This window comes from Cuculus canorus, chromosome 1 (assembly GCF_017976375.1).
Source record: "Cuculus canorus isolate bCucCan1 chromosome 1, bCucCan1.pri, whole genome shotgun sequence".
NCBI lineage: Eukaryota > Metazoa > Chordata > Aves > Cuculiformes > Cuculidae > Cuculus > Cuculus canorus.
This window is the reverse complement of record NC_071401.1, coordinates 83,421,529-83,709,886: the sequence shown is the minus strand read 5'-3', so window position 1 is coordinate 83,709,886 and position 288,358 is coordinate 83,421,529. Positions and strand designations below refer to the sequence as shown.

At 40.3% G+C, this 288,358-nt stretch overlaps 4 protein-coding genes and 1 non-coding gene across 9 annotated transcripts in view; 1 reads left to right on the top strand and 4 right to left on the bottom strand.

The window, feature by feature from the left end:
* Positions 1 to 114,018, bottom strand: part of POLA1 (DNA polymerase alpha 1, catalytic subunit) — a 204,912-nt gene extending 90,894 nt beyond the window's left edge. The window contains exons 1-34 of the mRNA XM_054088003.1: positions 113,904 to 114,018; positions 111,916 to 112,040; positions 110,817 to 110,913; positions 110,256 to 110,336; positions 109,385 to 109,500; positions 109,073 to 109,135; positions 107,119 to 107,208; positions 105,082 to 105,277; positions 104,685 to 104,850; positions 103,655 to 103,833; positions 100,044 to 100,156; positions 99,468 to 99,584; positions 92,308 to 92,382; positions 90,900 to 91,038; positions 86,986 to 87,143; positions 85,503 to 85,587; positions 84,670 to 84,731; positions 83,857 to 83,946; positions 81,635 to 81,751; positions 80,586 to 80,761; positions 80,059 to 80,188; positions 79,602 to 79,721; positions 78,167 to 78,263; positions 77,131 to 77,255; positions 74,962 to 75,111; positions 74,591 to 74,713; positions 39,177 to 39,209; positions 37,531 to 37,623; positions 35,494 to 35,699; positions 34,098 to 34,230; positions 32,389 to 32,520; positions 30,245 to 30,419; positions 21,959 to 22,140; positions 19,993 to 20,124 (exon numbers count right to left, since the gene is read on the bottom strand). Of these exons, the coding sequence (XP_053943978.1) occupies positions 19,993 to 20,124; positions 21,959 to 22,140; positions 30,245 to 30,419; positions 32,389 to 32,520; positions 34,098 to 34,230; positions 35,494 to 35,699; positions 37,531 to 37,623; positions 39,177 to 39,209; positions 74,591 to 74,713; positions 74,962 to 75,111; positions 77,131 to 77,255; positions 78,167 to 78,263; positions 79,602 to 79,721; positions 80,059 to 80,188; positions 80,586 to 80,761; positions 81,635 to 81,751; positions 83,857 to 83,946; positions 84,670 to 84,731; positions 85,503 to 85,587; positions 86,986 to 87,143; positions 90,900 to 91,038; positions 92,308 to 92,382; positions 99,468 to 99,584; positions 100,044 to 100,156; positions 103,655 to 103,833; positions 104,685 to 104,850; positions 105,082 to 105,277; positions 107,119 to 107,208; positions 109,073 to 109,135; positions 109,385 to 109,500; positions 110,256 to 110,336; positions 110,817 to 110,913; positions 111,916 to 112,040; positions 113,904 to 113,934 (4,107 nt within the window). The 5' untranslated portion in view covers positions 113,935 to 114,018. The remainder of the gene's footprint in view (positions 1 to 19,992; positions 20,125 to 21,958; positions 22,141 to 30,244; positions 30,420 to 32,388; positions 32,521 to 34,097; positions 34,231 to 35,493; positions 35,700 to 37,530; positions 37,624 to 39,176; positions 39,210 to 74,590; positions 74,714 to 74,961; positions 75,112 to 77,130; positions 77,256 to 78,166; positions 78,264 to 79,601; positions 79,722 to 80,058; positions 80,189 to 80,585; positions 80,762 to 81,634; positions 81,752 to 83,856; positions 83,947 to 84,669; positions 84,732 to 85,502; positions 85,588 to 86,985; positions 87,144 to 90,899; positions 91,039 to 92,307; positions 92,383 to 99,467; positions 99,585 to 100,043; positions 100,157 to 103,654; positions 103,834 to 104,684; positions 104,851 to 105,081; positions 105,278 to 107,118; positions 107,209 to 109,072; positions 109,136 to 109,384; positions 109,501 to 110,255; positions 110,337 to 110,816; positions 110,914 to 111,915; positions 112,041 to 113,903) is intronic.
* On the bottom strand, positions 77,790 to 77,920 carry LOC128851044 (small Cajal body-specific RNA 24). The gene has a single exon (XR_008448333.1). It is a non-coding gene; the product is annotated as a small Cajal body-specific RNA 24 (non-coding RNA).
* A 2,947-nt stretch (positions 114,019 to 116,965) lies between the features above and the next one.
* PCYT1B (phosphate cytidylyltransferase 1B, choline) lies at positions 116,966 to 166,390 on the top strand. Of its 3 annotated transcripts, none has more exons than XM_054051461.1 (8): positions 116,966 to 117,123; positions 145,742 to 145,841; positions 146,837 to 146,953; positions 149,975 to 150,126; positions 151,327 to 151,405; positions 154,603 to 154,745; positions 157,623 to 157,811; positions 163,404 to 166,390. In XM_054051461.1, exons 1-8 carry the CDS (start codon positions 117,058 to 117,060, stop codon positions 163,608 to 163,610), a joined length of 1,053 nt encoding a protein of 350 aa, XP_053907436.1. In that variant the 5' UTR covers positions 116,966 to 117,057; the 3' UTR covers positions 163,611 to 166,390. The 3 variants fall into 3 exon arrangements, with proteins under 3 accessions (XP_053907436.1, XP_053907427.1, XP_053907444.1); XM_054051452.1 differs by lacking the exon at positions 116,966 to 117,123 and adding an exon at positions 130,990 to 131,156; XM_054051469.1 differs by lacking the exons at positions 116,966 to 117,123; positions 163,404 to 166,390 and adding exons at positions 130,990 to 131,156; positions 162,479 to 162,805.
* A 10,333-nt stretch (positions 166,391 to 176,723) lies between these two features.
* Positions 176,724 to 231,853, bottom strand: PDK3 (pyruvate dehydrogenase kinase 3). The gene is made up of 11 exons (XM_054081012.1): positions 231,505 to 231,853; positions 212,592 to 212,733; positions 204,771 to 204,842; positions 197,383 to 197,567; positions 195,237 to 195,326; positions 191,551 to 191,628; positions 189,268 to 189,344; positions 187,942 to 188,043; positions 187,201 to 187,311; positions 182,353 to 182,466; positions 176,724 to 181,254 (listed from the first exon to the last, which is right to left on the bottom strand). Exons 1-11 carry the CDS (start codon positions 231,608 to 231,610, stop codon positions 181,111 to 181,113), a joined length of 1,221 nt encoding a protein of 406 aa, XP_053936987.1. The 5' UTR covers positions 231,611 to 231,853; the 3' UTR covers positions 176,724 to 181,110.
* A 21,642-nt stretch (positions 231,854 to 253,495) lies between these two features.
* On the bottom strand, positions 253,496 to 276,109 carry LOC104059423 (organic solute transporter subunit alpha). 3 transcript variants are annotated; one of them, XM_054053337.1, is made up of 9 exons: positions 276,018 to 276,109; positions 273,848 to 273,999; positions 273,663 to 273,736; positions 271,976 to 272,134; positions 268,871 to 268,982; positions 267,861 to 268,007; positions 264,793 to 264,898; positions 264,089 to 264,307; positions 253,496 to 255,731 (listed from the first exon to the last, which is right to left on the bottom strand). In XM_054053337.1, exons 1-8 carry the CDS (start codon positions 276,094 to 276,096, stop codon positions 264,120 to 264,122), a joined length of 1,017 nt encoding a protein of 338 aa, XP_053909312.1. In that variant the 5' UTR covers positions 276,097 to 276,109; the 3' UTR covers positions 253,496 to 255,731; positions 264,089 to 264,119. The 3 variants fall into 3 exon arrangements, with proteins under 3 accessions (XP_053909312.1, XP_053909306.1, XP_053909316.1); XM_054053331.1 differs by lacking the exon at positions 253,496 to 255,731 and having other exon boundaries at positions 261,655 to 264,307; XM_054053341.1 differs by lacking the exons at positions 253,496 to 255,731; positions 276,018 to 276,109 and adding an exon at positions 274,631 to 274,735 and having other exon boundaries at positions 261,655 to 264,307.
* Positions 276,110 to 288,358: the final 12,249 nt, after the last annotated feature.

The following is a 288,358-nucleotide window of genomic DNA, read 5'->3' as shown; positions in this document are numbered from 1 at the left end:
GGTCAGCAAGATTTAGTTTAGAGATGTAAAGCAGAGGAACATGAGGAAAGTTTTGGTAGAACCTCTCATCTCATCCTGCACAACAAGAAATACATAAGATTAAAGTCTATGTTAGGCCAATACAGTTGCTTTAAGTACTACAGGGAAGGACTGCTACACCATTCCTACATACTGATGTATGACTCAATGAAGACCAGCAAAATGAAGACATCAACAACAAGCCCTTATCATTCAGTATTTTTAACCAGAATAATTTACTTTGACTTCTCTGATGAATTTGTTACCTCTCATCTTTATGAGTTAAACCCTTCTCTCCTCAAACACCCGTCTCAGACTGGACACATCCTTTCTAGGTCATGATCTTCTATAACACGTGACGATACTTTCACTCACACTACAGCGATTTGAAGGGGTTTTCTTTTAAATAAGCCTTAGCATAACTCGTGCATTACCAACTCATCAAAACTTGAGAAGACAGCAACAGAGACAAATGAGAGATGTCAGAAGATGGGAAAGGTGGGCAAGAAAACGAAAAGCAAACACTAGGAACAATTCAGATTATTTAGTCTACATTTTCAGGAAAAGAAAAAAAATCCCAATTGTTTTCCAGACTCCATGAGATACATAAGTGGTGTGCGTATGTGTGTGTATATACATATATATGCACATATGTGACACACACACACAAATATATATAAAAATTAATTTTTTAAAATTTCTTTTGATTTTAATTCAAGTCAGGTCACATGGTCATATAAAAACAAAGCATGTGAAAGTTTAAGCCGATTCTCCAACTAGTTTTGCTTCCTTTTTGTTTTTCCTCCAGTTTTGAGTTTTGTTTTTTTAACAGAATAACAATCACACACAGATATTGCCCTGATATGTGGCACTCAAGAAGTCTGTGGCTCCTCAAAAAATCAGACACTTAAACTTTCTGGTGTAATATGTGGAGACACTCCACTTACGTTTTAGAAACATTTAAAGACATACTAACCTAATAGGCTCCCTTGGTTACTATGGTAATAAGCATTTTGTAAAAGCATATATACACACAAAGGGTGTTTTTACTTAATATTGATAAGATTCTAGTATTGTATGTGACCTCTTACAAGATACTTTTTTGAGGCTAACAGCAAACAATTTTCCATTTTGCTGTGAAGTTACTGATTTTTAAGGCAGAAACTTCAGATAACCCATGACTGCATTCTGAGCAGACACCATGTTAATATATTATGGAAATACTAAAACTAGAAGATATAATCTCCATGTTATTATGAAGATCTTGGTCTAACCGGCAAACACAACAATTAAAAAGTTCCCTGAAAGTAGTACTTATGATGACAACATGACCACCCATAAAAACACTTACTAAGTAAACAAAGAAAAAATATATTTTGAGAGGAAAGGACATCAGAAAAGAGAAAACATGGGTATTTAAACCTTCAGCCCACTCCTGTAAAAGGATCTGCTGGCTTCTGTATTCAACGGCAAGTTCACCCCTGTGCTTGTGGATTCCATTAGTCTTTAATTTGCCACCAAGGTAAGTTTACCCAGAGTTTTAATCTCCTGCCTGTGGATTCAGAGCTATTCTGCGCACCCACCCCCCCAAGCTAAAAAACACAATGCATTTATTCTACAACTCTATCAACTATTTTAAAAAGAGCATCAAAACACAAAATGAAGAGCTCCAATTATGTATATGAACTCTGAATGCTTCTTCACAAAAGATACCACACTTAGGAGTTTTACCAGACTCTCCAGTCTTACACTTAACTGCTGTATTTGATTTTCTTGTTTTCTATCCTGTTTTAAGACATTAGAACTGTGCTGCACACTTCCGTAATTACATAATTTTGTCTCTCCCCTCTATCTGTATTAAAAAAATATTCAAGACAAAAACTGTACGACGACAAAAATCTTAATATGCAGTTTGGTAAAGTTCTAGTCAGTCTTTGAACAACACGTTTATCTATCCAGTAAAGCTTGTGTTAATACGATGTAAGAGTTTGGCAAATTCAACTCTAATGGAGCATAAAAGTGCTTTTGCTTGAAAGTGAGATCATTTTTAAAAATTCAAAGCATGATCACTTTTTCCTTTTTTTGAAGGAACAATCTGATACAAGCAGCAAAGCTTAAATAAACTAGAAACATTTCAAATGATCCATAAAGGATTAATAAGCACTGCAGGAAGTCCTATAGGCTCAGCATATATATTTTCCATCTTTTTCTCCTGCGACAGGCATGACATGAAATTCTAAACAGAACTCAAGTTTCAAAGTCACTGAATGTTAAGGTCTGCAGCTTTGATACTAGGGTGGAGTAGGGTCACCATCTTGGAATACTTAATTTAAATAGATAACAAAATATTGATTTTATTAGCATAATAAAGCCCCCAAATTATGGCCCTTCACAAATTTTTTTTTTCTACTCACAAATAAGACGAATGGACAAAAGCAAGGCAAAAGGGGTAGTAGTATGCTACAGGCCACTAATATAACAAGAACAAAATGACAGCTATTATTTTGGCAGAGATAATCTATGCTGAAACACAAAACACACGCACACAATTTCTTTCAATACAATTTTCTTGTCTTCCCACTGACTTCTATGATTACCACAGAAAGCAGGGTTCTAAACACATTTCTCAATTGAATCTTCAATCAATAACAGTAAAAATTTGAGAAGGGAGATATGGGAAAATGTATTATAGCATTAGTAAGTGTATTCAAACCAGACTGAACTTATCAATATGCATAAAAGTTGAAGGGAAATAAAGAAATAATAATAAAAAAGATCAGTAACAATGCACCATCCACCTTTACTTTATGGAAATTAGTTAAAAAAAAAAAAATCCACTCAAACTCCAAAATCCATCCTGTAGCAGAAATTGCCCCAAGCTTCATCCAAACAAGCAAATCATGCAGTCATACATCCTTTTGCTTCTAGTACCTCAGTTGCAAAATAAAAAATAATTCTGAATCGCCAAACATTCTTCAGGATACGTTAACATTCATAGGTACTTTTTAAACAGTGAAAAGAGCTGTCATTTAAATAATTTACAGAGAATAAGAAAACTAAGCTAAATAGAGTCTACTTACAGGTATTAGTTACACATTATAGAAGAGAAATACAAGAAAAGTAAGAACTAGATGGCTATAAAATCCCCAAACAACAAGACTTCTGGGATCTCAGAGAGAGGTCAGCTTGACCCAAACAAACTCAATTTGCTAGCAAGAATCCAGACTTACTTTAATCTGATGTAGGAGAAAAGACAAATAATTCATATCAGAATTGAGAGCTCCTCGTGTTGGAAGATGGAAAAGTTTAGCCTCTGCTAAGCTTATAATGCTGTTTACCACCCAGGCTTTCTGTTCAGAGCCAAAGCAATCAACAGTAGAAACTGTTTAAGTGACAGTTACATACAAATTGGAAGAAGTTCTTACAAGAATGGAAAAAGGGAAAGATTCAGAAATGCAAGAGACAAACGTGAAGTTATAAAAAAGTATAAATATAAAAACTAGCACAGAAAATACTGGCCTTACTGGGGATGGAGGAGAGATGTGAGAATGATAAATGTTAGCTCACAGTGAGAGACTGACGCTGAAAGGCAAAAATTATGCTAAAATAATACACTAATCAAAAGGAAAAGAGAACAAGAAGAAAGAAACAGAAAAAAAATGAACAAAGGACTAAAAGTAATCATTTCTCTGTATAAAGGCAGCAGAGACCTCACTTGAAATGCCGTCTACAACCTTGGGCACATCACTAAAACCAGATAAAAGAAACCAATGCAATGAACAGCAACAAAACCTGCTCTACAAATACAAAAAAAGTACGATACATTAATATTTTCAGTGGTTATAAATGCACCAGTTACAATGAAATAATTAATTTTCTACTAACAACTGAAAATAAAGAGCAGCAGCCTGAGAGGGACCACAAGCACATTACAAAAAGTAAAAACATTCATCACAACAAAGGCTAAATTTTGACTAGCTGAAAGAAAGATTTTTATTACAAATTTTCGGGACTAACAGAAGTTGATGCATGTTTAATACAGTGGCTATCAAATTTGATCATCCACAGCGCTAAAAACAATTACATTAAGTGATTCTGTGCTTGGCTATTGAGAAACATAGAACATGAAAAGGATTTTGATAAATAGCTATAGCCTTTGTGTATGCATCAAAACCAGAGTTCACATCAGTGCCTGCTGATATTTAGTTTTGCCACCACCATGGCAAAAAAGGAATAAAAGGAAAGCAAAATACAGTCAATGGAAAAAGTTGGACAAGAGGAAAAACTCAAAATGTGGACAATGAAGTATACAGATGATAAACTATTTTTATCTTCCTTTGCAATTCAAAATAGGATTTCAGTGAGGCTGAAAAGACAACAAAACCACAGCAGGGAAACCAGAAATATTTTAAACACTATCACATAGCCTTTAAAACTCCTTGCCACAAAGTGCCGTACAGAAGCTAGATCTTGTGCAGTCATACACAGGTGGAAATACTTCCAGTTTTATCTGAAAAGTCAGCAACTAACTAGAAACTTGCACCTCCTACAAAAAGCTTTATTGAAAAAAATCTGGTTTTGAGGGAGTTTCTTGAATCATTAAGCATGCAGGTAATGTCAGAGACCAATAATACGCTGGGCAAATCCCTTTAATAATAAAATCCCTTTGTCAGTACGTTAATACTTAATCAGTCTATGCTTTTGGGCTGCAATGACCTAATAAGCATAAAAGACCAAACATTTTTCTCAGTATTTAGACCAAACTGGAATATTTGATTCCTTGTGAGGTTTAAACTTGTTTTGTCTTCCAAATATGCTATTTTATGATTGTAGCAGCACTACAGAAAGCCAGTGTTACTGCTGAAAGCAAGTTAGGGCTGCTGCACAGTTTGCAACAGGAAATGACTGTACTTGCAAAACCAGAGAAAAACTTCAGGGGAAACTATGAAATGCATTACAGATTCATTTTTCTACCTGCAACCTTCCTCACCACTGCTGTCCAAATTAACTGTTTGTTCGTATCCCTTTAAAACCCAATAAAATAATATGTAACTAGCCAAGAAAGCAAATTTCTATTCGTTAATTTTGTTTAAGTTCATTTAAAAATGGAACCTCATATTTCAGCCTTGTTTCACTCCTTTCCTGGAAATTCCTGTGTCTTACAGATGTGTGACAAACATTTACAATGGACCAAAAGAGAAAAGAGACTGCTAAGTTTAAAAGGAATGAAGATAGAACAGACCGAGCACTTCTGAAAAAAATTAAAAACCATTTCAAAGGATAACTAAGAAACAGTGACTCTTCTTCATCACACAGGGCAACAGATTGCAGAAGGTTCTACGCTCCTAGTATGATGTTATGAGGAAAAAAAGTTATCTGTTAACACATTTATTCATTCATTCATTCAATGAACGTTAATGAATTTATTCCACTTCTACCGTGAAAATTTCATACGTAACGAATATACTTGTATTATTCAGAACAGTCTCCTTCCCACTATATATATATACTCAGAAATAATTAGTAAACAACTACAGAGGTGAAGTAAAAGAAGGATGGAAGAAAATAATATATTTTGCTTTTTTTCTAATAGGTGATAAATTTGGCTGTTTCATATAACTAAAGAGGAAAAAATGTTAGGTGTTCAGAGCAGAAATGTGTTTTCCCAAAGGCATTATTAACAATTAATAATCATTACACAGTGCCTTGTTTACCTGACCTTGTGTAAATTTAGCAGCCTTGTAATTAGACCCATATTTTACATATTTGTATATTTCCATGCATAGGACTTGACTCATTCATTCATCCATTAAAATTGGCTTGACAGACATAGATGGATAATCAGGGTACAATTTGTATTTACTGGATTATAGAAAATTGCCCAACCTGTTAAGTTCAAGGAAAGCACATTCTTCTCTTTCCCTTTGAAAACGTAGAAGCAATTAAATATCCAAGGATGGCCCTAAGTCTCTCTGACAAAGTAGGAGAGCTTTTACAATCTGACAGCTCTAATACAACTTTGCTCTAATAAAATGGTTGCTGGGTTAATAAAAAAAACCAAAAACCAAAAAGAAACAACAAGACTGGTGTCTACGTTTTCCTTTAGGCAATACAACAAAGGAATTTTTCAGTACAAAACACTTCCTATAAAATCTAACATCTGAGTATTAAGCACACAACCCCATTGCAGTAGATGTCTTGTACTCTGAAAGTAGGGAAGATTTTCTCCCATTTAACTACTTTCCAGTAACTTCCTAACTTTCTGAATAGTTAAAATTATCTTACTACTTTCCTGATCAGAAGGAAAGTCTTAAAATTCAAACTTTTTAGGCATTGGCCATAATAATAAAAGACTATTATTAGATATCCTTAAATATTTGAGGAGGTGGTTGATTATGAGGCAGGTCAGTAAATAAAATTTTGCCCCCCCAAAGGGTATGTGAAGACAGCAGCTATTGTTGATACACACCCCTAAAAAAAGAAAGGTATGGAAGATCTCTACTGAGCATTCAGTATGGAAAGCAATAATACAGGTCGGAAAGGGGATTAAAGGAACTTGTTCACCCCTGCGAAAGAAGACAGGAGAGGAAAAAAAAAATAGGAGAAAAGGCCACTAGCATGGTCAAGGTGTGCCAATCTCATAAAGATGAAACAGCCTTGTCCAACTAGACAAGTATTTCACAGATTTCTCCTGAAGAAACTGACAGACTTTTGCCCCAAAAGCCATCAGATGTACTCATTAAATGTGTGACACATTTTCCAACAACTTCTGTAATCCAAAGGGAGTTTTGTGCAGCTTCTTTCCTAACCCATGTACGCTTACATCAGATAAAACCATTTGTATCCTCCTATGAACCTGTAGCTTCCGGTGCATTTTTTGTACTAATAGTTTCAGTCAAATCTGCACAATTATAAAGCAGTGGCAAGAGAGTGGAGTGTAATCTTTGTTTGAAACCCTTAAGTTAGATTACTCTGACTTGAGCCTCTCTTTTACAACCACCTACAAACCATGTATCTGAAGCATCTGACTACTTACAAATAGAAAAGTAATGTTTTAGGTCAAACACCAAAAGGTAGTCCAGAGCTTTCTGATCTGGCAGCAGTCCTATCTCTTCCTTCCCCCTATAATTTTCTGGACACAGTTGCCTCTGGACTTAGTTTTCTGTGAGCAAATAAACTGCGAAGTACTGATTCACTTACCTAACTTAAGGACTTATATCTTTTCCTGTCATAAGCTTTGAGGGGGAAGGGAAGAATACCAAAACTCACCCACTTTCCTAAACCAGGAACTCTTAATTTGAGTCTTAATAATCTTAACTTGGGCTTTAACTGCTCTCCTGACATAACTGAAAGTACTAGATGTTCAACTAAAGCCACAGGATGAGATCAAAAAGGCATCCTTCAGACTTCCCAGGCTCATTCATCCACTGCCTTATCAAGGGAGTGAAAGATTTGACACTTGTTGGTCCTCATCTCTTTACTCGAGGTGAACAGTTAAGCCCCAAACCAACACTATCATCTCATTCCCAAAAAATTCTCTGCTGTTGGAACAATTGAGACTCTCTCTTGTCCAGTACGTTTGTGTTCTCAGTAGTCTTCTTACAAGGAAAATTCTACTGGCAGCAGAAAAAGCTCAGTACCAGGAGAAAATAAATTGCTACTGTACTTTGATTTCAGTCTTGGTATTTTGGTACCCCAGAAAGTTTCACTGCTCAATCAGTACTCAATGCCAACTTCTTTGCAGGCCAAATGAGAAAACATATGAGAGGCAGTTTTGATTCCATTCTACAAATCAGAGTGGAAGCCAATGGAGCTATATTCTCTAGGGAAGAAGGATTTTATATTAAGTATTCCTTATTTGAGAGTCTGGATTACTCCAAGTGGCATCTATTTTCACTCAGATCATGGCAGAGATCATTAAAGATTAATATCAGCAACTAAAATGATCTGATATGCCATCATTTAAATATCATAAATGCCAAAAGTTACAGAAACTGCCTAAAGACAGATGGATATTTAGCCTTAACATTTCCAGCATCAAGACTAGACTCTTGCGGGGCTTTGTACACTGGCAGATTTCTTGTTTCTCATTTTTCAGCAGACAGTCCTCAAGCAGAACAGAGGGCACACTTTATAGTTTATCACGTTTCTAACCAATGACATTTTCCAAACATCTACTCCATCACCTTCTGCCAGCAAGAAAATGCTCCAACATACCAGTTTCAAAGTTGAAGTGTGCCTTAAGAGTTCCAAAAAATTTAAGAGACCTAAAAAGCAAAATTCCTTTGTTAATATTGCTAATTGGACATAACTGGAATGTCCTAAAAACAACTAAGTCTACTAGAAGAATTAATATGAAGAAGCTACCATAGGCAGCAGAAGAGGTCTATCTTGCATTTTCTTTCACTAACCTGTTTGATTATTTTAAGGATGTCAAGCTGCCTCTGCTTTTGACTCAAAAGGCCTTTCCTATTGAAAAGCAGTTTTTAACAGCCTCTTAAGTGCTGTATCATGTTTGATCCGTTCCAGATGGTTCAGCGTCTCATGACTAGAGGATAAAGAGAAAGTGGAAAAATTTGTAGCTAGAGAATTACCTGCAATTAAGATGAATGTGGAGAGGAGAGGAAGAAAAAAGATCTGTCTAGACACCTTTTTTTTTCCTGGAAAAAGAACTGGCCTGTAATCACACTGACTCCTTCAACTCATGAGACTAAGCGTTAGTTCTGATGCTGGCTTCTCATGCACAGACTTGTGTCTAGAAGGGTACTGGTTCAATTTACATAAAAATTAAATTTATTTCCCATTATGAAAGCTTCTCATCATTCCTACACTTTCCTCATTTTCACTGCCATCTCAGATGCTCTTCAAAAATGGGTATTTGCTCCTCAAGCTTTTTTATGAATGACACCTCATTACTGAGTGGCACCTTGCCACTACCCTTGTGAAGTCCTTCATAAACTGTGTCAGCAGAAAAGGTCGAAAATAAAATTTTGGAGCAATCCCTGACCATTTCTTGGTAGATAATATAGGCTTGTTTGGTTAATTTTAAGTCCTTAAGGTGTCTAACTCACTCTTGTTACGAAGCCTCCAAACACAAGTCAGATCATGCAGAATTTTTAATTGTGATTTCCCTACAAGGTATTTCAGTCTCTTTCACCTAGGGAGTTCGGGAGGGAGCAGGGCAGTTCGACTCCAAAAGTACCTTATGTTACATCAGCCAGGAAACTCTCTCAAGGACCATATCACAATTCAGTTTATTCCATTATTGCTACTTCACTGATCGGGCAAAATAAAAACTAAAATTAACAAAGCCCTAACAAAGCGATCCCCAAAAGATTCTCCATTAAAGGAACAAGACAGTTTAAATACTGATCCCTCAACACAGAAAGAAAGAGAGAAAGCAGCAGGAGGGAGGGGGAATTGATTAACTGCTTCCTTCAAACAAGCATAAAACCAACATGCAAATACCAGTGTGAAAAAGCATCACCAAACTGCATGGACTACTGGAAGACAACCTAATGTTTCTAAAGAGCTGCATTAGTCTTAAATACCATTATTCACACACATACATCTATGTACATACCTGCACGTATACATAAAAAGAGAAATTCTACCAAATTCAAATCCTACATTCAATGTTTGTGCTTGATAGGCGGTCATATGAATCAGTAGCCTGGTATCTGCTAGTTCTATTGCAAGATCATCCAGCATGAATTGCCTCGGTATAAGAAAAAACATGTATTACCCAATAAAAATTATTACTGTAATTACAAAGTTCTTGCAGAAATCTAACGTTATATTCTGCAACAGAATTCAGCAAATGCCATTTTGTGCCTTTGTATTTTGGGGGGCTAGAGGGTACTGTGCTTTTAAACAATTCTGGCCCCTTTGTAGTACAGTCAAATGTTGCTTTGGATATTAAATTGAGAATTTATCTTAAATGGAAACAAACAACTTCGCTAAAAATTAGACATTTATGACTTGCAAATTACAGATACTAATTATTTTCAGTATATACAATTATGATATTCTCAAGAGGTATTAATTTTGGGACAGATGTGCTTTCATCATGTAATTTGGAAATTAAGTTACACTCTCACGTATGGGAACTCAGAAGTCTTGAATTTGTGTAAGGATAGGATTGACAGAGAGGAATTTTGTCTTGCTAATTTTCTCTCTCTCTCTCTGCACCCCCGCCCCTTTCTCTCTCTGATGAGAGTGTGGCCAGCAATCCTCACAGCTGGGTTGCCTTGCACTCAAAGGAATGGGGGCTGACTGCAGAGTTGATGAGGATACACTTCCATTTGACTCCACCTCCTATTTTGTCCTTTCAGATAATTCTTTCAAATTCAGTAACTTCTAAAAATGTAAAAAATAATTAAGACATACCAAGTGTAAAATACCATACAAGGCTAGATACTTCACATCCATGGCAGAGTGCAGAAATTAAGTGTTGCTAATGCAAATATGCTAAAAAAAGACATTAAAAAATATACAGAATCCAAATGGAAGGCATTAATACAGAAACTTCTATCAAATGAGGGAAGACTATTGCTACACGGACCATATCTTCCCTAGAAAAGGAAAGCATATTATTACAAAAATTCTCTCCAATGTGTGCATGTCCATAATGTTCAAAGATAGGGTGTGAAAAGTGATAAAGGAAAAGAGAACACAGGAAAGTTGCCATTTAAATAGACCTCCAGAATTATATTGCTGTTGAGCAGGTGTATTAATTAAAGAAATCCATTTTGGAGTTCATACGTTCTTGCTGCCCACATGTGAATTGTTGCCATCAACACAGAAGGGAAAAGACAAGGCAAAGAGAAGTCTTGTTTCTGGTCCAGTACAAAAATCAAACAGGAACTTCAGGCATGAAGATTTTGTTTATAATGTTCCACAGGAGGCTGAAGAGGAAGATAGGAGACATTCAAAGTATCTGCTACAATTCTGAAACTGAATTTTTTATTTTCAGATAGAATGAGTTCAGTCACTGCACAAACGTTTACGTCTAGAGATCTTCACTGAGAGTTGTGGATTTTTGATGCCTCTCTTACAGATGCCACTTACAAAGATAATGATTTCGTTCAGGAGAAAGGGAAAACACCTACTTGTCAAATTCTGCAGAGACTTAACTTTCATGTAGAAACCCGGTATACCTTTGGAAAAACCTCAGAAATGCTTCCTCTCATACATTTGAGGATTCAAAGCCTAACAGTCTACTAGGCCGAAGATGCTGGATAGCTGAAACTCTTCAGATGAAAGAAAGTGATTAAGACTGTCATGTAGCTGCTGCAACAGTTTTAGCAGGGCATTTTTCCCCCCCTCTTACAGGATGCTATAGCTCTGGGCAGACTGAAGAGACAATCTTCAGCGTAGCATGGAAATGGGGAGGGTAGGTTAATCTTTAACAGTGAAAGGGCCTTTAAAACAGTGTGCCATCACAGAAGACACTGGACTAACGCTCAGGCAGAGTTGCTAATTCACCAGGCTCAATTTGCCCCCCAAAAAAAGACAGTACAAAAACCCCATGTTCATGCGAATAAATACTAACACCATAGGTACTGGTGTAACTCATGTTCAGAAAAAAAAGTAGTCCTAAAGTCCATCAGTACGTGCCATTTAACGAAAAACAATCTAAAGACAAATCTACCCAACTTGACTGATGAACTCCAAGGACTCTTTACAGGGATCTACACATACAATGCTGCATATAGGCCAATATGTTTTGGAGCACAGCTTTACTATCTGACTACACAGTGGAATAAGGTTCCGCACTGAAATTACACTATTTCTCAAAGCACAAATACAAAGCAGTTTTCTTCTTAATGCCCAGTGATTAAAAAAAAACAAACCTAAAAATAATCCACTTGCACATATCCACCGAAGGAAATAATGGCACTCTGCAAAAAACCAGAGACCGTTTAGCATTTACAAGAACTTTACAAGAACTTGACTTCTGAACAAGACACAAGTGAAGCAAGTGCAACTCTTTTATGTAGCTATGTCTATTGTAATGCTATTCTGCCATTTTTTTCTAAAGATGGGAACATTCTCACTTAAAATGATGCGATATTTCTTTTGAATCTTAGACGATCCAAAACACCACTGGCTCTTTAAACTGTTTCTCTTAAACCAACCTGTAGAAGTACAAGTTTCATGAGTCAAGAGGAGCAACAAAGGTCAACTCTAGCACACCACAGGCTGCTAGAACTGACCCTGGTATCTCCTAGGATATGGGAAATCTCATAGGCAATTTGTTGTGTTATCTCTGTACAACTTGGAACTTCTCTTGGCCACTGTAAAAGAAAAATTACTAACTACCTAGAAGACTTTTTCAGCAAGGGGGCTGCCTTCCTCACCCCTACATACATGAAGACACAAAGGTAGAGGAGTTCAGCCAAACAGGGCTGCCCAGACTCTGAGAGTTTTGAGGTTTGTTTTTTTTTTTTTTCCACAGAGATGACTCACTTCCAGGAACTAGGCTGAAAGGTCTAAACTACCCATTTGATCTGTTTGATCCTCGAATGCTCACGTATTCATCCATTTTCTCTTGCTGCACCAAATACTAAGTAATACTGAGGTCTAAACAGTTGTTTAAATGAAGTTGAATATAAATCCTTAGAATAATCTTCTAACTACAAAGCTTCTATAAGATGGTATTTTGAATACTGGAATCTCTTATGTTGAGGAACACCTTATTTAATTTCTCTAAGAGTATTTTACCAAGAAACAAAGCGGTGACTAAACATTACTGGAATTATTTTTTTACAATTTTAACTGCTTTAAACTAGAAAATGAAAATAATTCTTTTAACATCTAAGAGTAGGAAAAAATAAAACACCTGCAAGTCCTACTCCACTATGCCAAGGAAAAGCATGCTGAGGAAAACACAGATGTAGTTTTTCATGTATGCCCTCTGCCACCTTCCTACCTACATGATTTTCGCATTCAAGAACCTTCAGGAATGTAGACTATGAAAGACAGCATCAAACAAAAATGTTTACAGAACAAGATAACTGCATAAAAAATATTTTAGTTTCCCAAATACTTTACAATTTATTTAAGCTTTCTTTTAAAGCTAACGGTAGGTTCATAATAAAAAAATAAGAAACTTCAGGATAGGTAACTTAGATTTCTTACAATGATTACAAAGCACTGTTCTTTTATATGGCCATTTAACTCCGAATGACCACAGATGGACCCATTTTGATTTTAGAAACCAGGCTTAAATCAAATAATTTTTACTTTCTAAAATCAGAGTTGGACCGTTTTCAGTATTTATTACTGACTTCTATGAAAACATTTCTAATAATCACATCATTTTTAGGTCATGAATGTCATGCTTTCTTGTGAGAAGAACCATGTCCAGTGAAAACATGGTCTCATCAGCTTCAGATTTTAACTTTGATTCTCCTGAAGGATGCAAGGTGCTTGGGCGCTGTCAGCATTGCTAGGTATGCATACATCAACTAACATCAAGTAGTCAAGGCCAACTGACCTTGTTGACTTGCGTCATCTCCCGGCAGGTCAGTTATAATGTTTTCTGTATTAAAAGTTTCTGTAGAATACTAGATTTAATCTGGTTTAATTAAGCTGCACTTAGAAGCTGCACTTCTAATTCTTGTCATCTCTCTATTGGCATCTTTCTCCATCAAAAATTTAAATTGAACATAACAAAAATCTAAACAAATTTAAAACAGCGCTTTCTAAAACTATTGTAATAATACGATAAACATTGTTCCTTTCAAGACCAGTGATTCGTCATAAATCCTCTTGTGATTCATGATTTATTAAAATAGTCTCAGAAGAAGCAAATCTTACAAAGTTATATAGCATCCATAGCACTTCTGTCAATTCAAAGTATTCAAAGAAGGGCACATTTGCTCACTCTCAAAATCGCTTGCTCAGTCACTACTAGTAATGCAGTTGTGGCAGACCTCTTCACAGGCTGCTCAGGCTTGCCCAAGATTTAAAATTCTTGGCTACAGAAACCTCCTAACAAATACTGCTACTGGCACACCAAAGCTACATACTTTGTAATCAGTTTAAAGCCAGATCAGATACACAGAGCTGCAACTATCCCTCTGTACTGCAGCACAAACTTGCTCTCCAAGCATTGCCAAAATTCATCATTGCTTCGACTGGGGCAGTAGATCAGTTCCAACAGAGTACCTTCAAAGACAGTGCTTTCTGTAATCCTCTGAAGACTGCAACATCTTGTTATTAGACAAGTGATTCAATCACCTAGGTAAACATTACACACTTGGTGGCAATCATAACTGTGACCATATTTACCTCTAGGCACACTTCCTGTAACATGATCTTCACAATACGGCCATTTATAAGCCTAAGAAGACAAATTATTGTGATAATAAGCCTTACATTCCTGTATTCTACCTACAGAGGAAATTGCAAAGTTAGTTTTGCTTAATTGAAGCAATCCCCATTTGTTAGAACCTGTTCAACACGGTTGCCAGAGTGGGGAGCCTTTTCTACAATGAGCTGAGAGAGATACCTGGTGTCATTAAGAGTCTTCTCTGGTAAAGTACCAGGCTGTGGACTAAGTGCTAGGAAGAATCAAACCAACAGCAGACACTACCCCTTTGTGGATGTTGACTTGTTCTCAGCAGCTAAAATTCGGAGTGCAGAAAGTCACACACAGCCTCATCACTCAAGACTGAGTTACACTCAGTCTCATGAGCGAGACGGATGCATGTCCGTCATAGCTAGTAAAATCCAATGAAGAGAGTTAAAGCTTTTGTAAAGACATATCGATCAGTACTTTGAAACACTTGACTAAAAATCATATTGATGCTGTAAGGCTAAAACAAACAATTCCTTTACAGGGCAGATCATGGTGAAGTTGCAGTAATAGTGAATCAATTCCAGTTAATAGAAGCTATGAGTGCTGTGACAAATAACTGCTTACTCACCTCCAAAATGCACTACACACAGTGACCAATGGGTTATCTTTTACTATGCAATAAACAAATTATATCAGCAAAGGTAGATGTATAATGCTTTCATGTGGTAGAATACTGACCGCTCTGTTCAATAAATAAATCAAGATATTTCCAATTTCCTCTTGGTTAACCAAAACATGATTCCAAATGCAACCCATTTGTGAACATCAATCAAGGAGAGAATCAGAAAATGATGCTGAGGAGGCGAGGAGAAAACTCTTGATAAACTGATGGCAGCCTTTCTTCCCTCTCTTGGGTCCCCAGTAAACTGTGAATGGAATCACATTAATCTTTTATCTTTCACGCCAATTGCTTTCTACTCTGCTTTGACTTGGAAGCTTCCAGCACTAAAAATAAAAATCTCTGTTTCTGTATGTATAAACCAAAACAACAGTGATACAAGTTCAAACTTGGAAAAGACTCAGAATCCCATTTCCACACAAACAGGAAGAACTCAAAATAATCACTGGAGTTAATCTGATGGCATCAACTGGCGGCGTGATTCCTTCTATTTTCTGGCCCTAACTACTCTTCACCACTGGCCCATATACTTCTAGTACTATTAGCACAATGATAAATAAAATATTGTACTACTGCCACTACTACGCACCTTTCCCTCTCACCAAAGAAACTTCTTACCCACCAAACAAACAAAGCCTTCAATATATGACTATTGTGAGAACGTGATTACAAAAGTCATCACCATCATCTACAATCATATTTTCACCTGTTCATGTGGTGTACACCTGTGGGTTGCTGGCAATACACTTGATTGCAGTGTGGGAGATTCCAGGTTCACAACAAGCCCTGTCATCTTCGTTCTCTTAAGCGAATATGTCATGCAATCCCAAAACCTGTGTGAACGCTATTGCCTCTTATAGTATTATCTTGGTTACAAATATTTTACCTTCTTAAGTGCATAAAATACTAATGCAAAACCCAAGAACACATATACAATGGCCAGAACGGCTACACACACACACACATATATGTAAGTGAGAAATAATAATGCAAAGATCTTAAAAAGTGTACCAACATGGTTTTATACTGTGATCAAACAGTAGACTCCCCACCACAGCTAAGAAATGAGAAATTTTGAGGGCTATTGAACACTGAATTTTCACAGCTGAACAGTATAAAGTTACATAGCACTGTTCAATAGCCTTCAAACTCCCTTCTGCCTGTGGGTTACAGCGGTCCAGTAGAAAGAGGCAGTAAAATAGAAACAGTGCAATACACACATGAAAAGCACAAAAAGATCTAAAGATGCCATACACTATTAACTAGACAGCATACAAAGAGCACCTCTATAAATATAGGTTTTAGCCTATAAATACACCAGTAAGAATACCACAGGTGTATATTTAAACCCAATAATTAAAAACTGCTGCTTCAGGGACAAGAATCTCCCAGTCCAACCAGTTCAGTATGCATTTTATTACTGCTCAGATGGCACATACAGCAAGCAGAGTTTTTTTTATTCGGTTCTCTTTAGCTGGCAAAACTAAAACCTCAAGAGTCGAGTAAGATTCATTTTGTAGATGTGAACACTGATTTTTACAGAGCTTTTGAAAACGGCATCGACAAGTTGGCATTTATTTACCAAGTGCTCAAAAAGGAGCATTTGAATATTCTAGTGGGAAACACAAACCAGCTTCCATCATAATAATTACATTCACTAAGTATAAATGAAACCACACCCTCCTTATGCACCAAAGTTGGTCAGTTTTCCATTTATGCTTGGATATTTCAGCTTTCACCCACTCTACAGCATGGATGTTTCATTGATGGCTGAGGGTAACACTTCAAAAATGAACTAGCTAAACAAACTTCCCAGCAGTACTTGACAGAGCTACACCTATTCTTCCCCATTTCCAAAGCAGTACAGAATTAATTACCAGTTCTATGGATCTATTGTAAGTATAATAGACTAAAGAGCTATCACAGACACATTTATTGTAAAAGCACAATCCCAAGAGTGTCTAGTAGAGGGCCAAAACGATTAACACAAATGCTTTGTCAGATCAAAGATAAAACCTGCACCGCCCAATTGAGGAATGAATTAGAACAGTGGGTTATCTTTCAAATTAACCAGGGCAGTTAGTGAGGAAAATTTCATGAAAGTGTAATTCTTAGCCTTTGTGAATCCACACAGCAGGCATTCTGCCAGCTGACAAGATGATGAAATTTTCATGCTTAAAAAAGCCCTCTTCATTTCCCAATTTAGATTAGCTAGCGTTTCTCTCTCTTTTCATCTATTTGCTCTTCTAAAGCAGAATTAAAAAAAAAAAAAAAGCAGCACACAACAGGATCAATCTCTCACAGAAGAATACATTTCTGCAAAGAAATAAAATCTTTGCATGTCATTTTTTAGACATATTTACAGTTAGAAATAAGATTATAAAAATTGATATTGTTAATACCATTAAGATATCCACAAATACCGGAGCAATGGTAGAAACGTTTTGGACGACAGATATAAAACATTACAGTGTTTAATGGCAAAAAATTACTGCGAAAACAGAAAAATTTATTTACAGGAGAGTAATTCACGGAAACAATGGGATTGTAGGAGGCTTACAAATTTCTATTTACACACTTACATTTGCATCTTTTTAAAGGAAAGAAGTATACCACCATTGTATTTATTTATTTATCAGCTTCATGTGCCAAAAAGGGTAAGTAGATTTTTCCACTTTTAGGTTTTACGGCACTCCCTCCCACCCCTAAATTTACACAGCTACATACAAAAGCTTTTCAGTATAATAAAGGGAACCATATGCAATGATCATAAACTCTAAATAAAAAATTATCTAAAGCTCAGTGAAAAGAAGTTAAGCTTATTCATTTCAGTGAGCTCTGGATCAGGCTGAAAGGTTCTTGATTCAGTTTCACATTTTATGGTTGTGTATTATGTGATATTTGACCAACACACAAACAGTAATTCACCACAAAGAAAAACTGACTTAATTGAATAAGTTAGACAATTTATTTGTCTATTTTAAATTGATATTTCTGCGCATTTTGGATGAAGCCAGTAAAATAGGAGACTGTTAAAGAAGCATCTCAAAGTTCCACCAAATGTTTTCCTAGACACTTCTTTGCCCATACCACTTCTGAGTGTGTCTTTATAGTTTATAGGATTATACATATTAGTGCAAACACTCATTTGATGAATTTAAACTCCAGCTGTTATACAGTCACTACAAGTACTTGATGAAAGGAATAGACTAAAACTCACAGCATCTGCTTTTCTAAGAGCTAAGAGGACAAGAAGTTCACTTGCCCAGCTCTGTGAAAAGCCCTTTTTAAAAATGAACGTTATTGTGCAACTTGGAAATTACTTTTTACAATAAAATATCCTTACATTTCCAGAGTCTGAATGTATTCCACAGTCAAAAAGTAGTTTATTACAGTAGTATATTATCATAGCTAACTGGGTTAGAAGCAAATTCTCAATACTAAAAATATAACTGGGTTTATAAAGCTTTTCCTTGTGAGGAAAAATAAATTTCTTTGAAGGACACTTCATTATCCTATATACCGCGTAATAAGATACTTAATAGATTTTAATACAATGTAAGCAGATGGCAGTGTTCAGTATTCAAACATTTCAGAGTTTGGTTCAGAGCTTGGTCTTAAAAGGAAAAAGAAAGGAGAGGACAGAGCAAAATACTACACCACTGTTTGTTCTCATCAGTAACTTTTTTCCTCCCCTTAAATGTTCAAGTTTACTATTGCACATTTTATGCATGTTTTCTAGCACTTTATATGCCAGAAGTCACTTAGCATGTGGCATTGTGTATTATCATAACATACATGTTTTAATTCTAAAAAAGGTAACCAGAAGGAACATAATACTAATATAATATAATATAATATAATAGAATAGAATAGAATAGAATAGAATATAATATTTGAAAGGTAATTTTGCAGCCAGTTGGACTTCACAATAAAGTAACATGAAATCTTGCATTTTGGTGATTTCACCTGCCCAAGTCATCCACCTTTAACTTCAACAGAAAGGAACAATATATCCTACCTTGTGAAATACTATCTGAATTTAAATACTCTAAGAAAGTTTTGTGTTCCTTTAGATACAAAGGCCTTCAAAGAAGTATTTATACGTTCAGAAATCACCACATTTCCAGAAGAGAGCTTGGAAAACACTTACCCACAGTTGCAATAAAAACTACTACAGAAGCAAGATAACACAAAATGCACACCTAGTACTTCCATATGCTTCCAGCATATTAGAGATGCAAAATATATTAACATAATTTAAAAAATACGGTGGCTTTTTTCCTAACCAGTCAACACTCTGGACAATGCAAAGATAGGGCATTTCAAATATAACCCAGGTTTTGTCCTCACAATGACATACAAAGATAGCCACTACCGCTGGCACTTTGGATTTCCTGCACTGCTCCCCAAAATTATTTAATTCTATCAAATTAATTAAACTTCCCATCCTTCTCCTCTTCTTTCCCCTCCTAGTCATTACAAAGAATGATTCATAGCATTTACCATCTCATTGTCTTTTAAGGAATTTTTACAAAGCTACGTTCAGTTTTCTTTTTCACAATGTAACACAATATACATCAATTCACGCTGGAGAAAGAGAATCAGATTTCAATTACATAAGAAATTGATATCTGCATATTTGATAAGCTTCATAGATTTTCTCAAAATCATTAATATAATCAGATCTGCACTTCTTAGTCTAGAAATCTGGAAAACTGTGAGCTACTACACCAGTAATAATGCTAACACACAGTTAGAAAAAGTTAAATATATCTGCCTTGACCTGAGGGTGAACTGAGAAACCAAACATTCTAAACTAGATTTTGAAATCATTAATTGATTGTTTTATTTTCATAAAGCTGGGGTTTGACATTACATGCTGTTATTTTGGAGTACAAAAAGAAATGTAACGTGACAGTCACTAAAAACTCAACACCACTTGGAAAACTCATTTCATATGGCAGAGTACTTTCTGAATACTTACATTGTAGTATTTTCTGATGTAGCGTCTAATATCCAACAGTAATTTGTTGTTCATTTGAACCACAGAGTTGAAAGGAGGCTCTCCACATTCAGTCTTACTGCACCTTTGCAAGCTTGGTTCAATAAATCGCCCCTGAAAAGCAAAGTGTAAAAACAGCACGCATCACTACAACAGATGACTGTAGCAGAAGTTATCACAGGAATTTAGGTATAATACATATTCTTAAAAAAGAATAGTCTTAAAGGGCCTCTAATATCTAGGCCTGCTTTCTTCCCATCACAGTTGGCCACATCCAGGCAAAGCCCTCTGACCTACAGTTTTCCCATTCTCCTCTTAATGAAACGTCTGTTGGAGAACATGCTTCTTCACTTGCTGCAAGTTTAAGCATTCAAAAAATGATGTTGAGCAAAGAAATTAATCTGTGGACAAATCACACCCCCCTGCCTCCCCACAAACAACACAGTTTTATTGTTTTATCAGGGACATCAAAGTTCTGCCCAAGCTCACTGATAACAACCATTGAAATCAACCTTACACATATAATACCTTTATGAAATTACCAACAAGGTTGCAGAGACAAATCTCATTAAATAAAAACATGATCACCTTCTATTTTTCCCAGCTACAAAGAATAGCTCTTACAGTTTTACGCCATCTCATTCCCCTTACTTCCAAAACCTTCTGAATACCCAATATTAAATCTGGAAGTGACATGTGAACAGCTGAACTTAAGTTGGTAGGAGAATTCTCATTTAAAAAAGAACAACGTGGTAGGTTGGCTACAGTTATACAACTTCCAGAAAACTTTCTTTCAAGGGAAGACATAGCTTTTGTGGGACATCTTGGCTAAACCTCCACCCACAACACTAAGTAATCCCAGGTGGAAGAGAGGGATTTTAATTTTTTTGGTTCACAGGTATCTTTGTTGTTTGATGAGTTTTGCATTGGATTTTTTGGGGGGTGGTGGTATTTTTGGGGGTGGGTGGGGCGGGGCAGCAAAGGGTGTTGGTTGTTCTGATTTTGTTTTCTTTTTTTTTTTTTTTTTCTTTCTTTTTTTAAGGAGTTTGACATCCACTTTTCTCCAGTTGGCCCATCTGCAAGTTGTCAAGCCTACACGCAATTAACTATCTTATTTACAGCTGTAATGAACAAAAGTCAAGGATTCACAAAGTATTACTCGATTTTTGTGCCTTTTCCTCTTACTTGATTCCAAAGACTGCTTTATTTTGATTCACAAAAATGCAAAACATCTGCTGTTTGTCCAAATTAACTTAAAATAATTACTTTTAATTTAGATAAAAGATTTATTTGCTTTCAGCTTCAAGGTTTTCACTACTCCAAAGCTCGCTAATTTGCCAATGACTAGTACATACATAACATTGCTGTAGAGTTAAATACTTGGCCCTATTTCAAGTTGTGTTCCAAGGTCAGAGATACATTATTTGGCAGAACTTCACAACAAGAATGTACTCTTATGACTTTTTATGTTCAATACACAAAGACGGAAGGAGAGATAACACAGAAAAACCTTACTGTTAAGAAGGGAGGTGGGATGCAGCAAGATAAACACAACTTTCAAAAACAGTTTGTTCCAATTAATATGATTTAGGATAAGAAATTGCCATCGCCACATGAAAGTTTCATTAAATAGAGAACTGGAAGTTACTAAGGTGTTAAGATAAGGATTCCTTAAAAAGTTATGCCAACAAACATTCACGGCTGTGGTCAAACAGATTAATGAAGCTAGGTAATCTCACACGTTCACAGTTGAAATGCAAAAATGGGAAAAATATTTCAGTACTATCCTTCCAGCAAATTTCAGTTCCAAAGCTATAAATAGCAGGACTCAAACAATATGGTATTTTCTCCTACATCATATGAATCCTATCTGAAAAGCCATTCTCTCTACAAGTATTTTTCTCCCTCACCGACAAATAGAAATGAAACAGAAAAACAAACAACTAACCGAACCATCAAAGACATTGTCATAAATATTTTCTGTTCCGCATTTGAGGCAGCAAAACTTGAATCTTTCACAATCCCTATATTTCTCCTCATCGGTGAGCTGAGCTGGGCCACCAACCAAGGCACCATTCTCCTCATCTTTATGGTAATGGTGATGGACTCTGAATTGGGAGGGATCCAGTCCTATTAATAAGAAACAAAAATTTCAAAAGACTAAGAGGTCAACCATGCAAGCAGACTCATTTTTCATATGCTCAGTGAAGCAGATTCAAAAGAAAGTTATAAAATGTAAATTCAGAAGCTGAAAATCTCTCCCTAGCAAAACTTCCGCTATAAAACATAAATACATTTTACAATTTTTAACCACGAATAAATGTCCATGAAACATGAAGATATCTTACTTATCTTCTTATGCAAGATTGCTTTATAAATAAAACAAGCACACTGCATTATCATGGGAGTATGCAACAGAACATTTTGTTTCTAAGGAAAGCACTCCTAACAGATGACTTTATTGTTATTTTCTTCTTAAGTTACACTGAAAATATTTCAATAAAAATGTGCATCGTTATTAAGAAACAGTCTTTAAATCAAAATGGCACCATTAAAACTGAAAACAGAGAATAAAAACCCCATTAAAGAAAGGCGGGTGCACTACTATTACCAACTCCTTCAAGTCCGTATACAACTGCCAACTCTGATTTCAATGCAGTGGTCGATTTCATTTTGGCTCAGTGGTTAACAGCATGTAGGTTTCAATCTAATGCAGTGGTTAAAATTCAGCAGCAGCATTTAAAACGGCAGCACTGGAGACAAAATGCTTCATTTTTGATTGCCAGAACTCAAGATTTTAAACAAATAAATACACAAAAGAGATCCTAAAAATACCGATTCAACCACAAATAAGTAAATAAGCAAGCAAGCACAAAGTTCACTGCTCTAGGAATAAGACTGCCAAAGTAAACTTAATAAAAATCCATGGGTTTTGTCACCCTTTGTCATGTGCAACCTTTTAAAATCCCATGTATCCCATTTACTGCTTTTTTTTTTTTTTGTAAACTCTAGCAAATAGCACATGCTAGGAAAAAAAAAACTAATCAAATTAAAATGGAGAAGAAAATGTTCCAAAAACTGTGGTTTAATGTATTACTAAGAATAAAAGTTCAAAGAGAAGCACTTTAAAAATATTTTTATCAGGGACTAATTAAGTCAAGTAACAGATTACCATGTATTACCCCAAATCTTCTGCAAATTTCTATAACAAATATTATAATTACCATAGAAAGAGCAAGACAGATCATAAACAGAGAGCAAAGCTAGATTTTACAGTTCTTCTTAACCTTACTATACAGCACTGGGAGACTTAAAAAAAATGTTTGGGTGCAATATTCAGTTAAACTATACAAATATTATCACACATATAAAACAGTTGTGTTATACAGGCAGATAGATTTTGCCACTACAGAAAAGATTCGAGTTGTGTGACTATTATTGCTATTCTGAATTTTTATTTTGGAACCATAAAACAAATTCAGGGACAAGCAAAAATTCCATTGCCAAGTAAGTTTATCTGGTTCTTTATAGAACAGGGATTTCACTAAAATTTAATCAATCTTCCCAATTTTAATTTTATCAAAAGAAAATAATGTCAGTGCATAAGGGTAACAATTCCCCTTCAAGAGGTTCTCAAACTTTTAATATAGTTCTCTACTATTCAATTAAAGGCAAAAGCAAACAAAGCAAAAAGCACTGCTAATAGCTTCCTTTGCCCTCTAATACATATGGTACCCTCCAGAAAAGGACTGAGTGGTTTTGTTTGGTTTTTTTTAAATTATTATTATTTTGGTAATACATTTGCTGTTTTAAAACACAAAGAGTATGTTCTGCAATACACAGGTAGTAGATAAGAGGTTTCAAAGAGGGTCTTGAATTTAGTATTAAGATTTTGCAAAAAATAACTAAGTATGCAATTCTCATTTGACTTTGAGCTTAGAATTGGAACAACAAATGATTGTTGCAACGGATACCATTAAAGTTCAGCCATAAATTCATCTTTGGCTGCTTTCCAGAGGAAAGTAGTTCACTAAATGAAAGATTAAAAAGAGATAAACTGTGGTCTTCATAAGACTCCAGTTTTCCAATATTCAGTCAACACCAGGGTAAGCAAATAAGCACCTGGACATTTGGTAATAGTTTAACAGAAATTAAAAAAAAAAGTTATCCATTGGAAAAATTTAAATCACACCTATCTCTGAACTTCCTTAGCTTTTTTTTGGCTGGAGAAAACAACAGGAAAAATATTGTGATGATTCAAGTATACATCTAACTTTTGGTGTGCAAACAGTCCCAGTGAAATCCCAGTGAAATTTCAGGAATAGTTAGTTAGTTCAATTAATCCATTTCAGCACACTAACTGGTATCCTCTCGGATCAGGTCAGACTGGTCGTATTGCTTTACCTGATAACAAATCAGGGAGCATCTGATGGGTGGAGGGAAAACTAGCATCTGGTTTTGGTAATTTTTAAAATTAACAGGATGGGACTAACGATGAACTAGGTTGAACTCTTTTTCCCATGACATCAAGAAAAATCAAAGGGATCTTGACTTACTCAAACATGAAAATCTTCAGGGCTATCATTAAATTACCTGCACTGCAGGTGAGCTTTTCTGCCTCACCAAAATAGCGAGGTTGCATGCAAGACAAAGAAAGGTAATACTAAAAACACATGTATGAACCTAGTGTGACAACAGTAATTAATGGAAGTAATTTCCAGACTTGTTCTGGAATTACTCAATGGAATTTATAAAACATTTACTAACTAGCCAGCAAAAGCAGCCAGCCTGGAAACTGAAAACAGGTCGAATAAATGTTACTAACGGCAGTATTTTTAAAATAACGCTTCTGCGTTTTTCCCTGTCTTTCCACACCCGCTCCTGTGCGTGCTCCCTGGACAGGGAGCCGGAGGCGGCACGCAGCGAGCCAGGATGGTCCCAGCGCCGGGGGACCGTGGGCGGGGGGTGCCCGCTCTCCCCGTGGAGCGGGAGGGGGAGGCTTTTCCATGGATTTCGCCCTAGCTAGTCGAGAAGCGCAGAAAGTTTCCTCTGCCCGGGAGGCAGGGAAACGGCATCCCCTGCTGCCACCCGGCGGCCGGCGCCGCGCAGCGCATCCCGGAGCATCCCTACCCGAGCCCCGGGCGGCCGGGAGGGCTCTGCCCTGCGCGAGAGAGCGCCTTCGTGTTTCTCGTTTCTTATTTCCCCTCCTGCGCTGCGAAGCCACCGTGTCTTCTGCGTGGGGTCCTCCAAGCAGTCTCCTGCGCAGGCAGAGTGCGCAACGTGCTTTAAGTCTCAGCTTCTCATATAGAAGCGGGTTTTTAGAGAATCGTAGGGATGGTGACTCAACCAACACTGAATCATAGAATCCCTAAGTTGGAAAAGACCTTTGAGATCATTGAGCTCAACCGTACCTGGCCACTATTAAACCATATCCCTTATCCACCCTGTCTACCCGTCTTTTAAACACCTCTAGTGATTTTTAAGCAGGTCTAGAGCACCTCAAAAAAACCTGCAGCAAAACTGGTACGCTTTAGGGTTTGTTACTGTATTGACATGGAGTTTTGCCGTCACTGTATCCTTTATTTCCAATGTTCTCCTCTCACTTCACTGCATAATGTGAGAAAACAAAATAATAATAAAAAAAGGACAGAATCTGATGTAATTCCTGAGGGCCCCAGGGAAAAGCACAACTGTCCTGGTTTATGTCAGGAGAGCCTGTCCAGTAGCTGCTAAATACAACATTAAAGGCAACTCATTAAATGATAAAGTAGGTCTTGCAACCCTGAAGACCAACTGTATCTCAGGCTGCATCAAAAGAAGCATGACCAGCAGGTCAAGGGAGGTGATTCTGCCCCTTTGCTCTGCCCTGGTGAGACCCCATCTGGAGTGTTGCATCCAGCTCTAGAGTCCTCAGCACAGGAAAGACATGGATCTGTTGGAGTGAGTCCAGAGGAAGCCACAAAGATGATCCAAGGGCTGGAGCATCTCCCGTATGAGGACAGGCTGAGAGAGTTGGACTTGTTCAGCCTACAGAGGAGAAGGCTCCTGGAGACCTTAGAGTGACCTTCCAGTACCAGAAGGGGCTACAGGAAAGCTGGGGAGGGACTCTTGATCAAGGATTGCAGTGATAGGGTAAGGGGTAATGTTTTTAAGCTGAAAGAGCAGAGATTTAGCCTATATATTAGGAAGAATTTTTTTCCTGTGAGGGTGGCAAGGTACTAGAACAAGCTGCCCAAAGAAGTTGTGGGTGCCCCATCCCTGGGAGGTGTTCAAGGTCAAGTTGGATGAGGCTTTGAGCAACCTGATCCAGTAGAAAGTGTCCCTGCCCATGGCAGGTGGGTTAGAACTGGATGACCTTTAAGGTCCCTTCCAACCCAAACCACTCTGTGATTCTATGAAAAAAAAATAAAAATAAAAAATGCCTTCTTATCTGGTGGTGGGTTTCCCTACAAGCAGCAGCCAACACGCAGACACTGGGGGCAAGGAAGAACCAGAACTGGGAAGTACTCAACGGCAAGCCTCATCAAGACCCAGAAATGACTCCTTAAAATTAGATAGCCTTCCTAAGAAATGCCCTAACACCAAGCAATTTGCACCAGTGTGCACATCCACCTGCAAGGCAGCAGCACACGTCTCTCTCAGAAGACCATAGCACAATCTAGGACAACAGTCAGCAACTTCCATAATTTAGAAGAAATTACGTTAGACAGTAACAGCTACAAAACCCCCATGGTTAATGATTCTGCTTCCATAATGTCTAGATACTTTTGACAACACAAGGAACAGTACTTATCTATCAACAAAAATCCCTTACTTGAAAAATATTAAGAGAATTATCCTGCCAATGTGGCTCTTTTTGTTCAAAAGCTATAGGTATCCTCAGGGTGATGCAAGTAAAGTCTCTGAGCATTTAAGATCAGATTTACTGAATGATACTGCTGATCAGATTGCACACTTCAGTTAATTTCAGTAACCCTGACAATCCTCATCTTTTCCTCAAGAACTTGAAGAAAAAAAAGAGAGCGAATCAGTACATCCATGAGGTTCTCACTTTTAGGAACAACGAATTTCCATTTCTCAAAAGCTAGGCAGACTTCCTACTATGTCCAAAAACAAAAGGCAATTTTCAGCTTGATTTCATAGTGAATACATGTGATATTAAAGGAATTCTCTGCAATTTTTAGGTGTGGTTACTTGCTTTGTTCTTCAGTGTCTAAACCAGCTTAAAATAACTTGCTTCAAGCACAGACAGAACAAAGAATTCTTCATTATTTTGATGTTAGCCAAGTATCCCTAAGCAGGGATCAATTTTATCTACTCAGACTAACTTGGCAACACAGAATAGTTTGGGTCACAAGGGATCCTAAAGATCATCCGGTTCCAACCCGCTTGCCATGGGCAGGGGCACTTTCCATTAGGTCAGGTTGCTCAAAGCCCCATCCAACCAGGTCTTGAACACCTCCAGGGATGGGGCAGCCACGACTTCTCTGGAACTTCATGGGCATGTCCATGAAACATTCACCACACAAAGAGACTCTGCTATATATGAAACAGAGATCTTTTTTTCTGCAACCATTCCCCATATACAGAGGCGTACCCTATGTAACACAATAAATCAGAGTAGGCAGAAGACAACAAGTGCAATGAGAATACAACCAAGTTTTGGTCCACAGATATAACACTTACATATTCCCAAACCACCACCTTTCTTCAGAGCAGGAAAGCATGCTCTTTTGCAATGAGACAGGAAAAATTATAGGAATTTGGATGTGTAACATGATGAAAGAACTAAGAAAAAAAAAAAAGCCCAACATCAACAGAGAAAAGAGTTTTCATGTTCGCTTGTTCTAGCAAGCTAGACTCAAGTATCTCGTACATTTAAAACTACTTCCAATTTCTTTGAAACAAAGCCACTTGACTATCCCTCAAGTACTGTTGTAAAAGAGCTGTAAGAAAACTTCAGCTTGCACCAACTTATCTATGACTGATTAAATGCTGTATATAAAGACGTAAGTAGAGTAGAAGTTTTGAAAAAGACCTGACTTTACCTCCAAATTCAATGTAGGCATTCCCACAAAAACAAAGCTGGAGAAACAGCATTTTTACAGCACAGCAAGGTCAAAGTGAACGCATTTCAGACCTATGATTGTAATAGATATATACAGGTTTTCAGACTAACAATTGTGGACTATTAATAAACTCTCAGCTGCATGATGCTATTATAGACCATAAAAGAAATTTTCATCTTGAATGTACTATAGCGCAAAAAGCAGCATAGGCATTTGCAAACAGTACATGCTATCAAGTGGCACACAGTTCTTAAGATATGGGCACTTAATTTAGGTGCCTAAAGGGAGCCAGTCTTTTCTGAAAATCTGACCTGTTGTGAATGAGGAACAACTGTGAATTCAAGCCTAACTCCACAAGACTAACAATCTCTTCCAAGTAAAATAAATGAGCTTCAGAAATCTTTCCTGTCTTATATCTAAATGAAGTACAAGTTTACCGCCTATTTTAAACTGCTTCAACCTAACCAAAAGCGCTTGACCTTTTCAGTCAGGCATACCACATAGTCCACTCTGACATCAAGGGAAAGTTGTATATCAAGGCCCTGCCACACAAACAGAATGATTTGTATGGCCAGTCTGCATGTGTGAAGTAGGGCTGACACCTCTTCAAAGCACCAGAGCTGTTGATTACACACTGCAACATCAAATGCAAGCTATTTCTTGGAAGCAACCACATATGGTATGTGAGTACCCTGCTCATGCTCCCAGGAAAAGCAAAATTTGTGGATTTTTTGCTTTGTTGTGTTTTTTTTTCCACAGATAACTTGGAAATATAGATGGAAAAAGCTGCATATTATACAGATTGCCTTGGGAAATCAATAACTTTCATAGCTACTACCCTTTTTGAGAAGTAACAAGAAAGGAACTTACCCACACATATTTTAAGTAGAAACTGTGAGCTCACCACAAGCAGAACCTGCTGTTAGTAAGGAAGCTACAAAGATGCAGCATCCCAGGTGAACAGTTGTGACAGGCAACATGCTGCCGGGCTGGTCTTACATGACCAAATTCTGGATCTTGGCCATTATCTAAACACAAAATGCTGAGGACTAACTCTTCCTCTGAGCTTTCCAAAATTCTGAACAAAATAATTTCTGCAGGTCTGAATTTCCTGTAGACACGGGCACAGCATCAAACAGGAGATTATTAAACTGCCACAGTGCAACTCTGAGACAGTTTTCTTGTGGGAGAGGACAGGCTTTTCAAGAACTCAGCAGCCAGCAAGATTCACAACTTGTTCTGTGTCCTTGAGTAGTAATTTAAAAAATAATGAACTCAATGTGGGATACAAATAATATATTTTCTGTTTATCAGGGAGATCAATCATGTCTGTTGGCAAATCACTTTTAGGGAGGAAACCACACTAAAAGAATTACACACACAGCATTGTACTTTCATCGGAAGAGATTTGATAGAACTGTTAAAAATTTTTCAACACCTATACTTCTTTCTAGGTAAATGCCTAGGGAATGGAGAAGACACAGGAAATCGGAGCTGGGCAGAAAAATCTCTAATTCTAATTCCTCTGACAGTTTCTTCAGAGGAAAAAGAACTCTCGCAAGAGCAATTCCCTGTTGCTCATTTGAATAATAACTGCTGATTCTGTGGGTCACTACCATTACTCACAGTTTTTATAGCACTACTTAATTTTGATTACTTCATTTCTCCATATGGAGCAGGAAAACTGTTACAAAGGTTTTATGTTTCTGTTATCTAATAGGTCAGTTCTAGCAAACACAAGTCTTCACTTATCCCTATTAAAAATTTGTAACCATATGACTGGTTTCTCCCTAGGAAGATGCTAGAGATACTAAGATTTCTCCCTGGAAAAGTTCTAGTTCTGGATGTGCACTCCAGAACTACTTTGGTAACTTAAGAAAATCTCAAACACATGCAATCATACTGTCATTTATAAACAGCAAATTTTTGCAACTCTAAACAAGTATTAAGTTCATTTTAACAAGCTCGTTCTGAAAAATGATATTCTGCAACAGTCATGGAAATACACTCACAATCCAAGCTGCTTTCTATAGCCTGTGTAACACAAGCTATCGTTCATTGTAGAAAGATTGATTTTGGGAGGCACTTCTGTTACAAAACATACATTAACATTTCTCACTTTGTCTCTTGTAATTCTTTAAATAAACTGAATTTAGAATACTTACCTAACCATGTTGCAATAAGAACAGAATCAATTCCCTCTATGGGTTCACATATTCTGGCAACTACTGGATGTATTTGCTGTGACAGGTAGTACTGAGTATCAATAGTAAGATTGTCTTGCTTTTGCAACTGTTCTGGAGCATATGCTCGTTGGTTGGCACTGAGATCAGATCCATCCTGAGACAGGAAAAGTAAAATAAGTAAAAAAAGTAAGTTCCACATTCAGTCCATAAAGGATTAGGCTCCAAATATTATCCATTACTTCAATACAAAATTGTTACACAATCACTCTCTTTTGCTTGATTTATTATGCATCCAATACAAACCCAGCAGTAAGGGGAAAAAAAGCTGCATTGCTGATGCTGGCATCAACTATCAAGTTCAAGAATGTAAATCCAGCTTGTATTTTTGCAGCCTACACGTGCAAATCAGTAAGAGTAGACAGAGTAAACAGTCCCATCTGTCAATTCTGAAATGCACAATGAAAACACATTGTAACCATCAGCTCAGTTAAAAATACTCGGAGGGCATGCATTTTGGATTCACTTTGTACTAAACTAGCATTATCATTTTGCACAACAAGCAAATTCTGAGTCCTGGATATCAAAACAATATCTGTTTTGCTAGGAAATTTATGTTCTTTGATTCTATAAAAAAACAAATAGACGAATGGTCATAGAATGGACCATCATTCATTGGCATGTGAATAAATAACAGAGGCAATAGTACTTATTTGAAAGAGCAAATTCTGAAATATTCGGAAATACTGAAAGAAACACGAGGTGACGAGAAACATTCTTCTCCAACTTGAAAGAAAAAGATAAGGACAAAATAATTCAATTTGGGAAGGCAATAATTAAATTTAAAACAGTATTCATGGAGGAATTAAGCATCGACTCTAGGAAGATGGTACTCTTCTGAAAAATGCAACTCATATTCCCAGTCTGCAACCACAAAAGGAAATTTTATTTTTAATGTATGTCAAAAGCCTTAGAGCAGAACTAGAAGTAGTATTTTAGCAAGCATTCAGTAACAGAAGTAAACCTCAACAGGGATGCGATGGAAAGTACCACAGTTTATTTTTTGCTAAGTACAGTCTTTTTTTTTTTTACCCTCTTTACAGCAAAATAAAACTCAGGCATTAACATACGACACTTTCATTTTTCAGTTAAGATGAGCTATTGGCTTCAATAGAGTCAACAGCCACGGACTGAAAACCCATCACTTATAAAGACAGACTGCAAGCCATTGGTCCCTCCTACTCCTTTCAGACAACTTAGTATTCAGAACAAAATTAATTTGGGACTATTCAGCTCATCCAGCTGCTTTGCAAAAATAATTACAATGCAATTCCTTCAGCTCCCTTCTTTCAACAAGTACATTCTTCTCTTGTATTGTGCCACTGCTCACCCGTACCCATGGCTGAGCTCTCATAAGTCTTGGCAGCTTCGTCACGCCAGGCTAAAAACTCTCAATTAAATAAAACCCAGTATCTTTCAGTTTTTAACAACGAAGGAGCTGAAATACTGGTCCATTATAGAAGTCACATTGCCAAGTCCATCAGTTTGGCATAAGAGATCCCTTGGTCCATCTAATGTACACTTTTTTTCTTACTAGAAAATCCAAAGTGGAGTCTACATTTGTGAGATAATGATAAGCATTTATAGGAGAAACACCTGAAAACAGAAAGTTTCTCTAATCGCCCAATTTATCCAAGAAAGATACTGCTAGATCCAATGACTATGAATTGAAAAGACACAAGTTGAAGGCTGGAAATAACAATGACACTATTTAATCACCACCACTGATTAGCTTTCCAGAAATGACAGGTTCTTCACCACCAGAATTTTCTTCTCCTTAAAAAATGATGACTGGATAGTTTCCTTAAAAATAAGTTCTAGTTCCCAACAGAAATTACCTGAGGGACATTTTATCAGCCACTATATGGAAAGATTCAGATAAGCTGATCACAAAGGTTCTTTTAAGCTCTATAAAACTAAATTTAGTACAGGAAACTGTCTATTTTAAAATATAACATAGTCCCACTGCAAAGAAATGCCAAAACACTTCCATGAGTTTAGCTGGTTTTCTTTGCCACCTCTCAAAACAATATATAGCATGTAGCTATAAATAAAAACATTTTTACCTGACAAATGATATATGACACTGTGTCTCCTGCCTTCACCTTTCGGCCTCCTTGAGAGTTTATCCACATGGCAACATGCACATGTGGCAAGCTTTTTCTGTCAGGATAATCCTGTGGATCTTTTGTCAATGCCTGAGAGATCAAAAGGAAAAAGCAGAAATGTAACTATGAGGAAAGTTTTTACTTCAATGATGGACAACTCAAACTTTACAAGACAAGACTGCATAGTGATTATCTTCATCCATCTACTATTCACAAGTATATTTGCAAAACAAATGAGAAAGAACTAAAAATTGTAATGAAGGTATGTTCCTGACATTAAGGTCTAGATACCAGTCCTTCATACTTCAAAAATGTTATTATTAATAAAATGAGAGGATGCTTTTATAAATACCATCTCAAAAATGCATTACATAAAGGTACAACAGTTCAAACAGTTACAGATGTAACACAATTGTTTTAAAATTAAACTAAATTGAAGATGAAAACATTAGGCAACATACAAAAATACAGTCACAGATTACCCCCTCACCCCACAACACTTCAGGTCACAAAGGAAATATGAATATCAATTAGTTAAGTGTATTTAGAACCTTCAGAGTAAAAGGATACAACTGCATTTAAATATTTCCATGTCTCTCACATTACTGAGATTCCACAATGAGTTTTTTCTTTACACAAAATGCTACATTTAAATATTTACCAACATCTCAATTCTTAGCAACTTAGTACTGAAATAGATTATTTCATTTTTTCCAAAGTAGTAAAACAGAAGAACGCTCATTATTTAAAGTCAAAACTATTCCATAGATTTCTTTTATGGGCATACTAAGTACTCTTAGAATATCTGCAATGAGAACAGGCTTTTTTTTTAAATCAACTATAAAAATCAGTCATTTCTTTAATGCTCAAATGACAACTTGAACGCATGTCTAAACCAATCAATTAACACAGTCTTATAGAGCAGACAGATGCCTGGTTGGCAAAAGACAGAAACTTTGGATAGAGCAAATCTGGGAAATTTCTTCTACTAGAAGAATGAGAGGGACATGCAGTATCCTATTCATTAATGAAACACCACCCAACTAGTGCGGCTGGAGAGAAGCTTTTGAAATTGAAAATACAAATTTCATTAAGGATTCATAAAAATAAATCCAAACCACAACGCTGTTTGCTAAAACTCCTGTAGATAAAGCAGAGTATTTTACTTGCTGCAGTGAAGTCCTGAATGAGATCTCAAAATGACTACTAGCTTTCTTCTATGGAATTTTGAAGGGAAATAAACTAACAATACTATGCTTTTATATATTTTTCTAGAAAACAGAACATTTTATTCTTTTATACTATATTCTTCAGCTTATGTATTTTAAACCTCAGATATAAAATAACAACTCAGGAGTAAACTTCCCCTGAAAGCATGAGCTATCACGTCACTCTCAAAGTGCTGAATCAGTGGGGAAGACAGCAGGATGGGACAAGACACAAAGTTGTTATTCTAAGGAAGCAAGACTGGCCTCCAGCCCCACAGGGTTTTTTTTTTCCCTCATACCGTAGGATCATTGGAGTACGTTCCATGCTATTCACCATCTAATAAAACTGCTGGTATTTCACAGCATTATAAGTATTAAAAAAAAAATTTTATCAGCAGACAATATATTCAGGAACAGTAAAGTTTTTCTGAGACAGAAACGAGATGAGACGTCATTTACCTTGTTTATTTCAAACTGATTTACTGGGATCTGGCCGTTCATCACATTTTCTCCAACTTCTATAAGCCGCCTTTGAATGTTTTCCACAATTACGTCTCGGGGCTGATCAGAAAGAATCTGACCAATTATATAGCTGTAGAAACAGTCCAGAAACGAAGAAAGGCTTCAGACACACAAAGCAAAACTGTTACCATAAACACAATCCTCTCTTCCCTTGTGTTACCTCTAAGAATTAAAGAGCCCGAGGATGAAGTCTGATGCTAAATTTATAGAAATTTGTCAGGATATTTCATGTTTTCTTTTATTTATTTACTTTACTTTACCAAAAGCAAATTATTGTACATAGTCCTAATGTTAAACAGTGATTTGGAATTGATGAGTGCAACTGGTTTCTATTTTCTGCTGCCATTTCATTTTGCCATTTATTATTCCATAGCAGGTATCTTAAGATGGGAGAGAAGAGAATATATCAAGTAAGCAAAGTCTTGCCTATTTCTGTAAAATGTGGTTGGAAGATCTGCCAGCTGCAGAAGAGTTAGTCACTAAAGAACACTCTCAAACATTTGTATAGCTTTAATTACTAATACATTCCTAACTTGGAAAAATTTGCTTCTATTATGATGCATCTTTTCTTAGAAAATGCAAGTCTTAAGAACAGTAGGCAAGCGTGTGGTATATTTTTACAGATGTAAAAAAGTATTCATTTTTGGATACAGTTGGACCACAATTTAAGTTAAATATTCAAGAAGCAGTACACAAGGTGCTAGCCCCCCAATGACCACTCTCCACCCACTTCAGCTTTCTTTCTACAGTGCTAAATGTATTATCTCTATTGAATTTAAGAATGAAAAGTCTCTGTGCAATGACAATTAATAAATCACCAGTCCAATATCATAATGAAGTATCAGAAGAGTATAATTTGAAAAACGGAAGAGAAAGTCTTTGGGGAAGGTATCATCTTTTCAGGCTGCACCCAGTGTACTTTGAGCTTTATTAGAGGATGCTGAAAGAGCTGACCACCAACTTTTCTAACCATCTTTGAAAAAGATCTGACCCATGACTCCAAACACTGACAGCACCTACCATTTTCACAAGATTTAAGCTGTAGTTTAGTAAGCTGCATGTACAAAATTGTGGTAACTCAAACGCACAGCTTCCACAGAAGATGCAAAAACAGACAGTGAAATCAAAGACATTTGGACTTGCACAAGTATAATATTACTAATGCCAAAATGTAATGTTTACGATCTCCTACAAGAAATACTTCAGATACCCTAACACTGATGCTAGTTCCCAGCCCATACTGCTCCAGAAATCACCCACGTGATACGAACTGCTTATGAAGCATGTACTGTTCAAAACAGAGCAAAGAAGACACTGCCACAAAGAAACTCACTTTCCAGTCTCTTTTGCAAGATCACACCAGTCTCTTCGGACTATATCCAATCCTTTCAGTTCTTGTTTAGTTACATACTTCCCACCTCCAGTTGGCTCCACAGTCAAAGCAGCATATTTCTTCTTCTTTAACAGTAGCAATGACTTAAAGACCCCATCAATATCGATTTCCAACAATTTATAGAGCTTGTTCACCTCACTTTTGATCTGCAAATGCACCGACATTAAAACCAAATGCAACACCTTAATAACTACGGACAAAAGCCACTTTCATCTAGAAGTTTAAAAATAAATAGCACTACACGCTTTGTCTTTGCACACACATTTTAAAGACTCACCAGATACCATTAATTGTGAAATTAAGTATACTGTAGTAACTATAGGCTACTACTAAAATTAAGGTTTGCCCATTGGCTTCTTCAGGATTTACAGTTTTGTATATCTGATTCCCTAACAATATTTAAGCAGGGTAGAGAAGCATGGGTCTGAATGCGACCTTGCAGATAACTGACTCTAGCCAGTGTTACTAAGGTAGCTACTCCATCTAGTCGCTCACATAAATTACACAAGGGATTTCAGAGTACGGACCCACTTACTAAGAAAACATAAGAGACAAATCACTTAAGATAAGATATGGAAACTGCTTTATAAAAAAAGGTGCCTTGCAATGGCCTGACGGAAGTTTTACATAAATTAAAGTTCTTTTGCTTCTAACATATACCCTCACTAAGACAGGAACAGTACTTTCAGCACAGAATCCCACTGGTTTGCTGTCTAGCTTTGGGACCACATTATCAGTTTTAACTGAAGCTTTCCTTATAAGTTTTCCATTTTCACGTATACAAGTGCATTTAATTTTTCTCATTTAGATCTCCATTTTTCCTGTTGCAGGAACAACGCTCACTTTTAGTCTGGGGCATTTGACTCTAAAAGCATCATTAAGGAGGTGACAAGTTAAAAAATCGACCTATTCTATCAAAAGTCAGAAGATATAACTTACAATGATGATCCTGTCAGGCTTCATAAAAATTATTATTATTTAACTGTTCCTCTAGAACATTTAGTCACCAAATGTGAGTACAGGGACAAAAATCAAACCAGGATGAAACCACACAGACACCGAAGATTAAACTTTCTTATACGCTACTATGTATACGCTTATGTGGCAAACAAAAAAGAGAGATTGTTTTCTTCCATGCCACCAGCCCTCCTGCTACTTGGTTATGAAATCAAGATATTATGCCTCTCCCCATACTCGTGAGACGCATCACCTTCTCAAAATACCAACTTAGCACGAAGGCAAAGGTATTCTAAACCCCCCCCCCCGAATCAGTCTTGCCTTAAAATTACATGACTTTTGTTTAATACTATACTGAAAAAAATCTTCTGTTTTCAGTTTTTGAGAGCTTCCATAGCTCTCGTTTTCATCACAATTTCTTTGATCTGTCACAAATAACTCTTCCATCTTTTCTTTAAAACGTTATGAAACATTTTTAACTTCTCTTCCACAATTTCAGAGCGTCACAAAACTTTCATATTGTCAACTGCTAATCAAAAAGATCTCTTCTGTATCTAAGACATTAATATTTGAATTTACCATTGAAAATCTGATAGCACATAGAGTATAACATATACTACATAACTAAACAGAACTAAACTGATAGACAACACTCATGTCAAAACAAAAATCATTAAATTAAAAATTGTGTTCAGATTGTAAGTGGAATTAACATGGAGGCATTGTACCTCACGTTTTAGCTTACCGAAGTGTTCAGATAGTCTGCTGGCAACTTAGGGTTCGTAAAAAAGCTCATTATACAATGCAACGTTTCACGTAATGTATTTTAAAATGCTATACCTGAAGATAGGCCACTTTGAGCATTTAATAATCCGTAGCATCCATACACTGTCAAATTCTTCTTCCTCATGGCCTATTCACTACTCAGGCCACGGAATCCTCTCTTAATACCATCTGCTCCACTCAGTGTTACAACATAGCCATGTAGGAAAGCTTTCAAAAGAAAAAAAACATCCTTACCTTGTTACCCAGCTTGAAGACCTCATCCAAATTGGTGCTATTAGTATTTATCATAATGGAATCAGTATCTCCATAAATCACTTCAAGGTTCATCTAAATGAAACAAATTGCTTTGAAAAATAAAACAAAACCCCTCCATCTTTTAAAGTCCCACCTCATTTTCAAAAATGTCTGCATATTATCCCTTAAACACTGAAAAGCAGAAAAATTAAAGTTTTTTTTTACAGAGAGGTCTGTACATTCCATTAAGACACATTTGAATTTCAAGAGAATAATGAAGCTGAAGCCACTGAAATGTTTAAAAATCAAAATCACTGTTCAGTTGTGTACAAAATATTAAGTAGTTAAAATGTTATTAAATGAATCCTAGAAAAAGTCTAATCTTGAGAAATAGCAGGAACTCTAATAAAAAAACTTTGGACTGCTAGGACACAAGAAGATCACTTAGGCGCGAAGACTGCTGTACAAATTCAGACTATTCAGATAAGACTTTTAGCCAATGTGATTCAAAGATTATTTTACAGTCAGGTATCCTATCGCATTTGCGGCCATCAGAATACTATTGCAAAAAAAGCCATTCTAGATTAAAACCACCACCATTACAACAACTTAGAATCTCTATATTTCAAACAGATGTACTTAAAGTATCAGCTAGCAGATACAGTAACTAAGAATACCACAGTGCTGCCCAGGTTAGGCTGCTCTTCTCAAATGTTTTCAGTTTATGCTTCATATTTCCATCTTCCACTCCCATCTTCTTTTTTTTTTCTACTGTAATCTAATCACCCGTGCTAGTCCTCCCTTGGCCAGCAGATCTTTCAGGGAATAAGGCACTTCTTTTGGATGAGAATCAAGCTACTATGACCCACAAATTTTGTACCCCCAGGCTCAACTACTGAGCAGTTACTACTGGAGATGGACACAGACACCTACACAAATCCTTCTCTCTGACTGACGCTCTGCCCGTTATATCATCTCTCATTCTGATCCTTGTAGCAATTAAAATGCCCTACTTGGAAAAGATTGTGTTCAAATACCAGCTAGACTGCCATAATCCTCTGGAATAGTGGAACAAACTCTAGACAAACTGAAGCTCTTACAAAAGTCTGAGTTGCACATGAAAGGCAGAACAGGGAAAAACGCAAAAAGAAAAATTGCAACCACCAGTTAACATCACCCCAAAAATGGGCAGATGCATCTGTTTAAGAGATACTGACTTGAAAAAATGAAAACCTAATGTCTTCAGTGTGGAAAATCAATGCAGCTTTAAAAACTGCAGCATGGCTATGTCCATGTTAAGCTCCGTATAGTCAAAAACCCACCCTGTGACAGAGTTTAAAGGATGCCAAAAAATAAACCGTAATAAAACACTGGAACACATGGTGTAACAGGTCTATGAGTAAACTCTAATTAGCACTGTTGCTAATTTGCTTGAAACAGTCGTACATAGACTTCAAGCAGGGGCCAGATCATATCTGTGGTAGGAAAAGCAAAAAGCTATAATCCATTAGGAAGGATTACATTTGTAAACCAGGCATCCTAAGAAGTGATTTCAGGTCTGTTTGGGTTACAGTTCTCCTAGAATAAAAAATTTCACCAGGTGTGCTCGCTAAGGGTTGTTGTTTAATGAAAATGCTCAGCATTACCTTTTGCACCATCTCCTTGGTATGCATCAGAATCTGAAATAAAAAAAAATAATCAAAGATTAGCGTATGATATAATTACAAGCTAACACATGCAAACATAGCCATTAGGTTGCTAACTCCGAATGCTCTCACCTTTCAAAACAAAGCAAACCACCTCTCTCCTGGCAACACACAGTCACCTCAATACTCCTATTACATGAGTAAATTCTCATCTGACCTTGCATTAATGCTATTATTAACTCCCCTAAAACAAGATTAAAACAAATCTCAAAATTGCATATGCACACACACATTTTACCTTAGGAAAAAAAAGAACGCTGAACGAAATGCTCAAATAAAACCCAACCAGGAGGCACCAGAATTAAGCTTCTTTCTGTAATTTAAGTCAGTTGTCTCCTTCATATCCATAATCTTATCTCTTGATGTCACTGAGGGTTTTTTTCCCCAAAAACATGGTGTCTTGTTCAGTACAGCCTGAATGGTGCTTGCTTAACAAGAACCTACTCAAAATGTTGATTACCCTTGTACTGATATCAAAACAGGTCTTCAAAAAGCAAACTCCTTAGGGAAACCAGAACTGGGACAAGGAGCTGAGATAAAGACTGGATACAGATGTTGAATCAATGGGCAAATCCATGAGCAAGTAGGTTTATTACTCAGCTAAGAGACCATCCCAAGTTCCATGAATGCTCTGAATAGCAGTTTTTAGAACCATATAAATAACTAGAGGCCTCACATGAGTAGGCTACTGCTTCCACGTCTAATACTGGCAAGCACAGCGGAGAGAGGTGGGGTGCGTATCACCTGAAGACAGATACAGCTGTAGTGCAGAAAAGATGGAGTAAAACCAGCTTGATGAACCAAATGTGTAGCTGCTGCAGCAGCAACGGCTTGGTTTGCACAGCTGCACGACAGCCAACATTTGATCCACTCTTTTAGTCACCTGGCCATGTTTCCCCTGCATTCCCCATTTCCTTCCTCATCAGCATCCTGGTACTTCAGCACACAGAACCAGATTCCACCTGGTTAGCCACAGTTCCCTCATTTCAGTTCTTACCATCCCTGCTCAGCATAAGCCTCAGTTCTTTTTCAGCTGGTCCTGCTTCTCATATACATACAATTGTACTTTTAATTTGATTTAAAAGGATCACTTTGAACCACTTGTTACAGCAACGATAGATCAGTCTACTAGGTGGAAAAGAACAATTTGGTACTCTAGCTTTAAAGACAGTCATGCAACACACTATTTTAACAGGTTATATAGAATTTAGTAACCTAGTCTAATTTTTATTATTTTTCATACATTAAATGGCAATACTCCTTGGCCTTATTTGCCAAAAAGGCAGAATTATTACTTGTAGTCAAGAACTCTGTGACAGGGAGCCAAACAGTAGAAATTAGCAGGGATGAAGAAAATGGAAAGGACCAAAAGGGAAGAGCTGGCCATGCTGGAATAAGACCATATTCAGGCAAATCTCACGATGTTCATAAGGCCAAGGAGCCTAAAATGAATCCAAGAATCTTGACTATTGCAATATTGACTATTGCTGTTGCAGCAAGCAATTCTGAAACAAAAGTGAAATGTCCACCTCTATATAATGGTACGCAAACAGGATGACAACACTGTCTTTCCTTTGATATTAACAGCAAGTTTCATTAATATTTCTGAACCTTTAGACAACCACAGTGAGGAATACTGAAGTATGATGCTCGACTGTGCTTTTTCAGTCCGTTTTACATGACGCACCACAGAACTATGCACCAAAAGCTACATTTCCCCTGCATTATTAGTTCCACAATGCCTGACTTCACAAGCTTAATATTCTGTTTCACTATAGTTTCCGTTCAGGTACATTTTCTAGCCACTTTCACCTTCAAATAGAAATTCGCTGCACCTAAGGATGGACTCACTTTCCCAAAGTACAAGACATGAACTAAGCAAAAATAATATACCGTTACTTTCAAGGTACGTAAGGAAAGGTTAAATTTCAAACCACGATTTAACTTTCACACAACCAACTCACAATGAATGGCCTTATCAGGGTTACTCAGAGAGTGTATCTATGGATATACACTCTCTGGGCCAAGTTCAAAACATCCAGTTGGTTTAAAGACCATCCACTGATGCCACAAACTAGGTACTCGGCCAATGTAATGCCCGAACTCAGCTGAAGTACCAAACCACAAAAAGCTCAGTTGACTTCTGTCTTCTATATAGACAAACAGGAAAATGGTGAGTCTTAACAGCACATTCACCTCAGGTCGTACGCACTCAGACACAGCCAATTCCATTTTAATCAGAAGCTTAAAAAAGATATTCCACTCCTCTTTCATCTCATACTGAGTGATTCAGATGGCATCACCCCATCACCTTTTCATGGAGTTTTGAAGTTACTCTGAAGACACATATCACCGGCACATGACATCAGATTTCACATACAGTAATCAGAAGTCCAGCTTATTCACCCCCCCCCATTTCCCCTTTCTCTCACTTCTTAGCTAACTCCTACAGAGAAAGGTTATACTTTTCCCTTAGTATTCCAAAAAGCAGGCAGGAGTCCCTGAAACAAAATTAACAAATTGGACAGAGAAATTAAGAGTTTACATGTAAGAGAAAAGAAGGCCTATCATTTTTACTCATTATAATCTCTGGCATTTTCTACTTCACTCTCTGAAATAATGCTATCGATTAATACTTATAAAGATAACATTTTTAAAAGAATCCAAAAAGCACAGGATTATCCCCTAAGAAAAAAAAATATTCTCTGGCTAGGCAAAGACCATTTCTCAATCGTCTCCAAGGGCAGCAGCGGATGCAGGTAATAACAAGAGAGGTCACAGACAACTTGGCTTCATTTAAGTGACTTGGCACATGCTGGTGCTACCCATTCTGACAGGAGATCACTTGTAAGTTCCAACAGCTACAAAACAGGAGGTTACAGTGGCTCGCTAAATTCATTAATAAGGCAGTCAGTAGTTATCTGATTTCACCGCAACACCTGCATATTTATCTTCTCATTACCAACTGGATGATGGAATTTTTTTTCAAGCACATTTCAAAAATCTGCCAACTTCAAGTGTAGGAAAAAAAATAAACTTTGTAGTTAATTTTTCCCTTAACAAAGTACAGCTGTTGAGAATAATTGTTCAAGATCTTACCCTGTAATGTCAACTGCAGCAGAACAAAGAGTATTTAATTAGCAAATCTATCCAGTAATTCAACACCTATTATATAAAATGCCTTCGTGATTTTATTCAGGATAATTTGCTAAGAGGGTTATTACTGACATTCAGATGAAATTTAAAATTCCTACGCAAGTCGAGTCATAATAGCAGTAATGATCCCCCCAATCAGGAGATACTGTGTCACACAAGGTTCTTTAGCAATGCAGCAGCCGATTTCCTGACTTCTTAATTCCTGGGCTCAGCTCAGTGAGAGCCCTTCATGCCAATATTTCAGTCAGCAATACATCCTTAATGGGACTCTATTAAAATACCTAGAATAAAAATGACTTTTTTTTTTGGTTAAAAAGAATGACAGCACTGCTATCATATCAATCATTAACGGCTTCTTAGAAATGCACGGCAAAGGGAGGTTTATAGTGAGGCTGGGAAGACAGAAGAAAGAAGGAAGAGAATAGGAAAATTGTTACTCAGTAGTTTCCTTTTGCAAATAATATTGCGCTGTTCATGAGAGCTGGATTGTCTCCTATTGCAGGCAATCCAAGCAGGAAGAATTAATTGCCTGGCAACCCATCTGTAGAGCCATGCCTCCTCCCCCCGCAAACATATACTTCTACAAACCTGTGAACTTCTCAGCACAGTGAATATGTGAACATCTGTGAAATTGTATTTTAACTTTTTTCTTGTAAAAGCAAGACTAGCAACACACACTCTCTTGCCCGTGAACTGCGAGTCAATATAAACTGAAAGACTGTAATTGCAGACATGCAATCATCAAACTGCAAAATTCCCTGTCCTAATTCTACTCCAACTCACTAATTACTTAATTAAATGAAGACGTGATTTAAGAAACGGAATGATTAAAAATAAATAAATATACAAATAACAGCTTTACTATTATCCATTACATCAAGTATTTTTAAAGATTCCTTATTTAAAAACCACTAAAGAGTACCTTCTGATGAGAGGATGTTTATGTGAAAACAAGCTATGATACTTGAGTTAAAAAACAATAGGGGATAGGGCACAAAACTATAACATGCTGATAGAAAGATTTCTCCTGCAGACACACAAACTTTCTGTAGATTTCTGGGGCCCCAGATATAAAGGAACAGAAGGGAAGGCTTTAGACCAGACTGAAAAGACTGACCAAAATGCTTAGAATAACACTGCATCATAGATAGATACAAAAAAAAAACAAAACAAACCCCCACCAAAAAAACCCACTTCCCCAAATCCCCCCCCTTGCATATATACTTTGTACAAGGAGAAAAACTAATGCTTTTTGAGCCTTCACAAAAAATGCATTTCTTGAAGACCCTGTAGTTATCTAGTGCAGACCTGGTATTTTTTTTTTCCACTTTGGCTGTTTATTTGTGCTATCATATAGTAAGAAAATAATTCTGTCATTAGCTTTAGTAATTCATACTAGCTAGTCTTTCCCATGACACAGAGAAACAAAAGGGCAGGAAGAACTGTTTCCCAGTCTGTAACACCACTCACTAATCTACACAAGAATTATTTCCAAACCTCTGCATTTTCGCAACTTTACCTTTGCTAGTATGTTTTGACACGTAGCCTCTAGCACTGATTAATTGTGGCCACAAGATACTGCAAAAAGATTCTGTTGGATGGGGCTTTGAGCAGCCTTGTCTGGTGGGTGGTGTCCCTGCCCATGGCAGGGGGATTGGAACCGGATGATCTTTAAGGTTCCTTCCAACCCAAACTATTCTATGATTCTCAAAAAAGTTTTGTGTTGTGGACGAAATGGCACACATGCTGTAAGCAGTAGTGAGAAAAAGGTGGGAGCCTTCTTTGGCACAGAGAAGGAAGCAACACAATGGAGTCTTTTCATTAGACAGTGGGCTTGATTTAGGAAAGTCTGGGTGACCAGATTCAAGTAGTTAATAAATTTGTTTCAAAGAGCTTTTGCTGAGTATTTGCTTAGACAATGCATCAAAGTTAGATTTCCCAAAACTGTAGACTCACAGGGAACATTAACACCAGCAGGAACAGCTCACACTGCCAAAATTTTCCTTTCTAGCTTTTTTTTTTTTGTAGAAACACTGACATTAACCATCCATGCTCCACTCAAAACTGACAGATCTTACAGATCCTCCTTTCCTCGGGGAAACACAGTCAACAAGGGATTATTTACAGCCCAGAAGAGAGACCTATTGCTGGCACTGGCTACGGGAAAGGTCTGGCACCTTACGCGCCTGGGTAACGACCTCACAGCTGTGCGTGTGCAGAGATGTACCGTGCCCCTGTGCCATGCAGCAGCACTCGACCAGCAACCCCTGGGGAGTTGCCATGGAGTTCTTTCCAAACTCTGCCACACCAACATCCCTCGCCTTCCCTTACCAGCGAGTTGAATTGACTGACAGCAGTGCCAAGATGGGCAGCAGAGCCTGCTACGTATTGGGATTTCTTCACCTTCTGCACCATAACTGTAATATACAACAGTATGTTTTCTGTGTATAAAACCAGAATTCAATGGTGCACCAAAACCAACAGAAGAATGGTTCCAACGGCACACAACAATCCGGTGATGCATGTTTGCATGCCAACATAAAATAGGATCTTCTACCTCACCAACATGAAAAAAGGCACAAGAAAGGCAGCAACAGAAATGTGCTGAACACAACCAAAAGCATGTACCTTTGTCACATTTCGACAAGGAACACAAAGATGACACAAACGCTGAAAATGATGTGAATCAAATGACAACTTGAAGATAACGTTCCCTTGATCGCAGAAAGAATCAAATCTTCAAAATTCTACAGTACCTCTATTTCAAGTATTTGTTGTGAGTTACTCTGAAGTGAACAGGAAAACCTTATCAAGCTGTACAATTACTGGTTATTCTGCACAATATCTTACAAACCATGCTATACTAAAACAAATTTTGCCTATTTTGGAAAGGATTATTTTGGTATTAGGATAAAGGGAAAAACAATGAGACATACTCCTTCAGCTTTGGACAAGTTTTTAAAAAACACTAAAAATTTTTGTGCTGGAAATTCATTTCAAATCTTAGAAATGGAGAAACCGTGTGCTCAACAACGAAGTAGAACATTTGAGCACGTAGAAGGTAAGGGACCTAGCTCTGACCCTACACTGTGTTCCCAGAAGCAACAAGAACATGATTTCCAGATGGATAACTAGCTGTGAAAGCTGTCCGTACAGCGTAGTCATCTCCTAGCCCTCCAGAGTCAGCAATGCTCCTTCCTGAGAAACCAAACACCGGTGGCAGTTCCCAGAGAAACACCAGGGCTTACAGCCCACCAATGGAAAGATCTCCTTTCTGACCACCTGATTCAAAACTGAAAACCTAAACCGAATGAAAGAGCAGGGAATTTTTTTCCCTGTTTCATTCCATGAAAAAACAAGACCTGCAACATCTAAAACCCCTTAAAGAACATCGTACTCAAACCAATTTCAGCTCATTAACTCATGATTTTTTTTAATAAATACATTAAATAAATCTATGCTTGGTGAACATTTTGTACTTAACCACAAGACACAAAGGTAGCTTTGCTTAATAAGAAAACCTTTTGTGCATTTCAAGTATGCTGCAATACATCAAAAGCTTAACTGTATCGCAAACCACAAGTAAAAACATTTCCAATAAGCAAGAATATGACAAGCATCGTTTACTGCTTCCTAATAAAACCAAAACATGCGTTAAGTTATTCAGTATTTAAATGTATACAGACAAGTATATCCTCCTTAGAGAAAACAGCAGCATTTGTTTCACTGAAATGAACAAATATTTAGACAGGAAAGCTTTAATTTGCTTTGTTTCCCAAACTGAAATGGTTTAACACATTCAGCAACAGAGAATGTCTTTCACTAGAAAAAAAATATATTATAAGACCAGTAAATAATTAAAATTACTTACTTGTAAACCAAGTTTTCCTGTCTGATGAGACAAGTTAGAATTGAGTCAATGTTTAAACCACAGCAAGGAGATTTCCCTTCTAATAACAGAAAAACCTATTTCCGTGTAAGGCAGAATAACCAGACCATCCACCACATCAGGTTTACGGTGATCTATAGTTTTAGGAATTAGCTTTCAAATATATAAGCATGTCTCTCAGTTTTGAAGTGATAGGAATATAAGTACAGTCTTTTCTCCAAGATAAGTTACTCATAGCCATGTAACTGGAAATCTAGAGAAATCAGGGAGCAGGTCTCGGAGTCAATAGTGAAGACAATTTTTCAAAAAGATCAAGTATTTCTGTAAACCAGAAAAAGAAAGACAGCTGATGCTCTAAAGACTTGAAATATATATTTTATTAAGCCCAGCTGGACCTGGTCCTGACAAACCTCCTCTACTTGAGTAGGGAGGGCTAAACTAAACTGTCTTGAGAAGTGCATTCCACACTCAGCTATTCTGAGCCCTATGATCCTCAAAGATCTATCCTTACATATTCTTTATAGTTAAGAGCAAATAGCTTAGATTGTGTTCTACAGGTACGATTTCACGAATCAAGTCATGCAAAAACATCCTGGGCTACAGCAAAAGAAGCATGGCCCAGCAGCTCAAGGGAGGTGATTCTGTCCCTCTATACCTCTCTTGTGAGACCCCACCTGGAGTATCGCGTCCTTTCCTGGAATCCCCAACATTAGAAGGATACGAACCTGCTGGAACAAGTCCAGAGGAAGCTACCAAGATGACCAGAGGGCTGGAGCACCTCTGCTATGAGGACAGTCTGAGAAAGTTAGAGTTGTTCAATCTGGAGAAGAGAAGACTCTGAGAAGATCTTATAGTGACCTTCCAGTACCTGAAGGGGCTACAAGAAAGCTGGAGAGGGACTGTTCACAAAGGCTTGTAGTGATAGGACTAGGGGCAACAGGTATAAAATGGAGAGGGGCAGATTTAGAGTAGGCATTAGGAAGAATTTCTTCACTATGAGAGTGGTGAGGCACTGGAACAGGTTGCCCAGGGAAATTATGACTGCCCCATCCCTGGATGTATTCAAGGCCAGGTTGGATGGGGCCATGGGCAGCCTGGTCTAGTGGGATGTGTTCCTGCCCACGGCAGGTGAGGTGGAACTAGATGATCATCATGCAAGGGCATACACACATAGTGCTAGAAACCAGGAAAACTACTACTGCAACTAGACAAACCTCAACCCTTGACGTTGTGCCACCTTTCTTGGTTACAACAGATAACTGAAAGAAATTCAACAAAGATTATTCCAATTCCAAGGAACAATGAAACCTGAATGAACTGAGCACTTGCAACGCATTAAGATTTTTACCAAGGTACTTAAGCAGGACTAAATAGCTACCAGTGCTCAAGTCTCAGAAACTCACATCCACGTTTGGTACTGACTGAAGTAGTGAAAAAGTAGGAGCAGGGCAGGTACCATCTCCAATCTGTCCCAACACCAGCCACAGTATTGATGTGGCTACTACACAGACTCTTCAGATTAGCCTCTGTGGCAGCTCTAAGCTGCCTTCTCAGGTGGTATCAGGGAAAGAACAGAGTTTCAGCTCTACATGGGACACTGAACCTTTCCTGCTTCAGGCAGGATCTAGTGATTGCTCCAAAAATGTGACAAGACAACGAGGACCATGCAAGGTTAATACCACGAAGTTCTAGTTAGATTTCCTACTTGCTTAGTTTGAGCTCTGTACAGCACTTGATGAAGCTGGCTTGGATACAGATGGAAAGAGCTTCAGAGAAAATCAGTCAGAATCAGACACAGATTTTTAGGTTCTGTTCAAAATGAGCTTCCTGAATTCTCTAGATATGTCTGACAAAAAAATGAAGATCACAGAATCACAGAATCACAAGGTTGGAAAGGACCCATTGGATCATCGAGTCCAACCATTCCTAACACTCCCTAAACCATGTCCCTCAGCACTTCATCCACCCGTTCCTTAAACACCTCCAGGGAAGGCGACTCGACTACCTCCCTGGGCAGCCTGTTCCAGTACCCAATGACTCTTACTGTGAAGAATTTTTTTCTGATATCCAACCTGAACCTCCCCTGACGGAGCTTCAGGCCATTCCCTCTTGTCCTCTCCCCTGTCACTTGGGAGAAGAGGCCAGCTCCCTCCTCTCCACAACCTCCTTTCAGGTAGTTGTAGAGAGTAATAAGGTCTCCCCTCAGCCTCCTCTTCTCCAGGCTAAACAACTCCAGCTCTCTCAGCCGCTCCTCGTAAGACTTGTTCTCCAGCCCCCTCACCAGCTTTGTTGCTCTTCTCTGGACACGCTCCAGAGCCTCAACATCCTTCTTGTGGTGAGGGGTCCAGAACTGAACACAGTATTCAAGGTGCGGTCTCACCAGTGCTGAGTACAGAGGGAGAATAACCTCCCTGGACCTGCTGGTGACCCCATTTCTGATACAAGCCAAGATGCCGTTGGCCTTCTTGGCCACCTGGGCACACTGCTGGCTCATGTTCAGTCGGCTGTCAACCAGCACCCCCAGGTCCTTCTCTTCCGTGCAGCTCCACGGAGAGCTTCCAGCTCTCCAGCCATTCTAGCGCTGCATAGGGTTGTTGTGCCCCAAGTGCAGGACCCGGCATTTGGCCTTGTTAAACCTCATCCCATTGGTCTTGGCCCAGCAGTCCAGCCTGTTCAAATCCCTTTGCAGAGCCTCCCTACCCTCCAGCAGATCGATACTTCCTCCCAGCTTGGTGTCATCTGCAAACAGGACACAACAGACCACCCACACCCCACCTTCCCCCCAAAAAACCCCAACAAATAAGCATTTACAAAGCATGTCAGAAATAAAATTTACTGGCTTATCAGATGACTATAAAATCTATGGTTAATTTCTGCCACACACTTAGAGATCTCAATTTATAAATAAAATAAAACTCCCCCCCTCATTTAAGTTTTTAGCTATTTTTAAACTAACTACAAAAGAAAATTACTAGTGAACAATCTTAAATTGCTTGTTAAATAGGGCTTGCAACTGTAAAATAGGAACAGAAACTATAGGGTGGGTTTGGACAACTTCACCTTCCAGACTTTTCCTATAAGGAAAAAAGAGCCCATGTCATTGGAAACTACTGTCTATCTATAGGCATCTGCAATAACAAACATATTGTAGACACTTGAAGGAGCCAAGAATGGAACCATGTTTGATGTCATGGTGCTCTTACAGAAACAGAAACATGCTCCAGGACACAACATGAAACTGAAGTGTAGGGCATTTATAATACCATTTGTAACCCTGCACTTCTTTTTTTTAAAAAAAAAGAAAAACAGAACAAAGTTAGCAGCTTATCAAAGCATTCAATTTAATTTTTCAGAACTATGAACCCATGCAAAGAAATGACAATTTCAGAAGTTACTTTCATGCATTAGGCTGTCGTTAAACGCCCCATGTACAGCCCACCCATTTCAGTATTTAGTGTTTCAAAATTAATAGCAGTATGGCTTCATTACTAATGAAGTCACGTTGTTAAGTTGTCATTGTGCAATACCATAGGATATGGATTTGTTTCTTAATTGTGAAGAATATGGAAATATGAAGACTAGGAAAACAAACAAATGTATATAACCTTTCAACGTGACCCTCTAGGAATCCAATACAAATACTGACTTTTAGCCACATATCGGATTAAAGCAGTGGAGCTTTGCCACTCATTCAATCCACATAATTCACCTAAAATGATATTGCTCAACAGGAATACATTTCTATTTTAATGATGGAAAAACCTTAATTACAAATGCAATTGAAGCATGCTACCTCCATAAATCCATTACTGCAAGAGAGGCATGCTGATTATTTCTTAAATCTTTAATTTGTCATTTAGACCTACTGTTATCTCATTTGTAAAGAATTCAAAACACATTTGCACAAAACTAGATTTCTGAAACATTAACAATGTTTATAAGTCTTTCACTTATTTCCCTACAATTTGACAGGATTGATTCCGTACTACATACTTTAACTCAATCAGTCTTTGACTTTGGAAATTTTTATTTAAATTCTTCATCCCACAAATTCTGTTAAAGAAAGAACATCACAACCTAAAGGTTTTGTTTAATTTAAAAACATAGCTAATAATCTTTCCTGCTTCTTATTACAGGAGTTTGAACCATTAATAAAAAACTCAGCTTTCACTCATATGCCAAGGAAGCCTTCTTTCAAAGCTCTCTCTTGCTCTTACTTTTCAGTTTAAATAGGAGGCACCAGCATTAATTTACATTATTGTCACACCAGTCATTCAATATCCTCATTAGAATTATATCTGAAACGAGACCTGCAGGGCCATGAGAGCAAGTTTTAGTGCCAACATAATAATCCAATCACAAGCACTGGTCAACAGTAGCTTGACTCCATTCACTGCTATTATAGATACAAGTGTTGCTAAGCTTCATTTCAATGCCTTAGATTACTACAGGTGCCTAAAATAAACAAACAAATCATCTCCCAAAACAGAAGGAAAGACAGGGATGCATTATCAGAATAGAAATCTCTGTAGAAGCTTTCTGGTGATCAAAGATCTGGTTTGGACCAAAACCAACATGAACAAAATCACAGGCTGGTTGAGGTTGGAGGGGGCCTCTGGAAGTCATCTGGTCCAACCTCCCCGCTCAAGCAGAATTACTTACAGTGCATTTCCCACCATGTCCAGACAGCTTTGAGTAACTCCAAAGAAGGAGACTCAACAACTTCTCTGGGTAACCTGTCAGGGCTTGGTTACTCTCACAGTAAAAAGGCATTTCCTGGTAATCAGATGGAGCCTCCTGCGTTTCAGTAAACAAATAAACAAACAAATCTATCAGTCTTACGATTAAATTTACACCAAAAAAACCATGGGAAAAGCCCATACACATTCCCTTTAGAGAAAAGAAGAATATCAAGTGTCCATAAAAAACTTCAAGAATACTGAAAGTTTTACTTGTTGAAAAATACATTAAATCTGTTGGGTAAAAAAAAAACGCACAACCACAGTCCATCAACCTCTGGGACACCGGAGAGTTACTCCTGCTTTCCGACATAGGTACCAATAATTTTGGTATGTCCTGATGAGCTGCAAAATGAGAGATTTGAAAGGATTTTCCCAGGAACTATGCATGCATTATGGCTGATAACAGACATCCATTCTCTTTTATAGGTCATGTTCTTTTCTGAGGCAGAGCATCCTGGAATCCTTTATGTTTATTAACTTCGGCATTTATTTTGACCTTACGTACACACATGAGCAGTTATAAGAAGATACACGTCAAGAATGAACCACAATCTGACTAAGATCAATAAAAACATTACTCTAAAATATTATCTAGATAAATAAATAAGATAAATAATATCTAGACAAATAATATCTAGATAAATAATATCTAGATAAATAAAAGTCTAGAATGGACTTCATTACATCTTTCCAACCTTGTAATCTTATAATGTTGGCAACTAGAAAAAAAACCAACATGGAAAAACAAAGGGTTAAAGAGTGAATCTTGACAGTTCATCTACCAGCCTTTCACCATATGGTTATTCAGATCAACTACATTTAACTAAACGTCTATAATGGATGAGATGTCCCATCCACCTGAACTACTATGATTTTTTTGTTTCACTTCTCCCTTTTCACGAGCAGTTGCTCTCCTGCAATCCATCTCAGAAGAAAACTGTCACAAAGCTGAAATATGGCAATTTCAAAGTATTTGAATATTTATTTGATTAAAGTATAGAAGATTATCCTTATTTGGTTAAAGTACAGAAGATTATCCAGTAGAAGAGAAAGGTAATTAACATCTAATTTCAAAGCTTTTCAAATAAGTCTCATCCAAACTACACTGTAAGAGTTCTACGCTAAAGAAGTTTCTCATTTTCATTCAAAAAGGCACACCTGGCAGACCAACAGTAACGGTACAGAAGGGAAAACAGAAGACAAAGAGGCATCCAGATCAAGCAAAAAACACGTTCCTTACTCCCTTCCACATGTGCTTGCTGTCATATCATCAACTAAGTAACATCTGACTAAATGAGGTACACTCACCCTAACAGAGAGAGGTAATTTAACAGGTTAGGTAAAGGAGAAAAGATATTTAAATTGCCTGGAAGTCGAGCAATAAAAACGACTCACAAAACTTGTAGCATGCAGACTTCTAGAGTGACTTATGAAAAGGGTTTGCTGACACTGCAGGTGGCTGAATTTTCAAGTTTGAAACCAAAATCATCTTGCATGTAAATCCTTCTGCAATGACAGAACAATATCTCCAAGTCTGAGCCGGTCATTTACAATGGGTCTGTCTTCTGCCAGGTTAGAGTCAAGCCCCCAACACTGTCCCAATGCACATGCGGTTGCGACTTCTGCAAAGATGTTGTCTTCTTCAAGGAAACATTCACCATCTCTTTTATTAAACATTTTTATTTCCATACATTGTAAGCATGCTTTTCTGACAAAGCTTTTCAGTGTGCTGCAGAAGACGCCATAAGCAAAAGCAGGAAAACAAAATGACCAACAAAGACTTCTAACAGATCCTTCAGGGACTTGCCAAGTTCTCCAAGCATCTTGCTAATGAAAGCAAATGGCTGAGATATTAAAACACCAAAGTTGTTACCAATACAAAAATTCTACATGACAAGAATAGTAAAAATACTGGCAGGTAAATAAGTCTTCAGAAACTAAATAAACTAACATGGAGTGAAAGTCAGCTTAAGGCTCAAGTCAGAGCCAAGCCTACTTAAAAAGCAACAATCCAGGACAAACATTAAAGCCCACAAACTCTTTATTTGCTTTCCAGAGGATGACATTTCACAAAAACCACCCTGTGGGTAGCTAGGGCCTGGCGGTCAGAAGATATCACGCTGTAACAGAAAGATAAGACCCCTCTCCGAATGACCAATAGTATCTAGCCAAGTTTAGCCCAAGATGACCAATAGTGTTTAGGTTATAATGTAAGCGGACGGAAATGATGTTGTATGCCCAAGACTATATAGCACTCTGTTACGAGCTAATAAACGCCATTTGCCATCCACCACATTGGTGTCCGTGAGCTGATGGCCTGGGGTTGGCCGTTGTGTCGTCCCTGAGATTGGCCGCCACGCCGCACGAGCAGCATCACCACTCTTTATCTCAATGGTAAGCAATATTTGAGGGGCCTGTGAGGCAGACATCTTCCATACTAATGCCCTCCTTCACAAAAAGCGGGGAGAGCTATACCCAACAAGTGCAGACATCCCATGAACCCAAGTCAGTAGTTGCCAGTGAACACTTGGAGTGAGAAGGTTACAATGTCTTAAGACAAACTGTCCCTTGCCCCCCTCCGCCAAAATAACAGACGTATCTTGGAGCAGAAGCAGCTTCAGAAAAATACTCCAATTGCTGCTCCTGCTGTGGAGACAGGAATTTATGATGGGCTACAGGAAGCACCCCACCGGCCTCAACTCTGAAATACCAATGAAGGGCTGCATCGTAAAGGACTTGCACACAGTGAGGGACTGCCAAGCATACTATAAAACAAGAACACCAAATTACAATCTTAATCTTGCTTCCTAGCCCTGCATTTTCAGCCCTCAGCACAGATTTTCCCCACACAGAAAGCACTGGGTGTCAAAAGGTTCATAGACTTGGTTCACTGATTGATTCCTAGTCTAACTGATTTGTAAGGCTAATTAAGACATGGCCAAACTGTGTCCATGTCTTACTTAACATTAGTGTTCAAGCAAGTTTCACACAATCTGATTAAAATTGACTAAAAGTGTCTTACTTCAGTAATCACTTAGACAGAATGAATTTTACATTAGCAGGATCAAGCACACGTCAGGCCTCTGTGGAAATGAAAAGGGCTTACAGTAATAGGATTTATAAATCCACCACATTAGGTTAATGGCTAAATGATTTACATGTAACTTTTCCCCCTCCTCCTCCTCCTCACCCTTCAACTCGCACACAAAAAAATTTCTATATTTGGCACTTTTTACTGAGTGCCAAGGCAAAACCAGACGTTCTTTTTAATTAGCTGAAAATTAAAAGCCACAAGTGATCCTTCATTAACTCTTTCATTGCAGAAACAATCAATTAGATTTTTATAAAGCCAGAATGCTTGAAGACCCTAATGACCCATTTCAAACAAACACAACGAGCTATCTACATGCGCATAATGAAGCTCGAATGGTTTAAACCAATAAATACGCAGCTGATAAAAGTGAGATCCTTATTCCTTATAAAATCAGCAGTAATGGAGTTCTTCATATGAATATTTTCAATTGCAGAGAAGACTCTAAAAGCCCTCGCTTTTTCTCAGCCAGCAATTCAATCCAACAGTTAGTAGCAGTTACTGACGACACTGGAATATATATGGCTTAAAGTCAACCCTCCTCCCACTTTGCGAGTGCTGGAATGTCCTATGCCATGTGGTAAACCAGGTGCTTTGTTTTGTTCTTTTGGCAGCTGAAGCTTTCATTTTCTGGAAATCTGAAAACAAAGTCACTCAGCAGTCAATTGCATCTGATCCACTAGGCACATAAAGGCACGAAAGAAGTTCATCTGCAAGTCCTACCTGTCGCGAAAGCTAATACCAGGTCAGGTGGAAAGAGTTAAAGTTCCAAGTTAAACGCATGCTACCCTTATATTCAGCAAAATTAATTAAAAATTGTTGGATAACAAGGTCAACATTTCTCAATGATACAGTGCTTTGCATTTTCAGGTCACTGTACAGCCATTAATAAAGGAATCTAACACCAGGATTAAGGTTAACGGCCAACACCATACGTTTAAAAATAACTTATCAAGTATCTACCCGTTGTCACCAGGCACAATTACATTATCACCACCTCACTTTCTTTTCACGGCATTAGGAGGCCAGCCAGCCAGTCGAGCAGCAGCCCCTCCCCTCCTTTATAGACCAGGTCAGGAACACTGTGCCCCAACACATTCAGGGGTCCCAAAAAGTTAGAGCTTATAGATATCAGTCTGCTTCTCCTGGGAAATTACTGCAATTTATTTTTGTTTCAAACAAGACCTATGTTAGATGAAAGCACCTCAGAAAGAAGCTGCTTGTTTTCTAGCCCCAGCTCAGTGGTCCAACAACAGCCCAACAATAGCAGCAGCAAGCGAGCGGCCCGTAGTCCTCCTCTCTCCCTGTCCTCCCCTCTCCCCCAGCCACTGGGGTATCAGGTTCACATTCTTTCCCCACAAACACTTGTCCGATGTCACACAAAAGACTGACCAACAAACCTGATACAGGGCCGTTAAATTCAGACAGCAAGGCACCACACAATGACCTTTAGAAGAACGATATTAACAGGTGGCTGGTGTCTAATACAAATAATTATATTACACTTTAGCAGCGGGGACCAAAGTGGAAACACATTGTCTTGTCATCAGCAATTGAACAAGCCAAAGTAATGTTACCAGAATACCCTTTTAACACTCCTCTTTTTCCTCTCCTACTAGAGAACACACCTCCCATTGCAGAGCACAGCCAAGGACCTCCCAGCTCAATCACAAGGTACTTCATTTAAAAATTTTACCACGGTATCTGACATTTCCAAAGCTAAGCAAAAAGAGCCCTGGCACCCTTTGAAGCTCACACAGGAATCCTTCACAAGTAAATTCAAGCACTGTTTATTAAATTCCCCTGCCTTTCCTGTTGGAAGCAGTCCACTGAAAATATGGCCCTACTTCAAGTAAAAAGCAAGAAGCTGGTAACATAGATGCCCCTCAGCAAAGTTCTTCAAAACCTGGAAGAGAAACCTCACTACAAATTACCAAATTAATTGCCTCTGCTCACTAGTTAAGTTTTTCCAACATCAATCATCTCAAGTTAACAACAATTTTCACCAGCCTTTAACCTTGACACGAGTTGCTGCTTTGACAGGACAAACAGCCACAACATTTTGGGATAGACAGAGATTTCTGACCATGTCCGCAGCCGAACTCCAGCCCAGTGGGGTGCAGAGGGGACCCACAGTGGGCACCTCGAGGCCCTCACAAGGCTCTTGGAGCCCCAGCGCATGCCACCAGCGAGTCAGGCTGCACCGCACAGGGCCAAGCAGCAGATCAGTTTCCTGTCAGCTGCGATACAGCCGACACTTAAGCTGCTTAAAGGCTTCTCATTCTTTGCTTTAGAAAGGGGAGGGCAGGTTCAAGGACACTCCAGACTGCCTAGCGTATAGTAGGGAGAAAGCTAGGAAATCACACCTCAAAACAACAGGGTAAGCAGTAGAACACAGCACAAACCTCCACATGCAGACAGACAGAGGAGACACTTTGGAAAACAATGAAAAACTCACCTACGGAGAAATACATTGAAGAAAGACACTGCTTAAACTTTCATGCAGTGCTACAAGTCGTCTCAGCCTTCTGTTCCTACAGCAACAAGTCAGAAGCTTGTTCATTAGTTCATGTTCCTTAGCTCATTAGGGAGCCAGGAGCAAACACCTTGGTTGGGCTGGAGGAAGGGCACAAGGAAAGAATATAAGGAGCACTGGTGCAGGACACACTTCTGGGTACATCTCAGGATGTGCAAACCAGCATGCACAGCCAGAGCATCCTAACAGACACAGAACAACATCCCTCCCTCACAAGGGAAAAGCAGGTCCTTGCTCCCCAGGCAGAAAATGGCCTCTCCATTTGGTTTAGCCAGAGAGTAAACCAAAGTCTGGCCAGTAAACTCCCACTTTCATCCTCTTGAATGGAAAGTTAGCTTGGAGCAGCCAGACGGATACTGCTGGCTGGCACTTGCATCACCCTGGAGTTCATCAGCAGCTGGTCCTCCTCTCTTGCTTTTCTCTGCCATCTCCTCCTTACCTACCCTGCATCCCAAACACCTCACTTAAATTCCAGCAGGTGTGAGAGTTGAATGTAACACAACAGCTTTGTGAACTTAAGTTCAGGCTCCCACCTTGATTTATAAGCAACATGGTGTTCAACTAGAGAAGCCACAGGACAGAAGCAGTGGTGATGACAAATTTGGGAAGTGGCTGGCAACACAAAGTGTGGATGCTTTGGCAGCGAAGACATCTAACACTTAGTGAGAAAGAGACCTATTAAAACAAAGAGGAGTCTGTAAGGAAGGCAAGTTAACAAGAAACAAAGTCCAGATGTATGATATGTCTCCAGTATCCTTATGCCTTAAAAGGTATTATACAACACTCACAAGATGTATCCCACTACACCAGAATGTGCTGTGCTCTCTGCAGTGGGACAACACAGTCCTTAGTCATTGCACAGCACTCAGCCACCAATGTCACAGGTCCCCTCCTTGCCATCCACCCTTCTTCACAAGGGGACATCTGCTATCCAGAAAACCTTGGACCATCCCAAAGGCAGAAGCTCCTGAGTCTCCGAAGTACACCTCCAGCATATTCTCTAGCTTGTACCAGAAAGCTTGTGTAACTACATAATAAACAGTAAACATTTTGAGCCCGAACTGAGAAAGTGAAGCAGCACTTTTCCCTCACACAATGCGTTACAGAGATGCAGACCATAGCAAACAATTTCCTTGAAACAAACTAAAGGTACCAGATCGTGCACACCCAGGATGGAATTATAAGACACTTCTTATAAACCTTGAGCACATGAACAAAGACTCTCCTGAGCATTAAAAAAGGTAAATATTGAAGTGCCCAACCTAAGGGATTATTGAGTATCAATTTTAAAGTACAAATCTTTGTACATTGTGCCAGACAGGCAACACGCTGTTCCTCTCTGGTTGACCACACATGATTACTTCTAACTATGCAGAATTACCTTCATCAAAGATATCCAATTCATTAAAATTCTATCCAATTCATCCGTCACATAAATCAGAAGAGTTTAGTGTGGCAGAAGACTGCAGTGATTCCTTACTCACCTTCCTATATAACACGTGGGCTGTAAAATTTTACTAAATAGTCTCTACTTCAAGCCTGTAACTTTAGGCTGAGTGACAGTGTAAGTTTTAGAAGCAAGGCATACAATCTTGATTTAACATCAACGATGGGAAACCCATCAGCACGTCTATGCAACTCCTTCGCGATGGAATCAGCAACTGAAACATGGCTCGTTTATGCCGCCAGCTGCAATGACTCTGAATCTGCACCAACAAAACCGAGGAACTAAATAAAATAAGAGGCCTCGCAAGGCAGTGAGGAGGAAAGAGCAGGAAGAAATGAACTACAGATGCTGAGCCGAACCACGCACACACATTTGGAACAACAGACATTTACAGAACTTTAATTCTTGGCTCCTCTGACAGGCAATGGTCTCTGCCAGAGCAGGAAACCCAAACAATACAACTGCTTCAGGATTTTACGGAGCAAGACTGAAGCAGCCTGCTGACTGCATGGTGAAAAGGTATACTAAGAAACCCAAGACTGAGTTGTCAAGCCCAGCCCCCTAAAAACATATATCACATAACCCTATTCATAAGGGTATCTGGCTTTCTTTTAAATACAGTGAAGTTGGGTTTTTTTTTTTTAACTTCACTGGCCATGACAGACAACTTGAAATAGATACCTGTTCCTCACTGAGCCTCATTTCAGGGCCCCTATCACTACTGCCTTCAAAATAATCTATGTTTCAAATAGAACTGCTGAGGAAAAATGTATTTTGTTGGCTCAGAGAAATAATGTCACGATGGCTGCTCGATTATTCCCTTGAGGGAGACAGACTAAGTAGGAGGCTTTATCATCATTCAAGCAGATGGGTTATTAAGCACGACACCAACAATTTCAGTAGACTCAAACACGAAAACTTGGTTTCAAGGCTGAAATAGCAAAATGAATGCAGTGCTGAGGAACCCTCTATATTATCAAACAGATGCACTTGACAGAAACCAGTTGAAGCATTGCATCTGCAGCATAATGGTTTAACAAACTATTCTTACAACTAACAACTGATAAGTGTAAAATAAATGAAACTGGCACTTAGGTTCTGCTATATCTTGGCAGGTTGCACATAAATTAAGCTGCAGCGCCCTGTACTTTCACATTTACATCCTCACCTGAAGAATAATGGTTATGAGGAAGTCATGAGGATTTGTACTTCTGCACTCCTCCTTGTTTTGATTTTTGGCAACTACAATCTCTTATATTACATGTCATAATCATAAATACTAAGGATTGGAACAAAACAAATACTCCTAAACAGCAGGTTTAATACCTTAGCTTAAAATATCCAAAATTAAATCCTCTCTTCGGAACTATTCCTATAAAGTCGACCCACTGCATGTGCGCCAGTGTTTAAAGTCTTTATACTGTCTCCACATACTCTAGATTCTAACTTGTAAGCTGACACTACGGAAAAAGGGCAAAATTACTATGGCTACGAAGAACTATCCATTGTAAAATTCCGCAGATGCTTTTATTAAAAGATGCTAAGCAGCCCACCACACAAAGTAGTTATCTATTCACTTGAAACACAGTGACATCTTTAAGATCTATAAATGAGACACATCTACGCACAAAGTACACTCCTAAATCTGTTAAAATTTATTCTCAAACTCTAGATTAATTGACAGAAAGGGAAAACTAAGGAGATCTAGTAGCTAGGCTTTTTCATTCCTGGAAACAGGAATAAATATCTGACCTGCTACGTGCAGTTCCTGAAAGACAGTCCTAAATAAAGATTTGCATGCTGGCTGTAAAGAGAGCCTTAAAATACTATCAGAATCCAGATCAAGACAGTTAAAAATCTGGAGATTCAGCACCTGAACCTTCTGATGGCATTTGGGAGAATGACCAGAAGTGCATGTTGGCGCTGCTCAGTCATAGTGCCATTCCACAATTTCACTATTGCAATTTTCCCTTCTTCCACTCATTAAAAAAGTCATCTTCACTTGCAATTCATTTCTGATACAAGTTTTACCATCTTAAATAAGAGCTTAGGTATTAAATATGTATTACTTAATAATGCTTTATATTTATCAGATAATATTAATCCAGTAAATTTATAATTTCTTCTATCAGACTCTTGTATGCTGATGTAAGCCATGTTGTAGTACACCAGTGGCACAAAACAGAATAACTAGTTAGGGGTTAAATTCCTATGTAGTCCAGCAATTTCAATGATACTGAATTTTCTATTTTAATCAAATCACAACTTCTATTTAAAAAAAGTTTAATGAATATGTATGCTAGGTGTTCAGTCTATTCTAGGAAAATGAGAGATGACCTTCACTCTAGTAGCAACTGGTTTATACTATCCAGCTATGCGCACAAAGGCATTCTGTTTGCTTTGATGGCTTGCACATGCCAGGGCTTGATGTCATTGATAGATTATGGCTATTGACATTACTATCATTCTCACACAAAAACTTAATTAGCATAACAGAAGATCTGAAAGTGTGCTATCCCAGTTTCTAAAAATCTTCCCCATCTGCTGCTGGGTGACATACGTGGATCACCTTCCCTTGCCTATTCGCTAGAATACAGCAGGCGCTCAAACTCCACGGGAAAGGTCTGGCCGCATCTGTCTTTCATGTGAAGCTATTGTTTATGAGATAATTACTCTGGCCTTGTTAACTTGCAGGAATAATCAAGAATGAACTCACCTAATAAACCAAGTTACGTAGTAATATAGCACATTATAGCAGCAATGATTGCATATAAACTTTGAACCCCCTTTAGTGCCAATTAATTTCAAGAGCATTAGCACCAACAGTAAACGAATACGAAGCAGTTTAACTAATTAAAGCTTACTACGTAATATGCTTGTAGCTTCAATTATCATTTTTCATTTTAGTCATCTGAAACAGTAATCACACACACCAGCTGGAAAACATTTAGACCAGGGCCTGCCGAGTCCCACAGCAACAGGTAAACGAAGCAGCTTTCAAAATTATGTCATGCACTTTCCCTGAAAAGTGCTAACTAAGCCTTATCAACAAGAGACAAACAGCAGATGGCAACAAATGTGCCAAGAGACATTTCATCCTTCAGAAGAGTTCAACACAAGGCATCAGCAAAAAAAAAGGAGCAGAGTTGGAAGCACGACTTCCACAGATCTTACCCAGCTGCTCTCTTCTGCAGGGGAAAAAAAATGAAGAAAAACACCCAAAACATAAAACCAAAGCCCAAACCCAAACCTAGTCAAGCAGTGATTCTCACCCTAATGTACAGACTTCATGTGTAGCCCATCAATATTTCTTTCCCTTCTGAAAAAGTCTCATATGAGGTGCAGCACAGCAAGACAGCTGAAGCCCTTTCCCCTACAAAACACTCCTTTCTCAGCTCCCAGTAAAAAGGAATTTGTTCAAATCCAGACATTGAATTGCAAGTTTGACTTAGAGAGAGCTCAATATATTTTTGCTATTTTAATTTTACATACAGGATAGACCTAATTATCCAAGCTTTATTGAATTCTTGCAGAGTTTTGGACTCAATGGACTCAAAGACAAAGTTGCTTCCCCTCCAGGGGGATGTAGTACTTCTCTTTACCAGTTTAGAGCATTCAGTGTTTCCAGGTTATTTTTTTGACTTGAACACCCATAGCTATCTTCTCCAGATCATTTTACTGCATTCTTGAAATTCAACTTCTTCACACGCTGACATAAAAGTCATTTTCATGCTTCTCCCCTACGTTTTAACTTCAAAGTTCTGCAGTATCAGAGAAGCTGCTAGTATTTTGGGGCCATCATTCTCCTCTTGAACTACTCGCCAACAATTCCACGCCATCCTTCATTCTGCCCCCATCCCCAAGGAAGCACACACCAAAAAGTATGATTTCATAATTCTTTGAGAAGAAACACAGGAGACAAGAAAGAGGAAAACATACATAAAGTAATAAAAAGGAAATCAACTACTTGCTGTCCAGGAAAATCTATTTGCAGCTCTTTCTACTCTTTTTTTCCCAAAAATTTGAAGTACAGCGAACATTTAAGCCCTCGTGCCCACTGCATTTGAAAAGCAGTTAAAAGCAAACCATGTAAAGGAGTTTTTTCACCACGTGTATGCATATCAGCTCCATCACCTCCACCACTCACTGCAATGGCTCACAACCCCAGAGAGCACCAAGTCTTCCTTCCATGGAACAAGTACAAGTTACTCATCTCTTTATGCTGGAAAACTGTAGTCCTAGAACAACTATCGGCCATGTCCCAAACACTGAAAATTAACAACAGAACCCAACACCTGCATATTATACAAATAAGTAAACCAAAATTTGTCGGGGTTTTTGTCATTTAAGAGAAACTTCTGACCATAAACATCCAAAGAGCATTAATGCCTGTTTCCAACGCTGTCTGTCTGAAGAGCTTAAATGGTGAGAGAAGCATCATGTTTTGTAAAATTGCTCAAAAGCACACAGCAAGTCTGTAATATCCTATGTAGAACACAAACTACTAATAAACTATTAACCCCAGTTCTTCTTGGTGAGAGGGGCAGACAGACAGTCACAAAACAGGCTTTCCTTAAGTTAAGATGGAAAAGGCCAGGGACACATACTAAGTCAGTACTGATACTTGATAATTGTGATAATCTACTACCACACATGCCTTACGTGCTCTTTGAAGCAAAAAGGAGTTGCTTGGCTGAGCATGGAGGCTCTCCCCTATTATGCAGACCGGCTGAGCCAAAGCTATGCAGTACTGCATGGAATAACAGAAGGATCATTTCTGGAATAGTCAAATAAATGCCACTTCATACTGCTTTACCATCCAGATTTCCTCTGGCAGATTTATTCCTTTTTCCATTTTAAGAAAAAAAAAAAGGAAAAGAAAAAAAGTGAAGCAAAATACATGTGGTAAAGGAAATAACTAACTTTAAATAAGATAATATAATAAACATCAGACAACAAATATTCATTCCTACAGTGAAAATTAATGAAAAGGAAACAGGGACAGCTGCACAGTCCAAAATTGGCACTGATTTTCAGAGAAGGAATAGGATCCCTAAACTATTACTAGATGGCTGAGGAATCCCTGGCAAAAAATCAAACAGTTCCTTAAAAAAAATTGCTGTAATTTAACACAGTATTTATGACAGAGCAAAGTGACACAAGCTTACGCTCCAGGCTGAAAACTGAGACACACAAACAAAAGCCACAATTTATTAATCTTCCTTTGGTCAGCGTGTCAGAAGCCAGAAAAAAAACAACCCTCAGACTAGATATTTGTTCATATATGAAGGATAAGAGACTTTCATAATTATTTTCTTTAAAAATGTGAATAATCAAATCGAAGTTCAAGATCCGCCACCAAGGTAATAGATGACAAAAAGGTCTGTGCACAGAAGGAGGGGGGGAAGAGGAAGGGCTATTTTTATTTGCAAGGAAGAAAAAAATTTCTTATTTTGTTATCTTATAAAATAAGCCAAGATTAGGACAGAATCTTCCACAGAAGCCTAACAACAAGCAAAACCAATAAGAACGCCATTAGCTCCCTATGAAGTCCAAGTATCTCCTAGCCATATAAGGAATCATTTTCATTAAGCAATTACTTGGAAGGAGGTAAAATGAAAGCATCTGCCCCACTCTCTAACAGGCACCAATTCTGAGTATTCCAAGAACAGCTGAAGAGCTGGTCTTAGAAAAATGCAGAAATTGTAGCCTACAGCAAAAAGATACCAAGGAATATTGGTCCAACTTACCAAGCAGCATGCAAATTAGGAGGAAACATTCCATGTGTGCCAGCTTTTCCCTAATTTTTTTTTTTAAGTGGGAAGCTTGCCACTGCAGGAGTATCACAGCAAATTCAATTTAAAGATATACATATGTTAACATAATACACTTTAAAAAAAGTGGCAGCTTTTATAATCTGCTATCCCTGATTCAGCAAGACATTTTTATTCCCGGATGAAATGTTTTAGTCCCCTAAATTCAGCCCAATCTTGTTACAAGTCAGAAGCATTGTTCTGTGATTTACATAAAAAGCATTTCCACTGAACTAAGCAGCCTCTGACAGATAGGGTAAATGGGTTCCAGGTAATGTTTAAATAGCTGTACTAATTACAACGCACAGAGATAGGAACATGATCCCCTACTCAAATCCTCAGAGTAACCATCCCGAACATTGAAGAGAAAAAAAGAAAATTGGTGTGAGCCAAGACATCTAAAGGAATTTAAAATAACCCCAAACATTCCACATAAAGGAGATAATATCAACTAATTAGACACCATAATGATCTTCTCACAATCTGTTAGAAGCAAGTAGTAGCTAATAACTTCACAAATTTCCTCCAACCCCTTCACTAGGGTGGAACAGCAGTTTCTAAATCATTACTGCTCCGTCATTCTGGACCACAGCCAAGAATGCAGAACTTGAGGACACCTGTCAATTAACACATTCCTACTGAAGACAGGCTCGCCTTCCGTTTTTAAACCTATTAAAAATTACTGATCATAAAAAGCAATCGGATCAAAAAACATGGCAAAATTAAAATTAGAAGTGGTTGCTTGAAGGACAACAGTCTTCCCAAACCAATAAGCGTTGCGTCTCTGCTGAAGTCACTATATATATACTTTGGAAGATGATCTACATGATGTAATAAAACCTTTTTCCATCCCTAGCATCTGTGGTATACAGTAGTAGTACATGACAAAAATGACTGACCACCTGATGGACAACTGTGTGTAAGAGCCAGATCTAAACCTTTGCTCTAATCAAAGCTTTCGGCAGGGGTTCTCAGTCTAAGTACAGGCTCTCATTGATTTTTCTTTAGCTCCAGGATGACGACTTTTACCTTCAAGTTGAAAAATATTAAGTTATGCACTGAACCAAAAAAAACCCTGGGTACAATACATATTAAAACATCAAGGCAGAAGAGCTATTACAACTTTAAGAAACAAACAGATTTCTGAGCAAACACAAAAATAGTATTTACCTAAGTTCAAAGATGCTGATGATGCTGAGTTTCGAAGGAGACAGGGAAAAGAAAGGGGAGAAATTAAGGAGCTCACATGAAAAAACAAACATCAGTTGTCATTGACATATACCTGGGTTGTTCAAAACTCAAAGGGTACAGCCAAGGAAATTCAAGACTCAAGTAAAATTCCAAGCAGAGCAAAACCAACAGGAAGGTTGCGATTACTTGAGTAGAGGCCTGAGACATCCCTGTGGTTCTGTAGCAGTCTTTCATAAGCCAATTCCAAATTACAATACAACAAAGCCTGTGACAGTTTGATATCACAGTAAAATAAAAGCTTCAAGGGAGAAGAACGAAGTTAATAGTGAAAACAATCTTTGCACTAAAGTCAGTCAGAGAAAACGGAAAATAAATTATTAGCGTGCCAGCTATTGCTTAATAGAATGAAGCCACACACGAAACAATTCAGAACACCAAACTGAAGGGCAAAACTGCCCATGTACAGAGTTAATACTCTACCATAATTCTCCTTCTCCCTGGCAAATGTTCTGCAGAGTCCCTTTCCTTGGTTTAAAAAAAAAAAAAAAAAAGTATTTGTACCTCAAGGTCTTCTGTATCGCTATTGGAGAAACCCTCCTTACTCACGCATTCCAGGAAATACAACCCTAAACTTCATCAAAGGAGATTATTACACGGTCCCCCTTTTCTGACAACTTTCAGTAGTTTAAACTCACCGTTTTCCAGTCTGTTTTGTGAACAAGGCAAGTAATTAGAAAGAAAGGATTAACTTAACAAGCCGTGATCAATTTGAGATGAATCAACTGCTTGGCTACAGGTGTCTGTTCCAACCTCAGCAGGAACAAGGAAGCATCTTTCATAAAGGCTACATGTCAGAGAGCATCCTTTTCTTATTTTTAAACCAGGGCTTACGAAGCATTGTTACACCATTGCAGTCACCAAGACAAGCTTGCACACAAATGACTGCTAGGGACTAATCTCCACATTAAGCTTCAAATGATGTTCTGATATTCCCTGCTCTTGAAGAGCACTGCTTGTTGAACACTGTATTTCAGTAACACAAGTACAAACCACTTCCTACCCCCAACAATCTAAAAGAATACCTCTTGCCTTTTTCATTTTAAGTCTGACAGAACATATGAAAACACAAAAGACTAAATGTGAAAAGTAAAGTGAACTGGACCTATTTTTTTATTACCTTTTCTTTTTGTCTAATCCAGATGTTGAAATAGGATTTTATTGAGCAACTGTTTCCAGTGGCTCAAATCAGCAAAACGCACATGGTATCAAATTGTAGAGCAGATATCAGCTTATATAATTTAATCCTACTCCCTGAAATTTTACCCAGTAAGTTTGATAAAGGGCATAGCCTGCAGCTAAAGACAAGGCTACCATCAGTAACCTCCCCTGCATTCCATTACGTATATATACATATATGTATATATATACACATTATATATATATTTATACATACACACACACATTATATATATATACACATATATATAACCACTGAAGGGAAAGCAAACAGACAAAACAAGGACAAGTTAAGCTTTCACATGCCTTTCAATCACCTATCACACCCCAAGATTTGGGAGGATTTATTCCATCCAGTTTTGACACCGCTCTCTTTCTACCATGCAGGAAACCTGAAGAAATTAGCTTAGGCTGTATGTCTGACTTACAGGTTTCCTTGCTTCTAACATTGCTTCTTTACATTAAGAAATCTGCATCAGGTATCTCTCAGCTCATTAAATTACATCTACTTCTCAAGAATCCTTTATCCCAAGCAGATTTCCTTATGTTTCCCACTAAGATCTCCTACATCCTTACAAGGTAAGGCATTGTACCTGCAGCACTAGAGATAGTCTACCTTCCAGAGATAAATAAAGTTCTTGAACAAATTGTTTCATCTGTCTTGTAAGTATATTACTTTTGTTGCTGAATATAGCATAAGCCGTTCACGCTTACCTTCTAAATTAAGCCAATGAACCTTGGCAAAGGCCTAGTGAAAGGACATACATGCAAGACACTGCACAACCTGATCTATACAGCATAAATCTGCATTCGAAGATTTTTTTTTTTAGCTTTGAAACCAAAACAACATGGTAAGACAAGTAACCCCACTGAAACGTCTTTATCCTTCTAATTTTCTTCCCTTCAAATGACAAGTTGCTACTTTTGCATCCATTGGATCTAGTTGACCCTGGCAATAAATCCGAGTGTGGATTAAAGCAACTTCAAAACTGATGGTCATAAAACAGTTTTGTTTCAAAGGAATCACTGGACATCATCTAACCCAACCTCCTGCCCAAGACAGGGCTAGATCTGCCTGGTGCAAGGCTACGCATCTCTGAGAAAAGTATGGCTTCTTCTTGATAGCCCCATTAGGTTGTTGAAGACCACAATTAATTCCATCTTTAAATTTTTTTCTCCAGACTGAAGAAATCCAGGTCTCGGCTTCTCCCTGTATGTCAGAGTAGTAGCATCACCATCATTATATCATGACCCAAAAAGAGCAGATCTAGTAGGCTTAACTGAGTATGCATCCAACAGGATAAGAATAGATCATGTAATTGTGGATGGAAAGAAAAGTTTCTAATATAGTCTATTGTGCAAGAGTGAGTTTTTGCACAGTAGACAAGATTCCCAGGAAATATATGAGAATTTTGATTTTGACATCAAGGTGTCGTATCTTTGAAGGACAGTATGAATATTCATTTAAGTCTCGTGGGAGACAGATACTTCAGTTAGATCACTTTTCTATACTCTTGAGGAATAGTGCTTGAAAAGCAAAATTATTTTTTCCTCGTTAATTTGAAGTCTCTTATTTTGAAAGCTTTATTACCACCTAGGTATCCAAACCGAGGGTTTCTAGAACAGGTCATCATCCAATTTAAGATGAATGCATGACGCAAATGAGTGAGGCAATAATACCCTGAAGAACAACTTCAGTTAAGTCTCAAAATACAAAATATTTTATGCCAAGCTACTAATGAACTAAGAAAACAAAGTGCAAAGACTTCTAGTGCTAACAAATATACAGGCTAGAGAAAAACGTTAAGATAGCACTCAGCAATTGTACTCTTCCAACCCTAACAATTGGTACTGAAAAATGCATGTTTGAAATTGGAACATAAGCAGTTTATGAATACATTGCGATGTTGAAAAGCTCTCACGCTCACAGTGAAGCTCTTGTGCTCCTATATTGCCTTTTTATGAGGCCCGTATCCAAAGACAAGAACTGCAAAAGGAATTCTGTCTTGTGAATCCCATAATCCATACAGTAGTCTATATAGGATTAAAGATTTCTTCCTTTGCAGACTTTGGGGGTGGTAGGATTCAAGTGCATTCCTCAATATTCTACTACACACCTGAGGGCCCTTCTTGTTGCCAGTGCATGTGGAGAGACATTCCTGCCTCTCCCGATCCTCTACCCAACACATATGGCTTCTACAAGGGGATGTACTGTTACAGTTCAGATATGGACAACGAGCCAGAGGCCTTGCTCTTTAAAAGTTCCCCAGTACCCTGGTTTCCAGTTTTACCACAATTTTGGGTTAAGATAAGACTCAAGCAAAATCTGTGTCTTTTGGCAAGACAGGGACAAGATACAAGATAGGAAACCATGAGGGGGGGAAAAAAGGTATAGAAGGAAGACAAAACCCAAACAACACCCTCATGCATTCGTCCTATTAACATTAGCCCTATGGTTTCACAGTCAGGTGAAAGCTGCAAAAGGCTGGTCACGCCTGACCTCTTATATCTCATACTGGGTCTCCCCACACTTTCCAACCTCCTCCTTTCCGCCAGCTCTAAAAGCATGCAGCGAGTCACTGAGTCACTGATCCAACAGAAATCAATTTGGTTTTTCCTCTGGAATTAGTTTTCAACTCAGATCACCAGGCTGATCCAGCTCACCATGGGGCCATGCAATTGCTCTAACCCATGCACAGAAATCAGTAGTCGGGAGACGAGAGGCACCACACCTCTTGTGACAGCACAATCTTGAAATAAGCAGTCACAAAAAAGAAAGTCTCTGTATTCGTCTGATTTGCTGTACAATCAATTGGAATCTGATCAATATTCCCAAACATTTCTCAGTGAATATCCATTAAGTAAAACCTATCTGTCCAGTGGGAAAAAAAACCCAAACCACACCACACAAAATAAAAGATTTTTTTCCCCCCCTCCACACTAATTTCCTCCTCACCCAAAATATTCTGGCCATTCTTCTTAACTGAAATGTTTCATTTCCTCTCCTTGGAGATGCAAAAGGCTTTATCAGACCAGATGTCATCTCATGCACTTGACTAACAATAATAATATTTCATTTCAATGAATGTTAAGATGCTTCATGATTTTTCTACTACTTGGTACTCAGTTCGCATTTTCAGATCGTAAGCAGCCTCTGCTTTAAAATGTCTCTTCTAACTCATTTTGGATATTAGCATACAGAATAATATACATAGCTTTTTCACTGGCTCACAATTGCATACATAATGATAAATTTAACAACAGAGACAAGTGGTTTGACCCCAACAGTTTCCATTTAGGGACACGCCAACAATTTAGCACTAATTCTCAGAAGATTTCAGTTTACCATTTTTATATTTAAAAGCAATTAAGAAACTCTTTGCCCAGCCTTTGCCATCAAGTTCCAAGTAACATAACAGGAAAGAAAACAGGACTCTGACAATTGCTGCATTAACATGACAGCTCTCATAGACTGCCTAACCAGTGCCTGGAAAAGAGAAGACTCAGGGAAGACCCCATCACAGTTTACTGCTTCCTCACAAGGGGAGGAGGAGGAGCAGGCGTTGATCTCTTTTCTCTGGCAACCAGTGATAGTACCCAAGGGAATAGCAGGAATATAATGCCAAGGGAGGTCTGGGCTGGATAGCAGGAAAGGGTTCTTCACCCACAGTGTTGTGAAGCACTTGATCAGGGTCCCCAGGGGAGCAGTCATGGCACCAAGCCTGACCAATATTCAAGAAGCACTTGGACAATGACCTCAGACACATAGTGTGAATGTCAGGGTTGTCCTACACAGGGCAGGAGTTGGACTCGATGATCCTTGTGAGTTCTTTCCAACTCATGATATTCTGTGATTCAATGATTAAGTCACTGATGATCAATTTCCCTGAATGAACAAGACTTTAAAAAAAAAAAAAAAACAAACCTGCAAAACCCTCAGATGCTTGTATCTCTTTACAGAAGACAATTACAGGAGACGGCCATTAACCTGATTACCTATGCTTGCTGAATTTTTTTAAAAAGAGCTCATCTTTCTCCACTTCATCTTTCTCCTCCCTCATCCATTCTTTTCCCAGACTGCAGCAATAACATGGTTTTATTCTCTCCTTTTGACTGCCAGGGCCTTAAACTAATTATTAATTGAGAATGTATGTAAAAGATCTGAATGAGAAAGTTGGAATTAACCCAACTGCCTCTTCCCCCCTTTTATTTCGCATATCATGACACTAGATCTACCCGTTAGCACTGCTGAAAACAGCAAATGTGTTATTTTCCTTTCAAAGACAAGTTTTCCAGTATCTGGAAAAGGCCTCAGCTTTGAGTGACAGCCATTAGCAACCAGGCTGCCTACAGATAAAATTCTCTCAATAACTTTCTCCATCCTGTAGGAAAATCCTGCAGCAGAGGGCATCCCGCATTTGGGAAATCAGACAACTGACACTTCATCAAAAGACTTGTCCTTCAAAGAGGCCAGAAAGGCATGACCTTACGCTGCCTGCTAGTGCAGAGCTGGCTGGTTGTACAACACCGACTCATCTCGTTTCCAGTTGCTAAATTACATTAAAGGACAGCTAAAAATATATTAAATATTTTCCTATTACTTTTCCATGCAAGCAACTGCTTTAGTTACAACAACAGCTATGTCCAAGCAAACGTTTAGTAACACGATGGGGTGGAGGGGAAGGTCCAGGAATCCTCCTATAGCATTCCAGACCAATAAGGTAACATTTGGATTGCAAATGCCTACAGAATTTTTTTTTAATTTGTTGTAGAACAAGAACTGATTAGTTTCTAGTGATCGAAACAGGAAAAACATTTGCATTTTCCAAAAAGGTCAAACAGATCTGAACCATAGTTTTAACTCCCTATCACCCCAAATTTTTGCCCTTTTTAAAATTCCAAAACACACCGAAACTTAAAACATTGTCCCCACGATATATAATACACTACATTCTGACAAATTTCACACTGGTATGCCCCATCTTTCCTGCTAGAGATGACCCACAAATGAAGAAAATAAACAAGGAAGATCCAGCCTGATAAGTCAACGTTTAAAACACTTTGTGACAAAAATGAGTCTTAATTGATTAATGATCCCAAGGTCTCTATCGCCATCTAGTGAAAACACACTACTACTACCACGCTATCCACAGAAGTTGTCCATCTCATTCACTAGAATCACACACACTAACCTCTGCTGGATTCAGCGTACCTATGGCCAGAGTTATAAGGCTTTGCTACATTTCTACTGCATCCCTTAGGGTAAATAAAGCACTAGGTCATACCTTGCTAAGGCTGACTGAAGAGAACTGAGCTCTTACAAATTACACTCTGTCCCAGTGGTATGGTCTGGCTTTATAAATGGCCTTTGCGCAACATGTTTAATACTTCTGTCACCAAAACAAAGTGAACATGTCAAATGCTAGCACAGCTATAAACAAGTTTTTTAAACGGCAATGTGCAATTACAAGAATTTTTAGTCAACATAACCTCGTGGCAGCTCCACTATTTCAGTGCACTGGCATCACCAAATCACAAAGAATTTACAGTCTGGGAGAGGTAGTACAAAGCACGTGCCACCACATGCTCGCAGTACTCTTTCCTTCTACAGCTTCAGTGAAAGAGTCTTCAGCTAAAACAGTGGTTTACAAAAGTGAAAGCTCCTCCTCTCTCAGCTACTTTAAAACTTAGTCCTACCATGAGCTTCAAGAACTTTTTCAGCTTGAAATAAATATTTCCCACTTTCAATTACTCTGCTAAGACTTACGACTGAACTGTAATCACGTTAGTGCAAATATTAAGTTCAGTTTTCACACCACACAGTATTTTTCCCATCTTAGACATCTACAAACGTATCTGCATTTACTCAGGTTCCCTCCACAACAGTAAAAGAAAATGTATCAATTACTGATTGATCAATTACATCAGAAAAGGCCATTTAAATTTAGACCAATAACATTTTTCCCTAATAGATATTTTTTAATTAAACTTTTCATACAGACAACCCAAATCTCCTCATACTTCATCGTTTTATATTTGCACTTAGTGGTAAGAGGAAACCTATGAACAGTAAGAATAATATAAAATAAAGTACTATTTTTCCAGATTAAATATTTCTACTTCTAAAAAAATAAAAAGTTAAGGTGTCCTCTTGTACCATCTTTTACGGCAAAAACTACTACTCAAGAAATAAGGACCAAATAAAGCCTACCTAAAATGAAAGTTTTCAGAACAAAGTACGTGCAGTGTATCTGATCAGAATCTGTCACACTACATAAAACTACAGATCATCCTGAAAAATTCTCAAATTTTCAAAAGTTTGTTATCTCCACAGCATCCACAGCAATGAATGCTGATCTCTCAGGAACAGGGGAAAAAAAAGACAATTTTAGCTCTACAGGAGGTGCTGTACTGCACAGAAGAGATCTACCGAGACAGCAATGTCGCATTCATCTCAGTACTAGTGTTGCCAGATGCAGACCAGCTCCCACAGACTCCCACTGGCATCTCCCTGCTGTGCTCCTTGCAGCCGCATTTCACAGAAGAACTTTTACACCAGCACTGGGTACAACATGCTTTCAAGGCAACACTGTGTCATAGTGTTTTTTCTCAACCTCACAGCAACTATGAAACCGGAGATTCAAACATGTGCAAAGGCTTGGCAGAAGTAAGCCCAGGTTTGGCACCACCAGAATTAGAGGTAAGAAATCCTTTCCAATTCAAAATAAACCATGTACGAGAAAGTGCCCCAAAGTGCTCCCTAAGCACATCCTGTAATATCTGTCCGGGGTTTCCCCCTTCCACCACCATTTTGCAATATAACAGGAACACCAGAATTTCATTCACCATTATTTCTTAACTGATAAATCACGGACAAGTGAGAATAAACTGTATGTGTAAACAAAGTATTTCACCCCCTTAACGGAGACCAAAAGCTCAGGTATCCATACAATACCCACTTTGTTACAGGTGCTCCATAAGACTATGGAGATCGTAATAAAACCAAAGAGTAAATCCATGACTTGTAAAATATTGCTAGAAAATATAAAGCTATGAACCTCAGCTGCTTTTTATGCCAACCTTGTAGATACATTCATCAGAATCTTACCACGAGAAGATACCATTTCCTTAAAGGAACCAGTAATGTTTGTATTCACATGGATGCATGGTGCATTTATGGTTATCAAACCTGGACATTATTTCCTAGTTAGATATGTGTCAGGTTAAACATACAGTTTACATAAATTGGGAGGACAGCACACATAAGGTTGTCTCTAGAGAACTGTTTAGATGGCAAGACTTTCATCAGAAACTAAATGCACGTCAGCTGGGGGACGTACACAGACCTTCAGTGTACCAGGCAGTCTCCAGCCAGGAAAGCTGTCCCCTCACATCACAGGGAGCATGTGCTCCTAAACACAGATGTGAGCTCATCCATCTCCCTTGCTCAACGAAAAGATTGACCAGCCATTCTGTCACATCTGGCCCTTTTGCAGATTCCTGCTTGGTATTCTTTTCTATAAAGAGCTAATGAGAAGCACCATAAACACATTTGTTAGAAGACACTGTATGTCAGTGGCACATTTTGGATCTTTAATGATTGGTTTTCCCAGTGGAACCATACTCATGTGGGCTACATTCAGCTGCCATTCTAATCAACAGCAAGAGTAGTTTTGCCTATGAAGTTAAGAGTAACTCTTGAAATAAAATTTGGCCTCTTGAGGCTAATACACAGCTTTAGTTTAAGAGACGAACAAACATTCTCCAAAAATAAGGCCCTGTCACATAATCCATTGTCACCATGTGATTTAACAGCCCTGTCACAAGCTCTGGGTTTTCAGTAATTTAACATACATGGGCACAGGACAGCCTGGCCAAAGACAAGCTTACCCAAAGCTGAAGCACACCACCAAATTAAAGACCAACCCATCAACCAGAACTGTAAACTAATGGAAACTGTAAACAAGCCTGGATTTTTTGGTCACCAAGATCTGGCTCATTGAAACTAAGATTTTCAATTCAAAACAAAGCTCTAGCTAGAGCTTAAATTGTCTGACTTTCTGACACATTCTCCTGATTCTTTCCTAGACATCAGTTTCATTGTTTTCCAACTTCTGCAGTACAAGACAGAAAAACTACAGTTCTGAAACCAAAAGTAGGTTCAAAAATAAGACCATTCTTCTATTCAATAAAAAAACAAGTGGCTTAAATTCACACTTTTTATGTGTATGTATAACCTTTTTAAAGACTTACCTCTCTTCCTTTATGTGTCACCAAAGCAGCCAAAGGCTTGGCGTAGAATCTGCTGTAGGAAAATCCCAGGCAGCCGTACATACTGTTAGCAGTGAGTTTTAACGCTTTCTGCCTGATATCATACTGAAAAGAAACATAACCAGCAAGAATAATACAACCATAGCAAACAGAAAGCAGAACTTAACGTTTACAATTACATTCACAGCTTTTTATACAGCCTGCAGCAGTGATGGGCTAAAAGCAAAGCACATTACAATCACCGCGCGCTACTAATCATCCCTATTCTGCAAGGCTGATCAGGGCACTTGTGGGGAGTGGGAAGAAAAAAAATAAAACAAAATAAAAAATCGAAGTATTTCCATAAAACACACCTGTAAATAAAGGTCAGGATTTAAATCTGGCTGTTTCATTAACTGCTTAACTTGCCGCCTTCTCTCCACCAGCTTTCTGATTTCTTTAGGCAAAACTCCCATTTCCAGAGATGGGTCTGGAAGCTCTGGAATTTCTTCCTCCTCTTCGACCTGTCAAATGATCACCACTGCTTATCATTTTTTTTGGTTGAAGATTAGTTTTTAATGTGCAAGTGAAAAGCTTGGGAGAAAGAAACCAAAACCACCCAAAGCACCCAAACAAAGCACCCAAAGCACGGTTTAGAACAAGCATGAGAGGGTTTTTGTGGTATTTAACTAGGTTACTCAGTCCTTGTTAAGGGAGACAGGGATCACAGAATCACAGAATGATTTAAATTGGAAGCGACCTTAAAGATGATCTATTTCCAAACCCCATGCCATGGGCAAGGGCACTTCCAACTAGATCAGGCAGGGATTAAGCCTGTTTCTGTCTGGGAGAAACCCAGGAGACACATGGATCAGTGAGAGGAAGATTTTTTTTTCCTTTTAATGTACGTGTTTTTTTATATCTATACTACATATGTATGTATTTTTATTTAAATCAAGATAAATACAATATACACACATTCTCACTCTTAGATACATATAGAAAAATATATAAAAAAGTAAAACATACACAAGCAAGTATTTATGTGCTGAAAAAATCCATCATTTTTTAATTACTGCATAAGTATTTTTGGTGTTCAGAACTGTGAAATGGAGCACAAGCTCTGTGGAAGTGATACTCTGAACAAGATAACTGACAAGAGAGAAACTGACAATAACAACAGAAGGAAAACTTCACCCCCATGCAACACTGGATTATAGCAAAACAACAACCTAAGAAAAAGGACACATTCTTCTTGTCAGAGTAACCAACCAAAGGGTTGCTCAGTAAAAAAGGAAAGAAATTTCAAGCATAATGAAAGAGACAGAAATAGACAATAAAAAGGAAATAGAGAGACTATAAGGTTGGCAAGCTTAGTAAAGCAGTCTGGGAAGAACCATAACAAGAAATAACATTGAAATCTAATTAAATACCATACCATGATAGAAATCAAAATGAGCTGTTTCACTTTGAAGCACGCTAGTCGAGTAAATTGAAAGTTTGGAGGAATTTACTGACAGAGTTCCACATACTTTTTTCCTCATCTCTGCTATGGTACTGATAGTTCAGTTGTTACAGGACTAACTATGTCCAAGAACCACTTATGCACAACACACTAATTCCAATCTGTGAGCTGATACCTGTAAAAAAATTTCCTGTGAGGGTGGTGGGGCACTGGAACAGGTTGCTCAAAGAGGTCGTGGATACCCCATCCCTGGAGGTGTTCACAGCCAGGACGAGGCCACGAGTAACTCCATCCAGTGGAAGGGGTCCCTGCCCACGATGATCTTTTGAGGTCCCTTCCGACCCAGATCATTCTATGATTCTATGAAAAATAAAAGCCTTTAGACCAGCTCACCAATTCAGTTGACATCACAGTTTCACCAACAACTGTGCCAACAGTACGTGGAAACTACACCTTCACGATGTTTTTCAGTTGTGTTTAATACAGTTTAATGCTATATTAAGACAGCACAAATTTCCCTGAAGCTAGTTCCGCACCTGACAGTCAAAGTTATCACTCCCTGACACACAACCTCAAGACATACATGTAGTTTTCTTGATGTCTAGTAAGAGATGAGCTCATATTGCTTTCTTTTCCCAGACAGAAGCATGAAACTTGTGTCTTCCTCACTAAGGTACCTTTGTATGAATTCTGTGGCAACTTAACTTTAGGAAGCCTCCACCAAGGAATGACAAAATTGGTCAGGTAGCCCAGAAACTGCTAGGAAGACCCGGAGCTGAAAAGGACCAACAGAGCCCCAGTAATAATCTTGCTTCATGAGGACACCAAGACTTTATTTAGATAGGAGAGAACTTAGCAAGATTCTGTGCAGAGTATTACTGAAAGGAAGATGAGAGATAGAATATTCAAAAAGTCCCAACCCAGAACTTATATGATGCATCGTTAAACAAGATTCCCTTTTTTAAGGGGACACACAGACATTAAACAGTGAAAAAGACGTTTCTTAAAAAGCCGATTCACAGAGAAGACAGTGAAGTTAAGACAGTCTGACTTAAGTCACAAGTTAAAGCACACAAACCTCTGCCCTCTTCTGTGCTTCTGATGACAGTCGCTGCACTGTGGTAAAGCAGATGTTAAACTCCTGTATAATTGATGGGTACAAGCTGTTGAAGTCGAGAAGCAAAATAAACTTGTCATAAAAACCTAAAACAGATTATAAAACAAAAGTCATAATTACTTGGCCTCCCTAAGGACTTCCTCCAACTCCACAATTAATATTCAAGTGACAGTAACTCACTCCACCACACTTCCGTTAAAGTAGCTGCTGAGACACTACCCGTTATAAAGACACTGTCACTGAGACACCACTCAGTACATCCAATTTGTTGCAGATGGAAATATTTTACACGATTTTGATTTAGCAGCAATTTAGAATTTATTGATAATTTAAGATAGGATCAAACAGTTGGATCCTTAGCAGTACTTAACCATAAACTAGTTTAGTATAGATTCCGTATAATCACTTTGTTAATCACAACAGCAACTTAATTACGGATTCAAAAATGACAAGATTCACTTCTACTTACTACATGATATAGTGACTACGTAAGTATAGAGATACAGAGAAATATGTGTACACAAAGATATTGATATTTAAACATAGAAGGATTACGAACAGCCCCACTTAAAGATATATATGCATATTTAAGTATACAGATACCAATACCCATTATAAAGAGCTGTCAGAAGTGGAACGATCCAACTCCATTAACTCACCAGAGTTGAACAGATAGCTTCTGTGTTACTATAGGACACTTGTACAGTTTTCCCCACATAGAGGAGAAACTGAAAGAAAACGTACGTGTCCATTAGAAAGTTATACACAGATATACAGTCCTAATTCCTCACAAGACCATAATCTTCTCACAGAAAGATAAAATCTGTCCCATGAATAAGTAATTCCACAGTGAATGCTAGGAATTTTCTTGTATGCAACAACCCACCCACCCCAAACTCCCACGAGATACACAGATGGTGCTCATTGCAATCTATCTGAATTAACATAACCTACCTGTCTCTAACTGCATAGAAGAAAGAAAATTGCCACATCTTACCGACTTTGGGATCCAAGACTAAGCCCCCAGCATATGCTGCTTTCTTTTTCCCTATCTTTGATTTATTCTGATCTTCAAAATCTTCATCTTCATCCACCTACATTTGGCATTTAAAAAAGTCATTATCTAGTCTCCAAGATTTCTATACTGTTGGAGCAGTTATTTTTGGCAAATCAAATATGAAATTGGAAGCCAGTACATAAGGTTCCCTTTAAAATACGTTCAAAACATGGCGTTTTCATCATTATCCTTACTAATGCTCTCTACATGTCAAAACAGCATTCAAATCAACTCCTATAGGAACAAACTGCTAATGAGATTACAAAGACTTAAAGTAATTGTGATCATTCAACATAGCATTAGTACACATTTTCTGGATGGCTATAAAAGCCAACATTAAGAAAAAAACAGCTCATGATGCAGGAGAAATATTACTGCCCAATTACAATGCAGGGTTTAGAAATACAATGGCTAGGCCTTAATAAAACAAATAAAAACATTATTACTGACCTAAAGAGTATCTTGCTATTTGTTTTGTTGCAGTAAGATTTTTTTCTCCCAGTTGTCCATTGCTATTCTGAACCATTTAAAACTCTGGCATTGCTTTGGTGCAATGCTACAATCAACTGAACTTATTGCTTTGGAATTCACTGTTGAACTTTTAATTAAAAGTAAAACTAAAAAGCAAAATATAGTGAAATACAAATGCATTCTCAAATGTTATTTTGTTTACTAACAAACATATAGATGCTTCTATAGATATACTGACACGGATATTATCCAAAGGAATTTTTTTAATACCCTTCGATATCTTACCAACAACATTCACAAATCGCCCACCTTACAAATTACGCTTGAAATACTGTTCATCAGAAAAATAACTGTAGGGCAGAAGTGCATCTACTAAGCAACACAGACTACTGTCTTCACTATTTCTCTACATAGCCAAGTACTTAGCTTATTTCAATTTTAAATTAAAAGAGCAACCGAGTTTCCATTAACCTATGATACAATGGAAAAGGTGTTACAGTATCCCTTTAGACCATACATTTGTCTACTATCAACTCAATCACAAAAATTTTGAATTAAGTATAAGCTGTAATATTAAGTCATAAACGTCTTACAGCAAAGCAAGTTACACTTTTTACAAGAGCATGTAGTGTCAGGAAGAGGGGGAATGGCTTTAAATTGGAAGGGGAAAGATTTGGATTACACATAAGGAAGAAATTCTTCACAGTGAGGGCACTGAGACACTGGAACAGGTTTCCCAAGGAAGTCTCTAAAGTCCCTTCCAACACAAATCTATATAATTCTATATCTAAAACTGGTAAAGTTTGGGGTTTCCATGCTCTCATATAACAGTAATATGTGAAAAATGGAAGAATGTTTTTTTCTTTTTGATAAAAACTATTGGAAAGAAAAGAACTGGACCCACCAGCTTCTGCAGAGGCTTTTTAAAAACTTGTTTGTCTGGCACTATGTAGTCTCTCTCATGAAATGCATGAAGCAGCAAGAATTCATTACGTTCAGATCGTCCGCCCATCAATGTCCTTGACTAAAGAGAGGGTCAAAAAAAGAATTCAAAGCAAATCATAGAAAACACTGACATATAAAAATAAGCTAAATGTCCTTCAACTATTTATAAACTCACCTACCACTACTATTTTTTTGTATTATCATCATGCACAAAACTCAAATGTGACACTTTTATGGAAGTTTTACATTATTACTTAACTAGATCACCTAACTCTCACACTCATCACAGCATAAAAAATACAGCATCATGTATTCTAAATTAACGTTTACAAATTAAAACTAGCAAATCAAGCACAGAAAACATTGATCTGCTTTTGTAGGACAGTGGAGGGGGGTATAAAGTAATAAAAATGTACCATGACATTCCCAGCGATGTTTGTTATCTGAAGAGCCAGTGGGAGAACATTCAGCTCACACATGATCTGGAGAATGAACTTAGCATCTGTCCAGGTGTTTTCCAGCATGAACATTAAGTGAGAAGAATCACTGGGAAAAGAAGGGGGATGGCCTAGTAAAGTAAAATCGGCCTCCTTTGTTCTCTCTAGTAGTTTAAACCTAGATGCTGTACAGAACATGTACCAGTGCTGAACAATTATAGCAAGATCTTTTAATTGATAAATTTCCAAACCTCAAGCTTGCAGATCCTTCTGGTGTATCTAAACTAATACTCTCACAAATCAATTTGCCATGCACATAAGCCACCGCTCACAAGGAGTTTCAAACATTATAAAGAACTGTTAAGATTATATTTCACTTTTCAAATTACAGTATGTCAAGTCAGTACCTCCACGACAAATCAAATAAACGAACATGACATCATACAGTGGAAAATGAGCTTCTTTGCTTTCCAGGAAAGGTTTAAAAACACAAATCAGCAACACACCTGTACATATTTCGAATTTCCTCAGGTAGAATTGTTACCCTCTCCATTTTCAAAATCTGATGGACCAGTTCAGACAAATGGTAACTTTTGCAACGAATTAATTCTTTAGCGGAAAGTTCTACATCACAGATCATTCGACCACAGGCAGCATTCCTTTCAGCAAAACCTCCTCGACCCTTTACCATATAACACAGGGAGAGAAAAACCCAAACGAAGTGAAACATACGAACATTAGCAAAGAACATCTGTGCAAAATATATGCTTATAGGACTCAGTCAAGTCAGACAGTCACCAAATACTCTACTAAACATCACTAAAACTCAAGCTGTATAATTATGCCCTAAAGGAATCTATGGTATTTTTTAGTGTAAGTGGATATGAAAAAGCAGATACTAACCCTCATTATTAGTTAGATCTTAATTCTTACTGTCATGCATTTTTTTTCTTTAATAATTAGAACAACTCAACAAGATGAACACGGGTGTGGATTTTGTTCTTCCTCCAAGGATATTTTTTGTACTAACAGCAGGACAAAAAAAAGTCAAAGTCACAGAACAAACCACACACAAATACTCATCCTGGCCTCTAGGAAGTACAGAAACAGATAAGAACATGGCCACATTCAGCACTTCAATACTCCAAGCCTCACTCATTGTCCTCTGAAAAAATGCATACTAAGAACTACAGAATTATTAACTTAGCAGCTCTCTATGGGATGATTCACCAATCAATCCAAATTACATTTTCTCATTTCACAGTTACAGCAGACAAAGACTGTTACAGTAAAGACTATGGCAATTAATCTGTCATTACCACCATCTAGCTGAAATATGTAAACTAAATTAGCCTAACTTGAAAATTAGTTTAGCTTATTAACTGTAGTAAGTGTCATACAAACACTCATCATTTCTGATCTGGGACACATGAAATTCAGCGTGACCAACAGTCAAAATACATCAGTGTCACATTTACAATTCCTCAGCAAAATTAATTCAGTTTTAATCACAGGCAACAAAAAGTGGATTAAAAGACTTGAGCAATCTTATTACCCCAAGCTTTGGCATATTGGACCTCCTCAGTCGACCTATCTTGGACCAGTGAGGGACTTTGCACACATTAATTCTTTGAAGCAGCACTTCCAGATCAAATCCATAAATATTATGACCCTAGCAGCAGAAAAAATTACAAAAAAAGGTTACAACAAATGCAAATTGAAAGACTTACTTTCACACATTCTGTATTCCTTTGCCCTTCATGTTTTTTTTCCAACTAATTGATGGCATTATCTCTCTCATAGAAAGCACTTTTTAAGAGAACATTCATCAAGAGTACTCATTAATCTTAACACTAACAATGCTGCTCAGAAGAACACCAAAATCAGCTCTATAACTGGCTCACAGTACACATGATTCAGCTTCATGCTTTGATAAGAGATCAGGATTTAAAGCTTTCTAGAAAAAAGAACAACATTCTTTATACAGCATATAAACTTCGCTATGAGTAATTAATTTTCTCTCCACCCATGAAAGGCTCAATATGGACATCAAAATAACACATTCGTATTTTGATACTACAACAACCATAGAAACACAGAATCATAGAATGGCTTGGGTCGGAAGGGACCTTAAAGATCATCCAGTTCCAAGTCCCTGCCATGGGCAGGGACACCTCCCACTTGATCAGGTTGCTCAAAGCCTTATCCAACGTGGCCTTGAACACCTCCAGAGACGGGGCACCCACAACTTCCTTGGGCAACCTGTGCCAGTGCCTCACCACTCTCATGGTGAAGAAATTCTTCCTTATGTCAAGCCTAAATCTGCCCCTCTCCAGTTTATACCCTTTTCCCCTGGTCCTATCCCCACAAACCTTTAAGAATAACCCCTCTCCAGCTTTCTTGTAAGCCCCTTCAGGTAGTGGAAGGTTACTATAAGATCTCCTCTGAGCCTTCTCTTCTCCATGCTGAACAACCCCGACTCTCTCAGCCTGTCCTCATAGCAGAGGTGTTCCAGCCCTCTGATCATCTTTGTAGCCCTCCTCTGGACCTGTTCCAACAGTTCTATGTCCTTCTTATGTTGGGGATTCCAGAACCGGGCACAGCACTCCAGGTGGGGTCTCACAGGAATATATTTACATGGCAAATATTGCTAGAGAAATTTGGTAAGTTTAAGCAACACTAAAAAGATTGACAACACTGGTCTGTAACCTCAGCTGAAAGCAAAATACTACCCTGATGAACATTCATCTACATGGACCAGTCAGACACCAGGACCTGCAAAGTTCACCAGATCAGACAAATCAGTGTAGTGCAATACTGTTCCTTAAAATCAACAGCGGCATTACAGCAGCACAGTAAAGGAGTCATACCTATATTGATATAGCTTGGTTTTCACCAGCACTAATTAAAGCAGATGCAAATTAAACTGCCCTACCACGCCTCTGCTGTTTTTTGGACCATATCTCTCATACCCCTACTACTAGGATCTTCAATTTAGAAGTGCTTCCCCCGATTCCTACCCATAACCACCAGAATTCAGCTCATAAGATGAATACTGGATATTCCAGCCACAGTGAGCTGAAAACAATAGTAATCTTACTACTCATTCCATGCTACTCCCATGACTTAATTATTTTTATTTACCTACAAAGGAATAAGAAGTTGTACATAACCAACCTCAGATTTATAACCAACTTCAAATGGTCTTCAGAATATCATTAAATGGAAGTCAGGATTGTACATTAATTAAACATAACCAAAAAGAAAGTGAGTAATTATAATAAATCCTCTTCTGCCAATAGAGCAGAAAACAGAAGAATGCTTATTACAAAACTGTGCTCAGATCCTGTGGATTTGTATATGTTATCATTTTGATTTACAGCATAAACACAATCTAAATGGTAACACAAACTATATGTGCATCTGAACTGAAACAGACTCTTAAGTATACCAAGAGTTCCCATTTTTCCAGAAAATCAAAGGGTTTTTTTGTTTGTATTTTGCATTTCTGAGTAAAGAAAAAAGTGTTTCAGGGACTACAGAAATACTGACCATTTCAGATATTATGGGAAATAATAGGATGTATAAAAGGCTGTCAGGGAAAATTCTGTATCATCTTTGTATCAAAGTATACCTGCTGTCTTATAAGCAAATTCAATTCATAAGACAGTCTAAGATAAACATTTAAAAAACTGTAAGGGGACAAAAGGAAAAGAACAAAGCTGACCAACTGACAATACGCTTTAATATAACTCTCAAAGTCTCAGAACTACTCACCACAAGAACATCTGGGTCAATTTTGTGAATCTTCGCAAGGAAAAATCCCAGCAGTGTTCTCTCTGTTGCAGCAATTTCTATTCTAGCATTCTAAAAGGAGCAAGAGAGCACCTGATTTCAATGACCCAATAAGTTTGAAATGGAAACATCTCCTCTCCCCTACTAGTTACAAGACAATAATAAAGCACCATAGAGTTTTCCCTTTCCTTCTATAATTCAAAGCTTTTTGTTCTCACCACCACAGACACAGAAAAAGCTTTTCTCAGGAGCTTTTTTTTTTCCATTTTGCTTTTGTATGCAGGTGTCTAGTGTTATTTTAAGAGCTTCCCAAGAATCAAACACACCAGGAAAATGCTCCATGTGCATCCTTCACTCACAGGCTTAAGATCACACAGAAACAGAGAAAAAACAAGAAGCAGTTGCTTTATTATTGTGTCAGCTCACCTAGTGCCCTTTAGAAAGGCTGTCTTCTGAATTTTGAGAGACTTTACTCTCAAAGGATAGAAGAAACAAATTCTCCCAATTTACTACAAGTACATAGTCAGGAATAAGGAAAATGAATCACTATTTTAGCTTCCTTGCAAAACCTTTACAACTCTCATCTAACACCCTATTTTAAGAGCACAACTAGAAGGACACAGAGCACACAATTCTGTTTTTACAAGCTACACAGAATAAATACCTGGATTTAGGTTTGCAGAGTGGAAAACAAAGTAAATAATCATGCCATTCTCTTACATCCCTTAACCAAAGCAACACAAAGTTCATGCTTTAAAAGGCACTGCAATCAGAAGGCTAGCAAAATGAAATTACCTTATTTTTAATAACTTCTTTGAAGTCATAAGGAAAAATGCAATCGTTTGGTTTGGAAACAGCTGCAAAAGAAATTATATTTGTTCTTACTTACAAGTTCTTAATTGTACCCTCCCTGTAAGCATCCATCCGCAACAAAGGGAGCTAAGGAAAACTAACCTCTAATTCTAAAAAAGCTACCTTATGTGACTACTTGTCTTTAAGATAAATGAGTAACTAGAAAAGTATTCAACTATTTTAATGAGTCATATTTAAGATTATAACTGGATATTAAAACTATGGTTCACGGCTTCCCAAGAACTTCCTCTCACAAGCATTCAACATTCACTTCTGACTGGGGCCCAAATCTCAAAATTTAGCTGATGTTACTGTAACGACACGGCTGAGAGATTTTCTTTCCTAAGAAAACTTTTTAGAAATCAATGTGACGTGTTTGGTTTTTTAATCCTGCTCAGAAGAACTGAACTGAAACATTAACTAAGTGACAGCAAGTAAAGGGTCTAAATTCATGGGTGAGGAAAGTAATGTAAGAGAATACATTACGAAGTAAAACTAATAAAAATGACAGCAAACTGTATAAACCAAGATTACTTTACATCATCTCAAATAAAGATTTTTTTCAGTGAAGTCCTCAATAAAAAAAAAACCAGTAACCAGTGAAGGTAAATAAAGAGATAAAAGGCTGCCTGGGAGTTAAAACTTTGCCACTCACCTATTCCATTATTGCTGGAGTGACAGAATGCAGTTTTAAAAAAATAACCCAAAAAACATAATAACAAAAGAAAAACTCCAAAGGAATTATTCCTTGACTATAAACTGTTCCAAGTACATACCACAGAAGTGTGTCTGAAAAGGAGGCTGAGGTGGAGCCTTATCCAAAGGAAATTTCTGATGCATCAGAGCTGCAACAGCCACAATCTATACCAAGGAGATACAGAACTCAGAACTCCACCAACATGACAACTATCAGTACTCATGTCTTCTCCCTTCCCCCTTTTTTGAAGTTTCCTTATCTCTTTTCCCTTGTTTCTACTAAAGATCTTCTTAAAATTAATTCCAACTATAAATAGTTAAAAAGAAGAAAAATTTCAATTGATCTCAAGTGAAATATACCAAAACTTACTTCTAAATCTTAGAAATTCAAGAGGAAAAATAATTCATTTTGGAAAATCATAGACTGTCCCAAGTTGGAAGGGACCTACAATGATCATTGAGTCCAACTCCTGTCCCTGCGTAGGACAACCCCAACATTCACACCATAGAATCATAGAATGTTTTGCTTTTATCAGATTTTATCCTGAATCTGAAGAGACCCCACTATTTTAAGGGTTCCCTGTGAGATGCAGGGGAGACGTGAGCAGGGCAGGACATGCAGAGAAGCCTTGCCTCGGCAAGGGCTGCCCCTTCGCAAGCAGTCAAGACTGCCAAGACAAGACATTTTAGCATTTAGAAGCTATTTAGCTTTACTGGTGCATCTGCTTGTTTTGCTGGTAAGATGTCCCGGCTCCACAGACACTCTCAGGAAAACCCAATTAGAAACATCTTGGCAAACAGAATCCTGTTGGTATCTGACATAGGTCTCATTATGTTGGCTAGAAACCAGGAATTTACTACTTTCCTCTCCCTCCCCAGCTTCCCTGAAAATTTAACTTCACGAAGAGTACTAATTCCAATTGAAGGATTTGTCAGCTTGTTTTTTCTTCCATTCAATTAGTCATAAGCAACTACTGTATCTAATCAGTGAATACTAAATCTGTTCCTAAGTTAGGGAGACTTACATTTAAAAAAACCCAAAACAATGAATAGATAGAAGTGCCTAACTACCGATGCCCATGACAGAGTGGCCATCTACATTTTCCCTCCATTCTAAAGAAAAGGAAAGATCTCACAGCAGAATAGTAGGTGCTATAAAAGATGTAGACCAAACTCTTGTTCTATTTCAAAATGAGTTTTATCAGCAGAAAAAAATGATCGTTTTACCTAGAACCTACGATTAGCTCCACCAAAAAAATACAATAATCCACTAAAAGCTGTTCTGGGACAGTTTTGTTTATAGCTATAATGCACAACAAACAAAATAGAAGGCTTGAAAAAAATATGTAAGATCCACTGTCACAGTAAATATTCTCACCAAGCAGATCCCTTGAGCCCACAGTCCTCATGCTGGTGAGACCCCAGTAAAAATATCTTTGGAAAATCCACAACACAAACCTTATTCAACACTAAACGTATTTAGACACTATGTTCTTCCAAGTCTTAGAAAATTCTTAGTATATGACAAAGAATAAAACCAAACCAAAATAACAGATTACTTACCTCATTCTGGTGAGTCTTTGGGTTCTGAGTGGTCTTCATGCTGAAGGACATGACCACGAGAGGAGGAGGAGGAGAAAGATCTTTACTCACACTCACCAACCCAGGCTTCATGGCCACAGCCTCCACCTTACACCAGCTGACTGACTGAGTTGAAGGCTCTGAGGAAACAACAAGAACAACCTTCATTCTTCTGAAAATCAATGGTAAGGCTTCTATAACGGCACTGTTGCAAAGAGCACATCCTCTTAACATTTTGTCCTTCTGGCACAGTCCAAGGTTCAGACTAATCCTGCCCAATTTTTCCTAATGCCCTGGGCCATGAATCCCCAGTCAGAAGCCTCGTCACACCAGGGGCTCTTTAACACCAAAGAAGAGAGGGAAGACTTGTATTGAGGCCAGAAAGATGTGTAATCCATAAAAGAAAATACTTCAGGCAGCTCTACGCAGTCATAGTAGAGAAAGGTATAAACCAAGTGAGTATAACTCCACCTAAATTAACGTGAGGTCCAACACAAAAAAACACACCCTGAGACTGTGCCTGTAACTCTTTTTACTTAACAGATTAGGAAAATCAACTACGATCACCTTCAAAATAGTTCCAACATGAGTTGGCACACAGCTGCATGTAGTGCTGCCTACGTTAAAGCAACTCTGCAAACCTGAAATTTTCTGAAATGCTGTTGAGGAGCTCTATCATTTTTGCTTTCACATCTTCTACCAACAAAAAATGGACTCTTTTGAGCACTGACTTGACCTTTGCGAAGAGGAGGCCAGACCTGGCAAATAGGGTGCGTGCTCAAGCACAGTGGTGTTATGAGCTAAAACTGCTTCACAGATGAAGCACTGTGGGCTGGGGCACACGCGAAGAGGAGGCCAGACCTGGCAAATAGGGTGCGTGCTCAAGCACAGTGGTGTTATGAGCTAAAACTGCATCACAGATGAAGCACTGTGGGCTGGGGCACACTAACATTTTCTAACTGAGGGTAAGAAAACACCTGTATTTGAACACAGGTCCACTCGTAGCAAGTGAAGTAATAGAGTTGAGCCTTATCTCACTGTGACATGATAGAACGTGTTCTATAAGCATCTATTTGTCTCTCCCCTCCAACTCCTGGTTCCCAAGCTATAGAGTCAGTCTCAGGGGGGTTTTGTATCAAACTTTATATACTACATCTGAGCATCTCATCTTACAGTCAATCCAAAGGGAGAAGGCTTCATAAAAATTAAATTAATACAAGTGAAACTTTAATTTACACAGAAGTTTCTTAAATGCTACAAAAAGGCTGCCAGAGTGCTAATCAAAAGAATTTTGGTCAAATGAGAACAAGAACATATGACTGACCAAAATACACTGAATAATTCATTTAGATATAGTCCTTCAGAAACACGATTACGGAAATAAGGAGACGGGTGGTGATGTAAGAGAGTTCATCCTATCCTGGCAGTATAATATATCCTAAAATGTAAGGGAGGCCACAGAAAGCTATTTAGGCATAAAATGTAAAAGCTAAAAAATTACATAGATGGATGGAACTAAAAAAAAAAAAAAATGGAAAAAAAAATTCATTTATAAAACGCTGATGATCTTTCCAAAGGAAGACAGGTGATTGACTGCTTAACACCTTTTCCCTTTGATTTCCAGTACTTAACCACCAGAGCTTGAACAAACACTCTATAGAGCAGTGGTCTCCAAAGTGGAGTGCATGAATCCCGAGGGGTGTACAAGACAACCCACTGGTATAGGAAGAAAATATTTTTTTTAACAATAAAATAAATACTTCTTAAAGTGTTTATTTTACATACTACATCATCTTTTAATTTCTATATTATACGTATAATGTACATAATATATTAGTACAGTACATGCATATAATTTATAAATAAATAAACATCTATATACTGGGGGGACACGCTCAATTGTTTACCAACAGGACTGCACAATCTAACAAGTTTGGAGACTGCGGCTCTAGAAAAGCTCTGGTACTATCTAGTACTGACAGTCAAACCGCCAAGATAATTTCACTACAAATAATGACAGTTTTTGGAGAAACTGTAGGAGTCTCTTTGAGACTCATTTATTCTAAACTTTCCAGGTATACTTCTCATCCCTGAAGTGTGGAAGGAAAGCTACACAAGAAAGCAAGAACCTTCTGGTAAACTGGACACACACAAAAATCAGCTTTAAGGCACAAAATCCAGTGCAATAACTATAGAAATTTGCATAAATATAACTAGCCAGCTTAATAGACAGTTTTCAACAGATTGAGAATGCTGAAGTTTTGAAATGAGCAATTCTGATATCAAGATACAAACTCCCTCTGGAACCTGGAGGCTGTAACGAAGACAAGGGAATGGGAAAAAAAGAGCTCCTAGTGTACCACTTAACTCTGGGCTGGAATCACTATGTGAGCTCAAGCAAGGTAGTCTAACAGGGAGGTAATGCACATCGGCATTAAGAAAAACTGAATACTGCCTGAACTGTTAAGTTTTCATTGCAATGTTAGTTATTATTTGTCATACTGGATATGAAGAACAGAACAGAAGGAAAAAAATGCCAAAGAAGTACAGGGTAAATTATTGGGCAAAAAGTGCTGATGAAGAACCACTCAGGCCTTTAAAATCAGTGCCAGGAAACACAATGATGCTTACTGAAGCCTGGTGGAAAACTCAGAGTTAATCCGCCTTTTGGCAGTCTATTCCAGCTCAAAATCCTTACTGATACCAGCTTTGTCAGCGACTGAGTTACTGAAGAGGAGAATCCTCCTGGTGTCAGCACTCAATATTATCAATTCTGTATTCAAAGTGCCCCAAGAAGACTGCACTAACAGACGTAGCTTTTGTCCGGTACCATCAACTTCCCTAAGTTGTTGGGAATACACAGCATACATTGAATAAAGGGCTCTAACCAAGCCAAAATACGGCAGTGTAACCACCTCTAAACTGTGTATGCCACTTTGAGGTGGAAAGGATTTCAAACTAAAAAAGCTCCACACCACACACTTTTCTAAGTGCCAGAAAAAAAAAATGTTAACACACAAAGAAAAAAACTTTAAAAATATACATTTCCAGAAAAAATAGGAATCTTAAGTTACCTATATATATATATATATATTTCAAGGAAAATAACTTCATCTCAGTATAGGAGACTCTAGGGTGTGCACCAGAGAGTAGCTGCCAGGCACTGCACAGTTCCGTCCCCCTGCCATTCAAAGTTATAATCTCGCCTGTACAGTGTGCAACTTAATATCGATAGAGCTTTCACTCAGAAAAGGAAGAAAAATCATAGAATCATAGAATAGGTTTGGTTGAAAAAACTATCACCGAGTCCAACCAGCTATTCAGCCCTGCTAAGTCCACTACTAGACCATGTCCCCAAGTCTCCTCGTCTTTTAAAGACTTCCAGGGATGGTGACTTAACCACCTCCTTGGGCAGTCTCTTCCAATGCTTGACAATTCTTTTCAGTAAGGAAATTCCTCCTAACATCCACACTAAATCTATCCCAGTGCACCTTGAGGCCATTACCCCTTGTCCTGTCACTAGCTACCAGGGAGAAGAGACCAGCCCCCACCTCGCTACAACCTCCTTTTAGGTAGCTATAGAGAGCGATAAGGTCTCCCCTCATTCTCCTTTTCACCAGACTAAACAACTCCAGTTCCCTCAGCCACCTCTCATGACGCTTGTGCTCTAAATCCTTCACCAATTTTGTTGCCCTTCTTGAGACATGCTCCAGCATCTCAATGCTCTTCTTCTACTGAAGTCACAATTTGTCCTAGATAATGAAAACTACACAGATAAATTACAAAGTTAATTTGAGAAATAATAATTTATCAGTACAATTTAAATTTCACCTCCTCCCCCCAATCTCTAACTATGTTTTCCAGCAACGAAGTATTTCACATGCAAACCATCATACGTGGAGTTTTTATTTCCAGCCAGCATGGTCCTTTGATCTTCCTACTCAACAAGAGGAGTTCCAGGCTAGAAGTGTTAGTTCCAAACACATGCGAAAATGTTTGTCCTTTCAGATCTTGAGGAAGCCGAGGGCATTCAGCCTGATAAGTAACAGAAAGCAGTGAGTCATTTCATCCCACAGAAGTCTTCAAGGTTGACACGCTATAGTCAGGCAGCGCCTTAACTAAACTACACAATCCCTGAAATCACTGTAATTTCCAAAAAGCAAAGTCCTAACCCATAAAATCTTATGGTAATTGAAGAAAATCCACTATTGACTCAACTTAAATTTAAGTGCATAACAAAATCAGGACAGTAATGCAAAAATGCACTGAACCAGAAGTTCTTCATCTACACTGCATGTAAGAGAGACATTACCAAGACCACAATGTTCAATGACCATTCTAATACAGAAACTGCTTGTGTTGCAAACTTAGATAGTTACACAGCTTTGATCTTGTCTGCTATACAAAGACTGGATAAAGCATTCCTGCACAGCTGAATAAAAATTTGAGAGAGCTAGTAAATCTCTATGCGATGCTGCTTTTGCACCTACAACTACTATTAAAAAAATGATTTTAAAAGGCATTAATTATTTCAGTAACTGACCAAATAGGTGCAAGACTGCCAAGTTTCTTATTTTTCAAACCAAATCAAGTATTCTTGCTAATTAAGAATAGCTACTGATGTTCTCATGGGAATTTTTTTTTTTTCATCTTTGCTGCTCAGTTTTACAGCTCTTCAACAAAAAAGTCTTTCTCAGCCAGGTGCCAGTGGCAAGAGCCATATGAGTAGAGGTATTGGCTCTGTTCTGGACATGGATTCAACAAAACATTCAACAGTACCAAGTCATTTAAAACATCTTGCAGTACTTTGGACTCTGATCCAGTTCAGCAAAAGGGTTATTTAGCATATTAGTTGATTCAATGGCAAGGCGATAAAAATTATGTGGGATAATTTGGAATATCAATTGTTGTAAATCAATATGCAAATGATAATTGGAGAGAAGGTGGGAGGAATGCAGTAGCTGTAGGAAGTATTTTTTCCTCTCATGCCTTACTTGCACAAATAGAGCTAGCGCTAACAAATCAACATGTTAAAGGTTACCTGGTAATGAACTGGCTTTGTTAGGGACTAGCCAACATATAAATGACAGCAAAAAAACCCACAAGTTTAGGTATTACCCTCTTTTTTCTTTTTTTTAATTACAATACAATAAGCAACTGCCTACACACTGCAACAGAGGTACAGCCCCTTGCTACTAAAGATCAAATCCTGCAATTTATTTGGGCTTTTTTAGTAAAACCGTATAATTCTTTAGTTAGGTAAGAAAACAGGTTATGGTCTTTCATCAGATTAATTATACTCACCAAATACTTAACTTCTAAGTATTCAGATTTTGCTGGAACATCCGGGATCTCAAAAGCATAAGATTTTTCCACTTTCTACATAAAACAAACATATTATTTTTTCAATATCTCCCAACTGAATATTCATTTTGTCTAGTAAGAAATCTAACGAAATAAAGACCAGACAAAAAATACATCTCAAATATCATGGGCTTGATCACATGTTAATGATTCCGCAACTCATTATAACCACCTAAAGACAGTAAGAATGGTTTAGTACCCGTATTTAACCTCCTTAGATTTTCTTACCATGAAGAGTTTCTATAGAATTGACTTACAAGTATACTAACCATCACAAACCAAAAGGCATTTGAGCCTAAATAGCTAGGGAAACTCATCAATGTTCTGTAAATTCATAGGCTTCAGACGTAATCATGAGAATTGGTGGTCACAGACCACTACAAAACCACAAAATAACTGAGATAGAAAGGCATCTCCAGAGATTGTCTAGTCCAGCCACCTGCTCAGAGCTGGGTCAACTAGAGCACGTTGCTCAGGGCCCTCTCCAGTTAGGTTTTCAATAATCCCAAGGATGGAGGCTCCACAGCCTCTCTGGGCAACCTGTGCCTAACCTCCCTTACAGTAAACAGGTGGTTTATGCTCTGATAAATTTCACGCATTTCAAATGGTACCATTGTTCTTGCCCTCCATTGGGCATCAATGAGAAAAGTCTGCCAGAGTTGTTTTTACTTCTGCCCAACAGACGTTTATATACAATGATAAGATTTGCACTGCCAGCTCCTTACCCTGAACCTTCTCTCCTCCAGGCTAGGCAGTCGCAGCTCTGTCAGCCCCTCCTCCTATCACAGATGCTCCAGTCCCTGTAATTAACTCTGTGGTCCTGTGCTGGACTTGTTCCAGTATGGGCACACCTTTCTTGTACCAGGCAGCTCAGCTGAACACAGTTGTGCTTCACATGTGTCTCACCAGGGCTGCAAATAGGGGAAGGACCACCTCCCTTGCACTTGCTAGCAATGCTCTGCCTCACACAGCCCATGGCCATCTCTGCTGGAAGGGTACACTGTTGGCTCTCATCCAGCTTCATGTCTACCAGGATGACCAGGTACTTCCCTGCAAAGCTGCCTTCCAGCCAGTCAGCCACCAGCATCTACTACTGCCTAAAGTTATTCCAGTCTCGGTGCAGGACTTATTTCCTTCATTTGAACTTGATAAGATTCCTGTAGGCCAAGAGATGTCTCCAGGCTGTCAAGGTTCCTTTGAATAGCAGCACATTCACCTGGTCTATCAGCCACTACTCCTGCTTTCATACTGCCTGCAGATTTGCCGAGTGTGCACTCTGCACCATCATCCAAGTTGATAACACAGACACTAAGCAGGATTGGACCCAGTATCGACCCCTGGGGTAATCCATTAGAGAGTGGATTCCACCTGGACTTTGTGCCACTGATCACAACATTTTAATCCCAACAGTGCAGCCAGTTTTCAGTGCATCTCACTGTCCACTTAGTTAATGTCATCAGTTCATCTTTGAGGATGCTGTGGGAGACCAGAGTTCAAAGACTTAAAATCAAGATAAACAATAGCCTCTGCTTTTCCCTTGTCCTCCAAACCATTAATCTCATTGATTCAAGTCCAGGTGGGCTCTGGCTCTCCTTTTTCTACCATGATGTTATCTTCATAATCTCAACCCATACACTCTTAACCAGATATTTGCCCATCCTTAGGCAGGGCTCCACACATTCCCATTGCTCTATCATGTAAAAAGGATGCCCCCTCTTCGCCATCCCAGCTCATCCTTCTTAACCTCAATATCCTATGCCACCGTGTCTGTGACTCCAATGAGATCATAGCCCTGTAACTGCACATAGTTCTTCCTTTTATACTGCACACTTCAATGTACTGGCACTTCAGGGAGGCACCCAAGGGAGCCGATTTCCCAACCATCTGCCAGCTGTTTACTTTATCACATGCTCAGAACAGAATAATTTCTCTGACAGTATTGTACTTCATTTTGAGTGACTTGGGTTTTACTAGAAAACAATCAAGTTTGTTTACTTCTCTCTAACAAAGACAGTTAAAAGCAATCTCTGTTCAGTACAACTTTACTGCAAGTTCAGTGTCACTTCTGCTTTCTTCAAGAAAAATAAAGATTTTCCACAACATGCACAGCTTTGCAGTTTCTAAGAATAACTAACTACCTTTATTTTCCAAATAATTACAGTATCCTCCATGACAATGTTGTGGGATCTGCTAAAACACCATGCTCTACTCTTCTGGTTTAACCCTAGCTGGTAACTAAGTACCATGCAGTCTCTCACTCACTGCTCTCCTTCCACTGGTAAGATGGGGGAGAAGAATTGGAAAAAAGAGGTAAAACTCATGGGCTAAGATAAAGACCATTTAACAGGACTGCAAAGTAAAAGAAAATAATTATTATAATAATAGAAAATACAAAACAAGTGATGCATAATGCAATTATTCACCACTCAGTGGCTAATACCCAGGTGGTCCCGAAGCAGCAATCTCCCCAGCACCTGGCCAACTCCCCCCAAGTTATATACTGGGCATGACATTATAGGGTATGGAATATCCCTTTGGCCAGCTTGGGTCAGATCTCCTGGCTATACTCCATCCCAGCTTCTTGTGCACCTCCCTGCTGGTAGACTGTGGGAAGCTGAAAAGTCCTTGACTTAGTGTAAGCAATGCCCAGCAACAATTAAAACTATCATTGTGTTATCAACATTATTGTCCTATTAAATCCAAAGCATGGCATTACAACAGCTACTAGGAAGAATATTAACTCTATCCCAGCTGAAACTAGGGCAACCCTGTAAATACATGTGCTCTGCCTTGTAACACTTCATAAACCAGCTGCACCAGCATTATATATTATTGCTATGTTATGCCACAACTATGCTAGAACATCACCCTGCCTACAAGAATTCTTAGAGGCCCCTTAAGTTAAAAAGTATATTTTCACTGGACAGTGCACTAAGTTCAGCACATTATGTACACAGTCAGCATAATATGCCACTAGAGTAAGTTTAGTAAGAAAAAACAAGGTCACCATAAAGTGGAACAAAATTTACAGATCAACAACATACATGCACAGTTAGGTAAATTGGGAGTTATTTGGTTCAGGGGTTGGGTGTTTTCTTCCCTTAAATTAAAAACATTAATCGATAGCTCTCTCAGAGCACTACAATGGGCAGTTAAGCTTGTTACTTCTCATAACATCACAGGTTTAAGGCTCCAAAGCCTGGGTAGGAGAGGAGAGGGCTCTCTGCTACATATAGGAAGAAGGGAAATCCAGAAACAGCTATGGTATTAACAACTACATGAAAGCAGAAAAGAGTAATGTAACTTGGTACGAGAGCACCACTATGAAGTCTGAGCAGCATTACAAATTAGTATACAAACGTGGATCTGAACTGTTGTGCCAAAGCTGCACCTCATATCTGAAACATAACAGATGGCAGTGCTACTGTTTTCAGTACACTGCTTTTTAGTACTGGTGACCTCCCTCCTTTTTTTTTTTTTTTTTTTTATTTCTCATTTTAAAAAACCCTCTCGGGCTTCAAACAACTTCTTGTTGCAAACTCAAGCTGAACACAGTGTAAAAATAGTATGCTGCAGTGATTCATCTGCCTTATTCCTCCACAGAGCTCAGCTCAATTACACAAATGTCTGGTCATAACTGCAGTGAATGAATGCTTTGCTGCAGAGTAATCTGCCCTTCAAGTGGCCCTTCAGAGAGCAGAAATGAGCAGCAGTGATTAGCTGCTAAGTTCCTAAGTGGAGCAAAAGGCTGCTTTCAAATTGATTTGTGAAGACTTGCTAACTTGGCAGCAGTGCAACCCATTGAAGCTACAATTAGCAGCAGGTGCGGGAGGAAATGATATGGCTTAAGTGTATCTGTTCGCGGGGACAAAGTTTGGTGCTGGCAAGGCCAAGATGTACACGCACAGAGAACAATTTGTCTTCGCGTATAAATACTGATCACTGGGTCTCCTAAACAAAAGAACTTTGGGTGCATGGCAGGTACACCAGTGACCTTTCTGATTTCCAGCTCATGTGGAAGAATAAGAGTTTCTCAGTTTTACAGTAGTATGCCAAAAATGAGACTTTGTGCTACTCTGAATGCACTGCTCACAAGCACGCTCCTCACCTGGGCAGTATTGCCATCAGACTTTAAAAAATCTTTCGAAACCCTAACCCTTAACAACACAACAGCGAGACACTGACTTCACATCACAGAACAGGGGGGTTCTAAAGCATATTGGCTCTTTAACAACACACAGACATCAGTGCGATAAGATCACTTTTTTGGAGCACTCACTCAGCCGAGTGCCACCATCATTTCACTTTGTGAGCCCGGCACACTCCTGTGAAAACAGATGAAACAGACGTGTAACAACACAGTTTCTGGTGGTATGACTGCAATTAAAAGAAAGATGATGACTCCCTATGAAAAATAGATTAATAAAGTATATCACCAAGCAAATTGAGGTCCCTTAAAGAACAAAAGAGAAGTAGGGCACAACTCCACTACTGGAAAAATTATCTTGCAGGCAGCAAAAGGACCTCCTTGCTGCAGAGATGTAAGCCTGGCCAGATTTGGTGTCTCTTGTTCACAATTAGTTTCGTGTTAAACTAAAATAGTGGAGTCACTGGAATACTTTGCCTGAATAGTCCTACAAACGCCACACCAACAGCCCTGCTCTGCAACCCCACCTTTTCTCTTATCCTCCACGTTACTAGTGCCATACACTCCTGGTAGATCAAGTTCTCGTTAAACAGTTCCAGGAGGCCTTAACTATCAAACTCAGCAGAAATTGACTCCAGCAAAATAAAGCTGGATAGCTTTTTACCATGTTCATAAAAATCAGTTTACTGAAGAGTCTGATGAATTCAAATTCCATACTGTTTAGAAACACCTCTGGTAGGTTAGTCCAGGGCTTCTCTGCACCCCCAACTATCCTGCCTAATTTATTAATGAATTAAAAATTCTAACTTTGTTCCTTTGTCCCTTAAATAGCCTTCTTGCCGGCTATTTCACCTCCACCCCCTTTTAATGGTTTTGGAGAACAAAAAGTTATTATCATTATTATACTTAAAGCTCTTTCCTCTCTGGTATAGCTTATTCTCCTTTTGTCCTATTGTTGCTTGAGTTAATCTATCCTCATCAGGGTAATCAACAGTTACAATGCTCTAGGTAAGCCCTGAACAGTACCTCAGCACTGCTACTCCCCTGTTCCTGCTAGGAATCACTCCTGTGTTAGACCCCAGATGCCCTGTAGTCATGTGTCTGCACAACACAGTTGGATCTTTCACTCCAAGCTCATAATTGGAAAAGCTTTGAACTAACAACATTTCAAATACTTCCTGCATACGGCTCACCTTGATTTTTAGAAGCCATCTCTGAAGGCTAAACTATATCTCTCCACTACTTCACTCACACTATCCTTCCCTAGCACACCATGGAACAGGTGGAGGTTTCCTAAGATTTGGTTCACACATCTGCCTGTTTTCAAAGGCCTTTCCCCCTCCTTCCATATCTGGAGCATAAGTGTTTGTATCCTCTATTTAATCAAGAGCTGATTTGCCCTCAGTTTCCTCCCTCATTTCTACAAGAGTCTTCAAACAGTGAGCTATTACAAACTTTTTTTCACATATTGTTAAAATAATTCCTTACCAATCTCCATACATAACAACTAAGTTATAATCAAATACACAAGAGAAATAACACTGATAAAACTGAAAAAAAACTAAACTTGTATCAGAATTTTGGTAGAAAAAAGCTACAACAAAAGATGACCAAAATTTTACAAAGTTCTTAATGAAGTCTGCATTTTCCCTGAATGATATAAATAGTGCTAAGTGTTGATGAAAAGACTGTCATTGCTTGGATGAACTTGCCATTTGAGAAATACTGCTCATATTTTCACTTTAAGAACTTAAACTTTCTGAAGTGGTCTGGCTTTGAATTAGATGACCTCCTGAGGGTCTTTCCAACCCAAATTACAGCATGAACTCATTTCTACTTTACATCACTTACATATTATTAAATTCCATTCTTCCTGCATTTTTACCCACCATCCCATTTCCTGATCAACTATTCAGGAACAAATCCTGTAAAGTCACAAGATTGCCAGCCTGGGAAAAGTTACACTAATTCCACTTCACCCAGTAATTACAAGAAAACCCAGCTTTGCCAGACTAATGACATCTTAATTCAAGAAACGTAAAAGTCTCCAAGCACTTCGCTCTGAACAAATCTTTTCCTCTAACTTACACATTATCCACCCCCTCCCCAACTCCAAACTCCCCACCCTGGCCAGAAAACAAATGCAAATGAACAAGAAAGCTTTCTCAGGCTACCAAACTAATTCAGCCAAAATTTGACACGCTATCAATGATATCAGCTCTCTTCATGCAGAATTATGACAAATATTACATTACTGCATGTGCAAATTTTCCTTTAGAGCAACATTCTGCTTTTCCAGTCTTCTTCTATGGATTTGTTGAGCAAGTAGAATACAGCGAAATAACACAATAAGACTGTTGGCCAGAACAGCTTAAGTTTCAAGACTGGATGACCGCTCTCACAACTTGCTACCTCCTGTATAAATGCACTACGACAAATCCACAGTCCGAACAGCATTCCTTCTGAAAACATAAACCTGCAAGGGTGTTGAAAAGGTTGAAACATGCCAGGATATAAAGTTCAATACAACACCTGGCCAAACGCAAAGACAGTCTAATCACAGTGCACTTACCCATCTGCTTTCATTTTAAACTTTGATACCATGAGCTGATACCTAGTCTTCAGGTGTCAGAATTTCTATATGTTCTGTATTCTCAGAAACAGCTAACAAGAAAGACAGTCTGATATTCAACACAGTTTCAAAGAAGCTAATGAACGAGTATTTCCAAAAGCAGTATGTTGCAATCATGTTGCAGATCTGCTATTCTTAAAGGAGTACAGATATTTGGGAAGACACTGGGATGGCTTATACAAGCAGATACACTTAGGGATGTCAGTAGTTGTATGTTTCCATTTCAGCATAAGCTCCCCCTCTGAACAGTGTTTCAACAGGCTTTGCACCTTACAAATCAGAACAACAGAAAATGATGAAATAGGATGCTTGTACACAAACCTTTGATTTGAATTTCATGATCTTATACTTTGGTGAAACACAGTCATTAAATTCCTTGAAAACACTCATTATAGTTACTGGAGTCTCCGTCTCTTTGCCAGTGGATAGGTCAATTTCCTCAAAAAAAGAAGTCAGATTTTACAAATTAACAGAAAATGCCAGCAGATGTGACCAGTAAGTTATATTCTGTATTGATATGATAAATGATTTATCTCCTCTTCAAGGGAAAACTATAATACAATCACCCAAGAAAACTCAAATTTAAAAAAATATTATTTGAAATAGCGTGTTTAAAAAGCACAACGTTTTCTAATCATACTTCAAGACAACTTTACTTCCTAGAGCAGCAAGTTTAACAGTAACAATTTGTCTGTAGTTGATACTTAGGATATGGAGGAAGCAGCAAGGCTTTACTCCGCATCTCACATGTGACATGCTGTGTCTGTGTTGCACTTTACCATCTACATCAGACAACATGGCTTCAACAGTTCCTATAAACATACTACTAGAACTCATAACCTGCCATAAACAGAATGAAAGGCACTTATATTTGACATGCTTAAAAGATACACTTACTGTTTCACGTGGCAGCAGGTAAACAGTTCTCTCAATATTTTTTACTGTCACGCAACAGCTGACATAGGTGTTTGCAGATTCAATCCAAACTTTGCCAAACAAAAATACCACGCCTAAGGAAGAAGAGCAGAGCAAAGAATTCAACTTGCAATTCTTAAATTAATCATTGTTAATATTGCTTCAAGCAGCTTATTATGTATTCTTGCACAGAAACGCAACCACTTCTGGCTCAGGTCCTTGAACAACCAATCCTTACGATGTATCCAGGGGAGGTTCAGGCTGGATATCAGAAAAAAATTCTTCACAGAAAGAGTCATCGGGCACTGGAACAGGCTGCCCAGGGAGGTGGTCGAGTCACCTCCTCTGGAGGTGTTTAAGAAACGGGTTGATGAAGTGCTTAGGGACATGGTTTAAGGGAGTGTTAGGAATGGTTGGACTCGATGATCCAGTGGGTCCTTTCCAACCTGGTGATTCTATGATTCTATGATGTGCACATTCTAAATCATTTTAAACACCAGCTTTACAAATGGATACCTGTATAATTCCTCATGCTCCTACCTTCCTCACGCTCCTACCTTCCTCACTATAGTAACAAATACGTGAAATTCAAAATGGCATCCCACAGCCAGTCTCAAAATTTTGTTCTGATACTCCACTTCTGCCTACATTAATTTGATAATTCACGGGGAGAGGAAGGAAGGAGAGAGAAGTCAGTGAAAGCTGAAGACAATCAGAATGCCTGTGCCGTCAATCACTCCTGAAACATGTTGTTTACAATTGTTCATTCTTCATCTAAACTACTACAATTAACTCATTTTTCCCACACTTCCATACTGCAAGATCAAGATTCCACTACTAATAAAACGTGTAGAAACACATTCTATAGACAACCAGAAACTGATCAATTGTAACAAAGTTTTCAACTATTTTTAACAAATTATGATGCCAAAAAACGCATGACATTGCAAAAAATCCTGGATGCTAAGACAGCACTTGTAACCTGGGTAGACATTCAGAAAGCCTATGTACAGCAGGACTAGCACAAATGACTCTTCATTGTGGAACACATCATTATAGTACATGCACATCTCTGAGCCACGGAGAACACAGCACTGTCACAAAATGCCAATCAAGGGATGTTAAACTTCAAAATAACAGAGTAAGGCTGACTTTCATGTAGACTTTGTGAATTACAAGTTAAAGAAAAACTTCCAAGCACAGATAAAAAACTTGGTTTCACCCGAGTTTCCCTCAAACTCCAAATAATTTGGAATCTGATTACATGAAAGACCCTCTCCCTACAGTACACTACTATTAATGAAATCAGAAATATATCAGAATATATTTCTTCTTGGTCTGACAACGTAAACAAGTCCTTGGTTCACAGTTATAATTTATCTTTGCTATGCAATCTATCAGATGTAAAGGCACCTTTCTTACTCCATTAGATCACAGGTAAGATGCACTAAGATGGATGACAGAGTTAGTGTGACAGGCTAAAAAAAAAATCACTTCTTGAGTGCTTGGAATAGATGTGAACATGACTACTTTTGTCAAGGACAGGGGAGAGAATGCTGCAGTTTTGAAGATGATGAGAGAGAGGATACAAGCTTCAGCTGCACAAAGTATCTTAGAGATTTTAACACAGAGGCAATCTCCAAGATTTAGACATTTTGAACAAAAGCATTTAGAAAGAGCGGGAATTACAGATCTAAGTGACAGGGAAAATTAAGTTCTTGCCCTCAGCAATCCTTTAAAGGGACAAAAACGCAGCTAGGTTTGTATCATAGAGAAATATAAAACCATGGGAGAAACCACAGAACAGGAACTGGCTGCTTGAACATCTAGCAATACTAAGAGCATGGAGAAGTTAGCTTGTCAGAAGTGTACATATAAGCAGGTGAGGTAGGAAGAAGGACACATGAGCCAGTCAAAGAAGGTAAAAGGCTGCCTGGATTGCAAAGGCCAACTTCAATCAATGCTAGCAGGGACAAGTAAGTGGTCTTAATCCCCAGACTTCACATAATTGGAGTAATTTAGGATGGAAGGAATCTGTGCAGGTCACCTAGTCCAACACACACACACACACTGCCACTCCCATGCTCACACAATGAAAGCAGGGCTAACTTAAAACAGAGACATTTGATATGCAAAACCAATAAATGGGAGAAGAGATATCAGGATGTAACCCCTGTAAGCCTGATTAGGAAAAGAAGAAAGAAAGAAACAACAGGAGTAAAGCTTATAAAACACAGTCTGTGAAAAGAAAGATCATGTTACCAATGAACCAAAAGGTAAGCAAAGCCAAGAGAGAGGGAAAATGTCTTGCAAAGGGGAAAGAAAGGGCAATTTTTATTTGTTATCTCTTTAAAATGTTAATGGGATTAAATTCTCAAGTTCCCTGCCTAAGATAGTAAAGGCGGTTATGAAAATAAGCCTCCAAAAATCATTAAGTTTGAAAGAGTCTTATGATTGTGCTATAGTATTTACTTTTCAGGCAATGCATTCAATATCACAGCAAATGAGGCATAAACAAAGATCACAAACATGTTAAACAAAAAGCAGTACCAAAATTTTCCCTTCTACACAACTAATTGAAAACAGGTGCAGTCTTTATTATTTAATCCTGAAAAAGTCATAATGAGAAAAGAACACTCGTGGCATGCAAGGAACAGAAATCCTTTCATAATTATGTTCCATTCAGCAACCACTGACTTAGAAGACAAAAAAGAAAGAAAAAGACAATAGTGGGGTCTTTAGAAGTAGCAATTTTATATTAGAGCCATTGATTCCATCAAGATATCTATGATTATTACCACTCCCACCACTGAGCTGTTTAGTCCAGCACAGTCTCATATTTAAGTTTAACTTCCCAATTCACAACAGAAGGTGTAACAAAGAAACATATCTGACTCAACACTTACACCATCAACCCAGAAAACCTTCTACAACGTACAGAATAACCTTCCGGTAAGCCTACACGAAGCACAAATTAGAAACCCAAGCTCCTAAAGCTGCTGAAGAAACAAGGATAGATGGGAAATGCTTAGAACAGATGTGAACACGACTTCTTTTGTCAGGGCTGAGATCAGAACACCACAGTTTTGAAGACAACGAGAGCCAGGTTTCACACCTTAACTGTACAAAATATGTTAGGGATGTTAATCCAAAGATAATCCTCAAAATTTAGACAGTTTGAATAAAGGAATCTAGACAGAGCATATGTTTTTCAGGCCATCTTCCTCCCTTGATAGGCACACCTTTCCTTCGTATAAAATTGCACAACTGCTACTGTACAGACTTTCTAACAATCCACCAGATTTTTAAGTTACATTTCCAGAAACAAGAAGAAAACATGTTCAATTGTTGGGTCACCAACACTGCGGTGCTGGTAACTCCCTTTGTATCTCCCTATACTAAATCAAGAGATGACATTCTTTGCTCAGTCACAGTGCTCTGCACTGAGGACTGAAGGGTGGAAAAACGGATCAACGTACAAGGTATAAAGCACAGAGATACTGGGTGTCCAGACATGATTCAGGCAAGTCTGAAAGCCGCAGTTATATACAAAGAATCAGAATGGCATTTTCTGTCTTTAACTGAACCGTTACCTGGCTGACTGAACTGATCTTCGTAAGCATCCAGCCAATAAAATTTTAAGACTCGATCGTCATTTTCCCCATTCACAAGTGGAAGGATATTGGGGTCCAGCTGAACGTCTGCCACTATTAGATCAGCTTCATCCTCTTCAATTCCATCCCAACATGAGATATCTGGGAGAGGACAACTTCTGCAGGTTTTGCAGAAAAAGAAACAAGAAGCAAAATTGTGCCTTTGCCATTGCTATAACCACCACTGTTTCATTTATTTTTGGCCCTATATTCTCAGGCCTCCTGTTGCTCTTCTAACTGCCAAGCAACACCCCCACCACGTGGGTTTTCTCAGATGTCTTCTGAAAAGAAGGATGGAGTGACAAACTGAGAAACCCACATATAGGTATGGTTCCCAATACACAAGATACCAGCTTTAGAAGTGATTTACTGTTATTTCAGCCTTGGTCATTCAAGCCTTTACATAACAAGTATATCTATCTACCCACCCAAGGTGCTCAGTGGGAATTTCAACAAAACTACCTTTTCAGTCATTAAATGTTTAAGTTTTTTGATCATTCAAATATTTTATAATTTAAAGGCACAGAAACATATAACTCAAGATTTTTCTGAAAAACAGAAAAAAATGGGGAGAAAAAACCCCACTTTTTTCCAAAGACATAGCTGTTCACCATGTAGAATTACTTTTAGTGACAACACTTTTTAACTGTTATAAAACACCTTTATAGCTGCTTAGAATAAGCATTTTTGCTTACTGGCATCAAAAATGATTGTTCAACGCCCACACAGAGTCACCTCTATGTACTGAAGTGTGTGTTATGTCGTGCTAAATCCCCAAAACATCATGTATTTTTCAATTAAGTATCTATAAGTATGTTCAACATTACCTTTTTTAAAGTCACTAACAAAAAGTGCATCGCATAACATTACCATCATTCTGTATGCATCACTATTATCCCACTGGCAAAGACAAATATGAAGATAAATCTAAGGCTTATTGGTGGAAAAAAAAAACCAAAAAGATTCTTACAAGATAGATGTCTCTTTCTTGGATTCCAGCTGCTCGGTCTCTTGCTTTTTTATTTCCTTGTCCCTCTTCAAGCTTTCAGCAGTCTCAGGTACAGTTTCCACGTGCTCTGCTTCCATAGGTTCATCAAAGTCCTCCTCATCAAAATCCATCATTCCCGGATGATCATCTGGAAGTGTTGCACATAGAACTAAAGGCTTAAGTCATTAAAATGACACACGGTATACTACAATAGTACACATAGCATACTATATGCATGGATGTAACATATAGTATTAACATACAAACAAAATATCACATTTCAGCCATTTAAGCATCTAACTAGTATGAACTAAGTATTTTAATGCTAATACACCATATTTAGAGCTTCCAGAACTGGGATTTGATGGTTTTTTGATACCTTCAATAGCTTTCTCTTCTACTGTCTTCACTACTTCCCCGTTTTCTGTAGCTTTTCGCACATACTTGGTATCCTCATTTTCAGAGACTACAACAGATTTTGCTGCGGAACTGAGATGTTTAGGACGAAATGAAGCTGGAGAAAGAGCCTCCTTTCTGAGATGAGCAGGAGCTTTCTTTGGTACAGGGGTGATTACCTGAAAGACATTTTATCCATGAGTTAAAAGAAATTATTTTAAGACCAAACAAGGGGAAAAAAAATCTAGCACTCACTATTTGCAGAACTAGTAACCAGGGCTAGAGGAAAAGCTGCACATATTTTGCAGTACAATAGCTAAAACTCCTCAAAAGTAAAAGTTAAATTCTATAGTATCATTTCTGCTGTGATGTGTTTCTACCGTAATTTTAAAAATCAGATGACAACAGGCCATGGTTGGCATTTAATTAAGTTTGTGGTTATTTCCACTATTTTCCCCCGTCTAGCACTACTCCATTCCTAAATTAAAACCTTGGTGCCAACTGAGTATGTGACAATGTACCTCAGGCTGAGATGGAGCCTGGAACAACTAGGGAATGCCAATACAGCAGTTTACAGCTGTTTACATCAATAATGAGTTCAAGATGACAGAACAGAGTCCTTCTCCACTGGGTTTCCTCATGCTACAGACACTACAAGGAGAGCGAGGAAAACAAAGAAGCCACATTTCAGCATGCATAAACTCTGAAGTAATAAGCACACAGTTTGTTTTTCAGACAGAATTCCACTATGGCAGCAGCTACAGAACCTCTTCTTTCGGAAGGTGTACAAAACAGCCTCCACCATGACCAACAACAGGCCCCTGCATCTACCGGCCCTTAACCTGCAGCAAGGTCCAAAACCTTTATCTTCAGGGAAAGCTGTATTTACGGAATTATTAGAGAATTTAGAGTTGCACAGTCATTTCTAGGGTTTTAGTTTCAGTAGAGCTTCCTATACTGTGGCCAACACCAACTCGGTCCTTCACTCACCCTAAACAGAAAACTAACATTACCCGACCTACCTTCAACAACAATTTTTTGCTAGCTCAGACAAATTTATTTATTTATACATATATTTCTGCTTATCTCCTGAAGTGGAAAGTCTCACTGCCATCTTGCTTTTTATGCCCGTTTATTTTCTAAGGCTGCACTCTTCATCCTCTTCATGTGTTTCATTGTCTAAAATCTCCAAATTCCTCCCTCCCACGACCACAGGAGACACCACCTGAACAGCTTGTGTGGGAATTAATTTCCTTCTCAAGGCTTCCCTCAAAACTGACCACTGTTTTGCACCATAAAGACAAAGATCCTCTCTTACTATATCTCCCTCTTTTTTTCTTTTTCAACTACTTCTACGCTTCAACAAAACTATTGAAATGAGTGTCCCTGGTGACTATTTGCAACATAAGAGTTGATGTCACTATTACAGACGGTTTCACACATCCCATTTATCCTGACTCTTACCAAATATCTCACTGTATCTCCAGCTATAAAGTCTTCATTTACTACAACTCTTAACAAAATGCTATCCTTCCATCCTTAGCAGCCCATCCCTCCTTTCACTCCACAATCTTCCACTAGGGAAAACTTCTATCCATAGCTTCAATTTTCCATTTGCTTTCCATTTTTGCAGAAGATGACCTTATCATTTTCCACATGCACAAATATTCTTTCTTCTGCTTATTTCACTTCCCATCAGTCTTTCCTTGCCACAAGGGTCTTTTCAACTCTTAGCAAAACAGAGAAAAAGCAGCAGCTCACCTTCGTGTGATGCACCTAATACTACAGAAACATTTTCCTCTCTAAAATTTAACAGCAGACAGAGAAAGAGTTGCACTCTGCTTATGAGTTAACATGGAAGGGTAAGACAAAAGAAATGTACGAAGTCACACAGTAACATTGCTAAGGAGGCTAACGAGAAAAGTAATTTCTAGAAGCAGAAATAAAAGGTAACAGTATTCAAATAAACTACAATACAGATTATACTTATTAATGAGAACTTAGATATTTTTTCCTTTACCTTAGGAGTTTGGGATGGCACAGAGAAAGGATTCAGTGGTACTCCAGCAGATCTTTTCCTTTTCAGCGTTATAATTGGTGGTGGACTTATCTGAACAGTGTAAATATTGAAAGAAAAGAGAAAGTGACAAAACAAAGAGGCCCTCTTTAACATTTTCTTTTGCCTAGGTTAGGAACATCATCCATAAAGAGACCACTGCTATTCCTCATTTGCCAAGAAAACACATCTCCTGATACACAACTCAGCCACAGAGAAAGAAAAGGTTAGCTGAGCAATCAGACCATGACGACAGACACCAGACGTTTTTTAGTTAACAATTTGAGAGAAAAATCGTCATCAATAAGTGAAACAGTTTTCAAACACCGGGTATTTCAATAGCTAACCATGCCTATAATGCATAAATATCAGAGAAACCGGTGGGATGTTCTTCATGTCTGCTGAAACAGTAGCACTGAGCACATATGTATTAAGAAAGGCAGAAGCGCTCTTTCAGCACTGTCACAACTAGAGTAAAACCCATTTAAATTTATTTACACGTACTGATATTTTATACTCATGAACAGCTAATAACAAAAGAAATTTTAGAAAGCAAACAAAGCCAAAAAAATGACAGGCTGAGAGAGTTGGGGTTGTTCAGCCTGGAGAAGGCTGAGGAGACCTTATGGCGACCTTCCAGTACCTGAAGGGGGCTACAGGAAAGCTAGGGAGGGTCTTTTTACAAGGACATGTAGTGACAGGACATGGGGGAACAGCCATAAATTGGAAGGGGGAAGATTTAGACTAGAGAGTAGGAAGAAATGCTTCATGATGAGGGTGGTGAGGCACTGGCACATGTTGCCCAGGGAAGCTGTGGATGCCCCCTTCCTAGAAGTGCTCAAGGCCAGGCTGGACGGGGCCTTGAGCAGCCTGCTCTGGTGGGAGACATCCCTGTCCATGGCAGGGGAGCTGGAATTAGGTGATCTTTAAGGTCCCTTCCAACCCAAGCCATTCTATGACACAGCTAACTACTATTTACATAAATAGAAACCATAGTTAACTATTAGCATTACTTCTCCTAATCAATGCTTCATAATTTTTGACAATATTTAGATGCATTTGCTTAATGATTTGAGGGATTTTGATAGTCTAAAATATAATTCTCAAGCAAATGTCACAGGGAGGACTAAAATAATAAATGCACAAAATCAAGAGAACAACTTTACATGGGAACATCTATACCCCTCTTATTGCTCTGCAAAAACACATTGTGCTTATTATGATACAGCATATTTCAATTAGGTGTCACTCCACTACAATACTTTCATGGCTTACACACATGAGCAATCCTTTCAGTTTTAAAAAATTCTGTTAAGGGGCATTTACTCATTGAAAAGTGGTCAATGATGAGGAATAGCCTCAGCTGAGACAGTACAGCCCTGCTACATCAGCCACTCTGCACTCCTAACTCAGAGGAAGTGTTAATCCGGTTCTCTGTAGTGAACTGTGGAAAGTAGGAGGAGGCAGACAGAAGTTCAGGCTGAGTCATCTACTGAAACAGTCATCTCTCAGCTCCTCTTGAGAGCTCAAACATGCCAGATGAAAATATTTTACAGTAAACGCGCTGAAGCATGGTGATACACATACATGGTACACACTATCCAGATGAAGGTAAGTCCTATTCTACTCCAAGCTGACTAGAACCTGGAAAACTGCATTAGCACAGGATCTACATAACATTAATACAAACCATCTCTAATCAGGACATAGTAGTTTTGGCTTATCAAGCCAATACAGTCTTCTGCTTGGTGGAGATGACAAGCAGACCACATTTATATGTGGAATATACCAAGCAGACGTGATATACAAGAAACTGACCTTAGACAGTATAATTTTAGGAAGAGATTTTTTATAAGTTCCATAGCAAGGAAAGTTATTGGATTAAGGTGTTTCAAGCAGATTTTATTAATCTACTTACCTCAGCATTGAGATCTTGAAGAATATCTCCCAGTAAATCATCCTTTGACAGGTCCACAGTTTTCTGCAAGATAACAGATTAGCCGAAGTCATTAGTTCTTAGTTATCTGTGCAAACCCTATCAGAAGACCAGCAGCAAGTGGCTAAAGGATTTCTACAAAACACATGAAACGTTTTCACGTCAGCTCCATACACAGGAGATTGTAACAGTTTACGCCTTGCCAGACACAAGAAATTGAAATGAGCTCTTGCTTTATTGCACTCCCACTAAAACAGTGCAAAAATCTTTAAATTAAAAAATGTAAAAACTTACATCTGTGTTTTTCTTCCCAGCACTGGCTATAAACATAGATTTAATTGTGTTTGGTTTTGACACCACAGATTTTTTCACGTTCTTTTTATCAACTGTAGATGTTTTGCCACCTTTTCCTACAAAAAAAAAAATTAAAAAGTGAATTCTACATTAGAAAAGCTTAGTGTTTAAGAGTCCAGTTATTATCAGGAACAAGCAGCGAGATAATTGACTACTTCTACCTCTACACTGTCAGCTGAAATGAAACCTAATCATATTTAGTTTGCCACCAGATTTGTAACTACTATGATGCATACACACAAAAAGCAAAAGCCCATCAGCATCCTGTCTTTCCTAGTCATATCAGATGATCTTTGCATACTCAAGTCCATCCTCTAGAAAAAAAAAACAAGACCCTTTACACAGAAGCATTTCTAGAAAAGAAATGAGTGACCAGGAGTTGGAATCTCAACATTAGACTCAATCTAATGAGGCTTCCCACCAACCTCATAAAAGCTGGCAAAATTATTTGATCAGAGAGCCATAAAAGTATCCGAGGATTATAGCGGAGAGAGTGACTATGCATCCTTTAGACGTGGGAAAATCATTCCCAGGTACATCTGTTCTAGTGAATACAGAAGTGAATATATATTCCATAAAAAACTGCTAGGAAAATTGCTGTGGTAACACTGAAATTGATAGCAGTGATATGCCCTGAATTTGTAGACCTCTATCTTCTGTATCACAAGGGCTCAACAAAATCCAGTCACAAAACCACAGTTTCAAGTAAAAGGTCATTTGGCTGTATTCACCACATCTGATACAGTTGTCCATCTTGGATACCTTTCAAACAAAACTGGAATACTTTCTACGGTGGTCACGTTCAACCTACCTTTCTTATTGGAACTAAGAGCATCATCATCCAGATCTTCATCAAAGATTTCCCTGCCATCTTCTACATAACCTACCCCATCTGCAGAAAACAAATTGTTAAAAATTTACATTTTAAATTGTCTTCTGATATTTCCAAATATATTCATAATCCAAACTTCTACATATTTAAACACCTTGTAACCTTTAATACAAAGCAAAAGTTGCAAATGCAAAAGTGTTAAAAACTACAGCGCTTTCAGCTGTATCTTTTATTAGACTTAAGCATATTATTACATGTTTAACTAGAAATTGTCACAGTACTTTTTTAAAGTTACATCACTGACAACTGGAAATAAAATTTCAATACCACTTCTTAATAGAACACTACTTTCATTACCATCCTAGCACACTACAGTGAGAACAACGCAGAAAATTTACATACAACTCCTTATCGTTTTTGGGTCTCCTAATACAATTTGTAAGAATGAACTACAACCTATGTCAAATCATGAAGGTTATGAAGACTAATTGAGTTATGACACTGTAATAAAAATAACTCTCCAAATGAATCTTAACTTACCATCATCGACAATCCAGTCGTCATCCTGACGTTCTCTGACCATCTTGGAGTATTCTTCCTCATCAATTTCATCATAAACCCCTGTGAACTCCTCAACCTACAGTTCAGGTATACTGACGATTAATATTTGCCATATCGTTACTTATCAACATTCGAGATAAATACGAACACAGAAGTTGCCAAGAAATGCATGTTTTCCTACACTGTTACAACGTTCATAACTAGCAAGCACAGTTATTCACCCAGTTTAAGTTTCTTTTTTGGCATTTACAAACGATCGGTTACCAATTTTTAAAGTTATCACAGTATACTGAAACTGAAACTCTACTGAAGCACTGGCAGAGGTTTTATTTAAAACTCACTCACTCTATTGCTCAATTCACAGTGCCAAATAAAACCCCAAACCACCAAAGCAAAAAATCCTAGCAATAGAGACTTCTGACCTTTCCCTCTAGTCTCTAACACCAAGGTGAGCTCAGTGAAAAGGAAGGTGATTTGATGCACCCTGGAATAATGCTGAATACGCTCTTCTGTGCCTCAGAGGAAATTTGTGTGTCAGTGACATACACACTTCAGGCTTCTTCACAACCTCCATCTCAATGTGGAGGTCACATCCTGTTGGTATGAGAATGAATTGGACAGCTTCAATGTTACACTGCCCATTTTCAGTTATGTGAGCTAAGTATTTTGGTCTTCTTTATGGAAACATATCAACATTAATGGATTTTGGTCATGCAAGGTTTTTAAATTCATTTAAAGTTTAAAATTGCTTAAATTAAAAAGATAAAGATTATTTCTTATCATAACATTAATTACACAATTAAATTTTAAAAGTTGGTCCTTCCTCGTGGTATAGTTATAAAGCATATTTGACTTGCAGTTATTAAAACTTATAATTTTGAAATCAGAAAGAAACAAATTATTTCAGAAAGCAGCAAAACAATCAGTTATATTCTGAAATCCATGCACTGTTAAAAGAACAAAAGCTGATTTGAAAAGCATGTTTTGTTTCCCATAACTTTTAGATACATACAAGGCCAGTTAAGCATCTCAGCTCACATTCACTTTTTCTTAAAAAGAAAAGACAAGGAACTTTTACCTCATATTTTATCTTTTCACCAGCTTTGGCTTTTTTCAGAAGTTCCAGTGCTGCTTGCTGTCCTCTTCTAGACTTATTCTCACGTCTTGATCGTGATGCTGCGTAACTTCCAGACTCAGGCATAGCTGCAATTAATTAAAAACAAGAGAAGTTCAGTAATTAGCTGCTGCTATCTTTGGTACTTAATTTGAGTGATGTATTACTAGACGGTTGCTGTTTTGCTTAAAAAGAACAGAGACCTACCTATCCAAAAGCACAGAACCACGGATGGCTCTCAAGAAGCCAATGCTGAAATTATACTGAAGGCATGGCCTCAAACAATCAATAAGACTTCATGCCAGTTCGCATTCAGCAAGAATCTACCATGTAGATTTCCAAAGTACCTCTCAAATCTCATCAACCATTATCTGAAAAGGAACCCCCCACACACTCTTTCCTTGGGAATTTCCAACTCCTTTTATTTTGCATGTCTCCATGACAACTCAGGAACAGACAGACTTAGAAAAGGCCTATATTGCCACAAAGCACTGATGTTTTTTTTAGGAGGTGTCACAGCGTTTAAGAGTGCAGCTAGATTGAGACAAACTAGTAATTTGTTGACAGCAGAAGACTGTCACCCCATCTCCTCATACACTTTCTTCCTTTTACAAAACTCCCTCAGCAAGGTACTCTTCACTTCTCTTAACCTTTTTCTGTCTCTTGATTTTGGGGGGAACCATCTATCTGACCACAGAGAAAAAATGGCCCCAATCCAACTCACAAAAGCAGACAACCAGCCCAGGAACCAACCAGCCCAGGAACATGACTAACAGTTTGTGTGATGAGCTGAATCCCCCGCAGTCAAAGGAGACTCAGGGCTAGCATCAGTGGCCGTGTCAGGCAACCAGACGAGAAAGCCAATCCCTTCTAGTAACAGCAAGAAGACAAACTGTTAATGGAGCTGCAGCTAGGCAGCACAGCTGAGACACGGGGTAATGGGTACAAGTTGTTCCTGGGGAGATTCCGATCGGATTCCCGAAGAAAATTCTTCATCATGAGAATAGCTAAACGTTGGAATAACCTCCCCAGGGAAATGGCAGATTCCTCTGCACTGGACACTCCTTAAAGCTCAGCCTGACAGGACGCTGGGCTATCTCATTTAAACTACAGATCACCTAAAAAGGCTGGATCAGATGACCCTTGAGGTCCCTTCCAACCTGGCATTCTACGATTCTATGAAGTAAGGATTTGTATTGCTAAGGACCGTGATGAGCTAAAAAGTGGCATTTACACTAATCGGTCCCAAACACGGAAGAACTGCAAAGGTGTAACATTGTGGGTGCATTCCTACAAGATTTTCTCACAGTTCTTTGTGTTTACTGTAAGCAAGCGCCTCAGGCCACACGCTTCCCCCCTAGACAAACCTATTTCCACCCTAGGCTGGGATCTCCCACTCCAAGGGTGATGGGGAGCCCAGCCTGCAGCCCTTCCACCCGGGATAAGGAAGCCAGCACTGGGGGTGGCAGGGAAGGGGGGGCTGCAGGGGCAGAAGCCGCCCCTCCCAGTGTAACATCCCCACCCCTCCTGCCGGGAGCGGCTCCGCTACCGTCCCCTGAGCTTTCCCGCGGGGAGACGAGGGGGAAACGTTCCCGTGCCCTCTTGGAGAGCTGCCCACCCAAGGCGCACGCGCGCTCCCGCGCTGGCACGCGCACCCGGCGCGCTCTCCCACCGCCCCTCCCCGCACAATCCGAAGGGACGGAAGGGGGAGAGGAAGAGAGGGAAGGGGGGAGGAAGAAGACAGGGAAGGGGGGAGGAAGAAGACAGGGAAGGGGGGAGGAAGAAGACAGGGAAGGGGGGAGGAAGAAAACAGGGGGAGGATTGGAGGAGAAGGAGGGAGGGGGGACAAATGGGGGGAGGAGGAATGGAGGGAGAAGGAGGAGGAATGGAGGGAGAGGAATGGAGGAGAAGGGGCAGGTGTAAGGTGTGAGGCTGCCGCCCGCGGCCCTCACCGTCCCGTCCGCGCGCGCCGCTCTCGGCCATGGCGCCTCGCGCCAAAGGCTCCCGAAAGTGGCGCGAGACGGGAGCCCCGCAAAGCCGCCGGGGCGCGCGCAGCCAATCGGCGGCCGTGGGGGGCGGGGCCTCAAAGCGCCTCCCGCCCTCCGCCAGTACGCAGCGCGGGGGGGCGGGACCGCTTCCGGCGGGGGCGGGGGGCGGGGGGCGCGGGCATGGGGGCGGGGCTGCGCGGACGGGGGGGCGGGGCTGATTCCTCCCGAGGGTGTTCATCCCCAAGGCGGGGTTAGTCATCCCGAGGGCTGGTTCATCCCCAGGGTTAGTTCGTCCCAAGGGCGATGTTGGTTCGTCCCAAGGGCGATGTTGGTTCATCGCAAGGCTTAGTTCATCCCAAGGGTCATGTTTGTTCATCCCAAGGGTGATATTGGTTCATCTCAAGGGCTGGTTCATCCTAAGGAGTATATTGGTTCATTTGAAGGATGGATTCATCCCAAGGAGTATGTTAGTTCATCTCAAGGGTTAGTCATCCCAAGGATGTTGTTGGTTCATCCCAAGGATTAGTTCGTCCCAATGGCAATGTTTGTTCATCCCAAGGGTGGTGTTGCTTCATCCCAAGGGTTGATTCATCCCAAGGAGGATGTTTGTTAGTTCATCCCAAGAGTGATGTTGGTTCATTCCAAGAGTTAGTTCATCCCAAGAATTAGTTCATCCCGAGGGTGGTGTTGGTTCATCCCAAGGGTTCGTTCATCCCAAGGGTGATGTTGGTTCATCCCAAGGTTTAGTTCATCCCAAGGATTAGTTCATACCAAGGGTGGTGTTGGTTTGTCCCAAGGTTTGGTTCATCCCAAGGTTTAGTTCATCCCAAAGACTAATTTTTCCTAAGGGTCATGTGGGTCCATCCCAATGGTTGGTCCATCTCAAGGGTTAGTTTGTCCCAAGAAGGATGTTAGTTCATCCCGAGGGTGATGTTAGCCCATCCCAAGGGTTACTTCATCACTCTCTTCATCTGAGAGGGGTGTGCAGGCAGCAGCTGGCCAGTGCTGCTCCCAGGGCAGCCCCTTGGGGACCCCCAGCACGGCTTCCACCTGCTGCAGGGAGTTAGAGACCTGTAAACCGTAGTGGTATGGTGCCTTCATTTGGGCAAAGCAATGGAGGCACACTCTCCTGAGTTTGGGGTAGGTTGGTGGTCGATGTCCGTCATCTGAAGGCTGGAGCCAGGATACAGTATGATGGTTGAGGACAGCATGCAACAACATAGATCAGTCCCTGCTGGGAGAAACAGGCATTTCCCACGTGCTTTTAAGGAAAACATAACCACAGAAGCTAGGAGGGTGATCATGACAGACTATGGATAATATCCATAACAGCCATGAATTTCTTTTTGCGTATTTAGAATAGTTGTCATTATCCTCGTGTCGCAAGTTTCAGGAACTCCTTTAGTAAGTAAATTGCTCCCTGATCTCTTCAGAGACAGGTAGTGGTTGGCCAGTGCAGTGACAGAATAGATAACATAGTACTGACCCTTCTATTTCCTTTTTTACCTTTTGTTTTTCTTCCTTGCTAGACACGAAAAAAATAGATTCAGACTGGATTTCTTAAGAGGCCAAGTACATGGAGAGCTCAGAGAACTTTTGCTCTTCACACACCTTACACACACCTTATTTTGGCAGGAAGAGGATGGGGGCAAGGTAGGGTGTTCTGCTTATCTTGGTCCTACAGAGTTACCTTCACCCTCATGTTTTGGGAGTATGACACACCAGCTTTCAGCTGAGGAGCAAGAGCTGTGTCTGGAAAAGCATATATTTCTGTTTTGAGTATAGCTGGAAATGTTTTTAAGAGCTTCAGTTAAGGCAACTGAAGTTTTACAAGTCCTCTCCTCTAAAATGGCTTAGATCCATCTGCCTATGCCTTCATTAAGAAAGTCAGGGAACCTGGTGGGGTTTATCCTCTAATAGAAAGGATTTTTATGGTTCTGAAACTGAAAGTTATTTTCCTTCTTCACAAGGACTCCTTCACATTGGTAAGAGCAAATTCCCAGACATTGATCCTTCTAACTGATCTACCCAGTTCCTAGTACAGCTACCTCTCACTGCTGGACCTAGTCTTAGATGGAATCGAAAGAGACACCTTAACCAGCTGTAGCAGCTCCCTGGTGCCAAAAGACACAGGTCTACTCCCCAAGCCACCCCAACAGCCAGAATGGCCATTCCCAGGCACTCAAGAGAACGAGACCACCCCTCTCAGCTGTAACTAGTTATTAGATCAGCTTGGTTGTAGCAAACCCACGTCCCTGGAAACACTGACAGCTCTAGGAAGAATGCTTGTGACACCTATGGATGGCCTGTCATGTAATATCCGCTGTGGTTTTTTCTGGTTTTAAACACTTGCAGAAAGCAAGCTCACATCACTGAGCATGATGTGGGGTTCCAATTGAGAAGTTACTCAGTTTTTTAAGTTACCATAGAGAAATATTTATAAAATAACAATATCACAACTTTATTCATTTTGAATCAAAATAGAGTGATGCTGCTTTCACATGCATTGGAATCTTGAACTGACTGGATTTTAATGTTTGTGGTTAAAATAAAACAATACCCTTTGTGAGCTGTCATACAAACAGAAGCATGTTTGTCATTCAGGTGATGCCATGATTTGGGCCGGTACACAGTGATACAGTCAATTTACCAAACTGAAGTTGTTGCCATAGCTCCACTGTGGGACAGTGCGGATCAAACAAAAGCCTTTTTCATGAATGCTAGTTCAATCCTGACCTTCATCTGTGGCCATAACAAGAATGCATCTGTTTCCAGCAGCACAGCATGACAAGCATATTTAAATGCTGCGAGGTGGGGGAGGGGGGGGGGAAGAATGAGGGGGGAGGGCAGGGGATGCAGTTTGCTTTGGAAAAGAAAAATAACCCAGCAAGATCTGGGACTTCTCTTCTAAATTGCTTTATCACAGTAGATTACTTTGAGCTGATCTTTAACCACCCTTGGGACAGTCATACGAGAACAACTTGGCGTGACCTTTGCTCAATTGTCTCTGAAGTACAAGAAGTGGGAATTCTGCTGTGCAGTTCAGAGCCACCCAAGGTTCTCTCAAGGAAAGTGTAACAGCTATAGAGAAAAGTGCAAGAGGAACACAGTAACGAAGATGGTAGGCAGCCAAAAACGCAGTAAAGAAGAGGAAGCTCAGGAAGCTCCCAGATATCAACGAAAGGTGACAAAGATGTATTTTCTATGTTGTTTTATTAGAGCTGTAATTTGAATACATAAGTTATGAATAGAAAAATACCGTAAACTCATTGCAAGTAAGATAAAGCAAACAGTCGTGTATATTAACATATGACAGTTCAAATGGAGTATAGTATCAAACCTGAGTTAAAAGGACAGAATAATTACAGTATTGAGGATTATTCTTGTCTTCCTTTCTATGTATAGGGCATGCTTCATCTGTCTCTAAGACAGTAAGACAGAAAATTAAAGCTCTTTGATTCAGACATTACAGATTAGGTTTATGGTTAGTAATTTCTTTGATGGTGGAAAAAAAAATCTGTTGAAACTAAGAAGAGTGACATAAAAAACCAGAATGTGAGTAAACCATGAATTACAGCATGGTAGCATATTTACCTGTATTATGTCTAACTCAAAATGCTTAATTATTTTTATATGGTATGTATGTGCATGCTAGTGCTCAGGATATAAATGTATATGCTGTATGTGTGTTTCCTACAAGCATGGAGTATTTCATTTTCTTGCTTTTAACAGAATCATGGAATTGTTTAAGTTGGAAAAGATCATCAAGTCCAACTCTTAACCTAGTACTGCCAAGTCCATCACTAAGCCATGTCCCTGAGTGCCCCATCTATATGTCTTTTAAATATCTTTGGGGATAGTGATTCCACCACTTCCCTGGGCAGCCAGTTCCCATTCTTGACAACCCTTTCACTGAAGAAATGTTTCCTAATATCCAATCTAAGCCTCCTCTGGCACAACTTGAGGCTGTTTCATCTTGTCCTATCGCTTGTTACCTGGGAAAAGAGAGCAACACACATCCACCTCACTACAACCTCCTTTCAGGTAGTTGTAGCGAGTGATAAGGTCTCCCCTCAGCCTCCTTTACTCCAGGCTGAACAATACCAGTTCCCTCAGCTGCTCCTCATAAGATTTGTTCTCCAGACCCTTCACCAGCTTCCTTGCACCTCAATGTCCTTGTACTGAGGGGCCCAAAACTGAACACAGTATTCAACGCATGGCCTCACCAGTGCTGAGTACAGGGACGCGATTTCTTCCCCTCTCCTACTGGCCATGCCGTTCCTGATACAAGTCAGGATGCTATTAGCTGCCTTGCCCACACTGCTGGCTCATGATCAGCCAGTTGTTGACCAGCACCCTCGGGTCCTTTTCTGTTGGGCAGCTTTCTAGCCATTCGTCCCAGAGCCTGTAGTGTTGCATGAGGTTGTTGTGACCCAAGCACAGGACGCAGCACTTAGCCTTATTAAAACTCATACAGCTGATTTCAGCCCTTCAATCCAGCCTGTCCAGGTTTTCTGCGGAGCCTTCCTGCCCTCAAATAGATTGACACTTCCACCTGGTTTGGTGTCACCTGCAAACTTACTGAGAGAGCACTCAATCCCCTCATCATTGATAAAGATATTAAACAGAACTGGCCCCAATACTGAGCTCTGGGAAAAAAACACTTGTGGCTGGCTGCCATCTGGATTTCACTCCATTCACCACAACTCTCTGGCCTCAGCCATCCAGACAGTTTTTTACCCAGTGAAGAGTACAACCCTCCGAGCCATGAACAACCAGTTTCTCCAGGAGAATGCTGTGGGAAACAGTGTCAAAGAGTTTACTGAATTCTAGGTAGACAACATCCACAGCCTTTCCCTCATCCACTAAGTAGGTCACTTTGTCATAGAAGGAGATTAGGTTAGTCGAGCAGGACTAGCCTTTCATGAATCCATGCTGACTGGGCCTGATCACCTGGTTGTCATGTACAAGCTGTGTGATAATCCTTACCCTGTCCTGAATTAATTCATGTTATCAGTCAATTGACTTAAGTGTTTTTTACATCTAATATGATCCAGCTCTGACCACTTCAACAGCTACTTCCTAAACTATATACTGGTTATGTGACATTTCAGTATGAACTACTTAACTGTGTGGGGGACTAAACTCCTAAAGGAGTACAGATTATGCAAATTAAAAATGAAAAACCTCAAGTTATTGATTACTAGGAGACCTTTGCTTTCAAAACTCTTCACAGGTAGTTAACTGATAGAAATATGAAGAAGTAGGTGCTTCTCCATTTGTTCATCGCTAAAGATGACAATGCAAAATTTATGTTCAAAGGGCAGGTTCTTGCTTACCAGGCTTGTAAATGCCTTTTTTTCACTGCAGAGCTCTTATTGATTCCCTCCCTGAGTTAACTGCTAACATCAGGATGAAGAGAATAAAGTCAGTATTATGATGTTAAGGCCCTGAAATGTAAACATGAAGTAGAAACCAGAATAACATGTTAATTTCCATTCTGACAGAAAAAAAAAGATCTATGGAATGAACATCCAGAGACACTGGGTTTCAATACATTAAATTCTGATTGCAGTTAAATTACAGCAAATCCTAGTAATTCAACCAGAATTAATGGAATTACACTAACCAGAACAGAGAGCAGGATCTCATCACCCGCTTGCTTAATATAATATTCCTATTCAAGCCTAGAAGAAAAGTACAAAATATTATACTGTAAATTAAAGAGAGAAGACAAGCTAGAGGAAACTCACAGAGAATGAGCCCTCATATAATTATAATATCTGAGAATTAAGTCTGATGCCAATAGTATTCAAAAGCATACAGTAATTGCCACAGCATAAAAGTCTGTTTTAACTACTTTCAGCGCTTCTCTTTATAGTCTTAGTCTTATAAAAGTGAACAATTAATGTATAAGCAGAACATTATTGCAGGGAGGCTGTTCCATATCAAGACCTGGCTGAAGATCAAATGTGCCTCCATTGATGAATACTCTCAGCATTCACCATTTCACATTTCTCGGGCAGAAAGGAGGAAAGCGTCATGATATATTGCGAAGTCTAGTTGTAATCCTGACGCCTCTCTGTTGCTGCATTGATGCTGGTAAAGGCTGTGCTCACAGCGTGGGGTCGTAGCAATGTCCTACTGCTCCCAGTGGGCAGGGCACCCAGCATGCAGAGGCTGGCAGGACAGACGAGGACCCATACCCCAGCCCCTGTTGACTGCCTGGGGATAGAAGCTAGTGTCAGCCCTGAAATCCAGAGCAGACAAGTCCATAGTGATAAGGCAGGTCCAAGATCAAACCAGAAGCATGATTCGGGATCAGGTCCGGTGATGACTGGATCAGACAGAGCCCAGCAATCACTAGACAAGTCCATGGTGATGAGGCAGGTACAAGGTCAAGCCACAAAGTCAGACTGTGGACGGATAATAGGATCAGGCCCAATGATGCTAACCAGGGTTATACAAGTCTGACAACATGGCTTTTGTGTTTAACTACTCCTCTGGCCGATTCTTTACAGTCTACATCTTACCTTCCCTCATTCTGTTTTTACAAAGCAAAATTTCTTTAGGAAGACTTTGCCCCTTCCCCCATTTACTGAATTAGTCTATCAAAAAAGTAGTAAATGTAGCCTTCTATTAAGTGAGGTTTGGGTTGTTTTGTTTGTTGAGTGTTTGAGTTTTTTTTTAATTAAAAAAGATGTTTTCTTCTTGGTTTTCCTAAGACTTTTTCCCTGCTTCACTCTAGGAAGCATGACCCAAGTTTTCTTTTATGGCATGCTATTCATGCCCCACTCAAAGTAGAATGGTTAGCTTCCTTATGTCTTATACCCTGGGAAGAGTTGGTGCTTCTTTCTTTAAAAAGCTTATGTCCGTAGTGTACAAGTGCCTCAGAAGTAGTGTAACTGTTACCATCATAAAGGAGGGGTTAAGATTATCTTTTCTGACGGGCAGCTGAGAGCAGAAAGTTTTTACAAACAGTGGATGACCAATTTGGGTTCTCTGTACCTGATTTACCAAATAGTCAGCATTCTATGGTGCTTTTCAGGTGTCTCCCTCTGTGTCCCTGTTCCACTGGCATCTGATACTACTATCCAACACTAGCCAGTCACAAGTTTTTCCTTTGTGTCAAGTCCAACTAAGATGCTGTTGACTCTTCCTTGTGCAAACTAGGAGGAAAGTAACTATGATCCTGAGAGAAAGAGGCCTCCCAATCAGTTTTGGTGTCTTGATCTGCCTTAATTTAGGCAAAACAGAAGATGCTGTTACAGGAAATAGCCAAGGGGGAATCACGCTGCCAGCAGGTCAGGACCCTCACCAGTCAGGACCCAGTCCCACCATACCTGAGCAAACTCAGCAGGAGAGCACAGGAGAGGGTGTCCCAGTCTAACCAACAGTCCAGATCACAAGGCAATATTGTGGCAATGAGGCAGGCCAAAGGTAAAGCCATTCAGTCATTCTACAGGCCAGGGTTAGGATCAGTCTAGGAATCACCAGGTGGGCCTACAGAAGTGAGGCAGGGCTGCAGTCAAGCCAGGAAATCAGTCTACAACTATGTGTCCAGACCAGGGGAAAGGATTTTCAGGGCAAAGGCGTGGAGGTGTGAAGCTTAAATAAAGCCCCTGAGCCCATGGGCAGAGTGTGTGGGTTGGAAGTTCCAGGTGAGGCTTGTCAGGGTCATCAGGGTCTTTTAGTGCCCTCAGGACCCTGACTTATATGAAGTGACTTATATCCAAGACCACCTTTGCCCATTCTTCATGAAAGCAGAAAACATCACACCACTGTCATGAGTGCCAGACTTCCAAACAAATATCAAATCTCTCCTTCCAGTCATGACAGGTCTTAATTATTTCAAAAGAAAAGCCCCCCAAAATATCTGCAGGTTATTCTCAATCTCTTTTCCAGAAACGGTTACGTGCATTGTACTGGTGAAAGCTGTCCATAACTGCCCAGTGGACAGAAGACGCCCAGCTGGTAGCAGGTTAGATCAAAAGTTTCAAAGCTGGCAAAGTTCTAAGCAACTGGAACAAGATCTTAGGGTCAAACAATCTTAATAACTAGTAAAATCTATGCTAGTTAGTAGATAATCTTTTTACAGAGCCTAAGTACATATTTTAAGTAAAGTGTGTATTTCTACCCAGATTACAAAACCTTCCAATTATTAAGTTTTGGTACCTAAATATTAAACATGAACCCTCAACAATTATTTGAATGCAGTTTACAGTAAGATTTTTTTGTTTTACTTCGCAGATTTGCATTTGAGATAGTATGGGAAAAAAACTGTGAAGGCAATTGAATGACAAATTGATAAATGGGAAGATAAACGTTGACAGGAACAGTGGAGAGAAATAAAAGTGTTGGAGACTTATAATACTGGGAAAAATAAGAGTTGCGGAATACTGAAAATCAATGCAAGAAGTCTGAAATTGAGCTGGGGGAAAAGGAAGGCACCAGACAGATTAAGGGTTGGTGCAATACAAAAATGTGCAAGAAAAGCAGTTTTAACTTTGTGTGGATTTGAGGGGATTGGACTGTGTATCTAGAAAGGCAGAGGAGGGGAAAAGAGAAAGGAGAGATAACCAGGTAGTTTAAATGTAAATAAGAAAGAGTTTTTTCTTAAATTATATCTTAGCTGTAACAATAGAAAGCAAAACAGATAGAATGTGAATCATTTAGGCAAAGTTCACAGTGGGATATACACATCTGTAATACTCAGCTTTACATTACTTGTTAGCAGTAAAGTTGCAGCTGTAGTACTGTGTTTGCACCACTCTGCAAGAAACCTATAGAGAACCCAAAATAACACGGGGAGGATAACGAGAAGGTCTGTAATATATGACCTATGAAAAACTGGGAACAATTGAGGCAATCTGGAAAAGTCATGACAGACAGGACAAAAATACCAACCTCCCTGCTGAATGTCAGCTCTCTAGTCCAAATCCTCAAACTACTGTTTCAAAACCTTAACCACAAACGTTATACTGAAAACAAAAGAAATTAAATCTCTTCTCCATGTCTAGTAGAAAAACAAGCAAGGGCAATAGATTGCAGTGATGGAGGTTCCAGGTAGACATTAAGAAAAACTTTCTAATAACTAAAAAAGAACAGAGCTGCGTCAAAAGAAGTGTGGCTAGCAGGTCAAGGGAGGTGATTGTGCCCCTGTACTCCACTCTGGTGAGACCTCACGTGGAGTAGTGCATCCAGCTCTGGAGTCCTCAGCATAGGAAGAACATGGACTTGTAGGAGCAAGTCCAGAGAAGGGCCATCAAAATTATCAGGGGGATGGAACACCTCTCCTATGAGGAAAGGCTGAGAGAGTTGGGGTTGTTAAGCCTGAAGAAGAGATGGGGAGACCTTATTGTGGCATTTCAGTATTTAAAGAGGGCCTAGGAGAAAGATGGGGACAAACCTTTTAGCAGTTCCTGTTGCAATAGGACAAGGGGTAAAGGTTTTGAACTAAAAGAGGGCCGATTCCCTTGATAAAAGGAAGATTTTTTTTTATGTTGAGGGTGGTGAAACACTGGAAGAGGTTGCCCAGGGAGGTCGTAGGAAACATTCAAGCCCCATTCCTGGAAACATTCAAGGTCAGGTTGGAGAGGGCTCTGAGCAACCTGATCCAGTTGAAGATGGCCCTGCTCTCTACAGCATTTTTGGACTAGGTGACCTAGTGAGGTCCCTTCCAAGTCAAACTATTCTATCATTCTATGATAAAGGTGGATCAAGTAGATAGTTGGGGTTCTGGGAAGGGAACAGCTAACAGAGGTTAGCTTCCCAACCTCCATGCATCCAGCAGGAAAGTCTCACTGCTGGAAATCCCTTATCCTGCACTGATAACCCAGTAACTCAAAGCTTGATTGTTAAAAATTAGCAAGGGCAACAGAGTACTTTAATAATGGGACGGACAGACTGAATATTGCCAAACTAAGTGACCATCTCTCTGACTGTGGAAAATAGAATGAAGACAGATAGCCGCTTGGTCAAAAAACAACCATAAGTTCTCACCGTTTTCTTCAAAATTGTTAAGAAAATTAGTTCATGAAAGACTGAGAACACAAAGAACCTACCCCAAAGTGGGTAGCCCCACTTACTCAAATCAGTGCTATACAGCATGTAAGAATGGCATCATCAAAAGCCACTTTTCAAGAATTTATAGATTTCAGATGATTTATCTATAAACTGCACTGGAATGGACATGACATTTTAAATTAAACTCTTTTACAAAGACTGACTAAGTTGATTCTATACAAGCATCCCCAGAATATATCATTTATTAAAAATCACATCTCCACTGTGGAATTATGGTAAGAATCAGGTATGAGATTATTTTGTACCAAATCCTATGTTTTCACTTTTCATCATTTGCAGGCTGTCATTGCATGTAAAAAACCCTTATGGGTTAAATCCATATACAATTCTGTAAAACTTTTTCATAAATAGAAAATATTTTGGCCTTATTCAATGAAAAGGTAGTAGTTTATAAGCAGTGTTCATTCCACTGGAACTATGAACTAGAAATTAAAGTGAATTAAAGCTGCAGTACTGACATTACATGGAGGCATCAAAGTAATAGTGCTGGAGGCAGTGAAAACCGATAAGGTGTATTTAAATTCATGTATTTAATTTTCTCCCTTTCCCCCCACCTATGCAGGTGGAGCGAATTTCTACTACTGTGGGGTTTTAATCTCAGTCTAAAGATATGTGATTTAGCTAACTGGTCATCTCAACAATAAGGTGTCTTTTTCTGCTATTTTTGACTACTAATTCCAGCATGTCCAATATTACTTTGACATAGATAGATAGATAGATAGATAGATAGATACATACATACATACATACATACATACATACATACATACATAGAAACAGAGTGTTTTAACTAATCTGCTCCAGACATAAACTGTCCCTCTATCTTATGAAGTCTTGCAGTTTACAGATATTAAAACTTTCAGGATCCAAAATTTATGCAGTGAAGTAAAATTCAGGTCATCTGTTAAATATTCAAGGATTTATTCTATGTTGTTTCCTGCAGATGTTTGGCTCTGAAGTCAAACAGTATTTAACTGTACCAGTCCCTGGTTTTCCACGGTTTCCTGCTGACTTTTGAACAGAGAATACGAGAGGGTCTGCTTCTCTTCATGGTGATTTGGTTATAAGTGAGAAGACTCTTGCAGCCTCTCTCGTGGGAAGACATTTCTAAGTACAACTTCTGCTGTGCTGACTGGTGCTTGAGATCCATTGTGTTGCTTCAGATGCTTGACAATATTCTCCAGGCGCTGCAATACATTCCAGTCCCTGCTTTCACAAAGGCCATCAGAATAATGGAGTATCTTTTCTTTAATAACACAAATGTTCCTTAGCCTGGAGACTTTGTTGAATGTTTACAAACTTCTCCGTAGCAGTAACATCTCTTGACAACTGTGGGCATCTAAGCCAAAACACCTTATCAGCAAGTGGCTCGCACCTAAGTTATTATATCGTGTTGCAGATAGCGGGCTATATGATTGCTTTACCATTAGAAGGAGCAGAAAGCACTCCTTGTTAACTAGTTGTGAAATGAATACTATTTCCCTGCTCAAGCAGTTTGAGGTCTTTAATGGGTTTATACACCATTTTCAAGTACAGGTTGCTCCTTCTAGGATTTTGCCTTAAGATAAGAATGCAATTAGTGTATACTAAACAGCATAGATATGAACCTGGCTATAATAAGTTTGATGAAGTAAGCTTCTTGCTTATCTTAATCCATTAAATACAGAGACAAAAGAGCCCTCTGAGGGAAGCGGACACGTTAATGTGTGTTCAGATTTAAGCCATGCTAACCTACCAGTGCTAGTCTGCTAGAATCAGTTTAACATGCGTAATATGCTAAAAGCCTGATAGAGGATTTATAGGTGCTGGTGTCTACAAGGAACTGAAGTTTGTCTAGTTACAGTTCTGGGCACTGATCAATGCTTCACTAAAAGATTTTAAAAATATGAATGGCTAAATGGAAAAAGGTGGGAGGGAAAGCAAGGAGTTGTTTAAAAATGAGAGCTTGAAGATACAGGAGAATCTACACAGAATATTTTTAATGTGTGACTGACCATGAAGCTCAGAGAGAGAATAGTTTTAGTTTGAGAAAGGAGAGGATTTATACATAGCACCTAAACTTATTGTATTTTATATTTTTCATACTTTGAGAATTAATTGTCCCATTTTACAAACTGAAATTCCATATAGGAAAAGCCCCACCATATATGAGAGATACTGGCTAAGATTTTTCCCTGTTTGCTGTCTATTCAATTCAAACCTTGGAATTAGTGTTAAGAGGATTGAGATCATAGTTTCCTGGCTTGTTGGCATGTAGCATTAATATATGCACCTTGGGACAGGATTTTTATGCATCAAATGTCTATTCAAGACCAAGCAGCTGTTGCCAAGAGCTCAGTCATTGCAGGCAGTGGCTATACATCCCTGTTACTTTTGAAGGAATGGGACGAGAATGCCCAGGAGACTCTACTCAGCCTGGTGGAGGATATTTTGTTACATAAAATAAATTAGATGCATGAACCTTCCCATCCATCACTCTTGCTCCACTGTTCTTATAAATGTTGTCTGACTTGTAAGGATTTACAGAAGACCATCTGCTTGGCTTCTCCAGTCAAACCTATTTTTATTTATTTATTTTAGAGGATAAAGAAGGCATATCCTAGCTGATTGAAGGCCCATTTTGCCCCCACAGCTGAAAGAAGATGCACTTTATAGGATATCTTATTCAAGATATCTAGTATGCCAACTAAGACCAACAGAGCCAAGATGACCTGAGACAAATTCCATTAGGATAGACATGCCACACTCCACAACCTTGCCTCTGCTCTTATTTCAACTCTCTTTTGTGTGCTCTGCTAAGAAGGTACACAACATTTCTTAATCATGCCGAAGGGAAAAATATATAAAGGTGGGAATGAAATAAGCAGCAAAAAACGTATTCCACTTCCATTTTGAAATTCTGGCACAACTGAGATACAGATCATAACCCCACTGCAAAGAAGAGATTTTTCTTTAATGCTACATGTATATGAAAAAATTTATCTGTATAAAAGTTGAATAAAAATGCAGCCAGAGTCAATAGCAAACTCTCAGCATGAAAGAGAAGGTGAAATTCACCTTCCGTACTCAAAATAAATAAAAGAAAAGGGGATTTAGATTTACAGTTTATTGACAATCATCCAGCTGCACAAAAGTCCACTTCCCTTTAATTTCTATTCCCATGCACCCGCCTAGTCCAGAATGGCTGGACACTGACCGACATATGTCCATACCCAGCGATACTCCTTCAGCACACTGGCACTAGTCTCTTAACAACTGATGTATGTGGTTTGGTTTATAAAAGGGCTAACTCTGGCTGCTCTAGTCCTAACATTGCTCAGCCAAGCTGTCCAAATATTCCAAATATTCTTCTAACAGTGCAACACTTCTGCAAATATTTTTCCTGAGAAAATGAGCTACCAATTTCAGGCAGAGTGCTGCATTAATCATGGTTTAATCATTTCTCTTGAGTATGCTTTCCATTACATGTGAGCAATCCTCACAGAATAACTCATAAAGGAACTTGTTACGAGAAAAAGATTCCACTCTGTGGTTTAGTTAATTTAGCTGCCTGCTTTCCTTGCTCAGTTACCTCTTTTGCCATGTATTTTCTCTTTTTCTTGACTGCTGTCTCATTCTTTCTTTTCATATTCTCTTTTCTTCCTACTTTCTTCCTAATCTCCTTTTCTTCACTTACCTACCTCTTTCCCTTTCATATAGTTCATATCTTATTTTTTTTATTTCACTTGGCTTCCTCTGAAGATGTGCAAAAGATAAGACAGTTGAAATTAACTTGGGAATGACCCCAAGGCATAGTTCTCTTCTAACTCCTCGTGGCTTCGGATGGCTTTAAATGTTCATGTCTCTTGCTGAAGTATGATTAAAAAAAAAAATGTTCACAGTGCTCACTGAACTGGAATCCACTAGAACAAATCTATCAAGGTTAACGATAGCCGATGGAGTCTCTCCATTCTAAAAAATGTTGGCTCTTTATCATCTTGATCATCTGCTCATGCTATTTAAGAGTAGGTAGGCCACTCACTTCAGCAGTGAGGAAGCCACAGCTGTGTGCGGTGAAGCAACTGCATAGCACAACTGAAGATGTAGTCATGACTCCAGGGTATGCATCAGCCAGGTTCCTTGCTAAGGGACCTCTGTCACAAATTGAGCTGTGATAGAAACATTTCACTGCATTTAGACGGAGCTGCTACCATTACGACTATGTCTTGTTATCCGTCTTCTGTCAGAATTTTACCAAAACTGTTATAATTCCTTTCACTAAAAAGCAACTTTATTTAGAATCAGAATAGGTTGGGTTGGAAGGGACCTTAAAGATCACCTAGTTGCAACCCCCTGCCATGGGCAGGGACACCTCCCACTAGATCAAGCTGCACATTGCCTAGAAGCTCAACCCAAGCTGAAGTGAGTAGGTATAGAATCAAAGAATCACAGAATGGTTTAGGCTGGAAGGGACCATGAAGGTTCCTTTTATGACCATGGAGGTCCATATTACGTTCATTTATAGATAACAGAGTGCAAAGACAGGACCACTAAAATCACAGTTAAATAGAATATGCTTAATTGTTCAAACACACTATTATAGTTTAACCTATTACACTTACATTAAAACTTATAAACTTACCAGCTTGCCAGATGGTGCCGGCTTGCTGAGCAGGAGAAGGAGATGGAGCATGGAGTTCGGACAGGGTCGATAGGAACTGCAGTCTCAGGGCATCCCTTGATTGAAAGACATGCATGTATTCCCTGTCAACCTGATCTGGCCAGCCCAGCCCCTTTTATCTTCCTCTCAGGGATTGCAAAAAGGGTTAGCAGCATCCCCTGCCCCTTGTGTGGCCAGAGCATGAGCAGGCTGAGTGCCAACTTGTTATTTGTCCCACGCTAACAGGGATTTCAACACCATGCCCTGTTCTCATGACATCTTTTCCAGCTACTCATGCTCCCTGTGCTCTGCTTCAAGGTCGTCTAAATACTAGGCAGTTCCAACTGCTTTTCTACCTTTTTTGTCTGATTCCCTGCCTGTTACCTGCCCAGTTAAGTGCAGTCGCATACTTTCTTACCACAAGCTGACTAAGAATTGCTGCTTAAGAAAATTCACTCCTTTAAGATTCGAGTGTACTTTAACAATATATACACATATAATTTTTCTATATATATGCACCATGTCCATCAACGGACCATTATTTATTCTCTCCGATACACTGCTATGGTCCAACCCCCTGCAGTGAGCGGGGTGTCCTGCAGGGGGCGGTGCGGCGCGGCGTGCGGCCGCTAGCGGCGGGAGCTGTCCATTCAGCACCGCGCCCGAGAGAGGGTTCGAACGAGTCAAACCGCAGCGTGCGAGAAGTCACCGGGGTCGCCCGCCCGGCGCGGGGGCAGGCACGGGGCAGGGCCATTTCGCCTTGTCCTGTCCAGTCTGAACCTCCCCTGGTGCAGCTTGAGGCCATTCCCTCTCGCCCTATCGCCTGTCACTTGGCAGAAGAGACCAACACTTACCTTGTTACAACCTCCTTTCAGGTCATAGAATGATAGACTCACTTGGTTGGAACTTGGGGGTGCTGGTTGATGAGAAGCTCGACATGAGCCAGCAATGCGTGCTCACAGCGCAGGCGGCCAACCGTATCCCGGGCTGCATCAGTGTCTGAGATGGGGGGGAAGCATATCTTATGCAAGAGTATCTTAATCTTAGAGCTGCTAAAGGGTAGATTTGAGAACCCACCAAAGCATCCAGCAAAGCCTCAATCTAACATATATTTGCAACAGTGATCCTTCTGGGTGGAGGACTTATGAGCAGGATTTTTTCGGAGGTGTAGAAGACTGAAAAAAACATAGTGAAAGCAATGTTTATGCCCTGTAATCTGTGATTTCTCTGTAAGACTTCAAAACCCTCATGAAAATGACACAATTTAGTCCTTCTTAACGGAGTTTCCTAACTCCAAGGAATAAGGTAGGAAGTCCTCCTGTGAGCCAGCCCAATCATGAGGAATCGCAGTTATGTGGGTTATCTATCGCCAGGCCTTCGGTTAAGACTTGAAATAGAAAATGAAGGAAAGTAAGCCTCCATTTCTGTTACGTGTTTACCACTCGCTGGAGGATAAGGTGCAGTTCTGAACATGGAAACTGAATAATTTGAGCCATCTTTTCAAACGGCGTTCTTGTTCTGCTTAATGTGGCTTCTGATTTCTTCAGCATCATTTATCCTCCATATAATCCCCAATTTCAGTATAGGATGGAGGATGATGTGATTGAGAGAGGCTCTGCAGAGAAGGACTTGGGGCAGCCGGCAATGTGTGTCGCAGCCCAGAAGGCCAACTGTATCCTGGGCTGCATCAAAAGAAGCGTGGCCAGCAGGGCGATGATGGTGATTCTGCCCCTCTATTCCTCTCTTGTGAGACCTCATCTGGAGTATTGTGTCCAGTTCTGGAATCCTCAACATAGGAGGGGTATGGAAGTGTTGGAACAGGTCTAGAGGAGGACTACCAAGATGATGAGAGGGCTGGAGCACCTTCCCAATGAGAGAGTTGGGGTTGTTCAGCCTGGAGAAGGCTCCGAGGAGATCTTATAGCGACCTTCCCGTACCTGAAAGGGCTAAAAGAAATCTGGAAAGGGACTATTTACAAAGGCTTGTAGTGATAGGACGAGGGGGAACGGGTGCAAACTGGAGAGGGGCAGACTTAGACAAGACATAAGTCGCTTTAAGCGGGGCCCCGCGCGAGACCCGCCGTGGCGCGGCAGCGCGGCAGCCAATCAGGAAGCCGCATGCAAATGAGCTCTGCGTCGTCGTCTTCGTCGCCCTCCGCGCGGTGGGGCGGTGGCAGGACCGCGGCACGGCGGCCGCCCGGTTGCCATGGTGACACGCGGGTGCCGTGCCCGCGGGCGGCTCGCGGGGAGACCCCCCTCGGGGCGGGTGCGCGCGTGACGACAGCACTACCCCCCCCTCCTCCCCGCCCCCCCCCCCAAGGCGCGCCGGGCGAGGAGGGGGGACACACTGGGACACGTGCGTGCGGGGCGGCCATGCCAGTGCTCGCGCGCGGTGCTGAGTCAGAAACCGGCATCCCCGACCCGCCCCGCGCCCGGGAGCGGCGCTCCGAGGCCATGGAGGAGCTGGAGCACACCTGCCCCCAGCCGCGCCTGGTGAGTCCGGCCGGGGGTGGGGGGGAGCGGGGAGCTCGGAGCTGCATCCCGAGCATCTTCCCGCGAGGACCCGAGCTCGGCACTGCATCTCGAGCATCCTCCGGGAGGACCCGAGCTCGGCACTGCATCCCGAGCATCCTCCGGGAGGACCCGAGCTCGTCGCTGCATCCCGAGCATCCCCCGGGCGGGGCGGGGGCCCGCGTGTGCAGACGGTGCCTTTGTGCAGCGCCAGGCAGCGGCGGGGGGAGCAGCAGGGGCTGCCGGGGGGGCTGAGCCCCTCATCCCCGCCCGGGCTGCGCGGGGAGTGCAGCGGCAGGAGTGCTGCTCCGTCCTTCGAAAGCCAAAGGCAATAAAAACCTGGAGAAAAGGAGGCTGAGGGGAGACCTTATCACTGCGCACAACGACCTGGAAGGAGGTTGTAGCGAGGTGGGTGCTGGTCTCTTCACCCAAGTCATGGGGGACAGGGCAAGAGGGAATGGCCTAAAGTTGCTCCACGGGAGTTTTAGATTGGACATCAGGAAGAATTTTTCACCGTAAGGGTTCTCAGGCACTGTCAGAGTTGAGTCACCGTCCCTGGAGGTGTTTAAAACATGGGTAGATTAAGTGCTCAGGGATATGGTTTAGCAGTGGCCAGGTACAGTTGGACTCAATGATCTCAAAGATCTTTTCCAACCTAGGGATTCTAGGATTCTATGACCTGAAAGAAGGTTGTAGTGAGGTGGGTGTTGATCTCTTCTGCCAAGTGACAGGTGATAGGATGAAAGGGAATGGCCTCAAGTTGCACCAGAGGAGGTTCAGATTGGACAGGACAAGGGGAAATGGCCTCAAGATGTGCCAGGGGAGATTTAGGCTAGATATTAGGAGGAATTTCTTTACTGAAAGTGTTGTTGAGCATTGGAAGAGGCTGCCCAGGGAGGTGGTTGAGTCACCATCCCTGGAGGTGTTTAAAAGACGAGGAGATGTCATGCTTGGCAACATGGTCTGGTGGCGGACTTAGCAGGGCTGGATCAATGGTTGGACCCGATGATCTTTTAAGTCTTTTCCAACCTAAACCATTCTGTGTGTGCGTGTGATTATGAAAAAATTCTTCACCCGAAGGGTTCTCAGACACTGGTACAGGCTGCCCAGGGAGGTGGTTGAGTCATCGTCCCTGGAGTTTAAAATATGAGTAGATGAGGTACTCAGGGATATGGTTTGGTAGTGGATGGGTTAGGTTGGACTTGATGGTCTCAAAGGTCTTTTCCAGCCTAGCGATTCTGTGACAGGATTCTGCTGACGGATAAGGGCGCATTTGAGAATGGGGGCTGCCGCGTTCCTAACAGCCTCCCTGGAGTGCAAAGCCAGAGTCACCCCTGGGAATGGGAAGCATGTGACTCGCTGAAGCTGTGTTATGGTAAGGAAAGCTGCATGACTTCCAAGGGTGAGCGCGGAGAGCGTCGGCTGGAGCAGTGCCCGGGGACCAGCCCCGCAGCTGTTCCAGTCCCGCTGGGAATGGGCAACCCTTCAGAGCCTGGGGAGGAGTGTCCTGCGCCAATCTGGATGCGTAAGGAAGTGGGTCTTGGGAGAGCTGCATTTTGCAGCAGGAAGGGAGGATGAGGGAAAGCCAGAAGAGTGATAGTGAAAATAAACTCCTTGGATGGCCTTTGGTTAAGGGTGGAGGAAGGCTCCTTCAGCTGGCTGCAGCAAAAGAGGTGCAACCAGGAGGGCAAGGGAGGGGGTTCTCCCCCTCTGCTCCGCTCTGGTGGGACCCCACCTGGAGTACTGTGTCCAGCTCCGGTGTCCTCAGCACAGAAAGGACATAGAGCTGTTGGAGCAAGTGCAAAGGAGGCTGTGAAGATGATCAGAGGTCTGGAGCACATACCCCATGAAGACAGGCTGAGAGAGTTGGGCTCGTTCAGCCTGGAGAAGAGAAGGCTCCAGGGAGACTTTATGGCAGCCTTCCAGTACCTTAAGGGGGCTACAGGAAAGCTGGGGAGGGGCTCTTTATCAGGGAGTGTGGTGACAAGATGAGGGGTCGTGGTTTTAAGCTGAAAGAGGGGAGATTTAGATGAGATAATAGGGAGAAATTTTTTGCTGTGAGGGTAGTGAGGCACTGGCATAGGTTACCCAGAGAAGTTACGAATGTCCCATCCCTGGAGGTGTTCAAGGCCAGGTTCGAGCCGGCTTTGAGCAACCTGACCCAGTGGGATGTGTCCCTGCCTGTGGCAGGAGGGTTGGAACTAGATGACCTTTAAGGTCCCTTCCAGCCAAACCCATTCTATAATCCTATTATTCAGATTGTATAGGCAGCTTTACAAGGCTGCTGCACTCCAGGAGCTAAGGTTTTGACAGCTGCCCTTTTATCATGTGCTAATTTAAATAATAATAATAGTAATCATCATCCTTGCTTTTTATTTAAACCTTTTAGCATTCCCATCAGGAATGATCACTCCCTTCCCTAAACATGGTGCGCACCATTGGCAAGGTGGCAGAAAAATAATAATAACAATAGCTGTATGCACGCACAAAAATGCTGAGACAGCATCAAGGCACGAAAGTGCACAGTTGGTGCAACAGTTTAGTACTGGAAATTAGATCATTTAACACCAGAATTCAGTCACAGTGCTAGTTAAAATGTATTTAAACATCAAACTTCAGTAATTAAATTCAATGCTATAGTTAAGACATCGTCCTGATAGGACAATAAATAGCAACAGTTGTTGAAGCTGACCTAATTAATGTTTTCTACTTGCTAATGTTATAATTGGAATCAACTTTAAAGAAGACTTGTAGTGTGTTATGGAAGGCTTTGGGCGCTGTTTTAACAGGGAAAGTTAGCTCAGGTGTTGTTACTGCAGTGTGTTTGTACAGGCTGTCTAAGATTTTTCTGTCAAATACTCAGGTATCAGAACCCGTTTGAATATATTACTCCATGTAGTGTGACATTTTAAAAGATTTTCAAGAAAGAAGTGACAATATGATGCCAGTATTTAGAGTATCACATATTCCAGTATAATTTCTGTGGAAATTAAGGTGACAGCTAGAGCAAACGAATAAAACATTAATTCATTATGATGTTGTAGATCTTCCTGAGTACCAGTAAATTAATAATGGACAGTGGAAACATTTTGAATAAAGATTTATGGAAAAATATGTCCTTATAAAGTGATATTTTGTCAGGCAGTAGATCTATATTATCTTCAGGCAAAAAAAACCATAATTGCTTGTTGAAGTATAGTGCGATACACCGTACCTGATTAGGGCATAACGAGTGATGGAGGCAAGCATAATTGAGTTGTGTCTTAAGTGAGAAGAATTTTAGGCTCTGATTTTAGGCTATGGAGTCTGCTACCTTGGCAGAAGTGTCACAGTAGGACTAAAGAAGACCCTTGTATTCTTCAGAAAGCAGGAAAACAAGGGACAATAAAGGCAATCCTCAGGGAATTTTCAGTGTACTGAAACCTAATGTCTTCCAGTGCCTGGTACTGTTGTGGTATAAATTGCCATTATTTTTTTCCCAAGACACGCTTTGGGTTTCTTAATCAACTACAGCATTAACGAGCAATTCATGGTTCAGTCAATTCCCCATGTCCATCTCTTGCTTAATCTTTGCCTTCTCTATGTTCTCAGCCTCGACTTACCTGAATGCCAGAAAAATCTCTCTCCGAGTGACACAGGTACCTTAGTCTCAATGCACGACGGAGAAACAAATAAGAGTCACAGGCTTTACCCACAGTAGTGATTTTAGCAGTTTGGTAGTCATAACCCACACCCCCAATTACTGTTTCTCCAATCCAATGTATTGTTTTGCATTTATCCATTTCTTGTCTAGACCAGACCACTTTCTAGTCTACCACCACCCCACTTTCTAGTCTACCACCACCCCATCCATTTCTTAAAGTGAGCATTGCTTCTCCAATTCAAACCCTGGGATTCCTATGGTTTGATCATGGGGATCTCAGTCTGGGAATCCCAGTATTAGGTTTGGCCTGTCTGCGTCTGTACTAAACGGCTCATAAGTGAGACAAGCTCTTAGTTTAAATGGATGGCATAGGAGGAAGTACCAAGGAATAGGTACAAAGCTTTGTGGAACTATTAGCTTGTGTTTTTTATAATTGATTTATGTTACTTGTGATAAGGAGTTTTACTTTGGTCCTTCAAGACTTTGGTCCCACATGTGGGTAGCTCCTTGAAGGATCGGTGTGCACCTCAAGAATTACCAAACCTCAACCTGAAAGAAACAAGCAGGCATTTTCACGCACTTTGTTCATGAAGACAGTTCCAGATAGTGTTTTTCATAAAAGGAAATAATGGCAATTCATAAGGACAGTGCTGCAGATAAAGCAAAACCAAATATACGTTGAAACTTACTTGAGAACAAACTGCAAAGCCTGCTTCTTGGTCTCATCTTTCCCTTGAACACGCTGAGAGCTTCTTTTCCTTCTGTTTCACATCTCTCATCCAACACAGGCCTCAATGAGAACATCTGAGGAAGTACTGTTGGCACCTGGGCACCGACGTCTTATTTTCAAAACTGGCTGAACCCCGTAGGGTTAGATCAGCTAAGGGAATAAAGAGCGATGAAACCTACGTTTCCATTGCAATACCTACCTCGTCATGCTTTGAGTCTAATGTGAGATTGAGCTCGAATCAGGAATACCTGCTCTTCTGCAATGCACAGGGAAAGTCAAGCACAGCTTAAGGAAAATTAAGAAATTAGATAAGCAGAAAACAGCCTGAATTAGCCAAAGTGAACTGCAGGGAAGGAGAGGGAGTAGACAGGTAGGTGGGTGATTTGGCCTGTGCTTGTGGGAATGGTGGTGGGTACAAGGCCACACAGGAATTAAGCAGCAGTTTTCATTAATTTAAAGTAGAGTGAGTCTATCTTCAAAATTATGTAAAGCAGCAGATAAGTGCTCTTTTGCTGTGTGTGCTCTGTCCTTGGCAATGTGATCCCAGGAATACCGGGCTGTTCCTGAGATCATGGTTACATGACATCTGTGCTACCATCATATGCCTGTTCTCAGGCAACTCAGGCTGTGGCCAGGTCCCATTTGCCTGTGCAGGAAGAGGCATTGGGGCCCTGTGTGGAAAGTACCCAGCTAGTTTCTTCTGTTTAGCGTCACCATTGCAAGGGCAGACTCGCGGGAGACTTAGGACTATCCATATGGCAGATAAATATGTTCTGCCAAGGCACATCAGGGCCATTGGAGGTTCACCCTGGCAATCTCAGTCTCTGCTCCTAAGGCTGAATTACTTCTACTGCCTTGTCTTGAGATACTGAGGCTACAGAATTCTACAGTTCAATAGGAATTAGGCATCAAATATTTTGGGTCCACTGAATCTACAATACTTCAGAGAAGGAGGCTCAGGTAGAGTTGAAGATCACATATTTTAAACTATCTGCTGCTTTGACTGGTTTTTTTTTAATTTATTGATTTTTTTTTTTAGAAGAAATGAGAGTACATTAATTCATTTTTTCAAATTATTCAACATTTGGAAAACACTTATTTTATTGAGGGGTAGAGGAGAATGTTTCAGTACTTTCACTCGCTGGAGCTGTGTATTAGTTTAAGGAGGCACTAGACTCCTTTAGACAATTTAACTGTTGCTCCTGTTAAGTCAGGAAATGTTAAGCACAAAGTTTGAAATAATTGCAAGAAGAGTGTGCATGTTTTGGATTCCTGTATTTTCATCCTTGGTTGTCTTATTTCCTTTGTATTTGCAAACAGTGTTTTGAGAGGGTCTGATGCAACCTCTAGAATTATTTCAGATATTTTATTTCCGTGCACTTCCATAGATCTTTATGTTTTTCTTTCCTGTGTCACTGAAAGATATATGCAGTTTTAATTAGAGGAGTTAATGATGACTTTAGGGAGCTTTAGTGTGGTTAAAAAGCATCCTGTGCATCTGTTTCTCTCTCATGTGATGTTATGACTTAAGGGGGTCTGCCATCTGTTTGCTTTAAAGTGAAACTAAGCATAAATATATATGTAAGCAGCTTTATATTTGAGGAACTCCAATTTGACCAAATATCTTTTTGGTCCTTTACAAGTTTGGTTTCTGCTCTGGATTAATTTTAGTTTTCATTAGTTTTAGCTACTACATGCAAGGACAATCCCATTAAAAAAATGCCAGGAGTAGCTGGTGCTTGGGGACATGTAGCAATCTTTGCCACACTTAGAAAAAAAATGCCTGTAGACACCAAAAATCTGCTGTTATTTCCCTTTACTACATCATGGACATACAACCGGCATATGTTCCAAAAGGCTACAGTGTCTGCAGAAACATATTGAAATATGTATTCACCAGATACATAGAACTACAGATTTTTTTTTTAAGGATTCACAAATGATACATAGCACAGGAAACAAACATTACATTCCATGTATTGTATTCATTGCTTGCAAATGCATGTAGGCAATACTACTTTAGAAGCAGCTTTTATTAGAAGAATATTACCAATTTCTTCCCCAGTGCTGTGGTCATTACTGTGAAGGTTGTATAATATCTTTTAAAAAAGTGGTAAAAAATCATTGCAAATAGATTCTCTCTGCTCCCTCCTCAAAACCATATACAATGCTATAATGTAACATCTATAAAATGCAAAAAGAAACCCAACACATACATGGATATGGCACAGAAGAAATAGAGAATTAGGAGCCAAATACTATCCACACGGACACGTTGTGTATTACCAGACATCTAGGACTGTGCAGAGATACTCAGTGCAGCCAAACTGTCTATCACAATATGTGCTTATACCTTTGTTTCCACATAGTGTGTTTTCCTTTCTTACACATAGAGAGGCAGATGTGCTCCCTGTGGGAAAGCAGTTCTTCCCAGGGTGCTTCTGCCTGCCAGCTGGGGAACTGCATGAAGTACATGCCTCCTGTGCGGGAGGGAAAAAAATGGGGTTTCTTTTGCTTTGACATAGCTGAGTAATGGTTTATACAAACTACTGTCCTATGTCTGACATGAAATAATTGGTAGACATTAAATGTTTTTATGTAGAAGCATAAGCAGAGATTGAGTACTGGGCCAAATTCACCCAATATCTTAGCTATAACTCAGCTGATTTCAGTAGATTAACCGTTGCCTATGTTAAAGCCGAAGTTAGGTCCCTTTAGGCACACATCAGGTGTGTCCAGTAATGTACAAGTGGAAAGAAATGAGTATGAGAAAAAAATACAAATTGACATTATCTCCAATTTCTGGATTGATCAATAACACACAGAGTGGTGTTAGAGCAGTGGTTACACATTTCTGGTCTATTGACCGTGGCCAATGCTCAGCACCACTCATAGGCCAGCAAGCACCTTCCATTCAGCTTTTAATTGCATATGCACTACGGGCAGTTTGCACTTTGATTCTGTAGTTGTGTTGCAATTCCCTCACTCTGTGATAGCATCTGCAAGCTGTGGCTTGGTGACCGCTGCCCTCTTGAAGGATCTACATACTTTATTCTGAAATACTGCTTATCCCTCCTCGGTGCCATGCAATCTGACTGCTTGTCTAAGTCTGGACATCAGGACAGGAAGACATCTAGGCTCAAAGGCTGCACGTCACTTTAGCTGCAGGTTGTTCTTTCAATGCATCCTACCTGGGTCACCTGTATGCAGTGCTGCCACCAGCTGTGCCAGGGAAGCAGGCTCAGGTGGGTGAGCTGCTGAGGGTCACATTTCTTTTCCTGCTAGAGTTTACAGAGACTGGGGCGTTTCCTCTCCAGTTCTTTCACTGGAGCTCTGCTTGACTTGGGGCCTATCCTCTTGGATGGATTTTATTTTCTAAAAAACGTGTTCCAGTTCAGTCAAAAGTCATGGCTGTCATGCAAGAATTTTGTCATGGAATTCTTTGGCCTTTTGCAAATACTAGACTGATTATATAATAGTTGTTCTAGTTTCATAATCTATGAATCTGTTCATATATACATCATTGTGCTGCTTGAGAAGGCAGTGGAAGCTGCTTTTCTTCTATTACATCTTCAGTTTGTAAATGCATTTTGCAATTAATTGTTACTGACTTAATACTAATGACAAGCAAAGTATATTTGATTGAAGGTAAATCCCAGAAGAAGCAACTGAGAATACAGCAATTTGGAATGCTTACAAACAGATTATTTTTTTAAGTTATACTTATTAAATTAGTTTGCCCTATTTTTAGTTTACATCTGAGTCAGCAGAACTGTGGGAGAACGGGCTAGATTTTCTTTTGATATGTGCATTAGTATCAGAGCTGTTTGTGAAAAGTTTATGTGGAGGTATCCACCAATACATTCAGTTAAAACTCAATTGCTCATAAATTTACCTGTTTGGATCAAGGTTATTAAAGATAATATATGAGACAACATGATTTTCATTTCTCGCAATATTCACTTACTGAACCTATAAGAGAAGACCTTGGTAGTCCTTAAACACAGTCTTAACCACTTGGAAAGGGTATTCATACTTCAGAAACTCAGCGTGTTTTTTTAGTTCCTTCTCAAGAGTTTTGATAGTGTTTTTCTCTTAAATGTTCCTTAAAACCGATGTAGTTTTTTTCCTGATCTGTAATTATTGTTTGCCAACATCAGGAGCCAGTTCCCAAAATAATCTTTCCCCATATGAGTAGATCTTGCCCACATGAGTAGTTCCAGTGAGTTATGTTTTAAATACTGCTTCTGAGATAAAAGGAGTTTACAGCATCAGACCTCCCAAGAATTTGCCTGCCGGTTTAGTTGTTTTATAAGCACAGGCCCAGCCTGCTCTACCAAGTTTTGCCTTGGTAGCTGTACGGGTTCAAAATCTGAAATTTTCTTAGACCTTTGGTGATGGCAACATCTTAGGTGACCACACAACTATTCGCTTTACGAAGGGAACAGCATTTTTGTCTTTGTCATGTGGTGAAGGAGGTAATGTAGCTGCACACCTTAAAAAAATAAATAAAAAAGAGTAGTTCCTTCAAATGTTTCATGCAATTACCCTGCAGGCAGAATTAAATAGCAGATGCACTATGGCATAGATGAGTCTATGTTTGCCCATTTTCCGAAATATTCTGTCACCCTTGCTGTTGTGTAAAAAGACAAACAAAAAAAACCTAGAAAAAAAACAATAGCACAGCTAATTATTTCTTATTATAGGCTGTAATCAAAAGAGAGGGTATGGAGGTGCTTGAGCTTCTGACATATTATTTCAATACTGTGATTCCTGTTCTTCTACAAATTACTGACTGATTTCCTTTTAATCTATTTGAAACATAAGCCAGGACTGTTTATCTGCTGACTAGCAGATAAGTTAAATGGTTACAGTAGCCTAAGATAGTATTAAGAGTGATAATAAAAAGGCAGCACCAATATACACCTGAAAATAAGCTGCTTCTAGCTGTCACTTGGTGTTTCTTCATAAAGTATCCTAGCTACAGAACCAGCTCAGAGCTGCCCACCACGCTGCACTCTCTTCTTTAGGCTACTATCTCAGTGATTATAGTTGTAGGTTACAAAGATGTTAGTGGGTGTAAATGGAGCTGTGAGGCATTTGGTAGGAAGACCCCCTTTACCTACCTTCCATCTTTTAATTTCCTAAAGTTTATTGAATGCCATTCAAGTGATTTTGCAAATTGTGAGAATGCAAGTAAGATACTGTTTAAAGTTGTCGTAGAATGAGTCGCTTCTGATATGCTAGGGTTATTGAATATGTTGGTTTTGCACACGTTCATTTTTAGGAAGTGAATTTAATTATAACTGAAAGCAGCGTCTTCATTAGCAGGAAATACCACTCTCATTGCAAGAGTTTTTAACATCTGCTGAAGTAAATATCACTAATTAGTCCTAATATTACAATGACTCTCAATTTGTGACATGTAATGGGCTTTTTCTAGCCCATATATTAATAATACAGTAATGATGTGGCGTTTGGACTGCTTAAATGAAGGTAAGGTCTTCCTGCTGACACCAGAAGTAAGGTGATCACGTCATAAAAGATAACTGCTAAGTGTGAGCACCATGTGAATAATTTTCTATTCCTGTCTATTAAAACTCTAGAAACTGGAAGAGTTATCAGTTTGAACACTGTATAAACCTTCTTGCAGTTAACAGGGAAGGGCAACAAAAATAATCAAAGTTGTGGACCAGCTTCCATACAAGGAACAAATAAATGAGGTAAAGCTTTTCAGCCTGGAAACATGACTGAGGGGAGAAAAAAGAGAGGCAGGGAATAGGCGACTATGGATGAATTTACTGAAGTTTCCAGTACAAGAATGTCAAATAAGACGAGGAGGCAAGTGCTGAACAAACGAAATGAGATAATTCATCATTGAACTCACATTATAGCTACAGGGCGTCCTGCTACACGGTGATGCAGATCTTGGAGGCTTACCTTGGTCAAAAGATGAGGCTAATTTGACTGGCTTGACTTATCACCAAATATAAATGCCTGAAAAATAAGGAAGGCACAGATGAAAGGAAAGATCTGTCAAAGAAAGACAGAAGTACGTTTGTACAAAGTCTTGTCTAACTGGCTATTGGCAAAACTATAGCAAACTTCTAAAAGTACTTTAATGGATTAAAGTGAAAACATTGCTATGTAAATTATTTGCTCTCTTCTCCCAATTCTAGTTAGTACTGACAAGAAACTGGAAAGAATACAAGTCATTATATGCAAACTGAAAGAGGTTTGATAAGTTATTTGGGTTTTTTATTAATTTCTTGAAGTATTTTCTTATGCTGTAATTTACAAACCAAATGGTCTCATCTTATTTCACTCATAAGATGCTTATGTTAAGCTTAGCAACATTTTTCCTAGGCCAGATAAAGCTAAATAATATTGGATACTCGTTGGGAAGCTATTGCTGTATTTCACTTGACCTGTAAGCACACGGTATTTTTACATTTCTCTATATGCCTTTGATAGAATATTGCAGATTTTGATCTATTATATTGAATGTATTTTCATGTCCAGTGACTGAAAGGTCACAGATTAACGGGAATATTGACAAGTCTGGTTCTAAGCCCTTAGCTGTAAAGTAAGCATTAATGATAAGCATTAACAAAAGCTAGACTGATGGGAAGCTAATAGAGGTGTTTCTCCATTGAGCAGAGACCGAAAGAAAAATCTTTGTGTTGCAATGGCGTTTAGATGGATAAAGAAAGCACCACAGTGTCTGCCTAGGGGGAAAAAAGGTATCTTGCTGCAAACCAGGCCTGTTTTCTTCAAATAATCTCCAAGGAAACAGCCTCTGCCAAGCTAGGATCTGATTACCAGTTGCAGGCCTCAGACCATAGCCATTATTGTTTTAACATTTCTGCCTTCCTTTTCATCCCGGCAGGAACCAGGCTGTATGGTCTGCCATGTAACTTGACCTTGCTTGGAGATAAAAAGACAGGTTAGCACACAACTATCACAAAGCCAGAAGCAAAAAGACAGTATTTAGAAAATAGAGGAAGGAGCTGGCACGGTGTGATTATGTGTAATGTTCTGTGCTGTGCGGCGTGGGCAGCCCGATGAGCAGTGCCCATCCACAAAACACAGACAGAAACTTGGACTTGGTCATGATTTCTCCATTTTTAACCTTGTCTTTGCAGAGAAGCTGTGATTTTCTGTGATTTAAGTGTGTTAACTTTACTAATATATTAACATTACCTCAGATTATTTCTTCCAACATTGGAGATCAAGAAAAAGAACAAAAGAAAAATGGAAGGAGAAAAAAAAAACGGAGACCTACATAAAATTCTCATGCATTTGGTAGACAGAAGAAATAGTAAATCAGCAGGTGTTAGATATGAATTTAGAGCTCATATTAAGACTTTGCTGCTGTTTACTGCTGTCTTTTGAGCTTTCCGTGCAACAAGCCAGTGAGCCCAGAGTTCAATAGGAATTAGGCATGACATGTCTTAAAGTATCTCAAGTATTCCCAAAAGTATTGAAGGAGCTGGCGGATGTCCTTTCCAAACCCCTATCCACCATCTTCCAGAGGTCCTGGCTGACTGGGGAAGTTCCACTAGACTGGAGGCTGGCTGATGTTGTGCCCATATATAAGAAGGGTTGCAGAGAGGATCCGGGGAACTACAGGCCTGTCAGTCTCACCTCAGTGCCAGGGAAAGTCATGGAACAGGTAATCTTGAGTGCTATCATGAAGCACATGCAAGAGAACCGGGTGATCAGGCCCAGTCAGCATGGGTTTACAAAAGGCAGATCTTGCCAAACTAACCTGATCACCTTCTATGACAAAATCACTCGACTGCTGGATGGGGGAAAGGCTGTGGATGTAGTCTTCTTGGACTTCAGTAAAGCCTTCGACACAGTTTCTCACAGCATTCTGCTTCAGAAACTGTCAGCCTCTGGCCTGGACAGGCGCACACTCTCCTGGGTTGAAAACTGGTTGGATGGCCGGGCCCAGAGAGTGGTGGTCAATGGAGTTAACTCCAGCTGGAGGCCAGTCACAAGTGGAGTTCCTCAGGGCTCAGTACTGGGTCCAGCCCTGTTCAATGTCTTTATCAATGACCTGGATGAAGGCATTGAGTGCACCCTCAGCAAGTTTGCAGATGACACTAAGCTGGGAGGAAGTGTCGATCTGCTGGAGGGTAGGGAGGCTCTGCAAAGGGATCTGAACAGGCTGGACTGCTGGGCCGAGACCAATGGGATGAGGTATAACAAGGCCAAATGCCGGGTCCTGCACTTGGGGCACAACAACCCTATGCAGTGCTACAGACTGGGGGAAGAATGGCTGGAGAGCTGCACGGAAGAGAAGGACCTGGGGGTGCTGGTTGACAGCCGACTGAATATGAGCCAGCAGTGTGCCCAGGTGGCCAAGAAGGCCAATGGCATCTTGGCTTGTATCAGAAATGGGGACACCAGCAGGTCCAGGGAGGTGATTCTTCCTCTGTACTCAGCACTGGTGAGACCGCACCTTGAATACTGTGTTCAGTTCTGGACCCCTCACCACAAGAAGGATGTTGAGGCTCTGGAGCGTGTCCAGAGAAGAGCAACAAAGCTGGTGAGGGGGCTGGAGAACAAGTCTTACAAGGAGCGGCTGAGAGAGCTGCGGTTGTTTAGCCTGGAGGAGTGGAGGCTGAGGGGAGACCTTATTACTCTCTACAACTACCTGAAAGGAGGTTGTGGAGAGGAGGGAGCTGGCCTCTTCTCCCAAGTGACAGAGGACAGGACAAGAGGGAATGGCCTGAAGCTCCGTCAGGGGAGGTTCAGGTTGGATATCAGAAAAAAATTCTTCACAGTAAGAGTCATTGGGTACTGGAACAGGCTGCCCAGGGAGGTGGTCGAGTCACCTTCCCTGGAGGTGTTTAAGGAATGGGTGGATGAAGTGCTTAAGGACATGGTTTAGGGAGTGTTAGGAATGGTTGGACTCGATGATCCAATGGGTCCTTTCCAACCTTGTGATTCTGTGATCTCAAGGATGCTAAAAAACATAAAGGCTCAGTGATTAAGCATTCAGCATCCAGAAGCTGAAAAGAGCATAAAGAGGAAGAGAGATTCTGCTGCAACCAACCATAGGTGCTCAAACTGATAGGACAACTGTGTATCACACAAATGGTCAGTCAAAACCAAACCAAGCCACAGCTTCAAGGCCATGATGTCCTAGCTAAATCATGGGGAGACAAAGTAAGTTGAGTGATATATTTCAGCTTGTCTCAGCTACCACCTCATCTCACAGAAACAAAGCAGCCCCAAACTCAGTTCACGGTAGTCTGCTGTTTAAATGATTTCATAAAGATATCAAGCCAAGAACAGTATAAACGTGTTTTTTTCCTATCAGACCATATGGCAGATAATACATATATATATCTGAGATTCTGATCGCTGATAACTTCCTACATAGGCGTTGGGAGAAAAATGTCATTTCTGTAATCACGTCTCCTCACAGGTAATGCTATGTCATTCTTCACACATCCTCACTCTCTCTCTTATTTCTTTAGGTTAGAGGCGCTTCAGAGCAAGTACCTTCGTGGTGCTCTGATTACAGTTAGAGCATTTTAGTGCTATTACAGTATGTGGCAGACAAGAGAAAGGAGTTGCAGCTCAGTTAGCTCTAGTTAAGTGGGACTTCTGGTTGTAGCCTTGGTTTTATTTTGAATGGCTCCTCAGATGTGTACAAGGTTCTGATTTAAAATGCAACAAAATAACCTACAGTCCCAGTCATCTTTTTTGGTGTCTTGTCAGTGAGAGGATATGGGGCTTGTAAGGAGGTGGCCCATTTACAGCATACTAAATTCCAGTTAGTTTTCCCAGCGATTATTTACATAGCAGAAGACATTTTGCATCTTAGGCATTTGGACATTGGGACCAAACCAAGGATGAAGGTACTTGACCCATCAAACTTGACTTTGATTTCAGCAAATGGAAAAATTATGTACCTGTACCAACTTCAGAAAGCCTGAGCTTCTCAACACAGACATAGAGTTAAGTTGCGTGGCATGTTTGGAAAGCTTTATTTCTCTTATCATTTTATCTTTCATGAATTGTATATCCTCACAGGTGACCAAAAAGCAAAAATCCCCAGGGCACAAACCAGCATTAAGCCTGGTTTCAGCATCCTGTCACAGTTAAATGGTTCTTTTTTAACTGCTTCATGGAAGAAACAAATTGACTTCCTTTGTGGCTTTTTCCCCTTTTCAGACTCTGACGGCACCCGCTCCATTTGCAGATGAAAGAAGCTGTCAGTGCCAAGCTCCCCATGAAAAGCTAACCATTGCACAAGCCCGCCTGGGAACACCAGGTATGTATAGAGCACAACATCAGTAGAACCAGAGGTGCTCCCAAAACTCAGCCTCTCCCTGGCGAATATCTGTCCATGTTCACTTTCACTTTCTGCATGGAAGCAGAAAGGCCAGCTTGGTATCTGGTGCTGTCAGGTAATAGGGAAGAAACCAATGACTAGAGCATCATTATGCTCCACTAGAGAAAGAACAAGAGAAAACATTTCAACTTGAAGTTTGATGTTTTCTTGGGTATCTTCATGTTGGTTAGAAGGAAGGCTTGCCAGCCCACTCCAGCCAGCCTGAAAATTGTGTTGTGTACGGGCTACCTCTGGGATTCTCTTTCCGTACTACCTCTGTATGATGAAAACCTTTTCTTTCACTGATGTTCTTGTTGATCGCTTCAGACCCTAAGTGGCTTTCAAGGCCATTTGCCCTTTGCAAAGAAACCAGACAGAAAGCAAAAGTTGTAGGGGTGATAGCAGGAAGATGATGAGAAAAAGAAATGATAGGCTCATTATAGAGAAGAGCTTGGGGGGAGTATGAAAAGAGGGAAGTGAAAGGTCTATGTGGAAGAGGTAAGCAATACATTTTTACAGTGGAAAGCTGTGGGAAAAACAAAGTTGTGGACCAGACAGTAGGAGAAGGAAGATGGTAGGAAAAAAATTTTAAAAATCCATAAGACAAGAACTGACTAGAAAGGCAGAGAGAAAAGAACAAGACATATGGTGGAACTCCAAATGAGGCAGGAAGATGACATTTTTGCTAAATTAGAGTACAAGGATGATGTATCATAATAAATAGGCTAGGTCTGAGAGAAAACAGCAGAAAGTACAGAGAAGAACAAGTAATGAGCAGGATAAAGGACTGCAAGTTCACCCACAGTGCATTTTGAACATCAGAATTGGAGTAAATTTCCACAATTGTCTGATCTGGGAACAAATACCTGTCCAGTAGTATTAAGTGCAACTTGCTTTGGGACTGAAAAATCACTATTGTGTTTCTCTTTCCACAGCTGATAGACCTGTCAGAGTGTATGCAGATGGGATATTTGACCTCTTCCACTCTGGCCACGCTAGAGCTCTTATGCAAGCCAAAACTCTATTCCCAAATAGCTACTTATTAGTAGGAGGTAAGATCAGAGTTATTTATTGCACTGGATTTTTGCTTCAGTACTTCAGTATCAGAGAGCTATTGCCATGCTTGCACCCCCAGCTGTTTATACACTGACTTTGAATGCTGCTTTCGCTCTGGGGGCTTTCTATAGGTGATTTGCCTTGAATTACATCTTACAATTGCATCAATTAAAGTAAAAGTCAAATTCTGCCCTTAGCAGCACAGGCACAATTCCCATTCTAGTTAAAGCAGCTGCCTGCATGACTCTGAGCTTAGAATAGCTCCAGATGAATAATTTACCTTTTTCAGTTATTCGCTCAAAATTGTTCAAAGATGGAGATGAGTGAATGAGATCAACCACTCATTTATTCCTGGCTCTGTCGTCTCGCCACCAGCCAAACACATCCCACAGTCCCCAGCTGCCAGGTCAGCACCATGTGTGCAGACCCAGCCTTCAACATCAGCAAAGAAGCTAAATCACCCATTATGATTGGAGATCCAAATGTAGGTCAGGATTCTAACATAGTTTTCAGCTTACAAGTGTCCCTGGGCAGGTTACTTTCTTATCAGTATTTTTTGCCTTCTTGTTTTTGGCGCGTGGCTGGCTAACAATGGTTCAGCAGTTGGTAGGTGCCTGAGAAGTCGCTGGAGGGTGGCTGTGTCCTGCCTAACTGGCTGTGCAAGCTCTGCTCTCGTGAGACCTCATAAACATGCATTTTTGGTTCGAGTTTCCCTGCACCTTTGGGGTTGAGATATGCCTTGCATAAACTTTTCGCAGCAGCCTTCAGCCGCCTAAATGCTTACAGCAGTGATGATAAAGCAAATGTGACTGCAACCTCTAGACACTTTGTAAGATACGTTATTTTGTACCTTTGTACAAAATCAGTTGAAAGGCCGGGAAAAAAATGATGCAATATAGAGGAAATCTACTTATAAACACGCTCTTCCATTTTAGTCTTAAGTCTACGAATTATGGCAATTCCCATGGAACTTCCTAGGCGGGAAAGGAGACATCCCTTTGTTATGAAGGAAACATTTAGGACACTTTTGTTTTCTTGCTTAGCCGGATAGCTTGAAGAAGAAGCAAGTGGAGATAGGAGCCTGTGAGGTTTTAAAAGAAATGCCAGTTATGTATGGTTTGCTGTTGCTTTTAAAGGAGTGAGGAGTGTCCCAGATCTAGGAAGGGAGCTCTGGGGCAAAAGGCTGACTCCTTTGAGATTCGTGGCCTGTCTTCACTTTGCAGCCAGCCCTCATAAGCACCTTTTTTCCCAGCAAGGCACCACATCTTACAGTGTTTAAAAAACGGGCACCTATCGACACCCACATACAATTTGTGCTGCAAAAGCACTAGCATCATGTGTGTTTACGGGTACCACAACCAACCCCTTTTATTTCTTGTTGTGAAGGCAATTATTTGGAGCAAAGATTTTTTTTTTTAAACAGATATTTATACCTTCACAAGTCAGTCATTCACGCAGGATGACAGAATCAAAAGGAAATACAAAGACATTGTGTCTGCATTGTGCGTGAACAAACAGTAATCAAAAAATGAAATCAAACCTTTCTACAGAATCCAAGCAAAACTCCAATAATGTTAGTAGACTCTGTCTTCCAGGAGAGGGTAGCTTTAAGAAGACATAAAGGCTGTAAATAAATATAAATACAATGCCAGAAGGGATCTTTCTACTGAAAATGCTTTGATTTTCATTAAATTTCTTGTCAGCAGGCATAAAAAATGACGTAATACGATAGAGTAGCATTTCACTAGCTGCAATTCATATGTATATTATTACCTGGCTTTGAATTTTGCACAAACTTCAGGGCTATCTAAGCCTCCCTGTATTTTTCCTACTTTGAAGGTCCTTAACAACCATCACAGCAAGAACATCCATTTTAGATCATAAAAAAGACAGCATCTTTGCCAGTGCCTTGCATGGTAGGTTGATGTTTTCGAATCAGAAAGAAGCAGCAGCTGTAGGGCTGCTCTCACACTTCCCTGCAGCACTAATAATGTTGCATTTATCATTTGTCAAGCACATTTACTGTTTGTCCCAGTGTCACAGACAAGTGATATCCAAAGGCACAGGTTTGACCTGTGGTGAAGGTCAACTGCTGTCAACCCAGCAATAAATGGGTATCATATTATTCCATGGAGGTTGCCAAATGACGACTATAGCTATAATATCGGACAAAGTTACAGTTGTGGGGACAGGCCACTGTGTTTCTGAACTTGCTTATTCCGCTAGAGCATATGGCTTTTCCTAGTCTTTTCCATTGGACTTCCTTCTGCTATGTCCCATTTGAATGTGACGTGAACTTCACTTCTTTTTTTAAGAAACCTGCTGATCTCAAAGCTAAACTCGGAGACAGATTCTTGTAAGATCTGCCATGACTTGTTTTCCATCAGTGTTTATGTAGTGAGAAACTGTTCATCTGTGATTTAGTGCTTTGTTGGCAAATTCATCATTTAGAGCATTGTGTACAAAGCAGGAATGGGAGATCCAAAGAGGCTGGAGGGTCTCCATTCTTGGACACTCTAGAGGACATAGCCCGAGAAACCTGCTATAGTTGACCCTGCTATGAGGAAGATGGTGGGATTACGTGATATCCAATGGTGCCTTCCTACCTTGACCATTTTGTGATACATGAAGTTTGCAAGCACTCTACATTTGCCGACACTGCACTTTTTAATTGTTTTTGAAGCATTGACTGTCACTCTTGTAATTTCATAGCTCATGAAATTGCCACTTAGAGTGGAATTGATTTGCCTCAACATGTGCATACCACACCACCTGAGATGTCCTACAATATCTCACTCAGGCTCTGGCTGCAGCTCCAGAAAGGGAAAGATCTCTCAGAAGTCAATAGCTGTACCTGCCAACCCCAAGCAGAACTCTTAGATGCCCTGGAGCAGCCTAAAATTAGCTAAGCTGATGACTAGGTACTTAATGAAATTATCAGGAAATAAATAAATAACTGCTAGTTATGCTAATTCGACTAAGTGTGTAGACATTTTGTTGACACTTCCCTATTTTAGTTTGCAGTGATGATTTAACTCATAAATTCAAAGGCTTCACTGTGATGAATGAAACTGAGCGATACGAAGCTCTCAGACATTGTCGCTATGTGGATGAGGTCATCAGAGATGCACCTTGGACACTGACGCCTGAGTTCCTTGAAAAACATAAGGTACATTTCTCTCCTTATCCCTCTCCTCCCCTGCATAGACCAACTCATTACAGTTGGGTAATTGTTTTAAACTGAAAGAGGGCAGATTTAGACTATATATAAGGAAGAAATGTTCTACTGTGAGGGAGGTGAAACACTGGAACAGGCTGCCCAGAGAGGTGGTAGATGTCCCATCCCCGGAAACATTCAGGGTCAGATTGGATGGGGCCTGAGGGACCTGATTGAGTTGAAGATGTCCCTGCTCACTGCAGGAGAGTTGGACTAGATGAACTTTAAGGATCCCTTTCAACCCAACCATTCTGTGATTCTGCAAGCAGCAAATCTGTGAAATTCTGTGAACTGGAATAAATTATTTAATTCAGTTAATTCCAGTCACTTTAATTACATATACAATATTGCTTGCCTCAGACTTTGTCAGAAAATGTCATATTGGTTATGCCTTTTGTTTCTCAGTATGCTAGGATGATTTCTGTAGTGGGATTTTTGAATGGTAAAATAACGTGGAAGTATCAGCCATAATTGACATTCAAGAACTGAGCTTATGAACCAGGAAAATTATCACTCAAGTCCTGTTAAGACTTGAATCTTAAAAGGCACGTTTCTTATTAATATCAACAGGTGCAATAATTGACCAGAAATGCATAAAGTATCATATGTCCTCTAAAAGGCAGGGTATAATTTCTTATGTGCTATTGACTGTCTTGCAACATCTGTAAATCTTAACCAAAGCATAATTAACTAGGATGCATTTTAGTGTCTACATCAGTGGGTGACAAGAGGACAGCATGACAGTACCAAGTATGCGTGTACATGTACACAGCCCGAAGGAGGTAGACTCAACAATCCTGCCTCGGTGGATTTGAAAGTCAAGGCTTTGCTAGGTGACTTAGCTCTTCCGGTAGCAATAATAGCAGGAATGGATTTCCTAGGTTTTGTACAGAATATTATGCAGAGCCAGTCAGAGCGATGTGTTAATAGCAGTGCTTCAGGAGACAAGATTTCTGTTCTTTCGTAATTGATTGTACAACACAGCAGTTTTAGGCCTGAATCTAGTGCAGTATTCTAAGTGATGGCTTTAGCATAAGAATGCCAAAGGCAAGTCAGCTGAAGAAGAGAAAAGAGATGATCCTCCATGACGACTTCCTACTGAACCAAAATTCACTGATAGTGGCGTGTGATTCTTCCTCTGTTCACTGTCAGATTGACTTTGTAGCCCATGATGACATCCCATACTCCTCCGCTGGCTCGGATGATGTATACAAACACATAAAGGAGGCAGGTAAGAGAAACTTTAAATTTTCAGCACCTTCCTTTTCAACTTCAGCTCAAATACTTTCACTGCCTTTTGACAATAATTGCTGGGAAAGAACCAATAGAAAGAATATCACGTTCTCTTACACCTTAATGGTAGATACTACTGACTTCAGCAGAAAGATTCACTTTCTAAAACCACAAAGGATATCCTTGTCTGAATTCCTACCATAATCCCCAGGAAGCTATTCAGATCTGTCGTGAAGGAGTCCCATCTGGGTTTTTAAGACAATTTTAGGGTGCCTAACTAAGAGCTTTGAATGGATGAAAATTATTTTAGTTCCCACAGCAGCCCAGCCAGCTTCAGTGGTTTGTTGATAACCACATACTGACACAAAACCTGCAAACTCCTTGACACAGCCCAGTCCTGAATATGGGCAAGCACAGGCAGCCTTTGGAGGTCATTAGGATCCACTTCTGATTTGCACCAAGGGTTCTTTTCACTCCACTGGCAGAGGGTTGAAATCAAGACCAGAATAATTAATTTGCCATGACTATTTAGCAGTTTGGTGGACTACTGTATTATATTGAACATTGACATGATGGAGTCATCAGAAGTTTGTATCGCTTCAGTTCAGGTAAGCTGAATGAAATCTAGGAGACAATGTTAAGCCACTGTTTGCCAGCAGCAGCTATCCTAACACAGTGAACAGTGCCAGAGGAGGAACCGATCATACCTTTCTACTCCTGTTCCCTGGAGCTGCTGCTTTGAACCATGGCAGATCCATCCTCTTCCTGTTCCACCTAAGCATGTATGTCAGAGGCTTAAAAAATTCCAAAGCAAATCTGCTTGATGCTAATTTGTCATGCAAAGTGACCTTCTCAAGCTATACAATGACAGCAGTAGATTAGGTATTGACCCGAGCTGAAAGAATAAGCTTTTTATAGCAGCACTTCTTGATCTTTTTCCACTTGCAAATTTCACTGTGGTATCAGACTCACAACCCTCCTTTGGGAACTGCTGTTCAACAGTTTCAGAGCCAGCTCCAACTTACTTCACTAGGCAATGGAATAAATGTACCTCCAGTAAGGACAGGTCACCGCGGGACATATGGCATACATGCAGCACAGGCAGCTATTCTGCCTTTCTTCTATAAGGTACTGAGTGGACAGAACAACGTGACAGGAGCCTTTGGTGGAACTGCATTTGTTACCAGCCTGGGCTGGGGAGTGCCCAAACCTGGCACATCCTTCTCTGCTGTTGCTCTGAGCTTGAGTGCAGCGTGCATGTTGTCCTGATGAGAAAGTCAAACTTTGTTTGCAAAATAAGAGTATGTACTTAAGAGCGTAAGGAACTTGTCTGTCCTGTCTGTCAATGTGAGATGGTGGAGAATTGATTTCAGTCTTGTATGGCTGAATTTCGTTACCTAAAAACTAGGAATGATATTACCTTATTTGTGAAGAGTTTTGAGATCTAGTGCCATAATAGTCCTAATGCTTCATAGCAGCATTACTATGATAATGAATTTCCCCTTTCTCCTAGAATATTCTGTTTTAAATAGGCCAATGCGGTGGATGCACTTGTGCATTTTCCTTAGTTCCAGTACTCCCATTTTCCCACACCATATTGCTGGTTATCAGAGAAGCAGATGGGAACTGCGGAGCCCCTTGTATAGATTCCCATGGGCTCCCATTTCCCCACTCCCTTCAGTGGGTGGGAGGGTGTATGGATGATCGGGAGCTGGGTAACTGTGTGCTGACTAAAACTCTGCACATCTGTGAACAATTAGTTTGGAAAAATGAATCACATGAAGCGAATGAAATCAATGACTAAAGGTAACGTTCTCTTACATGGCTTTGTACATCAGCTTGAAAACAATTCATCTTTTAGCTTAGCAAGAGTAGGTTTTGGATTTTGTTCATATATTCTTCTAGCTGCTATTTATAAAGGCTTCTGGCTCAAAGTGAGTTTCACTACTTCCAAAAATAGTTTCCTAAGTGACTGCTGCAAGCCTGAAAAGCACGATCAGGGAAACTTCTCTGCTCATGATTAAAATAATCTACTTTTTACCAGAGTATTAATTAAGAGACCACAAATAAAAAAATATCACATAGCATTTAGTTACAAGAAGCTGTTAAGCTACTCGATTCTTCCTCCAAATCTTTTTCTAGCCCTGTGAAATTAGCTAGCAATGCCTATTTCAAGTGAACATGTGAGGATTTATTTGCCAGTACCTATAGCACCCTTTTAAGGCAAAGCACTACTTTTTCTGCAAAACCATTTCCAGTCTTCTTTCACATCTCTGTTTCATCAGCAGCTTGACGTTACAGTCATATATAAGTGATAGTAATTTTTTTTTACCCCTGAATAACTACTAAAACCAAGAAGTGCTAGCACTCTGCTATTATTGCCTTTGTGACTTACATTAACAGTTCACGTGATCCTGTCTTGATGAGGACTAATTAAAAAGCATTATTTACCTTGGCTGTGTTGAGGGAAATAGAAGCAGCATTAATATATGGCTAGTTTTCTTAGGGATGGGTCTGTTGGAGCAGGGAGAATGATTATGTAGCCCCTGACACAGCCAAGTGGATGTGAAATAGAGGCTGTGGAGGCTGTTACCTGCAGTCCCCATGGTGTATCTGTGTTTATTCACACTACCATAACATTTCACCTTCCTGTTACAAGCTGCAGGCACTTCCAAGGTGTTTTCCAGTTATTGAACACATCTTTTACCTGAAGGCATTTCCTTGCTTTGGCCAAGGCCACAGGCTAGTCTGTTTTACTCAGGAGAACAAGGACCGTCAGATGGTGCAGCACAGGAGTGGAGAGGAAAATGGAAGTACACAGGAGAGCAGCAAATAGCCTTTCAATAGTGGGACTGGAAGCTAACCCCCATGCTTCTTTATATAATATTAAATAATGGCTACATTTATGGAAAGAACTGCTCAGTGCATTTCCACAGCTACGAAGTTTAGCCTTCCCTGCTCGGGAGCCCCTGCCAATCTAATTGCTTCCACATCACAGCTGACACTGTGAAGAAGGTAAGTTTTAGCCTTTCTGAAGGCTTGAGGGAAAATGAATCCTATAGCAACCTAGTGCCTTGCAGAATTGCAAGTCTCTTACCTCTGGTCAGGCATTTCTATGTTCATCCTCAGCTACTCACCGCAGTGCCTAGTACTATCATGCTGTCTCAACAGGCTTTCTTTCCCCACTTTGCTCAGGAATGTTCGTACCAACGCAGAGAACCGAAGGTATTTCAACATCAGATATCATCACAAGGATCGTCCGGGACTATGATGTATACGCCCGGCGCAACCTCCAACGGGGATACACCGCCAAAGAGCTGAATGTTAGTTTTATAAATGTAAGTACACCAAGCTGCATTTGCCTTTGAAATGCTCTACTCTGCAATAAGGGTCCTAGGAGAAAGGTTAAGAAAGAATATCTTCTTCCTGCTGCTTTTAAAATAGCTGGAAAGAATTTAATTTTAAAAAAAACAGTACTCTGAGGATCTTTTTAATTACTCCTATTACTTAGCAGCTGCATTTCCATCTTATGCTTTCATGTTTGTGAAAAAGCTCCTGCTCACCCCTCCTTGATCTGTAGGCGACTTAATGGCACACTGGGAAGGAGCCCACCCTCCCCACCGCAGGCTTGTCAGCTGCTCACCCAAGGCACAATCTCTTTCTTTATTCCCATTGTGAGAAGGCAGGACAAAAAGCAAAGATTTCGATATCCAAACTTTCCTTACAATGCAACAGGATAAAAACCAAAGCACCTCCAACTGCTGAGCAGAGAGATTACTAGAGTAAGCTAAAATGTTTTTTAAAGACAAGGAAGTGCATTATGAAGCTCGTACGTGAATCATAGAATAGTTTGGGTTGGAAGGGAATTTAAAGATCATCCAGTTCCAATCCCCCTGCCATGGGCAGGACGTGTCCCACTAGACCAGGCTGCTCAAGGCCTCATCTAGCGTGGCCTTGAACACCCCCAGGAGCGGGGCAGCCACAACTTCCCTGGGCAACCTTTGCCAGTGCCTCACCACTCTCATTGTGAAGAATTTCCTTATGCCTACTCTAAATCTGCCCCTCTCCGGTTTATACCTATTGCCCCTAGTCCTGTCACCACAAGCCTTTATGAATAGCCCCTTTCCAGCTTTCTTGTAGCCCCTTCAGGTACTGGAAGGTCACTATAAAATCTCCTTTGAGCCTTCTCTTCTCCAGGCTGAACAACCCCAACTCTCTCAGCCTGTCCTCATTGGGAAGGTGCTCCATCCCTCTGATCATCTTGGTAGTCCTCCTCTAGACCTGTTCCAACAGCTCCATATCCTTTTTATGTTGAGGATTCCAGAACTGGACACAATACTCCAGATAAGGTCTCACAAGAGAGGAATAGAGGGGCAGAATCACCTCCGTTGCCCTGCTGGCCACGCTTCTTTTGATGCAGCCCAGGATACGGTTGGCCTTCTGCGCTGCGAGCACATATTGCTTGCTCATGTCGAGCTTCTCATTGACCAGCATCCCCAAGTCCTTTTCGGCAGGCCTGCTCTCAATCACATCATTCCCCATCCTATACTGAAATTGGGGATTATATCGAGGATAGATGATGCTGAAGAGATCAGAAGCCACATTAGGCAGAACAAGAACGCCGTTTGAAAAGATGGCTCAAATTATTCAGTTTCCATGTTCAGAACTGCGCCTTATCCTCCAGCGAGTGGTAAATACGTAATAGAAAAGGAAGCTTACTTTCCTTCATTTTCTGTTTCAAGTCTTAACTGAAGGCCTGGAGATAGATATCCCACATAACTTCCTCATGATTGGGCTGGCTCACAGGAGGACTTCCTACCTTATTCCTTGGAGTTAGGAAACTACGTTAAGAAGGACCGAATTGTGTCATTTCATGAGGGTTTTGAAGCCTCGCAGAGAAATCACAGATTACAGGGCATAAACATTGATTTCACTATGTTTTTTTCAGTCTTCTACACCTCCCAAAAAATCCTGCTTGTAAGTCCTCCACCCAGAAGGATCACTGTTGCAAATATCTGTTAAATGAATCTGGATACCTTGGTGGGTTCTCAAATCTATCCTTTAGCAGCTCTAAGATTAAGATACTCTTGCATAAGATATGCTTCACCCCATCTCAGACACTGATGTAGCCTGAAGTCCCTCCTGGCATTTGGTTATTTAGCTTATAGTAATTTAAATGCAGAAATACTAATTTGCGACAGAGACCATTTGTTTTTCAAAATTAAAACCACAGCATTTCACCAAGGCAGAAGAGTGCTGGTTTCCTCATTAAAGGAAGGGCTGATCACCTGCTGTGTGAAGCGATCTTGGTTTCTTTGGACCTGGAGGATTTTCGTTGGCCTTAGAGCCTGCTGAGATGGTTCTTCTAGTGATCCACAAGCTAGAATAAAACCCACCTCAGCACTAAACAGTATTTGTTTTAAAACTAAAGTGTCCATTAAATGAAGGTCACAGGAAATTAAAAAAAGATAACGATCTGTGCTTCTACAGAGACCATTACACCTTCAAAGGACACAGCCTTAGTTAGCTGGGTGTACTGTATGAATACAGAGCACAGAAGCATTTCAAGACAAAAGCCCTTTAACTCTGAACTATTTGAGAAGTTTGGCCCGAGGTGAGCTCCCCAACATTATCTTCTCTGTCCCTCTCTTTTTCCCTGTGACTTAGCAATTAGGTGTTTGCTCTCTTTTCTGTGAAGTTTGCTGGCCACAAGCCACTGGCCTACACACATCTTTGTTGCAGCCAGAAGCTCCTGTATTAGCCAGGCTTGGAGATGAAGAGAGCTTTCCTTCTGCTCTGCAGAAATCCAGCCAAAGAGGCAGTTTGATCCAAGTTAACATTCAGGCTGGCATTTGCTAGGAAACCCAGGGAGCTTACTTTGCCTTTTGCTTACTGCTAAGTCTGAACTACTAATTTCTCACTTGTATCCTTTACAAGATTTATATACTTTTCAAAGTTCAAAGTTTGAAAATATGGAAAGATTCATGTAGTGGATTAAACACAGCATTCACACAAGACAGACTTTTCAATATGCCTCTCCCGCACTCTGTTCTACAAATGTTAAATTTGCATTTATAAAAATAACATGGCAATAATTAACTGATACCATATGTATTAGGATACATTAATGCATTTTTTTTCCTTCTTCTCAGATGACAGTGGCTAATTATTTCCAAGTCCCTGTATATTAATCTCTGTCTACCCTTTTTAAACAGGAGAAGAAATACCGATTTCAAAACCAAGTGGACAAAATGAAAGAAAAAGTCAAGAATGTGGAGGAAAAATCAAAAGAATTTGTTTACAAGGTGGAAGAAAAGAGCCATGACCTCATTCAGAAATGGGAGGAAAAGTCCAGGGAGTTCATTGGCAACTTTTTAGAGCTGTTTGGACCCGACGGAGCTTGGGTAGGTATTCTGCCATCCCAGGAGGTCTGAGTAGTTTTTATCTCTCCTCTGTAACACAAATCAAGAACAGATTCTTTTGCTGCAGTCTTTGTTTTGAAAGCCAGCACAGTAGGATAATGCCAAACCTGCCTGCTGAATCAAATAACTCATGCCAATACTGCAGCGGGAGGATTTGCCACTTCTGGCTATTGCTTCTATCTTTTGTGAAGGTGCGACCGTGAATGTGATACTGCTTTTAGTAAAGCTGTACCTCAGCAACACATGAGCAAACAAGCTAGTACACCATTAGCACTAAGTGGGACCACGTAGGCGTTAGGGAGAAACTACACACTGGAGGTGGTGAGGGAAACAGGACCATTGAAAAGTTTTTCAATAGTCCATTCATGGTGTGTACTCAGCAGTAGAAGACGGCAGTTGTCTAACTTTAAAAACCACTCAAAGTCCCAAGAAATGATTGTACATGTCAGGTGTTCAGGCTCTTCTAACTGACTGCAGGGAAAGCTCAGGTGGAAGTGAAGCACTTTCAAAGCTCTCCCTATGTGCTGGCTCCACAGAGCCTATTTACCAGAGGTCTCCAGGTGCGTTGGAAAGGCAGTTGAGAGTCTGCCACAGCATCTTTCTGGGGAGACACCCCAGGGCCTTACCTGCCTAAATCAAAGTCACTCACTGAGTGGTGAGTTGGTGACATTTCAGAGCTCCAAATGACCCTCATCTTTCAGTTCTGATAGCTCGCCAAAGTCCGAGCAGCTTTTTTTTTCTTGTACAGCTTCCCTTTGTTACATTGAAATCGGTAGCAAAGCTTCATTTGAACGTGGACTTTATAGTTTGTTTGAACAAACTTTCTTAGATCTTCATGTTGGGAGTCGGTCCTTTTCCAATAAGCTGTCCGTGCAGCTGTGTTCTGGTGAAAGCCCTCTAGCACAGGCATCATCCCGAATGGACCTGCAGCTATGCAAGCTCAGAGTGAAGCTTTCGTTTAGTTTGAGGAGATGTGAGCAAGCACAGAGGAGAGCAGCGAGCAGTGCAGGGTGAACTGAGGGGAGCAGAGAAAGAGTTACACAGATAATCCCACAGAAGAGCACGGTGCTTCAGAGGTACATTGCCAGACCGTGGCAGGCAGGCAGCGCCCTCCTCACTGGAAAGCAAACCCTTTGGAAGAGGCTTGTGCAAACCTTTAACTGCTCGTGGATTGCAGTTTGAGGCAAAAAGTCAATAGAGGCAGCAAGCCAGAAAAAACTGTTTAGGACTACCAGGAAGCAGATACTACTGGAATATTTTTAAAGAGCAAACACACACAATGTTTTCTCAGATCAGCCATATCAGTTCATACCTGAACAACATCCAGTCACAAAAGTTACCATCTGTTGAAGAGATCTCAGCAGAGATTTTGTTTGTAAACAAACAAACTCTCAGGAAAAGTCACAGACCCCTGGTGAATTAAGTAGCCCACACTGCAGCCATATCACAACTCAGTGCCACCAAAGCATGTAGAATCTGCTTCTTACTGGAGTTCTTATCCTGTTCCTGCTATGACTTGCCATGTTGATTACCACTCAGTTGAGAAAAGCCTGAAATTATAACCCCCTTAGAGCTACATCTGACCCATGTGAAGGCAGGTGCTTTCTGAATAACACAGGTCCTAACCATACAAGCAGCATGGCAATTTGTTCATTGACAATATCAGTCTTCTTGGGGAGGGGAAGAGAGTGACTCTTCTGATGAAAAGCCCAGGTTTACCTGCATTGACCACATGAAGCTTCCTCTGTAACCTATTCTCCATACAGCTTGGCAAGCGTTCCCTGTGTGGGATAGTCCCACAGCCAGAGGTGCTGAATAAATAAAACTAACACAGCACGTGAAACCCACAGCAGGCGAGACCAATTCAGCTATGCAGAGAGAGGAAAAGAATTTAAAAGCTGTGATCCCATTCCCTGGCTCTACCCACCCAATACTGCACACTGATGGCATTTTTAAAAAACCTTTGCTGATAAAACATCTTACCAAATTTGAAGAAAGCTACTCTGCAAAGGTCTTTTAGGAGCTGGGGGTAACCTCCTGTTTCCTGAGTTATTGTTTGACCACAGAGTAGGAAACCTGGTGCAATCACAGAGACCTTTACTAAGAACAAGAGGAGTGAAAACTCCTCACAGTGTTGTAGGAAAAGCATCAGTGACAGCGAGCTGGGAGGTGGTGTGGCTTTTTTTAAATCAGTTTGAGCCCTGGCAACAGGAAAGACTTTTTAAATAATGATAACTTGCTATTAGTGTCAAAACTGTTATTAACATTAATTTGCCTTATCGCTGTTAGTTAGATGTTGCTTTTAATGTTGACATTAAAAGTACAGGAATCGTTGTGGGCATACTGGATTCCTAGATCAGTAATTTGTATGCCATTAATATGCTATTATTATTTCACAAATAATTATTATAATACGCTAGCATCAATTTTCTAAAAGTATGGGCCATATAACCCATAAAAAAATGTCCATTTGTGAAAAAGGTCAAAATGTCAGTTTTCAAAGGTCATGATATCTATAACTCTTTAGCAATTTTGCCTACCTGTGCAACCTTCCATATGGATTTTTTCTGAGAGAGTCAGAGGGGTGAGAAACAAAGATTCACGTGACATGAAACTTATGTTGTGGTGTGAGAGAGGACACAAAAAGAGAAAGCCAACCAAACTGTGCAGCCTGGCACAGAGGCCCTAAGGGCAGAAACACCACCCCACAGACACAGAAAGCAGCAGGGCTCAGTCCACTTTTCAGGCACATACAAGCAGGCAGCTATGTTTCAAGTCAGCAAAAAGAAAGCAAGCATCATAGGGCAGGGTTTCCCTACCAATTTTCCTGAGAAGGGGACAAGGTGTCCCTTCAAAGGGCGAGCTTCCCTCTGTGCAGTGCCCAGAGGGAGTTGGGGATGATTGCACTGGGAAACGGCTGCGTCACCTCAAGCATCAGCGAGGCCTCAGATAAACCATACAGGCTGACTAGAACTCAGGGACCGTGTTCAGGCCACACCACGTGCCCGCAGCCCAGATCCGAGCATGGCTTTGGAAGTGTGCAGGAAGCAGCAGCTCTCCATAATGCCCAACTGGTGCTTGTTTTGTAAAGCAAAGGAGTACCAACAGGTAGGCAGTGCAGATATAGGCAAGATATTTTTGCCCAGGAGCATGTTTGCCAAAAGCAAAGCATTATCCTAAACTGGTTGGGTGTATCTGAACTTGCTTGAACCAAGGCTTTGAAATTATTTTCTCACCTCTGGTGAAGGTCCAGAGCACACCCAGTCTTGTCCTCTGGCACTTCAAGGGAGCCATAAGAATTTGTTCTAATTCTTCAGCACCCACGGGCCTGAGGAAGAACTTGCCTACGGAGGGTTTGACTTACTGACCCTGCCAGAGCACAGCTGGATGGGAAGAGTCATTCTGGAGGCAGGTGAATTACACCACCACCTCCTCCTGCAGCAGCTGTGGTTTTAGCCAGCAACCTGGTGGTTACAGTGCTAATGCGGGAAGCAGTTTGTACTGGCTTGGGCACTTACCCAGCTGAAGGTGTGAGGACACCACCTTGTTCAAGAAATAGACTCTTTGCTGAAGCAATGACCAGGATGCAGGTGTTCTACAGCCTGGCTGGCTGAGCGCCTTAGCAGGAAGGTGGGTTCTCCTTTCCACTCCTGGCCAGTGCAGCCCAAGGTATTGACAAGTGCCCACCCCTCATGCTAGATACCAGCCAAGCATTCTGATCTGCCCCCAGCACTTGTACCACACCACTGGGAAGCACCACAATGTCACTGAGCTTTCTGAAGTGGCTGATAAGCTGCCAGGAGCAGGAGGAAGTAAAAATGTTTTGTTTGGCCAGGAAAAGGCTTTTTTTTTTTTTTTTGTTGGGGGTTATCTTCAGTGAGAGGATGAAACAGACTAAGTCAAGCCAACAAAACCTCAAGTTCTGTGATCTAAAGAGAAATTTTGCACTCCTACTGCTGAATTTCAGCAGGCTCTGGGGCTTTGCCAGTCCTGACGACACCATCATTGCTCTCAGCAGCAGAAGCCTTCCCCCATCCAAATGCTTCCTGGCACCATTTATGAGGAGCAACCACCATCTGCTAACTATTGCGATTTTAGGAACTCTTGACTGTTTTAGACCTAGCAGTAGTGCGGGAGTAAGTTACACTCTGTGGGTCTTCAGGCATGAGAGCATGGCTAAGCATGGATCCAGGCAGGAACTATTCTGTCACTCTGCACTGCAGCAACATCCAGGCTCTAAAATTAAGTTAATAAAGGCCTGTGTGATAAAGACATAAATTGGGTGAGGGAGCTCACAGAGGAACAGTTAAGCTTGGTATTTGTGCTCGATTGTTAACACTCTGGATTACTAAACACCAGAAACCTGATGGGAGAAATTAGCATTTGCCCCTCTGATGGCCGGGAATATTGAGTTTCAAAGAGCGGGAGGAAGAGTGGCAGCCATATGCTTCTTGGCTGGGAGGAAGGTCATCACAGAGCAGAGTCACTGCAGGGGGAAGGGGAGGAGGAGCAGAACAAAATTCAGGCTGAGAAAGGCTGTGGACTGTGGCTGCCCGTGCAGGCAAACTCAGGATACATTCTGCAGAAGTATTTTGCTTTCAGACCTGCACAGCAACTTAACTTAATCTGGGCCGGCTCTTTCATTCCAGCCAAGCATCGCCAGCAATCCAACTCTCAGTACTCCAGACGAGGTTGAGATTTCTTGTCCCCTATCCCCACGAGGAGCAGCAAGGCACTCACATATGGCATTTTGCACACAAAGCCTGCAGCAGCCACACAGTACGCGCTAGATCTCCTGTAATGCGGTCCAGCAACCTAATGCAAGGAGATGTAGGCGCTAACAAGTAGCAGCATTTGCCTTAGCATGGAAGATTGCTTGACTGAAAAGGTGACCTCTTCCACCTCCCCAGCTCTGGGCAGGCCTCCACACAGCTTTACAAAGCAAAAATGACAATAAAGCCCAAAACAGATCTTGGAACCTGTATGCGTTTTTCTTTTCAAAGACATCTGAATTCTGACATTCCCGCTCCCAGTTTAACTGTTTGGGTGGTCCCTGCTCCAGGTAGCTGGGGAAGCGTCTGCCAGTATTGGGCACGCACTAGGCTGTCTCTGGTAAGACGGGAAAGAGGAAGAAAGGCTGGGCCAGTAAAGAAGCTTGGGAGGGGACAAGTGGTCCATTCCAGCATGCTATAGGGAAAAGGTCCTGGGAACAAGGCAAATTGGGAGTTCAGGCGGAAAACTGACTTTTGGAGACAGTGTGACCAACACAAAGAAAAAACCCAAAGGGAGTCCCCCCTGGCTGCTTTAGGACAATACATGGTATTCTTACACTAGAGGTGTATGATCTAAGAAAAACCTTGTAATGTGAAAACTGGGTTATTAAGAGCACAGTAGAAGAGGAAAAGGCCAAGTATGGGCTGAACTGGCCATGCTTCAGAGTAGAGGCTGATCTTCTGACTCCCTGCTCTATCCCAGGTGAGAGGCACAGTGCAGCACAGCCCCTGTGCCTGCCCACAGACTTAACTTCCCCTCTGTGTGTTACTCAAAGAGCACATTTTCACTTTGCTTTTGCAGAAGCAGATGTTCCAGGAAAGAAGTGGCCGAATGCTCCAGGCTTTTTCTCCCCGGCAGAGCCCAAACAGCAGTCCTACACGAGGCCGTTCTCCATCCCGTTCTCCATCTCCGCCCTGGGTCTTCAATAAAGCCTCCCCTCCCTCTTCTCCAAAAGCTGCCTCTGCCTCCCTCAGCAGCATGAGCGAGGGAGACGAGGATGAAAAGTAGAATAAAGATCTATTTTTTTAACCATGAGACAGAAGAACAAGCTGTGAACTCAACCACTGGATGGGGAGAAGCATGAGGAAAATCTGGGGTATCTCTGACAGCAGGGAAGATGCTCTGGGAGAAGATGCTGAAAACGGACTGGAGCACAGCAAGGGAGGTCTCAGGAAGAGCTTGTCCCATCCCCACTCTCTCACAGTGCCTGGAGGCCTGGCTAGCAGCGCTTGCCAGACACGGTACCGGGGACTAACAGAAAAGCATGCACCTTTGTGCAAGTTCCTCTCCATGCATTGCTGCTCACAGCTGCTGGGTCAGCAGGGAACTCTGCACTGAGCGGGGCTGGCGGGAGAAGCCCTGTCAGCTCCTGATCCAGAACCGGCACACAGGCACACGATGGATGCTGCAGCCTGTGGATGGAGGAGATGCAGTTGTTCCAGACTCTGCTAACCTTGAGCTCCTCTGGCACGTGAAGAAAAGGCATTGCTGCAGAAAATACATTCAGAAACAGGAAATAAAATTTTACCTTTTTTCTTTTTTTAATGGAAGCTGCCCAGACACCAAACCACGCCAGTGAAACGAAGAGCTCTCCAACCGAACTGGTGGAAATCTATTTAATATATTTAAGCGATCGAATTCTGCTTGTTGACCAAGCCTCTGTACAGGGAGTGTGTAGAGAGTCAGGCTGTATTTGCTTCGTCGGATCGCTCTGTGTTCCTAGTGCCTGAACAGCTGCCTGATAACTTCTGGTTTGCCCCTTGGCTTTAAGCTTTGGAGACAAGAAAGTGAATGAAAAGGCAGACCTAGCTGGAATGTGGTGTTATAGGAAATAGTTTCAAGATGTTGGTGTTTTTTGCTGGTGAATTCCAAAAAACCAGATGTGGGATCTCAAGGCCTCGAGACGTGGCCTCCTAGGAAACCTTGCTGCTCCCTGCTATGTATTGCCAAACGACAAGCACAACAGTGCTGCTGTCCTCACACGCTATGCAGCCAGGTAAACGAATTTCTCATCAAACACTAATCAAGATGTACTCACACTCTGCCCCCGGTGGGGTCCCGAGACCATTCCTCTACCCTAACTTGGAGAAAGAGTTGGAAAAAACAATAGAAATCTTTTAAACAGGATCAAGTGTGGAGATTTCCTTTCTCTGTCCATGACAGCTGTACAGTCCAAAGCAGAACCACAGGAAGGGCAGCATGAGGGAGGCTTTCCACTCCTCTTGATGCTGATCCCCTCCAGCTGGCAAAGCCAAGCCTACCTAATGTCCAGCTCCACCATTCAGGTCCCTCAGCTGGCACCTGATGAGGTGGCTGTGGGTTTGCAGGACTTCTGAGCACAGGGGACACCAAGGGCCCAAGGCTGTCCTGCCCCACAGCTCAGAAGGCTGCAGGGAACACCCAGCCCACGTAACTGTGGAAGATCTGCAAAGCAATGATGCAAGTTTGCTCCAGGCTTGCCTGGCAAAGCTGCCTCTGTGCACAGGGACATTTAAGGCTCTCCAGCCCAGTGCCAGCTTGGGTGCCACCACTCGCCTGTCCCACCAGCAGCCTGCTGGGCACGGACCCCGGGCAGCCTGGGCACAGGCTCACAGCAGTGAAATCACCACTGTGCCACTGCTGCCTGGAGTTGCGAACCCTGTGGGTGGCATCAGTCAGCACAGGAAACGCCTGGGAGAGAGAGGGCTCTGGGCGACTCTTGGAAAAGAGCTGAAGGAACAAGATGGCCTAGTGCCCGAGCACACAGGATAGCAGTACCTACTGGCAGCAGTCCCCCCACCAGGATACCATCCTTACCTCACCGAGTGACCTAGTAGGTAAACTTTCACTCCTTCCCTTCCAGATGCTTTTTCAGGCAAGTAAATGACCCTTCTCCCAGGCACTAAATTGATTCCCTACAGCTTTGATCCCTCCCCAGCTACTAGGTAACCAGTTTTCCTTTGGGGACACTTTGCCCAACACTTCTCTGGCTACAAGAAGACTGAGTACACAACATCTCGTGGCATGCTTTGTCCTCTGGTGTCAAGCTAGTTCCTTCTTCACAGAGTTGCAAAAAAAAAGATGAGCAGGGAATAGGGTGAACTGTGACTTTCACTGCAAAGAGCAACGGGAGATCCACAGCCAGTTCAGCTGCCACCAGCAGTGTGCCCAATGGGACGATGCAATTGAGACCTTTTTCAGCCTTAGGCAACCTGTTACTGTAATTTCGTACCTGGGATGCACTTGTTAGTTTTTTTCTGATTCTTTGCAAGACTTAAGTCTACCCATCGCAAACCACTCCACCACCACAGGAACCATCTGCTCTCTGTTGGTGCTGTTTATACCAGGAGCCGCACCCAAATGTACTGGAGATGGGCAGGTGTTTGTTGTTCTTGGCTTTTACCATCTTTTTTTCTGTTTTAATTTCATAGCTCGTAACTGTTCAGCAGCCTTTGTTCAGTGGAAGACAGCACCACGACTTGTTAATAGGAACTGGAGAAAAACTCACCAGTGACCTCTTCTGAACAGAAGCTGTTTCTCAGAGTCACAGGGGGCTCCCCAGCGACAAAGCCATATAATGTAACAGACATCCTTTCGCATTTAGGATATCAATAAGCTGAAGCCTTTGCCCTGCGGGTACAGACACCAATATCCATTGCTGTCTCCAGCAAACGAGAACCTCATTGTCTCTGGACACACAGAGAGTAATTTTGCACTTCTGAATCATGGTTGGGTTTTATTTTTCATGAGTGTTGCTTTAATTCAGTCCTATTTATCAGCCAAGCTCCACATGAAAAATAAAAAGTGTACAACAGATACTGCTGCCTCTCATCTTCATTTTATAGCACCTTGGGATGCATAAACACAACCCTCAGAAGCCCCACTTATCCCCATCCTTTCCGCTCCAACAAATACCAGTAGAGCAACTTTACCAACCTGCCGCAAATCCTGCTGCTCTCAAATTGCTACTACTGTTCTCCACTCCAATGGGATCACCTCTCTCCTCACCTTCACCCACATTTTTCTCGCTGCAAGGTAAATGGTGGGGAATGCTGCCTCAGCTGGCAAAGAGGAGCAGCAGACACCAAGTTTGAGACCTTCCTTACCCTCTGCTCCAGGGCAGTGCAATTGGGAGGCACTGTTTTACTTCTAAGTGGAAGGAAGAGGGAATGTTTTGGCAGCCATCCTGGTTCCGCTTCTGTAAACCATCTCCAGCAGCAGCTAAGATGCTCCTGTGTGTGCCAGGGTGGTTTGCAGCTATGCCAGATTTCCACAAAACTGCAGCAGCAAACATTAGCCACAGGGACAACTCCTGACACTGGCTTTGGGATTTGACTCTTCCTCCATTCTGATACCTGAAGGTTGCTGCTGCGCTCTTTCCCTTTTGTCCTTTCTGTAAGAAAGAAATTATTACTGCAGCAGCCATAGAAAAGATCTTTTTGAAATGATTGCCCAGGGGAGCTGTGGCTGCGCCATCCCTGGAGGTGTTCAAGGCCAGGTTGGATGGGGCCTTGAGCAGCCTGGTCTGGTGGGAGGTGTCCCTGCCCATGGCAGGGGGGGTTGGATGATCTTTAATGTTCCTTCCAACCCAAACTATTATATGATTCTATGATTTATTTATTGTCAGTCCTGCTTCAGACAGGGAGAAGCTGAACCAGCAGGCAGGGACTTAGGACTTCCCAGCTAAAGTATTTTTAACTGCAGAATAAGAACAAATTTTGAAGTCACTCTGCAGGGCAGAGAAACTATTTAAAGGCAGAGTCCACACCAAAATGGTCCCAGAATAATACAAGCTTTATAACTTCAGATGATTTTGTGGCTATTTTGAACAGTCTCACAACACTTGGGAGATATGGGACATCCACATACACTCCCACAACCAGGAAAAGTCAGCCCAGCTGCAGTCCCATCTCTGTTTTGCCACAGAGCTGCCTCCGCAGCCCCGCAGAGAACCACCACGTTTGACTGATGCCTCCCCACAATCTCACTGCCTGTTCAGTGCACACACACGCGCCTGCGCTGCTGACAGCACAGGGAATGGATGATGGGAACCCCTTTCCACATGGGCCTGATCTATACCCAGGGACAACATGAGCCATCACCGAGTGCAGCCCTCCCTGGGCAAGGTGACACAAAGCAGGAGCTGCAGCACCTGTGGGATAGCACCTCTCTCTGCTGCAAACAAGCACTGTGTCAGACAGGTCTGAAACAACCCTTAAATCCAGCAGTACAAACTGCAAAGCATTTCCAGTTTCGTAACTGGCATTTCATTGCACCACAGAAACCCTGAAAACACCAGCAAAGAGCATGACTGGAGGTGGTCGGGAAGTCCTTGCTCTAAGTTCATACGAGCTCATATAAAACAGGTGGGGGAATGTTTGCGATGTGACTGAATAAGTAGAGATGATTTTCTGCAGTACAAGGTGGAGCTCCTGTGAAACATCTTCAGCACCTCCTTACTTTTAAATTCTTCAACATGTAGGCATGAAATATAACATGGTGTAACCTCCCTCACAGGGATGATTTAACTCAAAAAGCTCGAGAAAGATAAATCAAACATCAAAAAAACTCCATAATTTTGTGCGTATATTAAAAATTAATTTCCAGATATTGTAGGGATATAACTCTCAAGAGAAAGAAAATACATTTAATGGCGCAAAGCAGTACTAACTGCTGGAAGCTGGATGAAGTTAACATCAGGAAACAGGCATTTCAAGTAAAGATACAGAAACTGCACAGGAATCCTGACTTCCTAAGGGGACTGGCACAGAGCTTGAACCATTTATCAAGGATATGGCTGTAATAAATCCCCATCATTGCCCATTCTACTCTCTCCTGAATGCTACTGCTCTCCTGGTCCACACAGCTTTCCCGTTTACATCTATAAGTCATCTTGCTGGAAATGATTCACTTCCACTTTCTCTCCCCGTCAAAAGACAGAGGTGATTTTGGCCCAGAGGGCAGGACAGGCTTCACACCTTGCTCAGCTAGTGGCCACAGGCATACATTGCAGGAGTAAATAAGAGAGGACTGTAAAACAGCTCAAGTCCACACTGGCTGCAGGTCCTTTGCCTCCTTCCCCACTCCCCTTTCGCTAAACAAGGTGAATCTATTCAATTCCCCTTGGCACATGACGTTTGGGGGCTTTGCTTCCTCAACCACACTCCTTGCTCTTCCTCTTCCAAGTCCAAGAATGACTTCTGCCAACAGAAGGCATCTGGTACATTCCCCGTGCTGCGTCCCCCGGAGCACGTGCCGTGTTCAGCTCAGCGTGAGGTCAGACGAGATTTTTGTTTTGATGCACGGCAAACCCCCTTGGGACAAGAAGGTTCCCTGAACCAGCACAAGGCCTACCAACTCGGCTCTCAGCAGGAACAGAGGGTTTGACACTATAAAAAATTTGCTTAGAAAAAGGGTAATAAGCCATCACACAGGCAAAGAGTCCTATAGGATGGCATATAATTAAGCAGCAGAAGACCTCTGACCTCCTAAAAAAGAGCAGAAAGTGCACCAGAAAATGGACATAGGGCTTTGCCTGTTTCAGGCTTAATAACTCTGGTTCTGATCTTACTTTGAAGAATCATCTTTTTCCACCCAAAACACATTTTGTGTTCCCCAGGCATGTGCACACAGATACCCTTTCCTGATGTGCACAGGGCAGCATCAGCATTTCTAATCCAAATGGAAATCAAGGCCACTGCCTCAAGGCTCCACCTGAGGGAGAGGAGAAGGATACAGAACAGAATAAAAATAGCTGAGAGCCTTTGGAAACACATCTTCATTGTGCTAACTGTGGAATGCAGGACCGAAACTCCAGCAACAACTGAGTCTCTTCCTATGACAAGTCACTGCTGGATCTGTCAGCAGGCTCCCACGATAAAACCAGTTCCTTAAATAAGAGGTCCAAACTTCCCCACTGCGGCAGTTACTCACGGCTGGTTCACGGTTAGACTGACATCTTTCTTCAGTTCCAACAGTTTTAGAAATCAAATAGAAATCAATCTGTTAAAAGGGCATGGAGTGACAGGACGAGGAGGATGGCTTTAAATTGGAAGGGGGAAGATTCAGATCAGGCATTAGGAAGAAACTCTTCACCATGAGGGCGGTGAGGCACTGGCAGAGGTTGCCCAGGGAAGCTGTGGCTGCCCCATCCCTGGAGGTGTTCAAGGCCAGGTTGGATGGGGCCTTGGACAGCCTGGTCTGGTGGGAGGTGTCCCTGCCCATGGCAGGGGGATTGGAACTGGGTGATCTTTAAGGTCCCTTCCAACCCAAACTATGCTGTGATTTGTTGAAAGGGTGCAAAAAAAAACCCTTCTGGCACAGGAAAGCTGGGAATCCAGAAATCCAAATATTGCTTTTTTTTGGTTTTAAATGACTGTGGGAAACGTAAGCAAAAAATATGGTGGCAAGGCGTATTTTTCACATTTACAGAATCTAGCAATAAAATATTTTTTTAAATGTTCAGCTGGCCTAATCAAGGAGAATCTGGTCATTACCTCAAAACAATTACTCTGCCTAAGCACACAAGGCAGGAACACTGGAAAGGAAAATCCCACTTATTGGCACTGACCAGGCTGCATGAACACACCAAGTCTCTTACATATTTTGAATTCTAGAAACAGTTTTGTTATGATAAATTATGGCCTCTTTGTGTAATATTTTAACCCTACTCTATCATTCTCTAACTGTATTTCTCTACAAACAAACAAACCTTGGTTTTCCATAAAATAAAGTAACTGTGAACTGCAAAGCCATCATCCACTGAGGAAAAGTAGATTAACTATAACCTGCCCTTTACAAGCGACCGGCTTTGGATACCAGCAGGGTTGTGTTATTTTGACGTACCGCTTGCCATAACTAGGTTTTCAACTTCAAAACTAATGCATAAAACCAGTAGGAACCCAGTTACTTTGCCTCTTAGCTGTACCTAAGATACTTCGTATCATCAGTTGAAAAGTTAACTAGTTTTTTTTAACAGGGTCTTGAGTTTGCATTGCTGCAATGTATGACTAAAAGCCAAATGCCAAAACAAAATACCAAAACTACCCTTGGAGAAAATGTCCAACCTGGGGTTGTGTTTTTTTTCCTGAGCTAGCTTTGCTCATGTAAAACATCTCTACCCAATGTGTGCATTTATTCCAAGGAGGACATTTTAAATATTCAATGTTGTTCACATACAAATACAAAATAGCATTAAGGCATATCCTGTATAAGAACTAACCAAGTTCCTCCTAAAGCAGCGGGTTTCAATCTAACCATTAACCCAAACGGCACAGTAAATCTTGGGCGACTTAATTTTTTTTCTATTTCTTTTCCTCTCAAGGCTGCCTTTTCTCCAAACCATGCCACAGCACATACTTGGGTCACAGACACACAGAGAACATAGAGAACCACCAGAAACACCAGCAAGCTCGCTAGTCTGCATCTTCTAAAGAAATCTAAGAAAAAAATAATGCCATGAGGTCTATTCTGGCACCTTTCCACTTCCAGCTTCTAGGAATCGAAGTAAATTTGTCATTAAGCATACAGAGATTGATTAACTACATAGAAGCTAATTAAAAATGCAGTTAGCCATTACACAAAGAGTGGTGGTTCTACCCTGCCACCTGCAGAACTGACTTCACCTGTAAACTGAATAAAATTATATCCACAGGGAAGTTGCTAAGATGATCTTTTTGCATATTTTACCTACCTTTGCTTCTTGATAAACAGCTGAAGAAATATTAATCATATATTTGAGCACTGACAGCTGTGTATCGAGCACCTTGATAAAATACTTCCGTATGCCATCAAAAAATCTAAGAAACTTCAGTCTTCATGCTTCAGATAAGCATGATGTTTAGGAAGCTATCATTCTCCACCATTAAGCATATAGAATAACAGCCAGATAAAATGTATTTAAATACATTGGAAGAACATACTTCTCTGAGGTAACAAGTGATAGGCCAAGAGGAAATGGCCTCAAGTTGCATCAGAGGAGGTCTAGATTGGATATCAGGAAAAATTTCTTTACCGGCTGAGCATTGGAACAGACTGCCCAGTGAAGTGGTGGAGTCTTTGTCCCTGGAGATGTTCAATAAATGTGTAGATGCGGCACTTTTGGATATAGTTTAGTAGGCACAGTGGTGGTGGGCTGGTGGTTAGACGTCATGACTTTAAGAGGTCTTTTCTAACCTTAATGATTCTATGAAAACATAACTCCAACCTCTTCATCCTGAGCATATGAGCATCCTTCATATGAGCATCTGCCCTATGAGGACAGACTGAGGGCTGAGGTTGTTCAGCCTGCAGAAGAGAAGACTCCATGACGACCTTGTAGCGACCTTCCAGTACCTGAAGGAGGCCTACAAGACAGATGGGGAGGGACTTTTTACAAGGACATGCAGTGATAGGACAAAGGAGAATGGCTTTATATTTGAAGGGGGAAGATTTAGACTAGACTTAAAGAGGAAATTCTTCACAATGAAGGTGGTGAGGCACTGGCACAGGTTGCCCAGGGAAGCTGTGGATGCCCCATCCCTGGAGGTGTTCAACGCCAGGCTGGAAGGGGCTTTGAGCAGCCTGGTCTGGTGGGATGTGCCCCTGCCCATCACAGGGCTTTGGAATTAATGATCTCTAAGGTCCCTTCCAACTCAAACCATTCTAGGATTCTATGATTTCACTTAGTGCATAACATAGCAGGCGGTTTTCAATCACACTGCATCGTACCAAGGGATTACTGAAATGTGCAGCCATTTCTGAAAATAAGGAAGGAAAGACCATTGTTTCTTGGGGGTTAAAACTTAACCTTTAGCCCACCAGTATCCAGAGACAAAAACCACCACACAGCTATGACTTGCATGCACACACAAACACCCAGGTTCCTTTACATGAATGCAACCCTGTCTCAACTGTTGGCCCTCTTTAGCCCCAAGGATTACATCAAGTATTCTTATGTCTACAAAGAGATTTCTAATCATAAGAATAGAAAGCAAAGTGCAACAAGCAATGAAGGTGCTCACAGCACACGTAGCCATGTAGCAGAACCCACGCACACACCGACAACCTCAAGTCTGCTGGGATGGCATCTAGGTTTTAATGACTTGCATCTCACAACGGTGCAAGGCGGCATCAGTTTCCATAACAAGAAAATTTTAATGAAACTGTCCTCTGAAAGCTTTCCAATACCAAAACAGACCAACATGTGACCTTGCAACTGGCAGAACTGAAGCTCCCTTCTGAAAAAAGAAAGCGTACTTCGAGGGGCCTGCTCATTTCTTAATTTCTGATAAAAGACTCCACAGTGACAGGTAACGGAGGAAAATCATCTTAAAACTTTCAAATCAAGTCTTCTAGCTGCATGCTACTACAAACAAAGTGACATGCCTGATGCCTCGGGACTAGGAGACACAAAGGGGGATAATTTGGGCCAAAGACAAGCAATTATCCAAGTCACTAGACGGAAAGGAGCTTTCAGATTGTTGTAACAAGTTTTCTGAATGGCTGATGCTCTTGGACAAAATACAGTAGGCATTTACTACACATACCTAATTTTACTCTTCCTGCTAGAGGAGGCGGTACAACAATCTTAAAAGTAAAAACAGCCTCAAAGTTAGATGATGAATATAAACCAACCTGACAAACCCCAAACATTTAATCTTTCCTATTAAGCATGCCTGGTGTGTTTTGTATGCCTGACTTAAATTAAAATCTATCTACTGCAAGACTTCTTTTTCATTGACAGTAACAAATTTAAGTACTGAATGAGTCTATAAGTCTAAAAGAGGCATGAACTGTATAATGAGAAACTGATCCCTTATTACAAATTGTTCTCCCACACAAGCCTGTGTCCTAGAGTCATTAATCTTAATTACACTGCTGCTGCTGCACCTATTCTCACTTAACATTCTACAGACAGCCACTGTCAAATATTATGTGGTACATGCTGACAGATTTTGCAGTTTGGAGCTACTTAATTAGCCACTCAGCTCCTGTGAATATCCTATCGTGGCAAAGGGTAAGCAGCAAGAAAGTACAACATAGATTTCTTCTCATCTAAAGTTTTGAAATAAATTCTTCATCTGAAAGAAAATTATGTCAGTACTAAGCAAAATTCTGACCATTCAGGGCCTCATTTATTACTTAATAAGGAAGTTATCAGTCAAGCAAGCTGGATCTCAAGGCATTTTTCTGCTCTGGAATTGCTTGGTAAGAAACTGGTTTTTCATTTTCTTGAATAAGTTATGAACACATATAAAAGCTTGTGGAAAGCTGAAGAAATTTCAAGGTAGAAGCCTTGGCTGTTATTTTATAACAGATATTTCAGATCTCAAGAATAATCCAAGTAGCTTAAGCTTTGGGGAGATCTACATAGCAGAAAAAGAAACAAACCCCGAAGGTGCTCAGCTCATATACTTCAAAGAAAACAACGTGTGGTGACAAACTGTGCTGATAGACCCAGAACAATCAGATACCAGAGTTTCAGAAATCCCCAATAACTCACTTTTGGTTTCAAGTTGTTGTATAAGCTTCTGCTGCTTCCATGTCAGGAAATCAACAACTCCAAACAGCAAGGATTAATTGGAGGTAACCCTTAATAATACTGAACATAAAAGGAAACATCAGATCCACAGAAATATTAGTAAGTAGCCAAAACTGTAGGCTTCCATCTCTGTCGACCTCAGAGGAAGCATCAGCACTGCCAAAATAGGTAACTTAGATCCTGCCTTCAGAATCTCACAGAATTTGGTCCCTCTAAACCCTGCATTTCTACAAACCATCAGTCTGAAGCGCTGTGAAGTTGTGCTGCTCCCAACCACAGTATCAGTGATGATTCAAGGGCTTAAATACTCCCTCCTGTTACTTGCATTGATATATTAGACCAATAAATTATTAAATTTACTATTAAGTCTTGATCAACACCAAGGGCTACAAAACAGAAGGGAAAAAAAAAACCAACCCAAAACATACACTTATACAACAAAACGGTCAGCAAAACCACAGTAGTCTAGCCGAAATTTTAGCAAAGTTTGAAACACATAGTGCACAGATGGTACCAAACCTCTGTAATTTAGCTACTCTTATCTTGCCAATGCTAACACCTTTTCTTCTTACAAACCTGTGTTCCCTCAAACCCAAGAATTTGAAGAACATGAATTCAACTAATTTTTTAAACATTACCTCATATTTTCAAATGGCAAAGTTATCAATTGTCAAATTACTTAAATTTACAATTATTTCAACTGAATGCTCTTAAAACTACAATAATTTCTGGATTCCTCTATGAAAGCGAGAAAAGGTTTTTTTTCCACAGATTTTCTATTTTAGGCAGTTACTGAGAACCAGTAGTTTCTAGGTAAAAGGCCTGAGTTTTTCTTACCTCAACATTCTGAGAACAAGCAATGAATGCTGGCTAAAAAGAGAAACAAACCAAGAGTTACTAACTAGGTTAACCCAATCTCCTCAGACTACAAAAGAGAAAACTAAGTTTTACCCAAAATACTTTAAGAAACATCTCCAACCCCTCACGTTCCCCCTCCCCTCAAGCTACAAGGCTATGGAGACCATGGAGCTTATCTGTATGGAGAAAGGAATAATGTAGAAAACACATTTGCAGAAGTGAAGGACCCAGAGTAACATCTGTAGTGACTCGTTTTTCAAGAAGCCAGTCTCCCACAAATGCTTTTGCAATTCCATTATTCTGTAGTGGCATCTTCGGACTTAGAATTAGAAAAACCTTATGTTTCATTTTTTTCCGCTCAAACCAAGTGCAATTTTATTTCTACAGAACTGCTGTCTTTGTAAATATTTTGATATCAAGTCTTCCGTGTAACAGCAAAAATCAAGAACTGAAGTTCAACTATGTCAACACACAAATTTATCTTTTTAAAAACAAATGAGGTCTCATGCCACAAGAATCACCGAGAGGTAACTTCAGAATGAAAACTTGAGTTTCTTGTGAAAATAAGCATTTCATAAATACTCACATCTGATGGGAATAAAACATTTATGCAAAATTTTAGAAGTTTCAAGGTCTTAAAACCTACCTGGAAGTCTGATACAAACCAGATCAGATTACACGTACTTGAAAATTCTAAGTAACACAATATGGAAACAATTGCATTTATATACAGTTCTCGAACCAATTTAACAAAAAATAAATTGTACTTGAGATATTAATAATAAATTTTGTGTGTGTGTGTGTGTGTGTGTGTGTGTATACTCAAATGTATGTTTACATAGAAGACTTCAAACTGTGTTGTGACAAAACAGGCAAGAAAAACACTTATTTAAAATTACTCTTAGCTTCCCAACTGCAGCTCTGAGGGTGTCCCCTCTGTAGGCATGTCTGAAGTTTACCTTAGGCAGCCAAATCACAACTCAAACTGCATAGTGTGTGAAACTGAATCAGTCCCTTAAAAATGTCATGTATTTTTTTACATATTTTTATTTGTCAGCCACAGAGAGAAAAAAAAAGGAAAATAAGAATATACACAAATGATATACACAAGGGATATTGGACTAGAAACAATTCCAACACAAGGTACAGAAGACTCAAAATTAAAATATCACCAATTAATCTTGTGAAAAATTAGCTTCCCATACTCCCATTATAGGTTCAGCTAATTCAAATGATACTGCCTCAGAGGAAAGGCAACATGAGCCCTCTGTCCCTCTGCGATGCCAGGCGCAGCTCTGGCCAGCTCACCAGTAAGAGTTCTGTCCCATAACCGCTGCAAGGAACAAATTAACTTGATTTCCACCCATGTGGTAAACACAAAACCCAAGACAAGCTTAGCATGCTGTTAACAGTTCATCAGAGATGGCAAGCATGAAGCAACTAGCAGGTTCCTTGCCTAAGAGCAGCCCTTGCTGAACAGCTGAAAGCACTCACAGTGAACCACCCTATCACTATCCGGTATTATCTACAGAGGGTATGAATTTCCAAGGACTGTCCATCTGGCACTTCTTGTCAGTATTCAGTTCAAAGGGAAGATTGTAATAAAGCAATTAATACTAGTTTGACAACGTCAGAATTATCACAAACACATCAGATCTACTGATAAATCTAGAGATTTTTTTTATGTAGTAATAAACAAGCAAGCTCTCTATGCCAATTTCTGAGATCTTTTTAAGGCAACATAATACTGCAATTAAAGCACATGAGCTTCATGTTTTCTTATTTATTTTTAATTAGAAAGCCACTTCAGATACATAAATCTTCATTGTTTCAAATTAACATCAACAGCTTAAGTCTTGATCCTGAGAACAGATTCATTTAAGTGGGATTACTCTCATACACTGTTTACTTGTGCAACTATTCGCAAGATTCAGCCCTGAAGTCACTACACAATTTACAACTGTGTTCCTAATTTGTGAATAAACTCACCTTTGGGCTCAGTAATACACTGTTCTGTCATGTATCACCATATTCGCTCAAGTTCTACAAAAACACATTTATATATATTAATTCATAGGCAGGTAAGTATGTCAGGAAGAAGGGATGAAGAACTATTAGAAACCACTGCAACTGAGGAAACATGGGAGGAAACATGCAAGGAAACTCAACACTGCACAATGGGGCATCGTTATCCTCAAACACTAATAATAAACATTTAGGCTGTTTTCTACAAAATTATTTATGTTAATCAAGACCACTTTGCGGCACCTAACACAGATCTAGAAGTGCTTATTAAAGGTAAGGGGAAGGAAAATGTCTTCCACGTCGATGAGGTCAAGTTTTCACCCTAAATACAAAGTTTGGGTGGAGGTGAATAGGAGATAGCACTACACTGAAAGATCACTCTTGCTCGCTTTTTGGAGAAAGTGAATAGCTGCTTCAAAGCAAATTCTACACGCCACTGAGGGCAAAGAGAAGTACGTTACCCAGTTGGAGCAGCAGGTGTAGCTTACATAGTCAAAACGTAGCCTGAGTTTCCCAAGAACACTACAATTAATATCCATATTCTTTAAGCATGTGTCAAAGGACCTGCTTTAAACAATGCCCAAGAGGTAGCACAAACTGCAGCAGGACAAAGACGTTCTCAGTACTATCCTAGGTTATGACAGTCAATTGCAGGGGCAAAGATTGTGCATTTGAGTTGTAAAAGAAGCATTTCAGTATCTTGTGACTATTTCTCCAGGGACGATGCTGAAAGACTCCTTGTTAGCCTCAAAACAATACCTAGAAAAGCAGGGAGTAAAAGCACGTCTATGATTTGGAGAGACTTCAGTATCTACTAATATTAAATTAAGCGGGGGATTAATAGATTGTGTTCAAGACACATACACCAGAAAAATGCACGCTGGACAAAGAAGTTAAACTCTGTAACACTGCAACACACAGAGGTTGTTTGTAAATTCTCAGGAAGAATGGAGGAGTGAACATCTCTTACTCATTTTGTTTCTGTTAATCACTAAACACAACAGATGTGAAGCATTTTCACTGAAAACATTTTTCTTCTGTTTGCATGTCCTGTAAGTCAAGCAAAGCAGGCTGCAATAACATTAGCAGGCCTTATATCTGATATCCATAAAAAAAGAAATATACTTTTATTTCATCAGAAAGTTTGGAATCAGCAGCCCCAAGATGTTAAAACATAGTTACAACAGACTCCAATCAATGGTAGAAGTAACTGAAAGAAGTTCAGTATCTGTAGTTAAACAAGCCATATTAAAAATCCATCCACCCTCATTTTTCAGGCATACCCATTAAAAAACTCATCTAATTGGAAGGTCTGCTACTGTCGTCTCCTAAAAGTTCTAAGACTAATACATCTATGCAGAAACATGGCACAAGGACAAGGACTGATGGTGTTCCTGGGATCTCCACTACAGCACATGCTGCCTAGAGAAGGCTGGAGAGGAGAAAAGTTGCTTCTCGCTCATAATCACTGTAATGCCCACAGACAAATCCTGGGAAATGGAAAGAAAATGCATTCCTCGTGGTTTATCTCCCTGCTTTGAGCTGTTCATACATACTCAGGATTCTTGGAGATAGGTACCATTTCAAGGGACCTTGGTTTTCAAGTACCAGAGCACTTCTGCCCTGAAAGGCAGCCAGTTGTTTTTGAGAATAAAGTGAAATTACTAACATACCATAACATCCCCTGTGGTACCTTCAGCTTTCATTCACTGGCTTCCATGGTTTATGTTTACTTCATGAAAACAAGTCCCACACACCTGCATTCTTTCTTTTCTCTCTTTCCTCTCCTCTTCATGTGTAAGGAGACAGTCAGAGAGAAGCACCAGGTCAGGATTTACTACTTCAAAATACAATTTCTAACAAAAGCTGGAACTCAGCTTCTTACACAAACTATCTTGTTCCTTGGAATGTTTTAGGTAATGGTCTAGGAAAAACACCACACGCATCTGGGAAAAATATTAGTTTCATCACCAATTTCTATTTTTAAGCAAGCCCTCTGCAATTGCTAGAAAACACACACAACTTGAAATGAATTTAAGAAACAGTAAGAAGTTATGGGTGAGGGCAGAAGTTAAGTAACTAAATTTTAGTAGATGTGACTTCCAACTGGTGTTTCAGTCAAACTATTACTCCAATTTCACCTCAGCAGCATAGTTGTATCGCTTGAATAGCAATTCGCCTTCTCTGCAGCAGTGCCTGCAGTCATGGGAAATTATTGCTTTATTATACCCTCACCGTGCCGCGTAAAGATCCCCTAGTAGCCAGGGTCAAACAAGTCCAGTTCAGGAACAGAAGATGGCTCTATTATCAGCACGCTCCCTCTTCTTACCTGCTGGCAGAGGGGGCTCAGAAGGGCACCACTCACCAGCTAATAGACAGCATTCAGCAAAGAGAAGCTCATAGAACCTCAAGGCCTGAAAACTCATTAACCATTCACATACAAATTCTTGAACAGACAGCAACAGATTAAGAGTAAGGGTTTGCAAGGCAAGGACTCGGACTCTTCAGAAATAGGGCTATATGAAGCTTATTGCTCAAAGCACTCTGTAATCCTTCGATGAAATGTGCTATGTAAGTGCAAAGTACTATCGTTAAGTCAAAACGAGATTATTTTTTTTTTAAATATCAAGAAATTACTCAGCGTTTCCCTATTTATCTAACAGATCAGTTATTTATAAAAATAAATATTGGGAGGATGAAAGGGATAGTTCTCCCCCCCAGTTTTCCTAAACAAATTTCATTTTCCCATGCTAAAATCCGCAATATCTTTCAAAAAAAATATCAAAACACCCAAGAGAAACTGAGGGCGCATCACAGTTGCTTACAACTCACTTACTTTATGCCTGTGGCTAGGATATCAAAACTTCTAAACTTCACAAATTTTTCTGAAAGGCCATTGTATCAGAAATGGTATTTGGCAAAGACTTGGTGAAGAATAGTTTCATATACTCAGCAGTAACCCTTACAATAAATTTAAGGGGGAAAATACTTAGTTTTTTTCCTCTTTGACTTTTTTCTCCCTTAAATCAGGTACCAGCTACGTTTTGTCCCTCCCATTTCTACAATATTTCCAGTTTGATGTATTTAGACCAAAGACACTTTCCAGAAGCTGGTGTACATCATCTTTATATACACTACAAATTCAGATTACCAGACTATAGTCAGACATTGAATATATAAATAACTTTGCAAACTATTTACAGGTTTAAAACTAATCAGGTTCCAAGCAACCAACACTCTTAAGGCAAATTCATTTGTAAGACTGGCTGGCTGGCCTTTCAGCATTTCTCTCCCTTCCCCGTTCCCCCAGAAATGACAAGCAATAAACATGAAATGGAATCAACCCCTGCCCCTGTAGTGACAGAATTTCTTGCATGGAGAAATGATTTAACTACTTATGATCTTTCCTCAAAACAAGGAAAAAAGTATAGAAATGCATTTCTGTGTTTGTGTGTCAAGAAAATCATTAAATGTGCATACCAAGAAGTGAAAATCCCAATGTCTTACAACAACGTAAATTTCGTATGCACTTGACAAATGGATTTGGGGAAAGCATCAGTTTAAAGCTGCACAACCCTTTTTAGTAGTACGCATTTTTAAGCTCACTGGATATAAAATCTGAAGAGCTCAAAGGGATTTTCTGGAAGAGGTGACGACAACTGTGCAATATAAAATGCAGTAGAGTGGATTTTCAAAGCTTATGTTTAACTACACTAGAATTTTTCGCTTACACTGTATTGCTGTGTAAGATATCATCCACCATTCAAAGGGATTCTGCATATCTTTGCCAATCTTCATACTGGAATAAAAATCGGCCATTTCAAATAATATCTTTTTTGTTACAACACTGCATTCTTAAGTGCAACCACAGTGCAATCCCTTTTGTCGCTGCATGACTGAAGCAACCAAGCATATTCTGGTGAAGTAGGCAGGATTCACATACCAAACGTGCTTAGTGCCTTCCTTTAAGTCCCAATCATCACTTTGTTCTTGTTATTTTTCAATGCCCTGATTAGGTCTTTGTTTGGAAGTAATTAGCTATTGTGGTTTGAAGGATTTTGGAACAAAGCAGAGACTTTATACTGAATGCAGAGGTCATCTCCGACAGAGACAAGAGGTGGCAAATTATCGATTAGCTTTATATTTAGAAGCATCCCGGGGTTCACTGCTAGGATTGCTCCAGTCATCTGCTTCAGGTGTGGTCTTGTAGTGTCGCCATGCTGATTTATTAAAAACGGGAAGTCTTTCAAATGATTCACTTGAAAGGGCCTATGGAAAAACAAAAGCAATGGTAAGATATCATTAGAGATATCAAGAGCAAGACGATACTCTGGGGAGTTCTACAGCTACAAATTCGATAGGGAGCAAGTGTTTCAATTATCCAAGTGCTACATGTCACAACACTGTTTTAAAAGTACTTTGGCTGTGATCAATCATTCTAGCTACAGTCCTAGATGTTGTAAAAGTTGTAAGAAAACAATAACTCTTTTAAAGTGTTCCCTTCCTTCCAGGGAGTGGTGTCTACAAAGACAGCAAGAAAAAAAAAGTTCTGTCAAAAACATTTTAGGGAGGTTTGTCACTGACACCAGATAGACACCTACTTTACTTAAACATTTTGCTTCTCCAACAAACCTGGACTCTGTCAGCACACCAACCTGTGAGGATTGACCTAGTTCAGAACTATTAGCACGCCTTTTTCCTCTGAAAAAGGCCGTACCTTCCCCCCCCGCCGCATACACGCACGGGATTAAATCCATCAGAAAATTAAGTTAGCACAGTTAGGACCTAAGTCACTCACTACATACAACAAGGCACAGCAACAATGCTAAGTCAACAACCTGCACATGAGCTATAACACTACATTCTTTTAAATTCCCTGAAATTCAAGCAGTTAGTCGAAACCTTAAGCCTCTGAATAGTCATTTTTGAGGGGGATCCCAGGCAACGGGAGCAATACAATCTACTGCACAGAAGTCAGGAACTGCATAGAAAAAGAGCCTTCTTGGTTGTATTTTGGTCAAAACTTGCAGAATCTAAGAGTATTAACCAAAATTACATCTCATCACACAGTTCTTTGAAAATTCAGCAGTTAGGAGAGAACAACAAAACTTAAAGATCTAACATAGGGGACTGGAAGGAAAAAAAAATTAACCAAAGCAAGCTAGCTAGTATCAGTGCCACGTTAACATTTATAACCTCTGCTATTAGGATCTTGTGTAACTGATTTAGATAAAACATAATGAAGATAGCAATTATGGATTTGAAAACAAGTTGAAGACTGAAAACAGATAACGTTCACTTATTCAGCCTGCTGTAAACTATCAAACTGCACTGCATTACTAGCTTATAAAAGCATCAAATTCATACCTTCAAATAAATTACAGCATCTGAACCAACACCTTCCATTGAGTAGAGTTTAAGGTCACCTTGAAAGTACCTAGCGTACAGACGAGAAATTGGCAAGCCATAGCCAAAACCAGCCTACAAAAACAAGAAAACAAAAGAAAAAAAAATTCAGCAGCTCACTTCAGACATTTATGCAAGAGAAGATACATAAATATTTCATTCGCATAAAATTACTCCTCAAGTTTTCTTTTATTACTCAGCTTGCACTGTAAGTCGTTATTCTAACTTCTGAGCAACCTCCTTTTTTTCCATGGCGTAATTTTTCAGTACAGAAAAGGGAAAAATATCAGTGTCCTTTGTTAGGACTGTCTTGTCCATTTTGCATTTTCTCGAGAAGGCTGATAGGTGTAACATACAGTACATAGTGCCTCCAGTCAAAGGAAACCAACACTTCCAAGCCCGAGATCATTATTTTCAAATGTCTCTACATTTAGGAGACTACACAAGAAAGCTGGAGACAACTGCTTACTTCATCTAGGTGACTGTTAAATGATTGTTGATGCCACACTTCAACAGAGAGCAGAAGACTACATATAAAACAATACAAGGCAAATACTCCTCACCATTGTTTACCCATCTAAATAACATGAGAATTCTACAGGACTGAATGATCCATTGAGGACTGAGACATGTACAGACCATGTAATTTTCAAAGCACAATAGAGTGGACAAGTATAAATTTTAGAGTTTAAATTTACGTTTATGTTCCTAACCATATCTGCAACGAGGTCAACACTTGGCACATTTTTCAACCCTCTCTTGTCAGAAAAAGTTATAAAAAACACCCCAAGCCTCTCTCACTGCAGCTGGGGAGTAAGATTTTTGGTCTACATATCGTCTCTTTCAGACGACTTGGTGTGTGCTGAGAATCACAGTGGCTGATTATTCACCTGACACAGCCCTGTTTTTTTCCAAGACTATCCAGAGCAATAAAGGCAGGATTACAGACATACAAGCATTAGAAGAAAAGGATACACAAAGCAACAGAGTAATAAATCCTTTCTATAAGAGTGCATTAGGAGACTAATTAGACACCTAAAGTTTTCAGAGAAACAATAAAAACTCATTCCACTACAATATTTCTAAAAAGGCAGTCTGACAGATACTGAAAATCATGCCCTGAATCTTAAAAATAAACCCACAGAATTATATAAGAGAAGGCTAAGAAGCAGAACTTGCAAACATTATACACAGCTAGTAATTCGTATCACTTTACAAGAAATCCCTTGAAGGAAGGGTGAACATTAAAGAACTTTGTGCTACATTATCCATCACAAATTCTCCTGCTGTTACCTACTATCTCTACAGTATCTTTTGACCTCTTTTCCTTGTTTTTACAGAAGCCTAAATTTATTGATCTAAATTAGAGTTGCTCACGCTGATGACTTCAAAAGTTCTTCTCAGCAAAATCAGAAACAGAAATGCCAAAGATGCCCTTTTCTACTCACACCACTTGTCAGTTATTAGTGTCTATTTCCACAGTTAAAACAGTTGCTTAGCTATACTTTTCCAAAAAAATAGTATGGTTTAAAAATGTAATTCTCAGTCTGTCATTAGAAAAACACGCAGCACTTTCCAACACCTGGTCTTGAAACTAGACGCACTTCTTTCTTAATCTCTAAAACCTGGAAATTATTTGACTGTCTTAGAACAAAAAAAATTCCCAAAGCTGCACATTTTCCAGAGACCAGAAAATAAATGTTACAGAAATTAAAAAGCACAGCAACTGAAAAGCAAGGTAGATACTCTCAGGAACAGCTCAAGTAAAGGGCAGCACCAAGCAATCCTGAAAATATATTTCTAACTTTCCTCTCCCCGGAATTATACCTCCTGAAAACCCATGCCCAGCTTCTGTTTGCCTCCTGCTCCTTCCAGGAAAATCCTTTACGCTCTGTGCTAGCAACATAATTATTTCATACTTCCATCTTCCAAGTATTTCCTGTCAGTCTCTCATCTACATCGTTTTCAGGGTATTTTCCAAAAACAGATAACTGAAATATGAAGGCAACAGATCCCAGATGAGTACCTCATTAAGGCAAGACCTCACTAAAGGTCTATATTACAAAAGACAACTAACAAGAAGTGATTACTACACAGGTCTCTGCTTGACCTAGAGGACAGAATATAGTCAATAGCAGCACATCTGCCTTAAGATTAGAAAGCTCTTTAGAGCCAATTTGTCATTATATGTTACAGCATGCATTATAGAAACAGGAAAATATTAAATTTCTGTGATATTGGTGTCTACAAGTTTAATTTAACCTAATTTAAACTACGTTTCTCCCGCTATAAACTAACGTTGCCAGGAAGAATCATTACAATCTCTAAGAAAACCTAATTATCAAACAGTACCACGTGTTTCTAATGTTTCCACTATGTATACAGCAGTACAGACAAGCACAAGACCTGCTAGAATCCCAACGCTGCCATGGTAACAAGGTTTCTCAGCAGTTTTTAAAGAACATTTGCAATAACACTGAGAAAGAGTTTTAACAAATCAACAAAAAGATCCTTCTCTTCCACTCCCCAAGCCCATGAATGTTTAATAAACTAGATGGAGGATCGCATAACAACGGGAGGGAGGGTTAGGACAGAAAAATATGTCTACTTACACTGCACTGCAGTTTAGTTTACTAATATTGTCTAAGTCAAGAATGACACTAGCACAGACCTCCCTACCTTGTGGAGCACCATAATTCTTTAGTGGTTTGCCTTTTTTTAAAGCAATAAAGAAACACTCCTTCTGGATGGACTTCAAAGAGGATTTATGTGCACTCTTTCTGCTTAAGGATTTTTATTTCTAGACTGACACACAAAGTATAGCATAATTATTCTTATAACTGTATCTGGTCCATAATACATAGCGTGTGAAGCTATGTCTTTTTCTTTTTTGTCAAAAGATATACCACAGACTCCCAGTTTTTGACTTTTTTTCTTTCTGCACACACATATAAATAACAGAGCTTAACAGCTCTTCTCAGTGTTCAGTATATACAGGCATCGATCAGACTCAGAGCAAAAGCTGACAGGTTCACAAGAGGGACACTGTGGAGGTCTGACTATAGTGACAAACAGTAAAAAAGAAAGCCTGAAAATAGGGTACAGTAGAAGAAAGCTAAGTATAAACCCACAGAATCAAAGCAAGCAGCCTTGAAGATGAGGTAATAAACACAGAATGCACTACTAAAAAGGCAGGGGGTGGGGGAGAGAATAGTGTCAATCCTAAACTGAACACGTTTTACAATCAGAGAGCCACAAAAGAAGAGACATTTTAATAGTGAATACAACTGGTAATCAAGGTATAAGTTTACAGTGAGAACAAGTTTCAGAAAATCTTTGTAGGCTGATACGGTAAATTGCTAATCAAAAGTGAGACAGAACAAAGGCAAATTATGAATCAAGAGAGATTCTACCATTCTTGAAAAAGAAAAAAGTTTATATTTGAATTAAGACCTGTTCCCTATCATTCACCCCATTCAAAAAGATTTTCTATGAAAAAGACATATCATTGTTTGAAACTAAAATGTTTCACAGAATCAGGTTAGATTAATATCAAGTCAGTGCAGACACAGAACTCGGTATCACACCTACTGCGGTAGCATGCAATGCAGGGGAAATCAATGCAATACACTGATGTGCCACAATGCTATGAACTGTGGACTAAGTACCATAAAGACTTTCTGCTAAAAACCTAAAAGGAAATTTATTATCTCTGAATAACTCTGAGCTGTTTTCACCCTCAATTCACTGTTAATTATTTTAAATCAGAAAAAAACACATACTCTCCATGTCACATTTTATTAGCTACCTGAAAGCACTTAAAGCACTGGTGTATCAGCAGAAACAAAAGCACAAAGTCTCTTAAGAACAAGCTAGATGAGCATTCCTAAATAGGGAAAGAAAATTTCTCAAAGAATCAATTTTTTCTCGACATGCTTGAAGACAAAGAATTGCATCAGAAGTACTATGGAACAAAGATGAGAAGAAGCAAGAATACAGCATCAGTATTAATCCACATATAAAAGCCAGTCAAATGGAATAGTGACTGTATAGCTTTTATCACAATAACCCAATATGTAATTTAATAAAATAATGTATTACTAATTTTTATAATAATTTTTAAAAATCATCATTGCTAAAAGAATCTACACATTCAATACTGAAATAATTCCCTGTTTAGAAGAAACCATGGGGAAATTTTGTTTGTTCGAAATCTGACCCCGATATATCCCACATAAGGGAACATTATGTGAGGTATCTCCAACTGAATAGGAATATACTGAAAGTGTTCAGTTCACATACAGCTTTGGAAATTTCTTTTTCAATGTGTTTTTATAATCAATAACTTGTATAAAAATAATTTTTTAAGTTCAATATAACCTTGTGCATTACCAAGAAGTGTTGCTCAAGTGCTATGATTCTGACAGTGTGGCTCACCTTTCCTATATATTTATTAGAGGAAAATTACATAAATAGTAATTTATGCATCAAAAGGAACTCATTAAGTTAACCATCTTCTCCATAATATACCACTAACAATCCTGTTGGTTAACTTGTGAAAATATTGTGCCTAAGATATGCTTGTTTCCAAGAATATAATGTCAAGACAAAAGAAAAGCAATTTCCTATTTCAAAGACCAAGTGGTAATAATGGACCTCATTTTTTTCCTGATATGTTTTGCCTACAGAGAATTGCCAATGATAAACAATTTATTCAACAGAAAACCTGATACAGCAGATTGCAGTGAAGGGAAACATACAACTAGAATAGTGCAAAAAGACATTTACATGCATAATGCAATTGCTTACCAAAGGCACAGCTCTCGAGGGCTCCAAACTAGGCCTGGGTGCTGTTGAGTACATGTAGTTAAACAATCTGTCTATTTTTCTTAAAGGTACACCTCCACCTTGATCACTTATCTAAGGAATGAAAAGTTAAGAATCTTAAATATTCTGTTCTGAAAAAAACCTGCAAAACTCAAGCAACATTATCTAAATGCCTTTAGATATTTTAAAGGAGAGGCTAGAGACACTAGCCACTAGGGTTTGTCTGGTTTGGAGAAAAGAAGGCTGAGGGGCAACCTCATTGCTCTCAACAGCTTCCTGAGGAGAGGAAGTGGAGAGGGAGGTGCTGAACTCTTCTCCATGGTATCCAGTGACAGGATGCGCGGGAATGGTTCAAGTCTGCCTCTGGGTAGTTTTAAACCAGGTGTTAGCAAGCATTGCTTTACCACGAAGGTGGTCAAACACCAGAAAAGGCTTCCTGGAGAGGCAGCTGGTGACCCATTTCTGTCAGTGTTTGAGAGGCATTTGGACAATGCCCTTCATCACATGCTTTAACTTCTGGTCAGCCTGGAAGTGGTCAGGCGGTGGGCCAAGACGGTCCATGTAGGTCCCTCCCAGCTGAAATAGTCTATTCTATTCTTTCTATTCTAATGAATATTTCACAATTGTCAGAAATAATACCTTAAACTTGCCTTTTCAAACTACAAGTCACATTATTCTAACCTTGACAGGTTTGTAAGCTGCATATTATTTTTAGGCATTTACCTTAATAGATAGATCTTCTTTCCCCAAAGTGACTAAGGTTTTGATCGATGGATAGCCTTCTTTCTTACCTTCATGTGATTCTACCGTAGCTCTCATTGAATTCTGAAGATAAAAGAAAAAAAAACAATGTCTTTGATTCTAACTTTACAATATATGCTTTTTGTGACAACTTAAACTTGTATTTATTTCAATAAATCTAGATATTGTCCTACATTTCTATACTAGACAGAAAAGTCTATTTCAAAAGAAATACAAGAAATGTTTTCAAGTCAAGGAGTTGTCCAGTTCAACTTTTAAATTGGAACTCCATTATACATACTTTTATCTATTTGATATAGAGACAGAGAACATAAAGCAAGAATTATTTTTTTCTGCATGAAATCAAGTAATTATACATAAGGGACAACAACATCCTTCACCTACACCTTGCAGAACACCGATACTGATGTTCAACACATAGAACAAGCTTTAATTTTCTCAGCCTGGGTCATGTAATTGTTATGTTACCACCTATCAATCTGATTTTATCATATTTATTAGCAGAGTTTCCACTGTCAGTCCACCAGATTATTGTTACTTACAACTACAACTTACTGGTTTCATACTGTTTCATGACTCGTAACAAAACATACATACAAGCAGTGTACAAATTCTCACCTGTTCTGCCCTAGAACTAATGCTACAAATGGCAAAATAGGAAAAGATTTAAATAAACATACTTGGCAATTGTCAGGAAGCAAACCCAAAACACCATTATTTTGGAGAAGTTTCTTTCTGACCAAATGCATTTTTGCTCCTGAACTTCTAGTGTTCGATTCCACCACCTAAAGACCACCTATCTTACTCAAAAGCATACAACAGCTCTGGCACATTCCATTTCCACTGTTCTTCCAATTATTCAGAAACACATATAAAGCCAAAGCAAGTCATTTACGCTATTCTGACATACCAGCTGTTTTCAGAACAAACAAGAGATACAGATCCTAATCAGTCCTCAAATATGCAATAAAGAAGCAAGCTTATGACAAATGCAAGTTAATGAATACATTGTCATTGCAAAGACAGATTAACATGAATGTTTTAAGTTAATCAACTCCAAACCCACAAAAGGAGAAGTGGGAAAACACAAGTTTTAAGAATACAAGGGTATAAGAGACGGCTGTAAGCATAGCTTTTAAAGGTTTCAAACCCTGTTCACTTAAGGAATGAGCTTAAGAAAGGAAAACTGAAATAACATATAAGAGCTATAACTGAAAAGAAAAATCTCAATTTCAACAGTAACATAAGTTCACAAATCCCTTCCGAATATTTACTAGTGCAACTTACCTTGAACAATTCAAATAACATATGAAACAGATGAGATGGTACATAGACTACTTGAATAGGTTTGTTTGGAGCTTTAGCTAAAAAATAAGAAGACAAATTATTTTTTTTCAAAACACTATTTTGTAGCATTTCTGTTCATAGGAATAACATGGAATTCTATGCAAAGACAAGTATGTAAGCATGATCTAATTTTCCAAGTGCGAGATTCATTCCATGAAGTAAAGCCATAAATTTCAGTTACTGGTATCACCTGAACACAGTCTCACAATGATTTTCAAAGACATCTATGTTAGCAGACTTTTAGATATGAAACTTAACTAAGCAGCTGTTGGTTTAGTACTGACAATATATGTTAACTAAGAGAATTTTCACACTTATGTGGAAAACTTTTTTCCTAATGCACACAATATTTGAGCATAACATTTGCTTCACAAAGACTTTTAAACTAAAAAAAATTCATTGTTTAAATATCCCCTTAATTAAAACATATAAAATGTGTTCATAAGAATGTTCAATCCATAAGGCTCTGAGCAACCTGACCTACTGGGAGGTTTCCCTGCCTATGGTAGGAGGGCTGAAACCGAATGATCCCTTCCAACCCAAACCATTCTATGATTCTACAAATATCACAGTTTCCTTATTCCAAATCATAACTGAACTGTTTATCCACTGCTGTCCTGTTATTAGTGTTTCAGCAGAGGTGTATGGCTTGGGACAGCTCTGAATGCTAGAGGGCTAACTGATTCGGGAGGAAATATTACAGCTGTGTTTAATACATTCCAGGACAGTTCTGGTGTTAAAGATGCAGCCATCCCTCAACATTCAAACACCTACTGGCACTAAACTCTACAGTCACAGCTTGTCAGACTCAGCAGCAGTTTAGATTGGAGAAAAAAGTCTAAATGTCAACTTCATAAATTGCAGAAAGATACAAATACATGCACAGAATGTGACAGGAGTCAACTTCATCCTTATTGGCACTGAGCACTGATAATAAAAGCAGTTATTACTTAAAGAGACACAGTCGTTGAAAATCTTAGAAAAAGACCACCAAAACAATGCTCTGCATAATCGGTGGCAAGGCAACTTGCTGTTTTATTATGTTAATTTTGTCAAAGTCCATACTCCAGTCCTCTTAGGCACTACCAAAAGCAAGGCAGACTGATTCACACTCACTTGAAGCACTGAGTACATTTATAAGACCCACTACTGTTGTTCTTGTGAAATAATTTGCAATGTCACTTTTTTTCATACTGATAATAAGCTAGTTTGAAGCAAACAAGTAATTATTTTATATTTTCTTTTTAAATGAGATCCAATAACTTGTTTTCTCTACTGCTGGCTTTTTCTACTTATGCCTTCAAATGAATTTTGCAGTGCTGCATTCCTCTGCTGCAGCACTCAGTACTTTTGCTCTAAAATTCATTCAGTTTTCAAGAGGGAAGGTTGGGTTGTCTGGTTTTGGTAGAGGGGGCTGGCAGTACTGCACCAGTGTTGACAACATAACTTTGTTTAGAGAAGTATTTCTACAATCTCAAATAGCACTTTGAGTAACGTATGTTCCCTGTATTACACTCTCCATTTTGAGAGTTACCTATTTTTGAGACTTTCACAATTCTTCTGCTTAAGTTAGGAAACATTTTATTCTTTAATGTTTGGACAGCTGTCCAAAATTTGTGAGAGGATCACTCAAGACTATTTTATTAACTTGAAAAAATAATCTACCTTTTGTCAATGGAAACGATGAACCAATTCAGTCAACACACTGACAAAGAGTGTCTTGTCAGTTTCAGAGCATCCAATTTTCATCTTTGCAATCAATTTGAAACAGACTTTCACGTCAGAAGCTGATGATAGGACTTAAAGCATAGACTGGGTAAAAAAAAAAATCACTAATTTGGCTATCTTACACAGTAGAGTTCACCACTGATGCAGGGACTGACAGCTGAATTTATAAGCGTGCTTCAAAGTGAAATAAATTTCAGCTCTGTTAAAAGATTACCCAGAAGGCAGTCATGCTTCCTTCTCAGCTAAGAGGATTCTTGGCCACTTTATTTTCCTTGAAGTGATAGTGAATTCAGCAGATGGCACTGCATTCAGCATCAAGTAGTAAACATGTCACGATGACAAACTATAATTCAGGTGGCCATGCAGATGCATTAGCAGAAAATTATCTCTGCATACCAAACTGCAGAGTTCAAACTTACAATAACAAAACTAGAAATTACAAATATTAGAAATATTTTTTCTTAGATACATCACTTAATTTAATTTCACAATTACCATTGAATTCTTCAACTTCCAGATCGGGTGCCACCATATAGTACTGTTCACATAACATTTTAGCTGTTTCATAAGCATCTACAAAACAGAACAGAGCACCGATTTATCAAAGTCTGCTAGCAAAGTTCACCCTGTATGTGAAAGATTACAACCAGAATGCTCATTTTAGTAACTAGTTTACAAGTGTGAAACTGGTATCCATTCTAATGTCTTTTTCTCTGTATGCTTATAGCCCATTCGTCAAGAAAGGGCATATTCTATTTAAAGCTCTACAAACAAAAGCAGAGCACTAAAGACAAGCTATTTTTGTCTTTATTCAGGGCTTGAAAACCAGAAGGGTATAATCTTAGGCTGACCATAATATCTACTTATTTGTCACATCCCAATCACAATGTAATGCTTGTTCTTTCCATCTCAAATAAAACAGGATGCCAGTGCAATCATAAATTCAGTTTTTCCAAATACAATACTGTTTACAGTACTTGATTTTCGAGGTCTTCTATAGGGGGAAAGCTGGAATCTAAAGATTAATCATTCTTTCCTAATGAAAGAAAAAAAAAGTGCCTCCTCATAAACCAAATGCAGTTTTATGTATTGTCAAGATACAGAAACAAAGTTTAAGTCATCTTCTGTCTGAAAGAATTCTTGATGGTTCTAAATATTCATTGGTACTTCATTTGAAAAAATATTGTAGAAACAAGCAGCGTTAGCTGAAAGAGAAACCACACACTCGGAGATGTTCTAACTACATTTCTTAAACTACCTTTTTGAAAGTGACTTCCTTGTATTAAGTGGGGGCTAAGAGCAAGCGCATAGACAGATGTGCAGTACTGCAAACATAAATTTGCCAAGATACCATAATCATTGCATTTGACTTCCTCCTACATTTATCTTCTTCCTCCTGTCCAAAGTGACCCTACAAAAATGAAAAGTCACTGCCAAGACTCAAAGCTATGTGACAAGCACAAAGAAAGTAAAATCACTAGTCCCCAGAAAGGGCTGGTTGCCTGTAAATGTTCTCCTTCAAGATGTCTACAGAAATAATCTATAACATGCCTTATTACTTGAAAAAAAGAAAAGTTATGTCAGTTGTTTTGACATCTGCAAGACTGGACATCCCACAGAAGTCTGACACAAATGCAGCTCAAGGTCTAGTCAAACGGAGCTAATCAACAATGGAAATATTCTTGATCAGGCCCCAAGAATGTCTCTCAGAATTAGCTATCCTGTAGGAGTTTCTTGTGACAAGATGGTCAGCTCCAAAGACTTTCTAAAAGGGTCCTGTCATTAGCACACTAAACTGTGATCTACTAAAAAGATCAAAATCTCATTTAGTATCCAAACTGTACTGAGAAGCTCACTCTCAGATGTTCACAATTTAGGAAAATAAGATCCAGGAAGACCTACGCTTACACCATATTCTAAGATCACCTCAGAACTTCTCCTTGCCTTAAAGAGTAATCTTTTCTATGCCCTAGAAAAAAAAGGGGTGTAAGAAGCACAGCCACAATCTTGACTCGGTCATCAGAAACTGAAGATAGTAATGTAGCTGATAAGATCATAAGGCCATCTACAGGGAGAAAGGAATACATTAGCGCATTTCAAAGCATTTCCACATCATAGATGTGAAAATCAGACGTGGATCCAGGGGGCAGGAGTTGGATTCTTACTGAAGAGAAAAACTTCAGGGCCTCTGAAAAGCAAATCAGTAACTGTGTGGGAATAAACTAAAAGTCCTCATTGCACAGATGTGGAGAAGTCACAGCCACTATGCAAACCCTGAGAGAACAAAGAGGCACTGAATAAATCCATTTAGCCTCACTAAATTTAGTGCAGAACTTTGATCCATTTCCAGGAAGTAGCCACCCTAACACGCTTGAGATGAACAGGAAGGCACAATCACTTCATGATCCAGCAAAATATCCAGTCCCAAGCAAAACTGTTTTAATCAGACTCTGAGGGTAGTCTTGCATTTTATCTGCCTCTAAAAGTCAACTCTTCTTCAGTCCTAAGACTGCAAAGTTCAAACCACTCTGCATGTCATGGCTCGAGGTAAGTAGCAACAAGAGTGAAGGATCTATCAGTACATCTAAAAGCCTGGCTCCAGGAACAAGCCTGGATTTGCTGTCAGATCAAAAATCTTATTGTCGGGCAGGCAGTGAGATATAGAGACCCACCTCAGGCAGTTAACATTTGGTGAAGCTGCTTGAAGAAAGAAATGGCTTTTAAAATAATTTCTTCAATGTTTGAAGGGCATACAGATCACATAGCTGCCACGCCCAGAGCCAAAATCAACATCTTAACTCTGACAAATTGCTCAGAATGCTGCCTGTGAACCAGAACACTTCGGAGCTAGCACAGTATACAGCATGTAAATTAACCACTCCACAAATTCTACAAGGAAATGGCCTCAACCACCTCGACTCTAGACAAGCTCTGTCCTTACGGGCATTTCATTACTTTGAAAGATAACACTGGATACTGTTTACAATGCCCTTGTTTCGTTAGTGATTATTCCTTCGTATGTGGAAAATCTATTTTAGTTACTGGCTTGAAAGCTGGACTTAGCACCCTCTGACATTACACACTCCTCTGTGCAAGGCATCAACTATGCTGATGATCACAACAGATTAAAACATTGCTATAAGAAGGAATATCTAAATAAACAACATAACTGCAACACATACAACGCTGAGGTCAAAAAGGAGTAAGACTGGTCATAAGAAAAGAAAGCTGCTGAAAAATGGCCACCTTATACCCAAAAAGAGCTGGAAGCCAAGAGGCGTTCATAACAGTAAAAAGTATCTACATTAGCAAGCAAGTTACCATGCAGGTCAAACTCTGACATAAGAAGGGTTTCCCTCTTACTTCACCAAAGGCTGAAAGAAAGTGAAGGGCAGAAACACATTCTTCCCTCCCCTCTTGTCTCTGCACTAACAGCGAAGGATGGAGGGTGGAATTCACTCCTACAGCAAGATCTGTATTTGTAAATAGATACACCCAGAGTATGAACCTTCAATAAACAAGTCAAGTTCTCAAAGCCGACAGCATTGCCTCATGCCTACTTACTAACATTGTGAAAGCATATGAACAATCACAACATTAAGCAAACAGGATTTCCAATCTGACTATGCCAGATCATTCAGGTATAACCATCACACATCTGTCATGTATAAGAAAGAATAGGCTGTGGTATCATCAAATGCATGCAGTAATGTCAAGTTTCACTGGAATATCTGTAGACCTGATGACATTTTCCTCAACAGCCTAACTAAACAAATTGGAATGTTTCACTCACTCTCAATTTTCTTTAGTGCCAGCATATGATAAGAAGAGTGCACGAGAACCTGTTTTTAAGTATTCAATGGAAAAAACATCCAAAGTTTAACAAAACACTTAGACACTTGACATGACACTTAAAACAACAGACTCAAGGTACTAAAAAAATCAATTGTTTTCTTAGTTCTGTTAACATAAAGTTTCTCCATTCCCAGTAATGAAGACATTAGAAAGTCTCAGTAAACCCATGGCTTTATTGTGAAGCAGCTACAGGCTTCAATTTATTCTTTATTTTATTAATTTTAATGAATTTGTATCACATTCACTCTTCTGTATCTCAATAACATTTATGCATATTCTAAGTTGCGGGGGATGGTTAAACAGCAAAAATATTAACTTCATCTTACCCTTAACCACCTCTGCCACGTTACAATTGGGATCGATACTTCCAATATGTTTGGGATGAGCAGGATTAATATCTCCACCAAAAAGAAGTGCTAAAAGAAAAAAGAAACGGCAGTAAATTGCCTACTATACTTGAGGCTACCCAGAAAGTTTAAACCTGATGGTACCGAAAGCTTATATTTTGTAAAGAGATACTCTAGCAAATTGCCAGAATCTTTGCTTAGGAAGACTACTTGCCCCCCTCTTCCTCTTTGCTCCTTCCCCTTTTCATTTTCATAGCTAAGAATTGTTAATACTGAAACAGTGAAATGGGTAAGTTAAGGTGAAAATTTACATGTTAAAGCAGACTATTAAAATTAGATAAAACTATAACATAAATGCTTCATTCATATCATTATGGCAGAACAGCAGCACCCAACTAATAAAATGTTATAGTAAAATGGACTGCGGAACTGAGACAGCCATTTAAAGCCTTTTACACTCACCTAAGCTGCAATTTCATACCTGGCACAGAAGTTTCACTGACTTGACTTCCTTCCTGACTCTCAGCAGTGTGCTCCCCACTCCCTCCTTTGCACATGGGTTTGGCACTCATCAGATACTTCACTGAGAGTTTAGCTCTCAAAGAAGTTTTACACTTTTTTTCAGAAGTGATCTTATGCTATTTTAGCTCTGATACGAAGTAGATGCAGTGTGAGGTGAGCAAAAGAAGTTCTGAAAGCCTTTCCTATTCCAGTCATGGTGAGCTAATACACTGGCACAGTGCACATTGCAGAACTGCACTGTAAGAAACAGTTTGTCAATAGTGTAAACTACATAAAGCCCTGCATTCTGTTTTCCTGCTTTCCAATGTCTTTTTCATCAGTGCTTCAAGGTTAATATTTGTCATCATGGAAAGATCACTACCATTGCTTAGCAGAGAGAAATTGTACAAGGTTAACTAAACTTAAGCATCTATAAGCAGTTTTAAGTTTCTACTAGTTAAATAAGATTGTCTCTAGAAAAGCCATTTCAGTTCAATTAAACGAATTTAATACTTTAGAACTAGCACAAATTATGCTAACACTTGGCCCAAGAATTCTATTAAGACAATGCATTTGCTGATTGCCAGAACTCTTCTATGAGAGCCTTTCAACTTAACTTGGTTTTATGTCATGTGTCTGTCCAGGTTCATTTGAGAATAAGCTGTACAATTATCTCATTTTGAACACTTTGCCACATGAAAAGTTATTTCTACACACACAGCAAAGCATTTGCTAATCACAGAGAAGGCTACGTGACAGACACACAACTTGGAGTGAAATACCTTATACTACGGCACTCCGGCATCCACATTATCTGTAGTATGTTACAATTTCTAAGAGCTCATAAACGTAGAACAGTGGGCAGAGAATGAAGCTCTAGACCAAAAAGGTGCAATATACACACTAAGAGAGATCATAGGATTGTCCTTAGCTTTATACAGATCACTTTCTGCATATTTGCACATACTGGTTAATAGGAGCTGTGCAAGTAACTCCTTTCACTGTGTAACACCAATATAAAGATGTAAGTTTATTAGAGAGAAGTGGAACAGAACCTGATGACAAAAAGATGACTAATTCCAGCTTTTATTCATAAACAAGGAATAGGAAGTAGAGGGAGATGAGGATATAATTTAAAACTTAAGTTAGAAACACTCAGTCTCTTTAGAAGGCAAGAAAGTCTAGATAACTTGCTGACAAATCAACAATAAAAGTACATATCATGCATAACCTATCCAAAATTTATGGCACATTTACATTTCATTAGGAAATAAACATCAGCTCTACAAACCACGTTGAGAGATTTGTGAGCAGAAAGATACAGCTACTCTACTATTATCTAAAACTTCCTCATGTATCACTATGCAAGCTGTCTCTGCCAACAAGACTAAAAAGTGACAGCCACGCTGACAAAGCCTGACAATTCTAGGAGAAAGTGTACTGGTGTTTTGGATTCATTTCTGACAACTGCAAAGTGCCAAATTAACCAGATGCCAGTATATCTTTTACCATAATTAGCACAGAATATTAAAAATCAGTTACAAGTGTGAAAAACAAATCTATAGCTTCTGGTTTACAAGCAGTAACTAATGAGTTCTCAAAGATGAAAAAAGCAACTACTTACTGTGTTGGTTAATAAGCATACGGAAAGAGATGCGGTTGGTGTAGAATCTGTCTAGAAAATACTGGATGTTACTACTAACAAATGGATCAAAGCCATATTTTTCCTTGTATTCAATCACTCCTTGTGCCATGGTTGGAACCACATCATTGTGTCTGTTCCTGACTTTAATTAAAACATCTAAAAAGCTAGAGAAAACAAAATTAGAAACAAATTATTAAATGAAGTAAAATCAAACTCAATCTCACTTCTGTTTCAAACTCCCCACAGCATAACCATTTTATTTGTTTACTATTCCTCCCGGTCAACAAAAATTATCACAGGGAGAAAACAGAAACACAGCAGTACCTATACAAACCTATTTAACGAGAAATATTGGTCAGCCTCTCACTCACAAGATCTGTGAAATATTTATGGCCTCAAGTTATTCCTCCCCAAAACATTCCTTCAAATTAAACCTCTCTTTGTCATTAAGAGAAAACAAAAGACTTTCTGTTATTGCAACCATATGCACCATGGTATCTCTCATCCTCTGCAACCAACAGTAGCTGGTAGATGGGAAAGGAAACTCAGGAAAAACAATCTGGCTGCTTTTCCAAATTTCCCAATAAGTTTTCAATTTCATACTTTGTTCCCACCAACTCAAACCATGCAGAGTAACTTGCGAATGCATTTCCTTTATCTGTCATCTATTCTGGTAAGGGTGACTATCAGGACAGACAATTATCTTCAGTGATTTCTGTTCAGTTTCCTTTTACACCGCTGGATGGCAGAGCGCATACAACGGTGCTTTGACGGGCTCTTCCCTGTGGTAGCTTGGGAACTTTTAGGACTATCATCTCCACTGCTTTTAACGCACACCTGTTAACTAGCACTTACTTTGAAACAGTTTGGAGGATTTTTGTTTCTCCTGCTAAGGCAGCTCCACACCTATGATCTTCAAATTGCTCATCCTCCACCCATTCCCATACAATCTCATGCATGATTGAAATGTTAATTACTGTTAGCTTTCTAAAGCCTCATCTCTGCCACACTATTATTAAATGAATATTAACACAGCAATGATTGCAGGATTTTGTTTTAAAAAAGTAAGCCCTGTGAAATGCAGCTTTCAAAAGAAAGCACAGCAAGGCAACTTGTTCAGCTATGGCTGTCTGCAAACCTACAGATCCTTTTGAAAAAAATACATCAACAGCAAAGCACTCTCAGTAGATTTATAATGAATATGGAAAAGAGATGTATTAATTATTTTTATCAAAAACAGAACATACACCAACTAAGGGAGGAAAGAACATTAAGACCATCAAAAGTAAAAAAGACTACCAATTAGCCAGCACATTTAAAACAGATGCTTCCTTCCTTTTCGCAACCACTTAACCAGGACAATAATTTGATAACATTCTTAGGTTATAAGCTTTTAAAATTATTTCTCCCACTCTATGCTGCCACCTCCAAAGGAACGTAGGATTCATTTTCAATAGTTTTTTAATCATTCCAAGTCTAACCACCAGGTTTTGCCTGTGTATGAGCAGTTCAGCTGCCTTTCAACACTACTCTGTTGCATAGGAAAGTTTTAACTGCCCAATTCCCCAATCTAAGTACTATCACAGTAAAGAACAATTGTTCTCTTACTTATTGATCTTGCTGACTAGGCACCTTAAAATATTTTATTGCTTAATGGGTTTGTATGCTCTTTTTAAAATGTTTAGTAGGTCTCGATTCTGTGCGATCTGTAAACACTGAGATCTGATGTTAGTTTTCAAGACAAACTGGTGGGCTTGGCTGTACCCATGTTGCTCCTCTGTTTCAGAGTAACAAGACACTAGCTATTAATAAAAACAGAGCTCAGAAACGTCTACAGTCAGATCTCAAAGACAACTGACAACACTCAACTAACTGCTATTCACTGACAGCTTTGCTTTTTTTTTTTTTTAACATATCTCCACTATCCACAACATACACAATGTGATGCCTCTGTGCTCAACGAGGGCAAACTGTTCACTGACATCCCACTACCAAAGTGTCTAAATGCACCAAGCACGCTGAAGGGAAAACAAAGGGCTAGAAGGTTTATCTGCTACAGATCAGCAAATCATAGCAGAAGCTTATTGTGCAAATACACACAATAAAGCAATTCATTATTACAGTGACCTGACAAGCCTGCCATTCCATCTTCAAAGATAACTGTGTTCACTCAAGTGTTTCCATCAAGCAGATGCTTTTAAAGGACCAAAGCATGAAGTATATGGGTATGTTCAAAGCAGTGAGGCAGAAATCAAGATAAATTTCCTGAATCTTACCATTCATTCCTTACACACACACACACACACACACACACACACCCCAAAAGACAAAGCTTTTGCTGTACACAAACTGTGGGAGACCATATCGAGGCAGTTTTAAAATGCTCATGGATTAGCCTGAGCAGAAGGAATGCTCCAAAACAGCTCTGAAAATTTTTATTTAGCAATGACTTTTTGTCAAAATTCAGTCATTTTGAAATTTGGAATTCAAAACCACAATGGATAAATAATGCAGTTGGCTTGTCAAATGAGAAATTATTAATATTAAGCTATTTTAGTCAAGTAAGCTTCAGTGGCTTCTGTATAAACAAAAGAATATTTAAGGTGTTAACCACTGCTATTAAGTAAATTAAGCCTAGACTTCTAAAAAGACAATTAATGGATGTCACAACACAAGTTATTTTTTTAACTGCCTAATGACTGTATATATTACTCCATTTTGATCTATCATCACCGTGCAAGAAAATGAGTCAATATGAAGAGAAAGGGAATTTTTGCTATGTCTATTTTATGCATAGTAATATTTGAAAGATTAAAGACCACAAAGTGATGAGGATACTTGGAAAACAAAAAATCCTTTTTCAACGGCACAGACCTGCAAATTCTTTTTGATTGGCTGCTCTTTTTTAACGTAGTAATGGCTGGTAGCTGAGAATCACCAGAAAGACAGGCACAAGTTCACATGTAGCTACTTCTGAAGTGCAAAACTAACTGAAGTAGCATGTCACATTACTTAAAAGTAACAAGAGGTCACCTTCGTAATCAAATCTACTCCAATATTTACTTATTTAAAATTGCTGCCAGAACAACTATTTTAATCTTAGTGCTGCAGAAAGGTAAGTTACTTCTTGTTCACAAAGTTTTGTGTGTGTGTTACCTCTAGGTATATTGTCAGAGTCCTACTTCAGTGGCTCTCAGTTCTAGGACGCTTCCTCATAAGAGTGCCACAAAATGAAACCAGTGAAGAAGCTCATGGCTACAGCGGGTGCAGTAAGTGTTCTTTGAATGTATGTGTCAACAGCATGTTTTAAAAACCCTTCAATTTTTTAAAAACAACTCCTGCCTCCGTGTGTTTATCCAAATGCATGTTGACACCACGGGGAAATTTAACACTTCTGCCAGCTTATGCCCCCTACCTAGCGTGGACATCTTATCTTAACACTCCTGCAAGCGTTTGATATTACTGTGGTAAGATTTCTACCTGACCACCGCGCAGCTTGAGAAAAGCTATTTTTGTTACCAAAAATGCAAAAGTAACCTGACTTTTTGGCTATGCTCATGCTACTGACAGCAACAGTAATCCAGCAATGTTGTAATAAGTCTTCATAAGACCTGCTAACCAACAAAACATAATAAAGAAACACCTCTGAGCCTCTTTATCACAAAAATGCTGAGACAAAAAAAAAAACCTGTAAAGGATTTTGTCTAGTATACATAAAAACATTAACACTCACGAGCATAGATCTGTCTTCAAATTCACGTACTAAGAACAGACAGAAGCTGGGTCACTCTGACAAGCATCAGCATGAACTTAGTCTCTGCGCTTAACTCCTAACTGTTCACTCCCTCTACTGTCTTGGCACTGCTCTGCTAGCCAAACAGCGCAACAGTTTCGGGATCACAGGGCTGAAATTGAGTAGGTTCTCCACTAGACCAATTTCCCAATTGACTCCATTGCGTGACTTCAGAGAGCTGTGTCAGTGCGTAACATCTAAAATCCCATAACACTGATATGTACTGTGGTTTCCTCAGAAAGAGAGTCTGAACATGGAGAATACCAGAGCAGGATCCCCAGACAAAGCAAGGGTAAGACACAAATAGTCGGAGGACAATTTTATGTTCAACTGATCAAGTCATTCCACCATTCTGGAAAGCATTCACCGAAGAACTACTGCCAGCATGGATTCAGAACGTCTGTGGATACTGAACCTCTTCAAAAGATCATTTAAGTTCCCCTTCTCTCCTGTGCTACTGTTACTCTGGTTAGCTATAGCAGAAACTCAGCTGACAAGAAGATTACAAAGGCACTCATTCTACTTCAAAAAATGAACTCCTCTGTAAGTATTAACATTTTTTGAGTTCTTGAGATGGACAACACATTCAGCTCCATTCTATATTAAATGATACATGTAACTACAAAAGAACAGAAATGTGCTACGTAAACATAAATAAACAGACATCTGATTTTTTTTCCACTGGGTAGTAGTAGTTCATTAACTACTAGAGTTCCCTCTGGTTGTAAGGCACAAAAAGGAAGAAAGGGCTAGACAGTAGCAACACGGAATACTGGTCCAGAAGTTGAGAAATCTGTTAGATGTGTCCGTAGGTTATTACAAGATAAATAAGGGTGTAGTTAAGAAAATTTTTCAAAGAAGTAGATTGCAAAGAAATAATAATAAACTAACAGCTAATTACAGCTCAATATCCAGTCAAACGCATGGCCTTCAGAAAGTTTGAAGTGGATGACAGCCAAAGAGCAGGAAAGTAAATCTGACTTTCTAGTCTTAGGTAGCCTATCCAATACCGTCAAGATGAATAAATTTGCTTTTTAATCAGATACCACGTCTCTCACTTCTTTTCACAGGCCAAACTCAGTATAAAAGATGACTTACTGTTGAAGTCCCTAGCTGGACTTCGCATCTGTAGGCAGCAAAATATTCCCAATATCCTTATAATACACACTTAATTACATGCAATAAAATATTTGAAATCTTCCAAGTATTGTAACAAAGTTATACCAAATGAATAAATATTTGGTTCATCTTCGGATATTTAGTATATCAAACTAACATAAAGCATCTCAAACAGTATTTCCAATTGCCATGAAACAGTGTTAAGAATGTGTGTTATCCATATGGCAAAATCAGATAATTCCTTTGATAATTATATAACTATGAACAGACTAAAAAAAGGTTTTCCAAGAAACCTATTCATCAACTTTTTAAAATATATACATGTATTGTGATTTGTCTTGAACCTATAAAGCCCATAAAAAGCTGAAATTCAGTTACCTAAATACAGAACATCTAAGATAGTACTAGAAGCTACTCAACCACTTTGCTTCCATCTGCACATCCAGGATGCTATTAGGCTTACTAATACGTGGGTTACACTTGCCAGGCTCGCTAAGATGCCTAGGACAGCTTATACCATCTCAAAAGGCAACAGACACCTAAATTCTGGTACCTTAATCCCACTAAAGAGTTCTTCTAAGTCAAGCAGTAGGAAAACTTGCTGCTAAACCAGTCACAAACCAAAATTCTTGCCCCACTGATGCAGAGGCTGTAACCTCAAAACGTAACAGAGGTTATGTAATAGCTAGAAGTAGTTGAAAAGTTTATCTAATTCAACCAGTACAGAATACGCATGCCTAGAACATGACTGAAGACTATCTAAACTATTCTTAAAAGCTTTTAAAAGGGGATGCTCTACAGCCTTCTGAAACAGTCTTTTTCAGTCTATTCTCACTAATATTAGAATTTGTACTTTTTGCCCTGTGTACAATCTCAACCTTAATAGAAATAAACTGTTTTTTAATTCGCCCTTTCTTCACTTAGAGCAACCAATCATCCTTTATTAGAGTGACTTTTGGTTTTTTGCATACTCATACTTCCAGTGTCTCGCACTTCAATCTTTTTTTGCCAGTCTAAACAAATGCCTTTAACATTACGCAGAGGTGGAACTATCCAAGTCTCTAATTCTTGTTCCTTTCACATCAATACTGTCCATACGTGGTTTAATTTCTTAATAGGGAGTTCCCAGAACTGCAGACAATATTACAGCTTTGGACTCGCACTGATTAAACACTTTACTCTTGTTCAATAGCACTGCAGTTCACCAGTCAGTCTATAATCTTAATCTCCTTCTACCATTCTGCCATATAGGGAATTTAATATTCATGTACTTGAGTTTCTCCTGTGTGTATTGCTTGATAATTAAAAATAAAGTGTGAAGAACTCTGACAACATGCCCGCAGCCAAAAGAGCACAGCATCTAAAATGGACTGCTTAATAAAACCCTTATTTAACCTAACTTGGCATAGCAGCTAAAGTGTCTGAAACGAACTGAAGAGAAAACACCATTTTGGCACAGCGCAAGCCAATTTTTGCACAGAGCATTTACCAGACTGCAAGATCCCGGGAGGTGTTCAAGGCCAGGTTGGATGGGGCCCTGGGCACCCTGATCTAGTGGGATGTGTCCCTGCCCATGACAGGAGGGTTGGAACTGGATGATCTTTAAGGTCCCTCCCAATACAAACTATTCTATGATTTTATGTCTTAGGAAAGACTTCCTATAAAACATTTCTTCCAAAGCTTAAAAAGAAATCGAAGTTCAAAAGACAAGCTACTCCAAGAAAACTAATCAATGGAACAAAAAACCTGCAAGAAGTCATGTTGACTGCTATACAGTACAGGGTACCCACAGACATTGGTGTTAGGGAGGGGGTGTATGTTTTTTTAAGTCTCTGATGCATAATATTGCATCTGTTGTTCTCACTTATGGGGGGAGGTGTTGTTTTTATGCACACTAATTTCAAGGAAACAATCTAATTATAATTCTAATATGATTTTGTTGATAAAGATAATAGCCTAAGCTTTCTTTTCTTTTCCAAACATAAGTAGTATTATTCAATGGAGTACATGAACACTAATAATTGAAGTCCATTAAAAAAGCTTTTAGATAAAAACCATGACTGACACATAGACTCTTTTCAATATGAAAAAACTCAAAGCATTAATGTGTTAATATGTTACATACAACAGAGTACTAAGCTCAATGTACACTAAAATGACATTTTAGTCTGAAGTATTTGATAGGCAAGTATATTCTTACATGCACGTTGTCTTCTCCAGAAAGCCCTGGAATAAGCATTTCATGCCATTTCTTAAACTATCAGACTGTACAAGTACAAAATTCATCGCTCACAAGCACCTAAGATTCCTATTTTTGTGCTCCAGATTACAATTTTGGCCTTTGCTGCACAAATTCTACCATACACAAGTAAGATCACCGTTATCCTACAGTACAAACACTTGTTTGAGACAGATTATTTTAAAATGAAGCATCACAAGAAACCAAATTACTCACTCATCCAAAACGTGAGGATCCTCAGGACTTTTATTTTCATATTCCAAAAGCTCAAGGAAACTCTGCATGTACCTGAAATAAGCAAAAATTATAAAGACGGAGTTAAAATACTTGAACCTAAAGATTAAAAAAAATTCAAAGTAATTAAGACTGTGACCTCATCTGAAACAACAGAAGCATAGCACACAGTTCTCCGCAAAGGTTAAAATGAAGTTGGACACTACAACAAATGGAAAAAGAGCAACTACAATACATTATATTGAGCTAAAAAGTATTATTTATGATCTTACAATCCATAGTTCAGGAAAACTCCTATACAAATCAAGCTGAAGTCAATGGTAACAAACTTTCCCTTCAGGAAGGTCTGTAATTTCAGATAACTTAGATCATCCCTGAATCTTGATATATATCCTGTTCATCCACTTTGTACAGATGTTAGTTTGCTCCCACGTTCCTTGGAGAATGATCCAACCTTCCTTCTGAAATAAAGCTCCAGAGAACACTCTAAAAAAAATCATGCTAACAAGACTGCACCAAGCTGCTCCTGCCACAGTACTCCAGAAGACTCCGCCCCTTTGCACACACCTACATCTCCTCAACACTGTACCTCAGGCCATATGCCACAACCCTTAGTTTTATAAAAACACCACTCTTGCACAACACAGCTCTGTCTAGCTTAGACATTTGGCACACACAAGATGTTAATTGAGGCTTAGAGCAACAGAGGCACCACACATGACCCAAATAAGATTTAAGGCAAAGTAGCACTCAACATGAACATCATCAGACTGCTCTGTAGCAACAAGTCCAACACTAGTATAAATGCCACCACCTCATGCCACTGGGCCTGAGGACCAGGTATCGCCTCCCTGAAGCGGGTGCATTTGGCAGTATAGATGTAGCTTTAAATACTACAGAACTGGCACCTGTTTCCTGAAGGGAATCACTCAAGGTATCAAATCACACACACACCTGCAACTTCCTACAACAGCAAAACAGCAGCCAAATAGGTAGGTTTGGTTTTTCATTCATTCTCACACACGAAAACTGATCCAAAGATCTAACCAGCTAACACTAGCACAGAGAGAGAAGATAACCATAAAGCTTACATAAGGAAAAAGAAAAACAAGAGAGTAAGTCTTTCTTCCTTCCAGTAGTAGCAATCCATTAGATCAGCTCAACAGAATGGTCAATGCATGAGCTCAGTGTGTATGAGACTAACCCTACTCAATGACGCTTGGACAACGTCAAATTACAACAAAACCTCTTTTGGTAGCAGCTCTACATTCAGATCAGCTTAAGTAGGCTATCAAACTTCACCCCATCACAAAGCTTAAGACAGTACTGCTGTCTATGTGACTCCCTTCCAGAACCATATGCTGCTACTCCACCCCCCATTTCACTTGCAGCCATCACAGGTCACTGCAACATTTCTCCAGGGAAACTGACAATTTGTCATGATTTAGCCCCATTCCTGTGAGAAAACTGTATTCTTCACTTGGCACCCTTTTCTTGAAAACACATTTAGGAATGAAAAAAACCCATTTAACTTGACTTAAGACCACCAGCACTGACAGATTGGACAAGTTTCCTCACGCTTAGGTTGTAGTATAATAACTAAGCTAAGATATTCCTTTGTAATCAAATAAATATCTGCTGTCTTAATTATATTTTTGTGGCAAAAAGGAATCAGACAAAATATTTAATTCCACAGAGAAAAGCATTCTACCCCAAAAATACCTGCATGATGTGTGCGAAGGAGTCTCCAGGATTCCTGGGCTTCCCTTGCTCTGGCAAGCACCCCATCACTTTGATCTAGTGCCCGGCTGCAGCACTTACCGAGTCTGCTGCCAAATTGCATCAACTCTCTCCGTTATCCCCAGACCCCAAAGTCCACTCTTCTACACTCATTTTCATAAAGGCAGCACTAACCCTTTCTGTCTTCCAGAACAACCAGCACTGCAAGTCAGTTTTCCACAGAAATTCAGAACCACAGATTTATTTAGGTTAGAAGAGATCTCTAGAAATCATCTAGGCCAATTTCTGTGCTCAAGCAAGGTCAGCTAGAGCAGGTTTTCTAGGACCATGCCCAGTTGAGTTCCGAGTATCTCCACAGACGGAGACTCCACAGCCTCTCTGTTTAACTTTCTTGTCGTGTTTGACCACTCATACTGTAAAAAAATTTTTTTTTAAGTCCCAATGGAATTTCATGTGCTTTAATTTGCATTCATTGCCTCTTGCCCTGTCAGGCAACTGTGTCCTGAGCACAACTGAAAAAAGTCTGGCTTCATTCTCTCCCATTGGGTATTAATACACACTGATAATATCACCTCCAGCTACCCAAGCTTTCTCTTCTCCAGGCTGAGCAACTCAGACAGCTTTCTAAATATCTCTAAGGAGGTATTCAGCTCTCTCACCTTCTTCCCATACGAAGGATGCTGCAATAAATCTGTGTCATGAAAGAAATGACAGCTTCTCTCATGGCAAAGGTATTCAGAGGATGTTATTAGGAAGCTGCTCATCCTCATCTGTCATCATCTAATATTACTAAAGTACTGTTTCTGAAGATCCAGAACAACCACCATACTTAAGAAACAATACAGCAGGTTCTTTTTACTACAGACCTCCTACCAGAAATCTTGAACATGAGCAATCCTGTGCTGATGCTGAAGATAGAACATCCGTGAGTATTTCTGGTACTGAAGGCAGCCGATACCTGATCTTTGTGCTGTGTGGATTTCACAGGTTGCCTACCATTACTGGTATGCTGTGTTGAGAGTTATACTCCTTTAGCTTATTGGGACACTGGTCCTAGATTGTGGCCCCTGGAATAATCAAATACCACTATTCTTGTGTCGAAGGATCAGCATTTTTACTAGAGTATGAGGCAGGGGCAAGCAAAGCGATTCTCTTGTCTAACACAGGAAGTAATTGTGCAGAAAACTGTATCAGTCAGAGAAAGACTAAAGCAGGTCTCAACCAGAAAAAGGCTGCCAAACATGGTCACAAGCCTCCAGCGCAACCAGCAGGCCAAACAGCTTCTGAGGTCACTATGCCGGAGGCTCAACACAGCACCGAAAGGAACTGAGATTCTGAAACAAAGGAAAATTATACAAACTAAATGCTCTAAGAAAATTTGTGTGCTAAAGTAATTCCTGTGGTGAAGGAGAAACTATGGAAAAGAACAGTGCTTTTCCTTTAGTTATCAACAATACTTAGATGTCTCTTTATAATTCTATAGTACATTGATATTTCTTAAAAGTGAAGTTCATTAGCGAAAGCACTGTATCCAGAAAGTTAGAGGGCCCAGCTCAGAGAAAAGGTCATTAATTTCAAATCTAAGTTACTCAAATTTCTTCCAACACTTCTACTACTTCTTCCAATACTTTGACTACATGAAGCTAGAAAAAAGCAACTTTACATCAAATAAATTTAACCCACTATCCAATGCCTACCACTAAATGTCACGCAACCTGGGATGCTGCAATACCCTGTATATTATCCCAAGTCTCTAAACAGAATCTCAGACCTGCAAATGCTTTTTCTTTTATCCAATCATAATTTTCATTTTTTAAGCAAAATCCACTCCCTCCTCTCACCCCGAACAGCTCAAAATTAAAGAAATTAAGTAAAATCTTGTTTACAAGGAAATTTATAACTCTAGTTAGATGTAATAAATACTTTAACACACTGACTTAACATCAATGCTACAATCTACCTAATAGTGAGTGTTCAGCAATGCAATTCATTCCCGTAATGGCTAGTGTGTGTAAAAAAAAAGGGTCCTTCCTCTCTCACACAATTATCTATTACCTTGAATTTTCTTTTGATTTGAACTATAGGTGCAGATATGGACAAACGAAGGCATTAACTACAGGATTTATTAAACACTGAAAAGCAAGACCTTGGGATGTTTTAAACACACTTCACACACAATGACCAGCCAGCTAGCAAAAAGGATAAAAGTATCAGAATAATGGATGACTTGCTATATTATTAGTAAATGAATACAGCTACACAAGACACAAATCTACCAAAAAAATTCAACAAAACTCAGCACATGCCAAAAAAAAGAAAATGTCAGTTATATTTTGCTAACTTCAGGGAGTCATCAAAAGCAGAAATCAAAGCCTATGATCTTCAAATCTGTTGCCTTTCTCATGTTTAATTATTTTTTTTTTTTTGCAATGCACTACAATCCGTTGGACAAGCTCCTTGGTTTCAAGCAGCCTTTAGCCTTGTTCGTTTTAATTACTGCCAGTTACATTGAATTCTTTTTAGTCTGTTCGAAAGCAGACTTCATACATGCAATCACCGTAAATGCCCATAATGTCAACTCCAGATTTTCTTTTCTTTTTTTTTTTAAACTTATAGGATAATTTGCTTTTTCCCCTATGTGCATTTCACTAAGACTTTCCTTTAGAACCTCTCTAACACCAAAGCACTGAAAAGATAAAACATCTCCATGGTAACACAATCTTGTTAGCATAGTCTGAATGTAAAAAAAGAGAAGCAAAACAATTATTAACCCCCAAACTGTAATGATTTCTCTAATGGGTCTTTCAAAGGTGATAAATGGAAATTTATAGCCTTTTTCAGGGAACAGTGGAGAAACTTGGTCAAGGTTAATTAAAATGTGAATTTTAGACATGACCAAGTAGCATATTGTGCAATGCTTGCATTCACTTTAGATATTTCAGAAGGCTTGACGTTATCCATTATAAGATTTTATTGTAACTATTCTCACTTATCACATCACATTAGTGATATCCTTTATTATGCAATTCTGCCACATATTCAATATCACCTGCAGCGCACTTCAGCTACGGAGTGCTCCGAAAGCTGGCCTACAAAAGGCACACTTCTTTGGAACTATGAAGCTGACCATTAACTTTGAAATACTGAAAATAATCTGCCAATCCCTTCCGCGCTAGTAGTTGTTCTGTCTGCTATTTGGAATCCCCACAGCTCACAGCCAGAACATATTAACCGTGCTATTATTTTGATTCACTTTATTCCTCCCCTTGCTACTCTATGCAAAACATACACATAAACTAATTTACAAACTCAAACTGAGACAGAGGTAATGTTTTGTACAGACTGAAATGCAAAAGTATTTTTTTGTTGTTGTTCGTAGTTCACTCTGTGGGTAATGCCAGCTTTATTCAGAAAAGCGTAGCTGAGTAGCACAAAGAAAGGTCCTCACTACCTCTCTCATCAGGCTAAGGAACTCAGAAAGAAGGAAGAGAACATGCACCTCTCCTGAGAACAATCAAGCAATCGGTTGCAAAAAACCTGTTAGGCAGCACAGCAGAGCCAACAAGCATTGGTACAGGAAGCATGGCCATGAAGATGGATTAGAGAACCTAGAGAACAGAGCTTGCCTGCAGCAGGATGCATATTCTCCAACGTGACAAGACGAGTTTCCTTCCCAAGGGAGCTATCAAGGACTAGGAAAAGAATGTAATCCAGAATGTCACTGCCTGGCTGGACAGAGGATTGATGGGAAAAGATCCATGCTGTACAGTAGGCAGGGTTAAATATATTTCCTTACTCCACCAAACCTAAACTACATCTATTTACAGAGCTACCTTACTCTAAATTAGAAGTTAAATAAAACCTACTTTATGGATTAGGAGTTTTTTTCTATATCTTGGCCTGTAAGGAATAGATTGGGAACTCACATTCTAAAGATCTGGCTAATTTGGAGTCTCACCAGAAGCACATAAAAATCTAAGTTTCCAGTGCAACATAGCAGTGTAAATAAATAATAAATATGCTGGTCACTACATAAATCACTGAAAATTAGCAGACGAACAGACTAAGGTGAATAATGCACTCTATGTCTGTACTCACTTGTGGCAAATGCACATCAGATTTTGTGTGCTTATTGATAAATTGTTAAATTTCATAAAGCAATAGTATAATAAAAAAAAAAATCAAGAACCTGAAAAAAATTCTTTCTTGAAGCATCAAACAAGTGTGTCAAAAAGAGATTTCTTCATTTTACAAGGTCACAAAACAGTCAAAAAATTAAATTTGTGTTTACTTATTCTACTGCATAAAATTCAGAAATCTCTCTCTAGATATGTCTAAACTTTAGGCTAAAAAATTATTTATGTGTTTCAAGACCTGCTATCAGCATAGCTACATAATACTCAAGGTCATTCACATCAAAGTTAATAAAATTGTTTTGTTTTGGTCTTTTTAAAAGCTAACTGATACAGTAAATTTTGCCCATGACTCCTCACCAGTACATCACTAGGACCTATAATCTACAGGTAAATGTTTAAAAAACAATTAAAAATCTCTAAATACAAAAATAAGCACTAAGCACTTTAAAGTCTCACATTATCTATAATCAGGAAAACAAGTTACATTTACTTTTGTTACTTCTGACATAAGATCACAAAAATACTACTACATAATCTCAGCAAAGATGTTCCTTTCCACAGAAATTGTTACTTAACTAAGAATCAAAATCACCTGTTTTGATTTCAAACTTCCATCTTGGGGTTGGACATCCAATTGAACTACTTCATCACGCAAAAGTTTGATAATTTGGTCCATTTAACAGAAAACTACCAGTTGACGGCTGTGAGTGTAAATCACATTATCATATAAAATATATGATTTGAACAAGTGTCTTACAGTCATTACCTATTCTAATATGCTCCAGATTTCCCTCCACACACCCCTCCCCCAAATCAGTAGTATCTGTTGTAGACATCAGGCATCCCATGAGTCCTCAAACCTCTAAGCAAAAATTCTGAAGGGTGCATTCACTCTAAACACTCATTTGATTTCTTTGCCTGAAATGATCCAAATGTTGCTTGATTCTGTATTAGCAGAGCAAAAGCCAATGTCACAGAACAGGACTAGAAGAATTATGCTGTAGAGTCACTACAGATAAACTATTTCCTTTTCTTCATTCACCCATCTGTCTGCATTTCACTAAAGACAGCTTCACAAGTCATCCAGATGAGAAAAGCCTAAAGGGCCTCTATATTATCTATTCTTTCCCATTCTGTATAACAGCTTCTGGTAACACCAGACAGATGATAAAAGCCTTCAACCCTAGCAAGCTGCCACTTCACCACAAAGTGATTGCTATAGTGCAGGCTTCACAGCATTTACATTTATTGAAGCACTTAATGACTATGCTTGAAGTGGTCATCAAAACAGCTAGTGTTACCTTTCGTAAACAGATATGTTTAAATCAAAGTACACAATACCACATACCCTAATTTATATTTTCTAAGTCTGAAGCAGGACAAACATGAAACCAAATCCAGCAGTCAATGCACAGGGAATGCGGAATTTCTTGGCTCCCAGGCTATGACTGAAATTAACAGAAGCTGCAACTCACAACCTAATAGGTAAGCTGTTACTCACAAGGGGAAGTTTGTTGTATACTGCAAGGATATTTTCACATAAGTTCTTTGGATCAAGCACTCAGAGGTACAGAAACAATTACCACATGAACAACAAGTTTTTAGAGCTTCATACATACAAGGCAGTAGTCTCCAAACCTCACTGAGCATGAAAGTAACCTAAAAATTACTGTGGAAAATGTGCGAGACACAACAATATGCTTATACTAACTTAGAAGTCCAATCTAGAAATTATCTCCAAGATCCACATTTGACTATTCATTTGACATTACAAGAAACTGAAACTTCATTTGACAAGAAACATATATTAAAAACAATTCAAGGGAGAAAACAGATTTCAGTTCAAGACAACTCAAGAGGAGCTGTAAGTAAAGCAATGCATATAGTTAGTTTCACACTAATTTTTCAATCCACTTTTTAAACTCACCAGCTCTGTACTAGCCCAACTGAAGGCCTGTTAAGTAAGTTATCAGGCAACAGATTGACTTCTCTCATGGTGTTAGCTAGTCGCACAGGAAGTTCTTTCCGCAGAAACATGTATGAAGTCTTCTCACATGCATTGTCACGACCTGTTAAAAGGAAAGCAAAAAAACAGACGACCATTGCAGCAGATAAAATTTTAGACTTCCCAGTGCTAGAATATTAAAAAAGACACTTGTGAAATGAAAACCATTTAAAAATTATGTCTTTCAGTTCCCACCTTCAGTTCCCTCTCACTCTCAAGACGCATATTATCTCACTAGAGCTTAACCCCTTTTATCTGCCATTCTTCCCCACTTCACACCATCTTATCCTCTTTCCTATAAATCCTATAAATAAAAACCAACAGATACCAAAGACTTGATATTAGCTGGAAATAAGGCTCCAAAACCTAGCTTTTACCAGTATGACTTTTCTACTAAAGCGAGCTTTTAGAAAATGTGTGCCACAACATAATGGAAGGTAAGGAGTGAAAACAAAGAGACAAACCATAATGGCAACAGATGCCTGATGTTTCATGTCACAAGCTCTTCAAACCTACTAAGTACCTAAACATTTCAGCAGCACCTGAAGGACCAGGAAAGGTCATCACCCCTTCTCGGACTAGACCACAAGATGCTCACTAGCCACCTGGAAGGAATGTGCAAGACTTGTCACCACATTCCAATTTGGGAAAGCTGCAGCTGAGATTATCTTGAACCTCACAGTTAAAACAGTTTTTTTATCCAGCACAGTATTTTGAAAATAAAACAAAAAATCCTCACTCACTCAGAAAGCAAATAAAAGGGATCCAGCAAAATAACAATAACTTGCTGCAGACCTAGTTGGAACAGTGATAATACTCCAGAGACACCCCACATGAACCAGAAGACTGACATGACTAATAGCAGCCTTAAGCTAAACCAGTTACTGGAGATACCTATAAAACTTTAACTATAAATATCTGAAAGAATGACATGTTAAGGCTCTTGCCCAAATAGTTTAGATGGAAAATCAGACCTGGGTTGACATACTTTCCCTATTTTGCAGTGTTTCACAAGTTGGGGAACTAGTTTCTAAAGAGTCCGGGTAAATTACAAGGAGGAGGAAAAAAAAAAAAAAAAAATCCATGTTTTACTTGCAATGAACAATCAGTGTTCTATTTTCATCCGCAAAGACAGTGAAAGTCTTCTGTGATAACCAGTACAACCGCCTGCAAAATTTGTGAGTGAAGGCATGACACAAGAGCTATAAGTTATGTTCAGGCAAACCAGAAAGTGTTAAAAGCGCTACTAGGCACATAATCACTGAGATTTGCAATTTGAAAGACTTAAGTACAATGCAACCAGCACAATCAAGGTGATACATTTATTTAAGACAGTCCCATTATAATCAGCTGAACAGCAGCGTTTTCACCTTCTTTACACAGCTAACATGCATCGATGGATTAGCTCCCAAACCCTACACAAGCTTGAGAGAATACGCAGGAAGGATTAGGGTTTCCCTTTTTTCTTCCTCATTTAGGTATCATCAATCAGTGGATCTTTACTGTCAGCAATTCTATTATTGTTCCTCCAGCAAACATTTCCACTTATTTTAATTACTGCATTTTCACATCTTAAATTACAAATACACACATCCTTTCAAAATTAAGACAGAGGAAACAAGACATTACATTGTCACTTTCTGTGAAGCACAGTAATGATTTCATAGTTCTGTCCGAATTAAGTTAGATACCAATTCACTTAAAACAGAGGACAGAGCCACTGGTTTGTTCACAAGTCATTGTATAAAGTAGGTCTTTCAGAAAACCTGTGGCTGGACAGCAGGAAAGACTCTCTGACTAACTCACCCTACAACTTCTGGGCTGGTAAAACCCTCAGGAACAAAGACAACGACTCTTTCTTCCAAAGAGTGACTAAGAGCAAGTTTAGTTATTTTCTAGGCAATAAAAAGGAAAAGGAATGAAAGACAGCCCAGACAGAGAACAAGGAAAGGGTGAACAAGAGCCCAGAGCCCACAGGAGTTTGAAAAGGCATGGGGGCTCTTCACGGACACAGTCCTGGATTTGTGCAAGGCAGACAACAAAAGCTGTTGAACTGAAAAGCAGGACTGGTGGAAGAGACCCACTTCCTCTCCTCCCATGAGCAAGGGAACATCTCTGTTCAATCTGTCTCACACCAGCAGTTCTAAATTGTCTCTTTTTAAGGAGCCGCCTTGCTCTAATGTACAGCTATGTTTTAGGTACAGAGCCCTTTCGGGTCCCTCTGCATGCTCAATGCAGGAAAAGGAAAGGAAGTTCAGTTTCAAGCCTGCCTAACTTGATGCTTGCTTCATGGTAACTTCAGTACAACTTTTTGGTTTGGGGCATGCAATAATCAGAATATCAGCTGCTTAGCTGTATGCATTTTATCCAACAGCCCCCATAGAGTTGCTTTGCCTTCTAGCATAAGGTCAGTTATCTGCTTGCCAAACAGCATGTGCATGGGAAGAAAAAATTACTGTTCGCAAGAATCAGCGATAATTAGATATCCTTCAGCTTTTGAAGCAAAAAACATAATGCATCCTACCAGTTGCTCCCTGGCTGCTGCTCTGCACAGCACCACCTGTACAACCACATTAATCAAAATAAGGGACATCCTACTAAGCAGTAAAAATAAAATCTAAGTTAGGTATTGTCTTACTATAATCTGTCACACACAAGTTAAGTCTAAACTCTAAAGATCTTTCCAGAAACAGTGTTCTGGTAAGATGCAATGCCACTTTTGCAGGTTTATCCTATGGTCAGACATCTTTTTTTCACATAGGTTGGCTTTATTTTTGCTTTATTTGTTACATCTTTTTTCAAAATACACAGCATTCTTTGAGTTTGTTATCACTCCAGCTGGGTCCATACACATTGCCAGAATCAGGCTTTTTGTCCAAAGCACTGTAGGCTAAAGCCAGTTTAAATCCACCAGTTCCGGCTCAAGGGGATTTGAAGTCACTTTTGATTTGCTCGTGCAATGAAGCATGACACAGTTGAAGACTCATTTGACTGTCTTCACTCAAGTTTAAATTGAGAGTATATGTAAACTTATTTAAAGAATACATGAAATCTTAGTGTCTTACTAAGCAGTTCACCCAGAAGTTGGCACTTAATATTAAAATCAACTTCGTTAGATGTGAAAGTGTTAGACATTTCCACCAAAAATAAATCATGCCATTTATTCAATTAGGCGGGTATCAGAGGGAACAAAAAAGGACATAAAAATACATCCATAAAATAGGTTTCAGAAGCTTTGAGGTGACACAGGTCACAAAAGCAGGCTTGAACACCTTAGGTCTTCTAAATGCAATACTATCAGATGGGAAAAGATTATAAGTGGAATGTTTTTGAGTTATAAATCATCATCACTGGTGGACTTTCAATCCGAAGGAAATTCAGGAAGCACAGCTCTACTTCTAGACAGTTTTCTCTACTAATCTATCTCCCCCTCTCTGGGATTCAAGTCTTCTCTGAACATTTTCTCATCTCTTCCTCATTTTTCATCTTTCAATCATAGCACTAAGAAATGCAAAACAAACACTCATGCTTTAGAGGTCACAAACCTCTAATGCGTAGGGGGGGAAAAAACAGAAGTATTTTTCAATTGGAAAGAGTGAACATTCATCACAGTCCTCCCTCTGAACCACTGTCTTTTCAGTTCCTTCCATCGCAGTGATGGAACTAGACAACTGTTGCAAAGCTGGATCTAGAGAAAATTTTTGTTCTGGGTCCTGCAACAAGAGGCACAAACAATGTAGATGCTATTCACACACATTCAGGAGGACCCTGATTCAGTCCTAGCAAATTCAACAAATTGCCAGAGCAATACTGTGCTGTCCAAGACTCAGATTACAAAAGGATTAGTTCCACACAGAAGGCTGTACACAAACCTCGAACCTGATGCAGAGCAGGACAGAAACTCAGCATGAGACCATGAACTCTGGTTCCTCCAGAACATTATCAAACACTCTCAGTTCAGCTGCCAGATTCCCACATTCATTAAATACCCATTTGAAAACAGACTGGTGTCATAGTCTTTCACAGACGATGATCAAAGTCACCAGCTTCGAAAACCACATCCCTAGCAGGCACTGGACCACCAGAGTCACATCATAAAAGCATCAGTAGTTTCCAAGTATTAACACTTACCTGTCAGAGAGACAGAAAAAGAAGAAACTAAGTTCTCTTTTTAAGTCTTCTAACAGCACCCAGAGGTCTAGTTCGCTCTAGTAGCTGAGACATTAGACACCACACTACTTCAAGACTCAAAAGCAGCATAGTCCAGCCCATTCTGTGCCTCAGAGGAGAACTCCATTCATAATCCATAAAATCAAGATGAGAAAGACTTCCCCTCTTATCCCGGTGAAACTTACCATTACAGCTTTTATCTAAGGCAAAATAAAGGAAGAGAGCCATGAAGCAGAAGTGATTCACCGTATCTACTCTCTTCCCTTAAGCTTCCAGGATACTGTTTAGCTCCTGTATAGGCAAACAAACCAAACAAGAAACTGAAGCAGACGGGTGGAGAAATCTTTAAATGAGTTTGCATCAAGGTATCAGAGCAGACTGAGCAACGGCTAAAACTAATAACTTGCTTCTGAAGCTAGGAAAAGAGAATTAAGGAACGAATGATGAATTCCACTGATTACACACTGTTTCAGGAGCATGGTCTATATAGTAAAGACAAACTATGCTTGCAAAGTCCCAGATGACTGTGGCTACAAAAAACCAAACCAAAACTAAAGCAAACCAACTCCAAAAGCATTCCAATTTCCTAACAGAAATAAAGAATTTTTCAGCATATTCTCTAGCTATTTATCTCACCAACCACTAAGAACATTCATCCCACAAAAAGCATACAGGATTTGTTTGTTTAGTAGAAGACAAGGCTTTACAAAGCCCAATGAAGATGAGGACCCAAAGGCAAAAAGAACACGCACATAACATGAAGATGCTGGCTCTTACCGACTTTCTTTCTCTACCACAGGTTGCCTCTAAAAGTTCTATGTTCAAATTGGATTCCCTTTTTCTGACCTACTACATTGTGTTGCAGGATAGCAAACAGCCTGTACAGCTGTTCCAACACAGGTAGCCAGCAGATGGTCTAATGTAAAGATCCAGCCCACAATGACCATAGGTATTCAGCCTGTTTTTAGACATCTCAGACCTAAGCTTCAGCCAAAGTTCCATCACTGCTCTCTAAGGCTACTTACACCAACACCTACAACATTTTCATTAAAATTCCCTGTTCTGAGGACATGCTTTTCACTCGGCACATATGATCAAGATATTAAGCAACTCAGTCTATGCCAGTAAGGGAAATGGAGAAAATGAGCTTTCCAAAAAAAAAGAGAGAGAGACCTGAAGATTTAAGGACAGGAAAATATTTTTAGATCTTGCTGAACTATAAAACATTTATGATTTTTATGGAGTCTGAACAATTAAGTTTTCTTAAACAACTAATGCTTTCCCACTTAAACTTGTTTCTGCTTTTCAGTCTCATTCTCACCACTAAGTGCACCTTTGCAGTCCAAGGGAAAGCCGACAGAAGTGCTCAAGTCTTCTCAATCTAAATTTTTTATGTTCTCAGATAAGAATTTAGTTGTCAACACTGCATGACCACTGATTTCCCCTCTATGCCATTTCATTTCTAACTGCATTCCAAGCTAAGAAGCTCACGTGCTAGTCAGCTTTCCAGTTACACTTTCCAACAGTCACGTGACACAGGAAATGGATAAATTACCATAGCTGAAGTACAGAAATGGTTGAGCTTAATACACCACTTCTGATCTACACAATTCAACCAACAACAGGTTCAAGCACTCTGACTGCCAGGTCAACTATCGCAGCACTTGCTTTCTATTCTAAAGTAAAATTTCAGGATACTAATACACTAATAAGAATGCATTAGCCTGTGTTCTGTTGTCTCAATGACCAGATCAAATCCCATTGACAAACCAGAAGTCTAGACTTCAACTTAGGAAGTTCAAAATTAACCAAATATAGCCACTCTTCAATTCGTACACAGAAAAAAAAATATATTTATCTCCACTTATTTCCAAAATCTCTGAAAGAGTCAGCTTGTTTATGTCATATGTGCATTAATTACTAAAGCCATACAGATGAATGCCACTGCCAAGAGAAAGTCAATTCACATTTTCATGTAAACGCAGGTTAAGGACAAAATGTCAGACAACTGTCATTAGAACAGCTGGGCAGCTGAACATGGACAAAACCATTACATTTATTATTACATTAGCTATACACTTATGTAATAATAAATAACCTAGTAATAACAGTGATATGTAGCTTGTGAACTCCAGTAAGTCTGCTTCAAGTGAATGGTCCTCCAAATGAAACTGATGGTGATGGAAAGCAGCTTAACTTACTACTGAACTGGAACAGATAAACAGAAGGAATTAGCAGATGCACGATACCCTGTAGGTCTATCAGTCTTAGTCAAACTGCAATCATTAATTGTAACTCCTAAAGCCACAGTCTTCTATTCACTGAAAGGATGTTCACTCAAGGGAAGACATCTGTCTCTCAAGAAGAATGGTTTATCAGATAACTACTTCTAAAAGCTGTAAACTAGTACCACATGTTATATAAACCAACCCAAATTAAAATAAAAGCCTGAATTTTTAAAATAAGCTTTTCTGATCTAAATCTGACATTTATCTGCTTACCACTCAGTTCCAACGGAACAAATTCTTAAGTATTTTAAAGCATTTGCCAAAAGAAAGCACAGTAATCAAAAGGATCTATAAAGTTTAATGCAGATGTGCTTAAGTAATTACCCATAGGCTGTATTACTTTTTAGACCAATTCACAAAAGCCCCAGGTTGTCTTTCCTTAGGACATTCTGGGACTAGGTTGGCAGTCAGATGAATCCGTTTAGCAGCTAAGCTTTGTCTTGCCCATATCACTGGCACTCTCCATAGTACAACAGGCAAAGAGCCAACTGCTTTTTGGAGAAACTGTGGCCTACATCAGGTTCCTGATCCTAGAGCTATCCGTACAACCCAAAGACCTCCTCCCTAACCAAGTGCAAGGAGCCTCTAAAAACAAGTGGCCCTTCACACTATATGAGACCCTTTCCCACTAACACTCTTGAGACCTAGGCAGGGAACAGTCCCAGAGCAGGAATGGAATGCACACACTGTGCAGCACATTCACCCTGGCCTGCACTGCAAGGGGGGCTCTGCTGTTTTCAAATAGGCGATCTGGGAAAAAAACCAAATTCAGTGTTTTCCTCTGGTGAGACTCAAATTTTTGAAACAAATTTAAAACTTTTTTAAAAAAATGTACGCGAGGCTTAAAACACAAAGCCAAAAAAACTATTCCCTGTTTGTGGCTCTCCGATCAGATTCTGTTACAATAAACTGACCAGAAAAGATTTTTTGCTCCTTTGAACTTATAATCACCTTTTCCTCCCATAAGAAGTGAAGATCTATTTTACATTGAAGGTTATGATATTCCAAATTGTTAACGCTCTCCCTAAGCTCTCACAGCTTTGACAACTTCCTCCTTAATCTTTATGGAAAACTTCCGTAATTGCCACCGTTCCAGAAATCTATAAATCTCTGCCTTATCCTTTAGTCCCTGTCAGGATGCCAAAGGGAAAGTTATTCCAAATCTCCAGCATAAATAATGTTCATGAGCAAAGACTCACACAGTTAACACCAATTACATAAAAATACTGCCAATACCACATGGTCCAGTTCAGTCTCAGCGAGGTGAAATGCATTAGACTGTTAAACATCTTGTTACAAAATGCTTTTGATGATTATCAAACCACATTGCAAAAAAGAAGACTAGAGGATTCCCCTGTACTGCTGCTAGTTACCAGGGTTCAAATATTATTTATTCAGTCTACAAAATCTTTAAGAAAAGCATAAACAAGGACTAATACCAAAGAAGTAGCAGTTAAAATGTAAATCATCTTTTTGGCAAAAAATCATTTATTGACTGTAACTTTGCCTCTTTCTCTCTTTACACAGTCTCAAACCTAATTCTGAAAAAGACCAACTAAAATTTACACAAGTGTACTATCTCAAGGAATTAATTCTGTGCAAATTTTTGTAATACTTTTACATTGGTTATGAACTAATGTGCCAGTTTTCACTTGTGTGTGTGCGTACACACACACACACACAGTGTTAAGAGTAGCCTCTTCCCAGGCAAAGAAAATTATTTAAACAGGGCAAAGAAACATGTAAGAGAACACCATATTTACATACAAAGGTGCAGAGGAAAAAAAGTCAATATAACAGTCTCTTAATACACAATGTATCAGGCAAAGGAGACAAATTATGTATTTCAGAGTCACAGTTCAGTGTTCTAATCCACTGTTCCAACCTACTATTCAAAAAAAACCCAACCAAACATTACACTTAATTGACTCCAGAAACACATACAAAATCATAAACATACTTTTAAATGAATAAGTACCAGCCGGTAAAATACTTCAGTGATTTTGGGGGAAAGGTGGCTTTTAAAAACAATTAATATATTAAGGATAACTGGCATCAAGAAAAGCTGCTTTAATATAGTATCTATGGAAATAGATAAAGTAATTCCTAAATCTATGAGTATTCCATAATTCTACTATGGATCATATTTTGGGGGCCACAGGAAACAGGAAAAATACTAGTTTCCACAGAAAACACTGTGAAGGTCAATGACAGCTAGTGAAACAGAGTATATATGAAGTGTTCTTCATAATCATATCTTCCGAGTCTGGCTGGGATGGAGTCAGCTTTCCTCACAGCAGTCCATAAGGTCCTGTATTAGTGACTACAAGTGTTGATGACATAGCTGTGTTTTGTCTTTCACTGAACAGCACTTGCACAGCATGAAGGCTTTCTCTCTTTTCCCAGCAGTCAGCCCCGAACTCAGTAAGTAGGTTTGGGGGTGGGTAAGAGGCTGGAAGGGGACAGAGCTGGGACGGCTAACCTAAGCTGGCCAAAGGGACATTCCATAATACATGACGATAAAAGCGTAGATGGCTCCCTAAGACAGCCACTACAGCCAGACCAGCTGGGCATCAGCCTGCCTGTGGGAGGTGGTGAGTGACTGCCTTTGCATCAGTTGTTTTTCTTCCTCTTTCCTTCCTTAATAAACTGCCTTTATCTTGACCCACAAAAGTTTTCTCACTTTTGCTCTTCACTTTCTCTCCCCTGTGCCACTGCGGGGTGGGAGGAAGGGAGCAAGCACCTGCATGGGTGCTCAGGTAATGGATGGAGTCAACTCAATAGAGTGCTGCACATCTACTATATGGCAATCTCACCTTAACATTATTCCATCGGTTTTTGTGTTTCTTTTAATTAAGAATTTCACACGAGGCTCTGCCAGAGCTTCATAGAAAGACACGTACAGCATCTACTGCTACTGCCCTAGAAAACATCAAATTAATCTGGAAATCAGACTGCCTCAACACAATTTATTGTCTCTTCACCACCTTATTATCTCCCAGTGCTTATCTATGTATTACTTCATGATTAGCTCTACCATTTTTTTCAGCTACTTCAGTCAACCTGTCTTACTGTAATAGAAAAGGAAAAGGAGGACAAGTGGTGCATTTTCCCAGCTCCACAACCCTGGGGCCATCAACACTAGTTACTTCCCTGAAGCTTGTAAGCAACCTGTGCTGCACCAGGTATTCCCATTTGCACAAGTGGTCAGGTACTCACAAAACACAGTACTGCCTTATTTCTACTGGTATCCGCTAAGCCAAGAGGATGTAAACACGCTTCAGCTCACCCAAAATTTGCACCAGGGACAGGTGCGAGTTGTGATTGCCTTTAAGTTTCTGGATCCAATTCATCTTTCAAAGCAAAGATTAATTCAGTAGTCTTTATTATTATGTATCAATACTTACGTGAATCAAGTAAATGCTATACTTCAGCATTCTTCCCAATTGCTATAAATTATCTCAGCATCATCTTTGCTTTTCTATCCCCTGACTTTTTACCTTAGCTGTTATTTGTACTACAATCCAAGATATATGTCCTTGTTTCCAGTTTACACATAGCTTTTTTTTCAATTAATAGTATTTCTGGAATTCCTATCACTGCTGCACTATTCTCTTACCTTCTGCCTGCATCAGAATTTCTCTTTCAGAAACTGATTGATCATCTTATAGTCCTCACGTCTTAGGAGAGACCCTATCTACTTATTTCTTCAGCTTGTAAAAGTTACCATAGTGTTGGAAGGGATCTTAAAGATCATCCAGTTCCAACCCCTCTGCCATGAGCAGAGACACCTCCCATCAGACCAGGCTGCTCAAGGCCTGATCCAACTTGGATCTGAACACCTGTATGGATGGGGCATCTTCTCTGGGCACCCCATTCCCATGCCTCACAGGAGAAGACTTCTTCCTAGTATCTAATACATATACCCCCTTTTTCAGCTTAAAACTGTGTCCCCTCATCCTATTATTGCATTCCCTGATAAAGAGCCCTTTCTCAACTTGCCTGTAGCCCCTTTCAAGTACTGGAAGGCTGCTACAGGGTCTCCCCAGAGCCTTCTCTAGGCTGAACAAGCCCAACTCTCTCAGCCTGTCCTCTTACAAGAGGTGCTCCAGCCCTCTGATCATCTTTGTGGACCTCCTCTGGACTCATAGTTCCATGTTGGGGATTCCAGAACTGGATGCAGCACTTCAGGTGGGGTCTCACAAGAGCAGAGTAGAAGGGCAGAATCACCTCTCTCCACCAGCTGGCCATGCTTTATACTTGCTTATGCTACTTTGAAATGGCTAGCTGATATTTCTTCCATTCCTGAGGGGAAGAAATGCTATCAATTCATTCTCACGTTCATCAAAACTTAATGCTTTAGATTTTCAAGCACCTCCTTATTAGTCCAAAACTATTCTCTACCACTTCTGTTACTTACTAAAAAAAAATTAAAAACAATGAAACACAAAAAACCAAAAAGCCAAAACACTGTTTACCACTTCTTGCGTATTAGCCATTCTTGTCTTTTTTCTTTAACCAAAAGACATTTCACTGTCTGCTTCAATGCTACATCAGCTTCAGCAAAACAATGTATGACTACACACGTGTATATGTGCAGCTCAACATCACCTCCCTCTTTGAGAACTTGAAGGCAGAGGACCATAGCAGCACCTTTGGTCGGTCCAAAGACAAACAGGACAGAGATCAAGAAAATAAATGAAAGGGAAATAAATACCATCGGTGGGATGATGCTCACTTGCAGACTACTAGCCTATTCTCACATGCAAGAAGCAGCCAGTCAAATCACCTAATAAGACAATTTCCTGTGCTTCGTCTTTATAATAAAAACAGACACCCCCTCCACATACCACCCAAAAAAAAAAAAAAAAAAATGGCCACCCTGGTGATCCAGTCCCATAATCCACAGTGATTTAAGGAATTCATGCTATAACTATATTGCAATACAAAATTCGCAGTATATGAAGTCTCAATGACTTACAGAAACGAAGTGTTCCTTTCTTGCATTATCAAAATAGTTAAAAATTTAAAACAAAGCTAAAATATTTCTTGAGAACTCTGCAGAACTGCACTAATGAAGATTTAATCAGCAGCACAAAATATGAAAAAAAGGTTTTCTGGGGGTGCGTGAAAAAAAGGCAACTATTAAGCAAATATCCGCCAAACAGTCTCCAAAAGTGACTAATACAGATAATCCCACAAATTAAATGCACCATGATCTAATACTACAGAGCACTCCCACATACACACAGAAATATCTCTACCATGTCACAGTTCAATAGTGACTGCTGAACAAAGTTACCTAACCACAATGACTCTCCCAGACCTTTGCAACAATCAATATTAGGCCTTATAAAACACTTCAATATTCCAGTACTATATATAACACTGCCTGACAGAATCTGACAGAGTAGTCAACAGTAACAGGTTATAAAAAGTAACAGTTGCATCATACAAAGGCCTCCAGCTAATTGCTGTGCTACAGCCCATTCAAAGAAAACCCGTTCTTACATTATGAAATGCAAACTTTACCCATCCTCGGATCTAGAGAAAGGAAGACTGAATACAGAGGAGCAATAAACCCAATATAATTCAAGAACAAAAGCAGACAGATAATCCAGCTTTCATTGTGACAGAAGGATAGTCTTTCAAGGTAAAAACAGAAGAGTAGAAGAATGATTCTATTCCAATGTTAGGCAAAATTCCTATCAGGATTCTACTTAAAGCTACAACAGACACATTTTAAAAGAGTAACATTGAAAACCTTGAGTATCCAAAAAAGTTAATTCCATGGTATTTTCAGGAGGCATGAAATAACTAATTCAAAGAATGTACTTAACTTTACAAGTCAAGATAAAATATTCCTTTCCAGGTACAAATACCTCATAATGAAAAAAATCCAAACAAAAGATCCTGTCCTACCAGTGAAAGCTGTAACAAAATTGCTGGTTGGAAGCTGGAGCCAGTCAGATGAAAACAGACAGTTATGTCTGACTAGCATTCATCTTTCTGATCCAATTCAGTGGTTAGCATGCCAATGCTTAACAGTCGTGTCAAGAGATTTTTTTTTTCGAAGATGTGTTTAAATCAAGTGTAAGGTTTTAAGGTCAATGCACAGACAGCAGTAGAAAAAACACAGCTGCATGCAATAAATGCCACAATTACTTAACAGTATCTTACAGCCCTGTAACTTTCTTAGCTGCACAGTCTCTCCACTAATGCCCTAAAAAAAACCACATGAAACTTCTAATCTCTTTTTGTGTAAAAAAAAAAAATCTTCCAATAGACATCTTCCGTCAGAAGATTAATAATTATGTTTGGAGAGATAGGCTGCTTTCAATCTCTGCTTTCCTACCCCCACATCTTGTTCAAATTGTACCTGCTACCTCTTCCATGGCATGTTTTCAGTTCCAATACTTATATCTGCCTCCTGCCTACAACACGACACACACTGTGAACACCCTTACAGAAACCCGATCCAATATCACACATACAACTGACAGCAAACAGCAGCAATACCAATATTAGGTTTAATCTTAATACTAGTTTCATAAGAGGCCTCCAAATTTCTTCACGCCAAGTTAGTTTATGTAGTACCAATTAAACTTAATTTCATCCCTAACAATTTAATCCCAAAAGTTATATTTAAAAGCAGGGAGGACCCATTGCTCATCTTTTCCTCCAGATATGCCCCAGTACACAACAGTCCCCAAACTGCACGTACTCGCTGTGATTATCTGCTGTATGCGTGGCTGTTCATAGTGCAGTAAGATCTCCAAATTACAACCTTTACCATATTTTTCAATGCCAGTAGCTGTAGCAGTTGCCACAGATATTTTCTTTATGACCTACAAATTCAGGATCTGCTAAACCACATTCCACAACAAGATTTCATTATGATTCAATATCTTCTGTCTTAAGAATATACATGACTTTTTGGCCAACCTCATTATTAACTACGTGGTACACAAACACCAACATGTTGCAAGTGGGGGATAAGTGCCCTTCTTTAAAGTTTTTTCTATACGTACAAAGAGCTAATGAAAAGCAAAGTTTAACCTCATAGGTCCAAAATTCATCCCAAACATCTGGTTTGAGACTCAGAAAGGCTGGAATATAATATCTAGAGAAAGTACATAATATATGTATAGAGTACAATTGGCTAAGATAGATTTAGCAGTAAACAAGCTCCAAAAGCACACTGTACATGCGTTTGAGGAACTAAGCCTCAGACAAAAGTCTCAGGCACTTCATAAGCTGAGAGTAGCAATTAGAGTACTACATGAGTACGGTACACAGGCAAACATTCACAATAGTAGCACTAGCACAACTTCAAAGTACTCTTCCATGCATATTCAAAGGATTACACAATTTGTCACCTGCATCTTTATTTGTGCTTTATTATTTTACTTGTAACCTTTCCAGCACAACAAGCACAGAGCCTGCCAGCTGGGGCAGGGTTCAGTGATAGTAGAGCTGTAAGAGGTTTGGCTCACACCTATCAAGCCAGGTTCCAGTGCAGGCAGAATGAGCTCAAGTCTTTTGGGGTTTGTTTTGTTCAGGTTTTTTAATGCTAGGACATTCCTAGCCATAGAAACTCTACTTTTCTCAAGCAGACCTATCTAATGGGTTACTTACTTTCCCTAGGCATATCTGACTGATTAGTTACCCATGTACATAGCTGCTGTTGAGGATTATTGGGTATTCTAGATTAACTCATCACCCTCCAAGGGCCACTTTACACAGCTGAAGCAAATCTAAATTGAGAAGCTGTATCAAGGCTGACACAAAACATGGATCTCCAGTATGGGCATTTTTTTTTCCCCCACCACAGCCTAGCCCCAAAAAGTGTACAAAGATTCACGTACCTCAATGTTAAACTACATCTCTACTTCCAAGTTTATTTTGGAAAATATATTTTAGTAATCACAGAAGACTGAGGCATTTAGGAATGCCTGCACTTGGAAGTCTACCAAAATAACTACCAGAGCTGAATCCTGTGGGTTGAGTTTTGGTTTTGTTTTTTTTCCCAGACCACAATAATTACGAAGGCCTGGATACACCCAGAATGACTTGCTAGCATTAGACAAGGTCAAAACTTGTTTATACTAAAACACACTTACAGAAGGTCACTCTTTTGCAAAGAAATGAGATTGCACAAGAGTCTCGGGAACACATTTTGTAAGAAAGAAACTGAATTAATAGCATTCAAGAAAAGTGTGCCAACAGGATATAAACACATAAAAATAAAAAAAAAAAAACAAAAGCAGTACAGATAACCTGAGCATTCATACTTTCTAACACTGAAATCCCAAGCCCATGACACAGTAACCTTTCACACAGTTGCGGCAGCTACAAAGATAGCTGCAAGCTTGACAGAAAGTAAATCACGTATGGCAAAATATGGTATGTAGACACAAATGGGACTGAGCTGTAAAAGCCAACTGAGAATCGCTGCTTTAAGTACTGCTTTATGTTTTGTTTCACGGACTTTTAGTACCAGTGAGTTAGCTTAAACCACATTTTATAGTAGTTTAGTTAACTGAATTAAGCTACCTGAGAAAGTTTTGCAATAGCCATCATTAATTTCTATTATTGGAAAGGAGAGACCCACTAGGTACACAACTGTATCCATTCAACCTGCACTGTTATTCAGTAACTAAAAAAGTGTAATCTGTATGTCAATATACATTAAAACTAACTGTGTTTGAAGAGACTCTTCAACTCAGGTATAAAGTTTCTCTCCACCTGCTCACCAGGATTTTGCAAAGAGAAAAAAAGCCAGTTTAGTCTAAACCAACATAACCGATACAAAAAAGAAGACAAAGGCCATATTGTAGCTTCATTGTCAGAAATGAAGTAAAACAATGCTTCTCCAAATAAATCTGAATTACCTTAAGTGAAAATTCTTTTTTTTTTTTTTTTTAATATAAGCAATATATATACAGCAGATAACAAAATCACAGGCTGCCACAAGAGGATTATTCACACATTTTCTTTGGTCTTATTCTTTAACATTTCTTGAAAATTCAGTCATTTTTTTTAAGACAAGCGCTACATTTACATGGCTCAACAAAAACACCATTTCTTTTGAAGTGAGACATCAAGTATCCTCTACAAGCTGACTACAAAGTACTGTCTTCTTCACATCAAATATTCAGACTAGGTAAACACATCTAATCTGTACCTTTAGCATTATGTTCCTTATGCTTGGCATATTTCCTCTCTCGAATACCTGTGTCCTGTGCTACCAAAACTCTTTTTTGGGGTAATTCCGGTATAAGTAATGTAGCTCCCTAATACAGTGCATATTGTGCAGGTCTTCCACGCCTTGAGTGGTAGAATTCTTGCATCAACATCTTAGGTTTTGTTGCCAACTTCTCCTCTAGACCTCTGAAGTCTCCAAAAGAACCTGAAATTACCCAAACCCATCGATACCTGGGATCACACGAGTAAATGCATTGTTTTTAATCTATTTGATTAAACCACCATAATCTTCATACTTGACATTTCCCAAGTAAACACAGGCACTAAAGAGAAAGTAAGTGGAAGTGTTAAGTGGCCCAGGAGGCTTATTAAGATCAAGCTGATAGTTTTAGCAAGGCTGATGCGATGTAAGTCTACTAATCTTAGAAACTCCTAGTGATCTTAGATGCCTAAACCATAGCCATATTTTCCTTTAGATGTTTTACATGTTAAAGACTATACAGTTTTCTTTCAGCCTTCTGATATGACTACACATATATATATAACCTACGTGCACACAAGATTCCATAGACATCCAGTGACAACAGACTGGAGCACAGCCAAAGCACAGAGCTGGCCAGGCTGTAACATACTGTTCTTACTCTGTTCATTTCCACTAACATAAACCACACTCAAAATCATAACACAAGACTACTTCCCGGAGCATCATGAGGCACTTTTCAGACTGTAAAGTACTACAAATATTACAACGTTTAAAAAATAGCATTACTAAAACACTGCCATACAGGAGGTGTCCAAAAAGCAAACAGTAATCTAGGGACAATGCAGAACACTAGAAATCATTGCAAAAAAACCAAAGTTTTGCCAGGACACTCAAGTCATTAAAGCAAAGACTGAAACCTTTACACTTCCCTAGTCACAGCTGAAAAGCTTCACAAATATTAATGCTTCCCCAGCAACAATTTACAAACCAAACTTTCAAATAGATAATGGTGAAATTAATTGTTTACTGTCAAGGCTGAACTTAATTCTAAGTTTTAGCCCACTGCTCTCATCAGTACAGAAAGACATGGCATAAGAAGCCCAAGTGCCAGAGCAGGGCACATGCAACAGCAAAGGAAGGAGTGGGGAAGCAAGAATGAACTCCCATGATCCCAGACCAAAGGAGGAAAGCGTGGATCCTAGCAAGCTTCTCCTTTTAATGCAACACAGAACAATGTGGGATGTTGTTTTTTCACAACATCAGAAAACCGTCTCTCTGGGAGGTGGTAGCAAGCCCAGCACTGGCTCTTTTTACTTGCAGAATTCATTCACTAGTACCATTTCCATAAATATACAATTGTTTCCCCTTTTAATCACTTAGCACCACCAGCTCATTTTCGTCTTCTTGTACTTTTAGTGTAGTACTAGAATGAAGGAATGCTCTATTAAGCTTCACAGTGTTACACACAGCCTTTGCATTTACCTGCAACATTCACAGGACAATAAAATCTAAACAACTTTAGTGGCAGAGTGCAGGACCCAATTAGCCTCCTGTACATACACGAGAAGTTAACTGTTATCTAGATCAAAATGTCACTTATCTAAGAGCAACACAAGTCATTCCAGGGTTTTGGCCCAGTGCTTCTAAAAAGAAAAATACTGTTTATTCATCAGCAACGCTTCTTAAAGCACATGAATTTGCCATGAATAGGTCTCCTGCACAAGTACCATAAAGGGCCACAAAGTCGGTGAAGGGTTTAGAGGTGAAACTGTACGAGGAGTGGCTAAAGTTACTTGGTCTATTCAGTCTGGAGAAGAGGAGACAAAGGGGAGGTCTCATCACAGTTTACTGCTTCCTCATGTGGGGAGGAGGAGCAGCAGGTGCTCATCTGTTCTCTCTGGCAATGAGAGAACAAAAGCTCAGAGGCAATGGCAGGAAGATGTGTCAGGGAACTGTTAGCTTGGACACTAGGAAAAGGTTCTTCACCCAGAGGGTGGTGGAGCAGTGGAACAGGATCTCCAGGGGAACAGTCATGGCACCAAGCCTGACAGTATTCAAGATGCAGCTGGATGATGCCCTCAGACACACGGTGTGAATGTCTGTGTTGTCCTATGCAGGAGACAGGAGTCGGACTCTACGATTCTTGTGAGTCCTTTCCAACTCAGGACATTCTGTTACTCCATGATTCTAAGTTCATGCTTGAGGTTAGAATCATGGAACAGTTTGGGTTGGAAGGGACCTTAAAGATCACTTAGTTCCAACCCCTCTGCCATGGGCAGGGACACCTTGCCACTAGATCAGGCTGCCCAAGGCCCCATCCAACATGGCCTTGAACACCTCCAGGGATGGGGCAGCCACAGCTTCCCTGGGCAACCTGTGTCAGCACCTTACTATCCTCAAGGTGAAGAAATTCTTCCCTATATCTACCCTAAATCTGCCTCTCTCCAGTTTACACCCATTTATTCCCATTGCCCTTAGGTTCAATGAAGCCAATCTCTGCATGGCAGAAGAAAAATTCCACGCTCATGATGAGCAACCAACTCCATTTACCAGTTGCTAAGCTCACAAAATTTCAGGTTAAAACCCCTTATTTTGACCCTTTTCACAGAATCATAGAATGGTTTGGGTTGGAAGGGACCTTAAAAAAATGATCCAGTTCCAACCCCCCTGCCATGGGCAGGGACACCTCCCACCAGACCAGGCTGCCCAAGGCCCCATCCAACCTGGCCTTGAACACCTCCACGGATGGGGCATCCACAGCTTCTCTGGGGAATCTGTTCCAGTGCCTCATGGTGAAGAAGTTCCTCCTTCTGCCTAGTCTAAATCTGCCCCTCTCCAATTTATACCCACTGCCCTTGTCCTATCACTAAAAGCCTTTAGTCCCTCCTCAGCTTTCCTGTTGCCCCTTCAGGTGCTGGAAGGTCGCTATAAGGTCCCTCAGAGCCTTCTCTTCTCCAGGCTGAACAAGCCCAACTCTCTGAGCCTGTCCCCGTACGAGAGATGCTCCAGCCCCTGCCCATCCCCACGGCCTGCTCCAGTCTCCGCAGTACACAGGGCAGGCTGCCCGGGCCGCGCCGACGCCTGGCAGGGATCCGCGGCCTCCGCCGTCCCCGGGCCCCGCAGCGCGGCGGGAGGAGCCGCCGTGACACCCACCCCCCCCCCCCCCCCCGCCCTACCCGGCGCTCACCGAAGTCGAGGAACTGCTTGATGGAGAGGGGCGAGGGGGAGAAGCGGGAGTAGAACTCGATCTGTTTGGGGACGGGGCTCTTCAGCAGCACCCCGCACAGCCGCATGGCGCGGCTACCGGACCCCCCCTTCGCTGGTGCTGCTGCTGCTGCTCCCGGCCCCGCGGCGCTCGCGGCGGCGCCGCCCCGGCTCAGCACAGGGCAGCGCGCGCCCGGCGGCACGGACGGACGGATAGACGGAGGGAAGGGAGCCGCCCCGCCCCACGGACGCAGGGAGCGCGCCCGCACGCGCAGGGAGGGAAACGGAGGGGAGGGCGTAAGTGAGCTTCGCCTCCCTGCTGTCTCCCGCCCGCCGGCGCCCAATGGGCGGTGCGCGCGCAGGCGCAGGCGCGGAGGAGGGAGAGGCGGGGCCGTGAGGGAGGGGCGTGTCCGGGGGCGTGACCGCGAGGGAGGCGTGGCCGTGAGGGAGCAGGACTAGCATAGGCAGGGGCAGGAGTAGGAATAGGGGGAGGAGGAGGAGGGCGGGAGCAGGGGCAGGGGCAGGGGCAGGGGCAGGGGCGGGGTAGAGGCAGCGGAGGGGGGAAGGAGGAGGAGGAACAGCGGGAGGAACAGGGCAGGACGGGACGGGCAAGGGCAGAGAGTGTAGGGGCAGCAGGACGGGCAGGGGCAGGAGGGGTAGGAGCAGGGGCAGGGCGGGAGGAAGAGGAGGAGGAGGAGGGTCAGCAGGAGCACGAGGATCAGAAGCAGGAGGAGGATCAGAGGCAGAAGGAGGGACGGGGCAGGAATAGGGGTAGGAGGAGCAGGAGCAGCAGGAGGGGCAGGGGCGGGGGCAGGTAGGTGCATCAGGAGTAGGGGTAGTAGCAGGGGCAGGAGGAGCAGCAGCAGAGGCAGTAAGAGCAGGAGGAGGAGCAGGGGAAGGGGTTGTAGGGGCAGCAGGAAGGGCAGGGCCCAGAATAGGGGCAGGAGCAGGAGCCCAAGTCTCTTCAGGTGGGCAGGAGGGAGAATCATGCTAAACAAGACGGAGCAGGATCTTGCCCGCACGCGGCAGGATGCCCCCCAGCATCTTCTCAGCACAGCCCGTTTCCACTCTGTGGCAGCAGCACACATTGGGCTAGCGTTTAGGTTCGATCAATTGATTTGACTCTGCCAGCCCATGAAACGTATGCATGATTGGCTTCAGCCTGAGGTTCGGCTTTGAGAAGGGTTTCACAGTTTGTGCGAGACTGGCAAAAGAAATGAGGGCCACAAAGTTGGTGAAGGGTCTAGAGGGGAAGTCATATAAGGAGTGGCTGAAGCCTTTTCAGCCTGGAGGAGACTGAAGGGAGAACTCATCACAGTCTACAGCTTCCTCACAAGGGGAGGAGAAGGAGCAGGTGCTGATCTCTCCCCTCTGGTGACCAATGGTAGGACCTGAGGCAATGGTAGGAAGATATGCCAGGGGAGGTTTAGGTTGGACAGTAGGAATATGTTCTTCACTCAGAGGATGGTGGAGCACTGGAACAGCTCCCCAGGGGAAGAGTCGAGGTGCCAAGCCTGACAAAGCACTCGAACAATGCCCTCAGACACACGGTGTGAATGTTGGGGTTGTCCTGTCCGGGGACAGGAGCTGGACTCGGTAATTCTTGTGCGTCCCTTCCAACTCAGGACATGCCATGATTTATTTTACATAACAAAGCATGTTTTAAGCGGTGGAGGGCAGAAGGTTTGAATTTACTACAAGCAAGAAAGAGGAATCAGATTAAGAAACCCTAGCTAACTGATTGCACAGATCTGGGAGGAAATCTTAGCTCTAGTAAAGTCAGTGACTTTGATGGAGTCGGGCCTTCAGCCCTTTGCACTCCTTACGGGACACATGCTCGGGGTCAGTTCTCCAGGGCTTTTCCCAGGCGCTCACTTTTGGGCAAATTGAGCAGCCTGAGACTGTGCTCTAGGCTGATTTCAGGCAAGTTCACTGATCTCACAAGGGAACAAAAAACCCCACAAACACTCTGTTGAAGGAAACCACTTAATATTTTTTATACATAAGCACAGAATGCTGTGTACATTTTTTAAAGTTCTTTTTCTTTTACATTTTTGCAAATGAAGGGAAAACGGTCTCAGACTCCCCTCTCAAAGGATGTAAATCTACAGCTCTTCAACTGTCGCCTCAGAGCTGTATATGCCATGAGATTTACCATGCAACATGAGATTTACCATGTCTGTAGGTGGGGCTTGAATGAATCTCTCACAACCCTGTTCTCCCTGTGAAGATGGTTCTCGTTCAATCTCAATTACTTTTCAACTCTTGGTAATACTTATAATTTCCTGCAAATGACATTGAAATGGAATGGAAAGTCCATTTTTAGTTGAGAAAGCACCTGAATACAATTAAGTTTGACTGCTGATGTCAAAAGTGAAGCCAGGTGTTTGGGAGCTATAATGTTCCACTGAAAATGTGTAGATGTGCCGCTTCAGGGCATGATTTCATTCAGGCATGATGGTGTTGGGCTGATGATTGGACTTGAAGACCTTAGTTGTCTTTTCCAACCTTAACGGTTCTATGAAATCTCTGTCTGTTTTTTCCTCCTTTGCTATGATGTGCTTTAGGGACATTTATGACAAATGCATCTGATGACAAATAACCAGTCACAAATTCCTTTATTTTTTCTCCAATGAATTCAATATAAACTTCAGGATGTACAAGATATTACTGTCATTTTATAAGTGACTCACAAAAGATACAGGTACTCTTCAGTTACTGAAAGTCTCTTTCCATCCATCCTATCATGATTGTCCTTATAGAATTTGAGGTTGGGAAGTCCTGACCTAATGAACAAAATAACTTCTAATAGCTGGAAAATGTTTTAAAATCACTTCAATTGCAGGTTATAAAAATGACCGCCTTGAAGAGGCATGTCATCTAATCAAGGCTGACAAAATGAAACCATCTCCTGTAATTCTGAAGCTTTCTTGGCAGATGAGGAAGAGTGTTTTAAAACTTTTGTTAGATACTCTTCAAGATTTTTTGCCTCGAAAAAATAGCAGGATCTCAGTTAACTACTGAATTGTCTTTCTAAGCACAAAACCTTCTTTTGCAATACAAAGCTTCACTGCATCCATTTGTTGGGAATTTTAAAAATCTACATTAAGGAGCCCATGTAAAAATTGGAATTGTTTTTGTCTATGCTGATACAGCCTAAAACTGTAACAAAGACATGGGCAAAATTAATGGAAATCAGAATTGTGCTCTTCTCATCAAAGAGACTCTTGATAGCTTCTCTCAACACTGGAGAAACTGATAACGCAACCAATGACGCAACCCATAGATTGAATTATCTGAAAACTGTTAAAACCCACACTTAAGACCGATACGAATCCCAGACACATCAAGAAACTCTGCCTGACTCTGCATCTAAGAAGACTGCAAGGCTTACTTAAGAGGACATAAATGCACGTGGGTAAATGTATCTTTGTTTTGTCAACACAAGACAGCAACGAGCCTATACGTAAACCTAGTTCCTAAACAATGCCCCTAAAATAAATAGAAGTCATGGCGTAAGCCATGCTAAGTAGAAAATGTCACTGAGATCAACAGACTTAAAAGTATAAGCTGAGTTTTACTAAGAGCAGGGGTTTGGGTGATTTGGATTTCTTATACCTCCTACCTGCCTCCTTTATATATTTAAGCCCACATCTGTGGCAGAAATGTTGCCTGCTGTTCATTCTGTGAGTGCCCTCCTGAATTTTTGTTTATATGATAAAGAACTTCTACAGATGTGCAGGGAAAAATAGACTTGCCTCTTAGAAAAAGTTAATTTTAATATCAATAACACGGCTAACGCTTCTGAATTTCTTGGGTGCTTAGCATCTCCCTTTAATCAAGGATATTATTTTCATATTTTCCAGTTAAACTCAAAGCTGGAATGACGACAAGTAGGCTAGATGTTAAAAACGCCTTAGTTTTACATGGCCCTTTAGTAGCTAGAATATCTTAGTCCCTGTATGGCTAGAAAATGTTGGGTGTGCAGCCAGTCGGAAACCTCAGCACTTGTAAGTGAATTGGGGTCTTGGTATGGACACTTGCCAGAACTGTATGCTGAGGATGAGATGGCTGCGATGTCCTGGCCTTGGGGGCACCACCTAGCCCTGCTGCTCCTGCCCAGACACCAGAAAGCCTGCAGGAAGCCCCAGCCTTTGTGGCACCCTGACATATCAAATCAGTTTTTCTTGGGTCATCATTGTGACAAAGGAGATGGATAATTGAATCTGAGTAGCCAACTTTGCCATAATTTTTTTTGTTCTGTTTTTCTGCATTGGAGTTGTTATAAAATCAATGCTTCTGACTCACAAACCACAGAATCTTTGAGAGGCAATATTGGGTTTTGCTGTAGAGTGATTTTCTAAAACAGGGGATCTGATGCAGAGCATGTTTGCATAACCAAAAGCTATTTGGTGTTTCCTACCCTCAGGAGTTTTATGTGCTGACTGGCTCCTGCTGGTTTCAGTGCTGCTATTTAAAAACTGGCCTCCCCTAATTTTGTGTTTCCACCTGTGAGGAGAGTGTACCCTAATGCCAGAACATTTGCTGCTCTGCATATGGGACTAGTCTTTGTACGCTAATTCAGTGCAGTCACAGAGATGATAAGGAACATGTGTATGACTAGTAGTCGGAAAATCAAGTTAGTAGGAAAAAAAAGGTCTCCCTAAGTTTAAGTTTTCATAGTGCTTGGTTATGATTAGAGATTCACTCCTATTCCTATAAAATTTTGTAGCAAAACTCCCACCTGTGTACTTTGGCAGTCACATTTTTGTGAAGATTTCAGGTCTCGTCCTTTCAGGACCTTTGTATGACATGGACTTCTATTTTCAGGGGGCAAAGCTTTTGCATCTAGTGTTTCATCCAATTAAGATTTATTCACAGCAAACATTTCAGATCATTAAAACACCAGAACTATAATCTTTGTAGCAAAGCTTGCTTTTCTTCACTGCAGAATACTCAGGAGGTCTGCAAACTAGCTGCAGGGGATTCAGCATAATGAACTTCTTTGTATGGATATCAGAGGAGGGGGAAAGGAATGTTAAACTGTAAACCAAGAAAACATGGTTATTAGTGTTTTCTAGACACATTGACTTTGTGGAATTCATAGTATTTTTTTAACAAAAGAAAGCTCTATATTGAAGCTGTTGTAAACCCTATATCTTAAAGTTCAGAAGCACTGGTTGAGAATGGATATAATACAATTGAAACACTAACAATAACAGTAACCAATAACAGTTATTTTGGTGGAAGTTCGCACAGAGAATTATAGTCCTGAGGTACATTTTACAAGATGACAGAAGAAAACAACACAGAACAGGAAAAACTGGTATAGGGTTCTGCGATCTTTCATACAAATTTCTTCTGTTCATAGTACTAATTTTTCTCCCACCTGCCACTCTATGCTTTCAAGGGTAGATTCAAGTAGAGGATTGTGTAAAGCCACATTATGAACACATGGAGTTAGGAAGGGATAAGGTTTCTTCATGAAGCTTTCCTAAACTTCTAAAAAGACCTAATTTTATTTTTAATAATTTATCTCTTCCTAGTACTTATGCACTCAGATGGGTAAGTTTGGATGGGCTGTTACCCACAATGGTCAGAAAATTGATAACACTCAAAGGTGTGAGTTTAAGTAAATATGGTCGTTACATTTGGGAATGCACATGTAGTATTAGATTCTGTTGCTATCATACTATACATGTTAATCCATTTTTGTCTATTACCCAAGAAAACAAAGTTTCTTTACCAAGTCTTTTTGCCAGCAAAAGGTGGTAGTCATTGCCTTTAGTGTTTATCATCCTAGTTAGTTGACAAGCAAAGTTTAGTAATTTTTTTTAAAGGAACCATCAAGGACTACCAAAAATTATGTTTGGCGAATCTAATAGGTAGGAAGTTACGGAAATTCTTCATTCACTTTGTAAAGAGTATGGCTTGTGGAAGTGTTTACTTCTTAATTTACTTCTTAATGTTATTATAATTAGCCGGCTCAGATGTGTTAGGTTTTTTTAAAATATACACTCCACGACTCCTTTAATTACAGAGATATGCTCAGTAATTTGCATTAGAGTAAGTAGAGCTGGTGCCACCATGGTGGCCATGTCATCTCTTTATCAGATGACACCATCTCCTTGTCCAGTATTAGTGGACAGGGCTACATTATTCTTTCATGTAAAAACCCATAAAAAATTGATCTCTAAGGAAAAACAAATAGGTGATTTTCTTTTGAGATTGTTAAGGCAAGCATGAGAGAAAACCTTTGCCACTGAGTTAACTGAGAGTAAATGCAGAGAAAAAGTTTGCTCACCTCCCTCAGCAGTGATGAAAGCTCACTTGAAGTTCATGAGTTTACCTACTCTTATTTAACACTGCACCATTAGCCATGCATTTTCCTTTCGTTTTGTGGATGTTCCTCTCTCTTTCTCTCCCAGACAGTTTCACATCTGCCCCTTTCTCAAATACAATTTAGGGGAAGGAGGACAAGTCTTTGTGGGCTTTGGGCAGGAGACAGTCTTTGTGGTTGTGCAAGTGTCCCACCAGTGCCACAAAGGCATAAGCAGAGTTTTGAACCCAGTTCTCCTGTGGCAGGAGACTGTTCTTTGAACAGGCAGGTAAATATGTCGATGAGGTGAAAAGTCCCATTTTAACCTAACAGACAGAGTAAATCAAAGCAACGGTTGTCAGAAAGGAGCAAGGAAACTGTCTAGGAGGAATATCATTGTTGCGACAGGTATTTTGTACCCATGCCATAACAGTGACCATTGGAACAAGTGAATTATGGCTATGAGCAAGTGGCACAGAACCACACCAGAAATAATCCTTCCCCATAAGACTATATCTTGGTGCTCTTTTTACCATTCAAATGCACAAAAACCCCACAGTCAGGTCCTAACTTGCATCTAACCAGTAACCAGTACAATTATGCCAAGGATTTACACTTAATCTTCTCTTCCAGAAATAGCTTGCAGGAACATCAGCTGAGGAAGAGTCTCTAGATATATGAATACAGAAGAAAGGTATCTTTCAAATTTGTACTAGATCCTTTAAAACGGGATTGTCAGCCTACTTTATGGAGGAGGACAGCATCAGTAGGAGGGGAGTGCCCCTGAAAGAAATTCCCTCTCTTGTGTTTTTTCTTCCCTTGCAAGAGAGTCTCGTAGGGGAAAATTCAAAAGTTTATTTCAGTTTGAGTTGCTTTAACAATACACTGGCATACCTTTAGCTTTGGGGAAAATCATCTCAGCACCTTTTTGTTTGCAGAAATTGAAGCCTGCAGGGGCCTTGTGAGGAAAAAAGCTGCAAAGGGGTTAGATCTTGCTACATGGAATTTACCATGCAGCAGGAGACGTTCTTGTGCTCTTAGATAAATGGAATAAAACCTGCCACTTAGAGGAGTAGATTTGAGTCTTCTTGGTTCTGACCTGCACTTCCCAGAGATATCTGTGTGCCAAGAGAAAAACAAACTAATAAATAATTCTGAATCCATATACATGCTTTGTAATGAATTACCAGCCATTTTCCTCTCAGGGCAGGGGGCTGCGAAGACATTGTAAGGAAGTACAAATGCTTTTTCTGATTGTCACCTCTCCCTTATCTTGGCAATAGAAAGCAGGGTGAGAGTTGCAATAGCAGCTGTGCCCTCTGAGGGTGCAGTGATGCAACATTTTGTTCCTCTGCATTGATCAGTCTCCTCTTCACCCCACTATAATATTTCCCTGCATTTCCTGCACCAAATGCTATAAGTTCTATAATTCAGTATCATATCAAGTGCTTTTCTGAAATCAATAAGCATTACATGCACTAGGATGCCTTTATATAACACGCATGCAATGACAGCGAGTTCAGATATTTGGTTGTTTTGACCTGATGTATATTATCAATCTGTGGTTCTTACTGTTCAATGGGCTTTTTCACTCTATAGATTTACAGACAAATTGGCAGGTTTTTTTAATCTTAACTTGAGCCCATGCAAAGTTTAAAGTAATGATTGTATTCTACCTTACCCAATTTCTCTGTTAAAACACATTTCTTCATTTATTCTGCAAATAAAGTTTTATTGTTCCTGGTTTAATATATTTATTTGGTTTATTTATTACAGATTTGAAAGTGCAGAGTAAAGAAACTGAATGTGTTTACCTAGCACAAGTTAAACATAATCTTTAACCTTTTTGTGACATCCTGAACTTCAAATATGCTATTGCACCTTTCGCTGATACTGCTTTTTGCCAGCTTATGGAGCTCCTCTTCACTGTAGTGCAAACAGCAAGACATAGTTCATTTGATTTTCTGCAATAGTTTGCAAACTAACATGAGAAAATAGACAAATACAGTGATTATGTCTATTCACAGTAACTTAACAGATTAGTCCTAAACGTAACTTCTAGCAGATGAAGTTCTGCAAGGAAAAAGAAAAGAACCATGAAAAGAAGACTGTGTCTCCTCACTAATATGGGAAACCTTTGTCAGTGTTATAATAGCACTAGATTTCAGCTAAAGATGAGCTTTTCTGGTACATATTGTACAGCTGTTCTTCCATCATCATCTTAGCTTCCAGTTCCTCGTAAGAGTGGTGAGTTGCATCAAGATGCAAATGTGTTTGCTCAATTCCATGCCTATAGTGAGGCTAAAGACCAATGTCAAATAAGAATCCCACCGTGCTTTAAGTTGTGTTTATATGCATAGTCCAAGGGAGAGGTAAATGCATCATATTTGTTTATCATATCCATCCATCTGATCCAGTAAGTGTAGAAGGCCTCAGTTCAGGCTTGAAGGCTTGCTATCAACAGCTGGTGGCTTTTCCAGAAGCATGATTTGGCAAAATTCACTGGGTCTGTATACTGAGCCTCCTTGAAGAAGATGACTGGAAAATTTAGTGATAGAAACAAATATTTTTTAACTATTCTACCCACTAAAACAAAATATGCAGCTTGTTTTGCAAATTACTCTGTTGATCAGTGGGAAATTGTAGCTCAAGAGCTACACGGGTGGGAAGCAAACTTTTGCTCCAGTGTTTGCTTGTAGGTGTGTGCTTTGAGATAGCAGGAGTAATAAAATGCTATTCTTCAGGTGAAAACTGGATTTTGTGCAGGGACCTGAGTACCTGGAAGTCTTACTTTCTCCACATTGCACTATCACTCAGGTCTACTCATTTGTTGCAGGATGGATTATCTTTGAAAGATTAGATATGGATGTGGGCATGGAGAAGCATGGAATTGCTGATGGTCCAAGGTCATCTTCACACTTCATTAAACAACTGACTACTAAACACAAGAGTGTCACTCTCAAATTATTACCTGTTGGGAGGGAAGGTTCAGAGGCCCTTGTTTTTTGTCGAGAAAGGAAGACGTGCACAACTCAATATGAGTTACAAGCAGGCTCCGTTTATTGCCTTCAGATAGCTCAGTTATATACAGCGTGAGTTAATTATGCCTACTAGTCCTACTCTAATTGGCGAAGCCTAAGGGTTAGGTTTTTGCATTAGTCCTCCTACTTGCAGTTTCAGCTTAAGCTAGTTTCTCATACTTTCTACAGCTAGTTCCCTAAGGTTATTTATGGAACTAGTCAAGGCCGCAGTGTCCTTGCCAGTTCGCGCTATCGACATGATTGTGCAGCTTCTCGGTACTCCTCCATTCAGCCTATTGTGCAGGCCTATGCCTTGCTTGAATGTAGCATTTTTAAAGAGCCATGTCCTTGTTCTTCGAGCCATTCTCCAACGATTACCAACTTTCCACATCCATGTAGTTCTAATGCTTTTCTTCTCTGAAGCTGTGTGACTGGCACACTGAAAAGTAGACTGAAGAGCACAGGCTGTTTTTGTTATTAAGGTTACGGAATGCTTGCCTTTAGAAGCCATTTTCAGTAGCATTCAGCAGGCAGTCACCAATCCATAACCACATGATCAGTATTGACCTCTGGTAGTTTGGCGTTACATGTGCATAATGAATAAGATACAAATACAACACGGCTTTTCTAAGTCAGGAGGAAGGAAAAAAAGAAGTTCATCAGGTACACTTATGACTAAAGCTACAGCATAAGCAGACCTAGATAGGTGTGACCTGTAGCTCAAAGGGACTGCGTCTTGTTAATGCTACAGCTATTACCTTTTACCTATTACCTCTGAGCAGAGCTATTGAATCTCACATTTCCAGATAGGATATGCTGTCAAACATAAACTGGACTTCTCTACAGAAAGCGTCCAGGCAGGCTGAAGATAAGCAGTGATCTGAGATAAAGCGGTACTGGAGGGAGTTGCTCTCAGAAATTGTCATTTGCTTGATATTTTCACATCACTCTGAGGGGCACATAAGGGGACTAATGTCACTCCTCAGTATCCTTTTTTAATGTATCTAAGTGAAAGCTGGAGTCCAACTCTGTTAACACGCAAAATAATATTTCCGAGTCAGGCACAGTGATGGGAAAGATAACAATACTAGGTGTAAGGCTGCATTTTTGTCTCCTGACTCACTGGTTGTAATGATATGGAATTTAACAGCTTGTTTGTCACACTTAGCCTACGTATAATCTTTCACCTATGAAGATTAGACTTTGATTATTTTATTGTAGTTTGTGTTTCTACATTAAAAAAAATCATTGCTATTCAGTAACACCTGAAAAATTGAAGTCATAAGAATATTAAATATTGTTTCTCCTAATTAAATATCTTACTATACAATGAAGGAGTCTCTTGCCTTCTCACAGATGATGTTATAAATGACACAAAGTGATTATGTGACTACTAAGTGTGTGAAATATTATAGATGTGGAAGAGTGACAGGTGGTAGGGTATTAGATTCTGACTATAGAAACATTAGGCAATGTACACCTTTCCTAAGATATTTTCCTTTCCTTTTCATTCAGACTACATCTCCCTTCCAAAACAAATCCGATGTATTCATGAGTATCATAGTTGCAATTCTGATCTTACAGGTTTGAGTTCACTAAGTTATCAGAAACCTTAAAGGTAAAATGTTTTTCTCCTACAAAATAATTTAGTGTAATTTATTCTCTCAATAATCTCATTTGTGAAAATAAATATTTCCGTTGTTATGATTATTGCCAGCAGGTGGAGGGAGGTGTTCCTTCCCTTATACTCAGCTCTGGTGAGGCCTCACCTGAAGTACTGCATCCAGTTCTGTGCTCTCCAGTACAAGAGAGATGCAAACATACTGGATAGAGTCCAATGAATGGCCACAACAATTGTGAAGGGACTTGAACATCTCTCCTATGAGGAATGGCTGAGAGAGCTGACTTTTCATTTTGTAGAAGAAAAGGCTGAGAGTGATTTGATCAGTGTGTGTAAATACCTGTAGGGAAAGTGCCTAGAGGATGGAGCCAGGCTCTTTTCAGAGGTGCCCAGGGACAGAAACAGAGACAAAATGCATAAACTGAATTACAGGAGGTTCCCTCTGAATATCAGGAACCAGTCTTTTCACTGTGAGGGTGACTGAACACCCGCACAAGCTGCCCAGGAATATTGTGGAGTCTCCACCCGTGGAGATTTTCAAAGCCTGCCTGGACATGGTTCTGGGCAACTGGCTGTAGGTTGACCCTGCTTGAAAAGAGGAGTTGGACCAAATGACCCCCAGAGGTGCCTTCTAACCTCAACTAGCATATGATCTTGTGATTATAGAATAGGAATTATGAAATTTATGTTCATATCTATTGTTACTTAGTATTATCATTGAGAACTTTTTTGTAAATGGTCTCATATATGTTTTTATCTCAGCCCATTCCCTCCACCAAGGAGTTTGTTTAAAATTAATGTATTGCTTTCAGCATCTCGATTTTTGACAAATGCTTCTTATTAAAATGTTTTGCCCAAAAAGTCTCCTGGCCATACATATTGATATCACAACAGCTTCTTTTTCTTTTTAGTAAAATACAGGCATTCCGCTCGATCTTTATGATTTCATGTAGGTTCACATAGAGACAATGGCAAATGTGAGGCATGTCTGTATAAGCATGTATGCTTGCAGGATGTGGGAGAAAAGTGCCCTCAAAACATTCAGCTTAATACAGCATAGTATTCTGCCTTGCCACACTGAATAAACCAAAAGAAACTCCTACAAATAATATGCATGAGATAGAAAAATAGCTCAAGACATCTCTTGTTAAATAGTTTCAAGGAAGATGAAAGGGGGAGACAGCTCTGAGGAAGAATTTGTGTCCTGGCCCCAGCCAAAAGTCTCCCTTGCTAGTGCTAGGATTTAATAATCAAAGGGTGCCTGGCAATTAATGGCTCTAGATTAGCCAGTGCTGAGTTGTCACCTAGGGCTGTCTACAAACACTTGGACTTTGCAATGCGACCTAATTTTGAGATTCTTTGTCCAATAAGTGAAAAGTTCTTTACTGATGGGTATGGCTGTATCAGGCTCACACCTTGCAACAAGCACCTCAGCAGAAGCAAGGGGCTGTCCCACCTCCCCTCCTCCTTTCCCAGGTACGCCTCCTTGCGCCTCTGAGAGCACAAACCCAATCTCAGGCTGTGCCAGCTTAGGCAGTTAAATCCGCAGAAGCAGAAAAGTGTTATTACTTGCCCTCTCCTCACCAAAATGCTGAAGAGGTTATAGATGCTTTCCAGGCATGCAAAGGAACCGGGGTAAAGTAGAGTCACTCAGTGTTCAACACTGAGTTCAACAATATTAAATTATCTCAGCTTTAAGCATGACCTGACTATAATCATAGCAGTAGCCTTCCGATTCAGACGTCTGGTGGGATTTCATTTAAATCAGTGATCTGTAAAGCAGATTTAGGAATGTGAACAGTTACTGCCTTCAAAGGATGGTCAGGGTGACTTGAACTGAAAAACGGTGTGTTCTCTCCCACCAGCTACCACCTCAATTTCCTTCTCTTGAGAAGATTACAAGTGTGTTACAAGAAATCCTTTTGGGAGACATTACATCTCATTACAAGGCAACACCGACACCAGTTCTGTACCAATCAAGATTTTCACTGAACTGATTAGAAAACTTTTATTGCCCAGTAGGGCAATCAAGACAAGTACACATCTCATCTGTTTTAAAAAACAAACAAAAACAAACAACCTTTGTAATCTGACGACTGTAATCACTTGTTTTATTGAGTGACTTGCATTCCCCCTAGGGAGCAAAGCAGCTATTGCATCAAAGAGCCAGTCACTTAGTCAGAAAGGCAAACATTGAAGTTGCCAGGAGAAAGAAGAGCTTTATAACCTTTAAAGCAGCATAATGCGACTGCACCTCCTGCCACCTTTCCAGTTGGCAGTGCAGCAGAAGTGGATTTTAGCCACTGCTCTCTAATATTGCAGTGGGAACATCCGGTTGCTACGGAGCTCAGACTAGTGTTACTTCATAAGACTACCATGATTACCCCAAACAAATAAGAGGACTAGAACTGGAAAATCTCCATGATATCATGAAACATAATGTTGTTTTCAAAATTATGTGAATGTATTCACAGATAAAAGCAGGCCAGGCAGGGCAGAGAACATCATGCCAAGTCATATCTGCAGGACTCGTCTGGAGGGCAACGTTATGCTCTGTACCTGCGAGTGGCCCCAGCTCTGGTGCTGCCAGAGGCAGGAGTAGTAATGCCAGCACAGCAGACTCACTGCAAGCTCCATTCTTAATAGAAGAGTGACTTTAAAACCACCTACAATGGTCTTGTTTTGCTTTAATCATTAATCAAAGGCAAATAAAATGCAATGAAGGAGAGCAAACACGCACACCGTTACACAAATGCAAGCAGGTGTTTGAAACACAGAGCAGGTTACCATGGCTAGTTGGGGGGAGTGGTGGTGGGGGAGAGGAAGGAGAGGTGCTCAAAAGGCAAAAATTTTCTTTCATTGGGGAGCTGCTCACAGCACAGATTCCTGAGATTTTACCTGATGCGAGTGAAGAACATGATAGTCTCTGGTGAAGGTGGCTCGGCATGTTACAGTACCTGACTAGATTGTTTGAGCTGTGTGATTTTAGAGATGTGGATGGCCACTTGTGCTGGAAATAGTCCTGAAACTAATTCCACAAGTCTTTTCTTTTCAGTAGGCACTAATTCTTCTGTGTCACTGCCATCTAGCTTATTCAGCAACATACTTCTGCAAGCTTGTTTTGTTTGCAAGGAATGCATCAGCACGGAAGGCAAGCCTCTCTGGCGAGGCTGACAATGCAGTCCTCTGAAAAAATTGATTTGACAGGGAAGGACAGAGTCCAGACTGGTCTCCCAGTCAGATTCTTACTTTGTAAGTATATTTATCATCAGCAGTCCAGAAAACTGAGACTGAATTCTGAAACAAGAATTAGGAAGCAGGGAGAGAAAACAAGTCAGGTCATTGATGGTTAGATTTGTAGATTATGGCTGTTAGCTAAAATGACAGCGCCTGTAGCCTGGTGGGGTACAGGCTCGAAGGCTGTTAATGCACTACAAGTAACATGATTTGGGGACATGGAAAGAGAAAAATCACAGCATGATATTGAAGTCCTAGTTTCTACTTTGAAAACTGCCTTTTCAAGCGGAAGAAGTCCGATACTCCCATTCACATGCTAATTCCCTTGTTTCAACAAACTGGTATTCTCCTTCACCTGTTTACATTAGCATAAAATGAGGAGCTTGAATCTGCATTTTTCATAGGCTTCAAAAAACAGCCAGGCTTCAAAATTTCCAAAATGCAACTCCTCAGAAACAGTTCATACATGCAAAATGCCAAAGCATTGTAAATGCAATACTCATTTGTCTCTTGCATCCAGAATGTAATTTCCATTTTTATTTTAATCACTAGTGATCCATTGTTCCAAATCTCTTTAAATAAATATCCCCCACTGCTGCCTATAGCTTCTGCAGAAACAATTTTGAATATTTTGCAGGCAAAAATAGCAGAAGTGTTGAAATTCATGCCATTCCTCTCCAGAGTAGATGACTGATGAAATGCACATTTCAAAGCCTGTGAAAATACGAGCCAGAAATAAATAGCAAATGAAATTATGATTATATTGATTTCTCTGCAGTACATTCTGATTAACTGGCAAATCAAGGAGTTTTTTTTCCAGCTGCCCCACCAAGATCACATTCTTCATTCTCCGTTTGTGTGGCTTCTGATAAGTAAGTGCTTCTTTTCATTATCAGATACCTGGGGGCTTTTCTGATCTGCTATCCAAAAACCTTGATCTTCTTCCAGTATGTCTGAACTTTCAAAACGTGAATTCTAATATTCTTTTTGTTTTCTGCAAAAGATTCCACCACACAATTTGTTGTTCAGATCTTTTACAGCCTATTTCAAACCCAGCATGTCTCGCTGAAAGCATTCTGGCACACTGGGTCCTTCTTAATGTCTTAAAGTAACCATCAGGACAATCTATCTGAGCCTGTGGGACATTTTCTATCATAGAATCATGGAATAGTCAGGGTTGGAAGGGACCTTAAAGATCATCTAGTTCCAATCCCCCTGCCATGGGCAGGGATATCCCACTAAAGCAAGGTGCCCAAGGCCCCATCCAACCTGGCCGTGAACACATCCAGGGATAGGGCATCCACAACTTCCCTGGGCAACCTGTGCCAGTGCCTCACCACTCTCATTGTGAAGAAATCCTTCCTAATATTTAGTCTAAATCTGCCCCTCTCCAGTTTATACCTGTTCCTCCTGGTCGTTTACAAATAGACCCTTTCCAGCCTTCCTGCAGGCCCCCTTCAGGTACTGGAAGGTCACTGTAAGATCTCCTCTGAGCCTTCTCTTCTCCAGGCTGAACGAGCCCAACTTTCTCAGACTGTCCTCGTAGGGAAGGTGCTCCAGCCCTCTGATCATCTTTATGGCCCTCCCCGTTCCAACAGCTCCATATCCTGCTTACATTGAGGATTCCAGAACTGGACACAGTATTCCAGATGAGGTCTCACAAGAGAGGAATAGAGGGGCAGAATCACTTCCCTCAACCTGCTGGCCACGCTTCTTTTGATGCAGCCCAGGATATGGTTGGCCTTCTGGGCTGCGAGTGCACATTACCAGCTCACATCGAGCTTCTCATCAGTCAGCACCTCCAAGTCCTTCTCTGCAGGGCTGCTCTCAATCACATCATCCTCCATCCTGTACTGAAAAGGAGGATTGAACTGATCCAGGTATAGGACCTCGCCCTTGGTCTTGTTGAATCTCATGAGGTTCTCGAAGGCCCACTTCTCCAGTCTGTCCAGGTTGCTCTGGATGATATCTCGTCCTTCTGATGTGGCAACTACGCCACTCAGCTTGGTGTCATCTGCAAACTTGCTGAGGGTGCACTCAATCTTGTTGTCAATATCATTGATAAAGATATTAAACAGCACTGGTCCCAGTACGGACCCCTGAGGGACACCACTCATCACGGATCTCCATCTGGACTCTGAGCCATTGACCACTACTCTTTGAATACGACCATCCAACCAGTTTCTTATCTACTGTACCGTCCACCAATCAAATCCATATCTCTTCAATTTAGAGAGAAGGATGTTCTGGGGGACCGTGTCAAAGGCTTTACAGAAGTCTAGACAGATAACATCCGTCGGTTTACCCACATCCACTTCTGCAGTTACCCCATCATAGAAAGCCACTAGGTTGGTCATACAGGACTTGCCCCTGGTGAAGCCATGCTGGCTGTCATTAATCACCTCCTTGTCCTCTATGTGCTTTAGCACAGCTTCTAGGAGGATCTGTTCCATAATCTTCCCAGGCACAGAGGTGAGGCTGACAGGTCGGTAGTTCCCAGGTTGGTCTTTTCTACCCTTTTTAAAACTGGGCACAATGTTACTCTTCTTCCAGTCACCAGGGACTTCTTCTGACTGTCGTGACTTTTGAAATATCATGGAGAGTGTCTTGGCAACCACATCTGCTAATTCCCTCAGGACTCTGGGATGCATCTCATCAGGTCCCATAGACATGTTCAGGTTCCTCAGGGGGTCATGAACCTGATCCTCCTCTACTGTGGGAGGGGGTCACCATCCCACAGGTGTCACCATCTTGCTGTCCCATGACCCAGGAGGGGTGAGAAGAGTGGTTATCGGTGAAGACTGAGGCAAAAAAGTTGTTAAGTACCTCAGCCTCCTCATCATCTGGTGATATGTGATCACCATTTCCAACCATCAGTGGGTGTATGTTCTCTTTGACCTTCCTCTTTTGATTGACGTACCTGTAAAAGTTCTTGTTAGTCTTTACTTCCCTTGCCAAGTTCAGCTCCAGCTGCGCCTTGGCCTTCCTGACCCCATCCCTACACAACTGGGCAGCATCTCTATACACGCCCCAGGTTCCCTGTCCCTGCTTGCACTGCCTGTGCAGTTCCCTGTTCTTTTTTAGTTTAACCAGCAGGTCTCGACTCAGCCGTGCCGGTCTCTTCCCTTTCCTGCCTGATTTTCTACATTTGGGGACTGAGCGCTCTTGCACTTTATGGAAAGCTTCCTTAAATACTTTGCAGCTCTGTTTTGCTCCCTTGTCTCGGAGGACCATGTCTCTGGGGGTCCTACCGAGTAACTCCTTGAAGCGCTGGAAGTCTGCTTTCCTGCAATTTAGTGTCCTGACTATACTCCTCACCTGTCCCATATCCCTCTGAACCTCGAACTCCCCCAGTGCATGATCACTGCAGCCCAGGCTGCCTCCAATCCTAATGTCACTGATGAGTTTGCTTGTATTGGTGACCATAAGGTCCAGTATTGCTTCTGGTGGGGGTCTCTATCAGCTGGGCTAAGAAATTATCCTCAATGCGCTCCAGGAGTTTCCTGGATTGCCTACAGCTTGCTGTGCTGCTTTTCCAGCATATGTCTGGGTGGTTGAAGTCCCCAAGTAGGAGGAGAGCTTGTGAGCATGAAGCCTCCTGACTTTTTGTGATACAATCAATGATTAGTTCAAGGATTGTTGCTGGTGTTACAATGAGCCTGAACTCCAGGATCATGCCAAAATATCTGAATGGCTAGAAATCTAACCTGCCCTGATCATAATTTTAAAAACCCAATGTTAATAATCAGTGTGACACTAGACTAGGTGTCATGACAGAGAGCAATATTATGCCTTTACCTTCATCCTGATGACATTGTGCAGTTAACTTTCAAACACTGAACAGCAGCCCAGATGTTCAGCTGCCTGCGACCCAAGGATTGCTTTTATGGTGGCACAGCTATAATGCCTGGGCTGAGTTTTGCTTAGAAAGTTGTTGTCCAGTTGCAAGAAAGAGTTTAAGCTAAAGCCATGTGAAAGTAAGTACGTAGGCAGAAGTGAATTTGTAGAAGCAGTTATCTGGAAAATACTGAGGAAGGAAGATGCAACACCCTAAAAAAAGAGATAGAGACTCATCAGACAGCAGTTTGGCCAGGGGAGGGATCACAATCCTCTGCAAAGAGCCATGGAAATGAAAAGTTCCCCTCCTGACCAACAGTTTCCTGCCTGTCTGGTAATAGTTGTAATATTTAGCTGAGTACTCTGTACTTAAGTACTTAAGTAATAGTTCTTACTTAAGTAATACTTAGCTGAGTAGCTTGTTAGCTGTACCTATGTACTGTATGCGTTACCTGATACAAATAGTTACCATGTGTTTTTAGAACTTGCAGTCTTTCGGCATAGTAGAAGGTGTCCAAGGAAAAATTATGCATTGAGAAAAGATTGCAGGTGTGAGTGCTAGTCCTGGCTCTCTGCCTCCTCTCCCCATGCTTCATTTCTACTTGCCACAACTTCAAGCCCTGAGGTTATCATGCACCATCAACCAAAATGGAGACGAATAATATGCATGACTAGACAGGACTGCTGTCTAACAGAAGGGGTTGCTCTGAAGGGCTGTAGAATTTTTTTCCACTAGTAAGTGGCATCAACAGGCTCTCTAGCAGTATTTAAATGGAGAATGAACTACCGCATTAAACTCTGACAGTGCCTCTTTAACCAGATGAAGGAAGGAACAGTCTCTCACTAGAGGGCAGATTGGATTTTACACATCCAATTCCAAACCAGAATGAAAAGGTGAAAAACAGCAAGGTTGAAAACAGCTACTCTGTCTGACTGAATCCTCCTGGACAGCAAATCACAGCATACCTTTGAAATGCTCCAAGCCCTACGCACCACAGACTGTGCGGTAGGGCAGTGGGTTACACTATTTCTCTGTAGAAAATAGAATTTGTTCTGTGTCTGGTACCATGTCCATCGACATTGCAGAAGAACAAATCACTGGGATAGTCATGACTGGTACTTCATACAGGAACAAGTAGAAAGGAGGAAAGAAAAATATCACACATTAAGCACGTTCTCACTAATTGATGTCAAAATTCTCTAAAAGCTTTAATTTGAAGGAAACAACATACACTACTGAGATCAATGAAGGACAAACTCAAGGACTGCTCTGGAAATGAAGACTGGGGGAAATTTCACATTAAGTGTCAGGAACAGTATCTCTGCTTACATTTGTCAGTTAATATGGCACCATGGGTGTAAATCTGTGCAGTGCGATGGTTTGAACACTCGATATCTCTGTTGTCCGCATTTTGGCCTAGCTCTAGGCTGGTCACACGGGCTGAAAGCCTGCTGGCAGTGAGGAGTGCTACATGCACAGCTGGAGCACCTCTCTCCCTTGAGCTTCACCCAAAAAGCATCCCACCAGAATGCTCAGAGATCAGCTCCCTGGGCAAGCCAAGGGAGATTTGTTTCACAAATGCAAATCTAATATGAAAGATTAGCATAGACACAGTCTGATAAGCAGTAAAAATGCATCCTTGAGGAGTTATTTTTTTTGTGCCACCTGGTTTTTGCTTTATCTAAAATAAAATTACTGTACACATGGAGAAATGGGCATTGTAATCATACTTAATAACTCTTTGTTACTCCTGTTGTTCCATCGTAAGTAGGGACAACAGATGCAGGAAAATCCAGTTCGGGAGCATCAAAAAAGTGTGCCAAGCAGCCAACAGCCATCAGGGCATGAAGCAGAACAATGGTCACCACAGTCGCCAGTGCAATCCTCCTGTTGTCATCTCGGACAGCAGGCCAAAAAGTCATCACCAAAACAGACCCCGAAAGGGGTGAACATCAACACAAGCTGGAGATCCAAGGGCCCCACACCAGTGCCTCCACTTGGACGGCAAGGTTCAAGAGCTATATGTGTATGTAGCTTCACGAAGCATAAAAGTTGTGTCGGTAAGGCTGAAAGTCAGAGCTAAAGCTGCTGCAACAGGAGGAGCTTCACTGCATTTTTCATCTTTGCAACACAAAAGTGTATTGTGTGGTGAAGGAGAAATAGTGCCTGTCTGGCAGGACTAATACAGCAGAGCAAGAAAAACTCAAACTGCCATCCATCACCTGTTTTGCTTTATGTTTTTTTCTCTATGGGGATGGTTAGAAGGTAAATCAGTTTCGGTTCTTACTGCTTATGCTGCTGGCAGCAGTGATAAAGACAGTGACTCCCACTAAGTATTTTGGGGAGTGCAAGTAAAATGATGGAAGGGATATATTGTTCATTCAAAACAGTAGCCAGGAGGGGATGCATTATTTCTCCTAAAGTAAATCCCAGATACCCCTAATATTGCGGCTGTGGGACCGCTGCTGGGGTGGCAAGGCAGTCTCCTTTCACCTTGTGCAGACATTCCTCAAAGCAGCCCAAACGAGCCAAAATTAAAGGCGCAAGACTAATTCGACTGAAGGCAGAGAACTGCAGTGAAAATTAGGATACAGACAGAACGAGACCGTGCCTCACAGAATCTCTTGTCTCCCGTGGGAAAAGCTCTTGGCCAGCTCCGGCAGGTATGGAGCGAGGGGAAGAAGCGCAGTGCGTTGTTTCAGTGCGCCATCTAGTGACTGTGCTGGGCTGGGCGGAGCGCGGCCGGCGGGCGTGCATGGAATCGTGGAATGGTTTGGGTTGGAAGGGACCTCAAAGATCGTATAGTTCCAATCCCCTGCCATGGGCAGGGACACCTCCCACCAGACCAGACTGCCCGAGGCCCCATCCAGCCTGGCCTTGAACACCTCCAGGGATGGGTCAGCCACAGCTTCCCTGGGCAACCTGTGCCAGTACCTCACCACTCTCATGGTGAAGAATTTCTTCCTTATGTCTAGACTAAATGTGCCCCTCTCCAGTTTTTACCCATTGCCTCTCATCCTACCACTACAAGCCTTTGTGCACAGCCCCTCGCGTTTGTGAATATAGCCTTTGTGAATTCCTCACATTTCTGGTTTTCAGAACATCTGTATGTCACGGATGCTACTTTGGATGCTTCAGGCTGCTGGTGTCACCATGGTTGCTGGTAGTCTGGTTCCTGGAGAAGGGAAGAGGGAGTGGGTTCTGCCTTTAGAGGCTACTTACTCTTAGGTGGAATCGCTGAGCATCCAGCAGTTACCATCACTATGTAATCTGTCAGATAACTACCTTACCCTGTGGGTGCTGCATTCTGTTCCTCAGCTGTGAAGAAATGTGGAAACAGGAGGGAGGAAGCATTTGTGTGTGAGAGACATAGAAGTACTCTATCATATTCTTTTTTTTCCTTCCTCTCTAACCAGAGTGGGGAATTACCTCCCATACAATGATTTTGACTTCATGAGCATCCTGGAGTTCTTTCTCAAGACATAGCACTAAAGCTCCTGGAGAGACCATAGAATAAAAATAAATCAAATAGGATTGAACTATATCTCCCATTATGGCACAAATATAAGCTCCAGCCTCTTTGGCTGTCCCAGGAACAACGTGCTAGAATCTCCGAGACAGAAGCTACTGGGGAATTACTGCCATTATCCTTGGTGACTGTCCCTCTTGGCAGGTAGCTCCCCTTGCCCTGTTAGCCACTTCTGCACGTGCAAGTTTAAAAGCTAAACATGTTAGCTGCAAAAAAAAAACCCCAAAAAACTGTGTTAACTTGATTTAGCTCTTATGGCCATGTAGAACCACCAAAGAATAGACCAAACAGACTTTGCTTGGGGACATGTAGAGTGACAACAGTGCAGACTTTACATATCAGGAAAAAAAAAAAATAAAGGCATTTTATTCTCTGAGAGCACTGAGCAATGATTAACATTTTTTTTTCATGAGAAATATTTTACTTCTCCGAGAATTTTTTCACAATTTAAAAAATAAATCTCATCTGGCATAACGTGGCCTTCAGCTTTCCTAGAAAAGCAAAATGATATGAGTTCTCTGCTAAAAAATATTTGAAAGACAAGACAGTACAGACTACAAACCCAAGTGTTCTACCTGCAGTACAGGACAAGCAGAAAGAAAAGCAGGAGGCAGGGAGAACACCACATTGCACATACTTGCCATTTTCAGCTATTACCAATGACTGGAAAAGAGACAATCCCCTGGAGGTGGCTCATGGATGGGGATAGCTGTTGCACTTTGCCAGGCAGTCAACCTGTAGCTTCCCAGGAATGCAGGAATTCAGACCAGGGGAAAAATGGTGGCTCAAGTTTTACTAACTGTCTCTCACTACAATTTTTTTAGCATAGTACAATTTCAGGGGTCCTTTGCCCAGCTTTGGGTGGCGGAAGAATTTACACAGAAGATAAGAATATTTTGAAATAATTAATCACACAATTCTAAAGAAAAACCAAACAGCCAGCTGGCACTTGGTGACAATTTTCTCGCCTCTCCTTGGGAGACGATTTCATGAGAGGTTGCATACACGTGTGGAAGGAAAGCACTGGTAGCAAGTCTTGTCCCGAGATGATGCAACTATTTGCAGAGAGGATTTGCCTTAGTGTCAGGGAAATCTGTTTAGGCTATTGATGGAAATCCAGCTTGGGGATGAGATAAGATCAGTAATCTTAGCCAAATCCTATTAAACTAATAAAGGATTCGATCGCTTCCTCAAAAAGAGCCATTCAAAGGGTGGTTTTAGACTAGAAATTTAAGAATTATAAATCCAAATTAAATCCTTTTAATCTCTCCTCATTTATCAGCATTCTGTTCCTTGAGGGAGGGAGTCTAAAAATGATGACAAATGTGTTGATATCATACTAGAGTTGTCTTCTCTTTAACGTTACAAAAGCAATTAAATATTCCACTACAATCATTACAAGAAAATTGTAATTCATTCCTTTGCAAGGGATGCAGTTTGATTGAGGAAGCAGTAGCCAACTGGAAAATACTGAATGGGAAGAAAATGCGATACCCTAAGAAAAAAGACAGAGACTCAGCAGACAGCAAGTTGGGCAGATGATCACGATCTTCTCCAAGGAGCCACAGAAATGAAAACTTCCTCTCCTGAAGAAGCAAGGCTAACGTGAGAGCTGATTTTTATGCCACACGTCTGGTGCTGGCTGCTGCCTTGTAACACGGACAGGACAAGCTGTGGATCATGTTCAGGAGTTGGATGATCTGAACAAAGCACAACCCTGCCTGTCTCCTTCGAAGGGGTGCTCTGCCAGGCCAATGCTTGACAAGTCAATTTACATTAAAAATAGAGAATGGCTTGATAGCCCTGATAGTGTCTTGGAAATTTCAGCGTAAAAATTGTAGTTAAATAGTTTTTATGTTGGATTGGATGTAAATAGCTCCCAAAATACTTCATTTGGCATGCTCAGCCTAGTGTTCGTGTGTTACTGGTACTTTGGTACCAGTTTTGTGGGTCGCTCAGTTAAATCTGTATATATCGGTTAAAAATAGAGAATTTGTAGGAGGGCTTTTGTGTTTGCACACACTCTGGGGTGTGTGTGCAAGAATCACCAAGAGTTAGTGATTTTCAATGTGTTTTTTACGGTATTGTTGGGTGTCAAAGAGATTCACATTTGACATCCACAATTTGCTGGTAAGAGACCAACTAACATTTAACGCATTCCAGGTTTTAAGAGACTACTATTAGCTTTTGGGAGCTGGCTGATTTTCTGTCACATAATCATACTGAGAGCAAAGACCACCATAACCTCACAGCCACTTACCTGAGGGCTCAGAATGGCCTTAGGTCCGCAGCAGGCAGCCAAACAACGTAGCATCTTGCCAGGAGACTTCATCAGACATCTCCTATCTTGGTGGTAGGGGCTGTTCTCCCCAGGCAGTTTACAAGTGGGAGGCTGTGATCTTTAGGCCTCCGAAAGGACTATTTCAAAGGGAGGAGGGAACATGAAAGAAGATGCTGCCTAGTAGAAAGCAGCAGGTAACGAAAAGGATAAGAGAGGAAGTAAGAAGTGGTTGGTTGAGCTTTATCTCCTTAACATTATCCACAGGCGGACAACAGGCAGTACTCAATCCGGCAGATGACCTAACAGCTTTGATCTTCCTTGCTTGTGTTCTGTAGGTTCCTCAGCAACTTCCAAGGCAGCTGGCACTGCAGGAAAAATTATCTCCAAGTTGTCAGGTGTGTCTTTTGTAACACAATAGCTGCTAAGTAAGAAACAGAGTGAAATGGCCAACCTGTTTCTTGTGAAATAAGGGTTACTTGACCAAAGCCTGAAATTTGATCCTTTTTCAAAGTAGAAAATAAAGCACATAGGGGAAATAAATAGCTTCAGAAAAACAAACAAACATCTCCAATCAAAACCATGAATTTTAAAGTATTAGCCCTTCAGGCTCACTTGTTCGTACTCTCTTGTTAACATTACGTGTGAGCAGCAAGGGAAGATGCTCCATATAAGAGAGAGGAAAAAAAGATTCTCTCACAGCTCCCAGGATTTGACATAGGAAATATTGCCTGTAACCAAAATAACCAGTTCACATGTGAACAATTTATCCTGAAGCACAGAAGCAGCAGCAGCTGAGATCATGAACAAAAGTAGTCTGGTGAATGGAAACAGAGCAACAGAAAAATGGATGCAAGAACCACAGTCCAGAATTTCAGAAGCAACAGTAATTCATAAGCAACAAGCTTTAAAAAGCAAAAATGACCAGGAAAGGGAGTCATCATCAGCTTGCATGAAAATGCAAATCCCTACCACCTGTGTGTAGCATTTCTGGCAGCCTGAATTCTACTTGGTGGGCACACACGCAAATCACAGAAACTGCTTCTGTGAAGGAAGAAATGCAAGCTCTGTTTACATTCATCCGAAAACGCATTAAGAAGAGAAAGCCCAAAAACTATTAAGATACTGGAAGTGTTCAAAACAGGTTACCTAAATCAGAGATGTTAATGCAGTACCTGAAACACAGCTCCTATCTCAGTGCAAAGAGTTGGGATAGATAATCCGTGGATGTGGCTGCACAGAAAGAGACACATTTCCCTCCTAGGGCTTCACAGGACAGCTTTTCTGTCTAAAGGATCCTGATGAATTCTTGGTAGGTCAGACGTCATTTAAAGCTACCCTATGCTTTATGGCTTGCTTTTTTTTATGGGAGACTCTGCTTGGAGGCCTTAATGGTTTAAAGGCCATACGGTGACAAAAGGCAGTGAAAAGCCCAACATGCTCATCATGGGCAGGCAGAGCTCACATTCCATGCTCTGTGTCATTGTGCCTGTGGCCAAATCTGGACTGCTTCTAGACTAGATAATGGTCCCCATAATACACCTGTGCTCTGCTGCATGCTGCCTGCTCACATGGAACCGGCTCTTCTCCTTGTCTGTAGCTGTTAAGTTACACCCTTCTTGTCAATAAGCTGCAGTATAATCACAGCAGTGGGACTAATGACACCCTTGGGTGGAGTTGTCTCAGCTACCAAAGATTAAATCACTCCTCTCTCTTGCATACTTCATGGTGAGAGGTCACTAATACACTGAGTTGTACTAGTGCCACGCTCTAAGCTAAAAGGATAGCTCATTTACCAGAAATCATATCTGGCTTAGACCAGCTAATATTATCTGAAAATACATAGAAGTGGTGATGATCAGGGTGGTATCAATAACCTGCACTCTAAGGTAAAAAAATTCTTTCATGTTTTCCAACTATATTTGTTTCTTCCATATACACATCTCCTTTCCCAACTAATTGTTCTACCTGGACATTCTTTCTTTCGAAATACTACAACCCATTCACCTCCCTAGGAACATCCTTAAGGACCAGAACATCGGTCTCCTGGGGACGTTGCAAAACTCAGGCTAAAGCTCTAGTCTAAAATATCAGATTATGATTAGCTTTTAGAGAGAATAAAAGCAAGTAATTCTGGGAAGTCTGTATTGACAGGAAGAAGAAAAAATAAATACAGCACCTTGGATGTGTCCCTGCCCATGGCAGGGGGCTTGGAACTAGATGATCTTTAAGGTCCCTTCCAACCCAAACTGTTCTATGATTTTATGAATTACTCATAGGCCTGAGAAATAATTGTTCAACTTTTCAAAATTAATGTAAAAAGTACATTAAAAAGAATCAATCTAAATAAATACTGGGACACCCTACACAGCACATACCGATACTGAAAGGGTAGTAATAGAGTTCTAGGGAAACCAAGCACACCATTTTCATGCCAAGGAAATTAGCCCTTCTACCATTAGCCTTTACATAGGTTTTGATGTTATACCATGTGTTAATTATTTCCAAATCATAAGTGCAAACACTCACCCTGATTGGAAAATTAGCAGATTTCAAACTCAGGTAATTTCCCCCTAATGAGGAACTTGTTGAACTGAATTTAACAATTAGCTCACACCCTTTGCTGGCTGGGTATTGCGAGGCTACAAGGAGACACAGAAACCCACCTTTCCCAGCAATTTGCAATAAAGGAAGAATATAATGTAATATTATGAATATAACTTATGAATATAAGTGGTTTTCATGCTATTTCTAACTCCTTCTTTTGTTCTTAAGGCATTGGTTCTCAAAGGGTGATAGAGGAGGTGGTGTTGCCTGTACTGAATAGTTCTCTCTTGTTTTGTAACCTTCCTCTTCTGGGTCAGTTCATGCAAGTGCCTTTTGCTACGTACCAAGCCTTTACAAAATGGATTTCACAGTTTAAGAGAGGATAACTTATGATTTGTTGGTCAATATATGCCAAGTGCAGGTAGAGCTAACAAGCTAATGCGCTCAACACCCCTGATAAGGCATCCAAGGAGTCACCGCTGGCTGGGCAGCCTTCAGTCAGGAGGGGAAGGGTTGGCTTCTGCTGCAGCTGGCAATGGGCCGATCACTGATATTGCTAAACTGCCATCCTCAGGCTACTTGGTTTTGTTTCTGCAGGATTTTTTTCATGTTGGTTTTTCTCTTCAAGAACCCTTGAGCTGCTAATTATCCCTGTGTCAACACTCTCTCCTTTGCAAGCAATCTCACCTTTTTTTCTCGTGGCTCTGCCCTGCAGAATGTCTTGCAGCGGTTTCTCACAGCTTATCTGTTCTCTTAGATGTCTGAATCAATTTCAGTGTACACCAAAGCTATGCCTCAGATCCCAAGAGATATCTGTGATCCAATGCCTGAATTTTGAGCCGGGAAACTGCTGCTTTTCAGCTGCTGAATTGCATTAAAGGAAACAGAAGACATATTATACTACCCTTTGTTTTCTGCATATGCCATGACCCTGTCTGCATGATGGGTCACAGGACGGATGCTGAGCAGTCAGGTCTTAAAGAAGGTAGTTGTGAAAGGAAGAGACATCCACAAATGAAAGGGAAATTGCCTTTGGACAATTTTTCTCTCCTCCTAGAACTGACCAAGAACATCCAACATACTGCCAAAATTCGTCTGGTTTCTTCCCACAAAAATGTAAAATTTATTCAATAAAATCTTCTTCCTGCTTTTCAATGCACTTTCTGCAGTAGGGTTTTCTTTTCTCTGAAGAACAATAAAGACATCTCAGAGACTTCAAGCTGCCTCAGGTATGTTGTGAAGCATGTGTGCCTTCAAGTGCTATGCTGGCATGCCAACTGCTTGATTATTTGGCAGTAAGTGTCATGAATATAGGCGTAAAAAGCTTTTTGAATGTAAAGAAAGGGTAACAAGAATTGAGAAATGGGAGGAAAAAATTATTCTGCAAAAATAGAGTTCCGAGCTCTTTCAGTGTGCTGTTTTGATTCTCTTTACAGACGCACATTTTAATAGAAACTGTGATTTTGAGAAGTTTGGAAAGAATAAAGAGTTTGTGGGCATAAGGCTGCACCGTGATCTGTGATGAGTTATACTAAGGTGTGACTTAGCAGAGAAAAATAACTTAAGATATTCTGCCTACTTTATCTTACAAGGCAACAACACATAAATCTATTCTTCACACCAACTCCACAACCAATGAAGAGATACTCTGACCTGTAGCTCTTACTCAAATGAGGATATCAAAACTGAGAGCAACACATTTTGTTGTTCTGGTGGACACATTATCTAACCATGATCTAACTCACCTAACCATTACTTAATTCATACATTCTTAGCTTAATTTGTGATCTTACCAAATTTGAGAGGCAGCATTTTTCAGAACAGGGAGTGGAACTTTGGTTAACTTCTGTAGCCTGATCCCAGCTGATAGAAAACTCCCCTTTGTGGCTCTTTAGATTTCTCTGCCTCAGGCCCCCTTTGCTAAAATAAAGATGACCACACTCACCAAGTTCAGGCAACTGCTAGAATTATCTAGTTAACAATTTTAACGACATTTAAACAGTAAAAAGAAAATAAATCTGGGTCACCTAGCCCTCTTCCCCTCCAAACAGTATCTTAAAAATAGTAATCCATTTTACCTGGGAGCTAGGGAGGTGCAAGTAGATTCGTGAACACATGAAGCAACACATGAATGGCTGTCAGTAAAAGCAGTAGCATTCAAACTGCCAGCAGCAGTCAGACCTTGTTTAAAAGGATAAGGAAGCCAAGTGGCAATATGTCAAATGTGTGGGGTCATTGCAAGTGATTTGTTCTAGCATCTTCATTAGCTGTGTATCAAATGTCTGCTGGCTTCCTCTCTCAGTTATTCATGAGTAATCTTCTGGGCTCCTCTACCTTAAGTCTACCTATTCCCCAATCTGTCCAGTTTACCATTGTTTGTGTTACCTAATTTCCTCCCCTACTCCAGCTCTCAGAACCATGGGACACAATTCAGCTCTTTTCCTGTCTTCTGGTTTTTTTTTTTCCCTTGGCTTTTCTTTGGAAATGGACAGTGTATAGAAAGGAGGCTCATGTTGCCTGGCTGCCCTAGTCCGCAGGCATGAACTGACACCCTTGCACCTCCTCACAGAGTCCAGCCTTAGGAGCGCTTCATCTTTTTCTCTTGAGCAGGGAGAATGAGGCGGGGCAAGTGTGATGGTGCAATAACAGAAAGGACATTTAGAGGGGGAATGCAGAGACAGAAAGGTCCACAATCAGCAGAGAACCCGCTTCACACTTGAAACAAATCCTTTGGTTATTAAGTCATGAGGCCTTTGCTGCTGACACACGTGAAACACAAAGGCATGCATTTAAATACACTCTTCACTGCTCCCCATACCTAGCCCTACCTAGGGATGCCAGTATCATCATTTTCTAGAACAGCAGTCACTCGATTAGTGTTGTTTTAAAAACAAAATATTGAGCGACAGTGGAAAAGAAGGGCACTGAGGAGATTTTTCTTACCAATGCACTCCTGCAACATTACAAAGTGCTAATGTTCATTCTCTTCCTGCTGGGTGTGCTGCTCACATTGCATGCCCCTATGTCCAGGAAGCACCATAGTCAGTGCTCACCTTCATACCTGCATCTTTAATGCACGGCCACCCAGAACACATAACTCATCTATTCCCCTGTGTTTTCATGAATAGCTTCCAAATGCCAAAACTTTCTTAACCTTTGATGACACATCTCTGTGTATGCTTATCTTTCTATTTAAAGGTGCTGGTCTCTTATCATCAAAAAAGACACCAATAAAATTGCATTTACCCTTCCATGCCCAGTAATCCAAGCAAACATAACATAAAAGTTATGTGCTCACCCTAACCTTCATTATTTTACAGCAGCTGTATAAAATTAGTTGTGAAATTTTATGTTCTACCTTTTGTTAAATGTTTTCAAAATGCTTTAATCATAAACAGAGCATTCAAAGCGATATTTTTTTTTCCACTGAGTTCTGATAAGGGATCCTTATCAGGACTCAGAATGAAGGAATTTCCTGCTTTTTTTTTGGTTTTTTTTTTTTCGTACTCAGACTGCCTACTGTCCAACCTGGAGCTTGTGATTTGCAATGTTTTTCATTTCAACAGCACGCGAACGAATGCACTGCAATGCAGGCCACCTGCTGCCCCTGGCTGCCAGCTCCCAGGTGCCTACTGAGACACCATGCCCGGATCAGGCAGGCTACAGCCATTGCTCCGAGCCAGAGCTAGGAACAAAAAATGGTTTTAAAAGCTAAACCAAAGAAAGAACATCAACAAAAAAATGTAACAACGAAACCCATACATTCTGCTTTATTCACATAAGCTGTAACTCATGAAAGCTCTTAGGTATGTACTTAAGATAAAGCGCATCCAATTTTGCTCTGAAAAGAGTTCTGCGTAGAGCAAATGGTTTTTGGAATGACACCTTCATGACTGCACATAGTAAAAAGAAACGCCTTCACTGCCAAATCTGAAGTCTACGTAGCACTCATCACGGTACATTCTATTGCTGAATTTTCACAACAAATATTAAATATCTGCCCAAAAGCATAACAGCCAGTGACAACTGTGGTTAAAGCACACCCTTACTGATGCCTACAAGATCTGGTTAACAGGCACTTCTGAGATAACAACAGATAACTAGTATAACAGTGATGGGCGAAGACTCTTGCTGCACCACAGCAGCTGCCTTCACTGGACCTCCAGAGACCACCACTTCTCCATACACTCCATCTGGTTTTGAATGCATTGTCCATGCTACAGCACATGGATTTTCCACGCCGCAGATCCCACCCACCAAGGCACGCCGCAGGCAGAACTGCTATGGAAAACGTTTTCCAGTAATGCTCATTTGTCTCATTTACCCTAATAATTAAAGTCTTTTCCACAGCAATTCACAAAGATACCCTGGCAACTCAAAATGTTTTATTTTGCAGTTTTGAAACCGGTTGAACTCACAGCCAACCATTCCCGATGCCATTACGAAATCAAACACTGCTCTGCAAGTCTACAGATGTACTTGTAGCCCAGACCGCCCAGACATAAAGCAACATTAGCAATATGTTAACATCCCTAATGTGAAAATACATTAAAATTTCCCATGTTACGAATATGTTAGCTGATCCCAGTTAATTCTACTGCCAAACTGTAATGCAGAGTAAAAATTTTTGCCTAAATTATTTTTCAAGGAAAAAATGCAGATTCTTTCACAATAATGAGCACAAGAATCTGTATTGATTTCCCAGACTACCTACGTAGAAAAAAATAAATATAAAAATTGCTCCAACCACTTCAAAATAAAAATAACTCAATTTCTCTGCTATAATGGATTCCTTCAATTGTTAGAGAAAATGTCATTCCTGACCTCAATCAGAAAGAAAATAATTTAATCCCCTTTTCTACTTCCAGGTGGTTCTCTAGCTGTTTTCAGAATATTACATTTGCCACCAACTCCCAAACTGAAAGTAGATTTTTAATTCCTTATAAACTAAAAATAAAACCCCAATATCTGCCTAGCTTTGCTCTGATGATAAGTTTAATTTGATACAGTATAGGTAAAAGATGTTATTAACACCTTTTCCAATGAAACATTTTCCCAGCCTATACATGGAATAAGCAGTCTTGCTCCATCAGTTGGATGTTTGTGCCTAGGGCTCACACTAGATGAGGTCAGACGAGTGCTAGGAAATGGTGCTGCACCTCATGTCCCAAGAATCAGAATATCTAAATATTTACTAAGCACATACTAGAAATTATAGTGAGCAATTAGGTTCATCCAAGAACATCAGCATCATTTGCAAAAAGATCCTGTAATATTTGAAGTCCTACTGGATGCCTGCACAGGTCAGATTTGAGGTGAAGAAGCTGGGAAGGTAAGAATTTTTTCAAAGAAATTCCTTTCAATAGCCCTTATCCTCACAGACACCTTTAACACAACAATCCTGAGTATCATTATTCCCATGTACCAAGCAGAGAAACAAAGCACCACATAACATCACAGAACAATGGCAGAAGACATCTCAGACTCTAACACCTACTTTATTTTTCCAGGCCAGGAACAGAGAATTGGCCTTCCCTAGGAAGAACATCTACTGGTGAAGTAGTTAGAAAGAGTAGCTGTGTATTTATCAAGTTAGGAGGTGATTGCAAGGAACGTAGAAAGTCTTGCCCTGAAGAGATCATCAATTATGGAGGTGGAGAGCCCAGACAAGTTTGGGAATTTCAGAATAAACACATGCAAATGTATTTACTGATTGGAATTAGATAGTGAGCTTGTGGCATAAAATGAGAGCTGATAAATTTTAATGGTGGGAAGGGTGGGAAAATGCTGTGCGGGACATATGACAGTAATCCAGGCTGAAATAAGATTTTAAAAAGTCAAAAGAGCTAAACAAGAGTGACTCTGGATTAACTTTAAATCATAGCCATTCTAATAGCTAAAACACAAGAAAATGAAATAAAACTGCGTTGTAAGACAATGTGGCTACCATCAAATGCTCAGTAACAGGATACAAATACATGGTATGAAATCTTACTAAACTATTTGGTTTGAAAACACTCTCACAGTGTATATGATACTGCAGAATAAATGGGGTTACTTTTCCACTAGTGGTCCTTTCAGTGCTGCAGCTCACAGGCATTCATGTCAGAAGTTGTTCCAACATGGACAGTGGTTATTTGTGGTGCAAGAATGTACAAGCTCCTGAAGTTGAACTTACAGCTCCGGTGGAACAGGAGCGCAGAGGGCTTCTAAACTCTTGGCAATCCATCTTCACTAACTGCACCATTCAGGATAACCTCAGGAGTCTGCTTGTCATCCCCATCTTCTTTGGCTGTACAGTCTGGAGGTTCTAGGTCATTGTATCTTCTCCGATAGACCACTCTTGAGATTAGGGTTATCAGAAACATTTCCATGATGAGCAGCTGCTGGGTGATATCTATCAAAAGAAAGGGAGGCAAAAACAAAGCCCCCCAAAGGGGGAAATGACTATCAGGTGCAAAATGAATACTTGCCTTATTAATTTTCATGTGTGCAAAAGGAAAAAACTTTACCATCCTGCCCCTATAACAGAGTGTCTCTCATAATCCGGAATAAAATCAGTTACAGAATTACAGTATTGCCCATAAATAAGCACGCAATAAGTTATACATTCAAAATGCAAGAGATCTAACAGTAACTACGCACGTTGATTTCTTGTCCTCTCATTTCTGACTCCAGTTGTTCTCATTATAAAGTTTTTCTCTGCAATTGTGAGAGCTATAAAGCTTTTGTTGATATTTTTAAAGTAAGAGCTCAGCTTCTCCAAAAGCTACATGATCCCAGGAAACTAATATTTGGGGCAAACACCAGCTACTGCAGTTAGCAACACTGAACTAGCACCTTTACAAGTAAATGAACAACATCCTTCCCAAAAGAACTTACGTGCTCCTCTTGCTGAAGAGGAGAGTGGCGGGGCACAGGGAATAATTCTTTGCATGGCCAAGATGTTGATAATAGCTGCCTGAAGATGGTTCAGAATGAGGATAAACTGCATCAGAAAGAGAAAAAAAGATGCCTTAGCTACCAGGAAAATGTTTATAGTCCATACAACAATTCTGCTTTCATGATAGACCCTCTTTTGCTTCATTCCTCCTTTCTTGCCCTTCCCCTCCTCCCATCTACTAGCAGACTCCCTGCCACTCTGCAGAATTTGTCTTTAGGTCAGGTTGGTATTGCTCTGAATGAGTGTTAAATTAAGCTTCTGTTCAAATAGTGTTTCTTCATAGCCCTTCATATGGGCGGTGTAATATACACAGAGCTCCTAGCTGGGATTTTAAAAAATACTGAGCTCTAAATAATAGGTAACAGTGTTTTTAAAGCTTCCTGTTAATCTAACCGAGGAGCTTATGATCTCCCTTAGTGGAGGAAGGACTCGAAAAACATTTTTTCTGTTGTCTCCTCTTTTTGCCACAGCAGGGAGATGTGGTGCTCTTCACGTTATACGGGACTCGCTTCTTTGCCAGAAGCAATTAAGGACTCTCCAACGCTTGGCTTCAGCAACAAGCACTTGCACAGAGCAAGAGACTCCCTTATCTTGACGTGAGCTTCTGAGTCTGCTCAAAACCAAAAAAGATGCATAGTAGAGAAGAAAAAGCAGAGAATACCCATTGGGAACTACAAGGGCATTGCCAAGGCATGCACAGATGCGGTTAGAAAAGCAAAAGCTCAGCTCGAATTGAAACTGGCTGCTCTCCATAATCTTTGAGAGGTCGTGGAGATCAGCAGATGTCCTAGATGACTGCAAGAAGGCTACTGTCACCCCCATCTACAAGAAGGGCTTAAAGGAGGATCCAGAAATTACAGGTTCATCAGTCTTACTTGAGTTCCTGGGAAAGTTATGGAACTAATGCTCCTGGGGGCTACCGCAAGTTAAATGAAGCACATGACTGGGAAAAAAAACAGCAGGGATTCACCAAGGGCAAATTGTGTTTGACAAAACTGATTGCCTTCTATGATGAAGTAACCTGCTAGGCTGACATGGGGCAAGCGGTGGACATTGCCTACTTGGATTTCTCCAAGGCGTTCAGTACAGTTTCGCATATCCTCCTCCTAGAGGAACTGATGTGTTACGGTCTAGAGAAGTGGTCTGTGGGGTGAATGAAGAACTGGCTGACAGGTCACACCCAGATGATGGTGGTAAAAAGCTCCTTTTCGAACTGGCAACCTGTCATAAGTGGGGTCTCCTAGAGATGGATATTGGGCCCAATGATGTTTAATATCTTCATAACTGATCTAGATGATGGGATCAAGTGTATGATGGGATGAAGTTTGCTGATGATATCAAACTTTGGAAGGGAGAGCCACCTGCATAGGCTGGAAGGATGGGCTAACAGGAACCTTATGATATTCAAGAAGGACAGGTCTTGAATAACATAATCCATGAATGCAGCAGAGGCTGGGATCTACACAGCTAGGGAGCAGCTCTGTGGAAAGTGACCTGGGGGTCCTGGTGGACAACAAGCTCAATATGAGCAAACAGTGGGCTGCTGCAACAAAGAAAGCCAACAGGATGCTGGGCTGCATCAACAGGGCATCACGGGCAGAGATAAAGAAGTCATTATCCCACTCTGCTCAGCACCTGTCAGGCCACACCTAGAACACTGTGTTCAGTTTTGGTTCCCACTATAGCAAAAAGATGTGGACAGTCTGAAGATGGTCCAGAGAAGGGCTGCAAAGATGCCTGAAGGACAGAGGGGCCTACCATATGAGGAAAGGCTGAGAGAACTGGGTTTGTTCAGCCTTGAGGAAAGATAGCTTACCACCATGTTCCAGTATTTAAAGAGTCGCTACAAAGAAGGTAGAGACTCCCTTTTTAAGAGGAGTCACATGGAAAAGATGAGGGGTAATGGGTACAAGTTAATCTTGGAAAGATTCTGATGGGACACGAGGAAAATTTTTCACAATAAGAACAATCAGCCGTTGGAATAATCTCCCCAGGGAAGTGGTAGATTCCTCAACACTGGACACTTTTAAGATTCAGCAGGACAGGGTGTTGGGCTGTCTTGTCTAGACCATGCTTTTACCAAGAAAGCTTGGACCAGACAACCCTTGAGGTCCCTTCCAACCTGGCATTCTATGATTCGTGATTCTACAATCATATTACCGGCTATTTGCTGAGCTAGGCCTTCACTGCCTTGGAGATATCAAAGTGTCTCTAACTGCTGGTCTATCTGCATGAGTATAAACCCTCACATTAAGAGAGTTTGCCATCTTAAACCTGGATTCACCCTAATGCAGCATTGCAGGGGTGACTACACTGTTTATTGCATTTATAAAAGTTTAATAATTTACTTAACAGATACCTTAGTGCAGAAGCCTTTCTATGTGTCCTGTCCAAGAAGGATGCATATCCAAGGATTCTGCTATACTCTCTTCAGGGTGATATGGAAGGAGGGGGGGGGGGGGGGGGCGGGCAGTCTGCTTCTGTTCCTTGCTATTGAATGAGTCTCAGCCAGAATACTCATTATTATCTAATTCTGAAGTGCAGAATGGCCAACAAAAATATTGTCAAAACAGAACACTGTGACATGCTGAAACAGTTCAAACAACAGCCACCCACACAACGCTCCACATCTTCTCCTAGTTTTTAAGAGTACACAGCAGCATTTTAACATTTTGTTTCAGGATAGTGCATCTACAAAGCTTCCTTCAAGTCTCGCAGAAGGTGCTGTTTGATTTCAATTGGCTAAAGAGGAATAGATTTTATGTGCTTTTCACACCTCCAGCACTCCTGAGAGACCAGAGGTAAATTAGCTCAAGCTGAAATTGAAAAGCGGACGAGGAGAGTGCTTCAAATGGATGCGGCTTTAATCAGGCAAAAATATGCCTTTGCACAGTGCATTTAATGGGAAAAAAATACTGTAACTTTTCAATAGAGTACCATGAACCAGAGAGACAGTGTTATATCAGCAGTTAAGAGAAATTCTTACGAGAAATATTAAACTTCTCACCTGATAAAGAGCAAATTTTGTGATGATATTCTTACAGCTAAGGAGAGTCCTAACTTGTTGAAACATGATTCCAACTGGCCACAGAGCAATAATGGTGAGGACACCAACGAAGCAGCTAATCCATATTGCAGCTCCTTTGGGAGATAACTGAGAAGCAAATCAAACAACCATACCTATAAAACTTTATACAGTGCATTTCACTGTTTCCAGGAAGCTGTTGTGAACTGAATGATGCGGACATTACAATGTTTTTATCACCGTGAAAGCTGATGGCTGTAGCAGTTGCTGGAGTTTGCATGGGAAAATTGCACAGTACTAACAGGAGTGTTAACACAGTGCTCTTACCCACCAGGGACAGACACATAAATCTGTTCAGCCTGGGAAGGTGAAAAGTGACACAAGCCCTTGATCCGACCCCAGCAGGAATGCTCAGCAGCTCACGAGAGCATATTCAGCAGGACATCTCAATGGGATCATTTATTTTTTTACCACGAAACAACAACAAAAAAAAATACTACTTTTAATCTGAGTTATCCAAGAGGTGCAAAATTATTATATATACAGACATTTCCATCATCTTCCAGTTTACGTGGTACAAAGCAGAAGTACAGTAATATCTCTTCTACCTTGCACCACAATTTGCAGAAAAAAAATAGACTTAGGCTTCCTGTTTTCATGCCAGTACATATACTTGGGTTTTAAGGCAGGGCAAGTACATCCATCCCACAGGGCAACTTGCAGTCCTGCTGTTCTAACCATACAAGCTAGGAAACATAGTGGAACATAGCCTGATGCCAATTTCTTTTCAAGAGAAGCCAGGAAACAGAGAGTCTGGAGGAAGACATCAGTGATATGCTTTAAGGTCTCTAAAGAATACAGTAAGGACTCACTTGGAAGTGCTCTCAGGTAGTTTAGTTGTAATTCACAGCTTATTTATAGGCTAAGATGCTAACATCAGCCCTAAACCCTGCAGATTTTGTGGATCATATCTGATTAAAGTATTTACTTACATTGTAAAGGGTGTAATTGCCATTAGTCCAAAGCACTATTGATAAAAACATGAACACAGGTCGAAGGAAAGCAAACTGAAAGGTGCCCAGCTTCAGCCAAAAAAGGGTTCGCCTGGCCAGGAGGGAAAAAAGATCATCACATAGGCCAAAATCTTATTAGCGACCTTGATAACATATGCTGTCAGCTGCAAAACTTTTCCACTTCTGTAGCACACAGAATCCGGGCAGGAACAGCTTCAAGATTATAAAGTCTTTCCAAGAATTATCCAGTGTTTATTTAGTAAAATCTCTATAAAAATAGTACTTTTCCTATTCTGCAGCAATTACATACTAACCAAAGCTGGGCAAAACACGATGTCTTTCTCTGCCCTGAAGCTAACCAGAGAGCCAGCAGCAGCATAACCGGTTTCTGAACAACAATGCCACTTGCTCCTGCCTTGTTGCCTTCCTGTTTCAGTTCTCTGATGATATTGGGCAATTCAGCCTTCCTGTTCAGACACTTCCCTGTCCTGCAGTAGGTGAAGAAAGAGAATTGTACAGACCTCAGTGAAATGACTGGTAGATTTTCAATGCATTGTGAATACTACCATGTAACCATCTGGGTTTGCTCCTCTGTACATTAGCAGGGGAAAGGAACTACCTTTCACTTGACAAACCGCACAAAGCCAGCAGGACTGCTCAGGATTCCCTTTTTCAGCGTAAGGTGGGTCCAGCACACAGCCCATACACAGTAAGCTTTGCAGACAGTATTAAAGTCCACCAAGAAAGGGGCAGATGCACTTTCTAATAGAGGGCATGAAAGCTGACTGACCTGAATGCCCTTTGGTCTTTACAGGACAAGCTGTGGTGGCTACAGCTGGCTCACAGTTTAGTCTATTACCGTGCATTATTTCCCACGTTGTCAGTGTTGTCTTCAGTGTAACTCCTTGGGCCCTTGACACTGCCATCTGAGGCACCTCAGCAGATAACTGGCTGCCACTTAGTGTGCTACAGCATATAGCCTTGAACCAAGAGTTATAGGGACTGCTTAATTAATATAACTAATAACCACAGGATTATGAACAGTACAACCATGTGTGGAAAGACCTGCAACTGCCCAGTCACTTGGTGTGTGTGCCTTTGCAAGGGTTTATTATTCCCAAAGGGCTCTAAAAATAATGTGACAAGCAGTACAGCCACCGCAATGCCATGAGTTGTTTCCCTTGTCAACACAAGTCGGTCTTTCTTGACCATCAGACTTCTGCCACGTCTCTCCCTCTTGTATGGCTTGGTTTTTTGTCCCATCTGCCTCCTGCACCTTGTTAGCTTTCCCAGGACTGCTCAATAGTACAAGTGTTTTTTTAAAAGAAAGCCTTCCCTTTGGAGTAGCTCCCTGTTTCCCCAGAAAATACCTACAGGAGGAATACGAGACTGACTTTTCTCTACAGTTTGCTCCTATTTAAAAAAAAAAATGCAAACATACCCTGTAGTGGGAAAAGGCTGGAAAAGTCAGAAGCAGAGACAGCAGATGGGTTTCCCAGTGCTACAGATGCCAGAAAAGGAGCCCTAAGCTCTCTGTAGAGCAAAAAGCCTTTTTTTGAACAGACAGCTGTCGTTCCTCCCAGCAGTAGTAGGCACTATCTATCTCCTGAAAAGAGTTAATATTAGCTAATATAATCCTGGCTAAGCAGTCACTGGACTGATCAACAGGAGGGCAGAGTAGAAGATCCTCTCCCAAGTTCCCAGCTACCACAACCTGTACACTGGGTGACAGACATGGAAAGAAAAACAAATATACTGGTGACACGTTTGATCTGTAGCACAGCTCTGTCCCATGGCATTTCTTCAGCTCTGACTGCTGAAACAAGCCTGAACCAATGCCCAGGAAAATTAGTAGAAGTCATTTAGATCCATATCAGTAATTGCTGACTTCATGTCATTGTATCGCATCCATTTCTGAAGGCATACTTTTCAACTGTTTCGCTATCTATTCGTCTTAGTGCCCCCTCCATGTAAATAATGTCTGTTATTCCGTTAACATGAAAGGATGGAACCAAGAGCTTAAATTCTAATAATGAACGAGGTGGTTTAAGCACGAATTATTACAATAAAAATCAATAAATTTTGCAAAAGCACCACGAACTGCTCTGCTGTGTTCTATTCACTGCTATCATTTAACCAGACCATAAAATCCCGAGGGTCCCTCTGACACTAATGTCCAGGCCCTCATAGAAAAGTCTCTGTCTTGCTCATTCAGTCCTTCAGTTTTTGCTTTTAATGAGAGAAACATTCTCATGCTCTGTGCCAGTAGGAAAGCCCTGGGAAATGCACAAGGCTTCCAGGCTGTGGAGCAGCGTGTACACGACGGGGTGACTCTAGGCAGAGAAAGAGCCCCACCAGGCAGTATTCAAAAGAGGCAGGGTTTATTTTACAGTATATCATACCTCGTAAGTGCAGCTCTCCGTTCTTACCCCACCTCTCAAAGGTGCATTAATACTAAGTTTAATAGAGGAAAATATTTGCTTTTGCCTCACCAGATAGAGCCATTTTATTGAGATCAAAGCTTTCCAGAAATTATATCATTTTTTAATCTAAAAATTATTTTAATCTGAAGTAGTTTTAAAGTCAAAATCAGAATGAAACATTTCAATTTCATCAAAGTAAGAGAAATTTTCTTTCAGGACAGCCTCAATTTGACAATTCTGCTTTGGAGACATTCGGTCCCCTCTGAAATGAAACAAAACTGAAATTTCAATTATTATGTTTTATAGAGCAGGAAGCCCTCCTCCCACACACCACTGCTCACTAAAGAAATGTTTTCTTGGAAAAGAATGGGATTAGTTGGGGAGATAACCACTGTGCTTGATGTTACTATGAGTGGGAACACTGCACAAGGTTAAATCGAGAGAGCTTATGCCCTCGACTCTTATGCAAAATTCTGCATTATAAAAATGAAATCAATTAGTAGTGGTGTACAGCCCCAAAGCGATGGCACTGTTTAAAAGAGACAGCTTGAGACTGACTTTCGGGAAGCAGGGAGGCCCTTTGCAGTAAGCCTGGCCTTGCCAAGTTGGCCAAATTCCATCAGCCGTTTTTCCATCTGGGAAATCTTAAAGGGCAACTTACCTAGTGATGCGCACACGAGGGAGGCAAAGGCAGCAGCAGCAGCAGGGCCCAGTGCTGATCTTGAAGTGACCGTTTTCAAAGCGCTTGAGGAGCAGCTTTTGACCTCCACACTCACTAATCATCATCATCAGGAACTTGTGGATAACTATGGCAAAAAATCTAGGAGAGGAAAAAAATGGACAGCTCAAACTTCCCTGTGTGTCTCTCATATGCCTGCACAGGCCAGTATTTCCTTCTGTCCAGGGTTTTTACAGCCTGTGCTTTGCAATCAACAAAAACTCAAGCATTAGCTGTGAAAAAACTTCTGCTTTCCATCACCTTGGAGGACCAGAACTGCTCTATCCTCACCAAAAGAGGAATAAATCGAGGCACAGAGGAGCTGCGGGATTTCTCAAAGCTGCACAGGTGGCCGGTGGCAGAGATTAAACCACAGGCTTTTCTCAACGAAGTCATTATGGCCAGATTTTTCCATCAGTTATTTACTACGGATTGGTCTAAACTTTTTATAACAAGTCCTCTTCCTCCTCTAAAAAACTCCAAAACCCAACAACAAATATGGCTAGGTTTGTACATCTATTTAGCTATCACTGAATGTGCTGGCCCACTTGAGGTGTGGTTTCTCTGCAGACAAAGCTGATCCAAGCACTGACTGCTGCAACCCCACCTCTCCCTACTTCACCAGCTGCATGTTCTCAACCCTTCCCAGGAACTACAGATCATGCAACCGCCCTTTCCTCCTTGTCCAAAACTGATACAGGGAACTGACTTACTGAAATCCAACCCCACCAAAGAAAAGAGGTCCTCTTCAGCCGCTCTGCCTCCTCGAAGGAGCTTGCTGTGCAGCTGGAGACCGTGAGTAGTAGTGGGCAAGGGAAGAGAGGGGATTCAGATAGGCTTAAAGTGCCATACGACTGTATCCTTGGAAGTTTTTTTTGTAATCTGTGCTACCTGCACAAATTGCTGCACACTCACAGCGTTCCTTGCCACTGTGATTTCCTTCCCTTTTTTACTCTACTCTCTTAGTAAATGCAATGCAGCAAAAGGTGATGCAATTCAAGAGTGTCTGTGATACTGTCCTGCAGTGGGTTCCAAAAGCATTCCTTACCCCTTTGTGTAGTGCCCAAGGCTGTGGCATCCCCCCAACCTGGCTCTGCCTACCGCGGTTGCGCCATCGCTTCCAGAAAGCAAGGACTACATTTCTCTTCTTTCCTATGCACGTCAGAGCTGTCACGCTCATACAGAGAGTGCTTTTATCAGGACAACTGCGGAACATTTTTACATTGATATACTCATTGGAAGTTCACTTGCCACCATTAATAACAGGCCTCCATGGCTCATTATTAGTAGAAGTGGAGAGAAGTCACAGGGCAGAGTCTCACGCCACAGGACACGCAGAGAGAGGAAAGCAAGAGTACTGCTTCAAAGCCACTGTCAATCCAATGGATCAATTACATGCTAGTCACAGATCTTTCATACTGAGGTTTCCACACTAGGAGACTGTAGTACTGGGAACTGCTTCAGCATTTTCTACCTCTCAGAAAAGAGCTGCCAAGAGATTTCAACTCAAACCAAAAATTACTAAATTGTCACATTTACAAAATGACTGTGTTTACCAAGAGCAGCAGATGTTTAAAGAGAAGAAATTTAGGGTTTGGGGCAACCGTCTAGAAACAAGCAGAATACTCACACTGCTGCTGTGAAATCTGTAAACATGCTTGAGCGAGGAATCCACATGCCAATGCATGAAGTAGAAGCAATCACCTACAGAGAGAGGGAGGAGGGCTATGTGAAGGGCAGAGATAAAGCACGTTTGTGCGGATTTCCAGGGAAACTTTGAACATTCAATTTAATCTCTTTTCCATGATAACTTACTGGAGCTGCAGCATTAATCCAAATTATGATTGATCTTTTGGTGGAAGGGATTTTCCTGTAGATATAGACTGCTTCCTCTATAAACACCAGATTGGCAATAAGAGTCATCAGAGTCAAGATTGCAAAGAGAAATTTCCCTGGTAGGTCAAGGCCTGCAGAGAGAGAGAGGGAAGAAAATAGAAAGTTCCGATTTATTTCATAAGCATTCCAAACATTTAATGTAAAGACACCATCTCTATAGTCATATTCCAGCAAGGACTTGCACTCAGCCTTAGCTACATAGGTGGACCATTGACTCCATCAAATGATTCAAATACTGGAGTTCAAGTTCATGACTAAATCCTTCCAGGCTCCACAGATAGCATATGGGGAGAATATGCCTCTTTGTTCTTAAAGCATTATGCAAAAGTCCCCGTCGGAAAAGTAGTGCTCCAGGACAAATGTTCTTAGATGAATATAAATACTTAACAGAGTATAAATAAATACATAATACACAATATAAATGAATATGGTAAGTACATATTCTGGGAACTTTTTCAAGCAAACTACAAGCAAAAAATGTATTTACTCAGTTTTTGGCTTCCGTTGCATGTTCACAGGCGTATTTGTGCATAACTTCTTTAGGCATGCAAACTTTTTAGAGGCTCAGTGTAAGTTTGTAAGGCACATGAATGATGTAAGGATAAGCCCTGGCTATATCTAGCCTGAGATAATATTTGATGACTTTACCAAGTCCTTTTTTTTACTTCTCCCTTAACATTGGGTATGGGCATCAACATTTACCCAAAGCTGATGTGTTTTATGTCTCCTTTGACAAGAGGTATGGATATCAACTTCTGGCCATAGCTGACAGTTGAGGTAGATTTTCTCCCAAGAAGGGTGCGTCCAAAGACAGAAGAAAGCACTGCAATGGAGTCATGCTTAATTTAGAAGTTCACAGTCATCACTGGTACTAACTCCCTCTGTGGCCATACCCTATATAAGGGCACACCAAACAGCGCTTGCGAAGGTGAGCCTCTGCCCCAGCCTCTTTACCCTACCCTGCTTCATAAAACCCCAACACTTCCAGACTTGGCTGCAGGAGGAGCAGCCCACATTTCCATGGATATCTCCACACCATAGATCTCACCACGGGGAAGCCTGAGACCAGACCCAAGTCTACGGGCTGGTTCAGTGCTAGGTTCAGCATGTACCGGGGGGACCTTGCACTCCTAGCCATCCACCCTACCCCTCACCAACCACCCTGTCTCCTCACACCCCGGCTGGGGGCTGCGCTGTCCTCTCTCCCTGTTCCAAAGCCAGAGGCAGCCACCTGTCTCTGGCCAGGGGATTTCCTTGCAGGTGAAGCATGGAGGAGGAGTAAGGATAGGGGCAGGGGCAACAGCAGGGTAGGGGGAGAGGTGAGGGCAGAAGCAGAGGCAGAGACAGGGACGGAGGCTGGGGCAGGAGCAGGTGCTGGAACAGAGGCAGGGACAGATGTAGGAGCAGGAGCGCGGGCAGAAACAGGGGGAGGGTAGGGGTTAGGGCAGAAGTAGGGCAGGGTTAGGGGCAGGGCAGGGGTAGGGACTGAGTGGAGACAAGGGCAGGGGCTGGAGCAGCAGCAGGGGTAGGGCAGGGGCAGGAATGGAAGTAAAGGCAGGGACAGAGGCTGGGGAAGGGATGGAGGTAAAGGCAGGGACAGGGACAGAGGCTGGGGTAGGAGCTGGGACAGATGCTGGGGACGCGACAGGGGCTGGGACAGAGGCAGAGGCAGGGATGAAGGTAGAGACAGGGGCAGAGACGGAGGCTGGGGCAGATGTAGGTGCTGGGACAGGGGCAGAGGCTGGGACAGAGGCGGGGATGGAGGTAGAGGCAGGGGCAGGAGCTATGACAGGGGCTGGGGCAGGGGAAGAGGCTGGGGCAGAGACAGGCTAGGGCAGGGGCTGGGGCAGAGCCTGGGGCAGGGGTGGATTAGGGGCAGAGGCTGAGGCAGGGTTAGGAGCAGGGGAACGGGCAGGAGCAGAGGGAGGGACAGAGTCTGGGGCAGAGGCAGAGGGAGGGATGGGGCAGAGGAGGAGGCTGGGGTAGAGCAGGGGCTGGGGCAGGGGCAGCGGTGTTTTAAGGGCAGGGGCAGGGCTGGGTGCAGGAGCAGGGCGGCGGGCGGGGGACACCCCTCTCCCTCGGCGCTTACTCCGCAGCATCTCCTGCGCGTAGGGCGGCTGTCCGGCGGCGCAGGGAGGGCGGAGGGTCCCGTTGCTGTCCCCCTCCATGTCCGCGCAGCTGCACGGGGTCGGCGGGGTCGGTGCCCGCCCGGTCCCTGCGGAGCCGCGGCCGCGCGGTTAATGATTATCCCGGGAGCCAGGCGGGACGCGGGCACCCGCGCTGCCTCCCAGCACGGCTCCCCGCGCAAAGCCCCGGCTCTTCCCGGCAAGTCCCTTCGGGTCCCTGCAGGAATGCCTTTCCCTTCCCAGGAGCAGAGGGTTGGGGCACCCGGGGTCCAGTCTTGCCCAGTCTTGCCAGTTGAGGGGGGACGGGGAACTCCCGGGGGAAGTTTAGGATGGATATTAGGGAAAATTTCTTTACTGAAAGAACGGAACAGGCTGCCCAGGGAGGTGGTGGAGTCGCCATCCCTGGATGTGTACAAAAAACGTGTAGATGTGGCGCTTCAGGACTTGGTTTTGATACTGAAAACGGTAGCAAATAAACTCTCTAAGACTCGTTTCGGAGTTTTAGAAAGCGAACGTCCTTTTCCAGTCCTGGGCAACACGTGGGAGTGATCTCCTTCAATCCTGTGCAGCAAGACAAGAGCTGGGGACAGAATGTATTTCCCACTTAACACGCGTATGTATAAATTCTCCCAGAAATCTTATGCATATTCTGTTACTTTCCAAGAACTAGTTTTAATGTTATTATGATCTTCACCACAGTCAAAACTCTTGTTAATTTGGTCCTGGCTCCAGCTCTGCCTGACCCTGCGTTTGAGATAGGGAGAAACTCCAAACAGACGTGATTGCAAAAGAGACATCCATTCAGCATAGGTCATACAAGACTTTATCATCTTCAAAGAATGAAGTGTCTGGAAAAACACTGTCTGAAAGAAAAGATGCTATCAGACGGACATTCTGTCTAACTTCAAAAAAATACAATTACTTAGATGAAACTTAACTCTAGCTTAAATAAAAAATATTGCACTTTTTTCAATAGTGAATACTTCTTGTATCAGCTTAGTAGGCGTGGTGGTGTCGGGCTGACATTTGGACTTGATGATGATCTTAGAGGACTTTTCCTTTATTATTCTATGATTCTGTGTCTGCCTTCACCCCAGCCTGGTCAGAGTAGCCTTGGGCACCACGCTCTCTGCAGGGGCTTGTGGAGGCGGAAAGCTGCTTGGTCAATGTAGCAAATGTTCAAAGGACTTTTTGTGCAGCCCTTCACCAAAGACTTCCCCATAATCTTGGGAAATAACTTTAATACACAAGGTATTTTCTACCAAATTTGCTTGAATTTTTTATCAAGCTATTTGAAGGACATCACATATTCTGAAATGTGACCGAAAGTTCAAGTTAGGATTTCCTGAGACGGAAAGATGGCCAAAGGCCTTTGAAGGTTCTTCCTGAGCAGAGACAACAGAGCCAGCTCCATGTATTCCCTCAAAGCTAAAAACAAAAATCGCTTTCCCATGAATCCCTTTTCTGAACGAGACAGGTCTGTTAATGCTTTTGTTAAAGAAATTCACACATTAAGTACAGGAGTGACAAAATCATGGCTATTTTGCCATGTTTAAAAGAAACCCGGAGTCTGCTTTGACTTATGGATTCATTAAAGAATCCATGCAGTAACAATTTTGGATTTGACAGTCATATTTTAGTCAATCAGCAAAACCAGTTTGGAGCAAATACTGCGGCATACACTAGGACGGCATTAGAGAATTTCCTGTGTCAAACCTATAGAAAAGTAACAGGTTGAAGTTTAGAGGTTAAGGATTAATTCCCAGCTGCTGTAGAATCCATCCTACTCCCTCTCTTCTACTGGAGTCTTTTGCACAAAACAGAGTCTGAAAACAAAACCGCATAGCTTCTGCAATGTCTTTTTTGTTAGAAACACCATGTGCCATCTTTGGGTCGAACATTGGATCCACTTCTTAGAAGCTGCCATATGAGTATGGAGTGTGTGCATCACCTTTTCTTCATATTCTGGGCTATTTCTTGGCAACAATATTTGCCTGACAGTCCTTGCATTTAATAAATCAAACTGAAGAACATGCCATGACTCCTCCACAGCTGCAGGTCTGCTGCTCTATGCACACTTTCTTAGCCCACAATCTTCAGCAGTGCCCTGCTCTGCAAATCTCAGAAGCTTAAGCACGCTTTTTTCCCAGCTTCACTATTCCACCTTTTGGTTTAAAGTTTTAGTTTAATATATGATATTTGCCACAAAAAAAACCAAACACCTTCAGCAGTAGAAAATTAGTTATAAATGCCCACCTAGGCATTTAGATGCATCAAGAGATTTTCATGGTTCCTCAGAATAAAAACCACGGGTGAACACATTTTTTACCAGGGTCTTTGAAGTATTTTGTGGTTCAGTCCCCTTCCAGATACTGTACTGCTCAGGTTTGTTTCTTCTCAAGGAACATGCCCCTTTGTATCTACTAGTGTGCTCTTCCTTTAAAGAGCACAGCATATGTTTATATTTCTTCTGGTTTTATGATAACTTTCATTTTCGCTTGCCTCACTGCAGGAATAACTGGGTCCTCTTATCTCCGTTGAACGGGATGCCTGTTGTGGTCATTGTCCTGCAGTGTGTGGTCCAGAGGAGCTGATGGCATCCGTGGTTTCTCCCTGAAAGAGCCATACTGGTATTCAGGAGGTGACACAGCCCTTCTATCTCACTTCAGTGGGCCAAGCCCATAAAGACAAATCCTGATGTCAGCCCTAGCTCAGAAATTGAACAGCAGGAGAGCCTGCAGGCTGCCACAGGGCAAACTCTAAGCTCCATCACATAGGATATATAGGATAGGCTAATATATTTTGTTTGTAGGGAAGTCTAGCAGACACCATCATCATCACCAGTGCAGATGGGAAATACATTAATACTTTTTCTGGGGGGCAAATTATGTTCGGCTGGGTTCAAGCTAACAAGAAGAGTTTGTATTAGAAAAATAAAGCAACAATTTTCAGTTCCATAGGACCATATATCAGATTTCTCACAAGTTTGGATACCCAACCAGCTAGGAAAAGTCGACTAAAATAGTCCAGCTTCCAAAGGCATGTACAGACTTAATAATGAAATAAAATCCCTTTTGTTAGCTGTAGTGTATCATACAGTTGAGCTTAGCTGCAACCCGGTCTTTTCCACTGTAAAGCTGTTGACTTTTCAGCTACTGCCAGTAATAAACTGCCCATTTCAGAAAAGATGGGTCATTAATATGAAAGAAGGAACACTTATATTACTGATAAAGAAATTAATAATAGGATCAGTGAGTTTTTTGGATCCTGGCAATCAACTGTAAAAATAAAGAAATATAGTGACTACAATTAAATAAATTAAGATAACAAAATTAAATTGTAATTTTCATACATATTCAGATGAATAAATTTCTGTATGAAAAAAATATCAAGTGTGCCAGGAGCTTTACATCTGTGCTTTTAAGAGGAAAGTGTAGACAAATAGTCTTATGAGTAGAGAGACAAAAAAAAGAGAAAAGAAAGAGGCATTCATTAATTCTGAAGCTAACAAGGTTGATTTTATCTCACTACCAAATTGGCAAATCAGTTTCTGGCAGTCAATATAGGGAAGAAATATAAAAAGGCAAAATCGAGCTATTTTTTTTTGTGATGTATTGTTATACTTCCACCTAGATATGAGTAATTATTTGCCTTGTCTTACCTTTTTAAAGTAACTTATGAGCAATTGGATGTGGCAGTAGAACAACAGAAAGGAAATTGTCAGTGCTTCATAGTAGAACAAAGAGCTGTAAGAACCTTATAAAATTAGGACCCTAAATTGGCAGTAAGGGGGGGGGCAGCCAACAATCAGCATCCTGAGGGAGAATAGAGGCAGGTAGTGCATTTTCTCTGCCATCGCTGTGATAAAGTACATATATTTGATTGCAGAGCTTTTCAGCAGTGGAAGAAGTTTTTCCCCAAAGAAGTATTGATGAGCAGTAAGACAAATATGTCTTAAGGACCACATAAGTGCCACTTTGTGACCATCTCATATGTGTCCAAGGGCACTGATGGGCGAAGACAAACCTTGCAGATCTGCAGCAGCAAAAAGAATAGATTAGGATTAAGAAGTTCTTTCCCCAGGGTGAAATGCTGCAGATTTTTCTTGCCCAGTCTTGATTTATAATCCCCAACTTGTAGAGAAGGGCTGTCAAGTATTTTGAGAAGTTTTTGTGTCAAAAATGCCAGTTCATCTGAACTGAAGCTTCAGATAAAAGGGGCGAATTTTAAAAGATTTATTGACAGGAAACTATTTTTTAACTTGGGTTAATTCTATGATTCATGTGGAAACATTTCAATTTGATATTTCCTACATGAACCATTCTTCATTTGCTGTTCAAAGCAAATTTTGAGACATTTTGTAACTCAATAAAATAAAAACAAATATCAAAATGCAATGTCTCAAAATGAGGAAATTGCACTCAATCTCATTTATTTATTTTTTGCTTATAAAAAGTTCTGCTTTTCAACTTAATTCAGGACAGCAGACCTTGACAAAAATTAAGGATCTCTTTATGGAATAGGACATGTAAAGTCAAAATGACTGCGATTGAGACCGTGTTTTACAGCTATATCCTGGAAGGAAAAGCAGAGGTCTCTTTAGAAGTTGCTGATGGTGTTCTGACTGGAAGACGGCATCCCAGGCACGCTGCCATTACTGACTAGGTCTGCTTTTTCCACAACAGTCAGATGCTGGGCAAGACAGATCACGCATTTCTTCCCACAGGTCATAACATGACTGAAGTGTTTCTTTGCTCTTTTTGTATTGGTATTATTGAGAAGAGGAAAAAAAATCCAAACAAAAGCACAACATGCACACACAATAGTAAAACTGTTAATAACAAAATAGTGAAATTTGGAAAAAAACCCAAACCAGAACATTCTCCAAAGCCAGATTTTTGTTGTTTTCTGTAGCCAGCAGACCACACACTAGCAAGCAAGAAAAAAAGTATACATGTACATATGCAAAACATTGTCAGTGCGAGTTTCAGTCCCCATATTGATGAGACTGCCAGGCAAAAGCCTGGACTGACTACCTAAAAAATCAATGCTGCAGCCTGAAACTGTACTTTTTACCCTTACATAAACACAGCTTCAGAAATTCTGAAGCTCAGTTTGCAAGTAATGTTACAAGTAAAGGCTTACAAAGATTCCAAAAATATCTGTAGTTCTGCAGAACACGAAAACACCCAAACCTCTAACTTGTGAAAGACCCTGTAGCTTTCTGGACTTTTTAGCACTCTTGGATGTTTTTACAACATTTGACAAGTTGTTGCCACCCAGGAGGGGTTTCACCTTAGGGAGCTGGTGGGCTTGGTGTGCCTGCACCATTGCCTCGGGGTCTTGCTGACCCTCTCCGAGCTCACAGAGACTGTCAGGAGCAGCTCCTGCTGCCAGAGGGAAGGGGGACATCGAAGAAAGCGGCTATGTCCTTTCCAAAGGGACAGCCAGTTTTTGTGTTCTCCAGTGACAGCTGGTCACATCTAGTTAGTACTGCCTTAATAACAAGTAACCTGCACCATTCTTCTGTTTGATGATGTTGTTCTCTTAAAGGTCCCATGTTTTGTTTCCACTCTAGCTGCATTTGAACAGAAACATGGGGGTTTTGAATACAATGAAGCAGATTCACAACTGCTGTGGTGTCTTTTTGGTTTTGGCAAGGATTTATTTCATGCTATTGTAAAAGTCAAGTGACTTGTGTGAGTCTCAGATTTTCTGTCTGTGTAACGGCAAAACTGCCCTTTCTTGCCCAGCAGAGTGGTGAAAGGTCTCCCAGAGATGGCTGCAAAAGGAGAAGAAACGATGAAGTGTTTCTTGATCACTATACAAGTAGACAAGTGAATTCTTCTGGTACTCTTCATATTTGGAAATGTATAGTTTTCAAATTATTCTTTAGAAAGCAGTTGCCAAATTCATATGTTTAGCTTTGCCAGGCACAACTGTTCTAATTTATTCCAAAGTATAGAGTAAAAGGCCTCATTTATAGAGAGTGACCGTATAATTGTATTAGCTGGTATCTGTATTAGCCAAAATACACGTGCAGATCAGCTTAATCCTTGAGCATAATGAACCACGAGTGGCTATAAATATTCACATCCTATCAGCAGCTGTCAGATCATCGTAGCAGCTGTTGGGGGGTACAGCTTAGAAGTCTGTGGGCATCCAAAGAGCAGAGAGTCTGAAGCAGTACAAAAAGTCATCACCAAATAACTGAAAGATTAGGCTCATACCAGCTTAAGAAGTAAACAAAGAACATCACTGTAGTGAGTGTATGTTTAGAAGTTTCATTTTCTGTGCGCTTCTGCCCTTTCAAACCTTTGAATGGAATGTGACAGCCGTAATTTCATTTCTGATGCTTTAAACAAATACACTACAAAAATGCCGCCTTCTCCTAATGCAGCTCTGTCTAATCAACACTGATTTAGTCCTGATAGTGTTAACTCTTGTGATCCATAGATATGGAAGATTACACATTAAGTAAATTTGTAAAGACCCACCAGAAATGAAAAACAATTTGAAGTGGAATAGATGTGACTAGTATTGTCATCAACAATTTACATATCTGGATTTTATCTGAATGCAGTTTCCTTCCACTCCTCACATGCATTCATTCTACTTAGTTCAAACTGTTTATTTGTCATCCTCTTCCATCTGGAGCAAATATACGCATAGGACACAGGCACACACCACAGTCATCCTGAACTGAGACATAGGCTCTTGGGTGATTGTGAGTTAGGGCTCCAGTTTGCAGAGACAGAGGACAGCAGAGCAGGACTTTCGGGACATCATATCTGACTTAACTCTGGAGGGATGTCTTGAGCAAAAGCTCAGTGCCTGTTTCATTGGATGAAACCAAAACCCTGGCCTTCTAGAAGCAAACAAATACAGTATCTGCCAGTAGACAGCTTGAGAGGTCCCGATTATGTCTTTCAAGCTATGATAGAAATTCCTACTCTGTATGTCAGAGTTTGGTACTCTTGCACTTCCAGAAGGTCCACATCTGGTGGGAGATTGGGGCAAAACAGGTACATTTAGGTGACTTGACTTTGGATAGGGTACACCTTGCATATTCCCCTTTTGCAGTTTTCATGAGGATAGACTAATCCACCACAGACACAGCCTGGCAGCTAGCCCTGGTCCAACTGCTGGTGCTACGTATGGTGGACATGGCAGCAAAGTGGCATCAGCGGGCCACAGGCAGGCTTTAACCTGAGAGGAGAACATCACCCCATGCTTATAGCAGGTACTCTGGGACTTCCACAGAAAACTCGAGAGGGATAGGAAGGCTGGGGCTGAAGAGAAGAAGGAGACGTGTGTGATGTTTCTGGTGAGGGCTGGGACCTTGAGGGTGCAGGACTTGCTTTAGGCTTTCACCCACCAGCCAGCAGCTGAGATTTAGTAGAAGACCAGCCACGTCTCTCCAAAGTTTCCCTGCTTTGAGGCTACTATGAAATTACTAAACTGATTTCTATGGCATTTCTGCATGACTGAGGATAGTTGCAGCAGCATATCCCAGATGTCCACCTTATTTAAGTATCAGCAAAACCTCTTTTGATTCCTGTCCCAGAACTCTATTCTCTCAGACAAACCTTTCAATATTGCGCAGACAAACCTGTCAATATAAGTGCAGACTTTATCAAAGTGAATTTCACCAGCATCTGTTTCAGGAAGGAAGGAGATGCTTTAGAAGAAGTAGGAACTGTATTGCCAGCCACTTCTTTTAAATGTCTTGAACCATTTTCCAAACAGCTGTTACACATTCCTCTTACATATCATCATCTCATCTCAGGACATGCAATGGATCTGTGTTCCTGAAGGGACGAAGATCATTATAAAGAGATTGCTAAAAAGAGAAAAAAAAAAGCATAGGAAGGAAATAGAAAGAAAAACAGATGGTTTGCATTCTATTAAGGCAAAGTTTGTGTGAAAAGATAATTAATTTTATTAGCCCGACTTGAGCAAGCTGGAAAAAAACTGGAAAGATTTAAGATGTGAGGAGCCTTCAGATACGAGACAGCAGTGTGTCAGTGACATTTTAATAGATCTATTTACTTCCAAAAAAAGATTTGTGGCTCAAATACAGTAACCTTAGGCAGCTTTTTAACTGCAGGTAGACTCAAAAGGCAGAAGCAATTTTAACAGACTATGAGCCAGCCCCTAGAGAGACCTTTTCTCCACATCTTTCTCTTGAGTTTGATGAATTCACTAAATATTTTCAGATAAGGCTTATATTTCTGACAGACTCCTTCTCTCTTCCCCTCATCTTTTTGTTATTTTATTAGAATATCCTTTTGTCCTACAGCAGAAATTGTTTGTATTAATGTGTAAGTTGCAGGGTGTGTGGTCTATCTGAGACCCAAGCAAGCTTTCCTTCTCTTGCTTAGCAGTTCCCATGGCAGCATCCGTTAGCTCTCCCTTAGTCTAATATCTTTCTGATTTACCTCCACTTGCCTCTTCTATTATCTCCTCTTGCCACCAATTTTGTCTTTCCTAGCATCTGACAAGTTGACTAGCACCTTCACAGCACAGCCATCACAGCTCCCTCTGCATCTTTCAGCCCTTGCTGACAGCTGAATAATACGGTATCTGTCCTGCTTCAGAACTGTCATTCCCACATAATAATTTTCAGAGAATAATTTCTCTGATGCCCTTTGTTTCTTTTTCCTCTATCTCCCAATTCTACGTAGTCAGTTTACAGTTTCTCCAGTGTTTACTCCCCAGCGATTCATTCTGACTTTGTAAGTGGAAGCAAGAAGCTGAATAAGTTCCACCCAAACGCTGAGCTGTGTATTTTGGCGGGGGGAGGAGGCGAGTCACACGATAGAAAATTATTACCTTGTCTGACAGGTAACACTTAGGGTCCAATTTCTACAGTGCAAACATTTGCATGGCCCAAAAGTAATTTATATAAACATTTGACAATGATTGCTTGGGATTTACTATGGCTGTAAACATTCATGTCAATAATACTAATTCAGTGAAACTTTGGAAAAAAAAATGCATTGTTGTCTCTCTAGAAAGTATGGAAACTCTGTAGTGATTAGTATTTTTCTTGAAGCCTTATTTTCTGAAAGGATCTCAGCTTTTGATCAAATTAAAAGTCCATTTTTTAAAATATGTTTTCACCAAAAAAAGAGTATGGAAAGTGTGATCTATATCCTTAAGAACAAAAAAAAAAACCCAAACCAAAAAAGATCGAACAGAATGCAATAGAAGGTATAGATGTCTGTAAGTCTCATCATTCCATGAACCAGGCTTGTAACAGCTTACTCAAATAAGCTAGAAGAAAATGTATTAAAACCAAAATCATACTTTTAATGGTTCTTGGGCTATTTTTGCAACACTTGAACCTAATCCCTTTTTTAAAAGTCAGGTATAATGCCTCTGGTGTTTAAAAATAGATAGATATAAAGTACAGCATTGTTATATACTCAGTATGGTTCCCAAACGCATTTTTATGCTTCTGTTTGCATTTCTGGAAGAAGGAGTGTTTCCATGCCTTTCTTTTCTTTCTTCCTGCAGTTCCCCCTGCCTTTATCAGACAGTGTGGAAGCTGGTTTTATCCTACTGGAAAGTTATTGACCTATATAAAACCGTGTGGAGCTGAGAGTGTCTCCGAGAAGCCATGATGCAAAGTCAGTAACCAGTTCAGGAGATATACCTGTACCCAAGAAACTCACTGCTTTTGTGGGCGCTCAGTGAAGAGCATCTCTCTCAGCTGTGCTCTGGTACTAATCCTCCATCCACTACTCTCATCCACATGCGGGATGTCCAGAAAACAGCAAGTGATGACTCCACAAGCTGTCTGGGCAGCCTGTGCCAGGGCTTGATCAGCCCCACAGTAAGGAAGTGTTATGTTCAATAAAACCTTTTGTGTTTCAGTTTGCACTCGTTGCCTCTTGTCCTGTCACTGAGTGCCATGGGGAAGGGTTTGACTCGATGATCTTTGCTCTTCTATAAATCTCATCAGGTTTATATATATATATATGTATATATATATATCTCCACACTACCACCACTATATTTAAATATTATCAGGTATTTTTATACATGACAAAGATCCCACAGAGTCTTCTCCAGGCTGAACAGCCCAAGCTCTCTCACGCTGTCCTTGTATATGTGCTATAATGTATACCCATCAACCATTTTATGTGCTTAGCTGCATCCCTGGAATATTTGGTTTTCTAGATGCTTGTCTGTAGAATGTGGGTCCTTCTCTGATTTATGAATGCACTTGTGTATATTTTGTATGCTCAAATAATTCTAAAATGTCATTATGTTGTTACCTCTGCATCTGCAGCAGATACTTGCTGGTTAAGAAGAAGTAAACTACACAGTCAGGGTCTTCCCATACACCTACGAAAAATGACTCACATTGTACTTTGCATATTTGGTACAACCTCAGTGGCAAAGCTCTTCAGCAGAAGTGAACGCTCACCCTCCCCCATTCCATGCAAGGATTGCAGAGGGGAAGGGAAGCCTGAAAAAGGAGGGAAACCCTATCGATATCTCATGGGAAAGAGGGGAGAATGGAAGAAAAGGCCAGTGAGCAGGCCTGAAACATGTTTGCATGGCTGATGCTGCTTCATTAGGTCTGAGAAGTGTTTCTGTTAAGAGTCATTTGTTAAAGTGAAACAAACAGAGCTTTTAATGGCAATAGAGCCTGAGCCGGTTGACCTACCAAAATATCTGGCAATAAATGGACAGGAAGGAGAGCTCAGGAACAGAGCACAGCCATACAGCTTGCCTATGGTTGGACTCAATGATCCAATAGGTCTTTTCCAACCTAGTGATTCTATGATTCTAAGGAAAAAGGATTTGAAGAAGCCTGGAGTTCCTTGCCACCTGCAGGAAAATGCTTCTTGTGATCTGAAAACCAAGAGCAGAGAGGAGGGCTTTCGTGTGTGTTGGTGTGAGCAAGAGGAGGCCTTTCGTGTGTGTTGGTGTGAGCAGGAGCCAAGCGTGGTTAATGGCACAAGAGCCAAGTAGGGGTCCCTTCGCACAACTGGGGTGCCAGCCTGAGCCACAGCACCCAAACGTGCAGGCTAAGGTCGATTTGGAGGGCATGGTGATGTTTTCTGTTTCATCCTGAGCTAAAATAATGCTGTGAAGGCAATTAATTTGTGTCTAAGGATGAGTTGGGAAAGTGAACTCCCAGAGTATGAGGATGGTTAGGTGTCATTTTTCTCATGGAAGATGAGAAGTAGAGGATTGGAGCCAAATGGCCCCATTTAAATATGGCCCTTTGTCCTCCCAGTCAAGCTCTGCTAGAAGGGCTAGGCAGGAACAAAGAGGCACCTTTAGATCACCTATCTGTAGCTATTGACTTTGTTTGGTTTTGGCAGGTTCCTTGTGTGTTGCCAGACAGAACCACTCCCTGCAATCAGGGCTGTTCTGCCAAAATCATTGTAAAACGATTAATTTCACAAAAATTAATTCAAAACGATTAATAGTCCTGTCCAGCTACTACTTTGGGAGTGTTCTTTCAGTGCACTAAGAACCCACGAAGGAATATTTCCTAATCAGTAGTGTAACGCGGGTAAAGTGACAAAAGCGAGCTCCTTGCCAGCGATAGGTGAACCTCTGCTGCCCCAGTGCAATTAAACCTTGGTGAAGGGGAAGCCCCTCCAGATGAACCTGGCTGAGCCAGGATGGAGTTAGCACGCTCTTAAGCCTGTGGCCAGGCTGTAGGGCTGTGCTGTGACTCCACTGCTGGAGGATGCAATGCAAGAGGAGGCCAAGGCCATGCCATAGGCACGTTTCTGCCATGGCAGGGGGTCCTCCACACTCAGGCTTCACAACAGGGTGGCCACCACATGCATGCAGGCGAGGCTGGATTGTCTCCCACAGAGGGTGTCCGTGGGGGTGACCCTCACCATCATCGGGGTCATCATCATCCCCTAGCAGCAGGAATAGTATTGGGAGTGATGGAGCCAGAGACTTTGGCACTCTGCTATTCCTAGCCAGTACGTGCACACACACAAGCTCCTCCTCCTCTCCTTCCTCTCCTAACCTCCTGCATCCAACTACAAGGGCCCAACACGAGAGGCCTCGCTTTTCAGTGATAGAAAGGCCCTGGGAGGCTCTTCTAGGGAGCAGAAATGTGGAGAGAAGGAGGCGCTCACTCCACCGAGCCACAGGGAAACCTAAGAAATAGCTACACAAAATTTGTCACTTGGGTCCAGTTTTCTCGTTTGCTACCATGTCTGTGAAAATGGCACAGGGCTTGGATGAAGCTGTGCTCCCCAGGAAAGGGAAAACACCTGGTGCTATTGAGGTGCTATCAAAGATAGTTCTCTTCTTT

Excerpts from the sequence above, each read along its gene's own strand:
- PDK3 (XM_054081012.1), bottom strand. The coding sequence starts at position 231,610 with ATGCGGCTGTGCGGGGTGCTGCTGAAGAGCCCCGTCCCCAAACAGATC. Across the intron at positions 195,327-197,382 it reads TATGCTTATTAACCAACACA|CACTTCTTTTTGGTGGAGAT; the intron begins GTAAGTAGTTGC and ends TTTTTCTTTTAG. Across the intron at positions 181,255-182,352 it reads ATGCTGTAATTTATTTGAAG|GCCCTTTCAAGTGAATCATT; the intron begins GTATGAATTTGA and ends GTTTTTCCATAG.
- PCYT1B (XM_054051452.1), top strand. The coding sequence starts at position 131,037 with ATGCCAGTGCTCGCGCGCGGTGCTGAGTCAGAAACCGGCATCCCCGAC. Across the intron at positions 151,406-154,602 it reads CAAACACATAAAGGAGGCAG|GAATGTTCGTACCAACGCAG; the intron begins GTAAGAGAAACT and ends CACTTTGCTCAG. Across the intron at positions 157,812-163,403 it reads TTGGACCCGACGGAGCTTGG|AAGCAGATGTTCCAGGAAAG; the intron begins GTAGGTATTCTG and ends TTGCTTTTGCAG.
- LOC104059423 (XM_054053337.1), bottom strand. The coding sequence starts at position 276,096 with ATGGAGGGGGACAGCAACGGGACCCTCCGCCCTCCCTGCGCCGCCGGA. Across the intron at positions 268,983-271,975 it reads CCTCGTGTGCGCATCACTAG|GCGAACCCTTTTTTGGCTGA; the intron begins GTAAGTTGCCCT and ends CCTCCTGGCCAG. Across the intron at positions 264,899-267,860 it reads CAAAATTTGCTCTTTATCAG|TTTATCCTCATTCTGAACCA; the intron begins GTGAGAAGTTTA and ends TTTCTGATGCAG.